At 38.0% G+C, this 259156-nt stretch overlaps 6 protein-coding genes across 7 annotated transcripts; 1 reads left to right on the top strand and 5 right to left on the bottom strand.

Annotated features, from left to right (window-relative positions):
- Window positions 1-2997: 2997 nt before the first annotated feature.
- Window positions 2998-121011, bottom strand: ror1 (receptor tyrosine kinase-like orphan receptor 1). Its single transcript, XM_057338706.1, has 9 exons — window positions 120740-121011; window positions 39507-39578; window positions 34195-34482; window positions 33690-33726; window positions 12450-12577; window positions 11502-11819; window positions 10758-11003; window positions 10334-10545; window positions 2998-7158 (listed from the first exon to the last, which is right to left on the bottom strand). The coding sequence occupies exons 1-9, from the start codon at window positions 120819-120821 to the stop codon at window positions 5725-5727; spliced, it is 2817 nt and encodes a 938-aa protein (XP_057194689.1). The 5' UTR covers window positions 120822-121011; the 3' UTR covers window positions 2998-5724.
- A 4514-nt stretch (window positions 121012-125525) lies between these two features.
- Window positions 125526-136370, bottom strand: pgm1 (phosphoglucomutase 1). Its single transcript, XM_057338999.1, has 11 exons — window positions 136050-136370; window positions 134967-135129; window positions 133583-133726; window positions 133372-133497; window positions 132786-132976; window positions 132106-132260; window positions 131632-131747; window positions 130492-130627; window positions 129115-129298; window positions 128458-128592; window positions 125526-128022 (listed from the first exon to the last, which is right to left on the bottom strand). Exons 1-11 carry the CDS (start codon window positions 136293-136295, stop codon window positions 127933-127935), a joined length of 1686 nt encoding a protein of 561 aa, XP_057194982.1. The 5' UTR covers window positions 136296-136370; the 3' UTR covers window positions 125526-127932.
- Window positions 136371-136860: 490 nt separating this feature from the next.
- On the bottom strand, window positions 136861-146319 carry efcab7 (EF-hand calcium binding domain 7). Its single transcript, XM_057338252.1, has 13 exons — window positions 146064-146319; window positions 145653-145864; window positions 145099-145185; window positions 144840-145026; window positions 143772-143893; window positions 141472-141610; window positions 141256-141365; window positions 139845-140005; window positions 139597-139730; window positions 138927-139075; window positions 138617-138826; window positions 137660-137767; window positions 136861-137525 (listed from the first exon to the last, which is right to left on the bottom strand). Exons 1-13 carry the CDS (start codon window positions 146170-146172, stop codon window positions 137445-137447), a joined length of 1809 nt encoding a protein of 602 aa, XP_057194235.1. The 5' UTR covers window positions 146173-146319; the 3' UTR covers window positions 136861-137444.
- A 253-nt stretch (window positions 146320-146572) lies between these two features.
- itgb3bp (integrin subunit beta 3 binding protein) lies at window positions 146573-155090 on the top strand. Of its 2 annotated transcripts, none has more exons than XM_057338679.1 (9): window positions 146573-146622; window positions 147263-147299; window positions 147454-147538; window positions 147792-147864; window positions 148688-148766; window positions 149167-149254; window positions 149349-149405; window positions 152863-152911; window positions 154440-155090. In XM_057338679.1, exons 1-9 carry the CDS (start codon window positions 146618-146620, stop codon window positions 154444-154446), a joined length of 480 nt encoding a protein of 159 aa, XP_057194662.1. In that variant the 5' UTR covers window positions 146573-146617; the 3' UTR covers window positions 154447-155090. The 2 variants fall into 2 exon arrangements, with proteins under 2 accessions (XP_057194662.1, XP_057194663.1); XM_057338680.1 differs by having other exon boundaries at window positions 147795-147864.
- Window positions 155091-155199: 109 nt separating this feature from the next.
- Window positions 155200-170746, bottom strand: alg6 (ALG6 alpha-1,3-glucosyltransferase). Its single transcript, XM_057338678.1, has 14 exons — window positions 170566-170746; window positions 170282-170366; window positions 170061-170150; window positions 169871-169959; window positions 169373-169455; window positions 169210-169274; window positions 168819-169004; window positions 167668-167803; window positions 164076-164161; window positions 160288-160372; window positions 160135-160205; window positions 158632-158700; window positions 156797-156992; window positions 155200-156164 (listed from the first exon to the last, which is right to left on the bottom strand). Exons 1-14 carry the CDS (start codon window positions 170645-170647, stop codon window positions 155967-155969), a joined length of 1521 nt encoding a protein of 506 aa, XP_057194661.1. The 5' UTR covers window positions 170648-170746; the 3' UTR covers window positions 155200-155966.
- A 2288-nt stretch (window positions 170747-173034) lies between these two features.
- foxd3 (forkhead box D3) lies at window positions 173035-176349 on the bottom strand. The gene has a single exon (XM_057338178.1). It carries the CDS (start codon window positions 175470-175472, stop codon window positions 174354-174356), a length of 1119 nt encoding a protein of 372 aa, XP_057194161.1. The 5' UTR covers window positions 175473-176349; the 3' UTR covers window positions 173035-174353.
- Between the last annotated feature and the right edge of the window lie 82807 nt (window positions 176350-259156).

The raw sequence follows: 259156 nt of genomic DNA on the forward strand, positions 1-259156 counted from the left end.
TTTCTGCAAAAATACGGAACAGGTAAAAAAGGCTACAAATGCACATTTGTAAACTTGATAATCACAAATTTGAGGGTGTACACATGCTACAGTTTACTGGATACAGAATAGTGAAATTTCTCTCATATAAAGTGTGTATTGTGATTATACTGTCTATAATGTTTACTGTAAGTAGTATTAAGCGCTGTAGATGATTCTAGGATGCACACTTACCTGTGCTCCTATTGATATTATCCTGAGATTCTGGTTGGTGTGTCATCAGTTTTGCAACTGAATGTTTACTGATGGACAAATGTGTGCTATTTGAGTTTACAACTTGACACTTCAGTTAATTATATTGTGTGTTTGTGTTTTCTGAATGAGAACATGGTTAAACCTTTGCAAATTGAGGCTGTTTGTGTGTGGGGTTTGTACAAGTTGGTGTATTGTTCTGAGAATGTGTTTATGGTTGTCAGAAAATGGTGAGTTGTTTCATGAATTGTGTGTTAGCAATCGAGAAAAACTGTAATATCCTAATGATTTTTGGCATAAAAGAAAATCTATAATTTTGACCCATACAATGTATTTTTGGCTTTTACTAAAAATGTCCCCTTGCGACTTATGACTGGTTTTGTGATCCAGGGTCACATTTATCCTTCTGTATACAAAGCGCTCGCTATTCACAAATTGTGTGTTATGAAAAAGTTCCGGTCATTGAATCTGATTGGAGAAGAGATGTTCGAAGGTTTCTTAACATCCTAGGGAGTTTGTAAGGCCCGAAACTATAATGATCACTGTATAAATATATACTTTTGTATAATAATAAAATATGTATAGTCTAACTATAAAATGCTACATGAATAAACTAGTCCAAATGATTTAAACCAATGCACATGTATTTTATCAGATATGTGAAGTTTGTTCACACAGGTGCCCTACCACAGGTGTAATTTGTCACATTTATCATGGACATGCTCCACAAAGTTTGACAATTTCTTCAAAATAAACGTCACTTGGATTTATATATTGTTATATGAATCAAAAACATTTCTACATTTAAAGTGTGGAGTAAGTGTGCAGATACATTATGGGGCCATATGGTAATGTTTATTCTTCTCATAAAAAAGCACTTGCATCGGTGTGGATTTGTTTCTTCACATTGCATTCCTGAGCCAGGGTCTGGATGGCCGTTCCTGGGGCTGTTCCAGATAAGAAACCGGAGAGCAGAACTGATCAAAAACATTCCCTACATCAAGAGTTCAAGGTTTCAGTCTTTATGGGTGTAATCATCTATCCATGTGTATGCCTTTCTTTTCTTTTTCTTTGGCAAACATGCAGGTCTTGTTAAGCCCTTCTTATAAGACAGGCTCTCGTTTAATGTTCATGTTTGTTTATCCAGTGCAAAAGAAAAATTGTTCCAGGTACCTTTGAAGTGTGCGTAGTTCTATAATGCAAACCATTCACAAGACTGCACGCACATATACACAGATGTGTTTCACTATATTGTAGGACACCTTGAATGTTTTCATATCGGGCAAATGATACTTTGTATCTACCCATATGTAACCTGTTGACATTACTAGATTAAAAATAAAACAATTACAATTATAGCCAAACAGCCAAACCAATACACACGTGTATTGGGTTTTCATGTTCTTTGAGGACTTTCCATAGACACAGTTTCTATATAAACTTTTATTAACACTTTAGGTTGTATTTGTTAATGCATCAGCTAACATTAACTAACACAAAGGAAGATATTTGGAAGAATGTCAGTAACCAAACAGATCTCATCCCCCATTGACTCCCATAGTATTTATTTTTCCCCACATGGCAGTAAATGGGGGATGAGATCTGTTTGGTTACTGACATTCTTCCGGTTTAGAACAACTTTAGGGTGAGTTTATGACAGAATTTTTGGGTGAACTATCCCTTTAACTAACATTTTAAAACTCAAAAGTTGTAACTGTTAACATTAGTTAATGCATATTTAACTAACATAATTGTGTTGACATTAACTTATTAATAAAGATGTCGAATAAATGCTAAAAAATTGTTAATGCATTTACTAATGTTAACAAATACAATAAATATAACCTTATTGTGAAGTCTTACCATAATTTTTAGATTGCTGATATATGTTATAATATGTATAACGTTCTTAATGTTTTATAATGTGTTTTTGTACAGCACTTTCGTCAACCTTGGGTTGCTTTAAATGTGACATATGACGAGATAAATGACAAAAAACATGAAAAACAAAATAACTCCTACACTGCCCTCTTCTGGTGGCACATGTATGTTCTAAATGTAATTAAGGTTTGGGGCAAAAATACCTCTGAAGGTGGCAGAGTAATATTTTACATAAATTGACAACAGACTTTTTGATTAAAAAAGGTAAAAATGCCATACAAAATCCATCTCAGGAGCCATATTTTTAAAAAGAGTAATAGACAAAGCTTAGGACAAAATGATCTAGCGCCTATGTAAATGCAATGTTTATTACAATTTTACTTTTTATTAAAAATACATTGTCATGATTTTTTAAAATATTCCTAAAACAGTCTTCTTCCAGTTTAATGCATTCACTAAGAGTAGATGTTTGCTGCAGTCTCTGGGGATGAGAGACCTTGAAAAACAGGCACAACATTATCCAATAACACTGATTCACAGTATGTCATAATTCACATGGGCTTTAGTAAAAGCTTTCATTGGATTTGTAAATAACAGGAGTGTTTTTAATGTTTAATGTTAACTTTCACATTACTTTTAATGTTTAACATGATGTGCACTTACAGAAGAGGCCGCTTTCTTCAGGCATTACTAATATTAGAGACCTAAATAACTATTTATTATGTATTTTATATAAAAACCGTCATAATGAAAATGGTTAAAAGTGAAAGCATGCTTAGAAAAGCAGTAAGAAAATGAACACACACGATGTGTTCTTGTAATCACCGAAATATAATATAACATTTAATCACAGCTAAAGAAATGACAACGATCCGTGTTGTTTCCTTAAGTGGCTTTTATAATAACCAACACACTGTATGGTCGGACGTACAATAATAAGACTGCAATATTGGTGTAAAATTGTGACAAAAATAATAGAAAAATAAACCATTGATATAAACATCAGTTTTCATGCATACGGTCTTTTCATAAAACATTACACTCGTAACACATTATGACATTGTCCCAAAAGCAGTTCATAGGTCACGAGCAATCATGTCCTCACAAAAACTATAAATTCTTGATTGTCATTGGAAAGGGTTTCTTGGAATTCAACAGTTGCATAGCAACATACCAATATGAAGATGACAGCTGCTTGCTTAAAATGATCAAATCTATTTCATTCTTGTTACTGTGAAGTTTCCATAGATTCTAAACAAGATACAAACTCGAAGAGAAAAACGTTAACAACAAAACACAAGCAGAATAATAGTTTGTACATACAGTATCAACATGGAAATCCACAAGAGCAAATATAAAGAACTTCATTCAAACAGAGTCAGAGCGACACTGAACTCTAGAGGAACGTCAAGACATTACATTCTACAGGTAGTGAGTATCTTGTTACATTAGAACAAGCTCTGCATTATTTAAAGTGTTGCTTTCACATATTCCAAACAGTGATGTCATAAGGGGATGACTCATTCAGACAGGAACGAAAACAAATGTAAAGTAAACAATTACTATTTCCAAAAAAACTGTTGGTTAAGGCACACACTTAAACTGTGAACGTGTTCCTGTCTTGTGAAGTTATGATGTGGCCTTCAATAACAATACAAAATATTAAAGTGAGGTGAAATTTATTTCTATAAAGCTGCAGTTAAAGAATAAGATTATCATAATGTTTTCTCCCGAATGCTCATAGATGTAAACTCAGAAACTAACGCAGGCACATGCTAATAGATCGTTTCATCGGACGAGCGCGCTGGGTCTTAACTTCAGGTCTGTGTTTGGCTAGTGTCTAATAATAAAACGATTTATATTTTATTTTATTTATGTTTATATTGATTTATATTATTATTTTATTCTATAATAATTGTATAAAATAATTGATTTGTTGAATTTTGTTGTATGCTCATTTTATGAAATAATTTGTTGAATGGGCCCTGTAGTTTGGTCGCATTTGAAGAAGCCGTATGGGACATCGACATCTAGCGGTTGAGCTTGGTATCGCAGTCTAAATTGAAAATATTGCAGAGACAGGTTTGGCCAAGAAGCGGTTCTTCTCGGTTTGTTTTGCTTGTTATCAGAAATAATCTACAGGCGCTGTATTCTTTGCGAATGTGTATCGGAAGTTAAGGGCAGTCCACGAACGCACGCATGCAAAGTAACGTTCGTTTATGTTGTCACTTTGAAACCGTCTATACTTTTGATGCGAAGGCACTTGTGATGTTAGGAAATGTGTATTCCCTTACTTCTGGAAATTTTCCTATAGACTAGAATTAATGCAAAATACTACTTATACATCCAGTAAAGATATGCAATGACCAGACAGACCCATACAGAAATCAGATCTATGGCCATAAAAACATATGCACACATATACTGTATAAAATACTATGTATATACTATTTAATATTTTGTGTAAATTACAAAGCATAATGTAAAAACGATAAGCGGAGAAAGTTTTTTTTGCTTAAATACAAACTAGGATCCTAATGCATCCAAATATGTGATGAAATGATTATGGGCAATTTTGTAATGTATATTGTATGTGACATTTTTCTATCTGTTAAATCTAAAGATAAACACACATGTTCAAAGGTTTAGGGTCACTCGAGTGAAATTGTCTATTGTCCTTTCAAATCTTTTGAAATGAACTCGTATGCTTAAATGTCTAAAACTGGTTCTGTACTGAAGATAAAAATGTAACTATGCAAATATAGGCCTATTAGTCTCTTTCATTACAAAAACATTAAACTTATTTAAATGTATTAATTAAAAATGTTATTTCATAACAATGTTTTTAAAACAGATGCTTTTGAATAATATAGAGTTCAACATAGATAGGAACAACTTCAATATTGTTAAAAAAGCATTTCAGGGTGAGACCTTAAGAAGCTGAATGATAAAATGCCAAGAGAAGATTTCAGCATATTCTAGCCAAAGAATGACTACAGTGAGGATGCTGAGGATCTGACAGTTTTTATTTTTTGAGAACATAGTTATCATAACCACATTTGTGTTATTCCATAGTTTTGATGAGGTTTACTATTATTCTAAAACAATGAATAAAAAATGAAAAAGTGAGCAAGTGACCCTTAACTTTTGAACACTAGTGTATATATATATATTATATATGTGTTTTACATTCATTTCCATAACTCAGATTCCTGTATGGGAAAAAAAAGATCTGATGCTCTGAAGACTTCTGGAAAGTTTTCAAGTCGTCAGTGAGTAAAAAAGCAAAAACAGTTTAGAAACTAAAGACATTGTCCATTGAAAATCCTAACAGGGCATCATTTTGAAGTTTTGGTTGAAAGGCTCCTTTCAAAGGCACAGTCTGTTCTGCCGCAAAGTCACTGCAGAAGTGGCACGAAGCTTCACAGAGAATACATTTCAGGTTTTTTCAATGTCTCAATATCACCTACCCAAGAGATGATGAGTGTCCTTTCCTATCAAACACATTTACACAACATCACAATATAAACTTTCGCATTTCATTCAGGCTGTTTTATATTTACACTAAAAAAAACATTAAAATGTCAATAATTATCAATATAAAACACTTATTTAAAAATCGGCAGTAATAACAGATTCACTGTACAGCATTCGGTTAGTGTCAGCGAGCAGAGCCGCTTGCGACGGGTCTATCTGCAAGCCCTTTTGTGTCATATGTCCGAAAACTTGCATTGTGCCACCCGGCACCGCTGTCATGGGCGTCAGCGTGACGCAGTGAGAGAGCAAAGGTGTGTTGGCATCATGATTGGAGCCTGTGGAAGGCACGCTGGTCACGTGACCCGTGCTAGTGGAGCCGCTGGCGCTGCTGGGCGAGCGGCTCTTGGGCGGCGGGCAGTGCTGCACCACCTGGGGCGGGGCTTGAGGTGCGAAGTGAGCGGTGGGGAAGGCGGCGTAGCCCGGCGGGATGGGATATCCGTTCACAGGAATAAACCGCTGGTTCTGTGGCATGGGCGCTGCCATAAAGCCTGCGATCTGTCCGGGTGGCATACCCTGCGGTGCTCCGTAGATATACCCGGCGTAGCGCGGGGTGCTGAGGTTTCTGACAGGGCTGGCGCTCAGAGAGGTAGTTTGAGTAGTGGCGTTCCCTCCAGACGGAGTGCTGGAGCTGGCATGGGATGACAGGCCCTCCCAGGCACGCAGACGGGAGTAGATGTCTTTAAATCTCGGCCGGCGAGCGGGACCCTCCTGCCAGCACTCGGTCATCAGCGCGTACATGCGAGGCGGGCAGTCCTCCGGGCAGGGCAGCTGCTGTCGCTTTCTCACCATCTCCATCACCTCCTGGTTGCTGAAACCGTAATATGGCTGGAGACCGAAACTGAAGATCTCCCACAGCACCACACCGAACGCCCAAATGTCAGAATCTGTGCTGAACTTCCCATACACAATAGCCTCCGGTGGCATCCAGCGAATGGGAAGTGACGTTTTTGGCTGCACCCTGTAATAATCCGAAACGTAGATCTCCCTTGACAACCCCAGATCGGAAATCTTAACGTGAAGCTGTTCGCCAACCAAGATGTTTCTGGCTGCGAGGTCCTTGTGGACGTAAAATTGGCTCGCTAGATATTCCATTCCGGCTGCGACCTGAATGGCCATGTGCAGGAAGTCTCCGTGGTCCAGACTGGACTTCACGGTGCCGTCTTCGTCGCTACTGCAGCCCACGTCTGAATGGGGCGAGCGCATGATGAGGAACTCGTGGAGGTCTCCCTGGGCCAGGAACTCGAAGAGCAAGCAGACGGGCTGCTCCTGCGTCACCACGCCCAGCAGGCAAACCACATTAGGATGATGAAGTTCAGCCAGGACTGACGCCTCCTGCTGGAAGTCTCCCCACTGTGCGCTCGAGACATCTTTGAGGGTTTTAATGGCCACTAGCTGAGCATGCTCCATGCCCGGGAGGTACAGGTGACCTTTGTAGATCTTCCCAAAGGCACTCTCACCCAACTCCTCCATGAAGCGTACGGCGGAGAGAGGAAGCTCTTTAGCTTTGCTCTGGATAAGAGAAGAAAATACAGTGTAATTTTGGGGACCAACTTTGTTAGTTACAAGACAATAATGTAATTCTTACAGTAAATCATTTGTGGACAGGTACATTCACTTTTTAGTGTTTTCCCAATACTTTAAAATAAATTAAAATATAATAAAAGTTACATTTAAATCTAGATTACATATAATCTAATAGTTATGTAGAGTTAGAATATAAAAGTCACTGGATATTTTTGAAATACATATGACTGAGAAGTAGACAGTCATTCCTTTGATACTGAAAATAGCCAAACATCACGTTGGCAGCTTTCTGGAAGCTGTCGTTTCCCTTTTGACCTGTACTTTGATCTGACATTGTAAGGTCTGGTCTAGCTTAACCTTTCATCCTCTCTCTGAGCTCTGACCTTAGTTCCATCATTCATTACCACCTTACAGTTGACCAACATCTGAGCTCAGACCAACACACCTATGTGTTACTTTGGAATTTAGTAGGACTGTAGTTGTTGTACACATTATTTGATTTGAAATTAAATAATAAAACACACAATTACTTTTTTTGGGGGGGATGAGTACATTTAGTATTTAGTATAGTATATTCAGTATAGCATTAAATGTAATATTTTTTCATGTATTGTGGTATATAACTCAGTGGAACACAAAATAAGATATTTTTAGAAATGTCTCAGTGGTTTTGTGTTCATACAATGGAAGTCAATGAGGGTCAATGTAGTTTGGTTACCAATGTTCTTCAAAATATATTATTTTGTGTTCTGCAGAAGAAAGAAAGTCATACAGGTTTTGAATGACATGAGGGTGAGTAAATGATGAAAGAATTTTCATTTTGGGGTGAACTATGCCTTTAATGCCATATATACTGTACATACAATGTAATTTACACAACATTTAATGTCCTTCAAACACCACCATGGAAGGTAAATTCAGGTAAATTTTGACACTTTTTCTGTGAACATTTATGAAAAATGCTTTTTTTGACTTAAGAAGTGTTCCAATTTACCTTACTTTGTTTACTTATAACCTTGTGTCTTGTAATACATGTCTAAAAACCAAAGTAATACAAACTAAGGTTTACTCTACGATTTATAGTCTTGTCAGCTGATTTCCCCTTTTTTGAGCTTTGCAGTCCTTCTGACAAACAAGACTTTATACATGCTATAACCTCAAACCAGTCACCACAGAAGTGCATAAACCCTCTGTCTGCCCTAAAAATACTGTTACTGTCATTTTTTATCTATGCACTTAACATAGACCTTCTTACCACTTACATGACAGTCACTGTGACTTTAAAGTCTATTTTGTTCTACACACAGAGCTGATCCTTCCTATATGCAGACTCCCGCAAGTTGCGTGGGGCCCCTGCACCACCAGGGGGCCCCCTTGAGTACAGAATAAAAAACTCCATGTAAACAAGATAAGTTTTATAACTTGCGAATTCAACTTTAGAGGAATCATTTGGAAAAAATCTATTACTTAATTTATTGAATTACTGTTACATACTCTGATATCATGCAGTGGGTTTCAGGTAATAACATGCGCATGATGTGCTGATATTCGTCTTTACATATGACCATGGCTTCAAAACGGAGCTATCCGTCTGGAGCAGAACTATTTGTACTATTTTCAAGTCTTATCTTGTTTTGCCAAATGATGCAATACCTTAACAATTCTCCAGTACAGATTTACAAATTCATTATTTGTCCACTGTATTTCATTTGCCCATGATAATATGTCATTTTTTATTTGTGCCATCACATTTAGAGAATTATTAATGTGTTTTCGTATTATTAATGTATTTATCATGCTTTATTTTGTAAGTAAATTAGTCATTTGGTTAGTAAAAACAGCATTTGCGTGTTATATGTATATCTTTTTTTTGATAGCTGTATGTTCCAGAGCCACGTGTTTGAATTAAACTTTATACAGAATTGTTCTTACTGTCAGTGTAATGTTTTTTGTCTTTCAGTCTTAATTCGTTTAAGTGTGTTAATTTACTTATTATTTTCCATAGTTTACAGCTATGTTTATATCTCATTTCAATTATTTGTGCAAGGGCCCCTCACAAGTTTGCTTAGGGCCCCCAGACGTCTAGGATCGGCACTGTCTACAAACGATACAGATTTAAGTACAGGCTTCCACACTCTCCGACCAATGAATTCCCATGGTATACTGCATGCGGTCATTCGTATTTCCAAGAAAACTAAAATCTGTTTATAGAGATCACAATTACAAAGAGTAATGTATATTCACTGTATAGAGATTCTCCTAAAGATGACCTTTTCCACAACTCCAGATTCATGTTTACTTTCCACTTCTGGAATTCACATTTTCCTTGATATTTCCGGGTTGTCCGTGATCGTGAAAACCCTGTAGGTAACGTTCATAATGCTATGTGATGCGTATGGGATAGAGAAAATAGGCAAAAGATGACAAGAGAGCACAGTTTAACATCTTACGCAGAACATGTGAGCTAGAATAAGAGTGTCTTTCTTTGAAAGAGACAGATGTTTCGTGTTAGTGTCAAGTCTGCCTGAGGGTAAACATGTCTCATCCCTGTTTGACCTTTATATGACCTTTGGCCTGCAGCTGTGCCTGCATGCGTGTCTCAGATACAAACAGCACTAAAGGGAATCACAAAGTGTGAGTTATACTGGAAATAAATAGACCACCAAACATCTGATCAAATACATGCAGTATTTGTTTATAAAGATGTTTCTTTAAGTAATATCAGTGTCAAAAACAGAGTAAAACACAGTGGCACATAAATGTGCTGTATCTTCAATAAGTGAAAACCTCATTTGAAGGAGATTTGAACGTGAATGTGAATCGCAATAATATTAATAAAAACAATAATAATATGATAATATTCAGATTCCCGTCAAGGCCTTGGATAGATTGCCTCCATATGCTCATCTCTCTTGTTTGTGTAGCCCCGGTAACCCATCCCGTCATGCAGGAATGCTCACTAATCCAAACGTTATGAGAAGGCACAATGGTATTTGATCAATGAAGAAATAATACAAAAGTAGAAATAAGAGACATGGGAGACATTTTTTAAGGGATTCTCGTAGAACAAATTGTAGTCACCAAAAGCATTGTTTATTGCTACATGTAAGCATTTTTTCTGCAAGTTTATCTAAGTAATAAGAAAATGTCAAAATCTCACCTTTGGTTTGTAGGCGGTGAGCATGGACATCTCCACGTTCTGCCCGCGTACCGGTTTGGGCTGTCGTGGAGCTGGCGGACGTGAAGCTTTCTGGTTGTTCCGGCACACGCAGATGAAAAAGAACAACAGGGCGATGGCCAGCGGTATAGCCACACTCGGCACCAGGATGTACAGGATCCCCATACTGCTGCTGCTGCCATGCTTTGGCAAGTCTGAACACAATGGACAAGCAAACAAATCAACTTAAGTAATCTATGTCGTTTTCAAATGATGTGGGTCTGATACCCAAGGAAAACGTATACTGGTACAGATGTATAGCTTAAACTAAAAAATTGCATATTGTAAAGCATGTTAAGTTACTTTGGATCAAATAAAAAAATGCATAAAAATAACTTCGAACTGTGTGCTCTATTGAGCATCTTACCGCATGGAGGAATGTCACAGACTTCCATCCGAACACCTTCATCCAGGGTAAAGCACCAGGGAGCATCGTGCTTGTTGCCGGGGTTACGACAGTAGGAATGTCCCCCGTTGAGCTCAAGGTAACGCATGGCCAGGAAGGTGTGACTGTGGGGATACTGGGAATTCCACGGCTGACACTGTCGACCGGATTTCGTCACGCTAGCTGTGCCGCGGTAGTCTGAACCGCTGTTGTTATAACATTTGTGGCCTACAGAAGAATACAATTGTGTGAAAATTTAATAAAAAGAACATTCTGCTCAGTGGTAAATTTGTGGTTTCTCTAAAGAGTCAGTGTATGAACTTTTGCGCCATCTAGCGGTGAGGTTGCGAATTGCAGCCAACGGCTCACTCCACCCCTCCCTTTTAAAGCACTACGGTGGCTGACACAGGACAAAGATGTCGTCACGTTTTTGCTTCTTTGCCATTGGACAATACGTATTTACGAAGCACGCTCTGTAGAGCAGTTTGTCCGTTTAGGGCTACTGTAGAAACAGCATGGTGAATTCCATGTAAGGGGACCCTCGGTGTATGTAGATAGAAATAGCTCATTCTAAGGTAATAAAAACATAACGCAACATTATGTGGGTCTTTATACACCTCTGAAGACATCGTTATGTATGTTATATTGCATTTCTGTCAATAGATCCTCCAAAATATTACACACAGCACCTTTAAGTTTAAGTGTAAAAAGAACCACCAAACTCACTTTTGTTTATGGTCTCAGCCATCGGGATGCCTATTCTCATGCAGTTTGCGGCCGCAGGGCTGTCTGAAGCGGCCAGGTCTTCACAGTTAGGCAGTTTGAGACGTTTGAGAATAAGGGGGTTGGATCGTGCGATGATGTACTCTGTCTTGCACAGGTCGTTCTCCAGAATCTCGCATTCGTCCTTGCACAAGTCCCGCGGTTTGTCTATGCCGGAGCTGCGGTCACACGTCGGGAAGGCGAAGTGGCAGAGGGACGGGATGGCGAACTGTGAGCAGCGATCCGACAGGTGATTGGAGGTGCCGATCATAGTAAATGCCGCTGGAAAGAAAGACAGCACTTTACATGTAGTCTTTTATATTTATAAAGGAAAAGTGGTCCATGGGAAAATATAACTTACAAGTAACAAAGAGTTCACCATTGGTGAATTGTTGTGGTTTCTTGAGAAGTCAAGTTTTGCGTTACAAAACCACATGGACTCAAAGGCTTTGTAATACTAACTCGGATAGGTAACCACAGTGAATGTCTGTTTGAAGCGATCTGTTATGTCTCATAAAAAACAAAGACCAATACTGAATACTAAAGAATGGTTGAGGCATGGAAAATATCCCCATCCAAGATTTTCAAGTTGTATATAACACAATCATTTGCCTGACCTTATTTGATCAGTTGTCTATACAAATAAAGGTGTTTATACAAAAATGTTCCAATTTTATATTCATATTTTGTATATATGTGTATTTATTTTGCTGATGTCAAAGGGAGTGTAGTGTCGCCTGTGGCATGTTCTTAATTGTATTTATTTATTATTATTTTACCTGTAATTTTAATATAGTTAAACGTTTTATTTATTATATTATTATAGGATTTTTAAGGTTTTCTTTTCTTTTTTGTCATAAACCATTTAGAATCTTGTACAGTACAGTAGACTTGTTCAGGATGAATGGGTACCTGTGATTTGGGTCTCGATCTCGCCCTGCATCTGCAGAGAGTCCACGAAGATACTCCTGTTTCCAATGAAGCGGGCACAAGCGATGCCTCTGTAAGGCTGACAGAAACCATCCTCATCCACTTCATATCTGTCATCAACATGAATAGAAAAGAGAAAATTGCATGTTAATGATGGTCATTATGTAAGCCAGCAGACCTTTTCGGTTCGACCCTTTAAATAATTTAAGTCACCAGAAATGAATATCTGGCAGTCAGGCAAACAAAATGCTTACTTGCAGAATGAAATTCAAACATCCACTCTTTTCGTTAGTGTGTTTCACAAGTTGTATATTTTTCCCAGGCCAAAAGAGCTGACATAACTCGATCGTTTTTTACAAGACTATTAATGCACAAATACATAAAATAAAAAACAAACTAAGCCCACCAGATACTCAGTGGGGTTCAATCGAAAACAGCAGATGAAAATAGATGTATTTTTTTGAGGGTGTCATTCAAATACTAAACACAAGAGGGCAGTAAATGTCACTAAATCACACAAATTCACACACTCCAATACAACAAATGACTGCGGAACCAAACTTTACAGAATTTAATCAGCCAATACAATATAAACCCTCCATGTGAAAAATGCATTCAAACAGAACACAATAGAGATCTGGAGATCTAATTTTAATCATACAGAATATCATAAATAATACAGAAAATAAAGACTTATGGTTGTGCGTCCACATGTCCTACCCTGTAATTTAAACCATATGAACGTGTGGTTCTCTCACAAAGTGTATGTCATCCATACACACTCTTGTTTGAGAAATAGGCAAAGACTGAGTCATTGCTGGACTGTGTACGAGTAATACTTGGATTTGCAGTGTGGTAAACCAAAACGATTTAATTTCGAATAAAATATGAAACTAAAGAGAACCCCATCAGGAAAATCATCAGGTTACGAACAGACTAAATAAACAGACAAGAATTGGAAAAAATCAGATTCAATTAAAAATATTTGTGGTGTTAATGAAAAGCAGGCGTGTGTAAGGTCAGAGGTCAAAAGTCACAGCAGTGTCTGAGCAGCGTACGTCAACCCAGACCCCAACACTCAATCTATCTTCTCCACACGTGTATAATAGATGTCTTAAGATATAATGACAGACTTACACATCCAAGAGTTTCCTTCATAAAGAGATACTCCACCCATAAAAAGACAATTCTGTCGTGAATTACTCAACCCCAAGTTGTTCCAAACCTGTATCAATTTCTTTGTTCTGCTGAACACAAAGACAGATATTTGGAAGAATGTTAGCAACTGATATTTCTGGGGCACCATTGACTACCATAGTTGAAATATTTCACAGAAAATGTCAAATGATACCATCACTGTAACACACTACCAACAGTGTACATGTTTCCAAATCTGGAAAGTTTATGTTTGGAAAATTTATCCTGTCAAGCGTCGTGTAAAACCAGAGAAAGAATCCAGCGCAATGACAGACGCTGGAAAACACAGCTTCACAGCTTTCCAATATGTGCGTCACAGGAGAATGCATTGGTAACTGTGGCCACCCACAGAAAGCTAAATGACAAGGAAGAATAAAAGAAACCGAGTTAAATCAGGTTGTTGTGGAGAACTACAACCTATTTTTGCATTAGCTTAAGTCTCTCTAACGCTCAATTTCTTACATTCTCTTTGTCTCCCGTTCTGTCTTACACACATTTAGCACAATGCCGGCAGTTCGTCGGCTGTATGAACGTGCATGAGCATTTATTTGTATCAACAGGAGAAGTGCACAGATTTTAACATGCAGGACGCTGATGTGATGTGCTTTTCAGCTTTGACACATTGTGGAATTCCTCAAAGTGTCCTGTTAAACCTATTGAGCTCAGACAGGAAGGAGTGAACAGATAAAAACTGTTCCCTTGTGTGCTGAGTAGAGCAAAATCAACCTGGGGAAGATGCGTACGGAACACACAAAGATGAATGTCTTAATCTTCAGGGTGTCTTATTCGTGAGGGTGTGTAGGTAAAACCATTCGCACTCAATTATACAGCGGGGTCCTTAAGTCCAAGAGCACTTGTGAAAACGCTTTTCTTTTCCGTTCTTTTCCTATTTATGTAAGCAAGAGGTACCTTATTGCTTTCATAAATAAGGTATGATTGTGAATTATACACCGCTATTGACCAATTAGAATCAAGAATTGTAACTGTTTTATAATATGAAACATTTCACTAGAATAAAATAAATAAATTGCCACATTTTCCTTTAAAAATATGAATTTCTTAGTATTTGTATGTTTAGGTATATTGTGTGCTTTAAAGGCCCAGTGTATGAAATTTAGCGGCATCTAGTGGTGAGGTTGCGAATTGCATCCAATGGATCACTCCACCCCTCCCCCACTCCTTCGAAGAACTACGGTGGCTGACACAGGACTAACATATCATCCTGTTTCGCTTATTTTGCCAAAAGAGATGACGTATTTACAAAACGCGCTACTGTAGAAACAACAGGGTGAATTCCATGCAAGGGACCCGCGGTCAGAGATACTCTTATTATAGAGATGGGAGGGTCTGTAATCCTTCCAATTGGTGAACCCGTAACGGCTAACAAAACCCATTGACATCCATTCAAAAACTAGCATCCGGTCTTCTTTCCTGCGTTCCGCTAAAGCCAGGGCGTTAGCATTAGCCGTTACGCTTTTTTGCTTAATGGTTGCAGGCTTTCCTTTTAAAAGGGCTTTGCGGCGGTGTATGTAGATAGAAATAGCTCATTCTAAGGTAATAAAAACATAACGCTTCATTATGTAAGGTCTTTACACACCTTTGAAGACATAGATATGTACAGTATATTATATTGCATTTCTGTCAATAGATCCTCCAAAAAATTACACATTGGACCTTTAAAAAAACTTTCACTCAAGAATCTCACGTGCTTTAATTGGAAGCATGGAAATCTGAAACTTCTGGAACACAGATTTGGGTACACAGTGACCTGAAACTAGTGTGCAATTGTATTTATTTAATTGAAAATCCAAAGTTTTTCATATTTATGGTGTGCTCAGACTTTAAGATATACATTTAGACACATACACACAGGGGTTACGAACAGAATATTTCTGCCTCTTCTCCAGCTATCAGAGCCCTCTGCTTTCTCCAAATCAAACCCACATTAAGATGTCAGTTCCTCAAAAATGAATAACCTCGTCTAAACAGAGAAGCGATTGAAAGATTTCCTTGTTAAAACAATACGCTCATGAAGATGTCAGTACTACACGCTAACACAGTAAGGAGAATGGATTTGTGTCATCAGTGTTACTGCACACACCCTGGAGCCCAATAAATGTATCAAGATATTCCCACTCGGAAACAATCTCCAATCTCTTTGGCCTGATGCCTCTTCCATCTTTTCAGCCTTCCTCCCTCCCACATCATCCATTATATAGCTACAAACACCTCCCTAAGATGTTCCTCGAGACCTTTTCCTCCTGTTCCACATGTTGCTCCACTTGAAATTGAGTTAGCAGCAAGGAGGTTGATGAGTAGGGACAGTGAGATACTGAGATGAATGCCTGTAAAGCGTTTCAAAGCAATGCCGTGCAGAAATGTGATTTTGAAGCAGATGTGACTGCCGAATGGATATTTCCACTTAGTTCAGATCTGAAGATTCACTGGCTTTCATTCAGAGAACCAATTGTTGCAAAGAATCAAAGTTTTACTTCTTACAGTCACGGAAAACCAGGAATTATATTGGCAAACTACATAAGCAGGCCTGAAAACACGATGGATAAATGCGATTTTAAGAAGTCATGGAAATCGTTCTAGTTTTGCTCAGCACGGTTTGCTCAGATATTGTTTTTTGTGGGAGCTTGTGCAGAGGAAACCTTGGCCACAATTCATGAGTCTGTTAACATGAGTCTGTTTCAAAGACTGGTACCTGGCATACAAATTTGCCAATATCTATAAAATGGTATTTTTGGAGTTAAGGAAAACTTAAATGTGCAATAGAAATGCAATATAATATACAGTACATAACTATGTCTTTAGATGCATATAAAGCCATTACACAACGAAGCATTGTTTTAATTACCTTAGAATGAGCTATTTCTATCTACATACACCACTAAACGGACAAACTGTACAGAGTGCGTTTCATAAATACGTTATCTTCATCAAAGCGAAAACTTGACGACAACTTTGTCCTGTATCAGCCACCGTAGTGCATCAAAAGGTAGGGGTGGAGTGAGCCGTTGGTTGCAATTTGCAACCTCACCACTAGATGTCGCTAAATTTCACAAACTGGACCTTTAAACTTCATTTTCTAAGTGCTAGTTTTATTTAAATATTTAGTTGAAATTACATGTTGCAAATCAATTGCAAGATATTTAGGAGTAATTATTTTATATCCCTAAACATGCTCAGACTGTTTTTCCTGACAAAAGAATCCCTACTAAACATTCAATAAAACAAATGCCAGATCACCCCCCTTTATTATTTTATAACCTCCAAATGTATTTGAGGTTCTGGAAGTATCCAAATTCATGTCACACTTTATGTGATCATAAAAAAAGTTATTATATGCAACTTTGGAGTTTCTCATACTTAACATATTGATCTCCAAAATGTGGTCACCAAAAACAATAATGTGTTTAAATTACTTAATGACTGTCAGCTTGCCATGCATTATAAACATTAAAGTCTATGTATATTATCTATTCTGTATTGATGTAACATTCTCCAGAGTTAAATATTTTCTGTTTTTTTAATACATTTTAGAGAAAAGTTTCAGTTTCCAAAGATAGGCAGACTGCTTGGGTCTTTAAAATGGAGCTGCACACACACACAATCATTGAGGTTTCTGAGACCATTTTGTATGTAAAAAGTGGGCCACGTAAAACCTTGCATAACAGGGGTTTAAAATCGGAGTCTGCATTAAATAAAGCCTTGTGCTGTATTTTGAGTGTTTAAGAAAAGATTCAATTCATCCTTAGGTATACTTTTTGCTTGACCTGGGTCGCTGGCAGTATATTTAACAATGGGGGTAATATGGGTAACAGTGGACTGGTTTGTCCCTGATGCGGGGGGCCTGTGGTCCGTGACTTCATCTAAAGAGGAAGAGAGAGACAGCCACCGAGGGACTCTCATTAGGAGCCATGAAGAAAACGGGGAATGAGTCCTCATGTTACACAACCACAATAGCAGCCTCTATTACAGAAGGAAAGGACGCAACCCTGCGACCCCTCAGCTTTCCCTGAAAGACAGAGAACAGAGCCTGCAAACTAGAGACCAGGCTCATAACTTGAGTCTAGAAAATCTGTTACAATCAGAAATGTGGAAAAAAAACTTAACCAGAATTGTGATTATTTAATTGATTAATTTAATTAAAAAATAATCGTCATCAATAAATCATCATCAATAATAATAATAATAATAATAGTTGTTGTTATTATTATAAACCACTGTTATTCATTATTATTGGTAATAAATAGTATTAATGACAAATCTAATAATTCTAACAACAACAACAACTATCATAATTATTATTTGTTATTAGTGATGCTTTTGAAAAAAGCTCACTATTACTCTTCGGCATACTTATTATTATTCTTTTTCTGGACACTTTTCGGCGCGTAACTCGTCCCTCAGCTTTTGTCGTAGACCCATGAATGAGGGCACAAATCGACCGGCTTATTGAGGAGACCTGTGCTGTGACTTTTATAAGCGATCGGGTGGGGGGTGTTCGATAGGGGGGCGAAAAACCACCCGAAAAATCCCATTGACTTAACATTGCTCCCAACTTTGACAGGTCGCAGCTCGGAGCGAGGATATCGTAGAAACATGCGGCTTACCACCCTTTAAGAGGCTATCAGGCTCTGTAACAACATACATTACAATGGGGTGTAAGTTGCACCCCTGGGGCGTAAGAGCCACCCAAAAATCCCTGTATACTTATAATGGTCCCATAGACTCCCACAAAAAAAGGAACAGATTTTTTCTTAGCATTAGACCCATGAATGAGGGCTCAAATCGAGTGCCCCATTGAGGAATGGTGTGCTATGACTTTTAGAAGCGATCGGGTGGGGGGTGTTCGATAGGGGGGCAAAGAAACACCCGAAAAATCCCATTGACTTAACATTGCGCCGAACTTTGATGGGTCGTAGCTCTGAGCGTGGATTTCGTAGAAACATGCGGGTTGCCACATTTGAACAGGCTATCAGGCTCTGTAAGAACATCACTCACAATGGGGTGTAAGTTGCACCCCTGGGGTGTAAGAGCCACCCAAAATTTCCCATTGACAGGAAACATGCCCATATAAGGCGTAAAACTGTCCCGTGTTGAATATCTTCGCACTACAACCACTTAGAGACAAGGGGGTGGGCTCATTTTACTCAGGCAACCAATCAGTGTCACATGATCGTCATGAAGCTATTAAGCCACGCCCATAGCAACCATTTACAGCAACCTAGCAATCGATCCTATAGACTCCCATTATAAAAAGTCCAGGTGGATATCTTTGCAACACAGTGTCATAGAGACAAGGGGGTGGGCTCTTTTGACTCAGGCAACCAATCAGTGTCACATGATCATTATGAAGCTATTAAGGCACGCCCATAGCAACCATTTGCAGCAACCTAGCAACCGATTCCATAGACTCCCATTATAAAAAGTCCAGGTGGATATCTTTGCAACACAGTGTCGTAGAGACAAGGGGGTGGGCTCGTTTTACTCAGGCAACCAATCAGTGTCCCAGGAAGTTCATTTAGCTACGAAGCCACGCCCATAGCAACAAAACATGTTAACTTAGCAACCGTTTAAAAAGACTTATATCTCTTCATCAGAACAACATAGAGACATGGGGGTTGGTTCGTTTCACTTTTGGCTTTAAGCATCATCAATTGGCATCTGCCAAGCCACGCCAATAGCAACCAAACAGGTTAGCCTAGCAACCATTTAGCAACACCTATATCTCTGCATTAGAACATCATAGAGACACGGGGATTGGTTTGTATCACTCATAGCTTAGAGTATCATCACTTGGCAAATGCCCATAGCAACCAAACACATTAGCCTAGCAACCTTTTAGCCAGATGTATATCTCTGCATCAGAACATCGTAGAGACATGAGGGATGGTTCGTTTCACTCGTGTCTTAGAGTATTATCAATTGGCAGATGCCAAGCCACGCCCATAGCAAACAAACACATTAGCCTAGCAACCGTTTAGCAATATGTATATCTCTGCATCAGAACATTGTAGAGACATGGGGGTTGGTTAGATTCATTCGTAGATTCATCACCCTAGCGCCCAGTTCCGTGGTTTGCCACAAAGCATCACTCACATTTTCTTCAGAAAATGTACCTATCTAGTTATTATTATTATTAGTAGTAGTATTGTTTTTATTTTAAAAGACAAAATTGATTAAACTATAACAAATGTTATGCTGTTATTATAGTCTTACTGTACTGCTACAAACCCACATTAATTTCCAACATGGGTAAAGTACCTATTTATCTATTTTTACTTTATTACACTGTAAACACATTCCCATATCATTTTTTTTCACATAACCGTATAGTCTGTGAGTGGAAATCCAGTCTGTGAGAAGTCAAATGTACTGTATCATTAGGACGCAAACTCAATTATTTCGCAATTACAATTTGTAACAAGGTAAGAATATAATTTAATAAAACAAAGTCTAATTCAGATGATAAAGAGAGGCAAGAAAAAGATAGCAACAGATGACCTTTTAGATAAAGCATCACAAAATTATTGAATTTTGACAAAAAAATTCACATAAAATCGCATGGACAGGCCTCTGCTGACTCACACCCCTACAATACAACCAATGTTGTACTTTTCAGGTGATGTTAACAACCGTCCATCGACACCTGACGGAAGCTAGAACCTTCCCCTAATCTCATCACTCTGCACTATACTGACCACGTCACATCCTCTGTAATGAAGCGTTGGCTCTAATTTCATCTGTGTCCACTGAAACAAACTTAAGAGAATCAGTTGTTCGCCTCTACTATAATTCCCACAGCTGACTAGCTTACACACTGTGTGCTTGAGTGATTTGCAAAACAAAAAGAGTAGAGGGGTCAAGCTGTTGAGGGCCCTTTAAGATGGGAGGTGGAAACGTACACTGGAGCAAAATAGCTCATGTTTGTTTTCTGTTCACTGAGCCACAGTGTGTACCAACCATTCACTAACAAGCCTACTAGCCGAGGTGTGACACAACATTCAAAGGGGGATGTTCACTAAGATAAGTTGTTTATTTGCACATTCCATCTGCATTGTCTTAGCTTCTGCAATTATGCAAATCAGGTAATAGTGCGTGGCACAAAACAGCCCACAACGACAAAATAAATAAAAAATAAAAATAACATACATTCATACATAGTATAATAATAATTTTATATAAATGATCATAATAAACATCATAATCATAATAATCAGACATGTTTTTGCAAGTGAATGCAAACTGTACAGTGAATTCACTCCTTAGTGTGTGTTTGTGTGTGTGTTTGTTTAAACAGATATTAGTACATGTGTTCGTGTAAAAGTTATAAAATTGAATCCTGACACCACAGTATTTGAGTTCCTATGTTATTGCGCTCTCCATGGATCTACAGTCGTCTGCCAAAAAAGCGCCCGAAGTTCATGCTGTAATCAGCGTTGGCTCCAAAAGCTGGCAAAGCACGACTAAACTGACAACATGACTTATATAATCACAAATTGGAGTAAAGAACAGCCTCTTTCCAAAAGATTTCCTCCATCGTGTTTGTGATTCGTCTCACCTTGTAATTTTGCAAAGCCAAAGCGTCGATCATAATGCACGTGTCTATTTAAACGACAAGAACATGCATGTTTAACACAACCAGTGTGTTTTTTTATAGTGACTGGGGAACAAAAAACAAAAATGGAAATATTAATAAATAGGTTCCCTCGACACAGCTGTCTACGCCTTCTATAGGCGTGATCTGTTCTGTCCATATCAACAGAAGAAATGATTATACATTATACATAAAGTATCATTAAACTATCTTCACTAAAACATTATTTCAAAACTTTAGGATATTCAAAGTTGCAAAAAACATTCAAACTGAAAGGATCTTGCTCTGCAGGTACGGGTTATCCATTTAAGAGGGGCCCTGGGAATAAAGTTCATGCTCTACCAATAAAAGTACATTTACTGGCCCCGCGTCCCTCTAAAAGTAATGGGAAAGAGACATAACTTATTCCCCTCAGTGAAAAGAAGATAAAGAAAGCGTCCCTGAAATTTCATTCATATTTACAGTTGTGTGTCCGAATGCGTGCCCGCTGTAGATCAGAGAGAAAAAAATCTGAAGGCTTTGGCTGCCAGACTTTGTTCATGGAAAAGCCTGAAGCGAGTGGGTGTGAAAGAGAGTGAACTGAGGGCGGGGTAACACACCAGGACTGATGGTGTGGTTAAACCAAAGAAATTGGGGATACCAGAGCCTAAACAAGTAAAAGGGCATGCGTGAGTATTTACATCACACTGCACCATCAGGGATGTAACCACACAGTCTTTCCTTCTAGGACTTTTCTCTTTAAATAACAGCGCAGTATAGAGAGAATTATGTTGGAACATGGTCATGTTTTAATAATTGTATCGATATTATGCATTTTCTGTGTGCCGTGGAAATATTTAAGTGTTTTTATAGGTGGGATTTCATTTCACCGTGTACATGCTGCTTAAATGCAGTTTTTATGTCTTTTGGGAACCGCTGTAGGCAAATATAATCATAATATAATTGCCTCATCTCACCGTGAAGGGGCCCATGCACAGGGACGGTCCCCTGCAGTGCCTCCAAACCACTTGAATGGTATTTAGATTAGACTGGACAATGGACTTGATTATAAAAATATTTTTGTCCATTTTAAAATTTTAGTTGAGACAGTGAAAGAACAGGCAGAAATGATGGGGTAGGGGAGGGGGGTTCAGGAAACCAAGAAATGACTCAAGCAAGAATCAGGCTCTGTCTAAATATAATCTGCCAAATAAGCTTACATTTTTTTATATATTGCATAATTAATTCGTATTAGTTATAAGTTTTTAAAGCACCCAAATGATTTTGTCTGTTGTCTTTTGACTTTCATACCTATTACAATTCCACATAAAGTATTCTGTATACTATTGTGTATAACATACACATGTATATAAATATCATTTTTAATCAGTGAGTAAACTTTATGTGCACCATTACATCATAAAGAGAGACAACAGAGAAAGAAGAGATACAGTTACAGGGATACAGTGCTGTCACAAACAACACAAATATATTTTTAAGATCTCTTGATGATATATATAAACAAACAAATCCAAAATAAATGAACAAAATCAATATCATGCAAGCTCAAACTATTTCCATAATTTTCAACAAGAACTTACCAGAAACGTTTTGCTTGGCTCTATGATTTCCCACTGGTGATAAAATCTGGAAATCCTTGGAAAAGCTTATTACATTTATTTCTGTCTGTTTGTTCAAATCTGTCAAACAACCCAATAACTACATATAACCTAAAACAGTATCCATGAAAGAATAATCAAATTCATTCAATTCAATTCTTGAAAACTATTCATAAAAACAAAAGCTACTTGCCATATATGAGGCCAACAGAAGGTGCTGTACGTGCCAAGATACCAATGAGGAGAAGATATGGTCATTCAATTATTCAAACAGTACAATACTTAACTAAAGGCAAAACAAACCATATTCATTCTATAACCTCAGTCTATAATGCTTATTTCTATTTATACAGCTTTTTAATACATTTACACAAACATACTCCACAGGATTGTACAGTGCGACATACATGTCGGACATGCTACGAAAAAATCTGTCTGTCCTAAGAGTAAATTAGCCAGTGTAGCATGCGTGCGATACACGATACCGTTTGGCATGTGCATTAAACAGAGCTGCATGTTTTTGTGAAGTGCGTTTGTCGTCGTGCTTGTTAGTGTGTGACATTAATCAATGGCCCACCTCAGTATTTCTTAGTTTTAGTCTATGTTGAGCGTTTACTGGCGGCATTGAGTCCATATACCTAGATGCATACTAGAGAATGCGGAATCCTGTTATTTAAATCTGGCTGTTCTGCTTGTCTGTGTGAATGAGCTGCAAAATTTTACCACGCGTGACACTCACCTCATTTGTAAGTCGCTTTGGATAAAAGCGTCTGCTAAATGACTAAATGTAAATGTACATGAACTTCATCTCCAGAGTTGCTCTGAGAGTTTATTTCATGAGCATTTTACTGTTTGAATAAAAAACTATCGTCAAACCCACACTAAACCTCAAGCGTCTTCTCGACGACCTGTCAAAATAAAAGTCCGGTTAACTTGAACACTCAGACGAAAAAATACTGAAGTGTCCTATAGTATTTGCTATAGAAAATAGTAGTGCCCTTGTAGTAAACTGTATAAAACGTGTAGTTACTAGTAAGGTTTAAAAATTCCTATAGTATCTAGGAATTTTACTACAGTTTACTATAGTAAATAGCTACTATAGTATACTACAGTATTTTATGTGGACAAATATACCACTATTGTATTGTAAAAACAAAAAACACAGAACTTAGAAAAACTTTAGGCAAAAAAAATTATATTGCCCTTATTTATCCTGTATGTAACATTAATATAATTTGTAATTTACCTGCCTATTCATATTTTTTAATGATTACAATAGATGTCTTATACTTGTGCTACAACAGTTTGGCCTGACCTCCAAATCTTCAAACCTCTGTAGCACCAGTGCTATGTGCAAAAAAAAAGTTCACGTACAGCCCTGCTCCAGCAGGATCAGTCATTTCATATATACAAAGTACTATATACTACAATTTTTCATATACCCTGGTATTTACATTACACCAATAACCTAAAATAATACCATGGTAGTATCATGGTATCACCATGGTATCTTTGAAAATATTTTATTACTGTCTTGTCTTCACACAGTTATCATCTAATACAGGTAATACTTTTATAGTTTTATAAAATCTTAAGTCAATTTTGCTCTGATTAACTAGAATGACAATATTTTAATTTTGTTTATAATGACCTTGTGTTCGCTGATATCAGCTGGCATGTATTAGCGGGCCGCTAAAATAAAGATAAACAGAGTGTCCTCTGACTGGATGGTGTGGTCTGCTGATGTAACTGAGTAATAGAGGTTAATATGCAGTCATATAGGGGTACAAGGGAGATACGGTGACCCGGGCTATTTGCCCTACGACTGAAAAGAATTTTTGAAGCAAGGTCAATCTCAAGTTTCAGTCTGTACCTCTGCCACAGACCGTATCAGGTCAAGAGTCATATACCAAGAGACTCATATTAAAGCTCCAATCTTCAGTCAATCAACACTTAGTTTAAAGAGTCCCATAACAAGGTAGAGATTGTGATCTGGACCAACCCTGCAATATGTGTGTGCAGGGTGGGCTGTTATCTCTGGTTATTAGCAACCAGTTTTGGAGCTACAAAACCTATTGCTATCTCAGGTCTGAGGTCAGCAGATAAATTGCACTGAAAGAAATAAATATGGAGTAAAAATGCAGCGGAAAGCGGCAGTATCTGATGTAAAGCGGTAATAACTAAAGAGCTCAGTCGCATTCAGCAGACAGTATGTGATATACTGTGACCAGTTCTAAGGTTAATGTGTCCCACTGGATTAAACATGTCTGTGAGGAAGAAGAAAAAAAATGTGGAGGACTATGAACCAGCAGTAAATCTGAACAGCTTTTATAAGTTCTGTAAGTCACTGTGCCAACTCAGCAAGCTGGCTCAACTGCTAACTTTTGTTAAAGGGATAGTTTGGCCAAAAATAAAAATTCTGTCATCCTTTATTCACCCTCATGTGGTTCAAAATCTGTATATGACGCTCTCTTCAGTCGAACACAAAAGAAGATATTTTAAAATATGTCTCAGTGGATTTGTGTCTATACAATGGAAGTCAATAGGGGCCAATGTTGTTTGGTTACCAACATCCTTTAAACAATCTTTTTTTTGAAGAAGAAAGAAAGTCATACAGGTTTAGAATGACATGAGGGTGTGTAAATGGTGAAAGAATTTAAAATTTTAGTGAACTATCCCTTTTAAGACTTTCAACGACATTAAGAACAAAATCTAATAATAGTTCTGAAGGAATGACCAAAAATGCCTCATACGTTTTAAAGACCCCATAAAATGGGGGTCAAGCTTAATATTTTTCTACGCGTTTGTGTATGCCCTCGAAAGAAACATAAACAATGATTACTTGTATTGTAGAGAGCATCTGATTGGACACAAATCTGTGTGGTACAAGATGAGTCATCAAGAGCTTTGGTCTATTTTTCCTCAGCATTAAGAAAAAAATCCCAGCCCTAATGACTGCCTTAAACACACATATACAAAAAGACACAAAACTCTAATTTAGATTTAATGGGGTCTGTAAAAAGACAGATACCATCATGACTAAAAAAACACTAACATCAGTCAAAGAAAACAGAGCCGATGTTATGAGTACCCTTCGTTAAATCCTTGTTTAAATGACGACCTTTCAAAAACTGAAGAACTTTTTGAAGTATTATAGTAGTTGTTCAAAAAAAGAGCAGTGGGACCCATTTAGATGTGCTCATTCAGACAGCGCTGGGACTTCTGGGATGTCTCTAGCACCCGTTCCCAGATAGCCCAGTCTTAAGTGCACAGAGGTCTGGACTTTGTTAAGATCTCTTCGATTTCACTGGAATTGTAAAAAGTTTCTCTTTTATTGAACTTTTTTGGAGAAAAAGGATTCCCTTTCACACCAGCCGCAGGAAAGTTAAACACTCCTGACTAGGCAGTGATGGTAATATTAATCTTTTCAAACAGGCTGAAAAGGGAATGTTAAGCAACCTTACAGAAACATGGGGCCATATACAGTTCAAAAGCCTACTTTTAAAGTGCGTTAGTATGTTTCAAAGGGACATCTGAGGCACAACTGCAACGTGTGTATTACAATGTCTTATAATCACAGTATAGAAATCATGTCTATTTACAGTAAATACATTCTATTATGAAAAAACGTAAGCAAATCCCCGGTCAAAAAACTAGTTTGCCAGTGTTGCCAGAAGGACATTCAGTAAAGCACAATATTGGAATTAAAATGACAGACACTGAAAAAAGGTCATCTTTATGTGATGCAAAGGAGAAACATGTTTACAAAAGTGAGTGAGAAGTAACAGTTTGAGAATTAGGTAAAAACATTATAGAAAAAAATGGAGACAGGGTGTAAAGAAAATAATTTCAGTGACATAAGTGTTGCACTGTAAACCACATTCCTGAAGAAGTCCATACTTTAGAAGTTTATTACATATTGGAAATTCATATACATTTTAACGTTAAATTCATATTTCACCTTGTTCTTTTAGTACAGCAGAACATTTTAACAGCCTCTGCCTTGGAGGAAACTCCTCCCCTATTTTACATTCTCCCTTGAGTTTTCTTTTAAGAATAGAACCCAACAGATTAGAGAGTGGTAGGGTATCCTATGTGAAACACAAATTACAGAGAACTCGTCAATATCATCAAAGGGATGGTTCACCTTTGACTAAAACTATTTTTTTTCTACTATGGTAGTCAATGATGCCCCAGAAATATCAGTTGCTAACATTCTTCCAAATATCTTTCTATGTGTTCATCGGAATAAAGACGTTTATGCAGATTTGGAACAGCTAGAGAACGAGTCATTTAAGACAGAATTTCCATTTTTGAACTATCCCTTTAATTGTGTTTACTAGACAGCGATTAGATTAAATGAGAACAAATGGAGACTTGCTTTCACACCTTTGGCGTCTGCTGAGGCCCCAGTAACCTCATGTCAATTCTTCGGTTTCAGAAAAGCCCTGATGAACAATGTCCCAAACTCTGCTCATATTTGCCAAGGCACCAAAGTCAGAAATTCCAATATATCATTTACATACTGTGTGTCAACAATTGTCTAATTTGCTATTTTTATTTCCCTAATAAAATGTTAGGAGAATCATCTGAAGCAAAGGTCACTACTAAGATCTCCAAAAAACTTTCTAAGCTGAAAGAGCAACCAGCATATCTGCCCGTTATTACATGGCTCATTTGAATGCATGATTCTGATTGGCCAGTCGCGACATTCCAAGGGTTGTTATTTTCAAATAACAACCGCTCAAAACTAACACCCTGTAACCCGGATGCTGCAAATCATTTTGAGAGGGGTAGTTTAATATTACACAAAAATGAATTATAAATATGTCTTTTAATAACATATATGACATTATATTTACAAATGTTTAAACCAATTTGCCTGTTCGTGACGTTTGAACGTCGTTTCTTACTTTAAAACCCGAAACTAAACGGCTTTTCCTCGCGGAAGGTCTGCATTCAGTAAAAATGAGCTAATAAAATATTGCAAATTCACATTTTATGTCCAGTTTTTTTCTCATGTGGCAAGTAGCCATGTAATAAGAAGGATAATGTACAACCCGAATTCCGGAAAAGTTGGGACGTTTTTTAAATTTGAATAAAATGAAAACTAAAGGAATTTCAAATCACATGAGCCAATATTTTATTCACAACAGAACATAGATAACATAGCAAATGTTTAAACTGAGAAATTTTACACTTTTATCCACTAAACTAGCACATTTAAAATGTAATGCCTGCTACAGGTCTCAAAAAAGTTGGGACGAGGGCATGTTTACCATGGTGTAGCATCTCCTTTTCTTTTCAAAACAGTTTTAAGACGTCTGGGCATTGAGGCTATGAGTTGCTGGAGTTTTGGTGTTGGAATTTGGACCCATTCTTGCCTTATATAGGTTTCCAGCTGCTGAAGAGTTCGTGGTCGTCTTTGACGTATTTTTCGTTTAATGATGCGCCAAATGTTCTCTATATGTGAAAGATCTGGACTGCAGGCAGGCCAATTCAGTACCCGGACTCTTCTACGACGAAGCCATGCTGTTGTAATAGCTACAGTATGTGTTTTGCATTGTCCTGCTGAAGTATACAAGGCCTTCCCTAAAACAGACGTCGTTTGGAGGGAAGCATATGTTGCTCTAAAACCTTTATATACCTTTCAGCATTCACAGAGCCTTCCAAAACATGCAAGCTGCCCATACCGTATGCACTTATGCACCCCATACCATCAGAGATGTTGGCTTTTGAACTGAACGCTGATAACACGCTGGAAGGTCTCCCTCCTCTTTAGCCCGGAGGACACGGCGTCCGTGATTTCCAACAAGAATGTCAAATTTGGACTCGTGTGACCATAGAACACTATTCCACTTTGAAATAGTCCATTTTAAATGAGCCTTGGCCCACAGGACACGACGGCGCTTCTGGACCATGTTCACATATGGCTTCCTTTTTGCATGATAGAGCTTTAGTTGGCATCTGCTGATGGCACGGCGGATTGTGTTTACCGACAGTGGTTTTTGGAAGTATTCCTGGGCCCATTTAGTAATGTCGTTGACATAATCATGCCGATGAGTGATGCAGTGTCGTCTGAGGGCCCGAAGACCACGGGCATCCAATTAAGGTCTCCGGCCTTGTCCCTTACGCACAGAGATTTCTCCAGTTTCTCTGAATCTTTTGATGATGTTATGCACTGTAGATGATGAGATTTGCAAAGCCTTTGCAATTTGACGTTGAGGAACACTGTTTTTAAAGTATTCCACAATCTTTTTACGTAGTCTATCACAGATTGGAGAGCTTCTGTCCATCTTTACTTCTGAGAGACTCTGCTTCTCTAAGACATCCCTTTTATAGCTAATCATGTTACAGAACTGATATCAATTAACTTAATTAGTCACTAGATGTTCTCCCAGCTGAATCTTTTCAAATCTGCTTGCTTTTTTAGCCATTTGTTGCCTCCGTCCCAACTTTTTTGAGACCTGTAGCAGGCATTAAATTTTAAATGAGCTAGTTTAGTGGATAAAAGTGTAAAATTTCTCAGTTTAAACATTTGCTATGTTATCTATGTTCTGTTGTGAATAAAATATTGGCTCATGTGATTTGAAATTCCTTTAGTTTTCATTTTATTCAAATTTAAAAAACGTCCCAACTTTTCCGGAATTCGGGTTGTACAAGCAGCCGGCTGTTATCGCGAAATAATCCCCTTCAGTCTGATCACACTGTCGGGGCTTATTTCTGCAATAATAACCTGCTGCCTGTACATTATCCCTTACATATCGTCCCCTGATCGGTTTGACGTAGGGTGTCACAGTGATTTGTTAACCTCAAGGGGGTTAAATATACACATATATACACACACACACAAACACACAGTATATACACAGTATATATATATATATATATATATAGCGAGAGCGAAGAGAGAGAGAGAGAGAGAGAAAAGAGAAGATGAGAGAGAGATGAATGAGAGAAAACCGGACAGAGAGAGAGAGATGGAGAGAGAGAGAGAGAGAGAGAGAGAGAGAGAGGTGATGCTTAAGGGATGGCTGACATTTGGGCCAGAACAACAGTGACCATTGTTTTGTGTCTCAAAGTTCAGCCCAATCCCCATCCATGGTATTCGATTACCTCCTTTCCAGGTGGTCCCCATAAGGGAGGGCAGCGTTAAAAGTGAGGGCCAACAAAAGAGGGAAGAAAACATATTGCTTTTATTAAAAGGTTTATGAACAAGGTCTTCAGTGTGAGTAATCATAATGTGCAGCTGTGTTGAGCATCTGAGAAGCTCTAGTCACAACAGGAGACTGTATAGAGTGTCCGCCCCTACCTGCTGTTTCAAGACCAGCTTACCCTATTCAAGTCTTCCCCTTTCCAAAAGATAAAGCCAAGTTAACCTCAGATCACTGAATCAAAGCCAAATCTGTAGTCATCAAAGAACCACCTTAACAATCTCATCTGTTCTCAAAAGCTCAGGGTGCCTCCATTAAGGTCACAATCTTAAAAATGTTCTGTGCATTAAAGGGCTCATATGGCGTAAGTACACATTGCATTACATCGAAAACAAACGATAATATTCATTTTAGCCATGTCATATGACCCCTTTTACATAACTTTTTATAAATAATGGAACATAAGAACATCCTCCATGGATATCAGTCAGGCTTATGTAACCAGATCTACACACACCGCTCAAAGCAGGCCTCGAACCGGGTTGGTCCAGCATGGGAGTCGGGCGCTCTAACGAGGAGGCTAAAGACCGCAGCCTCTATAGCGTCTGTCGCTAGAGCGCCTCTTGAGGTTGGGAAGTGAGGTTTACACACTGCACAGCTCTTCACTAGCTGGCCTCCGTTACACTTAGACATATGTACAAGTAAATATACATTTATATAAATGTGATGTTATATAAATTGGCAATCCCATGCAAATGTTAACTTTAAGATTAAGATTTTACCATACTGATAGACGTACTGACTATATTCCATAGTCTAGTACATAACGGAACTGTCACATCCGTAACGGTCCATATTCCTCATAAATGGGCGCATGAAAATTTAAGTTTGTGGTCTATGAAGCGCCATCCGTTCTCCCTTTGTTGGGTATTACTGCTAATGGTTTGTACATTTTAAAGTATGTTGTCTCTCAAAAACTTGCTTCCTCTTCTGTCACACCCATAACGAATCAACTTTTCTCTTTTTTTAAATAGAAAACTCGCGCATAGACTGATTTCTTCTCATGTCTGGACTCTATCATCAGGGGGTAGTAAAATATAAACAGATGATTTAATATATTGGTAATAAATACATTCTCTTGAGAATTTATATTTCAAGTTTTGATTCAAAATGTCACATCCATAACGCTGGAAGTGCCCAGATGTAATTAAGTGTATTTTAAAAAATATATATTTTTCTTTTTTAAAAATTGAAAACATTAAAAACAGAATTTAACAGACACAGGAAAAAAATTATTTCATTCAATTCACAAAATGTTTATTTAGTCTAAATGTCTACCTTATTCTTTTGTTAGAATAAGCAAACCTCAGCCTGTTAATCTATGCTTGATACAAACACCTCTAGACCAATCACAATACTTCATTTCCATCTCACTCTTCTTCAACAAGTTTCCTTTTTGTGCCTCATCACTTTCTCATCATTGACCTTCTACTCTTCAGAGTTCAAAAACCCCTTCAAACATTTCTCATATTTCCTCTCCTCCCCACTACGAGACCAGCTTGAGGCCAGCTGCGTCCGAACCCTCGGTCTGCTCATTGACACCAGGCCCCAAAATACATATCTGCTCTGTAATTCATTAAAGGAAGAGTTTCATTAGACTCCCAGTCACAACATGTCAAAAGGGTCGCTCTCTTCCCGTCCTGTTTGCAACGTACCTCACCAACAAGAGATTGACACTTTCATAATTCTCTGAAAAAAATGAAGGTGAGGAGAGAGGAGGGGGAGCAAAGAAAACAGACATCTTCCTGACCCCTTTTCGTTTTGATGGATTCTGACAGGAAGACTTCCTTTGATGATGACAGTAATGACTACCAACAGGCCATCGTGCGGCTCAAAGGGATCTCTTTGCATACCTCGATGCAGGCAAATAGCCCGAAACGTGCTGCGCTGCCATCTGTACGAGGCTCAGAGACAGACAGGCGGGTTTGGGCTTTAATCAATATTAATGTGATTTGGAGCGCAGCCAGTCACGCCAAATGGTCAAGGGTTCAGAGTTTGATTCTCATCTACACTGAAAATACCCACAGTGCCGAGAAATGAAATCAGGACCAGTTTGAGACATGCGTCAGCATGTTAAATAAAGACCACGCGTCTGTTTGCTTCTAATGCTGGACCACTTTGGTGCATTAGATGAGCAGACGTTACCGTTAATCTTGTCAATTACTGGAGAAAATGTCAGTTGATGAAGTGTCAACTGATAACTAAGATAGAACAAGACATATGACGCTAAACAATTTCAATGAAGGCATACTAACTGGTAAACATTTGAAGGAAAAATAATTCAAATGATCCAATCACATTATCTTGGGAGTAGATCCACCTGAATTGAAAGACCTGAACATGGTAAACATTTAGAGAGGACTAGTTCGCTCAAGAGCAGTTTTAACATATCACTGCTGTCCTTCTAAAACCTTGTATCTCCATATTTTGTGATAATTATTTTTTGCTACAAATCATCATTATTATTATTTCACCCTTTTTGTTTGTGATTCGGTTTTGCAAATATCCAACTAATAAAAAGTGTTTGTCAACTTTGACAACACCGTATTTAATCATTTAAAAAGTACAGTGTTATTCCATTTCCAGAAAAACAGCTAAATTGGACAACTGAGGTTTTGGAAAGACAGCGACGATATGCACTTACGTTGAAAAATCGTATTTATTAATTTAATGTAAGCTTATATTGTATGTTCCAGCTTGATCTCTTGTAAATGTGTAACTATTTTACAAGGTGGATGACTAATAAATAATACAAAAACACACAATTATTACGATTATTAGAAAAAAATAATAATGAAGCCCACCCCTAACCTCACCGCTACAGTTAACCATCACTGCAAATCATACCTAACCGCATAAATGGGATTTGTACACTTTATAAGAATTCGTCATAAAATAGCTTAATCGAATTGTCATAAGATTTAGAAAAAGATCAGGTAAAACATGACGTTGCATTTTGTAACATTGTCAAAACAATACAACGTCACAGTCAAATGCACTACATGACGTAACAAACCAGATTGATTCAACGTAAAGAACAAAATCCATGAATGAAAAAATGAACACCAGTAGGAGCAAATAACAACATACCAAAGTTACTAAAATAAAAGTATCATAGCGTTGTTATCATATGGTTTCATGCGAATAGGTGTTGAGGCCTGCAGCATGGAAATATGCAAACATTAACATCAAATTACACCGGATGTGATATAAATGCACCGACTGTCAGCTGAACAGAAACATGTGGCGAGTCTGGCCGTAAGTTTTAACACAAACAGGTGCTGGCTGATTTTAATGAAGTTAGACATACAAATACGATGGTTACTACAGTCTTCTTCAAGACACAGATAACTTGATTTCTGTGTAACCTCAGTTTGACCTGCTAAAGGTTTCTGGACTGCTTATTGTAAAATTATAAATAAAAAATGTACAGAGAGTCAGAGACATAACCCTAACAACAACAGAACCCAATTCTCTCAAAAGAGAGAATTTCCCTAAACACAGTTGTCCTTTTTCTATTATTTTCTTTTCTCTAGTGTATTTTATGGCAGATAACTGAGGATTTAAATGTAGGGCAGCGCAGAGGAAAGCAAACTGGACTTACATTGGGGGCCTTCCAGGCAGAGGGGTGGGAGCTGGATCTGTGAGAGAGAATAGGGATTTTAAACAAGATGTTAAGAACAAATCACCCACAAACTGTAAAGGAGAGAGTTTTACTGTAAGGAATCAGTAATACCATGAATCGGTATACTTTTGACGCCTTAATATTGAAATACATTAATGGCTGGCATCCATAAATGTAGTGCAACAATATTACACATAGCATCAGGACGCTTTGGTACGGCAGATAAAAGTGGTCCAATCGGAAAAATAAATAAGATCTTTTTCACAGTTTACACATCTATACACAGACTGTATGGCATCAGTTGTCTTAAATTGAAGACATGAGGGAATACCGGAGAAACATCTAATACAATTGGTAAATTCAACATAATGTCTAAGCAACTGTATGAAACAGCATGTTGTGAGCAATCAAAATGCAGATCTGTTTTTCATCTAAGAATAATTATGTAATCATCACAGTATCGTAAAATTCCAAAACCACTCACCAAATTTGACGAACAGAATTCCTGTGGTGGATACTATGCCATATGTGTTGGTAGCCACACATTGAAAGTAGCCTGTGTCTGTAGTGTCCAGGTTCCGAATTCTCAGTCGTGAGCCATACGGAGTTGGCCTGTAAGAGATGCGACGTGGTTCCTGGACCACAGGGGCATCGTTTTTTAGCCAGCGTATATTGGGCGGTGGGTTCCCTGAAACGTGGCAATGTAACTCAGCTGTCTGACCGAGGGAGGTAGTGATGTTATTCATGGGTGCACCCAGTCTTAAAAAGTGACCTGAAAGGACAAGACGAACAAGTTGAGAGAAACAACGTGGCAAACACACTCTAAATACCCAAAGTGAAGAGTGATGGAATTATTTAAAGGGACAGTACACCTAAAAATGAAAATTCTGTCATAATTTACTCATGTTGTTTTAAACACGTATGCCTCTTTTCCATAAAACACAAATATTAGTGACTGTCAGCCTTAGTCCACATTCACCTACTGTGTGAAAAAAGAATCCAAATCCTCGTGTTTAATGAAAGAAAGAAAGAATCATGTACAGTAGGTCAAACACATTTGCAAACGTGCATTTGCAACTACATATCGTGTGTAACAAACCTCCGAGCCGGTAGTTAGGAATTTATTATATGATATTTAGTGGTTGCCACTTGGTGGTAAATCATTAGTTTGTCTCAACGGAGGTGGATAGCGCCAGAGGGAACGGTAGAATCTTCCGGAAACTTCCGTCTCCAGAAAACCTGTCTTGCCAGGCCTACGGCTATCTTTGATAAGGCGCCAGCATAAACATGACAACCCCCAATATTTCACAAATACTGACAGAGAAATATAAGTGTTTGAAGTGAGCTCAGTAGATCTGACCAGTCAGGGTCTGGGTAAGGCCATGGGAGAATAAGTCTATGGAAAAGTTACACAAATGGTGTACTGTGTGTTTTTACACTTCGTGGTCACAGACTTAAATCATATAGTGGATATCAAATGTTGTGTGTGTGTGTATCAGTGAACACAAAAATTGTGTAAAACATATACAGTACTGTGATTCCACTGCAAGCTACTTTGAATAAAAGCATGTGCTACTGTACATGTAAAACGTAACGGAGAGATTCAGCAGTTCCACACATAATTTTGACCTCTAAAGGCTTCCCCTGGACGTCCTGTTGAGTCATGTGATTGGTTTGGCAGACAGGCTCTGACAGGCTCCTGATGGTATCATGACAAGCCCTACTGGAAGAGCAAAGAGTAAAAATGCACTTTTCCTTTCACTCAATGAGAATTTAAGGTGTGCATATCATACATACAATCCAAATACCTTTCAATACGTACAACTAGAAAGTGTTGAGTAGGGCATTGTGCACTGAAGCCGGTTACAAAAAAACCCCATAACAGTCGGGTTCTAGAGCTCTGGTTCTTCTGAATTCCCAATGAAACACTACACTGTACATAATACCAATAAGAGATCGAGTTCTCCTGCTCAGTTTGGTCTTTTTCTCTTCATATTTAGTGGCATCTTCTCAGAAGAGGTCAAACTGTGGTGCAATGTGAAGAATGTGACTTTGACGAGAGAATTAATAAAAGTATATTGAGTGCAAGTCATGAGTGCGGACCCCCAGGGTTACAGGCCGGGTACGGAGCCGCAGGGCTCACAGCTGTGCAGGTATATCCACAATATTACTCAAGTTGAGGTGGGGGTTGAATTCCTTTGACAACCATTCTGCTCTCAAAAACTCCAGCGCTGTTTCAACTATACCTGACAGCAGTGTTCAGCAAACTCTGTCTAGAACGGATCTGAGCTAGAAATGATGGTTTACCCAGGAACTGAACCTGCAATATCATAAAATGTATGATTTTGAATGTGAACATGGGTATGTATCCCATAATGTATTTGTAGGGGTATGTATATTATGGGTATACACCATTGAACTACACTTTATAATTCCACTTTTCCCCCTTACACTACACTGTAAAAACGGCAATTAATTAAATGTTGGAAGGGCAAAAATATACAAGTTGAACCAATATTCATGTTCGGGCTTAGTTAAGAAGACATTTTATTTGAAGTTAGCATAAATATATTTTAAAAACATTAAACTGAGGGTTATTTTCAAATCCAGTCAACTTTCAGAATGGCGAATGTTGGCTGAACTCATTAAGACAAATCTAGTCCAGCTATAGGCCACTGTATTCTTCATGCGTTGCGCAGTAAAATGCCCATAATACTGTTATTTGGTCATGAAATGTAGTTTTAAGAGTTGTTCAGGCGAGAATGTATCTGTTTTAAGTTCAAATATGCGGTCGGTTAATAAAGATAGCATCTATTTGAAAATTTGCTCGGACGCTTTAGGAGAGTGAGCTCCAGGTAATCACTGGGCGTTCAGTGCTCATGTACCCGCCCAACGTACCTCACCTCGGTCAAGTGCTTCTGAAATTTATCGCTGGCTCTGATGTCTCTGATGCGTTTAAACATGGGATTGAATTCATTTTGGCTATATCTAAAGGGCAATCTTTTGTCTTATAAATCTATCATTTGCCCCTGGGCAAATCGTTTTGACTGAGAGCAAAGTTAAGTTACATAACTTTAATCTGATCTTTAACTTTAGTCTGAAGGAGCGGATGGAGAAATAGTCCCCAATATACCACAATTGAAATAAACCTTCTGAATATATACTGTATATTTAGATGAATATTTAGGAGAACACATATATGTGTGTGTACGTTTGTGAGAGTGTATATGCTATTGAATTTAAGATGTCTTTAGTCGGAAGGTTCACTGCTCATTCGGGATCAATCCGCACATAACTGCCGGAGTCACTTTCTGCCTGTTTCACACAAGTCAGGCAGCCGTTTTCTCAAGTTCACGTCAGGTAAGTGGCAGTAAATAGATGTTAATTTCAGACTAAATGAATTGACAAAGACGCAAATATTCAATGTTTTTGTGAAGATATATACTTTATGAGGGTGTGTTATATGGTATGTGTCCGAGCGAAAGTAAAGCTTTTAGTTAAGATATAGGCCTAAGTGTTTACGTTGTATGTCACACCTCCGTCTCCTCATTTATATCTCCCCTCCTCTTCTCCTACCACCTCCTCTCATTCCAGATAGGTCTCGTCTGGGGGCGGCTGAGGGGGAAGATCTTCCTTCCCATGGTGGAGATCTTCTTTATCCATCAATCTTAATTTCCTCCATGCAAACATCAGCTCTCTTAAAATAATACACAAGAAATGGAACCGAAAGAAGCATATTACCACAGGGGGATCAGTTCCTACCCACAATGCATCTGACTGACGAGCCTAATCTTTTGGACACTTCCACTTCCTTCTAATGATGTAAGGATGTGGTGACTGGTTATGAACACCAGCCAGATGGAACCAACCGCACACAGACCCCCACACACATGTAATTCAGGTGTTTATTTATCAAATTTCTGCCCATCATTTGAAGCACTAATCTGACAATTTGAAGTTACATGTAGACAATAGTGTCGAATGTTGCCAGCAGAGTTGTGTTTGGACGGTAGGATCTCTGTTTACTGTGCTGATATCTTGGAAAATGATGTTCATGTCTATCATGCGGTTTCTGCACAGAGACTCTCAAAGTAGACTATCGATCACAACTGAAGCCAACAAGATGCTAAAAACTAACAATGTGATATTCCAATAAACATAAATATACAGTGTACACAAATATTGAGCAACAGTCTGTTTTTAATTGACTGATCTATTGTTTTCAATACGTTCAAACATCACAATGCATTCCGGGATTGCCCTTAAAGTGATAGTTCTCCCAAAAATAAAAAGTCTGTCATCATTTACTCACCCTCATGTCATTTCAAACCTGAATGACTTCCTTCCGCAGAACACAAAAGAAGGTATTTTGAAGAATGCTGTTAACTAGCCCCCATCACTTGCATTGGTTTTGTGTTCATACAATAGAAGTGAATGGGGCCAGTGCTGTTTGGTTACCAACTTTCTTCAAAATATCTTCTGTGTTCTGTGTTAGACAGAGGTTGAGTCATAAAGCTTTAAAATGACAAGAGGGTGAGTAAATTATTTTTGGGTGAACTATCACTTTAATGTGATGATGCCTTAGAATTAGCCCAAAAATGCCTTAAAATGCTTTCTATGTACACCATAAAAACTGTAATTTTATGGGATTTTACCGTTTTATTTTATAGAATTTTCATGTTTTTGAAGTGTGGTAAACATAAAACTGCAAATGTACAAGCTTGGCGTAAAAAAATGTGGAAAACACATAATTTTACTTAATAAAAAATTGCTTTACACTTTTCTGGTGCCGGAGCTGCCGGAATATTACCGTTTTTTTGCAGGATTTTTTTTACATTTACGCATTTGGCAGACGTTTTTGTCTTTTTTTTACATGTCTTTTGTTTATGTGCGTTCCCTGGGATCGAACTCATGACCTTTGCGTTGCTAGCACAATGCTTTACCAGTTGAGACAGTAATCTCACTAGGTTTTCCAACAAAGCCAATCTATTCATTTTTTTAAACGTGTCTTTGTTTTGTGACCTTAATCATCAAGCCAGCTGCTGGTCAAAAGCAAAGGCCTGTGAGGTTGATGAAAAAGCAGAGAGCAGGGAGAACGATGCTGTGTTGACAGCTGTATTAAAATGCCAAGCAACAAATCCGACTGAGATTAGAATAGGCATCCCAAAGCAATTAGGATCATTTGGAAAAATCACAAAGTGGACTTAATGACTCCAATTCTTTAAATAGATGAATTGCTACCGAGTTTGGTTCGAGACAAGAAAAACATATAAACGACACGGCGAATAAAAGAGGAAGGAGCGCGTTTGGAATGGAGCTGTGTGCTGATATGTGCTTGTTGATCTTTGTCTGTGTGTTTCAACGTGGAAGAAGAAAAACAGACAGATGGAAAAGTGAGGTATTTCGCTATGACAGAAGAACACATTTGAACATAAAAACAATTCAATAGCATTATGAGGTGTTTAGTGATCTTATGGAAAACATATTTTTAGCCCTCTTCACTTTTGTTCCAAATTGCATCTTGACACCACAGACAAGGGATCTAGATGTACCCTGACACCAGAAACCCCCAAATGACGTACCGTCCCAGACAGTGAAGGACTGAATGATGACATAAGATGACACAACACACATAACATAACGCTGCCATCCTGCACCTCACATGTTCCTGCTAGCAATGCTGTCTGCTTTGGCAATCAAAACCAACGTTCATCTCCAGACGAAACATTCAGCAATTGCACCCTTTCAGTCACATCACTGTAGATCTAATGGTGTCCCAGAGTGGCTTCAACTCACCTCTTTCAGCTCCGCTGGACATGTTCCAGTTGGACGAGGCCACCACGTTTGGGTCTGAGAGAATCTCTGCATCTGTAGATAAAAAAGGCAAGAAAGAAAATTAAGACATTTATGACATTTGTTGTAAAGCTGTACAACAAAGTATTGTGGTGGTACCACGTTGCAGTGAAGATATCAGATTAAGTTCTATCCTATCCTATCCTATCCTATCCTATCCTATCCTATCCTATCCTATCCTATCCTATCCTATCCTATCCTGAATAGTGAAACAGTAGATTCTGAGTTTATCTTGGCTATTATTACACTAAATTCAGGTTCAGTTCCCTTTCGTGAGAGATATGACACAACACGCTTCAAGAATGTGAAACTGAAGAGATATTCATGTTGTTATTAGCGCTCTGTGTGTCCGAGAGTGTGCAGGTAAACCTGCCTCTAATACACCTAGATTACAGACCTGTTACTGTACAAAGGGCATTTTATTACAGTGTAGCAACACAATATGGGCAAGTGTTGACAGGTCCGGAGTAAGTGATGCTCATCTCACAATGCCCCCCTTTGAGGGAGATTAGGGATATTTTCATCATTTTACTACAGAGGACAATAAACAATGGGACCGAGGCAGCACAGCAGTCAGAAAAGAGGTGCACGGTGCTCCAGGAATGTACGGCATTAGTTCATTCCTATCCCATCTGTGTGTGCATCTGACAGGAGACAGCATGAGGAGGAGAATACATTACTAAAAATGAATGGAAATCATGCCAAGCGACATAAATGAGTTTAATTAAGAGAGCCAATAAGCTTTTTGGTAAGGAAATCTGTCAAATTCACATACGTAGGATAAACCAGCCTATCGAATTTTAAAGAAAGAAGGCAAACTTATGACATGACATTCTGTTTTTTGGCATCCAAAGTTACCTACGATAAGCTACATGAGTATTGAAGTAAATCTTTCTGTTTGTAAAACTGAGAAACTCATTTACCCATCCACTTGTCATTTCAAACCTGTGTGATATTCTTTCTTCTGCAGAACACAAAAGAAGATATTTTGAAGAAAGTTGGTGACCGAACAACGGCGGTACCCATTCACTCTTATTGTATTCCCACAAAAGCAATGTGAATGGGTACCCCGTTGTTCTGTTGCCAACATTCTTTAAAATATCTTCTTTTGTGTTCTCTAAGATGTCAAAAATGTAAAAATAATAGCAACAGGATATAAGAAACATGTTCACATATGCAACTTGGTTTAGTATTTTGGTTTAATCAAATATATTGGCATTATTGATATAAGTATGGCTTCAACGTCCAATACATTTTGCAGCTACTGTACATCAATAAAACATACATTTGCATATTTCATTCTCTTTCTTTTCAAGTTTACAAGACTAAATAACAGTTGCAATGAGATTTACGACCTTCACTTTGAAAAGTTTGGTCAGCAACGTCTACCAAAGCAAATGCACATGCACATGCACATGTGTCTGTACATGTGTGCATTAAAGAATCCCTATGTAAAGAAGACGTCTGATAATGGATCACGCAGACTCCCTGTTGACTGGGCTTACAGTGAAGGATAAATTTCCAGTGTGCTGACAGGCTCAGAGCTCTGCTGGAACCATAGTGAGAAAGGGGGGGTCTCATTTTTTGTGGACATCTCATTCCACCTACTGTACAAGCCAAAAACAGAAGGGCTCACTTCCATTTGGGAATGATCGTTCCAAAATATTGCATATTCAAAAACATATAGTAGAACCCGTGCTCTTCCAAAACCTAGTGAGCCAATATTTTGAGGCACCAAGGGTGCACTCTTTCAGTAGAAACTGTTTAAATTACCCTACCAGCTAAGAACCTTGCTGTAGCAAAATTTTATGGCACAATCACATATCTTAACGGAAAACACAATACCAGAATGCAATGCAAACCTACCAGAATAATTATTCCAGGACGACAACTTCAAACGCAAGACCTACGTGTGAGAAATAAGCATAAGCTAATCATTTAATCACTACTACAATCTATTGATTAATTTACCTTTATGTCCTTTATGCAAAATGTCTACAAAATATTTTACAGCTATTCGAACCGACAGAACAGAGCTTTAGTGCTGTGAAGTAAATAGAGAAATCTCACAGCTAGACAGAGCAGGACAGAAGTGGTGCAGAAAGAGATAGACAAGCGTCACAGTGTGAACACAGAGGTGTGATTATGTTAACTGGGTGTTAATTTAATAGTAAATGTGCCTGGTGTTGGAAAACATGCCACTGTAATGAGCTGCTGATTTATACACACACACCTGTTAGCACCAATGATCTCTCTTGCACACACACATACACACACTTAACATTTTAACTGGGGTAGGAACCAGCAGCTGCATGGGGCATGTGTTTAAACGCCCTTCCAAAACTGACAATGACAACAACTTCAAATGACACTCATTAGTGATGTGTCTATAACAGGTCGCTTAATTTTGGTCATTACTTATAATGGTGTGACCTTGCACGTGTGTCATCTGTCTCTCTTTGTATGAGATTCTGAAACCGCAATACTAGGATAAAGCCATAAATTGTTATTGAGATGTGACAAAGACTACATGCATACATATATGTAATATAATATAATATAATGTTATACTTATTATAATATACAGTATAATAGAATATAATAGTAAATTGTTGTTCAGTCAATTCCTACAGAAACTTTGGGAATTTTAAGCTTTCTATTTGGTTTGAGCCGAAAAAGTGTTTAATAATCAGACAGAAGATTTTGAAGAATGTTGGTAATCGAACAATGGCAGTACCCATTCACTTCTATTGTGTAGACCAAAAACCAATGCATGTCAATGGGTACCGCAGTTGTTTGGTTACCAAACCTTTTTTACCCAAATTTTCTTTTGTGTTCTAAAGAAGAAAGTAAGTCATACAGGTTTGAAATGACATGAGGGTGAGTAAATGACGACATAATTTTAGGTAATGTAGCACTTCACAAACAAGTTAAAATCATACTGAAATGAATCCTGCAAATGCACACAGTATATAATTTCACAAAAATCTTTGGTAGGTCTTTCTCCAAACGTTTAGAAGTTGTCATTAAAAAATATTTCTGAATCAAGAAAATGAATGGGACTGTTGGGAAGGGAAAGAGTGAGAGAGCTTGCTCAAGTTGAATTTATTCAGGCCCCCTGAACATATCAAAACATATGAAATGCATTTTTAGTCCACATCTGCAGGCATGCCTGTCATTAGCTATTCATGAAATATTAGGCAAATTGCAGTGCAATTTTGAGATTACCATTCTAATGTGGCCAAACAACAAAGAGCAGTTTTAATTGGGAACATTTGTTAACGGTGACATTAAAAGAAAACAGTACGCCTGAAAATCAAGGAAGGCATCTGGTACAGTATTCACAGCTTCAACAATGTTCTGCAAATTACAGGGAAGGTCATGGGTCATGAACAAATGATTCTGACTGGACTGATTCTGAATCATTCTTAAGCCATTTAACACAGATCGTTCTCTAGACCTTCACATCATCTAAATTAATCAATTTTGATACAAATTATGGGAAAAAATCCATAATGATTGTTTATTCTTTAAATTTATGAAGGAAACTTTCAAACACACTTCAACTGGTTAAACTACATATTTTTATTCTCTCAGCCCATCTTCAAATCCAAAACTTGTATACACTCCACTTGGTTAGTATTAGAATGACATCATCAAAAATGTCTGCAAGAACGCTCGCAAAGACAGATTTATTGATAGTTCGGCTGTACTTCAAAAATCACACAGACTTTTGAATCACATCTCAGGTTTAATAGAGGAGGACTAAAACTTCTCAATCGGAAAGAGACCTGACCTCGGACGATCTGGTTTTGTGTGCATATGGGAAAGAAAACTACAACTGCATTTACAACAACCGTGCAATCAAATATGATTGTATGATTTGTTTCCCAAGTCTGAAATTATGGCTTTTTATGTGGTTCCTATTATGGATGTAAGTCATGTTATGCTATAATTAGTCGATGGTTTTCTGCTATGAAAATTTTTTAAGAATGCAATAAATTGTGCTTTATTCCAACTATCCCACAAAACACTATCACACAGTGGCAAAGCATATTCACATGAAAATCCCCTCACCATTAACATAAGAATATACAAATGCCAGATTCCTCTCACAAATGGGCTTCAAAAATTAAAACAACTCTTACTGTGGGGTCCGAAAATCTGAGACCACTAGCAAAAAAACTTCTGTTGCACAAAAAAAGCACAAATGTCAGGCCTTGTCAAAACTTCTGAAGGGTCTCAAAACACCCTCAGACCCCAGAGGGTTAATGTTGGCTGATAATGACGACAGATTTACTTTAAGTATAAGATACCCTGTAAGCAAACAGTTGGCTGTATCTTACTGGGTTTGAACGCTGGCTGGCTGCTTAAATGAATTATTAACATAATTGTAGTACGTTGGGCACTTGGATGTGAGTGGAAAATGTAAAGGTGGCTGGGCCAGAGATAATAAAGCAATTTAATGACTGGAGAAAGTGAATGAAAAAAAAGCCAAAAAAAAAGCCAAGGCTGATGATTCCGATCATAAACTGAGCTCAAACTCTACGGTTTGTCTTGGCTTGATGTTTCCTTCACTGTCACAACCCTGAAGAAACTACTGAAATAGTGCTGCCTCAGTAAGGAAATCTCAGGCAAGAAGATACATATAAGAGACAGATATGCAGAAAATCTAAGCTTCTTTCACTTTCTCAGGTGTCACTTTCTCTAAAAGCAGAGAGGAAGGGAATAACCCCACCTGAATGCACTACAGGGAACAGGAACCAAACCACTACCAAATCCATCCACCATCCACCCCACCGTCCTGTCTCAGGAAACTGAGCTGTAATGTGATAACCCTGTTCAGGCTCCAGGGACCCAGATGGCCTGGTACAAACAAGGCGTAGACAAGCTGGAGACTGGGCAATGAACCGGGGTGAGCGCTGGCCTTGGCCAGTGTAATACAAGGACCTTTCCCATTAGCACAACAAACCCCAGAGCACAACAAATGGTTTTGATGCAGCTGAAAGGTAGTCCTCTCCTCCGGTTAGCAAGACAACAGCCAGGCCCACCGCTGGGCACCCCTCCTGGGAGCTAAAGGGAATGAGCTAGCATTAGCCCCAGGGCGAGTACAAAGTACAAAGCTGTTAATAATGGACAACAGAACTGCTTTAAACTTAACATCTAAGAATCTTAAATGGATTTTCGTGAAACATAGTCCTAAGAGATTTGAGTTACATTGACATGCAAGTTTATTAAGATATGAAATGAAATATAAAATGTAGCTACAGTAATAAGGAATCAGCAGTCTCTATTCTGTTGGTATTGTACGCACAACACAATCCCATGGCAATTCGTAACTATTTTATGAGTTGGCTAATTCATATGAATTCATACACATTTGTACGTTTTTGTACGATCTGCTTTTCTGCTAGTTATGTAAAGTTTAGGGGAGGGACTTCAGTATTGCTTTTTATATGATTTGTATGATTCGTTAGCACAAGGGATTATTGGGGAAGCTACTTTGCAAAGATTATATACTATGATTATATTAAATGAGTATTTTGCTATAGAAAGACACAAAATATCTGTTTGGAGATTCGTATTTGTAACTTTTCGCTTTAAGAACTGATTACATTATTACATAAACCTGAACGATCTGATTTAAGAGACGTTTAATGAGAGCATGTTTAATTGTAGCATAACATTGTAGTTGTACATTGCTTTTCTTTGGATAAAGTTGCAGTGTAAATGCTATCATGCTAACTATGTCAAGCTAACAAGAAATTGTAATTCGGTTAATTAGAGTTGTTAAAGTTATGAATTCCAGTTATGTTATATAGTATATCGTCGCTGTCGGGCGATATATGTCCAAATTTGGTCAATTTCATATTTTTTCACAAATCGATGCTATTGGTCAGTCCCCATGTGGGTCTGTTATTTTTACAAATTATTAACCAATCTAAAGTGTTGAAAATAGCTTGAGAGCAAATCTCTTAACTCCATTGGACACTTCAACTGTCTGTGAAGTCTCGTAACTCCACCTCTTCTTCACTCCGCGGGAGCTTCTCGGCATTACATCTCCTGATTGAAAGTTTTTTAGACAATAACGAGTGAAAATAGTTAGGTTAGATACATTTGAGTAGGCCTGTTTTGTTAAAAATCGATAGCTGTAATGCTTCGGTGCAGAAGGAAGCCTGTGAGCCACGAAGGTAAGTTTGCGAGCAGATTCGGCTAATTTCCGCCTATTAGACAGCCTAGTCAGCTCATCGTTTTTTGTATTACACCACTTATAGTTCTTAAACCTTTAAAATAGAGTTTAGGAAGATGTATGTAACCACAGTCATTAGCTTTGGTTAACAATTGAAGCCTTTTCTCTTGTCAAGAGGCTCAACGCGACCGCCCACTGCTGGCAGCTGCGACGTCTGTGTCCGTACCATTCTTAGCAATGACAGCGTAATCTCGTATCTCCCTGTATCTCCGATTAAACATGGTTTTGGGGAAATGTTGTGTTAATGTTGGTACACAACAGTATATGTTAGCAATATAAGGTATAATACCAACTTTAACGATACAATGCTTAATAACTCAAAAAATATGCCGTTTTTTTAACTTCCTGAAAAATAATGGTTTTTGAGATACGAGGATTCCGCCCGACAGCGACGATATACTTTATAGTTATACTTCAGTATAGCTTTTTCTACGATTTGTACGTTTTTGCACGCTTCACATCGTACAAATTCAGATTAATTAGTTACGAATCCCTGTTAGATCAGTCTAGCACAAAGGATTATCTGGGAAAGCTACTTTGCTACGATTATAAGCTATGATTATATTAAACAAATTAACATTTTGCTACAGAAGGTGCAAAAACATCAGTTTGGAGATTTGTATTCGTAAATTATCTTTGCTTTTGGAACTGATTACTTTAAATAAACCTGTACGATCTGATTTAGGACACATCATATGCGTTTAATTATACAATGCAGCATAATATTGAAGTTTTCACACTACATTGCTTTTTCTGGATAAAGTAGTGGTGTAAATGCATTGCTATTATAATAAGAGCTGAACTAGCATAACGCTAACGAAAAATATAGTTCTGTTAGTTGTTAAACTAGGTTAGTTACTACCCAAACACTGGCACAAAGAGACTAAAAGGTAAATTTGGTGAGCTTGAATTTTATCTAATTGCTCAACTCTGTTCTATGTTTTCCACATTTTAGCACAAAATGAAACGTATGTGTCAATTTGCTTTCCCGACCACAATAATGTATTATATTTACAGTTAATTTGCTGCTGAAAAAGAACCGTCTGAGCACAGGCTGATGGGTGCTATATCAGGACATCCCTTACAATCAAGATCAAGAGGAGAGATTAGCATATTCCTAAAAGCCCTCAAACCACTTCAAAGCAGACTCTTCGTTTACATATCGCTCCAATTTCAGCGCTGTTTGGTCAGACGCACAAAACGTCACAAACGCCCTATTGCTTTACCATTTAATGACCCGTGTATTTGCGCAGTGCAATCTCTGGGCATATCGGGTCACGCTGAGATCTCCCAGGAACATTTTGGAATGCGCTCTGCTGGTTACCACCTACAGCAGAAGTCATTTGTTTTCCGCTGACAGGCTGGAGAAAGCGATCTCACTGTGCCAGACTGACAACATGCTGAAATCCACCACTGGCGTGGAACAGGCTCTGGACACAAACACAATCTCAGGTGAAGAGAGAAAGGCACGTACCATGAAGATCGGTAACAGTGCTGCGAGAGCCTGCCGGTTTTATGAAGGTACCTATATGTAAATTCACACACACACCAAAAACAACACACCAAGTTAAAGTCCAAAAAGGTTTTGGGAAGGACGAGAACCGGAGATGCTCCGGTTAATGCGAGACAATTTTGGAATGTCGTTACAGTTTAAACATCACGGGAGGCCTGGGGTTTGATCCAAATCCTTGTGATCAGAATTGCCAAATACTTTCCTCGGTTTTTCCTTAAGCCTGATAGAAATAATGAGGAGAGAGTAACGAACAAACCACGCCAGCTGGACATGAGTCGAGGTGCATCTTAAACCATTTAAAGGCATTGATTGTCTACTGCCTTAGGGATGATTGTGGAAAATGATACTAACCAAAGAAAGTGTTTGTGCGCTACCAGTGATACTTTCAAATTGTCTATCCAAGATCTTCAAGTGCAGGCGTAAAGCGTCTGCCGCTAATCTCTTTACTGTAAACTAACCTTTTTAACCCTCAAACTGCATATGAGAGTTTCTATTAAAGACACTTTAAAATGGCATGATGAGAGCAATTTTGTGAAAGTTTGTTGCTCTATTTCCTACTGCAAAAGAAAGCTGATTCTTCAACTACAGTAGATGCTAAAAGTGATGTGGAAAAATGACGGCTTCACTTTTTAAGCAAATATATTATTAAAGATAAAAAAAACGTTGTATTAATGTTGCATCGTTGTACTTGGTGTAAAGTTAAGCTTAAAGGGATAGTTTACCCAAAAATGAAAATTCTGTCATCATTTACTCGCCCTTAAATTGTTCCAAAACCTGTATACATTTCTTTGTTCTGATGAACACAAAGAAAGATATCTGAAAGGATGTTTGTAACCAGTTCCGGGTCACTATTTACTACTAGGAAGATAAACTACTATAACAGTCAATGGTGACTAGGGTTGGGAATCGAAAATCAATTCCAATTTGGAATCGGAAGGCTAGGAATCGGATCGGAATCGAAAGGAATAGGAATCGGATACTTGAGATTAAAATTTGAATTCCTCTTATCAATTCCTGTGTGCATATTTCAGAAAAGTACATGCGTTGCACGATCTGCTGATATCTCAATAAAAGCCCTTATTAAAAAATTATCGATATATTTTACTATAGTAAGCATAGTTTAGCTATAGAATTTGCATTAAAGCACAGGAATCACAAATTAACCATAGTTGCATTATAGTAACTGCAGTTTAACCATGATGTAGTTCAACTATGATAATACAAATTGTAATAAATCAGAAAAAGTGTGTTTCTATGTGTAAATATACACAAAACGGTGCTCATAAATATATTTTGCAAATAAGTCAATTAGCAGGCTAAATGACCATACAGGTTGATATCTAAATGTTTTACTTCAACTGTGGAATCGAAACTGGGAATCGATAAGAATCGAAATCGATAAGCAGAATCAGAATTGGATTCGATAAAATTGAAACGATTCCCAACCCTAATTGTGACCCAAAACTATATAGTTTCCCACATTCTTCAAAATATCTTCTTTTGTGTTTAACAGGGCAAGAAAAGGTTGAGTATTTTCATTTTGGGGTGACCTATTCCTTTAACTTTGGGAAGAATTTAAAAGGATAGTTCACCTAAAAATGGAAATTCAGTCATGAGTTACTCAACCTCAAGTTGTTCCAAACCTGTAGAAATTTCATTGTTCTGTTGAACACAAAGTTATTTGGAAGAATGTTAGCAACTGAGATTTCTGGGGCACCATTGACTACCATTCAAATGATTGTCATAGGTGCCCCAGTACAGATTGTTTCCCTAAATTCTTCAAAATATTTTCTTTTGTGTTCAACAGAACATTTTTTCTACTATGGTAATAAATGGTGCCCCAGAAATCTCAGTACATTTTAGATGCACATATCTGCTAAAACATTATTTTCAAGGGGGTTTTAGGTGCACCACCAAAACCACTAACCCAACCTCACAAGAGCTGTGATACCATAGATACTGTATGAGACTTACAGATGAGATAATCAGTTTGCTCAGCCAAGAAACACAAGCAAATAACAATCAATTGCGCCTAGTGCATGTCTTCAAACCCGCAGGTGTTTCCCTGTACTCCAAACTCATTTCCCAAAGTTTAACTTCCCTGCTTTCATGCAAACTTAATCTCCTTGAATTTTGTTAAACCTTGCAGCTGGGAATGAGAGACGAGTGAGACAGATAATTCATGGGTGATGTGTTATGGTATCAGCACCAGACACTGTTTAGCGTAGAAAGGGAAGAACGTGTGTGGGAGCGGCGGGTTCCCATTGATACCTATGCATAAAAACACTACTGAGAAACTAATCACATAAGGCACTCTTGACATTGATCAATAAGCCCTTTGTCTCTCAGTGTGATCCATTCGTGGCTGCACGGCGTATTCGCAAAATCCGTCCAGATGGAATGGAAACATCTGTGGGCTTGAGAGCCTCTCTCACATAGTATGTCTTTGTCACCTGACCCAATGGTGTGACAGTCACGGCAAGATGAACCAGATTACGAGCCAGACCCTTTTGTGTTTCCAGTAAAACTTTCAGACATTTATTATTCCTCGTCTCCTCCAGCCAGCTCGGAGAAAGTGCCAGTGGGGCGTCTGAAGCTTTGGCTGCCTCCGGCACTCTCGTCTGTCAATCACGCAGACTTCTGATACCACTCCTCCTCAGGGTAAGAGAAAAACGCTAGAGAATGCCAAAGAAACTTTACAAGACATAATGAAGAAGACAGTAGTCAGGGAGAGAGAGAGAGAGAGAGAGAGAGAGAGGGGAAAAGCAGGTGAAAGATGGAGAGGGGTATGTGAGAGCTTTATATGGATTGGACTTGTTCTCCCTGAGGAGGTTACGTCTGTTTTTTTTTTACAGCCAAGATAAGTTGTTCAGAGTCGTTTTTTCCTCAATAATTAACTAATTATGAATGAAAACTTTTAAATAAACTTACTTTAATTGTTCTTCATTGACAATTAGTAATTTTTAACCCCATCTTTCGTATATTTTCAGCCTAAGAGTTGAATCAAAAACTTCATAAACGCCTTGATGTCTCCAGCAAAGTTTAAGCTTACTGGATAGTTAGATGCCAGAGTAATCTTAAAAACAGTTTTTGGCTACCCCGTCTTTTAAGAAACCATAACCTATCATGTATACCCGTCCTATATAATCTTAAATTATTCCCTTAATTACACATAATAATAAAAATATACCACAAACTCTGTACCGCACATATTCAGATAGTACATACTGCCATTAAATTAAAAACTACAAATCCCATCTGAATAAGCATACAAAATGACATGATAATAATTTTAACTTAGAAAATGAATCCCATTTGAATAGTGCTAAGAACAGAGGTCAACTGGACAACGTTTGCCAAATATCTTGCAACAGATCTGGTGCAAGAAGATATACCCTGACATATCTACTAACCAAGGGAGTTTTAAGCAGACTTTGATTGATTCACTATATTAAAGAACAACATTGTTTCTGCTGTGATACGTAGCGTCCCGCTGAGTATTATTTCTCTGGGAAACCACAAAGACTTCCACAAGAAGACAACACAGTTAGAAGCATTCGGAAACTGTCAAGTAAGGAAATCGAAAAGACATAGACAAAATAAGCTGTACAACCGTAAAACTGGCAGATGAATCCCAGGGGGAAATTTTATTTCAATTACAAAAAAAGTCCTGATCTTCCTGTGCTTCATAAACGTTATACTTATTACATTTTACTAATAATACATAAAACAGCCTATAACCGAATATTTAAATAGCAGGTTGCATTGTGACAACATGCCCCACTGTTAATGCACATTGTCCCGAAAGTCCGGATTAAACTCACTTGTTTGGTTATTTCAAGGAAAGCGGACAGAAGTCTAGTCCTCTCTGCTGGTTATAATCATTAGAAACACCAAAAGAGAGACAAAAAAGTACATTCAAAGCTGCGATCTCCAACCTTATTGTCAGTGGGAGATACTTGGGTCAAAATACTTTCTTTAAAATACTCTTATGCATTACTCTTATGTGCTCATATGAATAATAATCATATCCTGGCTCAATGTTTTTAATAATCTGAAATATTTGTAATTATTTAATTGCAAAATGTTTTTTACAATGCTAAATTATTTCCATATTGTTACAATGTTTCACATTTTACTGTTTAAATAGCAAAATGTATTACCTCTCAAACTTTCTATCAGTCTTTCATTTAATGTGTTTCATACAATGACATGCCATTTCTATCGTTCCTTTTGAATGACATCATCATGTCATATAATCAGCGTGAACAATAACCAAAAATCAATACGCAGTGCTTGAAATGGCCTTTTCTGTCTGATAGGGTTCGAATTCTCATTTGAAACAGCCGTACATCGCTAGTCATCATACACATTGTACAAATGGATTTTGACTGAAATGCTCCTCGAGGTTGAACAGCACTTCATATGCATGTGTTTTCATTGGGTTAACATGGCTGCATCGAAAGAAGAACAATGAGTGATGATGTGTGGGAAGTCTGGTTCTGGTTAGAATCTGAGCTGTAAACAACAAAGCGATGAAGAATGAGGCATGTGTGTGTGTTTTCATGTCTTTATGTATGACTGTACAGTATTTGCTATTGCTCTTTTATCATCCAGCTGTCATAAATTCTGCCATAAGAAACATTCATGGAAGCGTCTTGTGCACTTCGTTGTGAATTAAGACATCTGGGAGATCATCTTTAACCGAACCACAGAACTTAGTGCTTAACAGATTTTTCCACTATATGGTCTATCAGTGGAGAATATAGACTGCAGGAGATCCTTTGAGGAACTCTGAGGTTTAAGAAGTGAAGAGTAGATGTTAATGAAGCATTAACTGAGCATACTCCCCACAGGTTTGACTTCAAGGGGCAAACTATGGGTAGACGTGTACATATCAACCGGGGCAATAACTTAGAGCGGCACATGATGATGATGCCATCAGGGTGGTCAAGACTAGTGTACGGCCCTTAAAGCCCCTCTTCCATTGCGTCAGAACATCATTGAACTTCTTAACACACACAGGCTTAAACCTGAGAAAAGTGTTGAGAAAAGCATCAATGAAGGACAATGAAAGCAAGCCATGACTTTGAGCATCTTGAGCAATGCTGTGCAAAGGGTAACAATGCAATTTGATGCTTCGCTCTGAAGATATCACGTTCAATTGGGGAACAATGGCGCACATTACATGGAAGAAACTTTGGAGACAGAAAACTCAATTTGAAGACAGAAATAAAACATGGCCACCAAATTCCCATCAGTCCTTCACTGCACCAAACTGTAAGAAACGAAATACAGAGAGAAAGAGACAATGGGTTTAGCGAGCCAAGGGAAATAAACCTATTTTGTATGACCTCATGTCCTGTAACTAGCTATGAGATGTTTCATCTTGCTGAGAGAAAATTCACAGGCAACACTGCTAAACACACTAGATTTCTTCTATTACTACATGAAAATGTTTTCAATTTGTTAATAATGTGTCGAGTTCGACATACGGGATTCATTCCCAATTTCACCCCCTTCCCGCACCTGCACCTCGCTTAAGACTTGGAAGCATCCATTAATCCATCCGTGTAACTGGGGACAAATGCACATTTACTAAATCCGCTCCATCCTGACAGCTGTCTTGACAAGTCCCTTGATGTTATCCAATCAAATGGTACCTCTCAGAGGAACCTTCAAAAGTGTAGATCCTCAATAAGCAACATCTCATAAGCAGAACAGGCCATAGATGAAGCCAGCATCTGATAGCATATGGAAGATGTTTACACTAATATTGCGCCGCTCTGATGTTATCACATGCCTTCATTTGGTGGATCATATGTTCCCAAGAGAGGTCTAGAACCATGGACAGCTTTTAATGGAAATAGATTAAAACTTATAGGCGGCTCTAGGAGAGACACATCTTGTGTACTGAGGAATGCTCCCTTTGAAGAAAAATAAGTCTTGTGGAATGGGTATGAGCATTTTGGAGATACAACAAAGCATTTTTGGGCTGCTTTTAAAGTATGATTTTAATTACAGTGAAGTAGACCTAGCGCATCAACAGGATTTTAAACAAAAGCATATCTATGGGCTCATAACCAGACAGAAACAGTGCGCAGATAATGAAAGTTCAATGTTCAAAGGATGAAAAAGAAGTTCAGAGATGCCGTTTCAATTCTGACCAACGGTGCAATTCACTCTAAATTACATGTATTAAAAAAAAAAATCAGCCACCATTTAAAGGACTGATGTTCCGATTACATTCAAGTTGCGTGTGATGTCAAGTTAGTGTGATGGTACGGCCCTTTAAATGCTGATAAGATACCAGGGATAGGATACCAAACAACTTCAAAATGATTACGCTTGAGATCATTTTTTAAGATAACTTAAAAGTCATGTCCATAACGTCTTATCTCTCAGTAATACAGTACAACTAAATACCTCACATTTAATTTCACACACTCTGAATGTCTCAGCCTGCTTGTTTTCAACTAGAGACCGATAAATCTCGGCACTCTCATGTGGAACATACACACAGCAGTTAGTATTTGAAGTAAAGTGAACCATAGTGGCCTTTTCGGCAATATGACGAGAAATAATTTAACCCATTCTGGGTCCCCAGCATTACAGTCAGGGGGATTTGGCCCGTGGTTCTGTAGACTGATGTGCAGCCATGCCTTTGATTCTGCACATCTGGAAAAGGCGCTCGGTGGTTTAAGCCTGTCCGCATTCGCTCTTTGAAATGAGCAGCCACTGCTGACAGTCTACAGAGGCCGGCGGCCCCCTGACAGCTCACCCCCTTGTTTCTTCTGGAAGACTGGTTTATCAAGTCTCATGCGGCGGCAATAAATGTTTTAGAGGGGGTTGTGTGTGTGGGTGAAGGAGAAAGAGAGAGCGAGACTACATTTTCAAAAGAAAATGTGAGTTTTGTTTGGCCCGTGTAATGCCAGGTTGCCTACAGTGCTAGGCTGTTGTGGATGGTTGCCAGGGGGTTGCTATGGAGTTCTTTATCATCTTCATGATCATACTTTTAAGCATATTGTAACTCTGGTTGCTTGGAAATGTAGTAGCACACCCTCGTAGCATCTACTAGCACCTCCTTAAAAACTTTCACCCCAAAATAACCATTTCTGTCATTATTTATTCACCCTCATGTCATTTAAAACTTCCACAGATGAAGATATTTTTGAGTCTCTGTGGTTTTGTGTCAATACAATGGAGGTCAACGGAGTATTTTCTTTTGTGTTCTGCACAAGAAAGAAAGTCATACAGGTCAGAAATAACAAGATGGTGAGTAAATGATGACGACAACATTTTTATTTTCGGATGAGCTATGCCTTTAACAAGCCACACTATAATGGGTATCATATATGTGCCAAAGTTAAATACTAGCCCCAAGTAAGAACAACAGTAAAAGCCTTAGTGATCACACTTAATTAGGAAATGAAAACAAATGGACTCACAGCAGATATTGGATTAAGGCGAGTGACATAAATTAAGAAATAGTGAGTAAAAGAACAACAAAGACTGAGCTGAATGGAGGACGGTGGTCTGTTACGCAACCGCCCTCCTCTACAGTGATGCATCAGGGTGGATTAGTCAGGAGCTCGTAAATTACGCCGGTGGAATGTCTGCGCCTGCCAACCTCTCGACTCAAGAACCTCGGCCCTGTTGAAGCCATCACTGGCCTGTGGTCTCCACTTTGATTCATCCACCACTTTTCCTTTCACATTTTTGGTCTTTGCCGTTTTTAGGGAGTCGAAGGGAGACCATCATGGAACAGAATGAGCTGCGGTTTCTACGGAGGTTTGCGCGAAACATTTCAATCTGGCATTGGTTGCACATCATATGGTTATTGATGCTAAGTAGTCGGCTTCACAAGGAGGATACATTCCAGTGTAATTGTAGTGTGTTAGAACTGTCAGCTAAAAAACTAACAATGTGGTGGAGTCGGGGTAATATTCTCCCAGCCATTACGAAGTATGCGATTAGGATTGTTTTGATAGAAGCTAATCTAATTTAGCATACCGTCACCTCGCAAAAAGAACCAAAGCCATTGTGCCAGAGGTCAAACGAAACACCGCTTCATGACAGAACAGTAACATTAGTCATTCATCACACCCTGAACCCTAAAATGGTCGCCTTGACCTCTCTTCTCCTGTGAGACAGGAGGTCAAAGTAGGCAAAGGATGTCTGGTGACCCCCCTCCCCCGGTGACTGGGGGGTCGGCGGGAGTCACGCTAATGAGTTTCACAGCATGTCTGCTTTGGTATTCGGAGCAGTTTTATTCGTTCGCGTGGAAGGAAGAACAAAGCAAAGCTCGCTCTGACATTTTGGGATGACAAGTGGAGGAAAAACTCAAAAGGCAAAAATAACTTAAAATTCATAACAGCAAGATGACCGTACAAACTGCGGTGTATCCAAATAACAGAACGCACTGAATTGCATTAACAATATGAAAACAATTTGTAAATATTTAGCAGAATATGATGGGGGAGTGGATATACATCATGTTTTAATAGATGACGACCCTGTGGTCTAGTAATAATGCGCTGAGAGGATACGGAGCGTTGCGGGGCCAACTAACTGTCATCGCCGAGTGAATCTCCTGCATTCACTCCACATGATCTCACTATAAACAAACTCCTGTGCCCAGCTTTTGATACGATGACAAGGCTATTCAAAAGGCAGGCATTACCATCCAAACTGCTGCAGTAAAATCCTATATAAGTTAAGAGACTTAAGAGGATGCTTTGACTATCAAAATGCCTTTGTTTAGTAACACTGTCTCTATGCACGATCTCCGATGTCAAAAACTGAAAGACGTATTCAAAGACGTGACCTTCTAGTTGTACGAGTATATTAAAAGCCTATCGAAGTATGAAGCATGTGTCATTTAAAAAAAAAAGTTATATTGCTTCCACATGTCCTTTGAGAAAAACCTCAAAGCACCTCATTGAAATCTGAAAAGGGTTTACTTGCTTTTTTCCAAAACAGCGATTTTAGCTGTAACTCTATTCATCTGTTGGAGGCACATAACCCTTTCGTCAAGGCTAACATATTTATGACTGGGTGAAAGCAATGTCAGCGAATTCAAAAACATCCGAAGCAAAATGTAAAAATAACATCTTTCTTTGATGTTTTTGGCTTTACGTTCTTGAAAAAAAGGTTGTACAGGCAGTGCCAAATATGGCATTCCCAGATATTTATATATAGAATCTACAACCTATCTTTGTATATCAGTGTTTCTTTGTAGCTTATTTGAAAAGTAACACCCATATAGACCACAAATTTTTATGTGTTGTCTTCTGGTCTAAACCGGTCAAAAATATATTTGAAAAATCCACCAGTCTGAATTTAAAACCAGTATAAATGATGATGTAGCACCAAAACACATTAAACGCAAGCAAAAATGTCTCGTTCACAAATATGGTGACCTAATGAACACCAAACACCATAAGCCAGAAAGAGATGCATTTTTGCTGAGTTACAGTATGTCATTTTTAGCACATAAACACACACACACTCGAAAACGCCATTCCCATCCAATCAGATTCGTTACCCAATCACATATATTGGATGAAGGCCTCTACAAAGAAGACAAGGGCACTGCCAAAATCAGCAATTGACCAGTCACTTCACAGCCGAATGGCCTCTTGCGTTTTCACCCCGGAGAGAGCAAGATTGACAGAAGAGAAATGGGGAGCAAGAGAGAGAAATGGTGAAAGAGAAGCGTTGAGGAGGTAGGAGAGAGAGTGGGTTTCCATCTGTCCATCTGCAGGGTCTCACTGATCAGAAGGATCAGAGGGATGAGAGCACCGTAAAGCCGATGGAATTCCAAGCAGGCCAACAGAGGGAAAACAAAGCCTGTCCCATCCTCTAATCAGTCACATATGACCAGAAAAAGAGAGAGAGAGAACACAATCTACCCTTTACAATCCAACCCAAAAATTCAGTAACCATATACTCATCAGGGGCCATACTACAGAACCAACCTAACTCCACAAATTCTGACTTATCTGTTTGGTAACCATGACAACTTAGTCAGAAAGATCGGTATAGAATATTTATGTATTATCTTTGTTAATAATGAGGTTTAAACTTTCTGGTGAAAAAGACAGGAAAACAACTTAAAGGAACAGTTCACCCAAAAATGAAAATCCTGTCATCATTTACTCAGCCTCGAGTTGTTCCAAATCTGTATACATTTCTTTGTTCTGATAAACACAGAGAAAGATACTTGTAATGCTTGTAACCAAAAAAGTCTTGGCCACCATAGACTACCATAGGAAAAATTACATTGGTAGACAAAAGTGCCCAGAACTGTTTGCTTTCCTACATTCATCAAAATATTTTCTTTTGTGTTCAACAGAACAAAGAAATTTGTATAGCAATTTTTCTACTATAGTAGTCAATTTTTGGGTGAACTGTTCCTTTAACAGGAATCCACTCTAAAATAGCTGAAATTATTGTAAAACGTAAAAGACTGAAACAGACAGAACAGACTTAAAAAATATTTAATTTAAATTAATTTGACTTTTTTACTAACCAAAAAGCACAACAAAGTACTGTTAAACTAACAGGAAATTTTGATGGCAATACGATAATTCTTTGGACATGTACAGTAGTACCACATTATTCTTTGAAGTTCCCTGGAAAACATCCAAAAACAGCTAAGATTTTCAACAGTTTTGAGTTATTCAAAGACATATTTGATCCACGGATTCCTAACAACAGAAGAAACACAAAGAGGGTCAAAGAAAGCCTAAAATTCACGCATACTGGCAAAGTGATTGGCTCTTAGGAACTGAGCAACAGTTTTAAACTAAATAAAATCTCTCTTAGTGCATTCAATCCATCGTTTCAAAACAAATCCTATGGGTGAAGTATGTGCTTCAAATATTTGACATTTTCTCTTTTTTTCGCTCGCTCCATTTTCTCAGCAGGGGCTTCATCTCCGAATGCTGTTGTTATTAAAACTACATTCTTGAGTTGAGCATGTTTGATTGACTTAAAGGGATAGTTCAACTAGAAAATACAAATTCTTTCATCATTTACTCCCACTCATTCTAAACCTGTATGACTTTCTTTCTTTTGCAGTACACATAAGAAGATATTTTGAAGAACTTGGTAACCAAACAACACTGGACCCCATTGACTTCCATTGCATTGACGTATACCCAGTGAGATATTTCTCAAAATATCTTCTTTTGTGTTCCACAGAAGAAGGAGTGATGTAAAGGTTTTTCAAGACAAAAGGTTGAACAAACGATAACTGAATTTGTTTGAACATTTTTTGGGGTGAACTATCCCTTTAAAAATCGGACAAACACAAATTAATTTACTGTAGCTAAAATTAAAGGCAAACACGGCTCTTCTATTGTACATCTGGATGCTTCTGTGACGCAAGAATTCCAGAATTGTCTAAACATTACAATCGGTCATACCCAATTACCATGGCTAGTTTGTTTCCTGTTTTTCACAACATAAGGTCTTATTTTTTTTATCAAAATATGTGTCTGGCCGGAGGTTTTCCTCCATGAGCATAATTAAGTTCATGTTTGTTTATTTGTTAATTCAGTCAAATCCAAACCTGCGATCCAGACAAGGTTAGTTTTATATTCACTCTAAATATAGTTCTCAATATTTGATGTATTTAGTAAAACTGTGTGCAAAAAGTACTTCTATTTTTTTTTTAGAGATAATTTGTAACCAGCAACACTTTGCTACATTTATCAACAGGTTTTACCAGCAAAACAACGCAACTTCACCAACAACAGACCAGCATAACCTACCCTGGACCAGCATGGAAGCTGATCTTTTCAAGCCCACTGCTATACATTAAAGGTAAATGCTTCGGGAAGTACCACCTCCACTCCCTGCGCTGTGTAAATACCATACAGATCAAAGTATGTTCATTCCTAAAACCCAAAGTCTTTGTGTAGGACACTGAACAGCACTTCAGAGCCACAGCAGGTCCATTAGAGCTCATCAAGAGATTGCCTTCACAGAGAGTGAACAATTACAAGCACAAGGAGGCATAACCCTTCCTGAAGTCCCGCCAACAACATCTGAGCACCATGTTTCCACAGGACGCTTAAAAAAGGATTCCAAATTAATTGCTTAAACCCTAATTCGATTTAGTATGGCTGAGCGAAAAAGTTGATTTTGTCTTCAGGACTATCAGAAACAAGTCTACGTGTTTAGCAAGCGCAGCAATATGACAGAAATAAATCGATGGGGCTGCAAAAATTCCTGCACAACCTATGGTACAATTACACCGAACAGATGGATTAATGAATGGAACATTTACAGTAAATTGGTGGAGTGTAGAAAGCTGTCCAACTACGAAAGAGACAAACAAAAGACAAATTCTTGTTTAGTTTAGCATTTCTGTGGAGCTATGTTAAGTGCACCAGATATTCCCACTTCACTGCTAGGTTGCCAAATCAGTTGAAATGTAAAGAGAGACAGAAAGGGACAATGAGTATACAGTAAGAGAGAAGGTGGGGTGTGTATCAAGAGCATGTACAGTATGTAGATGTTAAAGCTTTATACTCATTCATTTTCATTTGCTTTAGTAAGCTAAGTAGTTAACACTACATCTCCATTAAAACTGTAATCTGATGTTTTTATTAACCAAGGTAGACATTTTTTTGATGTATTATGGTGCCATGAAATTCTCTAAAGTGTGTTGTAGTACAATGTAAATACCATTGTAGATCTATTGATGTATCTCATAAAAATAAAATAAATAAAAAATTAAAGGTCCAGTTTGTGAAATTTAGGTGAGGTTGTGAATTGCAAGCAACGGCTCACCCCACCACTCCTCCCTCCTTTTTGAAGCACTGCGGTGGCTGACACAGGATAAAGAAGTCAGCACGTTTTTCCTTCTTTACCGAAAGCGATAACGTATTTATGAAGCACGCTCTGTACAACAGTTTGTCCGCTACTGTTAAAACAACATGGTGAATTCCATGAAAGAGGACCCGCGCTGTATGTAGATAGGCAAAGCTTATTCTAAGGAAATAAAAAAAGGATGCTTCATTATATAAGGTATTTATACACCTCTGAAGACATAGTTATGTATATTATATGGCATTTCTGTCAATAGATCCTCCTTAAAGGGATAGTTCACTCAAAAATGAAAATTCTGCCATCATTTACTCACCCTCAGGTTGTTTCAAACCTATGTACATGTCTTTGTTCTGTTAAACACAAAGAAAGATATTTGTAAGAATGTTAGCCATTTTCAATTCTGTGACATCATCCACTACCGTAGAGCATTTTGGACACAAAGTGAGATATTGTGAAGAATTTAGGAAAACAAACAGTTCTGGGGCACCTTTGACTACCGTTTAATTGGTAGTCAAATGATGGCAGTCAATAATGTCACAGAATTGAAAATTGTCAACATTCTTCAAAATATCTTTCTCTGTGTTCATCAGAACAAATTTATACAGGTATGAAATGACATGAGTGAATGATAACAGAATTTTCATTTTTGGGTGAACTATCACTTTAATATCACATATTGCACCATTAAGATATCTATCACAAATGTTAATTTCAGATTAAGAAAATAACATGTAAACACCAAGTCACATTTTGGTTATTTTTAGTGTATAAGGAAGAAAGGGTCTTGGCAGGCTAGTTGTGAACCAGCAGCTCACAATTTTAGCATTAAAGAAGCCAACATTTCAACACACACTTCAGGTCTTCCGTAATGAAAAAATACAAGCCTCTCAGGAAAGTCCCCACAGTGCGGCTCTGTCCCTGCATATAAAGACTGGCTGTGGCTAAAAGCACTTAAAAGTTTTACAGGCTAACATTAACCCCGGTGCTCTTAAGGGCACTGATGCGCAGGAGGGGACATGGCACCATAAACACTCTCTAACTCTGCTGTGGCACTTCCATTCACACTGGAGCAGGGGACACACTCCACTGTCATGCTATTACAGTCCAACATTATGTACTTTACACTCGGTTGCATTTGCAGAGATGCAACACGGGGTCTATTTACGTCTCTAAAAGATTTCATTCTGTTATAAATGTAAATATTTCTCTCTCAAGTGCTTAATAATTCTATACAAGAGTTTGCAGAGACTGTTGCATGACTAATGTAATGTGTTTTTTATCTATTATAGTAACGTAAAGCAGGTTTATAAACAACACGCAAAATCAGTGGTTTGTGTGTTTTATGTATATCACAAAGTTTCATAAAACAAGCAAAAATATCTGTCAATGGACTAAGAAAAACAATCCTGAATTAAGTTTACCGAATTAAGTTATTTTTCTTACCCCATTGGCAGATATTTTTGCTCGTTTTAAGCATAAACGTAATTTTGAGCAAGTATTTTTTAGAAAACAAGACTTAGACTCATTCACATTTTGCGTCTAAAACCGCGCGGAAAACGCAAGCTGCGCCTCTTTCTCTCTTCAAATGACCCGCGATGCGCGCGCGGCACTCCAAAAAGTTGGACTATTTCCATCTCGATGCTAGAAAAATTTGGGCGCCGCGCGACTACATTTAAAATAACGAATATGAGCGCGGAAAAGACGCAAAATGTGAATCAGGCCTTAATACGTTGATTCTCAAGTAAATGATTTAAAAGTCCAATGTGTTCAATGTGAGGATCTATTAAAATGCAATATAATATAAATACTGTAACTGTCTTCAGAGGTGTATAAAGACCTTACATAATGATGCGTTATGTTTTTATTCCCTTAGAATGAGCTATTTCTATCTACATACACCGCGGGTCCCCTCACATGGAATTCACCATGTTGTTTCTACAGTAGCCCTAAATGGACAAAATGCTCTACAGAGCACGATTTGTAAATATGTTATCTCCTACGTCAAAGAAGTGAAAAAGTGACGACATTTTAGTCCTGTGTCAGCCACCGTGAGCCATTGGTAGCAATTCGCAACCTCGCCACTAGATGCCACTAAATTTCATACACTGGACCTTTTAAGTCCCCATGAACCATAAATTGCAATCGTTTTTACTTCCGTATTCGCATTTCCAAGTGAAACGGAATTTCGAATGAGACATTGGTAAGCTATTGACAATAAACACTGTAATTTTTCATGAAAAATAAGAATTTCTTAGTTTCACTGGGACTTTAAGAGTTTTTAGATATTTGTAATGGAAAACGAGATAAATAATAAGAATTTCATTTCTTTGCAGTGAAGAATTACACTCCTGGTCCATCTTCTGAGAAATAAATCTGATAGTCTAGTCTATCTGCTGTGATTTATGTGAAGCCGATGCCAATAAAGTAATGCTTGAGGTGCGCGCGTGAATCAGGGAGGCTCGCACAGACTGATCCCAAATCATCCGCATTTCCCCTATAACTCACTGAAGTTAGAACTCTTTAATTCTAATCCACCAATCCTCTATTTCCATCATACATCATCCACTCCATACCCCTGTTGACAGGCGTTACATTCGGAATGACATCACAACACTGAAGCGAAATGCTCGGAGGCTTTCAAACCCGTGAGCTGCAAATGTAGCACAACTGATTGAGACTTTTTTGGCCGGCAGAAAATGGTGCGAACAGCCAAATGCCACATGAGCTAACGCTAAGAGGGGTGAAGTTCTCTTCTCACACTCTGCCGCTGCTAAAACACCGGTCCTCATAAAATCTCAAACCACCTCTTTAGTTTCACACTTGCCCTCACTTTATAAGCAAAGCTCATGGTGACGCAATGTGTTCGGAGGTACGGAACAGTGTAACGGGAGAGTTCACCTAAAAATGAAATTTCTGTCAGCATTTATTCACCCTCATATACAAACATGTATGATTCTTTCTTCTGTGGAGCACAAAAGATTTTTTGAGAAATGTGGATTTGTGTCATTGCTTTACTTCAAACCTACTTCTGCTGTCTACATTGCGCTACAACTAAAGACCTACATATATGCAATTAACACGTAACCTAAAAAATCTCTCAACAGACTGTGTGCAGATTAATTGTAATTCTCTCACAACAGCAGAAAACTTTATGGCTCTTTGTTGCCTCAGGTCCATTGACATCGTCTTAGGTAAACCCTTGGCGTATGAATGATGAAGGCAGGTGGAGGCTTCATAAATCATGGGGACGCAGAGAAAGGTGTTGGATAAAGGAAAGTGACATTAGCATCGGTGTGTAATGAAAGAGTTCTAAGGCCAGCGTGGAGCTCTGTGTGTGTTGATTCTAACCAGGCCTGGCTTGTCTCAGCGAACGGCTTGATGAAGCAGGAAGTCATCCAAACACAAGCTATGCGGGCAGAACGCAGCAAGGTGGTCTTAAACATGCGACACAGGCCCACACACAAAGCACAAAGAGCAGTCTACAGGACATGGATGAGTGTAGGTACATACTGTATACCCGAGGCATATCTGGGATCATGTTTTGTCTTTGGTGCAGAAGATATGTAGATGTTAAGGGCTACTAGGGGATGCCTAGCCCACTTAGACAGAAAGGGAACAATATCAACCATCAACAATTGATTTTGTTTTTAAATGAGGTGTACAGTAGTGATTGACGCTACGTAAACTACAGTAGTGGCCAAGGTCCAACTTTTGACAATTGACATCATTGATTTATATTCAAAGATATTATTAAAGATGCATTAAACACTTTGTATTTATGTTGCAAAGTTGTACTTGGGATATAAAACAAGCTCAGCTTGGAGAAGAATTTAAGGACGCTAAGCAAAACAATTTAACATAACACACATGCAAAGTTTATAAAGATATGAGAATGTCTACAAAATATTATTACATGAGAGGATCAACAATTAATAATAACAGATAATAGTGTATTTAATGTATGGATTAGTTACAGTAAGCTTTTCTTTTTCTATCCATTTTTCATTCCGTTGTGGTGTAGTTTAGTTTTCAAAAAAGTTTAGTGTTTTGTCCATTTTGTACCATACACCTCATATTTGAATGTTTTAATCGAACCTGAGGGAGCATTAAAAGCTAATATTGAACAAATGTAGCCCCCGACATGACTTTTGGCAACTACTGTATTTTTTTACAATAAAATGAGCAAGAAATAAAGTGGTAACAATTCACATAATGGTTTATTTTAAAATATATGTTCATCCAAAAGTAAAAACCTGATTATGATTTAATAGACTGTACATATTCTGTATCTCTATCTTTTGTGCAATATTCATCAGATGTGATTCATTTTCAAAGTAATTGTGCTAACATATTCATTTATTTTATTAGAAAATATCTATATATATATATTTGAATATTTTTGAAATTGATTGGACCAAATTCTGGATAAAAAGCAGCCCGTAAAAATCCAGCATAGATGGAAATTCCTTCAGAATGGTTTAAAAAGCTTTCCAGGTTGAGACCTCAAGAAGCTGGATAATAAAATGCAAAGTGTACGATTTTGCCAATTCTAAGCAAGAAGTACATTTTGCTTAGAATTGAGGTTTAGCATCTTCGAAGTAACTACTTTGAAGATGCTAAAAAATAACAGATTTCAAATATAACAATTCATTTATTTTGGATGCTTTTAGTCAAAAGTCAAGTTAAACGGAGTTAAATCATGGTTTTGATGAGTTTACTATTATTCTAAAATTTGGAAAATAAACTAAGAATGAGTGATCCTAAACTTTTTTTGAAGCCAACTAAACCGGTAACAGTTTACAATATGGTTGTATTAACATTAGTAAACGCATTTAAGGTGCTGTGTGTAATTTTTGGGGGAATTCAATGACAGAAATGCAACATAATATACATAGCTATGTCTTCAGATGTGACTAAAGACCTTACATAATGAAGCGTTATGTTTTTATTACCTTAGAATGAGCTATTTCTATCTACACACACCGCGGGTCCCCTTGCATGGAATTCACCATGTTGTTTCTACAGTAGCCCTCAATGGACAAACTGCTCTACAGAGCGTGTTTCGTTAATACATTATCTCCTTTGGTAAAAAAGAGAAAACGTGCCGACATCTTAGTCCTGTGTCCGCTGCCATAGTGCTTCCAAAGGGAGGGGTGGAGTGAGGCGTTGGTTGCAGTTTGCAACCTCACTGCTAGATGCCGCTAAATTTAATTTACTGGACCTTCAACTATTAATACTTTTTAATGTTAGTTAAGGTCAATACAATTATACATGAACTAAGATGAATAAATTCTTTAGAAGTATTGCTCATTGTTAGTTCATGCATTAACTAATGTTAACAAATACAACCTTTGTTTTGAGGTTTAACCACTAGCAACAGATTGTGACCTTAGTCTCAGATCTGACCACTAGCGGTTTTGTGAAGCAGATTCCACATGCACTGTCTCTTCACCTCTCTGGGATGCTTTTATGATGAGCTGGCATCCGTGATGGGAGAGAGTGGTCGTGCTTATAGCAGGCTGTGATGAAATGAGTGTGATTGTGCGTGAGTGAGTAATTCTAAGCAATGAAATATAGGTGTGTGGTTGATATGTGACCCTTACTACATTATTTAATAAACACTACATTCATCTGTCCACCCAGAGATAAACCAAGAACATGCATTGCTTAGATTTAACAAAGTACTCAGTTGCTTCCATTAAGTAACAACTTTATATCAAACCTTTCACCTCAGACACAGACACACAAGAGAAAGCTGTTAAGAGTAAAATGCTGAATAGTTAAACAATATGTGGATATTATAGGACAGGGAAGATTTGGTGAGAAATGCACAAATTAAAATCTAGAATTTTGGTATTCTAATTAGAGTTCAGTTTGTTATATGTTATTGCTGACTAAGAGATTTTAAAGATCTGTCATTTTCTTATCTCTTGCTTTTTATGAAGTATTTAGAGATGCTAAAGGGCTCAGTGATTTTCTTTACCCATGTGCACGTCTGGAAAGATGGTTTGATCTATGCAAGCGAGTGTGTGCGTGTGGCTTCATGCAGATTTCTAGGGAGATGGCGCTGACTCAGGCTTACCCGTTCCAGCTTGGCCTGTAATCACAGCCTCCTGCATGACGAACTCAGAATCAGAGCTAGACTGCGGCCCACAGGCCTCAAAAGTGCCATAAATCTCAGCCTCCTCATGAGGGTGTGGTGGCCGGGGGTGTGGGGTAGTGGCTGGATGTCAAATATGATATGTTAACAGCTGTAGATAGTGCTGCCCTCCGGGGCAGTTGTACTGATTGGCATCTGACTAATTTGTGTTCTGCACACATCTCCCTCCAGTGCATGTGCAGTCTGTTTTGACAGTTCTGCCTTACCATGGGTTAACAAAGGTGAGGCTGCCACCCAAAGCTTTTATAGGTGCATTTCCAGGATATAACATTGCTTGCAAGGCAGCAAAAACACTTTTTAGGCAGACTTTCCTGTGGCTCAGTGGTTAGAGCATGGCACTGGTTCATGGGTTCGATCCCAGGGGATTGCACATAGTCAGAAACAAATGTATAATACAATGCAATGTAAGTCGCTTTGGATAAAAGCGTCTGCCAAATGCATAAAAATGTAAACTTCAATCTTTTTTCCCCCAAAAAATTGTGTGCTGTAAACACACACTGCTATGTTCAAAGTATTAATGAGGGCAATACATTGTTAAATGGTAGAAAGCAACACTAGAACAGTCACAAATCATGCAAAAATTATGATGATGTCACCGCTGTCAGTTCACTGATTTATAATAAAGAACTCAATTGCTAATGACATCATAACAATAAAGCCACCGCACCTCTACATTGGTGCACACAAACGTACTACATCTTCATGCAAACTTTTGCTCCAGGGTTATCACGAAACCATAATTATATATATATTTAAGATACTATACCAGCAGGTTAAGTATAAAGAAACCAAGTAGTATTACATTACTTGGTAATGTTGTGTTAATTCATAATTCAAATCTACAACACAAACCCAAATTTCCAAAATTAAGTAGCTGGCAGGCAATCATTGAACCGTTTAATTCTAAATGGCTGATTTATTCTAGAACGAAGCAATCTTGGAGGCAGTGCAAGTCCTGTATTTATGTTTAAAAAGTATACCATTTTTTAGTTTTCTTGTAAAATGATGACTAATCGTTTCGCTAGACAACACCCTTATTCATCGGCTGGTGTCGTGTAGAGCCTTTTGAAGCTGCGATGAAACAGAAATTTGGACCTTAAACCAACAACCCCTCCATTATATGGAGTAGAACCCTGGAAAGCTTTCCTCATAAGCCTCCATTTGTTTTCGACAGAAGAAATAAAGACACGGATGGCTTGCATGACATGTGGGTGAGTGAACTATCATGAAATTTTAATTCTAAAGTGAACTACTCCCATTAAAGGTCCAGTATATACAATTTAGCGGCATCTAGCGGTGAGGTTGCGAATTGCAACCAAGGCTCACTCCTTTCGAAGCACTACGGCGACTGACACAGGACTAAGATGTCGTCACATTTTCACTTCATTGCTGAAGGAGATAATCTATTTACAAAACAAGCAGTTTGTCTGTTTAGGGCTACTGTAGAAACAACATGGCGAATTCCATGCAAGGGGACCCGCGGTGTATGTAGAAAAAAAGCTCATAGGTAATAAAAACATAACGCATCATTATGAAACGTCTTAATACACCTCTGAAGACATATTTATGTATATTATATTGCATTTCTGTCAATACGTTCTCCAAAAATTACACAAAGCACCTTTACGTGGTTCTACCTGAAATACTAAGCTTAGTACTTAGGGATGGAGTGGAGAATAAACCTGTAATTATAACACTTAAGGATTTGGGAACAACATGTGAAAGCAGGAAAATCATATTAAATGTTGGAACTTATTATAACTGTAAGCACTGTCTCAATACCAAACATGCATTATAGTATGGGTTGGCTGAACTAAAAATTCATGTTTATTTCACATTCCATGTCATTATTTAAAAACGCCCCTTTTGTTGAGACCACCCAGGACGTGTTCAATCAAGTCCCATTCAGCACAATTATTTCAATCAAACTGTATCGTGATTCCCGAAGAGACCCAACCGAGTGACAACTGACATAACTCTCCAATCAACTGGAATTTTCTGAAAGAGAACTAGGACAAGCCACCCGGAGAAAACCATGGCAACCTAAACCTCACATCGCGCTCTCAATCAAGAGAGGAATTTATTGGGGTCTCTGCGGAGACATATTAATCACTGACTCATCATCAGGGATTTCTGGAATTCCCACATTATCTTCCCAATCTATTTATTGGTTTTGGTTAGATTTCCCGGCTCCATTCGGTCCCTAGTGTATTAGAGTTTGACAATATAATCCATACTTTTATTCTTTAGTTCTCTTTTGCTGCTTTTCTAACGTGTACGCACACACAGACACAAACACTCGCACCTTTCTCATCCTTGTCCCCTGAGGGAAGATCTTTTCTCTCTCATTTACCCGATCCCTCACAAGTCGACTTCACAAGACTCAACACATTTTTACTTGTTTTACAACGGATTCCCTTAACGTGTAATCACATGGCTTTTCTCCAACAAAATAAACTTTCAACTTTAAATTTCATGCAAAATAAAGTACATTTTACAGCCCTGTTAAATGTTTCTTGAAAACGTTACCATTATTAGTCGCTTATACACATTGTTTGCAGCCTGTGTGCATTAAATATGTCAAAAGGCATAAATGATGGCCTCTGAAATCAACAGGCGACCAACGTTTTTGAAACATATGCAGAGAAAAAGGCGATTTATTATGGAGGAACACAATAGGTTTGATCCCCAAAGATAAAACTCTTCAATTGTTGGGACTGGACCAGACATTTGAGCCTAGCACAATAGCCTATACAAACTAACAATATTACCTCACAGCAATCTGTACACAACAATTCATTTAACCTGACAACACATCCCAAGGCATTCTGAAATAATTACATTTGAGAAAGCTATATTTTTGCATACTCTTAAAGGGGTGCTGCAACGGTGTTTCATGCATTCGGACTCGTCTCATGCTTAACATGGTCAACTTGTCAAAAAACGAGTTGGGCGTATTACGTAATATTTCTGTGCTCGATACACTCCCCCAGCGATCGTACAGGTTTTGGAAAGTTTTTTTTCGAACATATAAAACTGTTTCGTAACAATTTTTCTTAGTCCCTTATTGGGCAATTCTCCTGGAAAATCATGCGGCAGCAAGGAGAGCAGGAGAAGGAGCATGCGCAGACGTCACGTTCTCTTGTGTGCAGGAGAGAGAGAGAGAGAGAGAGAGAGAGAGAGAGAGAGAGAGAGAGAGAGAGAGAGAGAGAGAGAGAGAGAGAGAGAGCATACGTTCGTGAGGTTCAGGTGTTTGTTTGTTCACTGCATTTGGGTGATGAATGTTATATAAACGGTGGATATAATGCTGGATTTGGAGATCGTTTGAAACTGATATATGGAGCCGTCCCCACGCTAAAAGATGCCGGACATGAACCGCATGCGGTGAGTGAAACTGATGTCTGTTTTTTGTTGGCAATGGGTGCGCACGTGCTTTAGTTCAGCTTACCCCTCACCCCTGCACGCGCCGTATGCTTTCGGAAAAAATCGTACAGCTGTATCCATCTTTTATAAATGTGATCAAACTAAATACTCTTCGAAGATACGAAGTATGCAATACTACTCTATAGGTACTCAAGATTCATATGAGATTGGCAGAAACTGCGTGTGTTAGGGCCGCTTTAAGAAAATGTGAATGTTGACTGCGAAAAACTCACCACCAAACTGCAAAGATGTCCTGAGTGAATGTCAAGGCAAAGCTACAGTAAACAGTTACTAAGGTGTTCTTAGCTACGTGGTTGACACCGTAGTTTATACGATTGCATACGTTCTGCATCAAAAGTGCCCTAACCTAAAGCTTCTATAATATTCTGATTTCTAAATACAGCTTTTCTAAATATGTAAAATATGTATTTTGTCTGTTTTAGGTGACAACTGTATGACACACTCCAATAAAATAAAATAAAAAATATTTTATAAATCAGTATTGTAAAGTTATGTAAGTTGTAAGGCTATGTAATGGGGTCAGCACTCAGCAGTTATAACTCAGGGATTTTATAACAGCTTAAAACAAATCAAAATCAAGGAGCAGAACTGACCGTTTTATAAACAGTATTTTACAATAACACTTTACAAATGTTCATTCACAACCATTAGTTAATGCATAATTTAACACACACAAACAATGAGCAACGTATGGTTACATCATTTACTATCCTAGTTAATGTTACTTTGATGAAAACGCAACAGTTTATTGTTAATTCATATCAGTTCATTGTGCATTAAAAAATCTTAATTGATTTTTAAATATGTATAAGTAAATGTTGCAATGATTATGTACTAAGATTAATAAATGTAAAAGTATTGTTCATTGTGACTTCATGTTAACTGAGGTAAACTACTGTTAACAAATGGACCCATATTGTAAAGTGTTACAAAAAAATTATCCACACCGTATAATTTTAATATCTTACACACCTAAAGCTAATGATTCATGGGATAGTAAATTACCACACATAAACTGCGAAGGAGTTCAGGGGGGCAAGTAATAACAAGGCTAACTAGGTGACATGATAAAGATTCTTGTAACACAAGTAGCCGTGCGATTAGTCAAACATGAGCTGACATGACAGAGCATTGAGCTAAACGTACCTTTAACATGCTAGTTACCTGATATACAGAGAAAATGAGAGCGTGAAAGTGAGATGCTGTAACCACTCGCTCACTGCTCCCCCACATTTTGTGAATGGAGAGACGTGGGCTAGCCCCAAATTTTGTGCAACACTGCACAGCCCCAAACATTTACATAATTCAAACCAAAAGGTGTTTGCGCACTCATCACACACACACACATTACGGTTCGACTGCCTTTGCCTAATGAACACTAGGGAGGCTTTAAGAAAATCGCTCAAGATCCAAAACAGATGGAAAAACTCTGATTACATCTAAAGAACTGATTACAATGGAGGAGGAAGAGTCAAACATGAGGGATGAATAACCTTTAGAAAACTATCTGCTCTTAATGTGCAGATTTCCAACACAAAGCAAATGTAGACACTCTCTTCTCTCCGGTTTCAAAAGTGGCCTTAAATGGGAACAGCAGGGATCTAAGTAATGGAAGCTTTTGATTTTGCCCTCCGGGAATGTCTCGATGGAAAATGTGGCACACTGTATCTCAGATCGGAGGTGGTTCTGCACCGAGCCGTGAGCCAGCAGTAAAATCAGACTTCTGGATCTAAGCATCAGATCATGGGAGAAACCATAGCGGCTTCTCTTAACCAACGCTTGGAGTTCATGCAGAACTGTGCTTTTACAGTGTTATTTAGTGCGCTATTCTGTCCTCGCATGATTCGCCTGTGCCCCGAGTGAAAGTAAATTTCCGTCTTATGCTCTTAAGAAAATAACGTTTTCTCAATAGTCATTGTGAAAATAATATCTGGCCTTAACAAATGCTAGGCTTAAATTAAGAGAACCATCTAACCACATACTTTGGAAATCAGCCCAGCTTCCTGATTGGAACAATAGACTAATAAGAGTCGGTGGTTTTCTCTACGGGTGTGTAGCGTTATCTCTTAAGACTCATCCTGCATTAGTGGCTGACATTAAACCACCACTATTATTACATCCTGCACTCTTAATGGTCTAAAAAAAGCCTCTCTGTGTGCCTCAGGTGACATGCTGTTGCTGTTCATGTCTATCATAAAACAAGACGAAATAATACACAATCTGTGTGGCCGATTAAAAAAAGCATTAAGTTTGCATATACTGCCTGTTTTACAAACGGTCTGTAATAATCTGTACAGTCTTAAAGTCTGAGAACAAGAGTGAACATGCATTTATTTTGAATTTGTCTGAAGTTTTATAGTACTAATTGACTTATCAAAATATAATCAAGTAAAATGTTTTTTTATTGTGGCACAGATTTCATGTTCTTCGATGGAAGCTTGGAAATCGGACCTTTGTACAATAGGCCAATGTTGCAAATACACTTATTCTTTTAGTCACCTTTAGTCACCTAGAAACAGCAAAGAATCAAAAATACTTTCTACGTCAACATTTCTTGGTTTTAAATTATATTTCCAATGTTGTCCCAGACTTTTAGTGAGTTCAAAGGTTTAAAGAGGTGCACCCCATCCCAGGAGTTTCTCTGCTAGGGACCATCTTTATTACAGGCCGCTTATAATTAGGTGTTTATAAAAGAGGTAAAGACTTCTGCAATGACCAAAGGAAACATCTGCTATGTAATAACTGTGGAGGCAGTGCAGATATACACTCACCTACAGGGTTGACATGGTGATCATCCATCCAGAAACATGAGGGGAGAGAGGAGGGAGAGAGAGAGGGGGAGATAAAAAGAGAAAGAGACATTATTAACAATGTAATACATGTTGTATTTTATACAGCGACAAAAATAAACGTATTCTTTATCTTTACATACTGTATATTGTAAAATGTATTTTTTGTAAAGAACTTATACTTCTTGATCCCTTGATTTAGCACTTGTCCCTCTGAAACCTCATATCTTTTGTATTTTAAAATAATAAATCATTATTATTAGTCACCCTTTATGTTTGTCACTGGGTTTTGTAACACACACTTTGACATCACAATGTTTAATCATTTAAAAAGTACAGTGTTTTTTCTACTCCAAAACAGTGAATTTGGACATCCAAGGTTTCAGAAATACGTTTTTTTTATAATGTTGTGTAGCTTTACTATGTGTTACCAAACCAGTTAGTTACAAAAAAGTCATCATCCTCACACAGAATATCAGAATGCCACACAGCTATGTAGAAATCCTCTAATATGATCAGGTTTATTTCAAGCCATCAGGACGATTAATGTTTTAACACGGACACATTTTCTACAAGCATTTCTAATAGAAAAACAGATCCATAAGGAGGAAGTATCCATCTCATTTTTCACATGGTCCACTGCAGCGGTGAGATGGCATGACACAAAAAGGGCCTTTGAGTTTGCTATGGTCCCGCACCACCTGCCGTAAAATCGGTCACATTATATCAGCTATACGATCCCAATGTTTGGTCCGTGCAGGTCGATACTTACGACTGACAGATTTGGAGAGCATAAGGGTGACATAATCGTAACACTCACGCAAGCCATCTTTCATACACAATAACAGAACACATACACATCTTGTTCCCTTGAAGTTCCCTCTTATTTGGGTCGGGAATGAAAGACCATGCCGGAAATTATTACCGTAATATCGGACTCGATCTTCTGTGGACATTCGTTTTTGATTGCCTTTAAGCATTTTCTCAACACGTATTCATTTGGAGCACACCCATTCTGTACTTACTGACTGCCGCACACTATTACTATTTATAAGAAATCTCTCTCTCTCTCTCTCTTACACAGTTACACTCGCTCTCAAACTGCTTCCAAAGAGCTGCACTTAATTGCTTACAGATTGGCTCCGAGTTTCTATGCCAAGTTTGGATGGCGTAGATCTGGCTTCGTGTTCTCTATAGGAAGGCGGAGGCTTTGTTCTCCGGCCTCTGCACTCGCCAAAGCCTTGACGAAAGAAAAACAAGTAAAGCGCTTCATTTAATTTAATAAGAAGAGGGACCTATGAGTTCATCAGCCAGGGATGGAGGAGAAATCTACAGTATAGTCACACGCAGGGATGAGCTACAGATATCATCAGGCACTCGTTGAATTTTCCTTGCCACAAAAAGTACATTAATTCAAACTCTAAAATGTGTTCAAAGCAGACCAAAAGTAGAACTGTATTGCTCAGAGGTCGCTGTTTTTTTAACGTATAGCATCTACGTGTACAAAGCATCTGTAAATAATTGTATTCACAGAACGTATTACTGTTTCTTATATTTTTATATATTCATTTGTTTTTCTATATTTGCATATCTGACTCTCAACATTTTTATTTCGTCTTCATTTTAATTTGGATCTGTGTACCGGAAACTTCCTTTACTTGGCAATTCTGATTCTGAGGAGACTGAAGGAAGACTGCAGTTGTGTTTTTGTTTTCATTATGTAATAAGTATTAACTTCGATGATCCTCCAAAATTTCTTTTGGACCAAAAAACAGACACAATATGTCAATTGTTGTACTGTAAAAAATACCTGTAAAATTCTGTCACCTGGGGCATTATAAAAGAAACTTTTTTGTAAAGTCTGTCATGTTATTTTACACACAACTTCTGTAATTTGACATTTTTATGATCATATTTCAAAGATACATGAAACATTTGTAAAATTAAAGTTTATTTACATTGTAAAAAGCTATAAAAGCTGTGCATTCATTTGGTCATTTGGTGATGGATGAATTTGATAAGAAATGTTTAAGTGCATATGGAGATTTTAGACTTTGATTTCAATCTTCAGTATCTTGGCAAATCTGAACCCAATTTGCGACATTGTTCTCTATTGAAACTCTACAGGAGATGCATGTGAGATTACTGGAGTCCCTTTTCTAAAAAGTAAAAGATTTAAGCAAGAGGTCAATTCGGCTCTCCACTTAATCTAATTGTCTAGAATAAAAAACTAAAATATTAAAGAGGTCCATTTATTTATTTTTATAAATCATCATTTTTGTTTTTTGCAAGGGAACAAAATATTATTAGCAATGGAAAAAACTTGCTAATTGAATCTCCCAGTATCCCATTTAAGATCTCGAGCATATTACTCGAGAGGCTTTGAGGTATTGTAATAGCTGATGTTTGTTTATTCAGATAATACAGGCCCAGACATTCAAAACAATTCACAATGTCGTCTGTCAGTGTATGTGCTTATGTGTGTATTTGTGTGTTATCTGAACCGATCTCCCTGCACTGAGAGACAAGCTCAGACAAAGGACTGTTCTCTGCATAAACCATCAGCTATGCCCTCAGAAACACGTAGGCTAGTTGCTCCCCACTGGCTCTCCTGAAATACGTCCCAAACCGTAGCTTGATTAGTCCTCTTTCCTCCCACAAGTTTGATTCCAGCTTCTTTTGATGACTGCACATAAAACCAAATCTCCGCAGCATATTCGAAATAAAAGCAATGGTTTACTCAAACAAACCAAACAGCCACTGTTAAGCCCTCTAATTTCCGTAGGAAAGCCCTCCTTCCTCTCAGAGTCTAACCGGCGAGCACCAGCGGAGCTCGCAGCATGCTGCAATTACAACTCCTGTTGTTTTAAGGCAGCCGTAGCTGTAGGCCATCGCCTTTATTTACTGACATGCTTTGGTTGTTACTAGGAGACACTTTTGTGCTTCATTTACCCGAACAGTTACCGCTCACTTTTCTTTCACTGAGACTGCTTGGACAGTTCAACGATGCAGTGATGTAAATGACTATGGGCTCAATAACAATGGATGGATGCCTCACGGTTTGAACGCTGGCCTGTCAACGTACTGTTATTTAAACAAACATATGAGGAAATCTCATGTTCAAACATGGTAATTCGGTTCCAATGCGTTTTGCATAGCTAAAATGATTTAAACCAGATTGTTACTTAAGTAAAAACAAGTGCTACTTGATTTTATACCAAGTATGTTTTAATAAAGTATTACTTTCAGAACCTTTCAGAAGTTCTGTAGTCATCGTTTAAAGACCCCCTGTGGTGAAAATCAAGTTTTTAATGTTGGTTATATGTTTCTGTGGTGTTTTTAATATGTTTTAAGACAAACCATGTGCAAATTTATCATTTTAACCATTGCTGAGTACTTTCTCCATAAAACTGCAGTTTAAAAATGACAATTTAAAAAATGTGGTTTGAAACTGCTCCAGTTAATGACGTCATAAATCAATCACATCAACTCATTTGACCCCTGTGGATCAGCACTTTGAGGCATACATGTGCAAAGATGGCGCATAGATTTGGGCTAAAATGATCGCTGCACTGCTGTGTTAGCTCTCAGTTTCACTTTCAGTTTTAGCAGCGTCTGGATCTGAGATACGGCTGATTGCAGAACAGCAGAACCGTACATCACAGCAGTCACAAGGCAGCAGTATCATGCCGAAAGTGGGCGGAGCAAACGTTATCAAACTACTTCGCTTTGTGTAGCGTTTCAAAGTTGTAATGTTATTAATGTTAAGTCAGTATTTATTTAAAAGGTTTTAATTGAAAAGATGTAAAAGTATATACATATATACGTATTTATAAATATGTGTGTGTGTGTGTGTGTGTGTGTGTTCGCGCGTGTATTATACATACTGTATAATGCTTCAACAAATAAATGTATCCTATTGTTAACAGCTAAAAATTTAAGTTTAGTAATATTTTTGTTGTGTGTCTTAAAAGATAAACACAGTATAAATCAAGTGCAATGCTAAACAAAAAACACAAACGAATTTTGAGCAATTGAACATTTTAATTTATTTAGTTAAATTAGGCTTTTTTCTGGTCTTCCTCATTCAGCGTCAGATAATCCAACAACAATCGATTTACTACACAAAGACAACTGTTTACCGTGTACTCTTCCTCCGCCATGACGTTCGTTTACTTCTCACTACTTTCGCCCACTTCCGATTCGAGACTGTGACTCCGCCCACTCCCGGCATGAGACTGCTGCCATGGCGTTGCTGCCTTGTGACTGCTGTGACGTATGGTTCTGCTGTCCTGCAATCGGTCACTATTGCTGGAACTGCCGAGTGGGATTGAGTGGAGGCGGGGCTAATTTGCATATTCACGAGTCTGCGTATACTTAATGAAGCTGAGGTGTAGAGTTACATTCAAGCTATTTTAGGGCAGGAAAATTATATAAAAAAACATTTAAATGATATTGACAATGACAGAACTGATGTTTTTTAAGTGCACTGTCCCTTTAAGAACTGCAGAATTATAATTATAATTATTTCCTTACGGAATTCTGCCTAAAACAAGACATTCCCTCAATCCACTGTCCAAAATCATGATTTAAGGCCCATTCAAACAATAGACGATAAGGACAACCTTAACTATAAAGATAAGAGAAAACAATTTCACTGAAATCATTCAATCGCTGATAAATGATTAACATTGAATGACAATCAAAATCTATTGAAACTTAAAAGGCCTATGCTTTTAAAATAAAAAACTGCAATGCTTAGAATTTCTGTGGACGCTAATATTAGTTGTAGCTATCATTCTAGGTGTGAATGGGCCTTAAAGGGATAGTTCACCAAAAATGAGCATTTTTTTCATCATTTACTGCCCCTCGTGTTTTTCTAATAATAACTTTATGACTTTCTTTCTTCTGCAGAACACAAAAGAAGACATTTTGAAGAAAGCTGGTAACCAAACAACACTAGTCCCCATTGACCTCCATTGTATGGACACAAAACCACTGAGGAATTTCTCAAAATATCTTCTTTTGTGATCCACCCACATTCAGGTTTTGAACGACATGAGGGTGAAGAAATGTCAATAGACTGTTTCTTTTTGGGTGAACTGTCCCCTTAAGAGGGGACACAATTAGGAGTGCAAGTGGACAGGTACAATGGTTTTCTAAAGTAAAGTTATGAGCCAAGACAAAATCTAAGACAAACATAACCAGGCTAAACTTCACACATGACACATCATTGAAGATAGAGGCTTCCAAAGAGCAGAATCCGTCATCACAAAGCGCTCCGTCAAGTTCAGATAAAGGATAGACATACCTTCAGCACACGTCAAGCATTAAAACAAGCAAACAACGGCTAGCATCAGAAGGGATGTTAATCGCAAATTTCATGCCAACTAACTTTAACCGCCTGGGAATGTTCAACAGAGATTCACTTAAAAGAGAAATCGGTGACTGCCGTCATGGTGGTTTGAGGAACACTGTTACGAGTCAGCTGCAAATTCTATCAACAAAACTGAAATTCGGCCCCTTCAACAAGCGTTTTTCAAAGCCAGAGGAGCAGGTTTTATCTAATTTACTCCGAATGCTCTCTTTTCGTTTACTGCTGGTCGCTTTGACCTCCATTAGGAAATAAAAAGGTAAAATGGAGGCCGGATCACGCAGAGCTGAGATTTCTGGTAAGCTTCAGATAAAATACATTCTCCTTCAAGGATCTCACTACAGTTAACAGTATTGCGGCCCGTCGAGAAGAATTATGGCATGAATTATGACTGGCTTTTCAGAGGAAGACACTATTGTCTGACAAGCGGGTCAAAAGGTCTGACAATAAGTAGACAGGAATGCACGTGTGTGCAGCCTAGCCCCGGGATAATTGCTGTCATGTAGCTTGTCTGCGTCTGCGGAGACCACCTCACTCCCTTGTCTTCACGACAGAGGTTCTTTATATCCCCTCTGGCACTTATCACCTCATCAGGACTGAAGAAAGGATTGGGGGTGGTGGTTCAGATATAAAAGGATGCACTGAAAACATGCCAGGGATTCCAGCACATTGGCTCCATTATCAGGCTTGAGCGGGATGTCAGTGCGGGTAATGTAAACCTATCCCAAAATCAAAGAGAAATCATAAACAACTGGCAACAGGTGAACGCTGTTTATGTGTCCTAGGAGTTATACATCATAGAGGTGCACAAGAAAAATACCCACAACCACGCATATAAAAAACGAATTTGACATGTAAATTACGTTTGTTTAATGTTTTAGGTAGTAATTTGATATGGATTTTGGACCAATAAGATTTCGCTGTCAGTGTGGGTGGAGCTGCATGGCTTCATGCCGCAGACAAAACGGCAGGTTAGACCAAATCTATTGTTATATCAGTTTGGTTGGGACACGGTATTGTATTGTCTGTAGATCAACAACAGCATGTATTGATAACTAAAAACGATTCAAATATTCTATTATAAATGTTTTATTATTGACATTAATATATAATCATATTTTTGTTCTGCAATTTAAAGAAACATCATTTTCACATGATTTCATGCTTGTGAACTTCCTGAGATTTCAAAGGTGACGCACAAATGTGTTCAAGCAGCTATATCCTACCTATGAAATATTTGAAAACAAAGCATAACTATATAAATGTCCGTAAGATTTTCAACACTTATTAAACTGTGTTAATTAATATGACAAACATTAAAAATCTGGAACTTTTCGCTTTTTTTGGATTTTCCAGTTTTGCCATTACCGTGGGAACCCTGTCATGCGAGTCATGTGATGCTCACAGGCCACTTTGAAGTCAGTACCTCTCATTCTGTGTTAGTGTGGGCCCTTGTTTAAATATTTCATGTCAGTCAGTGTGTGTGTGTGTGTGTGTGTGTGTGTGTCCGTAAGTCACCGAGCATCAAATCACAACAAGGGTCAAATGGTGACGGCAAGGGAAAGGCTCAGGGCCAGTTGCTATGGCACCCTAGTGGGTTCTTAAGTTCTGTCCTTATGAAGTCAGACATTGTGGTCATTCAGGTCAAGATGTCCAAAGAGGTTAAGAGACAGGTCACCCACCAGCCTCATCAAACAACCTCTAACAATATACTTGTGTGGGTGTAAGTGTGTGCACATAGCTTTCACATATGTTTAAGTCTGACAATATGCCAGAATGTACATATTAATCCTCAAAACAACTCCAGCTTTTACATTTTTACTGTTTTATACTGACAAACAAGCTCATATTGAGATCTACAACTATACAGATTTTGGAAGAACTGGATTTTTTTTTTAAATACTTTTAATAATTCTTTGGCTCATTTGATTATGCTTTTAGTATAGCAATAGGTCTATAATGCTATCAATGTTATTAGGGGTTGAAGCAAAAAAAGCCTGAACTTTTTTTGCGGGGTTGCGAGAGTAGACACATAAGCAGGGTTATTTGTCAAATAAAAAAGAACATTATTTGAACATTATTTCCCTTGAAACTAACTAGTAACATGGCGTTTTTGAGCTTCTCAGACAGACGTTTCTTAAACTTTGATGCTATGCCATGTGTATGGATCACAGAATGACTCGAAAGAAGTGGGGGCATAATTATAACCCACAAAACCAGTTTCATCCAATTATGGTATATAAAAACATAGCTTAACATACCAAATTCAACCGAATTCATCATAATAAAAATCCTACTTTTTAAAAAGAAAACAAGACTCACATTTTTTGTCCTATTGGGGGGTGGCATTTTGAGAGCAAAATAAAGTGACTAGATCTATGATTAATTTTGTACTCTACTAAACTATTTGTGCTCTAGTAGTAATTTAATCATTAGTTTCATAGATATTAATGGTGATGATATGGCACATCCACAACACATAGTAATGAGATCACAGTTGGTCAAAGCAGGTTAGCATAAATGAGCCTTCAAAAAAGCAAAAGTGATCACCTTTTTGAGCTTGTTTATTTTTTTATAATAATTAGTAGAGGCAGATTTATTATCCATTTTTAAACTCCTACTGGCAAATTTTGCACTACAAACTGTGAAACGAAAACAATATAAATTCCTATTACAGTCAGTGCTTCTCTTTTCATTTGTTTGATTCATATCAATCACACAGAACAGCAGGAATATTAGGCTGCTGTCACTAATGTTTTGACATTTGATTTCTTTCTCAACTTTTTACGTTCACTTCAGACAAAAAGGACCATGTTTATGACTTAGCTCTGTGAGATAGGTGCAATAAGCTGTGAAAAAGTTTGAAAACGATTTAGACTCTTTAGAAATCGATGATCGCAGTTAGCGTGCATGCACATGAGCGCGTGTGTGATGCGCAGAAGTGGAAGCGGAGGTCTGATTAGATGATTTGCCGAAACAACACAACGTTATCGATCTTTGTCACAGTCTCCAATTTGTGTATTTTATTTGTAATGGACTTAAAAGCTGCCCCCCGCTTCAAGCTTTATTAACTTACTCTCCATCCTGCCGACTGCTTACTTGCTACTCTCCAACGAGACGTCTCCACTCCGGCAACCAAGACCCGCCCCATTTTAATTCTGATTGACTAGTAATGTTCGTTTGGTTGAGAGTGATAGCTGTGTTCCTATCATACCATTGGTAGGCGAACTTATGAACTTGAAATGATATCAAGAAGCTTTTTTAAATGTACTCTTTTTTTAAAGTAAATATTTTTTTCCACGGTGCCGCAAAACTTTAAGCCCTGTGTTATTGAACACAGAATTTTGCGAGAGTTACAATTACAGAAAGTGTGGAGCTTTAAAATTAAAAGTTAAAATCAATTTCAGCTTCACGTATTTAATTATAAGAAACTTAGAAATAAAAATGTAAAGGCATAATTCACCCAAAAATAAAAATTCTGTCATTATTTGTTCAGCCTCACATCATTCAAAACCTGAATATGGCTCTTCTGTAGGACGCAAAATAAGATATTTTGAGAAATGTCTTCGAGAAGTCTATGGGGTCCAATGTTGTTTGGTTAACAACATTCTTCAAAATATCTTCTTTTGTGCTCTGCAGAAGAAACTCATACACGTTTGTAACGACATGATTGTGAGTAAATGACAAAAAAAAAAAAAACATTTTTGGGTGAACCATCCCTTTAAGCACTATAGGCAACAGGGAACAATAACTAACTTCATAAAATGCCATATCAAAATTGTGATTTACTGTTCCAAAATGCAAAAAAACGTTTGCAACACACTGTTCAAAACAGGATCTGCTTTACAGCAAGACTTACAAGAAACCCTAAGCCAAACTCAGCAGGATAAACACTAATCTACTTGACCACCATTTTGATTTAACCAACACTTCTTGTCACTGGAATTTCTATGATTGGAAGGATTCTTACAAAACTACTGAGGTGAACCACAACTGTGATTGGAGCAACTGTCCCGCTCGACTGATCCAAAGACTGGATGGTTCGAGGACACGCGTGGATGAGAAGAACTGACCCGTCGTCATCATGTGCTTCAACATCAATACAGCCACCAATGACAGCCTAAGACCCCACATAGTGATTAAAAAGAAGACATCCGTCCATCGCTCGCAATTTTTTTCTCAATTTACTACTTTCTCTCCTCATTACAGCTTTCAAAAAACATCCACAACATTGTTTGGCTCCTTGACTCACTTGCATGTTTTCTTTCGGAGGGGGGATGAAACGTTGTGCCGGAGACATTAATCACAGGCGCACGGGGGTCAGAGGCAGTTCATGGATCAGTGCAAAGTGAGTGAGCAGAAGAACAAGAGACTGCAAGATGGAGTTTCAACAGAGGGAGGCTGTGCTGCTCCACTGCTGTCAAATGGGGCTTTACCCCAAACCCACCCCAGTCCACCCCAAACCATGACCCAGGTGGGACAAATAAGGAGGGAAAGGTTCTACAGGAAACCAATCTGTCTCCTGGGGCAGTCTGCAGGAAGTAAGCATGGGAGGGTGTAAAAGAAAGATCTGCTGACTTTGTTCTCTGTAGTAGAGTTTTGTCCATACTGAGGCCAGTCATGAGTTACTATTGGACTAACTGGTTTTGAGGAAGCTCTGTATACATAGTTTTTAGGTTTAAGTGACCATGACCAGACGTGTTTTAGGGGGATATTCACATGTATTGCATTATTGTTTTTAAAAACAGCAGAAGCACATTGAAATAGAAATGACTTGCATAAAAAAGTTGAAACACCAACGCAATCTCACAGCAATTTGTAATTATTTTACGAGGTGGCTAATTCGTATGAATGTTTCGGTACGATTTGCATTCACGCTCCTGATGTTAGGGGAGGGGCTTCAGTATTGCTTTATGTTTTTGTACGATTCACATCGTTCGAATTAGCAACCTCGTAGTTTTAAATTCCTGTGAGATCAGGCTAGAAACACATACAATGAATTTTCCTCCCTGTTGAATTCTTTACAATGTCGAATACGTCAGCGAGACACATAATAATAAACTTAATGGAAACAATATCAAAAGAAAAATGCAAGATGCTCAAAAAATGGCAGCATCATGATGCATTACTCAAAACTTTCATCTAATCTTATACTTTACTGCAAGTACTGTATAGTAATAATAATACGATTTAGTATTGTTCATGGTTCAAGAATTTTTAGGAGAACCTGGATGTTCTGTTAACAGTTTATGATAAATGTATAGTATATAACCAGCGCTGACTGACACTCAGGCCACTCACGCCTGACGCACAATCACGGTAAAGAATGAGAGAAATCTGGCTAATGTGATGAACTCTATAAAGCATGGAGACCTTTCACTTTTGACTACCTCCACACACACACACATATACACACAGAGCCAAGCGGCTTTAAATGGGGGCCACGGTGTAGAAACGGTCTGAGGGAATTCTCAACAGACTCTGATAAATGGTGCTGATAAATGAGCAGTTCTTTCCAAACACACACACACACAAATCCATATGGCCTAAACCCAGTCTGGACTGCATTATCTTAAAATGGTTGTGTCACAAAAATAATCGACTTTTTCAAAGAGCTGATGAGTATCTAAAAGCATGCACACTTTTCTGAGCAATTGACACTTTCATTGTCAAATTTCACCTTAGAGGTTTTTATTACAAGCTGGCAGAGCGTTTCCCTGTGTCAGTTACCCGAGAGCCACATGCGAGATGTTTTGCTTTGATTTTTGTACGACTTCTCATAAGCTGTATTAGACAGGGCCAAGTGAAAAGACCATAGTATGATACTCATATTAGTTTGGCTTGAGTTCTGTTGCATCATAGAATTGGATTTTCAGTGTTTCACTGTGAATATGATGTGTACTTTATAACTACGACAAAGGCAGGCGGTACTGAGTGACATGGCTGATGGGTAGACCATGGCATCGCTGTTATCAAGCCACAAGAAGACTCTGAAAGCACATGGGGAGCTGCTGGCAATAACTGTTGCCAGATATTCATCATCAACAATCAAACAAGATTTGTGATTGTCAGCAGAAGTACCACAGACTGCGTGAGGTGACAGGACAAAAAAAAAACGGTGAGCGAAAAGAGGAGGTCCATAAGGAGTCATCCAAAACTGTAAATTAATATTTAAAGGAACATAAAAGAAATGTTTCACAAAATTCATTAAAAGTTTCAAATAATATGTGTCCGAGTAAACCATCAAAGAATATCATGAGGAGCAACCAGAAGCAATTTGGACAGACAGCAGAATGAGGGATTCAGAGGCTGAAGTGACTGAACAGGGAGGAACTGTAAGAAGTGACAGGCCGAGAAAACAAAGAAAGAGGAGTGGGAGAAGAAGAAAACATATGAACACTTCATCCCACTCCCTTCCATTTTATCATACATGGTGGATTTGTGAACTTTGCCCTCAGTCTTGCTGTATTTATCCAACCGTCGTGCGGCATGCCCTCCCGAGCAAGACTGATAAATGTTGGTCTTCCATTACTGTCTGCTTCTCGAGCTCTCTCCCTCCCCTGTTCTTTTTCATTCTCCATTACTTGAGTTATTCCTACTATGGTATGCAATGTATATTTTATGTCCCCATCTTACATAATGTATAAAAAAAATCATATTTTAAAGATGTAATTTATATTAGGTAATTTTCTTTTATTACAATATTACAATTATGTGAGTGTGGGGTGAAATATTATAGTGTATGTGCTTATTTGCCTATTTTCAATTATTCAACAGTTACAGGAATGAAACATGTCAAGTGGCTAGAATCGATTTAAGCTTTATTATCTATATCTAGCCACGGAAAAAACTGAGACCATTCCTAATTTTCATTTAATCCGCATTTCTAGATGTATTGTGGCCATTCCAGTCCAGTGTCTGTTGAATTTCAACAAATTATTCAACAGATACAGGAATGAAACAAGAAAGAAAGAAAGAAAAAGAAAGAAAGAAAGAAAGAAAGAAAGAAAGAAAGAAAGAAAGAAAGAAAGAAAGAAAGAAAGAAAGAAAGAAAGAAAGAAAGAAAGAAAGAAAGAAAGAAAGAACAAATGTATTACAAATTATTCAACAGTTACAGGAATGAAACAAGAAAGAAAGAAAGAAATAAGAAAGAAAGAAAGAAAGAAAGAAAGAAAGAAAGAAAGAAAGAAAGAAAGAAAGAAAGAAAGAAAGAAAGAAAAAGAAAGAACAAATGTATTACAAATTATTCAACAGTTCCAGGAATGAAATAAGAAAGAAAGAAAGAAAGAACGTGTAAGAGAGGCAGAAATGTATTATTCAAAACTACATAAATAAAAAAATATCTTTGAAACATTTTTCTAAGCTTATCTGAAAGCAAGAGCTATTGCTCCTCCAAATACCATAAGCAAACAGGACGATATGAGTTGTTTGATCAAGACAAGCGAGATTTGTCTTCACCTAATTCACAAGAGACATTTTTATTTGCTCTTCATCTTGTATCTCGACTGTCTTGGCTGGTGTAAAGCAGGGTTTTGTGAGAGTATCCGCACAGAAATACATCAAATCCTATATTAACACTTATCTCTGGGCTGTAGTTGACTTTGCTGCTGTATGGCAAACATCCAAGTAGGCAGAAAATTACTCAAGATTGCAGTTTGCTGTAGAACTGTTCATTTAGTAAATGTCCCGGGAGTTAATGTGAACAGAAAAATGTTTGGTGAACAGCCAATGACAATGAAGTAAATGGGACTCAAGAAGGTCAATTATAGCTCATGTCACTGATGCCAGTGTGACCACAGCAAAACAAGCAGAGCTCAGAGTATTAACTTACTAGCCCATTTGCAGGTCTTAAATAGATCTGCAGTGTAAATGCATTTCTCTGCTCATCAAACACAACTAGGCGTGTTGGCATGTGTACAATTTAGGAGTGGTATGAGTGACTGACAGTGAAGACCCTTCCAGTTAACAATGTCAATCTGTCAAGCGACTGAGGTCAACAGACACCTGCTCTCCAGGGTCCCATGTACACCAGGTTTTACAGCATCTCAAGTGTACAATAATAAAAAATTCGCTTTTGTTTCTAATTTATGGGATCAGTTTACTCACACTGATTTTACTAACGCATTTAAAAGGTAAAAGGTGAAGTGTACTGACCTTACAGGGACAGTTCACCCAAAACTAAAAATTCTGTTATAATTTACTCACCCTCGAGTTGTTCCAAATCTGTATAAATTTCTTTGTTCTGATCACAGAGAAAGATATTTGGAAGAATAATTGTAACCAAACAGTTCTTGGCCACCATTGACTACCATAGTAGGAAAAATTACAATGGCAGTGCCCCTGAACTGTTTGCTTTCCTATATTTTAAAAAATATCTTCTTTTGTGTTCGTCAGAACAAAGAAATGTATACAGATTTGGAACAACTTGAGGGTGAGTAATTCATGACAGAATTTTCTTTTTTGGGTGAAGTGTCCCTTTAACACTGCTTTTAATGCTTTCTCAACATACTGATCAATAAAATGATGCATGCAGTCACCTAATAAGAGGGACTCATGCTCCACAAAAAAATCTGATCATATGACATCACATACAAGCTGCATGTTAACACAAGGAGGGACAGCACTTATTGGATCGTAGCACCCCACATGAATGTTAATACCAGGTGCAAATGGGGTCCAAATTAACATGCATGCCATATCAGAGATCAGTTACCAGCTCCTCATAATGGTGCAGATTAAAGCATGTCAGTGTTGAAGTATAGCAACTGTGAATAGGTTCATTAACCCCCATCTCAAGTGGCCATGGGGGAGGATGGGTCACCATGAGGTCACAGAAAACTTAAGATTGATCACAAAAGGCCACTGTACAACATCGCAGACAATGTCAATCACAAACATTCTCCATTTTGTTGCACGCTTAGGCGGCTGCTGGCTTGATGATGCAAACAAACTGCACGGTTCGGTCCCAAATAAAATAATATGAACGCAGTCCAGCAGGGGGAGGGGGGAGTAATCTAACTAAATGTGCAACCACCCTTAAAGCCACAATATGGAAGAATTTTGTTATGAAATATCCAAAAATCACTTGCACAGTGTGATATATTTCTTGCAGTTGTGTACTTACATTATCCCAAATGTTCCCAAGAATGTGCAAATCCAGAGAAATTCCTATTTAAAATAATGTCCCGTCCCTTGTATTTGTCGCATATCAGTGACTTAATATCCAGTGCTCCGCACTACCCTCAGTTTCCGGTTGTAGAAACTATGGCAACACGTAAATGCGGAAGTGGTTATACAGCATCTGGGACGCAGCATCTGTTGTTCTGTTATTATGGATCACCATTACTCTTGGGCGAGTAAAGGAAACCTAAAAAAGTGTAAACGTAGGCCAAACGAGGCAAGCAGGTTTATGGACAAATGAAGAAATAAAATAAGTATTAATATTGGCGTGGCGTTTTCTAAATGGAGAGAGCTTCGCGACCAACTTGGACTGGACAGAGACTCCGCTCTCGCATGTGTTTTAATAGACAGGTAAGCACATTTTTTTATTGTACACAAAATACTCATGCACAGATTATTTGAATAGTTATTAATGCAGTTACCCTATGAAATACAGTATATGTCGCACAAAAATATGTAGCCAATAACGTTACTTGTAAATGCTGTGGGTTCGTTCAAATGTACTTTTTAAACGACGACTGTATGACTGTTTTAAACAGGTAAAACTGTGTAGCATTACGCTACCAAATCAATGGACAAAGTCCAATATCAGTCGCGGGCCAACGTAGCATTACATTCCACGTTTCTTGCAAGCTAATTCATTACGATGACATAAAATTAAATTAATTAATTACCTCGTCCGTGAACATGATGGGCGATCTCCATACGCCTCTGGATGGTGAAAACGACATGTCCCATAATTCCACTCTCCTACATAACGTCATTTAGCTTCGCCTTTTGTTGTTGTTTCGAAAGTGCGCCATCTAGCGGTCCAAATATTCTATATTGTGGCTTTAATGACTTTAAGAAAGTTCACTTTAATCTCTGTGTCTCCATCTTACTTTAAATACAGCACAGAAATATCTTTTTACAAGTCAACGCCCTGAATTACTTCAGCGTTGCATTTTCTTACGCAATTAGCATTCTACTCTCAGATTCTCCTCCAGTTTCGCATGGACGAACAAAACCACAAGGAATCCGTTGCTCATCCCCACTCCCTGTGTGCCATTAACCCAAATCTTATATAGATCTGCATCATATAAGCAAGAATATAGAAAAACTCGAAGCGGTTGACTTAAACTGTTCATATTTTTGTGCAGAAACCACCCGTGATTTAGTCTAACCAAGAGCAAAACGCCCTAAAATGGTGCTGTGTCGTATTTCATTGCCATTAAAGTGATAGTTCACCCCAAAATGAAAATTCTGTCAACATTTATTCAACCTCTTGTCATTTCAAACCTGTATGACTTTCTTTCTTCCACAGAACACAAAAGAAGATATTTTGAAGAATGTTGGGCGGTACCCATTCACTTCTTTTGTATGGACAAAACCAATGCAAGTCAGTGGGTACCTCCGTTGTTCGGCAACATTTATTTTTAGGTGAACTATCCCTTTTAGCACTAACACCCCTTATTCCCTACATATTTTTTTATTATACATTGCACCGTATACACAAAACAATTTATCTTCCTAAATATTTTATAAATAATATCATAAAATGGTATCACCTGCTTTGCATAAATCCTTTTGCATTTCAGCCGCCAAACACAACGCAGACAGCATGTGCGATTCATCCAGTTGTTTAACTCTTGCTCCGTTTTTGACAGATTCTCTTTTCCTCCCTCGTTCTTTCATCATATACGACACTTCCTCACCTCACTCAACACACAGGCACAATGCTACATTATACTGTTCCTTCCCTCTGCCCAGTCTTGCTTAACTGCTGCAAAACAAAATACCATTTCAGCGCTTTTCAACACTGTCTGCTTGATGGATGGACCGATGACACAGTGTACGGAGAGGGATTTTTTCCACAAGAAATCAACTTGTTGGAAAAAGTGCACACTGTGTTTGATGAATGCCTCTTTAGTGGTCATGTAACGCACTGAGGCTTGAGCCAGTTGCAATGGAACTGTCAATACTTGTAATTCAGTAGAGACGTGCGGTTTACAAAACATATATACAGCATTGCTGTGCATTGAAGACATAGTTCATCCAAAAATGAACATGCGTCTTCATTCACTCACCCTAGTGTTGTTCAGTCTCTACGGTGCAATTTTTATGGATGTGACAAAAGGACGCACGTTCTTGAGAGACGACATGCTTTGCAGGATTTCTGTGAATTAAAGGGGTCATATGGCACGAATTCGTGTTTTTCTATGTCTTCGGGTGTGTTATAAGTTGCCCATGCATGTATTAGACATGTAAAATTGCAAAAATTAAAGTGTCGGAAGAAAAGATGGATTCCATCTAAAAGCGAATGCTCACCTAGACCTGCCTGAAACGCCTCGTGTAACCACACCCCCACAAATCCACATCAGTTCTTGGTATGATTTGACTAAGACCGCCCAAATGTATACGCAAGTAAGGTGGGCGTACCTGTCAGTACAATTGCGTTGGAACCTGATGTTCCAAATATGGTAAGAGGCGTTACATTTCCGTCACATCAATCATAGCACACCTCGCTTTTCAGAGCGATGAGCTTTGTAAAAAATCCACGCGTTTCAGAGAGGAGGGGCAAAGAGGAGATACAAACATGCACGGTATGTGGAAAATACAGTGTTTTTGAACCTTAAATCTTGAATACACATTGCATTCCATCTAAAACAAATGATAATATTCATTTCAGCCGTGTCATATGACCCCTTTAATGTGTACAAACCTGAAGCAAGAATACCCAACAAATGGAGAAGGAATGGCGCTTCAGAGACCACAAAACAGTTATTTTATTTAAATTTTCATCTGCCCAAATATGGACTGTTATGGATGTGACAATTCGATTATGGATGTGACAATTCCCTTCCCAGACTATGGAAAACTGATTTAAAAATAGGGCTGTCAACGTTAACGCGTTAAAGCATGCGACTATTTTTTTTCAGATTAACACGTTAAAATATTTAACACAATTAACGCAGCATTCGTTTATTTGGTCATCCTTTGGTCAACATTGCTTTGTCTCGTTCAGTGTAGATAGGCTTGCGGATGCTGCACAACGTGACTACGGTCCAGTCTGGTGTATACAGTCACGGGCTAAAGGCAGCGCACCAGTATAAAGTTCTCTTTCGTGCTTGAATGAACAAAAACACACATGATTATGCAAGAAAGCCCGTTTTGTCTAGCATTTTCGTAAGCACACACTTCAACAGGTTAAATAAAATCACAAATGAATGCAAGGAGTTATGCAAATGGGAAAGGGCGTCAGATCTGCGTAGAGCGGCAGCTCTTAATGGGGCTGCATTCTTAAACCTGCTGCTGCGACTCCTGTCACTAATGTTCAAAACAAAAGAACAAACAAAAAATAGGAACAAAAGAAAAAAGAAGAGAAAGAAAACAGGAATTCACTCTGTTTCGTAGCTTTAATGAGAATTCTTCGGTATTTAATTTAGAATTAAGCATTAAAGACTGTAAAATGTCTGAGAGCTTTATTCAATTGTTCGTATATTTCCTACCTGTTAGATGTGATAGCGCTCAATTATACTGTACTTCAATGTTGAACAGCTATAATTAATGTTAAAATAAAGAAAAAATCATAAATTTAATGGAGACATCAGTTGCAGTATTAAAACCAGAATGTTGGCTTTCATTCATAAAATGTTGTTTCTACATTAATTTGGAGATTAAAAGTGAAATTATTTGAATGTAAAAGTGTATTAAAAACATTAATAATATGTGCGATTAATCGTTGTGATTAATCAGATTTTTTTTAATTGATTGACAGCATTATTTAAAAACAAAAAAGTGCTTTAAAAACTTCACAAGGGTATTTAAACCACCAAATATTGACATCTGACCAGTACGGAGAAAACCTTTGCGAAAAAATAATAATTATTGTAAGCTTGACATTTGCACAGAATTGCCCTACTTTTATATTGCTTTTACTATGCGTTTATGTGCTTATTGAAGCTTGACAATACAAAATAGATCTATTAGAATATTCTTTAAAAAACTGTGTTCCAAAACATCAAAAAAGTTATGATTGTCTTCACGATGTCTACATGACAACATTCCCAGCTTCAGGCAAACTATTTCTTTAAATGTCCTTTCCTCCCACCCTCGGTCTTGCACTTGACTCACAAACCTCTGCCTTGTGGAGTAACTCATGGAGTGAAACTTCCTTTCAGCGAGGCACAGCACTTGCTAACAAGAGTCCCATCCTGCGGCTGACACCTGTCATTTCCAGAGGAAACTCTAACCAGCCCTGACAGCTGTCCTGCTATTTATGTACGGACAGATCCTTGTGATTATTTATGCTTTTCAATGTGTATTTGGATACACGCTAAGCTCGCACGCGTGTGTTCTTCACCCCTGTTCACCTCCATAGTGTCAAAAACAAGTGAGGGCTAAAGTATGAATGAACACTTTGTGGCATGACAGAAGCTGGTAATGACATGCAAATAGAGGTCTGAACCCACAAATGACCACACAAACATTCTGGTTTCTCATTTGTTTGCTCAGGCTGTCAGTTAAGAGAGTGAGGCTCCGCCCCCTCTTACGAAGGTCTGTTGAGAATTGGGGGTTCAGAGACTCCAGACAGAATGGCTTTCTTGTTACTTAATGTTATTCTTTCAAACCAAGGACAGGTTGAGTAAGAAATTGCTACTGGGCAGCATTTGTAATGTCTGAGAAGAATTGACGTGCGGAATTGAAAATGAGCAATTACTTGTCATGTCATGTGACATGTTAAATAAAAAATAAAATAAACGTTTAAACAATTGTGGTAGACTTAAGTAGACTTTGGGCTAATTTTGAAAAACTTGTGATACTGAAAGACCAGTTGACCCTGAATGGTTAAACCTGAATGGTCCAGCTTAAAGGAATAGTTCACCCATAAATAAAAACTTCTGTCATCATTTAATTCAAAAGCTGTATATGACTATGTCTTCTGTGGAACACAAAAGATATTTTGAGAAATGTCTGGTTTTGTGTCTATACAATGGAAGTCATACTGAAGGTCTGGAAACTTTCGCCACTATCATTGGCCAAGGCCCGCCCAAGAGGCCATATGACTGACAGGTAAAGCAACCAATCACGTTTCGTTTTGTGCCCCGTCATGTTTAGAGGCGTGGAAATGTCCCCGCAGTAACAGACCGGTGTACATTCACGAACGTGTCAAAAGTTAATATCAACAACAATGATTATAAGTTTATGTCTTGAACCTTGTATACTTTTAAGAATTAAGCGTTTAGTCGATCGTGATGAATTCTTATTGCAACCGTAGTAAACACGACAGCTTACAGTACTTCTTAGATCAGACGGCTTTGTGTTGTTTCCCGGCAGACCGTTAAAGAACACGTCACGCACGTCTCCCGGAAATCCTGTGAAATTCAACCAATCAGATGACGACTTCGAACGTGCTGAAGTGTTTCCAGAAAAGTGTGCCTTATGCATCAGACGTTTAGCCAACTGTCCGTGGGCTGAGACAATTCGGTTACCAACGTCCTGCAAAATATCTTCCAAGATAAGAAACGTTTAATGTTTGGAATGACATTAAAGGGGTCATATGGCGGGAATACGTGTCTTTGGTGTGTTATAAGTTGCCCATGCATGTATTAGACATGTAAATTGCATAAATTTAAGTGTGGGAACAAAAGATGCATTCTATCTAAAAGCGAATGCTCACGAAGAGCTGCCTGAAACGCCTCGTGTAACCACACCCCCACAAATCTACGTCAGTTCGTAGTATGATTTGACTAAGACCGCCCAAATGTATACGCAAGTAAGGTGGGCGTACCTGTCAGTACAATTGCTTTGAAACCTTATGTTCCAAATATGGTAAGAAGCGTTACATTTCCGTCACATGCTTGCAGTATTCGACCAATCACTATGCACCGGTTAACTGGCCAATCATAGCACACCTCACTTTTCAGAGCGATGAGCTTTGTAAAAAATCTGCGCGTTTCAGAGAGGCGGGGCAAAGAGGAGATACAAACATGCACGGTATGTGGAAAATACAGTGTTTTTTAACCTTAAATCGTGTATACACATTGTATTACATCTAAAACAAACGATTATATTCCTTTTAGCCGTGTCATACGACCCCTTTAAGGTGAGTAAAAGACAAAAATAATTTTCATTTTTAGATGAACTATCCCTTTAAGCCAAAGTTGAAGAGCGTGTGCTTGTTACAGTGAGGTGTTGGGCAGACAACTGCATGGCTAGACCCTGTTTTATGAACCGTGGCTCTGGAGAATTTTAGTCTGAGGAAGGGGACTAGTCCATATAATCAACCACACAACTATATACACACCTTTTCAGTCACAAATGAGCAAGGTCTCTATTCACTGACAATAATACGCCTTTTCTGTTTCTGCTTACGTTAAAGTCAGGCATCTGTTTTCTCTCAACACTCCTGAGGCAAGCTGTTTAGCACAGTTTAGCTCGCTCTGTATTTGGAGCAGACATAAGGAATTTCTAAAAAAAAAACTTAATGCATGAAAAATGCTTCAAATTATCAGATAATTGCTATTCCTTATTAAAAGCAGGATACACTAACATTTCAATGTGATCTGAAGTTACTATTTTTATTCAGTGGATAATGCAGCTCAGATATGAGGAGGGATAAACCAGAGCACTGTCCACACTGTAATGTCACCTATAATGCAAAGTAACATAATTAGTAGTATCCTCTCAGTTTGTCTAAATTAGAGTTAAGTCCGTAATGTTTACTAGAAAACCATTATTCTGTCCTCAATGATCAGTTGCATTTAAGTCACAAACACACTTTTAAGTTAACAACCTGTTAAACATGGCACAACATTGTGCTCCGACAGGCAAACCAGATAAGGAACACATTTGTTTGGTAATCGACTTTGCAATGATGAGCTCTGGTTTAAATTGTGGTGGGAAAATATTTGTGCTGCTTCAGCGTTTTCTGCTTGTTGATAGGACTTTTCAGCACACCTGCCAATGGCAAGACAAGTGAACAGGCTGTGTATATTTATTTATGGTAGCTTTTACTTGATTTTTTTATTTTATATTTGTATGTTTTATTTTTATTGTTCAATTTCACAACTGTGGATTGTTTTTGTACTGAATTTTACTTGTAAAGCGCTTTGAGATGCACTTTAAAGGTGCTATAGAAAAATAAAGTTTATTATTATTATTATACAGTATCTTTTCATAAGCATTAAATTATTGCTTTTTTGGAACAGTACATTTATTTATTTATTTTTTACTTATTTGTACAGCATGTGAGAGGACTTGTAACACGTTCTAGATAACGACACATCTCATTGTAATTTGTAACTATTTATAGAGATGGCGAATATGTATGAATATTGTATGGAAATTCGGGGACGAAATGACTTGACGTTTTCTGACAATGTTTTCAAAAGAAAAGATGTTTTCTTTGGCAGACAGCTTAAACGGACTTTTATTTGAAGCGTGCACATCACTTACATTGTTGAAGGTCAAACTATTATTCAATCAACTCAATTAAAACCATTATGTTGCAGCTCTCAAAGTTTCTGGCCAACAGACTACTAATTCTGTTTTATTTATTCTCCAAAACCAAATGTTGGCATTTGACGATCATATATTATACAGTCCGTGCTCTACTTTTACTGCTGCAGATACACACAACATACACACACATTAAGAAGTACTGTAGGTGCACTCCCACAGTCTCCGATCAGGCCTGCATTCGATTACGCTGCAATGGCAATTATTCTTGTTTTGAAAAACAATCTCAAGCAGCCTGAACGGTTAATATAGTGCCGTTAAAGTTTCACAGAAGTTCGAAGCCGCCTGGTCATTTAATACGACCTGATTTTACAGAGCCGTCGCATCATATCCTCATGTGTTGCCCACATGTATCCTGTGGCTCTTCGCATGTCCCGGCAATCAAGCCGTGAGCAATTTTTAAAACCGTCTTTTGAAACCATGCCATAATATTTTGAAAGAACAAAGGGAGAGCTGGAGATAACTGGAAGGCATGTGAATGAAAATCAGTGCTTACATTACGCACTGTCTTCAATAATCAAAAGCATACAGTACTCTTTCAAAACACATACAGAAGGTTTGAGCAATCCAAACTGTGTTTTTACTTGAAAGACAATGCTGGAAAATACTTTATAGATGAAGTATATACAAAACACAATCATCAAATCCCAAACGCTGTCATCCCCTCGCTGGTAAATAGCACAATATGCCAAGAGCTGAAATAAATACTGGTCCGTGAGGATGGCTCATGCACGCAAAGTCACAAAAAGCATAAATAATCTGGACGCTTAAGACAACACGCAGTTTAAACCTAAAGCAAAGGCACCATGCCGCTCTGAGGAAACGAAGGCTCTCAGGAGGATGGTGGGAAACGTGTTTGAGAATCAATGTTTGCCTTTGGCACTCCTCTTCTTAGCCATCCAAAACAACAGAGAGAAAGCAGGAGATGCCCCCCTCTGTTTCTAAAGGCCTGTTTTGCTCTGTTGTTGTTGTTGCATCACATTACTGTGTCTGAAAGACATTAGGGTGTGCAGGATCTTCTGCGGTTGCCTTGGCTGCATGTAGCTAGCTGGAAAATCTGTGGCAACATGGGCGGGAGAATAGAGGGAAACTAGATTCTTTTGAGGGAAAAGCTGAGGTTGGATTTATAACAACTTTGTGAATTGTGATGGATATGTACATTTGGGTTGTGTGGTGTGGAGGTCAAATGAAATTTTGCGAGCGGATATGCGCAAGCCATTCACTTTCATATTCCCACAGACACAGACACTGACACTCACACACACACACACATATATATATATATACAGTACATACATACATACATACGTATACAGAAATATGACACGACTAGTGATAATTTCGTATATATGATAGTATATAATATGTTAATGTCCTTAAAGATAAGGTCATAGGTTCAATGCCCATAATAAAACATATCTCATTTTGGGAAAAATGTCTGCCAAATGCATAAATGTAAATGTATATATACTTATGGTAAAATATGTGTAATTTCAAAGCTATATGACTTACTTTCTTCCTAAGAACACAAAAAAATATATTTTGAAGAATGTTGTTAACCAGCACCCATTCACTTGCATTGGTTTTGTGTCCATAGAAGGGAATGGGGGCCAGTGCTGTTCGGTTACCAACTTTCTTCAAAATATCTTCTTTTGTGTTCTGCAGAAGAAAGTAAAGGGCTCGGCATACTACATTCGAAATCGAAAAACGACCTTCTGTGACCTGATTTCGAACAAAATCTGGTCCAAACGACTATTCGTTTCACTAGTTCGCCGCAGCAAACCAAACAGAACTCTCCGGGAAAGTTTGTGTTGGCCGGTAAACACCTTCGAGCCACCATTGGTCCATGGCCTTTACGTAATAGGTGGGTGTGTTATGTAGCGCCGCCTGGTCTGTGGGAAATAACGCGTCATTTTATTTGCATACGTCATGTAAACCCCGCCTCCAGAAACAAAGGGGTGTTGGATTGTTCGAAAACACTCTACCGTCTCTCAACTTTTTCGAGCTTCGTTTTACCCCCAAACGCAGAACGAAAGCACAATCCGCCTGGACTATGCCGAGCCCTTAAGGCCGTGTTCTCACTTGACTTCTTTTTTGAAGCTGCTAGCGTCTGTTTTACATTATAATCCTATGGAGTAAACCGTGCTTTTTTAATCGCCAGCGCCAGGGTCTTTTTCTGCAGCTCAGAGCGTCTTGTGAGGTTGAAAAAAGTTCATCTTTTCTGAAAAAAAAAACGCCCTACGTCGAGCACCCTTTTCACAGCTAACCAATAACGACATGCGAGGAACGTGATTGGTCTAGAAGGCTCATGCTCGAAAAAATAAAATGGTAGCCGAAACACCCGTTGGAGCAGTTTTGTATAAATTTAAGTTTAATTTTCACTTTCAATAACTTCTGATTGCTTTTCTAGCGAGAAATTAGTGTTGTAGTTTTTAAATATGTGATTGGTTATTGCAAGGACGCTCTCTCTGTTTATAATTCAAATAGACTTCCGTTACACTGCGCATGAAGCCTGTCTTCGTGCACAAATGCTATCTTTGAACATTGCCAGCTGCTATTTACTGTATAACCACAACTCTGCAAGCATTTTTTTTATTTAAAAAAGCGCCATTGTTAAAGGGGTCATATGACACGGCTAAAGCGAATATTATCGTTTGTTTTAGATGTAATGCAATGTGTATACACGATTTAAGGTTTAAAAACGCTGTATTTTCTTTTTTTGTGCATGTTTGTATCTCCTCTTTGTCCCGCCTCTCTTAAACGTGCAGATTTTTTACAAAGCTCATCGCTCTGAAAAGCGAAATGTGTGATATGATTGGCCAGTTAACCAGTGTGTAGTGATTGGTCGAATACTGCAAGCGTGTGACGGAAATGTAACGCCTCTTACCATATTTGGAACATCAGGTTCCAAGGCAATTGTACTGACAGGTACGCCCACCTTACTTGCGTATACATTTGAGTCTTAGTCAAATCACACCATGAACTGACGTAGATTTGTGGGGGTGTGGTTACACGAGATGTTTCAAACAGATCTGTGTGAGCATTCGCTTTTAGATAGAATGCATCTTTTGTTCCGACACTTTAATTTTTGCAATTTCACGTGTCTAATACATGCCTGGGCAACTTATAACACCCCAAAAACACAGAAAAACACGTATTCGTGCCATATGACCCCTTTTTCTTGTAAAATAAGAAGTCAAGTGTGAACACAGCCTAAGTCATACAGGTTTGAAATGACATGAGGGTGAGTAAATGATGACAACATTTTCATTTTTGGGTGAACTATCACTTTAGGTGGATTAAATACGTCACAACATACTGAAAACATAGATTCAACATTTTGATAAACTACATTCAACATCGCTGACTAAACATCCTAACTCGCAGCTTCACGGGGAGTTAGTTTGGGCTTTTAGAGAGGGGCGAAAGCTCACAGTTGTGAAGGAAAAAGATGGACTGTTTTAACTAAAGAAGAAATTAAATTCTTGCGACACAGAATGCAACGCAAAGCCAAAATTGAAACTAAAAATCAATTAATTGCACAGCCCTAATGTCTAATGTGTAAAACAAAACATGTTTAAAGTAACTTCCACCCAAAATGTAATTAAAAACCTAATTTGGAAATGAACTGATTAAAATAGATTAAACTCAAACACATTAAAATAATTTTTTAATTTCTCTGTCATCGAGTCAAGTCTGAACAGGTCTGGCACACATGCCGTTTTCCGCTCCAGTGGCTAAAACGTCTGCCCAACAGAAACAGACTTTGCTGAAGTACAAACATTAGAAAACTCTAGTCCTTGAAGAAGCACTGTTGACATGGGTGAACTCTCTGTAGGTGTCAGAGTCATTCTCTTCAACTGCTCTGCTTATTGTCAGTGTACTGTTAAAGATCTCCTGAGGAACGGGAATGTTTCTTCTCTCCTCCTAACCGAGCATCACCGCAGATCCAGATGTGTGCAGCTGGGCCTGTTCAGCGCTTACATAAACATTTAAAATGTCTCTCATATGGCACACCATTTCTTCACTGCTTTTTGTTTGGTTGTTTGTTTCTGTGACGGAGTTAAAACACTGCTATGCTAGCTTGTCTTCATATTTATTCCAATATTCATAATGCTTTTGTTACATACTCAGTCAAAAATCAAAATAACATTCTTTAGGTTTCAGCTGGGGGATTTGGAATACAAAACCACATCAAACTGAGGTCATTTTATTAAGGATGCGTGATACGTTGTGATGTTTTTTTGGCTGGATGTTACTGTACAGTAACCAAGGACTCAAGTTCTCTGCCTAATCAAGATGAGATATTACTGAACTTTGTAAAATGTTATCTACGGCTATTAATATTATTTAGCACCTTGGCAAAGTTTTACCATTTGAAAGCAACTATTTAAGTTCCCATGAAATCAGAATTGAAGCTTTTTGGCTCTTAGTAAAAATATGTTAGCTTTAAAGGGATAGTTCACCCAAAAATGAAAATTCTGTCATCATTTAGTCACTCACTTGTCATTTCAAACCTGTATGACTTACACAAAAGAAGATATTTTGAAGAATGTTGGTAACCAAACAGCAGCGGTACCCATTGACTTCTATTGTACAGACAAAAAAACCATTGCAAGTCAATGGGTACTGCTGTTGTTTGGTTACCAACATTCTTCAAAATATCTTCTTTTGTGTTCTGCAGAAGAAAGAAAGCCGTACAGGTTTCAAATGACAAAAGGTGAGTAAATGATGACAGAATTTTCACTTTTGGGTGAACTTTCCCTTTTAAGGACATCTGTAAACATGTGTGCTCAAAAACATTCACACTTAGAAGATATAAGCATTCAAAACTTACACTCTCAATTACACCAATACGGATCAATGATTTTTATGACATCATTCTGCATTTCAGCTTTATATTAAATTCTAAGCTGTGAAGCTGTATTTAGTTCCCCATGTCCCTAGTATAAACTTCTTTGATTTTTACTTCTGTGTCTGCATCAAAAATCTCAAGACACTTATTTTCAATGGTGAAATGCAGCATTGCCCACGATGGCTTGTGTAGTAAAAGCTAAGCACCGGGTGTTACCCTAAAAGATCCAGGCGCATGTCTGTGTCCCAAAGGTGTGTCTCTGAAGTGGGCAGACGCATGGACACGAGCAGGGGGTTCCGTCTACGAGTAAAACTTCAACTTCACTCTCAATAACATAGCCCATCCATCTGCTCTCAACAGCTGCCAGCAGCCTCATGCTTTTGTGCATGATTTGAGGTATGAGATGAATAACACTGGTTGTAGAATTGAACCCGACGTGTGAAATTTTATTCAACTGCTATTTCCTTGCTGCCCTCTTTTTGAATGACAAGAAACGTATGAGATTCTGAGAAAACACCATTGACCATATTGCTTCTTTTCATCTGTACATCGGAGCAGAGGAAACGTTCTGAGAAAGCTTGGATCTGATGGACTATAGCGAATTTGAGCCCGTATTAACAATCCAAGCCCGTAGACCTGGCCCACTGGGGAAAACTGTTAGTGGTTCTGTTTATCCAGGCCAGAACTGGACCGAGTTTATAATTTGTACACACCGGGACGATAATTGTACACGCTTATCGCCAGCGTTTTTCTAGACTTTTTTGACGTTCATAGCCAAACGATTTTTACTGGCGATGAAGCGATTGAACGTGCAAATTCACTCCCTTACATAGATGGCGCTTAATGAAAAAAAGAAATACCCCGTTACACAAGGTGGCGCTGCGCAAGTTTATGCTTCTGACACTCGCTTGTCACACAGAAGAAGAATTCATCTCGCTTCCTCTTCGTCAATGTGTGCTTGGCAAGACCTTGTGCTTGAGCGCCACTAAGTCATGTTTTACTGTAACTTCAGCAGCTCCAGGCATGTGAACAAAAGCGCCAATCTCATTGGTCGGCCAGTTTTTAATGCGGCAGGTCAAACAAAAAAACGAGCCCGAGGCGTTTTTTTTTTTAAATGACACTTTTACGCCTGCCGTTTTGCACGTCGGTGTGCACATTCACATTGGCGCACTTTGTTTAGTCGCGATTATCGTCCCGGTGTGGACAAGCCTTGAGATGTTTTGAAGAGTTTAAAGGTTCTACAAAAAAAAGATGTTTCCATACAATGGAAGTCAATGGGGACCGGTGTTTTTTGCTTACCAATGTTCTTCAAAATATCTTTTGTGTTCTGCAGACGAAAGAAAGTCGTACAGGTTTGGAATGACATAAGGGTGAGTAAATGATAAACAAATTTTCATTTTTGGGTAAACTGTCCCTTTAAGCACATATAGGAGAAAGAAAGAGCAAACCCTCTGCTAATTTCTAAACATAACTACCCATGAGAAGATCACACATAAGGGCCAGTGATAAGAATCTCTATTCAAACTTCAGAGATCTATGAATCACCACCACCTGCATTCATCATGCTCGCTTTTGACAGACAGCTGGAACCTCCTCCATCCTGCCTACTAGGCAGCTAACCAAGGTTTTTTTTGTCTTGCTTTGAGCTTCAAGGCTGACATCCACAGGAAGGGGGGCAAGTAACAAGGCAGGCCCAGGGAGGGTGCCACACAGCCGGGCAGCTCGAAAACAATGCTGCCCAGGAGGAGAAGTGAGAGCATGTACAAATGATTTACTCTCACAAGCTGTATCACAATGTAAAAGAACTGTGGGTTCACACATCCATACAGTATATAAATAACATTCTGACACCCTCTAAACATTCTCCATCAACTCCCATGTTGTTTTTTCTCATTTCACACCCGTACCCACAACAAGAATATTCATTCATGTGCTCCATTTGTTTCAAATCAGTGGATTCCAAAGGCACCGGGAGACAATGGTCGGTTTGGTCTGTCCCTAGAGGAGCCTGGGTAAGTGCTATGCAGAAAACCCATGCAGCACAAACAGAAATGCTCCCTGAATTTGTTATACTCCAGACAATACTTACTGACTGTAACCTTTTCATCTGACTCCCCGAAGCCGATTATTTACAGGAAAGCAAAATATTTTTCAAGGAGGCCCAAGACTTTAGCTGGGACATGAAAAATAAGCGCCGATATGGATATATATATCCATCCCAACCCCACCATCTTTAATCTTTACATCTGTATAATATATATACACATCAAAAACACGGACAAGGCTTTGATGACAGATTTCATTCAATCTTCTCAAAGTTCACTATATATACAGTCTTTTCTTTTGAATATTGTTATAGAGTTCATTCCATATATTCAGAATTCCTCCCTATACTGTATATTCAGACTTTGGTTCTATTGTGAATTTCATTCTATACATTACAGGATTCATTCCATATTTACAAGTTTCATTCAATAAACAGTTTTATTTTAAAGAAATATTTTTTAAAGCTGGTAAAAATATTAAATTACAGAAATAAACGGCAAAATGTGTGTAAAATAACATGAAAACATGTAATTTTACTTTACAAAAACGATCTTTTATGTTTTTTTCTGGTGCTCCAGCTGCCGGAATATTACAGTTTTTTTATGGTGTATTCAGACTTACGGTGTATTCACACTTTTCTAAATATTTTTCATATATATCTGGAATTCCAGCCCATATATTAAAATGTCATTCATTTCAATATATTCAGACCTTCATTATATTATGAGTTTCATTTCATATATGTTTAGTTGACAAATACCGTATACCATACATGTGTCCTATGGTGTGACATAGCAAAAATGTACAAATTGTTAATAATATATTATTTTATATTATTTATATTTATATTAATATTTATACTATAAAATAGCATAAGATCGATTTATCTTTTTTACATTTTTGCCGTCACACCATAGCACAGATTTATGGTATATTTGTCACTCATATTCAGACTTTCATCCCGCACATTCAACCTTTTTTCATATATAAAACATTGTATTCCTTTCTAAACATGTTCACTTTCATTCCATTTAAACTTCATATTCTAAATACAATATTTTCCTGAACAGCAAGCTATGAATGGCTACCCCAACTTTACTTCTAAATTTTAGCCCTACACAAATAGGTTGACATTATTAGATCTGAACCATACATAGATTGGCCAATTTAAGAGGTTTAATATATTTAGGACCACTTATAACTTGTAATATATTTTTGATCGCTATATCTGGGAAGACATTTTAAAACGTTTGGCCAGCCAAGCCTATACACGCATAAACCATAAGCAGTGTCTGTTTTCTGTATTCCAGCCTATTATAGTAAAATGGCCCCTAAATAAAAACTGAATACGATACACAAAAGATATTAGTGTCAAACATATATTTATGTTACCCAGTCATGCATCGTGCACTTTTTCTCACCTCTGTCTCAAGCACCTTGGCCTTGTCTTCAGTTGCGTTTAGCCTCTCTGTTTCAACACAGGCCTTCCTCTGAAACGCTCAGCACGCCGGTTTTCCCGGCCAAGCTAAATGTCTCCAGGCCTCACAGAGCTTTGTTCCTGAAGGGGCGAGCTGAATTTACAACGCAAGCTAAAGGTCGACCCACAGAACGCGTGGGCACGGGCTTCGACCGGGTGAACCCGAACGACACATGTCAGGTGTGATTTACTGCGGACTGGGACTGAATGAAAAGACCATATTACACAGACAGAAGATACATTTTAACTGCAATTTAGTGCAGGTGGAGCAACAATATATCAATGTGCACGGTGGAGAAAAGGGTGGCTTTTTGACCATAAAGTCTATAAAAACCCAACCTGACAACGAAGGGTTTGGATAGCGGTGCATAGTCTGTAGTGTTTAACCACATACGCAGCTCGATACGATAAACACGGCGTGTACACGTGACTTAAGCAAAAGATTGTTCGGTCTTCTGGGTTCATGGTTTACATAAGAAAGTCGTTTTCATCAGGCAAATGCCAGCCACCTTAATCCTACAACTCAGCCTCCCAAGAAGCATAAACAAAGGATATTCTTGGCTTAGGTACCTGTGGCAATGGAAAAGTCATTTAAACAGAACAAGCCTCAAACCAACAATGAGTTGGGCTCTTTCTAATCCTCCTAATCCAGGTTCACGCACAATATCATTATAAGCCGTGCACGTGACTCTGTGTGGCACATCACCAGGATTCAACACTCGACGACAGGGCTGTCTGCTCGAGATATAAATGCACTTTTAAGTAGCACTGTAGTAGTCACACCATTAAAGTGAAGAGAAAAAAGTATGATGTAGATGTACAATGAATGTGATCAACATAATAATAAAGTTTAGCAATATAATTGAATGAATAAGTAGTACGATTATGTAAAAGACAGGTGAACCAATATGAGTTTTTCAAAGACTTGATGTGGATGTCTGATGGATGAAAAGTGGCCAGTGTTGGATATAATGCGGAAAAGTGTAATTTAAAGAAAGCAAAATAAAAAATGCTATAAATTATGAAATGAAAAGCTTTAAAATGAAAGCTTTTAAATAAACAAACCAGTCACCACACGTTCTATATCAATGTGGAAAATTGCAAGAGTGTCTAGACAATGCATTTTATTAGATGTTAGGGATGCACCGAATGTTCAGCAGTCAAAATTTTGGTGTTCGGCCGACTAGAGATATGACTGAATACATTTTACGAGCAATAATGTTTTTGATGATGCAAACAAGTATCAACCAGCATGCACACACGCACGCTTTATAAAAGCAGCAAGCATGTCGACATGGAAGCATTTAAAAAATATTGAAAAGCACATTTTGACTATTCAATTTACGCAACAGTAAAACAATTGCCAGAATGAATAGAAGAAAATCTATTCGGTATTCAGCATTCGGTCAAGGGTTTTATTATATTCGATTTCGGTTTTGGCCAAGAATTTTCATTTCGGTACATCCTTATGTAATTGGTTGTACAGTAAAAACATATGGAATTATTTTGATTTCCTGTTTATTTACTCAACAATGGAAAAAGGCTAGCAATGATGACCAGTGTACTGATGCATTTGTACACGCGCACGCACGCACGCACACACGCACGCACGCACGCACGCACAGTTAAAACGAAGAGGAAAAATAAAGAGGAGTAGTCATTTTGTGGCTTCTGTTTTTCCAGGTTGTGTTAGAGTGGTGATGACAGATACATGACAAGAAGACCCTGTTGTCTCTCATTGAAGCACACACAAACACACGTGCACGTGGCCACACACACAGGTACATAAGTGGGTGCACACATACAGACATACACAAACACACACAGACAGCGTTGCAGACGTCTGTGTCTGGGTTGTGTTTGCTGGGATCTGGTTAGTCTTCCCCTATTCTGTTTTCTTAGTCGAGTGTTACCTGCGTTCTGATGACTTAGTCAACATGTCAGGACTGTGATTAATGATGATGTGTCTTACACACTTTCACACTTTCACTCTCTCTCTCTCTCTCTCTCTCTCATTCTCTTACTGTGTTATTTCTCCCCAAGCTATATTACTTAAAAAAATCATAAACTAAACTGAAACTAAAACTGAAATAATTAATTCAACTGATATAGCAACAACAACAAAAATATATATAAAAATGATTAATAAAATAATAACGGGTGTAACGATCTGCTCTGCTCACTATTCAATACGATACACAATTACGATTTACGATTACGACTGCATTGCGATATTTGTAAAAAATATATAATTGACAGAATTTCCCCCAAAACATGAACCATTTTTAACAACATTTGTTATTTTGTTAAAGAATTGACAATATTCAAGGTGTAATTCAACCATTTTTATGTAAACGGAATATATCTCTCATTGAAAAATACAACTGAATTTTAACATGAAAAATAAACAATATATTTCATTTAGAAATATAGTGCAATAGCTCTACAATACATATCTTAGTAGCACTACTATACATATCTTAATGTTTTTGTATTGCGATACACGATACTTCGATATATTGTTAAGCCTCTAAATACAACTATAAACAAAGTTCATAAAAAAACATTTATAAATAAATTTAATAATAATATATAGAAATAATAAAAACAAAATGACAAAAACAATGTATCATGAAAACTGAAAATACAAAAATAAGATCTAATTCAAAATATTATTAAAACTACAATAAAACTGAAAGCAAACTTACTGCTACTCCTAAATAATGTACATTCTCTTGTATAACTTTAGTATATACAGTATAATTAGTCAAATCCATCCTTGTGCTTTTGCTAACAGAACTCAATATCTATTTTGGAACGGCTGTTTCTATCTTCTGCTGTCTGACAGATGAGCTTGAGATTACGTGGGCATGCATACGGCCTGATGGGGACTGTGTGTGTGTCAAGTGGACTAGCATGAGCGCAGAGCTCCCTATCTGTTGCACTTCTGCGCGGTCTTTCCACTAGTCAAGAGACGAAGGCTGACAAGTGGTCCTATCACAGTTCCAATTTCCCAGTGTATCATGTGTCCATTCCTCTATGACATCTCTTGTGATATTCCAACAGAACCACAAACAAAGATTTACAAATGTTCATGTTAAAAGGCAAGTTCACCCAAAAACGTTTCGGTTGATGTTTAAGCTTGACCAGATCAGTTTCAGACAAAAAATCGAATCCGTTTCTGCATGATTTATTAACTAAGACTCTAATGAGTGATTTCTCTTAATTTACCGGATGGCAAAAAGAGAAACCAAAGGAGGGAGAAGAATCTCGCCATCTGCTAAAAACAACACTTAGGAGTCTAAAGCAGAAACACAGATGGCGCTTCCACAATGCAGAAAGCAAGAATCCATCCCGCAGAGAACTTACAAGCTTGAAAAAAAACATGTAAATCAACCATTTATGATGGTTAGGCTATGTCAAAAAACAGACAGGTGTCAGTAAAGGCAACAGTTTTTCCTTTGAGGTCTCAGACACCCCACTGTCTCTGGGGGTCTTTGGCCCCATGTCCCACCAACACAGTGAATGCAGGGGACACAGCCCTTTGATGCATAGCCATAAAACCTGCTCTCATCTGTCTACAGACTTCCCAGAGCTTCGTGTCTCCTCTTTAGCCCAACCTGTCGTCATGCCCATCAAGCAAAGGCTGGGCCATCCATATTCACATGGCAGCAAAGAAAATGCAGAGTGCCACTGGTTGAGGGTGGGCAGTGCTGCCACATCGTTCTTTGCTTTCTTGTTTGCTTTTATAAATTGAACATTTGATTCCCCGTGCAACCCCTTTACATCTTGCTACTTTTATAACTTCCCGTCTGTACAGTAAACCCTAATTTCTAGCGGTGGCTACTGGTCGATTAGCACACTTTATTAGCAACATATGCTAACGGAAGAGTCTATTGCAATTTATACTTTCGATTTCCATTCTAATGCCAGGCCATTAACAAATACCTTCACCCCCTCCTCTCTCTCTCTCTGCTCTGGTTGTTCCTGGTCACCTCATTCTTTTCCTCTACTTTCCTCAGAACACCCCCTCCAGTCCTTTGTGCCCTTTTTTACCCATTCCGCAAGGTTTGCCTGAGAAACGCAGCTGCCTTCAATGTTGTGCGAATCTCCCTGTTGCTTTTCTTAAACACACTGCTGTAGTGGAAAAACTGAATCCCACGGTTAGAGAGGTGCTGTTAGCGTAGCGCTCGTTTTAATATGTCGATCTGGTACCAGGAGCATGTGGCTTCATTTCAAATACTTGTACTGTGAGGTGTGGAGCAAAATTCGGAGTGAGCGGAAACATGCAGTTGAACCTTCTCTAATGAAGCGTGGCCTCACTGCTGCTTTTTCTGGACTCCGGCGGCTCTAAAAATAGGAAGAAACGTAGCGCAATGGCTTACACATCTGTGAAGCGGTTGTTTAATGCAGATAGTTTACATCATCAGTTAATCAGCGATTGTGTACGTGTTTATGTTACAGCGTTTACGAAAAGGCAATTGAAACTTCTTTTAATGCTAACTTCATGTAGAGATGATTATATAGAATGTGACAGAATAATATAAAATAAAGCTCCTTTATCGCACAGTTATTCTCTTAAGGCTCTCTATGAACGCAAATTAAATTCAGTTTATATTTATTGTTAATAGTTGTTGTCATTTATCAATGTGATTCCCTAATTATTTCTTTACTGCATATTCAAAATGAGTCTTACGTACTTTCCCTTTAAAGCAGTGTGTTGTTTCAACTGGACCAGATGTGGGAAGTAGGGATAGTTCACCCAAAAATGAAAATTCTGTCATCATTTACTCACCCTAAATATTACCTACATATATTTATTTGTTCTGCTAAACACAAAGGAAGATATCTGGAAGAATGTCAGTAACCAAACAGATCTCAACCCCCATTTACTGCCATAGTGGGGAAAATAAATACTATGGGAGTCAGTGGGGGAAGAGATCTGTTTGGTTACTGACATTCTTCCATATATCTTTGCGTTTAGCAGAACAAAGACATTTGCAGGTTTCGAAGAATATGAGGGTGAGTAAATGATGACAAAATTATTTTTTTTGGGTGAACTATACCTTTAAGAATTTTAATACTTAAATACTACAATGTTTGAAGTAAAACAATTTCAGATACTTTAGTATTTCTTTACACAGGAACAGTACTATGCACCAGGAGTTGAAGTGACTGGTAGTGACATCTGGCTATGACATTATTTTGAGAAAATGGTGCTGCTGGTGTGAAATAAGAAAATCCTGCCAACCGTTGACTGCAGGAAAACATTTTAAAACATTTTCAGTAATCTCCACTTTGATAGAAGAAAAGCCTTAAAACACAAACTACAGGGGCTCATTTCCTATTCAGAAACTACGAAGCAGAAGTTTACATGCTTTATGACCCAGACAAAGAGAAAAAATAATAAGCAAGCGTTTAACAGATGCACTCTTACCAGCCAATAAGATCAGAGCATTTTCTAAGTGTCACTATAGCCACTCCTTTCCGGCCACTCGTGCAACATGTATAGATCCATCAAGATTATTGCTATCGCAGAACAAACAACACTTTCTTTGGTTTCCCCTGAAAGTTTGTAATTCATGTCTACATCTGTAGTTCATCATATATTGCTCTTTTGGAGATTAAAGGTAGAGACAATTTATCAGAATGCTGATAAAACAGCACATTTGTCATGTTCTAGTTGTGCTTGTGCTTTGCTTATAACATCAAAGCTTTAAGCTAAACAAATAGTTTGGTTATTAAAAATGTTTTTCTTTAATGTTTTTTTAAACATTTGCAACTGATAGCGGACGGTTCAAAGTTTTTCTTTGCTTTCTCCAAGGTGAATAATCAAGGCTGGAAAGAGCTGTGAAAAATGCTTCGTATACATTATTTTTGGCCTGGCTTCTTCAAGAAGAGGTGAAAATGGCTTTACCTTCCGAGAAATATCTCTTCTCAAGTTTGGCTCGCCACATTTCAGTCTTGTTATCTTAGTCTCTCTTTCTGTGTTCCTACCTCCTGTTAGTTTTGGAAAAGGCTTCAAAATAGGTGTAAATCTAAACTGAGAAACAACACTTTGCATGCTGAGAAATGCAGCGCGGCGCTGGCATCATAATGTATCAATGATTGAACAGTATTTTAGCCCGTATTTAAAAATGGGCGACACACCTCCAAATACAGATGTTAGAGTTGAGCTGACAACCTCTGGCTGAGGGCCACACACTCTTACAGCTTACAGAACCTCCTTGGCCACGTCTCTGGAAAATGGACTATCAACTAGAAGGGGGAATTGTGGGGCAGCAGTGGCCTGTCTAAAGCCCTTGTGACATTACAGCTGGGAATATTTTCCACAGGATGAATGAGGTGCTGGTAGACCAAAAAGTGTGTTGCCTCTCTTCAAGTGAAAAAGAAAGATGCATTTTTATGGAATGTAATTCAGCAAAACTGAGTGAGTGATGTGAAAATGTGTCATAATGGTCATTTTTTTAAATTGAGATTTATATTTATAAGCTGAATAAATAAGCTTTCTATTGTGGTATGGTTTGTTAGGATAGGACAATATTTGGTCGACATACAACCATTTAAACATTTGGAATCTGAGGGTTCAAAAAATCTAAATATTTTGAAAATTGCCTTTAAAGTTGTCCATCAGAGGTGTTGTAGCAGATTTGTTTTAACGCTCTCTATTGGCTTACTGCTGTAATGATGTTGTGGAGAGTAGATAGACCCTAAAGCTGAAATTCTATGCTTTACATAGATACCATACTTGAGTGAGTAATTCCCAAAGAGCGGGCACAAGCGATCGATGTTTGTAGTCGTGTTTCTGGCCATTTTTGTTCACGATTTTGTTGCATCCACTCACAAAAAACGTTTTGACATGTTTAGGAAATTTACAAAATATCAAAAGATCTTTACTTAATATCTTAAGGATTTTTGGCATAAAAGAAAAATAGATCATTTTGACCAATGTATTGTTGTTGGCTATTGTTACAAATATACCATTGCTTCTTATGACTGGTTTTGTGGTCCAATTTGTTTGTCCAATATATTGGTCTCACAAATAAAGTCAAAGTAAAATGATACAAACTATAAACTGTTTTTTTTGTGACAATATTTGCTAATATTTTATTTTAATTCGGCCATTCTGTAAATTTTCCTACATAAACTGAGATCCTGGCAAATAGTTTAGAAATAAATGCTTGTTTTCACTGCAACATTCAGCAGAATACACTTAGGCCCGGTTTCACAGACAAGGTTTAAGGCTAGTCCCAGACTAAAATGAATGTGTGACCTGTCTTAACTGAATATAACTTGCCCATAAATATCTTAAAATATAGCATTGCCATTGTTTTGTCTCGAGATGCACACCAGTAGTGTATTCTTCTAAGGCATTTTTATAAAAGCGACATAAATATCTTAATTCAACTAAGGCATAGTCCTGGCTTAAGCTAATCCTTGTCTGTGAAACCAGGCCTTAAAGAATGAAAAATAAAGACTTAAGAGTAATCTGTCATGTGGAGTACAAATAAGGTGTTTACTTAAACACCAATGACCGTAAAACTCATCTTCAAGCTGAGCACTATTGACTCGCAGTCATTTTGTTATTGCACATATCTCAGCACTCCATGAAACCGCTGCTAATTGCTTTCATATTACCAAGCACGCAGTCAATCTTGGGGTCTGTCCAAGACCACCTTCAAGCCGTACAACACTGTGAGCCATGCAACTTCCACCTTAAAAAGAGAAAGCAAAAAGAAAGAGAAACAACAAGCCTATTCTTGGTTCATGTGTTTTTAAGAGGAATACAATAATAGAGTCAGACGCAAAGTGTTGACAGCACTAAAAATTGATAGGGTACTTTATAGCCTTTTGAGAATGGATTAATGTTATAATCCTGGTGAAAGATTCAGTGACCTGCCTCAAGTGTAATATACACTACTGGATCAAAACCCAGCAAAGTATTTTCCTTCCTCTATGAACCTGAGAGGTGCGGTGTCCGCAGACAGCTATTTTCGGTCAATAAGAGGAAGAGAAATAATATTCGAACTAATCGTTTCATGATGTTATGTAATGCATACTCAAAATATAGTATTTACAAAAACTTTTACAGCTAAATGAATTCATTCATTGCAGGTCAACAATGATCTATTAACATAGAAAATGCAAACCTGAAATTAAAATATCAAACAATTAAAACATCACCCATAGATTTTTCCCACTGGCTAGCTGAAGTCAAGCAATAACAATGGACTTACCAGGCTCAGTGTTTAGAGGTTCACAGCAGTAATGAATCAAACTAAACGTTCCTCCCATTTGAAATCAGCAGTCTGGCAGTTCATGTCAGGAATAATAACTCAAAATGTCGGTAATAGGCCCGTTCACCCCGTACAGTGAAGCCCATGCCAGGCCACCGGTCTTACTGAAGTGTTACACATATAATTACACAACACAGCAGCATGCACAAACAAACCTTTGTTTCTCTGCCCAATTTCAATAAATGACTTCAGCACTATTGAATGTGAAATGATTGTGCAAAATAACCCAAGTTGGCATGCCCGTTTGTGAAATCGTTGGGTTTGGTGGAATGCTACATCTAACTTCAAAGTCAAAATATAAAACGAAAGAATTTCAGATACTAATGTGAAGCTTATAATGTTTAAAGCAAGCCCTAAATGTAATGCACAATAAACTGCACAAATAACAGCGACGTTCACATTTCTGGACATCAGTGTTATTTGCACTGCCATTGCAGGCCTTTCAGTTTTTCAGTCAGTCAATCCTCTTCACTTGACCTTTCCTCTGTTGTGTTGACTCGTCTGCCTTATCATTCACGTAAATCACTAAGTGTGGCTGTATATCTAAAGCTCAACTCAAACTCCTGCTGGCTCTCTCACTTTGTATTCTTTCCCGTTCAAAAGTTTCAGTAGTGACATGACATCTATATATCCAGACGAATTAGTCAGACAGTTTTGGCCACTTTGAGATTATAAGCAAATAGCCATGCCCACTTGAAAAAGGTGTTAGTTCTTCTTGCATCAATTCCAAAATCTCCAATGCATAATGCTCATTGTCTAGTTACATTTACGCAGTTAACACGTGCTTTATCCAAAAGTGACTTACAGTGGAATCAAGCTCCTGTTTATGTTTAATTTTGGTAGATTTGCATGCTGCTCACTTGCTATTAGGTCTTATTATTTGTTTATAGTAGGGCAAATTATTTTGGCCAATATTATAAAATCAAATATTATTAAGAATTTTAAAACAACTTAACTTGAAAACAAATGTAATAATAGCTTTCCTGTAGCTCAGTGGTAAGAGTATTGCTTTAACAACGCAAAGTTGTGGGTTCGATCCCAGGGGATTGCACATACCTATGTATAAATGTATAGGATAATGCAATGTAAGTCGCTTTGGATAAAAGCATCTGCCAAATGCATAAATGTAGTTTTACGATTTTCATGATTATCAAGTCAAAATTAACAATTAAGATGAATTATGAATGATTGCACAACTAGTTTACCATACAGTAAAACAATCTGTGGATTCTGATCTGCAGCCAGTTGAAATCAATGCAACAGAGTTTACTCGAGCTAAAATAGATCCCATGTTTAATTGAACATGAATGGTTGTAAGGGATACATGGCTAAGGGTTCACGGCGTATGAAAATATGCGTTTCTAAAATCCATCCATCCCTCGCAGGCTCGATTCATTTGCTTCAAATTAAATCTGTCTACCCTGCAAAGTCCCATTTCACAGAACAATGGGGCTCTAAAAAACCTGAGGGGAAATTAAATAACTGTTAACCTGGAAACTGAAAGAACCAGTTCAAACAGGTAAACTTAATTTCCCCCTCAACACTACTTACTTCAGATTTCGATTTACCCAGGAAAGATTCCACAGGGACTGTAGAAGGCATTCCTGCTGAATAACATTTCCAATCTTGATGAGATTCCCCGCCGCCACAGGCAAACACACAACACAACCCGTGCTGTATTTCATGAACATGAAGGTATGTGAGCTACACTGTACTGCAGTTGGTGAGGAACTATGGTCAGTGCTTCTTCTTGTTAAAGAAACAACAACACAATAGGTCATTTTTTCTGCAGATTCATCATGTTTGCTGATGATATTGGTAGACGGGTTCATATCAGCGCTGCTGGGTCCGTCTATAAGATCAGTTGAAGTTCAAGACTTGCTCTGTTTGCTCATACTGTAGCTGGGCAGAGGTCTCACAAGCCTCTGTGGCCTGTTTGGCCACCAATCACAAAAGCATTAGTGAAATGAAGCTTTTTATTTCAGGATTCCATGGTCGGTGTGGCTCGGGTAAGTCATTTCGACTGTGCCACCTGCAGAGTAACAGAGCTTGTCTGCATAAATGAGGGAGAGGGAATGAGAGGGCAACTGAAACCAGATATAGAAAAAAGACAGAACTGAGAAAACAAAACAAAGCCAATGGAACCAATGCTTTTAGAACAGGAAATGACAAAGTAAATAAGCACACTAGTAAATAGTGCACTGTTGTTCTTGTTGTTTTTTAGCCAATGTCGGCCCAGTTTCTACATAGTTGTTGTATGTAATGTTGCATTTTGTTCCTGAATGAAGTATCAAAGCAAACATTGGCTTTTGTTAAATTGTGAGCTACTGTCTGTCCAGAAAGGTCAGCCTAAACAAACAGATTAAAGGTTCTTTGCTCACCTGGGGCTTGTGCGTAATGGTCTGTTAAATGCAAGATGCCTCACTGTAGGTATTCTAATCTTCTAACAGTTTCAAACACACTTTACTTACAGAACCACTAAAGTGATGTCTTTCTCTCTCTCAAAAAACCAACAACCACACAAACTACTGAACTTTCCTTTTCACTTACAATTAAATGTGCATACTATTTCTTGACATTGCTTTCTAAATCCAGAAGCAATGTAACATTGAGCTTTATTCCGGCTGAAATCAGCTTGTTAAACCAAATCACTTCAACAAAGCTAAGGATTAAAGTCTTGAGCACTTGTTCCCCACAGAACACAACCGGATTTAGGCTTCTAAAGCTACTTAAAATAATTATCAAACAACAAAGACAAAACTTATTTCTCCAACCGAGCAGTTGAAGTTCAATGGGTCACAAAACTCACGGTTCAAATCATGTAAGGATTTTGAGTCACGGATCGGCTTTATTTTTCGTATCAGCAAATGTAAATGCTCATCATAGTATTATTGAATTATTAAAATGAGAAGTTTAGAGAATGTCATAAAAATACATCGACAGATTCATTTCTGACAGAGAATCTTGTTTCTAAAACTCTTATTTATTTTCTAGACTATATCATATGTATGCATTATTTTACAAATTGACATTTATAGAGGGCATTCCATTGACATTACTTTCCCACGTGAACACCGTGGGACACGCCCCCTTGTCTGCCAGGACACGTTCCCTTGAGTGGTAATACACTCGGCAAAATGGCTGCTTTTAATAGGAGAAACAAAGAAACCGGGACTAAAACACACAATTATTTGCTGAAATTAAAAGCAGTTGGACTCGACGGTGATCCTTACGACTTTGGACACTGATATGTTGCGCGGAATTGCGTTTCCTGATATTGTAAGCAGCCATTTTGCCGAGTGTTTTGCCACTCAAGGGAACGTGTTTTGGCGTGTTCACGTGGGAAAGTGACGTCACGTGCATACCCTCTATAATCGTGCCCTGTTATTTACATCATAGCAAGAACGCCTCCGGGCAGCTATCTAAAATTGCTGGGAAAAATAAAATAACATACTTCCTATCAATAATTAAACCTGACATGCACTGTACCATAACTTTGGTTTGCTACGCTTAAATTGCGCTAAAATCACTTTTTTCGAGTGGCCATATTGAGCGTTGCATTCCTCCCCATTCATTGTAATGGCAGTGGCTAGTGGTGGCACGAGATCCGATGTGTCGGATTTGCGACCATTTTAGTCACATATGCTGCCTAAATTGAACCTGTGCCACCTCAAAATATATTTTGGAGCATTTGTGGGAGTGCACATTTTGTTGTGGTGCAACCTGTTCCCATTACTGTACAGAACACGCAAATAACTGCACAGTGTATGTGCGTGCTGTGAGCTACAGTGACTGGTCCTACCATAGACAACATGATTTTCCATCCCATTTCTCTGAAGGCTGTGAGGGTTCAGTCAGTGGAGGAAGGAGGATTGACAGTGTGATATGATCGCCACCTCTGCTAACACCAGCACTATGCAAAGGCATATAGAGAAAACAACCACAGCTCTATACTAAAAGCTTCGCCTGTTAAGAAAACAAAGCATACATTTTGTGCAATTACTGCCTGTCATTTAAGTTTGTGACAAAACATTTGGCAGTGTTTACATATTGTTTATCACTGTTTATTATAATTCATTAAAATAGAAGTTTAATGTGTTTCATAAAGTACAAGTTGCTTTTATAAAGCCTACATTTTTTGCATGTTGTGTTAAGGTGAACAAAAGACGTAAATTTTCCCCTATATATTTCATTATTGAGGATTTCTTTAAAAAAAGTCTAAAAATCTCGTCTCGTGAACCCAGTCTCGTGTCTCGTTACACCGCAGCAGCACATCTTGTTCATATCTATTACCTTTGACCATACTCGCCGAGATACTAGAGAGATTTCACATGCATTACAACGATAGAGAGGGGTCCGTACAAATCATGAATCAACTAAAACTAAAAACATTTAGCCATGTGTGAATATTTGTTCACCATAAACAATGATGCTAAAGTACAAACTGCAACGAGAAAGCTACTGTAACATTGCTTGGTGTCTACAAGTTATCATTAAAAATGTAATTTCTGAAGATTTAGACTTAATTAGAAATATTTAGACAAATATTTTACTCTTCACTGGGGTATATAGAGACCCAGCTGGACCAGGAACTTCCACAACACTACAATGTCAACACTCATTTGCTAAAGAAAGAACAGTTTCGCCTGCAGTTGTGTCTCAAAACATCAACTTGACTGCAATTCTGAGAAATATTTAATATCCTGATGTCAAGGTGAGGTAAGAGTGAAAAACTTGGAAGGACTTAAGTGTCAAAATGTATTTCCTTCACGCTTTGCTCCTTTTATTAGAACAGCTTGAGTAAACATCAAAAATGCTGCCAGGGCTTAGCTGTCTATGACAATATGTCAAAAAACCCCTGTCAGGATTTCAGTTAAAGACCAGTCAGGTGCCAAGGAGCTCAAGACTGGCAGCCTGAAAAACACAAACGAATTGATCCAAAACTTGTTTACAGTAAAACTCCACAGAAAAAAATAGAATTCTGTTCAAAAGGTTTAATCCGCTATTCGCATGTGGGTGTCTGATCTAACAGCATTTTCAACACTTAGGTGGTGTTTACATCAGCCCGTTGTCGTACAAAAATGGCGTTTTAAAGCAAAAACGATCCTTGTTTATACTGCTGTTACCACACGCGTTTTTAGAAAAAATCTGCGTTTACACTACACTACCGAAAACGCATGTCACGTGACCATTCAGACACGCTGGGAATGCGCACATAAATGTAAACAGTTGTATGGGCATACATAACGTTACTGTAAGTTGGTTATTGATGACAGTTGGTTACTAGTCCCAGACCGACCGACCAGTACAAAATGAACATGATGGCGAGGAAAAGCAAGGACGTCTTCGTGTGGATAACGTTATGAGGTAATCCATGTTATTAGGCTTGTTTGATTTCATTCGGCGCCACGCAGATCGATCGACAGATGACATCGCAGTTCTGAGAGCACGATTTAAAAGCATACGGCTCTCGATTCTCTTGTGCGTTGCTGTAATTGTCACCATGTCGATCCGTGTACGCAGCGCAGCTTGAAGTTAAACAAGCCTGTTGTTTACACGGTCCTTGCGAGGTTGGTCATTGTCGCCTTCAGGTAGCGTAATAGCTCATATGACAGAGGTTTAACGAATCAGGGAAGCAAACGCGGGCTGCACGATAATTTATCGCGATACCACTAAATCCTATTGAAATCACGCAAGCTGCGATATGCAATGAGTCGGGGGTTTTTTTCATGCGTAGCTTGTCCGTGAAGCACGGCTCTGGGATCAGTAGGAAATGCTGCTCGATCTAAAAACAGTGCGAGTTTGAGTCGCTTATAATGTGCATTTGAAAAAGCAACACCCGTCAAACATGATCATTATAAATATATTTTATTATCATAAAAATACCTGATGAGGCTTGAGTAACAGTGATAAAAAGATGTCCATAGGCATTTCCTAGTAGATTCTAGAACGTGTTATGGTCTTCTTCTGCAGTGCTTTGCTTATTTGGTGTTTCCGCACGAGAGCGCCCTCTGGCTTTCGGATGCAGCAACATTTTCCCGTACTTCACTCAAAAGCTGTGTATAAATCACGTGATATTTATCGTCGGTTTATCGCGACAGCCCTACAGACGACCCAATCAGAATGCGAATGCGGGCAACCACACCTGTGTATTCTAAAGTCTCCATTTTCGTCCGTTTACACAGAAACGCAACCCCGGAGTTTTCAAACTAAAACGGGGTCCGCAGCATTTCCAAAAGTCTCCGTTTTCGGGGGTCGGAAACTCCGGAGTAGTGTAAACACCAGGCGTAACACGTAGCAAGAGTTATGCGTTTTTAAATGAAAACGCAGTAGCATAAATGCCGCCTTAATAGATGTTTTCCAAAACAAGACAAGCCTAGTAACACCCACTTCCATCACTCAATGTGTGACTGCAATTTCAGAGCTAGATATGGACGACTGGGGCACATTATTTTGGCAAAAGAAATGTTCCAAGACTGACAGCGAGACCGAATTATGAATGTACAAAGCTCTCCTCAGAGATAGAAACCTGAAGCTGTCAAGACCGGCGCTGTGCGAATGAAAAGGGAGAAACATCCCAGATGACTGATACTTTGCACATATATTTTCATTTTAAAGCAAATATCAATCTCGGAGTGAAAAAGGTAGTAAAGTCGAGGTATTTATGAGCTCACAGGGAGTGTGGCAGGTACAAAGGCCCGACTGTGGGCTGCGAGAAATTTGCCAGTCTTTATGCATTGAGGGTTACTCGACTTTTAATACAACGTAAACAGGATTTAGAGCTTTACTTTCTGACACATTTACAGCTAAAATTAAAAAGCTATGTTTCATCATGCTTTCTAAAATGTGAAACGTAGCATATCCTGGCACATTATGTCGGGCGGGCGAGGGGAAAGATATTATTTGATAAGAGCTGGCAGACGTCTGATAATCGTGGCAGCTCATTTCCTATTATATTCATTGCAGACCTTTTGGCCTGTGATGTATATTACCGTCAGCATTTTCCAGACTGGAGGCGGAAAGATGGGTAGGACTTATCTAAATGTATTCCATAGGCAATGTGCTGTCACCAATCATTAGAATTAAGATGCAAAATAGAGACAAAATAAATAGCAGATTTTGCCAAAAGGCATAACATGCACAGAATCTGAAAAAATAATAATTTTTGAAATATGTTTCATTTTTGGACTTTGGAAACTGAATCCAAATGAACTGAACATCACAATAATGTCTCTAAAGCTTGATAATGAAACTGAACGGCAATAACTCTGCCACTTTCTACAACACAAACTCAAATAGAGCGGCACGAGAAAGAGTTTATAGCACACCATCACTAAAGACAAGTGAAAATACACAGATCACTGACTGAGCTTACATCCAAGACCTAAACATCCAGCATGACAGAAAACCTACAAATAGAACTAACACAGCAATTCATCAAAGTGTTAAAAACTCCTAACAGACTATAGAGTCGCCCCCACGTTCTGTTTATTAAACAAGACAAGCCAGGATTTTCCATCCAGACAACATTCAGCATTCAGTAATAAAAGTTTTGACACCTCAGTCATATAGAAATATAGCGAAGAGAAATGTACAACTCATGATATAATATACAAAGGCATGCTACATTAAACACAGAAGTTGTATAAAGTCATACTAGGAAAATGTCTGGCTCACAAGCATTACGTCGCTTTCACAAAGTTAGAGCATGTGGTTGAACGGGCATTCCTTCGACATCTCTGAAGGTTTTTTAAAAGATGGGAACCTTGATGCTTTAGTAACTGTACTGCACTTAAAAACCAGTTTGAACCTATAAGAAGTTTTAGGACTCTGGGACAAATCCTTCCTGTTTTGAGGGTATAATGCCTTTTGTGTCAACATTCTGCTTGGCAGAATAGTGCACTGATAGAGTTCCCCAGTGATTTATAATTTACTGACTATTAACCAAAGGCTGGATCACAGAAGTCGTCTGTTTCCATTTTGCCCGCGCTGCTCTCGAAACTATGACATAAATAGATATATATGTTGCAAAGACTCCATAAAATGGCATCTGAAAATGTTTATTTTTTTATTGTGACAAAATCTCTAGGGATACTTTCTTCAACAGATGGAAAAATACTGTTGCATTTATACAGACAAGTTGCAGTAAACCACATATTGACAAAAAAAATCAATCGGCCAAGGTGACAAACTATATTTATGGCAACACTTAAATGGAGTCTTCTTTTAAGGAAACTAAAGAGAAATCTAGATAACAGGACTAGTGGTCCAATTGTGATCTCTGTAGGGATGGGACAGTTGCAAGGTATACCGTGGTATATTGTGTTTTGAAGGTGTTGATGTGTCACGGTTTCGAAACGGAGCCATTTAATATAATACTTTTTAGAATTTTAGTTAAAAAATGGTTAAGTTTTGAAACCGCGACACCTTAAAGCATCGAAGCCGTGATATACATTGAAACCGTCCCATGCCTAGATCTCTGTCTCTCAGTTTAAATATTAAATGAGAAGAAACACTTAAAAAGCTAAACTTTTATGATATTTATCTGTTTATTTACGAAATTCATACAATACATAGCTGTGATGATAGCTATCTGAAATAGTATATTTAATAAACAATACATTAAATAACATATAAACACAAGTGTATTTTGTTCCAATTAATAACAAATCTCCTCCATCATTATAACTTAAAATCTAACACAATTAGGTTACTTTGTTTTATTTTATCTTCGAGTCACTGTGCATGATTCATTTCGGAAAAAAACACTTTGGCCTAAATGTACTGTTTACGTAGTTTTTTTTTGGAACTCATTGCAATTGTCATTAATACAAAATGAATAACCTTCCCATACAATATGTCAACATGTTATCCAAACCTACATGCCTGCGTTCTTTCGTCTATGCTATTTCTTCTCAAATGTCTCATCCTCGTTCTTGTTGAGGTAAGGGAAATAATAAAATCTTCATGGAAGTTAATGTAGCCTTTCAACTAAGCCCTTGGCTCTTAATAATTGCATGCTATCTTATGTCAAAGTGCTATTCGAAGGCAAATGAAGCACTTCGGCCCATACAAAGAAACTCCAGCTGAGAGCTCAGAGATCGTCACTCGCTCGATCAGTCCACTTAAACGTCTCTATTGTCATTCCAATTGCACAAAACCTCTTGTGTTTAGATAGCCCTCTGGCAAGATGCTGAGCCAATAGGTAAACAACAAACACGGCTACTACTAAGAGCCTAAACAACACTAAACTACAGAGCAATTTGGAATGACCACAATTCTTGTAGTTTCCACGCGTATTATGCGTAACTTACTACGTACACGGCTGTAATGTAAATTGAGTCAGCATTCCAAAGACGTGACGCAATAAAGTGTTTGAAGCCGATGCGGGTTGTTGTTAGTAGACTATGGATAAACAAAACGCAAATGCACAAGTTGGATGGCTTACCGCTGTTGGCTATGAGCAGCCCGACAAGCAGAATAAAGTTGCGCTGACATCCGTGCGACTCTTTCACGGTTGCTCTACACATTGCTACTGTTACATCCACCGCAAGCTCTTCTCACAGGTACGAGTTACAGCTGGAGAATTCACAGGGTTGCAGAGCTTCTTTGCTGAACCACCGATGTCCGCAGAGGTGTAGTGCTGTAGGGTGGATGATCCTCTGCTTTGCTCTGCTCTTTCCTTCTCGCGCTCCTGTTTGGGAGTTTGACTTTCTTCGGTACTCTCTGCCCTCTAAATTCTGCAAGAGTATTTAGCCAGTCCCTAAATGTGCGGACATGTGCTGCTGAGAAGTGTATGTGTCGCCACCTGCCGGTGAATTAGAATGAAATTGAAATAAACGTTGAGGTATTAATTACTAATAAATAGGGAGTATCAATGAATATATGTTGGTAAAAAACTAAATTGATATTTGTTCAGTACATTTTATCCGTACATTTTTTTAGATAAGTTTTTGTTGTAATTATTAAAGGGATAGTTCACCCATATATTCAAATTCTGTCATCAGCTGCGTTACAACCGTTACATTTCAAGGAATGAATGAAACTACAATGATTACATTTTTAAAAAAATTAATGTTAATTGTATATACTGTTTTTCAAATGAGACAACATGGCATATGCGGTCGATATGCCACCTCCGGAGGACTATTATGTCATTCACTATCTGACTCGTTCATCTGCAGAACATAAATTTTGAGAACATTTTTGGGATATTTCGGGTCCACACAATAGAAGTCAATAAGCGCCAGCCTTGAACTTAAATTACACAGGTGTTGCCAGGGTTGCCAGATCTTCTTAACAAAACCAACGGCCAATGCAAAGCTGGTCCTCTTTCCCCAGTCCAAATATAAAAAATCAAAATATGCCACTCCTATACCTAAAAGTCTATTTTCATAAATAACTAAATCTTTCCTTAAGAATGACCACTGATGAACAAAAGACTAAACGGTAACCCAATTCTGTGGTAAAACGGCAGACTTGGCAACCCTGAGTGAATATGCAACAGCAACAAACATGTACATTGAAAGCTTAAATATATTTTTTATTTTTATTATTGCTGTTTTAGATTTATTGCATAAATTAGGCAACAACGGGTTGCATTATAACATAACAACTGTGTTGGGATACTCATAGCAATTTAAAGTAGGACTTTTTATTGTATCATTTCCTCATGATATATCAATTATGTATATATAGGGTACGTCAGTCGACTGCTGATGACTAACTATTAGGGGTGTAACGGTTCTCGGTAAAAAATTTGAACCGCACGGTTCTTCACCAACGGTTCGGCACGCGGCTCATCTTAAATCTGACGACGCATTTAAAATATGGTTTGTTAGAAATTATAATGCGTAAAACAGACTGACAAAGTTCAGCTAATGTATGTTTGTCGATGGATAAACATTTAATACCTACAAAAAATCAAATAACGTAGACAAATTTATAGGATTGACGTATGCTGTTAGTCATTTATGCTTTCATCACCCGGGTGTTGTGAGCGCGCGAGTGCAGGTGAGACCTGAACAGGTTGCTATTTAAACTACACTCATTCAAGTCTTGCCAATTTAAACATTTAAGTGCTAGATGATGCACAAGAAAACTCGCTTGCGCGCTGTGAGAAGATACGAGGCGTGCATAAGTAAAGTCTCAGACATGGCGCAAATCGAGTATCTTAACAAACATAGTAGGTTATGTCTTAAGTGAACGGACGAAAAACAACGCATGTGTACAGTATCAGTGTACTGGATCTGTTTCATTTCTCTTAAAGCGACAGCAGCATATTCCTGCTGTCTGTTAAAAGTCAAGGAAATCCCTCACTGCTTGTGACTCAATAGCTTCTGTAACTTCAATTATGATTCATCTTTATTTAATTTGTACATATGCAATGTTATGTTTTATTTGATTACTTTAATCCATTTCTACCTTAAAATGTATATATACAGTATCTTATTTAATTTTCTGCTTTGCTCTGTTGTTTTATTGGTGCTGTTACTTGTAGCTTGATTATTTGTTCTTTTATTTGTCAGTAGTCCCTTTTCCCTGAACATAGCACGAACCGAACCGAAACCGTGCCCATAAAATTGTGGTACAAACCGAACCGTGAATAATTTGAACCATTACACCCCTACTAAATATCTTCTTGTCTATTAAATCCAGAGCCGATGTTTCCACTGAAACAGCTCAGGGGTCTCATTTATAAAACTGTGCGTAGGATCCTTACTAAAAGTGTACGTGCGCCCGAAAACAAAACCACTAAACAGAGCTAGCGCTCTTTGAAAACGCATTGTTTGCGCAATGCATGTTTTGCTCAATTTGGTTTTTATTGTTAATTTAATCATTATTTACAGGAGATTTCTTTAGCATAAATTAAAATGTTCAGAAAAAAACGAATTTGCAGTTCTTTTTTGTTGAAATTGCAATTTTATTATGATTTGGTAAAGCGATGTAGTAATAGAAAAGCAATAAGATGTTAACATTTTTATTTTTATTAATAAGAAAAACTATTTTTGTTCTATTTCAGTTCGTTTGAATGTTTAAAAGAAATGTTTTCATATATTGTTCTGTTAAGAGTGTCTTTAACATTGTGCTTTCAAAAAAAGGTTTGCCAAATCATCCAGCAAAGTGAGATCAGCCATGACACGATAACTACATTTCAAATGATTTCCCAATCTGTCTTTTGTAGCTTCTCACACCAATTATACAAATGTCTAGCTTGAACTATGAATTTACTGAGACTGCAAATAAAGTACACAGGAAACACACGGTGGCACTTTCTTTTTGTAGTACCACCTTTCCACCACTACATTTTCTGCGTATGCATGCTCAGAGGTGTGCTTATATTTACACACAATTCTACGTATAAGTACAAGTTGGTAGATCCCACACTTTGCGTGAAACTGTTCTTACGCACTCACTACGCACACTTTTGTGCGTACACACTGTTGATAAATGAGGCCCATGGTCTGTAAAGACTGGACAGAGAATGGTAGCAATTTACAAGGCGGGGGTCTCTCATCCCGACCTGTTTTTTCAGTTCATTTATGTTATATTGATGGCGAACGAAAGGAGCAAGACGTTCCCCTTTTGAAGTGACAGGCTGGGTTGACTCCCCAGACCTAAGTTCATCTCTCATTTCCTCCGGTGATGTGAACTCTCTGACACACACACACACACACACACACACACACTGAAGACTGCGATCAAAGCCCAAGTTTAAAGACGCACTCCTGCAGATTCCATATGAGCTCACCTGCTGGGAGAAGATGGTGAGGGGTAAGAAAGGGGTTTCCCTGCTGCTTTCATACCTTTCGTGTTGTGGAATGAATCGTGATGGAATGCAATGCAAACTAATGGAAGAATATCAAAAACATTATTATGACCATCTGATTGCGTGGAGAAGTTGTCAAGGTTCATAAAACAACATTAGTGTTTTGTTTTATCTGAGATTTATAGTATTTTCTCTACTTTTGAGCGTCTTAGTTCGGAGCTCGGTTTTCAAAGAAAAGAAAATCTCTTCAGTGTGATTGCATCTAATATTAAACATTTGGAAGCCATTATCTCCTGAGCAGCAAAGCGGTTGAAATATTTGTGACGTGGGGCTATTTTTCTTTCCGATGTCTATCTGTTTTATTTTCCCAAAGTAAAATAAGATTATTAAAATTGCAACCATGCACAGCTAAACTCATCTATTGTAATGAGCAGAGGGATTGGGGGTTATGCAGGCCTCTTTGAAGGGCCGTTCAAAGTGAATCTCTGCAGAATAGACCTTCCGTTTTGATCCTTAAATGAAGTAATTGCTGAAGTTGCTATGGTTTGTAGCTAATGGGAATAAAATCTCAGATAAAATCAGTTTGAATTACAAATGAAAGCTACTACATAAAAACTCCAAAGAAGTATTCTTACCTTTTAACCTGTTCTGTTTTCTTAAAGTGATAGTTCACCTTAAAATGAAAAATCTGTCATTATTTACTCACCCTTTTGTCATTGCAAATCTGTATGACTTACTTTCTTCTGCAGAACACAAAAGAAGATATTTTTAAGAATGTTGGTAACCGAATGTTGTAGTACCCATTTACTACACAAAACCAATGCAAGTCAATGGGTACCACCATTGTTCGGTTATTAACGTCCTTTAAAATATCTGCAGGAAAAGTCATAGGTTTAAAATGACAAGAGGGGGAGTAAATGACGACAATTTTCATTTTTGGGTGAACTATCTCTTCAAGACATTTGGCTTTTAAAAGGTTTAAATAAGGATCTGAGCTTGTTTATGAAAGAAAAAAATGTTTTTAAGTTTCCAAGAGATGAGGCATTTGTACCACCCAAATAAGGGCATCGCTGGTGATTTCATGTCTGGTAACAGATGATGTTTGTCTGGTGTGACATTTTTCAATGAAATTCAAGATGCGCTGTTGCCATGACCTCATTCCTATGAAGCTCTGTGAATTGACGTCTTTTACGTCATTATATCAAAATAAACCCCGGCGATCCATTTAAAACTGAGTTATTGGGTGGTCTCTCATTTACGCAGGCCCTGATAACAGATGTATTTTTCAAATGTACACAGGTCATGTTTGGTCATATGGAAGTGTGGTGGTCAGTCAGAATCAGACATCAGGTGTCACAGATGTTATTTAAACATGTATGTTCTTGGAAAAGATGGCATGGGGTTTGAGAAGGAAAAAGAACGAAGTAAAGACAGGACCAGCGTGATTATATTTATTTTACTTGGCTTTGGGAACAATTGCGGTTTAATCCTAGCGATTTTACCCCTTGTGATCTAATGGCAGTGGTTGCATCTCAGTGCATTCCACAGAGCTGTATTTTGGGTTCAGTAAAATAAGCAACATGCGTTTTGCAGTTGATAGTAAAGCAAAGCACCCTGCGGATAACAAAGTGTAAAATAATAAAGAAAGGTCACGCATCATGCAGTAAATAAACTGTAAACCTGATTTAGGTTTATTTTCATACTTTGCAATGGGAACTGGGTGGTGTTTGCTAAACAAACAGGTTCTGTCTCTGAAGATTTCCCAGTGCGAGCGGCTGTTTATTTGGGCTTTCTCTGACCCCGTGATGGAACGCAAGCTACAGAAATGTGCTACTCCAGATTTAACCGATGCAGGATTGTCGCAAGAAGCAGAAGCACATTAAACTCAGCTAAATATAGTTTAAAGGGATAGTTCACCAAAAAAGGAAAATTCGTTTACCATTTACTTAACCTCATGTCATTCCAAACCTGTATGTCATTGATCCTTATAAACGTCCATGGACACAAAACCGCAGACATTTCTCAAAATATCCTCTTTTGTGTTCCAAAAAAGAAAGAGTTATATGCAGTTTTGGAACGACATGAGGGTGAATAAATGATGACAGAATTTTTATTTTTGGGTGATCTATCCCTTACATATAGTTACAAAGTCTCTTACATATAGTTAAAAAGTCATACCAATTAATATTTTAAAGATAAAATCAACAGATAATAAGAAAGGTAAAATTACTCTAGCTTTCTTTTACACTCACATAAATGAACATATATGCAGTAGAAAACTTGTAGATGCTGGTTGCAATTTACTTAGACAAGTTCCACTTTCTTTAAATCTATTGAAAGGCGTGTGGTTAAAAAATCACATCTGTTGGTGAGCTTTCTAAAGGCTTTTTAAATCTCTGTATTAAATATAGATCTTCTGGTAAAAAACGAGATTAAAAGAAAGCTTCAGCGTATAATAACCTGACAGCTAAATACGCACTGTACTGCTATTACCTCATGTAATGACATCTAATGAAAATACAACCTGCAAACCATTACTTTCCAAGCAGGGCATTTTTTTTGTCTCCTGCTATGTCAACATAGGGGCTTTTATAATGTGGAAACCTGTTCTAAAGAAATTATCCCACCCATTTATCCATCCAGAACACATGCAGGAAACTACTCAAAAGAGGGTGTGTGATGGGTGTCCTGACAGGTACTAATAAATGAGTCGTATTAAAGTTGAGGTCATTACTGACACGGCCCAAGGATATGTTTTGATCATAGGGACGTGTGTGTGTATGCAGGTTTTAAAAAGTGCTAGTTTTTAGATATGTGTTTTGCAAAATAAAGACATTTCTGTTCAGGTGCGTGCACCTGATTTTCCGTGTCGCTCAACTGAGGGCAAATTTAGAGCAAATAAACTGTGGCTGGAAGTTTGTGATGACAACACAGCCAATGAGTGCAGCGGTGATGCAAAAATAACACATTTAAATATTTTTGCTTACTGAAACAGAAAGTTGAGGTAAACCAATGTTAACAAGTTAAACATAAAAGCTACACAATATATTGCAATGTTTATATCGCAATGGTTTACAAAAACATATTCGTTTTTATGACTGCAACAGTAAAACACGTTTGAACAATTTCAGAAGTTGTAATGATGCTTTTTCCCAGAAGGAATATGAAACATAGGTTAGAATTTTAAATGATTCAAAATATTGTCTTCAACATCGTGCACCAAACACTCTGATAAAAGGATATTATGCAACTGTTTAAATTCTTTTTCTTAACACATCATGGATTTAATTAAAATAAGGCATAGTTCACCCAAAAATCAAAATTCTGTCATCATTTACTCTCCCTCATGTCATTTTAAACCTGTATGACTTTCTTCATGAACACAAAAGAATATATTTGGAAGAATATTGGTAACCAAACAGTGGCGACGGTACCAATTCACTTCTATTGTACAGACACGAAACCAAGTAAATGGGTACCACCGTTGTTCGGTTCCTAACTTTCTTCAAAATATCTTCTTTTGTGTTCTGCAGAAGAAAGAAAGTCATACACAAATGACAAGATGCTGAGTAAATGATGACAGAATTTTCATTTTGGGGTGAACTGTCCCTTTAAGAAGAGATCACAACAAGCAAAAGAATTTTGTAGTTGTTTAGTTAGATTTTAATACTCTCTATTTATATTTTTTATAAGCTGTGTTTTACATAACTTTGTGGAACACATGAAACATGAGACTTGAAACGATACTTTCTAGAGGATGCATTGAACACGTAATGACTGGGGTACGAGGTTGATGGTGATAATCATAAAGTAAGGCATTGCTCAATACAGTATGTCTGGGCTGGAAGAGGTGAATATGGGCTCTTGGGTAATTATGTGATCACAGTCGGAGCAGAGCGGCCAGTCTTCTCCTGCAGCTGCGAAATCTTTAAGGCAATGTCCACCAGAGGAGCCAGCATGACCTGTAAACAACAGTTGAGAGGCATTCAGTTAATAATGCCGTTTCCAAAAAAGAGAAATACAATAGGGTTACATACAGGTTTGGGTTAAATGGAAACGGATGACGCTAATGTCGTTTTTATTGTTTGTGACTTTTTCTACAGCAACTTGAGGCTTTAAATTTAGATCAAAGAGTTTGCTAGAACTAAAAGGTGAGCTTAGCTTAATTCTGAGCATCACTGAGCTTGATTCTTTTAGACAGATCGATACGCTCATGATCAGATAGAATTGAGAAATTGGAACCATCAACCATATGTGCTGGGTTGAGCATGCCATAAACTATTACTGCTCCAGCTCCATCTGCTTTTTCATGTAACATAAAAAAAAAGTGTTCTTGTGACAGTAACGTGGTAGGCAAAAAAATGGAAGGGTGTGGTTGTCATCAACAAAGGTTTCACCTGTGGGTCCTGATAGATTTTCTGTGGGTCCTTCTCATAACTGTCAATGTAAAGCCTGATGGTTGCCCCGGCGCTGCCTGTCCCGCTGAGCCGGAAGATGATCCGTGAGCCGTCCGAGAAGATGATCCTCAAACCCTGAACATCGAGAAGACAGGAAACAGGCATGATGAGCAAAACCGTGTTTTGGAAAGTATGCAAAAATACTATGAAATTGTGTAAGGTGTTTTAGACTGAAATGTTCAGGCTAAAACAGTTGTTGTCCATTATCCCATTCTGACATGTTTCAAACACAATAAAGATGATGAGGTTATTCTTCGAACAACAGTAATGAAGATCATCCATAAATTCAATATGATGTCATCAAATATTGCATGCTTTTTGGCAAATGGAGTTGCAGATATTCAGTTTGTTTGTATGTTATGAATAATCTTTTGTTAATGTTCAGGGTGGAGATTTATAAGACAATTTAGATTTTTTTGTTTGATGGGTCCCTGTTCCCCATTCACTTTTATTATAAAGCAGAAAGCAAAGTGAACACTCTTTAAAATTTGTCATACAGTCATACAAAAGAAAGTCATACAGTATGGTTTTGGAATTACTTGAAAGTACTTGAGAATTTTATTTTTGGGGTCAACTCCAAGTTTTCTAGCACCTTACCTGTCCTTTTGAGACACTGCCATCGACAGGATCTGTGTATTCAAAGTTATCAGCCTTCTCCACTTTATACGTTTTATCCCCAGAGGAGAACTTCTGCCCTACAAAGCCTTTATCAAACATAGTTGTCTGTAATCCCTCTATCATCTTATTTGCAGCGTCAGAATCCACCTCTTCATAGTCATACCTGAAAGAGAGATTTGGAACAAGTTTACCAACATAATTAAGAATGAACTCACTTACATTATGGTATGGTAGACCATCGTCAGGTTTGATCCACAGGCTAAGCAGCAGAGGGCAGTCCAGTTACAGAAAGCAACCTTTTCCACCAAAAATAAAGTTGAACCAAAATACAAGCTTTACATTTTTGCCTTTAAACCCTCTCTTAGGGCGTAAACTAAACTCAACCCTCAATCCTCCTTTAAACAGAGGGTTTAGTCTAAAACATTTTATTTCTTAAGTAACATTATGCACAAAATGATGTAGACCGAGCTTAAAGCAATAGTTGACCCAAAAATGGTCCCCATTGACATTTAATTTTTCTTCCTACTCTGGAAAGTCAATGGTGACCAGAGCATGTGAGTGGGGAGCGGAGCTTCTGAAAGTGGGTTTTTATCCAAAGGCCGGAGCGCTCCGATACCGCTCACACAATGAGTCTAGGGCATGCACAAATCCACCCAGAATTCACCTGTGCCTTCACCAATTAACAATACTGTCAGCTTACACTTCAAAAAATGTTCGTTGTGAAGGAGAGATGGAGTTTGTGAAATATTTCCAAAAGCAAACCGACAGGTCATACAGGTGCACAATTCCTGTCAAAAAAAACTAGATGATAACGGTGTTGAACATGAACAGGAATGTGGTGATACGATTTCAGCAAGTAAGGATTCGTATTTTAATCTAAAAAGACACATCATGAGGAAACATGACAGTGTGCTGCGCGAACATGGGGAGGCCAGAGCAAAACGTGAGCATTTTGAATATGGTTGAAATAGGAAATATTGGCTATTTGCTGTGCGGTTTGGACGCGGCGTCCGTCAGAAATAGACTAGGCGCCTATCTTTAGCGAAGCGGCGCGGAGAGCCGCAGATGCGTGTGGAGTAAACGAGGGGTAAGGCTTCGGTTGAAAACGGCAGGTGTTAGGCATGCAGAGGAATTTTAAATTTGAGCGAGCGTGGAGCGGGATGAAATTGTAGGTGAGCGGGGAGCGGAGCAGTCTGGTGAAACTTTGAGCAGGGGAGCGGAGCAGTCTGGTGCGACTGAGCAGGGGAGCGAAAATTCTCACCGCTCAGCTCCGCCCACATGCTCTGATGGTGACCATCTTTTGGGTGAACTATTCCTTTAACTTGGCCAAACATTCCTGTGAAACGTTTCAGGTACCTTGTGAAAAAGTTCCTCCCAAACTTCTGCCAATGGTCTTTCATGATGTCCTCCACACTCTGTTTGCGAGTGGCCAGAATTGAGAGCCAAGCGAGCACCGCCCAAAGGCCGTCTTTCTCACGGATATGATCGGAACCTACGTGAAAAAATATGCTTTAAAAAATACTATGATTTGCAACTCTGTGTTTATAACCGAGATGCAGCGATACTCAATTTCTCCACCGATACCGATAGCCGATTATGGTGGTTATATATTAACTAGCATTAACTTAATTCTGAAGATCAAATTAATATATCCTGTTATTCATTCATATAATGACTATTAATATTGAACATCAAACTGGTGATGTTTCCGAACTTTTTTACTATACACAGAGCCCAAATTCATTATATTTTCCTGTCCTCTTTTGATTCACAGGATACATTGGCCCTGATCATTGGCTGTTTTTAATCTATCGGCCGATACTATAGCTTTTATTGGCCAATAATCGGTAAAATATCGGTGCATCTCTAGTTTATAATACTATAAAAGTTATATACTGTATACAAAAAGTTTATATATAAAAGTTGAGCTGTCAGATATGATTTTGTCAGTCTGATATCATTTGACTTAAACCCATGTAAAGGTAAGTAAGTAAAATGTAATGTTTTAAACAAAGACGGCAAAATAAAGGCAAAAGTTACAGATTGCAGCATAAAGGTGTGAACAGTATGTCACAAATGACTTCAGTATTGTGACATTTCCAAGTGAAATGAAAATCAAATGAGGGTGTGGCTTGTTTTCTCCACTGCAAATTGATGGGAGTTATCGAAGTAGCCGTTTTATTCAGATATGGAACTCGCAGACTGACTATTGGAGGGGAGGAGTTAATGATGTCCTGTCCAAGCCATCAAAATGACATCATCAGAGAAGCTTCGTCACTCCAGAGAGGAAGTACATTACAGATTTTGATTAAAAACGTTTTTGTGGATTATCGGATGAATTGTACATCACAAAACTAGTAATGTGCGCTAACAAAGTAAATATGTTCAATTTTGACCTCACGAGGACTTAAATATAATAACTACTAAATATAATTAAATAACTACTAAAAATCTTCTTTTAGTTTTAATTCCACTAGAAGCTTCAAAGCTACTCACCTGTACCAAAGCTTTCTTCACCACAGAGGGATAACTTGCCGGCATCCATCAAGTTTCCAAAGAACTTCCAGCCTGTGGGTGTCTCATAAAGGGGCATCTTTAAAGCTTTGGCCACACTGTACAAATACAAATAATATATCTGATATATCAATAATATATCTACATCGGTGTAAAGTGTGGGATCTCATATACAGTATGGCCTTCAGCTCTTTTAGGGGATTGTGAAATGTGGGTTAAGATTAGTTTGAGGCAATTACTTTTTATGTTTTTAGCAGATGTATATATATTTTTTTATACAAAGAAGCAACAGTGCATTCAAGGTACATTTTACTGTATCAGTATGTGTATGGGATTCAACCCATGCACTGCTAATGCAAACACTCTATCAATTTAGCTTTTATTTAATGCAAAATACAAGAAAACCTCAGAATATGATATGATTTAGAAGTGACTTTAAAGCAAAGTATATATTACTTGTCCAGAGCCCCACTAGTGGGCATACTGCGGGCCAGACCCTTTACGCCAGTCTTCTTGAAATAAGGGATGGATGTAATGTTGGCACCGATGACTGCCACAGAGTCTGATGGGTTTACAAAGAATCCGTGCTTACCCAAAACCATGTTTCGATCCTGCAAGCAGAACAGCAAAGAAAAAGATACTGTGTAATGAGGATGCTTCTGTTTGAAACTTTTGATAGAATTGACTTGTTGTGGAAGTTGAACAATAATGTACATATTTAAATATATACTTTAACAATCATCTTGCTCATTCAAGCAGTACATTTAAGCATGGAAAATGTTCCCATATGTTCTCCATGTGCGGAGACTGCATACCCACGCACTCACTCACAACTCTTTCAATCAGATGACACCACCAGCCTCACGCATCAATTGAAATGAATCCATCTTTTACACCATGGACAATAAATAACTTTGTAAACTGTATAGACTGAACTATGTAACGCATATCATTCAGAGCTTCACTTTTTTTTTTTAATATGAAAAAATGACTGAGGTCCGGACCTCTGTGACCTCATTTATGGCTACGGCCATGCATTTAAGCCAAACATTTTGTATGCAAGTTCTCAGGATACAAACGCACGATCTTGGCATTGCTATTTTCACACTTTTTACGAGGTAATCATTAGAACTTACACCATCACCATCAAATGCTGCTCCAAAGTCATATTCTCCTCCCTTCATAGTGTTGACCAGGTCAGCAGCATATGTTAAGTTGGGATCGGGATGGTGGCCCCCAAAGTCTTCCGAGGGGACGCAGTTGACAGCAGAGTTAGCAGGGGATCCCAGCTCTTCACATACAATCTTCTTTACATATGGACCAACCACTAGTTAATCAAGAGAACAAATAAGTCTTTAGTTTTACACAACAGCTCATAAACATGATATGACATAAGTTCCAACAAGTATAATCACATGTATCATTATAAAGGATGTAAAAAACAGTTCCTTTTACTAGTCCTATGCTCTGCTAGTTGAGTTACAGGAAAGCAGCTCAACAATTTGGAATTTCCACAAGATTGTTTACATTGGAGCATCAACAAACTGGGAATTATATATGGACATTATGGAAATTATGAATATTTATAAAGAAAATCTTCAGTTGTGTTCAACAGAGCACAAGACATAGAAGCTGAAATGGCATAAAGGTGAGTGAATAATGACATTTTTGGGTGAACTATTCCTTTAAGCCTACGCTTATTCATGGGAATGAAATCCTCACCTCCGTGCATTGCGTCCAGTCGTACGTTGATGTGATTGGGCCCTGAAAGCAACTCCTTCAGAGCAGGAAAATCAAAGATATCTCTTAGCATCTCAGCATAGGATTCCACCGAGTCCAAGATTTCAACTGTGAAAAGACACAAGACAGGATTTTAAACATAAAAACACAAAAACTGCATAGAAAAATCACTGTGTATAGTAACATATGATACCGGTAAAGGGCTTGAACGTGTCAACCTCAAAGGTTTGTTTCCCAATGGTTGAGAGGTCCACTTTTAGCTCAGGGCAAATGTGGTACTCCTGGAGGCTTTTGCTGATCTGAAAGATTTTGTCTGTGATGCCCTCTGGTGCTGGACCTGGGAGAGACATACATTATGCATTGCACTGATGCATTTATAATATGGTTCGTTAGAAATTATAATGCGTAAAACAGACTGACAAAGTTCAGCTAATGTATGTTTGTCGATGGATACACATTTAATACCTACAAAAAAATCATCAAACAACGTAGACAAATTTCAATGGGATTGACGTATGCTGTAATATGACCAGTCATTTATGCTTTCATCACCCGGGTGTTGTGAGCGCGCGAGTGCAGGTGAGACCTGAACAGGTTGCTGTTTAAACTACACTCATTCAAGCCTTGCCAATTTAAACATTTAAGTGCTAGATGATGCACAAGAAAACTCGCTGTCTTTGAAGCGCTTAAACGGACAGATTCACACATGAAGTAGGTCAACATGTCCCTCTTGTCGAGTATCTTAACAAACATAGTAGGTTATGTCTTAAGTGAACGGACGAAAAACAACACATGTGTACAGTATCAGTGTACTGGATCCGTTTCATTCCTCTTAAAGCGACAGCAGCATATTCCTGCTGTCTGTTAAAAGTCAAGGAAACCACTCACTGCTTGTGACTCAATAGCTTCTGTAACTTCAATTATGATTCATCTTTATTTAATTTGTACATATGCAATGTTATGTTTTATTTGATTACTTTAATCCATTTCTACCTTAAAAGGTATATATACAGTATCTTATTTAATTTTCTGCTTTGCTCTGTTGTTTTATTGGTGCTGTTACTTGTAGCTTGATTATTTGTTCTTATTTTTATTTGTCAGAAGTCCCTTTTCCCTGAACATAGCACAAACCGAACCGAACCGAAACCGTGGCCCTAAAACCGTGACACAAACCGAACCGTGAGTAATTTGAACCTTTACACCCCTAGCGGTCTTAGTCAAATCATACCACGAACTGACGTTGATTTGTGGGGGTGTGGTTACACGAGGCGTTTCAGGCAGGTCTGGGTGAGCATTCGCTTTTAGATAGAATGCATCTTTTGTTCTGACACTTTAATTTTTGCAATTGTACGTGTCTAATACATGCATGGGCAACTTATAACACACCAAAGATACAGAAAAACACGGATTCGCACCATATGACCCCTTTAATATTACTTTACATGTTGCAGATGCTTTTATCCCAAGCGATTTACAAGAGAGTGAGAAAAACAACATAATCGCTTTAAATGAAGTATAAAATAAATACTTTATCATTCAAACATGTTCTTTAATAATTCAATGTATAAATCTCTTACCTCCACTAGAAATGTTAAACTTGATGCCAAAGTCTCCATTGGGGCCACCGGGGTTGTGACTGGCTGTCAGGATGATCCCCCCAATGGCTTTGATTTTACTGATCACACAGGACACAGCAGGCGTTGACATAATTCCATTTTGACCAATGACCAGCCTGCCAATCTGTGAGATTATAGATGAGAGAAACCACAATTTACTGGTTTAAGCAAGAACTTGATCAGAAAACCATACTTTGAACCATTTGAGTTAAGTGCTCTGTATTTGCTATTTGAGTTAAATGTTGACATAACCTTAACCCTATTGACGTGTCCTCTTGTATGATGCATACAAGGACTGTTACACAACACTAATGCATTGCAACTAATAGGACAAAACATTAAAATGAATTCAAAGAGGTTCAAAAGTTTAATATGCCATTAAAATATACACACATTGAGTTCTGTAGTGAATAAAAATGTTTACTAATATAGTCCTAATGCAGTAAGCGTGCAGAGGAACGTGACCACAGGCACGCCTCCAACTCATAATTGTCGCTTGACTCGCTGCGCAGAGCGACCTTCGTATGACATCAAAATACCGCGAGAGCAATGCTTCTTAAACGCTATCACGGTACTTTGATGTCATACGCAACGCTATATAAAATCTAACACACCTCCAATGTCAAACCAATTCTCGCACTTTCATAAAACAATAAAGTTCTATCAGCGTATGTTAAAAGATCAGTCTGCAACTTGATAAGAGGGGACGTAATGACGTCACCACGCAGCAGCGCTTGCTTTTGGCAGCGCGTGAAATGTCAAAGGTGCCTCTAAACAATCTCGGCTCGAAATATCAACGAGTTGTTTTTTTTATTATAAACGTATGCAAAAAAAACATGTTAATTGCATGTTCAATGCATTACTACAAACTAAAACGTTTACAAACAAAATGAGAGCAACAGTTTAATTCGACCTATGTTGCAATAAACCTCAATGTGTCATGATAATACAGATCCACCCCCTTCCATTCAAAGTCATTTTGCAACACGCTTCACCGTGATGCAGTTAACGTAGACATCAACACTTGACAGTCAACAAACTAACCCCATTAGCTGCCGCAATTTGGATGATCAACTGAATAGCGTCTTTCATGAAGAATCGTCCATCACCTCCAACTACCAGTGTGCCCTCTTGCCTCTGAGCAGTGTCAACGGTGGAAATAATACTCTGGATGAAGTTTTCCGCATAATGTTGATTCTGCTGGAACACGGTCACCCTCTTTCTTAAACCGCTGGTTCCGGGCTTTTGATCGGTGTACGGTTTGGTCTTAATTACTGTAATTTTCACCATCCTGCAGCAGCGGTGGGTTTCTGTCCGTTCCGTTTGGATGTGTGCTCACCACGACCACGTAGCCCGTCTGCTAACACATTGGTCTTTCACTGCTCAAACACGCCCACATTTAAAGGGACAGCAGCACTGCACAATGTCAGTAAATGGATAAGCACTTGGGTGATAGTGTAGTTTGTCTTAAAAAGTCCTCCAAATACCTTCATTATACTTCAGATATAGTACAGTCATGTTGACTATTTTATGGTGCATTTAGTCTCTGTAATGAGTGTGGCACATGTGTAGTATGAAAAAAACGAAATTGGCCATGCTGATGCTCTTATCTAATGCAACTTACAGTGCATTAAGATATACCTTTTTCATTATAAGTGAAAAAACATATTAGAGGCCCTCTTGGTCAGAGCTGTTTGTCTATTGCATTAAGTCTCACCCAGGCTTCATTCAAATGAGAACAAAGTTTACCATGATGCAAGGTTTGCATGTTACCCTGATGTTGCAGTTTTCATAAAAAAATAGGTTAAAAGCCCAAATTAAGCAATTTACTGTCCCAGACGTAGAAAAATGATGTGGGTGACACATTTTAATATAAGGTTATTCAGAAGAATATCTCAATATTATAACATATACATTTTGAATACAAAGCTCAAATAAAAGTGAACCTACAGTATTTAGGCTGGTGAAGGAGAGGGAGAGAATGAGTGCAGTGTAAATACTCCTTACATGTCATGTGACCTTTAGTGTCTTGTTCTACAGTTACAGTAGTGAAAGTCAAAGGGCAAAATAATTGACCAAAAGTTATTAATAGAATCTCAAACCTACATGTGGTGTTAAAGGCCAAGGGCGAATAACAGAACTGGACTATGCCCACTGGCCCATACCCAGCATGAGCTATACACTGTGTATTTAAATAGTTCAATTTCTTAAAAACATGAATTGAAGTGACGTGAAACATAATTGGCAGTTTTTTATCATTTCTAAAACATTACATAATGTTTGCTACACAACACTATGAATATACTGACAATCAATTATCATTTAATGTAAATAGAAACACATTTGTCTCCCAAAGGCATAGACAGGCAAAATGTTACTTTTTACAGTACTTAACATATAATTTGAAAACCATTTTAAACCATCCTACATCCGCGGGATTCACAGACTTGGTATGATGCTCTCAACACAGTTGTACGTCCACTCCTGTTGACTGTTTACAGCCATGACGTGCTGACACACCTGAACAGACAGCAAAACGGACATTTTGATACGTTTACCGCTGACTCGGATTCTGAGACTTATTATTAGTTCCTGTTGGATTTAGAATGAAATGCATTCCACAATAAGGAATTAGCAGGAGGTAAATGTCTCACCATTTTAGTCCTAGCTGGAACCTCCACAGCAAACACACTCATTCCCCTGCTGCTCACACATTTCTTGCTGTGTTCATTGTTAATGTGCACTGTCACCTTCTGATTGGACTGTTGATGTGGAGCGTGATGGATACATTGAAACAAATAGAAAATTAGACATGTGTACAAACCACATTAAAACAACAGATCCAGGAAATATGAACATTAGGCTATAGAGTGTGAGAGGCTTTTGTTGATATACAGTATGTAGTAAACACTAATATAGTTAAATTACATTTGAAATCATTTTAAAACTTTGGTGATTGCTGTGTTCCTCTGGTCACATTGTGTCCTTTCAGTTGAGTTCATCTATGTAATGGTCGCACAGAACATTAGAATTCTACTCATGACCAGAGTTCCTTTATATAAAGCAATCCAAACAAATAGAGTTGTAGTTACTTTTGTGGCACACTCAGTGAATGTTATGTAAGATGTGAGAGGCATACAGACATTAAGGGTATAGTTTACCTAAAAATAAAAATTCTCTCGTCATTTAATCCCTCATGTCTTTCAAAATCTGTATATGACTTTTTCTTCTGTGGAACACAAAAGAAGATATTTTGAGAAATGTCAATATTTATGGAATTCAATAGGGGTCAATGTTGTTTGGTTACCAACGTTCTTCAAAATATCTTTTATGTTCTGAAGAAGAAATAAAGTCATACAGGTGTGGAATATGAAAGATGTAAACATTTTCTGGGTTAACCATCCTTTTAAGTGGGATGGTTAAAAGGTTAACCATCCTTTCCCCTTTAAGACCGAAAGAGCAGTCAATATATTTGAGTGCGTTTAAGGACTAGTGTACTGAAACACAAAGAAAGTAGGCTTAAACTGTTTTAAGGGAAAATAATAAAACACATTATGTAAAAACATTAGCTAAATGTATGCAAACTAATAACCACAAACCAACATATATACCTTATTGGCAATGACTGATGAAATTCTGCTCTCTCCTTTGTATGTATAAACCAAGACGCTCTCGTGACCCTTCAGAGATTTGGCCTCTGCTTTACAAGTGATAGACCTCTGTACAGCTGAATTTAACATCTTAATCCCAGAATCTAACTGAACTGGCTGTTGAGTAGCTTCGACGTCCTGACAGTAGACTTCAATAACAAATGGACATGCCTGATTGGAAAAAATAAGATGTGTGGTCTGAGCTTTGCGTGTTTGGATTGACTTCAAAAAAAGGTCATCACAGTGAGATGTTCACATATTCACAATGTACCTCCACCATTTCTAAACTGCGGTTATAACCCATGGCTTCCAGGGTGAGCCATAAATCTCTGGGGTCACCCTCACGATCATTGGCTTCCATCAGATTGAGCTCAATGAAGCCTTGTCTGGTCAACTCGTTTTTCTTTGTGTCAAAGTTCTCTATAGGACAACACAAAGACGAAAGGGTTTAATGTGTGATTTTTCTAATGTAAACATAATGTCTGGATAAAAAAGTCAAAACCTAAGGAAGTTGATCTGACAACCAATCCTGTAATTTGCCATATTAAAATAATGCTACAGGTCTGATAAAGGACATTAAACAAAATTAAACTACAGTTGATACATTATAGCACATCAATTCATTGTTATACTTTGCATTTTAATGTGGTTATAATTCTTTAAAACATCATTTAATGTATTACAACACACATTATGAACAAAACTATTGCATTATACCCTTTAATAACCCTTTATAATGCATTATACATAAAGGCTTTAAGGAAAGTGTTGTATTAGTTAAAGTAAGGATCTAAAAGCAGAAATTCCTCTTAAAAATATGTATTATCTGATTTGTCGAAAAGTATGCTATAATCATATTTTTTGATGGTGGTACTAGTGCTCTAGATGGATAGCCTTTCAATTGTAAAGTGTAAACAGTTTGTAAAATACACAGTAAAAACCTTTGCAGACAGCCCAGGCATCCTCATCGCATTTCTCTCCACTCGTCCTCTGCTCAAAGAAGTTGTACTCCTCAAGACTCAACAGACCATTTCCATCCAAATCTATTATATCAAAGATATCAGACAACGCCGCCCTGCGGAACGAAAAGGTATGACCTCCATGTATCAAATAATCTTAACGGCGACTAGCAAAGTTAACCTCTACCTCGATTCACTGTTTTATTATAAATTTATTGTAACTGACTCACTTGAAATCTTTGGTTAGTTCCAGTTCTCCAGACTGGTTACGGTTGACTATCTGAACTGTTTTAGTGGTGGTCTTCCTTGCCTTCTTCATCAGTCTGCAGCCAGTGGTGAACGGCAGGAGGAGGTATGAGCCGGCGTTGAGCTTTCCCCTCCACACAAACCTCTGTCCATCAAACACATGCATTATACTTATTCACTGTTGTTTGATTCACATTTGATTGCAATACCAGTGAGGCAATAATTAAAGCTAACACCAACTGCCAGATAACTTTAGCATCTCAGCCAAGTTTATGCCGTTTACAATTAAAGGGAAACTTTACCCAAAAATGAAAATTCTGTCATCATACTCACCCTCTGATTGTTCCAAAACTGTATTTCTTTGTTTTGCTGAACACACAGGAAGATGTCAAATCTAACCCCCCCATTGAGTCCCATAGTATTTCTTTTTCCTACTATGGCAGTAAATGGTGGGTGAGATCTGACATTCTTCCAAATTTCTTCCTGGGTGTTCAGCAAAACAAAGAAATGTATACAGGTTTGGAACAATCTAACGGTGAGCAAATGATGACAGAATTTTCATTTTTGGGTAAAGTTTCCCTTTAAGTGGATTTTATGAACATCCCTTTTTATATATAAAAAAAGCTTTATACACATGTTGCTGTTCTGCAAAATACGTGTCATGTCTCTCTCAAACATATATGTGAATCTTAATTTAACAATAAATACTTTTATTATGTGAATAATTTTTTCAGCCTGCCCCAGTGTTTATGTGTGTTTGTAAGCACAGAGAATGAATGCAAATATGTCTTGTATCTATATATTTCGATATAAGTTGACTTATTGTATTATTAAAAATCGTTGTTTTGTCAACCCTCTTGCCGTGATTTTGTATAGCACACAAATGTTAATTAAATAGTGTACGTTTGCAGAAATACAACTATTAATTTCTCTTTCTCAGAAGTATTGTGTATAACAACCCTGTCAGCCCCGTAAACTTTCTAAAGGCACAATATACTGCTACACTGCAGGGTTCTAAAAGTCTACATTGAACATTTTGTACAAAAGAACATTCTCGAATCATAGTTGGGTTGCATGAATCATCAGGTTTTGCAAAAACTTGTTATGGATTGGCATTCAATTATTACACTTATAATATAATTAGAAACAGCCAAATCTGTATTAAGCTAACTATATTAAAAGGTGTATTTGAACAAGTATACAATATTGGGACAGCAATTTATCAACAACAATCTTAAATAACCCAAATCAAACTTAAAAAGTTTTATAGAAAGACCTTACATTAATTAATCATTCCTTAAATGAAAGCAGACATTACAGGACTGTAATCTGTAGTAACTATCAGAAGGAAACATTTGAAGTTACTATTAGAAGGAATGTTATGGCCGTACTAACCTCCTTATCTCTTAATTCAGTGAAGCAAACTAAGTTTGAATCTTCTTTGGTCTCGTCACCCGTCACCACATAGAGAGCCGTGTCCACACACATCCACGGGGAAAGCTTTTCTGAGGTATACACAGTTAATAATATACAGTTACGAAAAGCACAAATCTGCTTATTTGGGCATTTAAATAACTCAAAAACAATACAGTATATGACTTTGGTGCTTACCAGGATTCTGACTGAGGTTGAGAGGCTGTATGGTCAGGTAGACACTGGTTGTCTGCGGGATATGCAAACGATACTGGAGGGAAACAATCATTCCATTTTCCTCCACATAAAAACAGCCTTTCATAGTGTGATGCCAGTCCTGGTGAAATATATTGAACAAGGCATTGCTGATATTGTACATCTCTTTTAAAATAAAAAAAATTATTTAAAAGATTTCCGTTATAAACAGTAACAACTGTGTTATAAATAAAAACCGCAGCAAAAGTGTTTTGAGGCAAAGCAAAGGTACCGCATACAAGCACATGGGGGCGCTATTGTAAATGTTTTGCTTAAACAAAGGTACTGAAAGATCTGGGTGGAACCCTCGATATTGAAAGATATCTAGTCTAAAAATATTAATATAGTGATTGTATCAGGGCTGAAATTTCAATAAACAACAACGGAAATCATATCAAACGCAATATCAATGTAAATAAAAAAGGTCTGAGGGAGCCTATAATTCTTGTATAAACCGAGTCTTTTTGTTCTTTTAACTGCTGTTGTTTGGGTCCATCTAAAATGTTACAGCAAATATACTCTCAATCATCAAGTAATCAAAAACTCGGAGTCAAACAGCCTCTTTTCGGACCCAACAGAGAGTAGTTTTTGAAAATAAACCTTGTCCTGAGGTGCCACAGAGGCCTTTTAATGTTTGGAATTGGTTTATGCTTCTTTTCCGAGTGCTAAAAACATGCTCCTGAAATGACACTTCTTCAACAAAAGCAATTTCCTCCTAGAATTTATGCCGGGTTGTGAAACGTGTTAAGGATCAAATCATAACACTTGGGTGGTTTGTCCACCCCGAATCAAAATGAAGAAAAGCGCCCAAGGCAAGTGTCTACTTTAAAAGGCCCTGATGTAGTGTCCCAAGGAGATGGGTCACTCGGCTGGACTAATACACTGCCCTGTCACCTCCCAGAAACCTCTGTAATTTAAAGGCCCGCGCACATACCGCCAGCCACCATAAAAACCCACAACCTGACCCTTTCCAATCCCTACACCCAATTATCAAGCTCATGGCCCAGGTAATACAACAAGCTGGAACTGAGACGATAGAACTTTCTTCACCCAGGAGCATGTCGTTTTTTTCCATTCTCTTTTGCTTTGACGAGTTTGGTCATTATTTTTCTGGGGTAAAGCAAACCAGCTGAGGTTAAAGTCAAAAAGAGTGCAAACAAAGGGAAAGGGATCAATAGCGGAGCTCCACTCGTATCGACCAGGTGATAATTTGCTACCAAACGGCTTGGATACAACAAAAACAAAGCAAATGTATGGCTGCCCGTAAAGCACTCGAGTTTGGACAAAGTTTACATTGTGGGCAGAATGGACCTTGCTAGATACAGTAAAAACATTGATTATACATTTATTCATAAATGACTCACTGTATTATTACTTTACTAAACCTAAAGCTACACGCCATGGAAGGCATTGCGTGACAAATATTTTACAACCGTTAAAGGGATAATTCACCCAAAAATGAAAAATCTGTAATCATTTACTCACCCTCTTGTCACTTCAAACCTTTATGACTTTCTTTCTTCCGCAGAACACAAAAGACGATATTTTGAAGAAATTTGGTAACCGAACAGCACTGGGCACCAATGCAAGTGAAAGGGGTTAACAACATTCTTCAAAATATCTTTTGTGCTCTGTGGAAGAAAGAAAGTCATACAGGTGTGAAATGACAAAAGGGTGAGTAAATGATGACAGAATTTTTATTTTGGGTGAACTAACCCTTTTTAAGGAGTGTTCTTAGACACAACACATTTATTAAACAGTGATATGAGAAATCATTCCAATGTTCAATAAACAGTCATATTGGTTATTGATAATTATTGTAAAAAAAAACGGGAAATAGTAGTTCCATCAAATAAAATAGTTCATTATTTTAACATGGGGGCTTTCTATGATTGCCAAGAATAGACGCCTCTTGGTTAAGGACTCCACATTATATCAAAATATTGGTTCTATTACAATATGTTATTCGTAATGGTTTGCAATAACTCAATGATTTTATTGCTTTAAAAAGTTATGTATAGTCAAATTTTATATTGTTTCAGTATAGTTCAAATTAATTTTTCACACTTGATGCATTCTCCGAATACATATTGTAATATTTACAGAATTGCACTTTTTTTAAGTATGTGCACTCACTTTTTCAACAGTATGTGCACTCACTGGTATGCATTTATTGGATATAATGGGCACAGTCTTAAAGAAACTGGCACTGTTTAAACATTCCCCATCATCATTGTTAGTACCTGTAGAGATTTGGGCTCTGCCAGTCTGCCAGACTTGCTGCCGCCAGTGCCCATAGTGATGGCAGTGGAAAGAGATGACCGGCGACTGCGAGCTGAGGATGGTCTGGAAGAAGAGCGACTTTCTGGCACAAAAAACCCATAAAAATTGACCTTAAAGCAGGTTTTTCATTAGAGCAGTGGCATCACAATGCACTCCAATAATAAAGAAAACAATGTACATTGTACAATGTATATGCAAATATTACTGGGTTTCAAAAAAGCAACTGGTTGAGTCCTACAGTACTTTGGGCACTGAAACAGATAAGAAACTTCGTACATCACCTTCAAGTGAAGTATTTTTGTGTTTTTTGGTCATATTTATAGGATAGCATAGAGCAGGGGGACAGAGAAGAAATGGGATCACATTCTGGACTGTACAAGATAAACTCTTTTACATCATAAACCTTGTGTTACACATTTGGCCACAGCTCTGATGAAGTTCAGTTATGTAATACAATGTTTAATGTTGAGTTCATCTTTCATTGAATTTGTACTGCATCTTCACTAGACCTGTACTTACCCGTAATAATGACAACTATGATTACCTTAATCAAAAGGCTTTCAAAGACCCGCCCCCCACACAAACCCTCTATTGAGCTCACATTATGATGTATGGCACAAATCCAAATGAGTCCATTTGTCATCACATACCGGGGGAGATCAATAGCTAAACCATTAGTTGCTATCTAACAGCCTCCAATGTGAAGAATAAAAACAGAATTGTGTGTGTTTGTTTTTGTGTGCACGTTAAATTTAAGACTTAACATTGCCCATACAAGAGACCTTCCGATCTGATGAGACCAGAACAAAACCAAACCAGAAATCTCTCACTCTATATACATTTTCATACACATTTTTCATAAATCTTACATGGATAAAGGAGACTGTTACATTAAAATTAAAACACTTACAATAATAATGTATTCTTTTATTAATGCTTTCATTAATAACCTAAAATCTTGGTGTTGATTCCAATAGGTATGTTAGAGTATGGATCAACCAACTCTATTTAAACTCTCTCTATCATACCTTTCTTGTGTGTAGTGTCTAGTTGTGTCCTGTGCTGTGTCTCTGGGGCTGGTTGGGACTCTAAACTCTGTGGGGAGCTGTCCGGCTGGTTTCCAAAGTTCTGTCTCTTCAGTTTGGCATCAGCCTCAATCTTCTCCAATGCTGCGGTCTGACACTGCTCTACTGTAGACCCAAAAAGCCTGCAGAACTGAACAGCAGCCTGGCTTACAATACAAACGTGTATTGGTATATTTTGGTGCATTGATTGCATTGAACTTACCTCTGCATAGTCTAACTTTCCATCTTTGTTAACGTCTGCTAAAGTAAAGATTTCATCCACTTCCTTGGGTGACATTTTTTCTCCAGTCTAAAATGACCAAACCATAACATAAAAAAGGAATAATGGCAGTGCAGGTCATGGGTTCGACTCCCAACATACTGATAAAATACCTCAAATGATATGAAAGTCTGTCAAATTCATTCATGAAAAATGACAGCAGTTACTAGGCATAGTTCACCCAAATATGATCATTCTGGCATTATTTACTCACCCTCTTGTGATTCCAAACCTGTATGACTTTCTTTCTTCCGCAGAACACAAAAAATATATATTTTGAATGATGTTGGTAAACAAACAACGCCGGTACCCATTCACTTCTATTGTATGGACAAAAAACCAAGGCAAGTTAATAGGTTCCGCCGTTGTTCGATTACCAACATTCTTCAAAATATCTTCTGTGTGTTCTTCAGGGGAAAGAAAGCAATACAGGTTTGAAATAAAGACAGAATTTGTATTTTTGGGTAAACTATCTCTTTAACAGAGTAAACACTTACTGAAGTAAGGACTTTGCTGAGCTCATCTTGTGAGATGTATCCATCACAGTTTATATCGAATTTCTTGAAAATCCTCATAAGGTCATCTGATTCTGCTGGTTTTTCTTTCTTCAGTATTTCACAAAAATCATCAAAATTCAGCTTCTTGGTTCCCGGGGGCCAATATTTGTCTAAAGCCTTCTGAGAGGGATTTCTACCTGCTTGCTGAAGAACTGAAAAAAATCAGCAGAGAAATGGGCAATAATTCTGAACACTGAAAATAACCTGGTGTGACATATGATCATTCAAAAAAGTATATACTGTCTATTTCAGTACGTGAAGAGATCGCTAGTCAGTGTGCATTGAAATATCTTTTTTGTATTTGTTCTAATGTTCATTATGCAGGTATTAATGTAATTGGATTATGCTCACCAGTGCACAGCTGGTCTTTTGAAGTTACATTCACCAAACTGGATCTAAATACAGACAGATACGCAGCCCTGCATGTCATATAAAAGCTTTCTTCCTCCGAGCGCTGCATTGTGAAAAGACTGGTTCGCTGACAGATTTATAACTGCATATTGTTAAACTAAAGCATTCGTTGTGATCTAGAAAGATCCGTGTGTATTTTGTTGTTGGTGATGTTGCTCACTATCACGTCTGATTGCCATGACTGCCATGTAAACAAATCCTGTTCAACGGTGCGCACTTGAAATAGAAAACGGGAAACAAAAGCTTTACATTGGTCTATTACAATATTTAATTATTTGTATTTTTGTATTTATGTATGATATAACGCGAGGATATTATATGTACAGTGTTTTAAAGCATGTAGCGTGAAATTGTTTTGGCACAATAAGGTTAAAACACTGCTAGAAGTGTGTTAAAGCAGAGTGACCGATAAGTGTTTCCAGGGGAGCTAAATTACTGCCGCACCGCTCCGAACTACAAATAAACGCGCCACAAGGAGAAGAGAAACATTCAAAATGCCGTAAGTGTATAACGTTAGTTACATGTCTCTCATATTTTAAACTACGTTAACATGATGTTGTAAACATTACTGCAACTAGTCAACGACAGTATGCTAATGTTACAAAAGTACGGTGCGTAATGCAGTGTGGTGATAATATGAGGTGGTTGTAGTAACGTTACCAGTTACCACGAACACTGACCGTTTTCATATAAGTTAGTTACCGTGGTATTTACTTGAAATTCTTATTTCAGAAAATACCATAGTAATAGCATGGTACTTTAGTTCCATTTCTGTAAACGGTTTTAGGACTCCGGCTTCTGAATTCGACGTATGCATTGTCTATGGTTATTGCACTTTCTTGTACCTACACTTTAGCTGCGTTGAAAACACATCGGATTTAGGTTATTTTCCACCTCAACCCGGAAATAATGTCAGACCTACTCGTTAATGTTAATAAATACTCGTAATGTACTAATGGTACTTAATCACTAGTATCATTAATGTTTTAATACTAATTACTTTTCATGTTACTAATTCCAGACATTACTTCCGGGGTTTGTGGTGGGAAATATCCGAAATCCGAGGCATGTTGAACGCAGCAAAAGTGTTGGTGCAGTGTTTATCAACCTCTCCATTTTCATCTCCGATTCACCCACAGTGTAAAGAGAGCCCTTCAGTTACATGACAAAGAAAACGTGAGTTCAATTTATTGCTGATTTTTAATCATAAAAGGGTTTTCAGTGTTTTATACTAGCTATTTGGTTTGAATATATTTGTTTATTAAATCAACAATATAAAGATTATTATACAATATAAAGGACCATAATTGTAAAATAATTTCTATTTTAGAGCCCAGCTAAGAGGCATGCACCAAACAAAAATTATTCCCCTATGACTGGAACCCGGTTGATGAGTCCTGCAACTAAACCTGCAGGTACTGGAAACCACAATCTATGTCCAGCCCTTGAGAAGTTTCCATTTTTCATTTTTATTGTGAAGTCGTGTGTGTATTCTCTCTTTCTCTTTTTATTTATATAAACGATCCTGTGCTCATCTTGTTACCTGTATATATTACTGTAGGAATAACCTATCGATTTTACATTTAGATCAGCTTTCTGTGTAGCAGCATTAATAATGTATTTACTCTTGCTTATTTGATAAATCACTGACATTTAGTGCTTCATCAGCAGGTACTTCGAAAGCAGATGGAAAGAAAACGAATACCCCTAAAACAAAAAAGCCAATGACAGATGCAGAGAGGTAAGGATGCGAACAATTACAAATCAAAAACATCCCAACACTACTTTAGAAAAATAACAATACACCTCAATAACTTAAGTGCAGGCAAATAAGGACCAGAGCGCCACCAAAGTATTTTTTATGAGGCTACTAACATTGGTATAACTGGAGCAGTGGAACAAGAAGAAATTTCTCCTCATTACTGGATATTTCCTTTGTCCCACTTGGCTGATAGCCATTATGACTGATCAGAATTTAATGACAGGACATGGAGGGAATTTCATCCCCAGCAAAAAACCTCTTTGATTTACACAGCACTAAAAATAGTTGGATAAGGAGAGTTTAAGAAAAGACCTATTTCCTTTCCAACGCATACTAACACAGAGCTCCGTGCGATCCATCAAGACAAGCATTAGTTTTGAATTTTATAGTGCAGTCATTTAAGAGGAAGCTAGTTAAATATATATAAAAACATCAATAAAGAGAGCGGGCTTATGATTCATTTAAGAAAGTATTCATTTGGGGAGTCAAAGTGAAGAGAACTGATCTCGTGCGGAAGAGACCTTGAGCGTGATGGGGCGAAGGGGCTTGTGGAAGATTTTGCCAACTTTTAAATTCGTCTCCCAATATTTTTAAATATGTATTAAAAATGTGTTAATATCTTTTTCTTAGTCAGCTAGTCCTGCCCTCACAGACCTCGTGCTTGAATATTGAATACGAAGCAGGAAGCCTGTGTCTTTACCGAGCAAATATTCCACACAACTGTCATCGTACTGTACGTGGCTGATTAGTAGTTTAATGATAAAATACAATTTAAAAAATGAAAATCTGCAATTTCTTTCAGAATTGTGTTCCTCAGATCTAAGGTGAGAAGATCTGTCAAAGACATAATGAAATACAGGCACCAGCTGGAGACATTAATGGTATGTATATAATATATGGTTGTATTACCACAGTTTTCACAGTTTATAGAGTGGCCAGACTCAATTTCAACATTAGAGCTATTAACTAGACTAGGACTAGACTAGACCCATAACCATCATAGGCATTGTTGTGATTTCAGCCACCTAGAGGATGTTGATTATTTATTATTAGTGATTTATTAGTTTTTCACAGATATGTATTTTTATTGTTGTATTTATTATCACACGCGATTCCTGAACTTGTACAGGTTTAGACTGGACTAGACTGGATTTGATGTGCGAAGCCAGCAGCAGTTAAAGCATTTTATTGGTTCTGTAGTGCTGAAGTGCCATATTTAATCATGTAAGAGAGCGAAATGGGCCCTGTGCTTTGCTATCCTGTTTTTGTCTGTGGTTGTAGCCAGTAGAGGGCAGTAGTGAGCTGAGGAGTCTGTTGCTGATGGGTCCTGCTGATCTACAAACTGAACTCAAGAGGCATGAAGATCTGTGTGAGTTCTTTCTCTAAGCTATGTCCCTTACATACATTGATAACATATTTGCACAAGATATTCCAGCTGAAACAAACATGCGATTGCTTTTCAGCTTCCAAAGTTGCATCTTCTGCACACAGACCAAACACAAACAAGGGTCATGTCAGAGGTGAGTGAATCAAATGATTGTTCAGACTTTAATTCACATGTTGATTTAACGTTAAAACCATGTACAGTTGACATCCAACCTTTCATATCAGATAGCAACCAGTGCAAAAACAGTTTTGTTAGGCCCTGACACAAGGATAAGTTATGTCCCGTATTGAATTGATTCAAATTACAGTATGATGATTGTGACCCTGTTGCTTTACATGAAAGATGCAAAGAAAGAAAACATTTTGTGTTACGCTTGTATGCAAGTCGTGATTGATTTCAAGCACCTTTCAAGTTCTGTGTCTTGGTCACATGGGACTTTTGAGTTGAGATTTGGCTTTTGAATGCAGTGTGTTCATAGACATTTGTTAAGATCTCGGCAAATATAAAAGGTTCTCTTTTTCTAAGAAAAATATTGCATTTTCCTAACACAAACAATCAAGAACTCGTCTTCATGGGACCGAATTAATTCGATTATTTCAAGCACACATTCTGCCCCCAGCAAAGCTGCACTTGTGATTCAATCGCACAATGGTGATTTGTTGCGACTCAATGGTCGGATTGTGATGAAGTTCAGCGTGTTTTTAAGATAAGGTCGCCTGAAATTGTCTTAATTGGTCACACTCAAAAATCTCTGTGTATATGTTGCTTGGAGTTTGACACCAAAGGAATGTCATGATTCTGATCACATGGCGAAGCGTGAAAATTATAAATGTGGAGAACAACAACAGTACAGCACAGTTTTTATGTTGACGGCTGTGGACAAGAATCAGCCCTTTGTTGTTTGATGACATACATTGAGTAAACAAATTGTTTATCAAGGCCACATAGGAATATGACATGTTTACCATAGTGGACATTGATGTATCATGGATAGACTTGTAGTGTGGGGTTCAGATGTCTACATTTAGAGTTTATTATAAACCTTAAAAGTCTTCATTATGAAATTTTTACAAACAAAATCAAATCTATGAAAGTAAATTCTATATTATTTATGTTACTTTAGCCAAGGAAAGGTCAGATTTTCTTGCTTTCATTGCGGCTCACATGATGCTTTTTGAAACCTCCTCGAATCATGCTGGACTAACGAGTATCATTAGGATTGTGTATGCTGTCATCAAAGCAGGACTAAAACATTTATATTTAAGTGGAACTTTTCAGGTCAGATAGTTACAGTATGCTGAATACTTTGTCAAGCTAATAATTGTGCTTAATTAAAAAAACAATGTAGCAATATTGTAAATATAAGGGCGATGGGCACACACATGGAAAAGATAGAACGCAAAGAGGGAGAAATGTGTTTAGGTTCTCAAAATTTGAATTTGTCAAATGTTTTTCATTTACTTGGTTATGAAAGACCTCTTTCTGTGGGGGAATTGAAAACTTGTGAATTAGATTGTAGCGACAAAATCGAATTACTTGTCGTCTCCGGGAAAGGATTGTGATTGTCCATGAAAAATAAACATTTTTCCCAGAAGCACAACTAAATATGGAATGTTTAAGTAAGATGCTTTAGATATCAAATTTAGGGAAGCATCAGAGTACATCTGAATCAAATGTTTTTCTCAATGTGTATTTCATGTAAGTCTGAAATTACATGATTAACGTTTCTTAAAGGAATAGTTCACCCAAAAATGAATGAGTTTGAATTTGTTATTTCTGGTGTGTTGTGACTAGTTGTCCCCCTCATATTTCATTTGATCTCTTCACCATACACAAGAACCATAAGATAACATGATTAAATAAACAATTATGCATTTGTGTTTAACTGAAGGAAGCCATATCCATCTGGGATGGCATAAGGTTGGGAAAATTATGAAAGAAACTTACATTTTTGGGTGAACTTTTCCTTTAATGTTGGTTCAACTTTTCATTTTCTAATAGTTGTGAATGGTTTTTGAAAGGCCAGAACCCTATGGTATGATGCTTTAAAATGACACCTGTCATTTGTTTACATGTGTAGTTTAAGATGTCTGTAAACAGTTTCCGAGTAAGAGAACGCTCGAGACACCATTCGATTCTGGCACGCATCACTAATACCCTGGATTTCAGAGAGACACATCATTGCCATTAGAGTTCTCAGCCGCTCGCGCAAATACACTCACAGCGTCACTTGATCTGCACAAGAGCCCGATGACACATGATGGTGAGGATATGACACTACTCTATGTAAAAGCCAAGCTGTGTGATACCGCCAAGACAGCTGAGAAAATCCACAAGGATATTTTAACTTTGACAGGCAAACCGCTGAATCCATGCCCCAAACAGAAGCCGCCCCCCCTCAGCATTTAAATGCTACGTAAAATATTCTTTCGAGTGGTATGGCAGCATTAAGGGGACTTTTAGCACGATGTTTACGCAAAACTCTTTCAGGAAAATGAGTTTTCCCGAGCATTCTAGAGAAGCCATCTCTCTTAAATCAGTCCCGCCATCAATTTTCTCGCTTATTCAGGCATTACCAAGTCCACAGCGTCGCGCGCGCGCATGTTGCTGATGAGCGCAAAATGGAAAAAGAGAGAGCGCAATAATTCTGAGGCAGGTTTGTCGCCTGGTCCGGGGGTATTGATTATTTCTGTGTGGCGAGAGATTTGGAAAATTCAATTAAAGGAGCTGAGCAAAGGATTCATAAATCGGGCCCTGCCTCCGCTTCTCCGACGCCCGTACAGAGACATTGTTATGTTCTAAATCAATGTTGCACTTCACAATATATTTTCTTTGGAGCATGAAAATAAATAACATTTAAACAGTTCTGCTTACCGCTGAAACAAATGCCCGCTCCGTCTTCGCGAGGTGGCCTCGCGTGCGCATCATCACACGTCCGAGCAGATTTTTATGGCAAGTTTTCCATAAGAAAATCCTATATAATATGAATTTTGCGATGACAAAATGAGAAGGAAGGGAGCGGATCAGCAGTATAAAAATTGATCAGACACCAGATGGGGTCGAGTCGTGGGAGATTTGTAAGACAGCCTTAATAGACTGTATTAAAAATTCCTTAAAATGTAATAAAACAAATAGGTTTTGGGTTCTTGGCTGGGACGGGGTCAGAGACCCTGCTAATATCACATCAATCCTCGACCGCTGAAGGATAAATGGGGTCTGTTTGGGCTACATTTGAGTCGTTTTAATGGAAAACACCAGCACAAGTAAAGGGCTGCTGTATATTAGAAGGTTTTGGGTGGGGAGGGTTGAAGCCAGCAGTTCTCTGCATCCTGTGTTTTGGTCACATGTCCTGCAGGAGAATGAAATGTGAGGTAAGGTTATTTTAGCTGCATTCAGATCATTTGCATTTAGATCATCTAACAATGGCAGCTGCAGCAGTCTACAAAATTCATGACTGATGGGATGATTTATATGGTAAGAGCCTCTGGAGTTAGACTGCACGTGTACATATTCATGCATACTCGAAATGTAGTGTCCAGCTTTAAAGATGTTCAACATAAAGTGTGTGTTCATGTGTGTTGTTTTTACAGGTTTAAAACAGACCAGCAGCTCTTATGAATTTCTGAAGGCGATCTTAAGGTATCCTTGACATTCTAAATGTTTGTCTTGTTACATTCTTGTCTTGTAACTGAATTCTACAATAATTTGTGTTTTTTGATCAAACCAAATTGTTTTAAAGGCTGGCCTCCTTTTACTTGGCCCAGTAAGATGCTATCTATAAACAACACGCACACTCTCTGGCATTGTGGCAGCGCGTTTTGTGTAGACAAGCATCACACTTAAGCAGATCTTCTAATGGTTTGTGATTTCATGAGACCGGACAGTTATTTCATGGATTAAAGACCCCACCTCGTTATTATCCCAAAACTTGACAGAACTAATAAATAAGATTTCCAGTACATCAGTATCCTTAAAATACTCTGTTTATTATTGACAAATATGGTGTCCTAATTAAGTCATATATTCCATTAAATATGGTTTAACACCTGTTTATGTCCTTTTTTCTGTGGAACACAAAAGAAGATATTTTGAGACATGTCTCGGTAGTTTTGTGTACGTACAGTGGAAGTCAGTGGGGTCCCATGTTGTTTGGTTACCGACATTCTTCAAAATATCTTCTTTTGTGTTCTGCTGAATAAAAAAGTCATACAGGTTTGGAATGACATTAGGGTGAATAAATAATAAATTATTTTTCATTTTTGGGCGAACTATCCCTTTAAGTAACTGACAGCATTCAAGGTCCAGACTAACCTTCTGTATGTAAATTAATAAACAGTGGATCTGTCACAGAGAAATAAAACTGTATTTTACACACCAAAAAATTATTAAAAAAGAATTAAGAAATGTATTCTCTTAAGAGTGAGCTTCGTAAAAGTAGAAAAAAACTACAGTATATGTTGACACAGGTCATGTGTTGGCAGCTCAACCAATATTATTAAGTGGTCGTTGTCATATGCTAAAAAAATTCACATAGCTCTACAATACATATCACATATTTTTCTATCACGATATATTTTTACACCCATCTTATTAAATGTCTATTTAAATGGACATGGCATATTGAAATATGACAGATTTACAAAGACACACACAACGTGCATTTCCCACAGTAGTTCGTGTCTGTTTATGCAATTCCGTGCGCAGTTGCAAATGGAACAGATCTCCGTTTGGCAAGGCTGAAGCTCTCTGTCAGCGTATTTGATGTACACTGAACATTCTGTCAGTCTGAAAGCGGTGAGATGTCTGAGGAGGCTGTCAGTCTTTCCAATGTAGGGAAAATGAGACAGCGCTGCAGACATCTTGCCGTCTCATCTCAGACACATTTACATTGAATCCACTCGCCGAACGCTTTTTTCCTTCCTTTCACCGGGAATCTGACAAAATGTTGATTCTGTAATACACGTCGCTGCCAAAATAGTGTTCTTATTGTTGGTATACTGTCCCATTAGGACTGACGCAGAGAGAAATCTATAGACACCCAGATCTGATACATATATACATTTTTGTGTGTGTGGGTATAAAAAAGCAAATACACACACATACATATCCACAAAGATGTACTGAAGTTAAAAGAACTAATTGTTGATCCGTTTCTTTACTTTGGCAGCCGCTGAAGAATCTTCTCTTGGTGTCCGACTTGGGTAGCAGCTGGTGGCCACTCAAACATTTTCCTATTTCTGCCCAAGGTAGATCACGTAACTGTCACTTTATCACTTCTAGAGGCCACGTGAAGGACAAAAGCTTAAGCTGACCTAACAAAACACACACTTGTCACATCCAAACCATAGGACAGCAGTTGGCAAGAACAAGAACTTGTTCCCAGCAACTCATGGTTCATCTATTTTGTCTGTTAACTGTAGGCTGTAAAGTCTGACCGTCAAGTTTAGAGAAAGAGTTTTAAGATCAGCAGCCAGGATCTAATAACAATTTGATCTTGATGGGTATAATTTTTCAATATTAGCTTCAGCCTTTTTTTTGTGTTGCTGTCTTTTTTTTCTAATGTGTAAAACGGTTTAACAAAATCAGTTCATTCTTTCATTTTGTGTGCGTGGCTGTGTAGCTGGAGCACATTGTAACACAGTAGCCCCTTTGTGACCCGATAACATTTATAGTTGTAATGGATTTTTTTAATGGCCGTCATTAACTCGCACAAAGAGGGGTGAAAAAGATCGCTTGTACTTTTTCGCTGGTGTTTCAGCTTTACAGCATTATGTTCATATATGTCTCCTTCCATCATTTTTGTTTTACAGCCCATAGATTTGAAGTGTTTTAATGCGTAGCTTTGTCATCAGTTTTTCACTTTTGTTGTGTTTAATTAATTTTTTCCTTCGATTACCACATGAAAAATCAAACTTTAATAGTCATACTCATTTTTCCCCATGTTCATTTATTTGGCATGATCTTTTGTTCAATGTCGGGTTATTAGAAAAGTCCTAATACCCATGTTAACAAATATGGTAAAAAACAAAACATTTAATGATGTATCAAAAATATTACAAAAAAGCACTAGTGGTCCCTTATTGCCTGGTCATTGACACAACACCAATATCCCACTGAATTTGTCTCTTAAAAGCATACTCCACCCAAAAATGAAAATTCTGTCATCATTTACTCATCTTCTAGTTGTTCCAAATCTGTATACATTTCTTTGTTCTGATGAACACAGAGAAAGATATTTGGAAGAATGCTTATAACCAAACAGATCTTGTCCCCCATTGACTCCCATAAAGGAAAATTTACTTACTACATTTTGAAGAATGTAGGACAGCAAACAGTTCTGGGGCACTTTTGACTACCATTGTATTTTTTTCCTACTATGGTAGTCAATGGGGGGCAAAATCTGTCTGGTTATAAGCATTCTTCCAAATATCTTTCTCTGTGTTCATCAGAACAAAGAAATTAAACAGATTTGGAACAACTCGAAGGTGAGTAAATGATGACAGATTTTTCATCTTTCTGTGAAGTATCCCTTTAAGGCAAACAAGTGAGAGAAAGTCTGGCAGAACTATCTTTTCACTGGATTCACTATTCTCAACAAGTTCAGCAAACCTCATTAAGTGGAAATTGAATTTTCCCAAACTATTCCCATCCTGTTCATGTCTTCTGTTTGACAGCACTAGTCATGGTTCTCTCTTCAGTTCGTTTTCTTTTGACTCTTTTGCTTCTGTGGCTCCCACAACTGAACGAAGTTAAAATATATGACAAAGCCCAGAAAGTGTAGAAAGGAGAGAACGGACACAAGCACTGGAAACAGGTCGGGCATCCTGGCCGGTGGCTCCAGCCAGACGCTTGTAAAGCTCAGACCAGCCATGGCCACCAGTGACAACCAGAACTGTAAACAACAACAGAGAAGAAACATGATTTGAGATACTTAACAATAAGACACCACATTGTAACTATCCGCACTGCAACTCCATACAATATGGTGTTACATGTTGTGTCCAAAGTGATTGACGGGTTTGGGGTTTATGAGCATTATTTTAAACAAGCAACTATGCAAACAATAAAAAATCTGATTTTTGCTACCTGTCTGAACAAAGCCTTGTGCCTTTTTTCCAGTCTGTTGTAGGAGGTATAAACATTAACATGTCTATTTAGGACAGATGGAGTGAAGGATCAGTGGAAATGCTGGTGTGAGCAACAAGACCCTCTATGAAACTCTAGCTCAATCCTAGGGCCCCCTTATTTATGTCTCTTGTGTAAATAAATATATCTAGGCAAACCTGTGTTAATGACTCACGCTACCTAAATAGCACATCTCCTCGTCTCGTAAGTTCACGCGAAGACCTGCTGAAACGTTCAGTCCTCAAAAGCGCTAAGAAGAGCAAGGGGTCAAACTAATCTTAAAGTTACAGGCAATTTTTCAGGTGGGGACTGTACGCTGAGCTGACTTCTTCAGGAGCATCCATTTCAATAATGTCAGTGGCGTGGAGTAATGGGCCGTGACTGTCAGAGTTAACTTACCGTCCCTTTAATGATCTGGCCGAGTTTGAGTTTAGGGAGACCGTGCTGTGAGAGTTTGTGAAAGATGCCCAGCCTTAGTTCTTCATCTATACTCCTCTCTAAAGCTGAGAGCAGATACAGGCTCAGAAAGAGGAACGCCAGTGAGGTCACTACGTATGGCAGCAGAAGGCCGTCCTTCAACAGCAGGGGGAGCATGCTAAGGAGAATAACAAAAAATACATAAGACATAAGAAATACAAGCAGTATCCTGATCCTATCTTTCACAGAACACTGCAGTTATTTTGTACTCGCATACTACAACTATTTTAACTTCACTAGAATGACAAGCAGAGACAGTTGTAGACCCAAACAATACATATATCTCATAACGTCTTTCTGTGTGTACCCAAAAACGTTACGCCTTACTTACGCCTATCTACACTACACTATCTCTGTATAATAAAAAAAACTTTGGACATGTGCAGTTCAGGTTTTTGCTCTTGGATTAATTAATAAGAATGGACAAGAATATTGATTAATTTATTCAATGAGTAATTTTTGATGGGGATACAGTATGTGCGCAGTAAAAAACGGTAATATTCTAGCGGGGCGCCAGAAAAACGAAAATAAATAAAATAAGACTAAATTTGCCATCTTTTTCTGTAATTTTTTTTACTGTATTCTTAAAACTAAAAGAGTAAAATTCCATAAAATTATCGTTTTTTACATTATATTTTTATCACAGCATAAAAACATTTTTATTTATTTGTTTTATAAATATTAGTATTATACATTAGAAACAATGATACAATGTTCAAACATTACCATTAAACCTATAAGTAAATGTCAAATCTGGATATGTGCACAGTAAAAAACATAAAAACTGTAATATTCTGGCAGCGGGGCACCATAAAAACAGTAAAAATCAATTTTTTGTAAAGTAACATCACTTATTTTACACAGCTTTATGACTAAATTTGCAGTCTATTTATGTAATTTGACATTTTTTACCGCATTTCAAAAAATACGTGAAAATTCTGTAAAATAAACCAGTAAAATTCCATAAAATTACTGTTTTTTTATACATTGTTTTTTTATCACAGCATAATTTTTTATTTATTTATTGTGCAGTATTATACATTAGAAATGATGATACGATGTTCAAACATTACAATTAAGCCTAGAAGTAAACATTCAAATCTAGCTGTTTCATAGGCACCTATCTGAAAAACAATAACTTGCGTACCAACCTTATCCTATTATAAAACATTCTGCCATTGAGCAAGTGCCTTGACAATAAATCTTTGTGTAAGCGGAACAGCTCATGGTGAAGCAAAACAATACGAGCTGTGAATTTTGATGGCACATCATTTCGCCATAATTAGTAAAAAAGCCTTGAAATTAATGGTGTGTGTTTGGGGCATAGAAAATTGTGGCAATGTTTTGTCTCTGTATGCTTATGTGTATATATTTCCTACTGGTGGAACAATTACTCTGTCATAGAATATAATCCAATTATCTTCCATAACAAAGAGCTTCATGTCTTCCGCAAGAAAACATAAATATGCAGCATTAAATCTGTATTTGTGGAAGCGATCGGTATGATTGCAGAGAATGGTGGGCTGTGTTTATACAAAGAGGTCTTTGGTTTAATGGTATGTGGGCTATGTCATGTAAGCCAGTGATCACCTTACACTAAACAATGCAAACAACAATTAGTTTCGACAGCTGGGACTCCCCTACCAGCTACTACACTTCCTCTCGCTATTTCTTTGCTGATCTTGTTTCTATCTTTGCCATGAACTTATTTATAGTACTATCATTTTAATGAAGTAAAAGATTGCTTGCCATCTTACCTGAAAGTCGACGTTAGAAGAAACCAAATGGCAATCAGAGGTATTTCATTGATGACAAGGCAAACTGGTCTATAAAACACAATGACGACTTTTGAGACGATGCAGATATGTAGAGTCAATACTATTATTAGACATTTTTGTGTGCATGTACATGTTAGATTATTTTGTAGCAGTTACACAGTACATACAGGAATACACAAAGTATACTAAATACGAAACTACAGCATAGTGAATAATGAATAATTATAGGGGTGGAGTGTCTAATTTCAACAGCACCAAACAAAATAGCAAGTTTTGGAATAATTATTTCCAAGCATTATTTTTTTAAGCATTTCCAAACACTCCTCCAGGCCTTTCCTTAAATTTGCTTTCCTTGCAAATTAGGTAGTACCGCCTCTAAATTCACATCATTGGTTGAGCCAGTAATTCACGTGTCAGACTACCCTAACAAACAGAGCAAGGTTTTGAAACGACACTCTTCATATAAACAATAAACTAAACGATTGTATGTTTGCGTTACAAAATAGTTACATTTGTGACTGTCTCTGCATCCAAAATCACATACGTTAATACCTATATAGTGGGTGAAAATCAGTATGCGTGATGAATATTATGTTTAAAACCTCAATATGCATAAAACTATGTGTGAGAAATAGCCATATGATTTACTGCTTCAGGAGATTTCTCAGTATGCATCGGATGGACACTTGTCTATTTAATTAGGCTACGGATGAAGAGCTAATAAATGTAAGAAATAAAAAAAGGTTAAGAAATTAAAAATACTGGAAAACATTGAGCCGGGCAACTCTTTTTAAGTATAATTGATTTAGGTATCAATAAATATATTTCTTGTGGTTAAATTGCAATTGTTTAACTACATTATTATAAATTATCAACAGGGTTATAGTAGTTTTGCGTTCAGTTTATTGTTGTTTTATTAAAATATAGGTTTTCATGTTCATTTTATTAATATTTTGAATACATTTTTATACGTTTAGTTTTAATGTTAATTTTAGTTTATTTTTAGCAGTTTTGTTATATTATGCTTGTATATATTTTTTACAAAACAATTAAAATCGCAAATAAATGTTTGGAAATAACAATAGTTATGTAAAATTCTACTAATAAAACCTCAAAAAAGTTCAACATGCTAATGTGCTATTAAATTATTGAAAAATTTACTTCAAGGGGAGTACCTGTCAGGGGGTACTTCAAGTAAATGATTGAGGTCATAGGGGTTCGGCTGACAAAAAAGTTTGAAAATTCCTGTCATAGGTGAACGAACATACAGGTCACATGACAATGAAAACATTGCAGATGTACAATAGTATGTCCAAAATGTATGCATACTGCACTCACACTTACTATATAGAGTGTACTGTTTTAACTGTCAATAAGTAGGTACTTCATCTAATTCAGGACATACTGCCGCAGAATGTGATTTCGGATGCAGGGTGTGCGTGTTCTTGGATCAAGTAGTATTAATTATTTTCATGTGCTTACAAGGCTGCTAGAAGTATGGACTTCTCATGGACTTGGAAGGAGAACAGGAAGAAAGCCAGGGAGGAGTTTACCTACAGTAAAAACAGACTGAGAGCGTCAGTGGTCAAAAATACAAACCCTGTCAGAGGCAAGCACAATCATGACACCACTTACCAAGGCGAGCTTAAACTGCCACAGAGTTGGTCTGAACAACAGTTTTATTGATGAAGGTAAGATGAACAAAACAGTGAGCGCAAAACTGCAAGAATAACAAACACGCAAACAATTTAATTGGATACATCTATGTATTAATCAAAGATTTACTATACACACAAACAGAGTGAAGAAATACGATCAAGAGCCCCTGTTGCCAAACCCGTAATCTATTCCATGGAACCAGAGGACGCGGCTGCCTGATCTTTTTATACATCCTCACGGTAAACAAGAAAGATCCCAGCATGCGGTACATGCATGAAATACTGGCACAGCACTCACAGAATGACTTTAACCCCTCAATCATCACTGTCTTAAAGGAAAGGTGGTTGGAATGGCCAAACACTGGGTGGGTCTGAGGACCCTCCATTACAACTGAAAAGATTTCAGGTCTCAATTCAAGACTTTGTACTGACTAGTGTAGTGACTAATCTACATTTTCCAATAGGCGCAATTGCAAATTATCACTTGTGGCAACAGACTGTTAATTAAAATTGCTAAACTTTAACTAAGTGAAAAATGTATAAAAAGTCGGTACACCAAAGCTCCAAAAATCTCAAAAGTTTGAATCGACTTTGACATGTGAAACCTTTTGAGATTTTTGGAACTTTGGTGTGCTAGCATTGTATACATTTTGAAACGTCACACGTTTTCTGAAAGTCGATTAAAACTTGAGATCTTTGGAGCTTTGGTGTGCCGACTTTTTTGGTTTAGCACCCTTTTCAAGTTGATGTGTGTGTTTTGCTGAGTTTTTGCTATTAAACTTTAAGCCAATTACAAAATGAAAAAACAAAGCGAAATAAAAAAAATCTTTATACAATTCTGAGTTGAGGCCTGAAATTTTTCAAGAAATTCAAGTATAGTCCATCATGCGAGCCAAATAGACTGGATACCCAACCCGATTTTTAATATAAAAGTACATTTTAACATCAGATGCTTTTTGTTTGGTCAGTGCTTTCTGAAAGTGCCCTGCTCATATTTTTACTTTTCCAACCAAAAAAGGCAAAAAATGCTTAAAGCTGCAATCCGTAAAACTTTTTTGGTTAAAAATATACGAATTAGTTATTGAGCAAGTACTTAAAATAATGTCGGGTCAGACTTGGCAGGAAATGTCAGTTGTTTTTATAACATACTTAAAGGGGTCATATGGCGGAAGTACGTGTTTTTCTGTGTTTTGTATTAGACACGTTAAATTGCACAAATGAAAGTGTGGGAACAAAAGATGCATTCTATCCAAAAGCGAATGCTCAATCAGACTTGCCTGAAACGCCTCGTGTAACCACACCCCGGCGATTCTACGTAACTTCGTAACATGATTTGACTAAGACCGCCCAAATCTACACGTAGTTAAGGTGGGCGTAATTGTAAATCTCATTGTATCGCCTGTCAGTACAATTGCTTTGGAACCTGATGTTCCGAATATGGTAAGAGGCGTTACATTTCTGTGAAATGCTTGCAGTATTCGACCAATCACTACGCACTGGTGAACTGGCCAATCATAGCACACCTCGCTTTTCAGAGCGATGAGCTTTGTACAAACCCGATTCCAAAAAAGTTGGGACACTGTACAAATTGTGAATAAAAAAGGAATGCAATAATTTACGAATCTCATAAACTTATATTTTATTCACAATAGAATATAGATAACATATCAAATGTTGAAAGTGAGACATTTTGAAATGTCATGCCAAATATTGGCTCATTTTGGATTTCGTGAGAGCTACACATTCCAAAAAAGTTGGGACAGGTAGCAATAAGAGGCCGGAAAAGTTAAATGTACATATAAGGAACAGCTGGAGGACCAATTTGCAACTTATTAGGTCAATTGGCAACATGATTGGGTATAAAAAGAGCCTCTCAGAGTGGCAGTGTCTCTCAGAAGTCAAGATGGGCAGAGGATCACCAATTCCCCCAATGCTGCGGCGAAAAATAGTGGAGCAATATCAGAAAGGAGTTTCTCAGAGAAAAATTGCAAAGAGTTTGAAGTTTTTTTGAGTTTTCATCTACAGTGCATAATATCATCCAAAGATTCAGAGAATCTGGAACAATCTCTGTGCGTAAGGGTCAAGGCCGGAAAACCATACTGGATGCCCGTGATCTTCGGGCCCTTAGACGGCACTGCATCACATACAGGAATGCTACTGTAATGGAAATCACAACATGGGCTCAGGAATACTTCCAGAAAACATTGTCGGTGAACACAATCCACCGTGCCATTCGCCGTTGCCGGCTAAAACTCTATAGGTCAAAAAAGAAGCCATATCTAAACATGATCCAGAAGCGCAGGCGTTTTCTCTGGGCCAAGGCTCATTTAAAATGGACTGTGGCAAAGTGGAAAACTGTTCTGTGGTCAGACTAATCAAAATTTGAAGTTCTTTTTGGAAAACTGGGATGCCATGTCATCCGGACTAAAGAGGACAAGGACAACCCAAGTTGTTATCAGCGCTCAGTTCAGAAGCCTGCATCTCTGATGGTATGGGGTTGCATGAGTGCGTGTGGCATGGGCAGCTTACATATCTGGAAAGGCACCATCAATGCTGAAAGGTATATCCAAGTTCTAGAACAACATATGCTCCCATCCAGACGTCGTCTCTTTCAGGGAAGACCTTGCATTTTCCAACATGACAATGCCAGACCACATACTGCATCAATTACAACATCATGGCTGCGTAGAAGAAGGATCCGGGTACTGAAATGGCCAGCCTGCAGTCCAGATCTTTCACCCATAGAAAACTTTTTTTTTTTTATTAAGAGGAAGATGCTACAAAGAAGACCTAAGACAGTCGAGCAACTAGAAGCCTGTATTAGACAAGAATGGGACAACATTCCTATTCCTAAACTTGAGCAACTTGTCTCCTCAGTCCCCAGACGTTTGCAGACTGTTATAAAAAGAAGAGGGGATGCCACACAGTGGTAAACATGGCCTTGTCCCAACTTTTTTGAGATGTGTTGATGCCATGAAATTTAAAATCAACTTATTTTTCCCTTAAAATGATACATTCTCTCAGTTTAAACATTTGATATGTCATCTATGTTGTATTCTGAATAAAATATTGAAATTTGAAACTTCCACATCATTGCATTCTGTTTTTATTCACAATTTGTACAGTGTCCCAACTTTTTTGGAATCTGGTTTGTAAAAAATCAGCGCGTTTCAGAGAGGCGGGGCAAAGAGGAGATACAACATGCACGGTATGTGGAAAATACAACGTTTTTTAAACTTTAAATGGTGTATACACATTGCGTTACATCTAAAACAAACAATAATATTCGTTTTAGCCGTGTCATATGACTCCTTTAAAGATAAATACGTAAAGTAACCCGCAATTTTATATTTCACACAGAGATGGCAATAGATATGCAAAAATTATAGATTGCAGCTTTATTGTATGATCAACATATTTTATGCCAAGTTTGAAATATTTAATCATTTTTATTTTAAATATGAAAAAAATTATGACCACCCCTGCGGATTGAAAACAGACACAAACAGATTGTCGTAAATCACGACGGAAATATTCAAAGAAATAATCTTAACCAATCCCTTGCACCTGCAGATTAGCGTCCGCATATCATTAGTCACGAAATCTCTGATATCATTAACTACCCATAATCCCTCTGTGGTCTCCATTATAATGAGATGTGTTTTGCAAACTTGGTAGATTGAAAGAGGCTGCATGATAGGAGGAGATACAGTACATACAGAGACAAAAGTGAGGGTGGTGGGTAAATGGCTGGTGAAGGATTACCTGAGGAACAGCTGAGTCTCTCTGGACAGCAGGGTCTTGATCTTTATCAGCACATTCAAGCTGCACCATGTGTTAGCCACTTTATCCTGTCAACAAACACATGCTGTCAAAGTCACCACACTAATGCGCTCCGGACAGAATGACACAATGAGAACGAATGATACACGCGCTATCAGTTTTCCGCTCTTTATAAACAGTTGTTTGAATTGGTGTAAATCAAGGGTGTCAATCTCATTTTAGGTCGAGACTTGGATTCGGTTTCTGTTCATGTATGTAGGAGTTCACGGAAGTGCAGAATGTAATAAATAAATGGTTTGACCTCATAATTATTGATTTTATCTCTGGTTGTAGCTAAATATTCAATATTACAAATGTATCATATTGATAATAAATAAATTCCTCTTGGAATATATATTTTTCTAAAATCAACCACTGGGTCGTGTTTCGAACACATGCCGTGTCGTTCACATCCCAGGCACACTGTAATATTTGTTAGCGATATCTCAAATACAATGTAGCCTACACAGTTGTGCGCAACAACACCAATGGTACAAGTGATTTTTTAAATACGTTATATTAAAATGTTGTAGCCAAATATTACGGTTTTCCGAAATAACCCTGAAAGATTCATGATCATGCTTACAAAATTAGTACTGACAAATAAGGTAAGCGTCTTTAAATGGCATGTGACTTTTGAAGAGAAAGCACATAAGTAACATTACTCGGAGTAATCATTTCCCAACTGAAAGTGCAATAAAAATTCCTGTGGGCATTCTTGGTGGGCATTTGTACAAAGGGCAAGGGTGAAGTATTGCACGCTCATAAATTACCCCGTCAAGGAACCGGGATGTCAAAAAAGCTATGCACGTATTTGTAAACTTACAGACACGGGGTTAAACGTATGATGCTAATCTTATGACTTTCTAAGTGCATGCCAAAGTGCATTTATACCGACAGCCAGCTAGCAAAGATTGTGGTTTTGCCACCGACCGAGTTGCACCTTAGGAAACCGATCCGCTAGGAGTGCCCCTTGACCTTTCCGCCGGGGTACCGCCATGTGATTCCTCAAAGACCGGTGGCCTTCAGCAGTTGTGCAACAGTGGAATTAGGAAATGATCTAAAGATTTCAGGTCTGCCTCTGAGAAACTCCTCTCTGCTATTCACAGCTGTGTTTATGTACGAGTGGACACTACAGCTGAAGATGAGCTAGCTCTGAGGATTCAGTCGTTCTAACTGCAAGCACATAAAACCAATTCTATTGGTGCACTTGAAAAAACTTCCAGAGTTCTCTGGATGTCTCAAGATGGTGCCATTCTAAACCCTGGGTAAATAATCCAGGGATATCTTGTTTCATGTTTCACACTGTTCATACTTTACACTGGGTTAGTAATTCATCCTGGGTGTTGAGGTTTTTGATTTGATACTGTATATTTGTAAACGCTCTTGGTAGCAGATTTTTAAGGACAATAAAGATATATAATGGTAAAAAGGTATCAAATGCAAATAAATAATACAATCCTTTTCAAGCAGTTGTTTTAGCAGTAAACAAGTTCACTATTTTCGGCATTTCTTTTTATACTAAACTAAGCATATGAAAGTATATCGCAGCTGTCCTTCTGAAACCTTGTATCTCCATATTGAGTATTTTATTTTTTGCCATAAATCATTATCATTACCCTTTATGTGAAGGTCTATTATTATCTTTCATTTTTATTTATCATATTTTATTATTAACATTCTTACTAGCAGTATTAGTATAGCAACATTTCTTTGTATCAAAAATTAAAATGTATTTTGTATTTAATGTCTGTGAATACACAGCGGCGGAAAAAAATTAAAAGACCATTTAAAAGAACATTTCAGTTTAACTGAACTTGCTATTTATAGGTATGTGTTTAGGTAAAACAATTACTTTTGTTTTATTCTGTAAATTAACACAAAATATTTCTCCCAAATTTCAAACAAAAATATTGTTTCTATTTGCATTAATTTGTAGAAAATGAAAACTGGAGAAACAGAAATAACAGAAAAGATGTATTTTTTCAGTAATATGTACATGTATTTAGGGAAAAAAAAATGTGATAACCTCGATTTTTATTACGGTTTTCATGCGTCTTGTCATGCTGTCTTTCACATTGCTGTTACATGACTTTGTCACTCGGTTTGATTTGATTAAAATTCCACAGACACTGGACTGAAATGGCCACCGCCTAGAAATGCTGATTACATGAAAATTTGGAATGGTCTCTTATTTTTTCCGCAGCTGTATGTTCCACTCATATGTAAGAATAAGTTGAAACATAAAAAAAAAAAAACATTTGTCAGGGGTTTGTCCTGAACTTCCTCTCAGTACATGTGCCATCCCAGAATCCTGCTCAAGTGCTAACCCGCGTATTTAAACACATGCTCTCGGCTAAATGTTACCTAGCGTTAGCGTTCCTTCCAAACGCAAGCTAGCAGACCTCACGCAGCCAAGACTTGCTTAGCACTCGCTTCGTCACAAATGCTCAAGGCTCTAGGTTAGAATTACTCTCACCTTGTGTATTATGTTAGCCTCATGTCAAGCAAACGCATGATATATTCTGGGCCCTGAGCCGTACGCAGAATTTTCAATTACTTCTCACAACACGGCACGGCTCACGTCCCTCTGACAAGAGAGTTTCGGATACGTTTCAAAAGCGAACCTCTGTACACGTACAATGCGTTTTGGTATCGACTTACACGAGAGATGAGACCCGGCTTTGGACAATGCATAGGACAGAGCTCTTGTTTTCCAATAAACTCAACTTGATTCCTCTGTTTACTAATCAGATCTAGAGGATAAATCCTGCTCTAGAGACAAAGGGTCTTTTATTGAGACTATATGAATATAGATAGATGTGATTGCAACAGCACCAAGTTGGTCTTCCTTGCTTTAGTATCAACGAAAAGAGCCTGAATTTAACACACTGTTTTACAGTTTATGGGATCGTGTCAATGCATGCATCTGCATTGAAATAATATTCTGGCAACAGTGTATTTATGCATTCATGCATGCATTCATAGATAAATCTAATGCATGTGGATAAGGATTTCAAGGGCATTTCCAAGAAGACCCTGCATTGGAAATTTTATAACAGACAAAGCACAGAGCTGAATAAGCATCACAAGTATCATGCCGTTATGTGTTAAAAACCCAATCCTTAAGCAGCAAATAATGCTGATTTACATGCATTTTACCACCGTTCTCAACTTAACCTCAAAACATGATACCCATTTGTGTAAATATGATATAGTACAGTACTATACTTATATAGTGTAGTAATCGATTAAATAATAAATATATTGATTAGATATTGAATAAATCTAATTACATATTAAGTACCAAAAACGTAATTAAGCACAATTAACTGAATATTTCAATATTTGGTTTAGAAACACTTTTTGTGTTTTTTTATTTATTTAGTTGTTATTCACACTAAATTAATATGAAACAAACAATTCACCATAAACATGGCAAATTCTCGGTTACATTATCCAATCAGTATAAAGGAAGCTATTTAGGTGGATCTGAAGGTATATGGCAATATATGGTTTATGATGATGCATATACCTCAAACAGTCCACGACCAATGGGAAAAAGGCGATGAAGAATCTGCAGAGGTTGTTGTGGGTTGCACAAAAAGGGCAGCCAGCAGAGGGCAAAGGTCACCAGTACAGTCAATGAGATCTTGGCCAACAGTAAAAATCTGGATATACACAAAAAGTTAAACATTCAGCACAATATATTATAGTTGTGGAATGTTTTGTTTGGAATAGTTGAAAAGAAAATTTTAACAAAGCCAAAAAGTGTTAATATTTGTTATAACTTGTATTATTGCCTCCCTATGATAAATTGTTTCATTGTTTCCTTATTCTTGTAAGTCTTGTAAGTAACATCATTCTTCAAAATATCTTCTTTTGTGTTCTGCAGAAGAAACAAAGTCATACAGGTTTGAAAGTACAAGAGGGTGACTATATAATGACAGAATTTATATTTTTGGGTGAACTATCACTATAAGTGTTAAAATTACAGTTACATTACTATAATTACTATTAACATTACTACTGCAATTTGTTACACGGATTGCATTTCATTATCAAAAGTAGACTATTTTTTCTTCATGATTAATGTGTTTTAAATTGCAACAAGACTCTTGACTACTTGAGTAGAGACTACATATCTTCAGAGTTTTTCAGTTGTTATATTGGAGCTGCTAACACCTCTTAGCTGTAGATATACAGTTGCACGCACAAGCATTGCAGGGAGGGTCAGGCATGGCCACAGAGTCATCTGGACATGTCTCTTCCCAGGCCAACTAATCCACCAATACATTTGCCTCCAAATGACCTTGGTACATTGTTACTAAATAAACAAATGCAAGGCAGCAATGAGAAGAGTGCTTGCACCGAGAGTGCCTGTAGTACCATATAAACATGCTGATATTTGAAATTACTTATGGACTATTCATAGCGTGTTGCATACAATTGTAATGCCCTCAATTCCTCTTTTAAGAATATAAAACAATATGTAACAAAGATTGTTGCCACTTTCCTGCATTGGTCCACCACTGGCCCTTTTTAGTTGTTAAACAAAATTCACAGTGTTAAATATATTTAAATATTCTCAAGATTACTGTAACGTGCTTTCTGGAATCTCTGGAGATTGTTTTAAGTACATAACCACTAAGATTACGTTTTAATACAACAACACAAAAGACTCACCCTCGACCAGTCAAGCCCTGTTTGATACATTTTCCCAGGAGGAAGCAGAAGAAAGGCAGTGCGTGGTACAATTCCATTTGCTTGTAATTGAGAGCTAAGGTAAAAGCCAAGGAACCTAACAGGTCCCAGCTCAAACCGAGTCCCAAAATGCCCCATAGGGCCAGGCCCAAGCTCACACTGTTATATCTGAAAATGCAGTCAAAGATGTAAATTTAAATGAATGTTAACTGTACTGTGCAAGGTAAACACCAGCGTATTGTTTATTGTGCAAATAAAAGTGCACTATTTTAGCACTACATTTGACTGTAGGCATGACAAATAAATTGTGCAAAGGCTAATAATAAATAAAGGCTAATAATAAATACCGGAGCAGAATTAAAGAAAAGGATACTGAAAATGGCCATAGTCAATCAGTATAAGTCCTGGATAGAGAAGGACGCATAGAGCTGTGGCAACCTATAAGAATGCAAAGAAACAATGTGACCAAATAAATGCATCTTAATGATTAAAAAACATGGCAACAACTTAAAATTCGAGGTTAACTATTTAGTTACCTTTTGTTTTGGGGACCCATCACAAACGTAAAAGCAGTAAAGCAAAACAGCTGGAATGTAGATCAAAACATCTGCAAAAAGAACTGGGATGGGGAGGGTAATGAAGGCAAATGTGTAAATATTTATTTTGTGTCCAGAGAAAATAAAAGCATGTAAGTGAAACAAGATATGACTGTATTGATTTTAATGGCCAGAGGCATAAATATACAATTTACTGTAAGATTACAGTGAGCTTGGCCTTCATGCAATATAATAATAATTTACATCTCATCTTGCAAACAGGCTGATAACTTGTGTAGGCTATAAATGATATACTGTATGGTCCAAGATAACACGGACCATTCAGTTTACATACTTTTAAAATGACCTATGAATAGTACTTGGGGTTTAAATGCCTAAAATCTGTTTCAGCACAGAATTGAAAGTGTCATCTATGTAATTAATTTAAATAAACAGTTAATTATCAATAAGCTATTAATATTTTAAGTCAATTCCTACCTGTTGCCCTCATGAATAACTTATGAGAGTGACTTTCATAACCTCTAGATGCATGCAATTCCACCCATTCAGGATTGAACAGTTTTGCTCTATAAAAACACACATGCAATATAACACCATCATATCACCAATCATATTTTTTTCCAAAAGCAACTTTTGTGAATAATGTAGAATATAAAATCAAACTTACACATATGCACACATTAGACTATGATAGGCTGTCAGTGGAGGATAGTCAAGCCCCCAGTAGTTCAAGTCATTATTTGTAGTATTAAAGTACCTTGGTTGGAGAAAATAAATATTAGGCTTCACATCTAGGCAAATATGGTAATGATACTGGTTTTGGACAAGGAAATATACACTTTCACCAGTGTTTGAGAGCATGGCCATAGAAGAAAATTTGGGACAAACCATTCGTGGACAGGTAGATTGTAGGTCACTTCTTGCCAGTGTCTCTGTGCTTCATAGTCTCCAAACATCGGCGGTTTATATGCACCTACATTCAATTACATTGAATGAATGACTATGACATCACATGTTATAATATCACATTCTTTTACAACGTAACGTTATCTTATGCATTTTCCCATTGACTCTCATTTTAGCCATGTTGACCTTTATTATTTACATATACACAAGTCGATCCTTAATTTTATTATAACAGATACCAGTAACTTAGTTAATTGAAAACCAACCTGAATAGGAGTTTATAGACACAGCCCACCTCGTCGTTAAACCCAACAACACGCATAGTGAAATAAGGCTCCAGTTCTCCATGTCTGGTACCCTTCAAGACCTTTGGTTTGAGAATTCTTTTAAACTTACGTCTGTCATGCTTCCCCACAGAGCCGAATCGACTAAGCTCCACTTCCTGAAACAACGCGTCAGCAGCGCGACGTGGGTGGCGCGTCGTGATGACATCATTCACTACGTAACACGTGAGTTGAATAAATTGAACAGGTTTGACGCGTGGTAGGTGTATTCGAAAACTCGGTCGGCAGTTATGATTTAATCGTGGACCTTCAATTGTGTTGTCATATAACATTCTGATTCAAGTCGAGTTTTAAAGTATAGTCTTATACCGTAAGTAGCCTTCAAATGTTTCCCATATGGCCTCAATTTAAACGTAATGTACGTTGAAAAAGTAATGTTCAACTTCAAACGCATTTTGTTGTTCTTCATTATCATGAGATGCCTACATTTCTTTCTATCTAATGTGTACTTATCGTTAATCTAAATCTCCAGAATATTTTACATCATTTGGCCGAGAAAAATGTCTATTCATTGACAATACATCCAGCACAATTACTGTAGTATGGCACCCCCCTCAGTAAAATAACCTGTTTATTTTAAATGCTGGCAAATTTGTGAAGTGTACATATCGGTGCTCAATGACCTCAGTGTCTTGTTTACAAGGCTATATCTTTTTTTCTGGAGTTTTCCTCTTTGTATAGTCATGTTCTCGGGGTACATTATTACTATGAACTGAGCAGTGCATCTGCATCATCCACCTGCGGTTGCTGGATAGGAAAGCCTTTGTGGTAAGTCCATCAAATATTTATAAATGATAACCATGGACAACTTATGATTTGCAGTGCCTCTTTCATTACAATGATGATCATATTAGTCACATTCTGTTTCGTGACATATTAATGTCCCTGTTTGCCATCTTCGTCATTTACTGCTTCGTCTGCACCCTTTAAATATTCAGTAACCACTGTATTTACCGTTGACGATCAGCTCCTATGTTAGTCAGTGGTCTACTCTACTGCCCATGCCTACAGTGTTGTATTTGTAAAACAGCGTTGGGTTTCCAAAGACACTCAACAGTAGTGTAGTTTCTTTTTTTTCTAAAAGGTAAAAGGGAATAGAGGGATTTTTTTATTCTAATGACATCTGCTTCTGTTTACTCACTGTAGGCTTTAATTCCATTCAACATTCAATGTTAATAATTATTAATAAAACAACGTGCAAGATGCTATTTGAATAGCCTATTTAAATAAAACATGCTTGAATGGTTCCTAATTTATTTCTGAACTCTCAAATACAGTATATTCTTAAATGACTGTTACATTTTATAAGAAAGCAATAAACATGAATATAATGCAATGGGAGGTCCGTGCTGACCCTTCTGGAAAGTTGCTAGGTGGTGGGAACACAAGGGCGCTACACCTGTGTAGTGCGCAAAAGCAGGTGCATCCACAAAGGTCAAAGCGTTGTTTGTTTTACTCAAAAGTGAGTCCGCACACTTGTCATTTTTGAAACGCTCAGAGTTTTCTTTTGCTTTTCACACGCTAAGAAATACTTCACGTCACACAGTTGCTTTTTAACGTCAGTATAAGGCCTATAGTCAGGCAAATTTTTCATGATACTGCTGACAAACTAATTGCTTGACTGTTCATATAACATTTTAGACTGGTATAATATCACATGCCATTTGATTTTTTGCTTTATGTCGTGACTGAGTTAGGTTATAAACAATAATTGGATTTATGTTACTTATTTATTTTAGTTAACGTATTTATATGTGCGTCGGTGTGTTAACCTTGCACTCGTTAAGGAGTCAACTCCTTCCCACCAGCAGACCTTAAAATAGATCTCCAATTAAACCCGTTGAATCTGAACAATTTCACGGTGTCTCTTGTCCAAAACAAATAACATCTAACTGCTCCAGGAGCGCGATCATTATCCCCCCAACAGATGCAAAGAAACTTAGTATGTTTGTTTTAGTACACGGTTGCCGTAGCAGCATCAAAACTGTACCCCTTATTAGTAAAAACAAACTTTTCATTATTACGGAATTTATTTCTGTAAAGGCCATCTAGTGATTCATAGAAGACGTCGTTATTTGATATGCAGTAATTATAAGGAATTTCTAATTGACATTTGGTGAAAGCAACCACTATTTAGTTTTTGCATTTATTTGTCGTTTTAATATTTATTTATTTTTGCTTTACTTTTTAAATTATCTGTTTTGCTATGAAGCTTTAGAAATATATTTGAACCAGAAAGTACCTGCGAGTGCGAAGGTAACAAAAACATCAGCAAACATTTACTCATTTTGATTCTGATTCATTTTAACAACGAAATAATCCAGCAATTTATTACTGTATAGGAATGTGTTGTCAAATTCCTTGGTGACAGGACAATGTATAGCCTATGGAGACAGTTGTGGAATAGGCCCCCTTTAATGTACGTTAAGGTCAATCTCAGCAACTTCTTTAGCCTGAAAGTGAATTTAAGAAGAGAGCTCTTTTTCTTTTCCCATGGGTATCACTTAAATATAGCCCCATCTCTTGCGCACGCCACACATCATCTACCATTTGCTGTTTGAGTAGAAGTGATTAGCTAGACACAACTGCGAATGAGAGTGTTACTTTAATGGGAACAACTTGCAAAACATTTTTAGGTCGCATCCGTTTTCACTTGTAAATGGAAACCGGCGATTGACCTTTTTAATTTTAAAGAATGTTGTTATTTTTGTAACATACATAGTCCAAAACGTAAGCTTAAATGCTTAGCTTTTGAAGGTGGTTGTAGTAATTATATTTATAAATTCTTGTAGAAGATGGTGCGCATATGAAAGCTTATATGGTAGATGTTTGAGTTTTGCATGATTATTAAATGAAATTAAAACAAATTCTGTCAAAATTGTTTTAAGACGAATTCACAATCATTTATTCGCAGTGTTTATTTTTATAAGAAAAAGGTGTGTGTGAGTTAATGCACTCTTTATTAAATCGAGATATAAGAAAATTATGAGTTATGAAATGATCCGATAACGAACAATAAACTGCACAAAATTGTTGACTGTTAAACTGTTTCAAAATTGTAGGCAGGATAGATATATTTCAAGAAATCTTTCTTGTACCATAAAATGGTGTAATTGTTCCAATTCCTATATGCAGTGCGTTATTTGCAATCGGCTACTTTTACATGTTTTAATTTCTAAATTGTTGTATTTACATTTCTTATATTATCGCGTACGGTTATATCTTTTATGTCAGTAATAATTTTTTGCAGTTAAATTTCATGAAATCGATTTTGTCTGAAATGGTTTTTCATATTTATTAACAAATGGAGTTGATTTACAACACAATAGCTACATACATATATTTAAATTTTATAAACATACTTCCTTTTCCAGTCTTTGAATAAGAACAATTTAATATTTTATTAACAAAGCAAAACATTGTTCGTGAAATCTCAGGATACCCATGAAAAAAATAAGGCTCACTCAACTACTGTCATACAGTTTAAACAACGAAATGAAATACAAAAGTAAAACATGTAAATTAATTTCTTTGTACAAATATTTACAAACATTACCTGTACTGAAAGCATTCCTTTTGATAATGAATTTTCTTATTTTTTTCACAAAAGTCTTTACATGGCTACATTGGGGCGGACGATTTGTCCAGTGCTGCCTATAGTTCGTGCTGTAACGTCTTAAAATATATATGTGTAAAAAATATTAAGATTATCATTGAGAAGGCCATTTGGATAACGCCGCTGTAGACACTGTGGGCAAAAACTGTCCGGAGATGATATTTGATGGGACGCTGAGAATAGGCGCGATGGCAGCTGATGTCCGGGTTAGGGACAGGGATTGTGCGCTCAGTAAGGCGGACTGCACCGTGACGGGCGGCCGCAGGAAAGTCTGCGCGTTCGTGGAGCTGCTGGACACGCCGATAATATTCTCTATGCTGAACGATGGTCGACTGGAAGGTTCGGATTTGATCATTGACGCGGTGCTCAAGCTGTTGAGATGTAATTGAAGACTCGGACTTAGTTGCGAGTTAAACGCTTTTCTGCTCAGTTCTGCCGAGGGTAAGAGAGGCACCGCCGGAGGGAGCATTGGACCCACCGGCGGAATGTATGGATACTGCAGAGCGGCTGCATGGTGAGAGTAGGCGGCCGGGTGAATTCCGTAGTGACGACCGTAGGGATTCCCGAGGCTGTACGCCCCAAAACTCTGCATCATGAGAGCAGCCTGTTCCCTGAGAATGTCCGGCTGATGTCTCTTAAAGCGTTTTCTCCTCCTCAGAAAGCTGCCGTTGTCAAACATGTCTTCCGACTGGGGGTCGAGGGTCCAGTAGTTGCCTTTGCCCGGGTTGCCCGGTTCCCGTGGGATCTTGACGAAGCAGTCGTTGAGAGACAAGTTGTGGCGAATGGAGTTTTGCCAAGCAGGAAACTTCTCCCGGTAGTAAGGAAAGCGGTTGCTTATGAACTCGCAGATTCCACTCAGCGTTAGCTTTTTCTGCGGGCTCTGGAGGATGGACATGGTGATGAGTGCGATGTAAGAGTAGGGCGGCTTCACCAGGCTGTTCTTGGGTTTGCTCTGCATGGGACCGGTGGAGCTTTCCAGGACATCCCCCCTGGACTCACCCTCGCCGGCGCTCTCGCAAGGGCTGTCGCTGCGCTCCTTCACCTCGATCTCCTCCACCTCATCTCCTCGGTCCTGCATGCACTGGCTCTCGCAGTCACTGTCCCGCTCCATGCACTCGTCGCCTTCCCCGACCACGTCGATATCCACATCGTCAGCTGTGAGCACGGTCTGACCGGACATGTTGCTGGCACTGGTGCCTCCAGACAGGGTCATCACCGCTCACTTTACCGCTGGAGCAACCGAAGGTAAGAGCAGTGGTCAGATCAGATGACGCCGGTGGCTATAAATGCAGGTCACTCCTGGCCTGCCAGTAAAACTTCAACTTTGGAAAGTATTTCTCCAGTCCAGTGGCTTCTGATTTAAGCTGGCTTGTCGATACACCTCGTCCCCGTTCGCCTGTATTTCCTCGAAAGTTAAGAGTGATTTTGGACCGAGGAGTCAAGATGACACATGCTTTTAAAAGCAGGCTTTAAGGACTGTCTGATAGATTACTTTTCACTTAAAGATATACTATCAGCAGCGTCACGTGACCAGCTGACGTCAGAGGTCGCACTGTTATACCGCCGAGCCGAAGTTGTTGCATGGATTTGTCAACAAAGGGAACAACAGTAACGTCGTCTCCGTTCGCCCGTCATAGACCATTTAGCGGTGGCGGAAGGGGGAGAGAGAGAAAAGAAAGTCGGCCTGCATGATTGAAATCATCTCCAGAGCTGATGTGCGTACTCGCCCGCGCTAAAACCAAATGTAACTTTTCTTAGGCCAATTATATTGAAAGCTGCTGAACGAAAACGTCTACAGCTAAGTTAACTGAATCTCTTGTCATTACGTTGTGTTTATACTATTGCATGATTAAACATAATTCATGGAATCATACTTGAAAGCTAAGAAATGTTATTGTTAATTGCACATCTGTTTCCGTAACGTCTTTCTTTCTGTACTTGCTTTTAAGTAGTTCTGTGGACGTCGCAGAGCCGATTTTGTTACGTGTGAAATAAGTGCAAAAACAATGGAAATCTCTAAATAAAGATGCTTCTGCAGAGGTGTTAACGACCCTCATCATTGCTCGAGTTAACATATGAATAAAGTAGGAAATGAGCGCACTGGTAATGCATACGAGCCATTCACACGCGCACAGGTGAGCGACGCATGTGGGATATTCCCAAGAATAAGAAGTGGAGAGGGAATATGCAAACTTCTAACGTTTCCTGCGTCGTGTGAGAAAATGTTTCTCAGCGTCATTGTTCTTCGTGGTGCAAAGGCATAATAGTTCTGTTTTGTGGTTTGTATACGTGGGTGCGCTCGTTATAATCTTCGAAATTAAACATTGATGTGATTCATCCAACCATGCCAAGAACGTGTTTCGCAGATTCATTACTTATTTAGCCACAAGTAATATAAAGTCTTATTGATCTGAAGCGTGGACCGTCTTCCTCAGCCGTGATTAAAATAAAGGCCATTTAATTGACACTATAACCTAGTCAATTATTCTTACCACTATTTTATTAGAGATAACAAAATAGGCTATACACATTTCTTGTCTGTTTGAACTTCTAAACACCAAGAAAGCACATTTTCAATTTTAATAATTCTACAGCTCGTTGTTCCTTCAGTGAATCTCTGTATTTTGTTGCAGGTTCTGCAGCGCGCGCTGCAAAAACACTGCTTAATGTTTTGTAGTAGAAACAAAGACAAATTAATTTTGGTAATAGAAAGGCGTTATTAACGTCATTTATAGTAATAAATAAAACGTTTATTTATTTATTTACTTACCGATTGATATACAGTGATTGTTTTATTTTTATAGGATAAGTTTTAATATAAAAAGAGGTCACCACCTTTCACCTAGACCGTTACCTTTATTTAACCGTCTCGCCATTCTTAAAATTCACAAAGAAACACGTGCTAGTACTTTGAAGCAATTTGCGTGGCAAATGAACGGCATTAATTAAATGTTGTTATTAATGGTATTGAAGTGCGCAAGCAAGCAGACAGTGACCCGTGTGATGTTCCGTTTATCAATACGGGCTACTTAGAGGATGAAGTCAACACGCCTTTTTACGCTGTCAAAAGCCAATATTTGTTTTGGAAAATTGTGCTTTTCTGCTCATTACCGTGATAAATAATAGCCTACAAAATGGTTTAATAGAATAGGATGGGTTATATTTAAGAACGTCTGTTTTTAACATCGATTTAATAAAAAATATAACGGGTTTCCTCCCTAGGTTGGACATCAGGAATATGTTAATTGTCATTATAATTTTATTATAAATAAACATGATAGGCGATCGCATGCTGTATTCGTAGAATGATGGTTCTTTCAGCGGTTTAAAATGTAAAAGACCATATATCTCGAGTCAGTGCGCACTGATAGACACCCTGGATGATATCACCCAAAAGAAGATCAAATTCGTCCTCTCTGTGATCTTTTGAAGCTCCATAAATCCGGCTTTATACCTTCGCAGTTTGTTAATGAAATGTACATTTAAGCACACATGCACGGCTTAACCCGACAAAACCTTTTAGAATAATAAGCTAACTCTTTCCAGCATGAACCTATTAGGGGACGCAGGCATAGCAGGTGACGGTGCGGATACAGTGGCTGAATGTGATTACCCAGCAAGGTCAGAAACAAATAGCTCACAAATAGCAAAGCAGGATCGAATTTATGCCTAATTAAATCTCTGAAATAAAAGAGATAGAAGGGGAAATTGAAGGGCGTAATAGGGAATATGTCCATTCAGGGAAAAAGGATTCTGTAGAATATAGGTGGAAAGGAGCATAGATGAAAACTGAACTTGAACTATATGAGAATGCCTCACGTATTGCTGCTATATTTGAAGGTATTATATTGCAGCACAATAAACTACTTAACAAACACGAATGTATGGCATTTTAAAATTAATATAAAATATGAAATGACGTATACTATATGGGTTTCTGACAGGAAATACCAGACCAGTATTTCGTTAAAAATGTTTAAGTTAAATAATTTAATCAGTACTCGTGCATAATTTATCAAAATTGTTGGTCTATGCATTTGATTTGACAAATGCCTGTATGATCTTTAATGCACACCCTAACTGATCTAATCTAGCTATACAAGTATATTGCAAGTAAAAAATAAAAAATAAAAATTCTGTAGGTCACTGATCTAATGTTGTAATGGTCCTGTCTTTGCAAAGCAATCCCTCTAAAAATAATAATTGGGTTATGTAAGCACAGTTGGGGGCAAGCTTGTACAACTGTAATAAATTAATGGCTTTGTTAGCGCGCTTTTAATTACGGTTATTGTGCCAATTATTTTACATCAACTCCGCATTATCAGCACGTCATATTTAATAAAAGGAAGCCATTTGCGGGAAAACTGTTCCTCTAATCTAGAAAGGGAAGTGTCCACGTCATACTCGGGTTAAAAAATGACTTTTCATTTAAATGCAATCCTTAATTGGATTTTCTACGGTCGACACCGTGATTCCCCAAGGCTATACCCACCAGAAGGGAGGATCTCCGTTTTTTTCCCTCACTGAATTCAGCATTTTCACCCTCTTGAAGAATCCACTCTATCAACCTGCAACTTTCTGTCAAACAATATGATCCAGCTCATTTTTAACAGTCCCTTTTGTAGTATCATCCTGCAGGCTCCCACCATTGCAGCCAAGGTGTAATCAGTGTTTTGTTCCTCAAAATGCAGTTGAACATAACATAATTTCTTAGGCATACAAAACAGTCTACGGTATGTCTACAGTATATCAAGACGAAATTGAACAGTATTCAGTTTGGGAAAAACCCATGAACGAATCCACTTGAACTTAGATTTGGATATGCGACAAAATTCCATTCTTGTCACAATAAAAGAATGCGATAATTTAATATGAAATTATTTGTATTTTACACAGAAACGAGAGCTTTTGTGTTGTTTGTATTAAAATGACTTAACAATTGACATTGGGTCTATACGTTTTCTGAAAATACCATTAAATGTTTAAATTAATTCATGTATTTACCATATATCTTTGCATTTTAATTATATTTCAATGCAAAGATATAGCATCAAAAACCCCAGGAAAGGGATTTTCGACGCTTTCCTGATTCATTTCTAAAAACCTAAATAATGAAGTCTGTGGTATATTGTTAATTGTAATGTATGTGGTTTAACAGTGGCTGTAATAATAGGAATGCTTTATTCATGTGTATGGTTTATTCTATGTTTTACTGTACGTCTTCTAATTTTACAAGATAATTAATTAATGTTGATTTCATGCAGGCGAGGTTGTTGATCCATGATATCGAGGATGGGTGCAAAAATGACGCTTTCAGCCAGATTAACATGCCAATGCGCACGTTAAGAATGTGTGCTGTTACTCGGTTTGTACGACTTATTGTTATTTAGATGATGACTGAAGTACATTAGCACGACGAGGGGTGTTATTTGGTTTTTTTCCTAATACCAGTGCAAACTTCCTGCTCTCAAGTCCATCTCTGTTATGATCCATTCGTTTTCTTGTCCTTTTTCTTATCTCTATCTTTGTATGCTGCGTTGTATTCACCATGAAGAATAAACAAATGTTTTATTTTTTATTTTTCAACGTTGTTTCCAACTCTTCTTTCTTTACCGTATACGCACATAAATAACCGTGTATTTTTATACTGGTGAGAAAAGAAAAAATGGAATATTGGTTTATGGTTTCTGTATACTTAAAACATGGCTTGTTTTTATTAAAATCCGTTTATTAAAATGAGTAAAGTCTTCAACGAAAGCAACCCTGTAATTATACATAAAATAAAAGGTTTTATTCGTTCCTAAATATATTTAATGTTTTCTCAGTTCCTAACCTCAAGCATTTTTTTTCCAGTAGTGATGCTTCACTCATTTTACCTATCTTAGTTTTAGGGCTAATTACCTTACTGCTTATTATTTAGTCACTCACAACCTCCGGTTAACAGAATCACTGCAGCCACATGAACGACGAGAATTGATGTGTCACAGGATGCTACCAAAACACTACGAAGATCCATATGCTACCATAATCTTGCATGGGTAATTGGATATTTTAACCTTAGTCGTATTGTAATTATCTTATATTTACGAAAACAAAAAGTACCTTTACGTCACAATTAACTGACTGCAATTAAGAGACCTGGGGAAAATGTATGCTATACTGTTTTTATTTGGGAATTTTATAGACTTGCTTATTTATATACAGTATCTACATTCAGACTATTTGATTTTAGGTAGCCTATTATAAGTGTATCTATATATTGCCGTTAAATACATTAAGCCTACTTACGCAATAGCTATAAAATATTACTGAAAAGTCTACAAGCGGACCGGTATTTTTATTAAAATACAGATGGTGGTGCCAAAACAGCACGACATTTGCTCAACTGTGGTTTTATGCAGTCTAATATAACTGTTAAAACAGTGACTAACATCGTTCTTGCGTATTATTATGTTGTTCGCTTCGCTCACTGAACGTTTTATTTCCAACAAGAATTGTGCAGAGTGGATGCAATCAATAGCTTCAATTCATCAGGTCCACTCAAGTGCATGTCTTAGGTGGGCTATGGCCCTTGTCATTAGCCAATCATTCTTTTTGACCCTTTCGAGTCTCACAACTTCTCTCTGTAATTCAACAAATGCCTCTGGCTATAAATGCTAATGAAATATCTTTGACTAATTTGATTTTGCTGGTACACTTGGAGTTATGGTTGAACTTTCCCAGGAAAGGGGCCGATTGAAGGGTCTCAGATCCTATAACGGAAGGGGGAAAACATTCAGAGCATTTCCATAATTACCCAATTGGCAGCCTAATGACCTTCCAGAACAATAAAAAGATCTCTTGTTAATTCCATCTTTCATGCTGACATTCACTGGATTCCTATCTTATATGTTGAGAGTTCACAAGATAACAAGTGTACTTTCTTTTTGTCTTGCCGGAGAACGGCTCTTTCAATTATCCTCTGCACATCTCTTGCCAGCAAATCAAAGAGATCTGTCGCCCTCATCTCAGAGTTGTATAATTTATAGCCATCTGGGGTTATAAAGATGGGGTTTTCACGTTGCGTCAATGAACGAAAAGATGAAGACAATCATTTAAAAAAGCTAAAGTTATGCAAATGTAATTACGAATGTGTCCATCTATATGTGTAAAATGTATACATACATACATATGCATGCATTATACATTCTTAAATAAATGCTGGGCCTTATATAAATACTAATATGATAAGTGATTTTCATAATGCTAATAATATATGTTTTTCCGATACTCATGTGATTGATTTGTATTCAAATAGACAGAAACGGTGGGCTATAACTTTTCTCCATCCAGAGAGATGCGTTTTATAGATTTGGGTAGAGAATATTATTTGCTAAGAGCTTTTGGTTGACTATCTATATACAAGCACATATTCACTAATATAAAAATTATACTGATCAAAGGGTTATGTTGTGCATGTTTGAAGCCATACAATCGTTACTGAAATTAAGATAAAATATCGTATTTTTGTGTACAGTGAGTACAAAACTATTTGGTTGCAGCTCTAAAGTTCTGTTATTATTCCAAATAACAATATTTATATCTGTTATTTGTAATATTATTTAAAAAAATAACAGTACATTAATTATCTAGGCTATATACCAAAACATGTTTTTGAGGCATTCATGGCTGTATCATAATAGTCAGATAAAATGTGTTTAAAAAATGTATTTTATTCCACCTTTTATTCATTCCAGATCTAATACAGTGACTGCCTATTTAATTTATTGTTAGGTGGGTGGGGAAATAATTTTGTTGACCATAAATTGTGTGAACCAACCTGCTAATGTTATATGCAAATACCTGTGTGACAGTTCAAAGTAGTTGAACAACACTAGACTGATTCACCATTATGTGCCATCTGTTGGTCAAAATGGGAAATGAGTCAAAAATTATACAAAACAAAGCTGAAACAGAAAGAAGGGTGTAGATAAGCAACTCTTTCTAGGCTTTCCATTATGGAGATAAGAAGGTGAGGTGAAAACATGTTTTGAAATGTGCAGCCCAGTTCTGCGTGCATGGTGATGTGTGTGTGTGTGTGTGTGTGTGTGTGATTTATTCTCATCATGCATTTCTTTGCAGATTCCATGGAAATCATGTAATTCTCGGTTTCCTTCCTCTCTACACCTCACTCATGCACTCTAGAGCCTCAGTCTGAAAAAAAACAACTTTGTAGTGTAACTTTGTGAATGGCTGCTAATGGCCATGTGTTGGGTGTTGCTTATGTTGTTCCCATTCGAGTGGTCTTCTATTAAGTGCAGGAACTTGTAGAGAATCAGGCTGTTTGTATTATTTAAACACATAATAAAATCATCAAAGTGCCTTGGCAAATTGTCGTTTGGCAGTCAGGATCCCTGACCTGAAATCCCGCGGCTCTCAACGGTCCAGCAAAGGACTTGCTAAATGACTAATGGGACCATGTGACTTCACTCGACATGAGGCTCAGAACAGCAGATTTAATTATCATGTTAGAATTCTGCACGAAAACAATCTATACTAGAAATTACAACTATTCCAGTCAGATGACTTGCATCTGTGAGTAATTCTATTTAGGACAACCCGTCTCCTTCTTTCAATGTTATCAAATGTTTACAAAGTGTGTAATCTGATAAATGCAATCAGTGAGGCCTGCAGTGATTTTTGGGCCCGTGTCAGCACCCGGCATTCGCCTCGAGACGCCTTGATCTTTATTTAAGGACAAGAAAATATACATGGCTCAATAAACCATGTCTTTGGAAAAATGAAATGCTACTTTTTTGGTTAGCTTGGTTTTCTACGTTGTTTATTTTCTCTTTTTGTGATTGACTTTTTATAGTGTCATCACTTACTATATCAGTCAAAGGTAAGTGTTTTTTGTAGGTTGAAAAAAAGTACGTTAATAAGTTTCCTTTGACTTTCCTACTGAACAGTACAATGTTTAACATTTTCACTTTTCAGGTTGTGACCCATTATGAAATATTGTGCCTGTCACATATGTCATGAAGGTATACTGCATTAACCAATGTACCAGTCCAGTTTTGCTCATCTTTAATTTTTGGCTTTACAAAGATCTCATTCTTCCTCCGGTGTTGCTTCTCTTTATCACCCTGCCTAAGGGCAACAATGTGGCGCCCCCCCATCACTTCAGTCTGTGGAAACCACATATTAAATTTGCCTGGCATAAGTCATTTCATTTAGCGCTCGGCGAAATTCCTCAGTCGGTCAATTATGCATGTGCATGCTAAGGACACACATCTCACACAAAGAAAGCTAGTGAAGCATAATATTGAGGAAGTTACATACATTCGGGGCTTTGTTGACTGTGTCATTCTGTTTCGTTCCACTTCCTTTAGGAACGTATAGAAAAGGGGATGATGTAGCCACTTGATGGTAAATCATGACCTCATAATCCCTGCTAGCGTTAGATTGATCGCTTCCGATTCAACACGCAAAATCATTTGTATTTCATATGTTATTGTTTTCAATTTGCATCGAGACACTAAAATAATGTTTTGACACATGCATTATAAACTTTGAGGTCGTGAAATGTGCTTTATCTTAGCTGTAATGACAAATTGAATGACTCATACTGATATTATGAGGTTATTTCACAGTGTTTATGTTGGATGTAATATTACACACTTGTTTACTGTACGCATCAGAGAGTCAGAAGATTATTAGCAGAGTGTGAACAGAGCGAAAAACAATAACAGAGGTGTCATTGTCTCACTGAATCATATCACCAGTTGGGTTTGACACCGAAAGAGTTCACAATTTACTCATAGTTATATTTAACGTTATGCCTTGATCATACTGCATTTGTATTTCATTTAGATAAGCAGGCCTGTGATTTATATACGTTGAGTACACAGTTTTAAAAGATGTAAATGTGGAAGAGAGTAAAAAACGTAGAAATGCTTAGAAACTTAGAGTTGCGTCCCTCACTTGCTAATGTTGTACCAGCATAGTCAATTTCTTGACCCGAGGTCGCATTTGGAATACGCTGTGTTGCACTTTGAATGTATTCATTAGCGAACCCTCAGGTCTGTCAGCGCCGTTCGTGTTCCTTCGCTTTGGCCACCGACTGAAGGCGACCACACCCTTTTGCTTGATATTTTCATGCCCCTTATGCCGTGGTCACACTAGACTTTGAGCATGCGAAATTCGTTCGGACGGTGCTGCAAAAATGGGCAGGAGAGTTTCCTCCATCTTTTACATTTCTGTACCGAGAGGTCTCGTTATGACGTTTTGATCTCCAATTGAATTTGCAGGTCAGAGTTCACCAAACTTAAACTTTGCTACACAGCAAAATGCGAAATATCTTTGGACTGGCTTGCGTTTCCGGTCTGTTGATATTCGCATGCGTATGAATGGAAGTCAATGGAGTTAAAATTCAAGTGTGACCGGGGCCTTACTCATCCTCACGTGAGGATCTGTGCACAGTAAAGTTAGGATAAGTCACAGTTCAGGGTCATCACTGTAAATGACGAGCCAAGGTCTTAAACACACAATACGGGCAGCTTTGGGAGTCAATGTGTCCGATATTTAAATCATGTTGTGAGTAATATTAAGTGTATTGAAAATCAGAGTCATATATAATGATACAATTATGAATCTGGGTGGGTGGATGGATATGTATTAGAGGTTCCTTATTCTGTTGCGTTGTGGGAAATGAGTCATTATAGTGGATTAAATCATGCATCATGTGAACAGATTGCTTGTTGCTTTCAAAGGGCATTATGGAGATGCGGTATAGTTATGCTAGATAATTATGCTGTTTGGCATGAAAGTTAAAATGTTGTGGCATTTTCTCTGAATAATGTGTAACTATAAACAGGATTATTTAGCACACCAAGGCCTTTCATGTGTACCTGCTCGCAAAAAATGAATGCATTTGCTGTTTACTATCACTTTCTTATTTTACCAGAAATGATTAAATAGGATTTTACCATATGTGCATTTTAGCTGTTGGTTTGCACACATTGTTACATATGTTTCTATTTCGGATTTTGTTTTGTTTTGTGTTTTTACGTGGATGTACATGGCTTAATCACCCAGTAATGGTAAAGCACTGACTTGTGTTGAGAATGGAACTGTTGACTGTGAGTTGTTTCCCATTTCTAGTAGGATCATTTGTTTTATCTGGTGAAGGTCTTTGTTTCCCCAGTGCTAGCAGGGCCAGATTAAGAGGTGCACACTGGATGGACGACTGCTTGCTGAATGAACGATTGGTGTATATGTCTGCTTATTTACTCTTTCAGACCTTAGCCTGTCAGAGCAATAAGCCCAGCAGAGATATTACGTGTTTATCGTTCTTCCTTTGTTTTTGTATTTCAGCACTTCTTACCAACTTTCAAGTTGTGGCTGTAAAATTAATGAATGTTGTTTAAAATTTCAGTCAAGTGACCCTTAACTTCTGAAAAGTAGTGTATGTCTAAATGCACAAAGTACAACCGAGAGTAAACTTCAGATGTTTTGAATAAGTGAACTTATTAATAATGTAACGCTGAAAATAAATTTATAGAAGATGTGGTGCTCGTGTAGCTGGCACAAATTTGAGTCTAAAATATTTGACTTGATTCCATTTTGACAAAGTTTAATAACATCAGTCTTATTTGTTTTCATTTGTTTTACCCCATTTTTTTACCTTCAGTTTAAGGAATACAGTATATGGCACATCATACTTCACTCTGTACATGCAGGCTACTCTAACACCGTGTCTACACCGGACGCGACCGACATGACGTGACAAACTTTTTAAAACAAGCTGTGTGTCGTGCCGCATCAAGTGTGGACAAAATATAAAATTATAATGGGTTCTAAGAAATTTTCTGTTGTATTTTTACACGGTGTAAGACAGTAGAAAGAGTGAGAGAAAGAGTGCGGTGGAAAAAAAGACAGATAATTCAGACGGGGTTGTTTGCCACCAACATTGTGACAAGTGTGCAACAACTTCCCAGCCTTGTTTATTGCTGGAGAGAGCAGGGTGCCTTTAGGACGGAGAGGTTGGTGTTTTGGACAGGTCAGGGGGCAGGACTGCGCCAGATGAAATACTTCAAACCGCTTTAGATCGCCTGCTTTGACGTACACATACACAGGGGTTAGGTCACTAAATAGATATTGATCCGTGTTGCTGCGTCCCAAGAAGCTGTTGTGTGTGACATCTGAGAAAGATAAAAATAAATGATGGGAAGGGTGATCTTTTCTTTCACCCTGTTTTGACTTGACCCTTGTAGCTCACCTAGGGCCTGAAAATAAAAGAGAGAACTATAAATTTAAGAGAGGATATACAATCAAGAGCTGTATTTGTTGTGAAATTTGATATTTAGTTCATCCATCACAATCATATAAATCCAAATGTTTTAGCTTTTGAATTTACATAAGAAAAGTTCCAATTAGTATTGTGATAATTGATCTTTCTAGATATGTGTGGGTGACGTATACTTACCAGAAGATTAATCAGTTCATGTTCTCTCAGTATTCTCATTGTGGTCGCCATTCATTGCCCTGAATAGTCATCGCTTATTCACATAAACAGGCAGTTCTTGTGACTGTGAGCTGTCGTTTATCAAGTCTAAAAACAGAGACCAGTTATGTCTATGATTATGGGGTTGGCTATTTGTTTCCTTTTAAAGATGTTTTGATCAAAATTGAGCATTTGTTAATACATACATTATGCATTGACACTTTGAATAATGAACAATTATAGACAATTAGTCAGAATAATGCTGTTTGGGCATTTGACTTGTACATGTGACTTAAAATACGACATTAATAAGTTGTATATAATGGTAAGATCTTTAAGAGCTCATATCCACAAATCCTGCCCAACTCTCTTTATAAGATTTGTCGCATGACGAGAAATTAAATTCTGGACATTTTAACCAAGGCAGCATAAGAAAGAAATTACTGCATGTTATGGGTCTCCATTAAGGTTATTTATTCTTTAGTTGGTACTTCTTTAACATTTGATGGCATTTGGAATCTTAATCACGTGTTAAGTTGAGGTCATTTGTATGTTAATGGTTCAATGACATGCAGTTCATGGAGATGTGTGGATGAGCGTCTTGGTTCGAATCGTCATGCTGGATCATTGACCGCAGGAGAGTACGTGCAACTTGGGTGTGTGATCTCACAAAGTCCTATTGAGTAATCCGTCACCTCTCTAGAGCTGCAGTTAACTTCTGTTAGTTACAGTTTTTAGGAAATAAAATTTTTTAATGGCCCACAGAGGTGTTAATGGTGTTAAAAACCCACAGCCCACGCATATCAGGGAGGGGTGGAGGAACCGGTCTACTCATCCCTAACGACTGGAAATTTAAACAGCTGGCACCCTCATGTGACAACATCTCATTCGAGTCACATGCTGCTACTGTAATCCACCCTGTTAAAACTCATGTTGTGGTTATCTATCGTCCCCCAGGTCAGCTTGGACATTTCTTGGAGGAGTTGGATACGCTTCTGTCATCCTTCCCCGAGGATGGTACTCCTCTGGTGGTACTTGGAGACTTCAATATCCACCTTGAAAAACTGCAGGCTGCCGACTTCAACAACCTGACTGCATCGTTTGACCTCAAGCGAGTTCCCACTTCAGCAACTCATAAGTCTGGTAATCAACTAGATCTTATCTACACACGCTACTGCTCCACTCATCACTCCCAGGTCACCCCGCTGCAAACATCGGATCATTTCCTCATCACTCTTGATCTCGACCTAACTTCCCCAGACACTACACTTGCCTCCCCACTGGTCACATTCCGAAGCAACCTACGTACACTCTCTCCCTCCCGCTTATCCTCTGCGGTCTCTGCCACGCTCCCTCCCTCCGAACAGCTCTCTCTCTTGGATACTAACACCGCCACCGGCACTCTTTGCTCCACACTTACCTCCTGCTTAAACAGCTTATGCCCCATTACATCTAGGCCATCTCGTGCATCCCCTTCTGCCTCCTGGTTATCTGATGTTCTCCGCGAGCATCGCGCCACGCTCAGGTCTGCTGAGAGAGAGTGGCGCAAATCTAAAGAACCCGCTGACCTCAGTCTCTATCAGTCTCTCCTCTCTTCTTTCTCTGCTGATGTCTCCTTTGCGAAAACTCCGTACTACCATGCTAAAATCAACAACTCGCCTGACTCTCGTACTCTCTCAACTTCTCTGCTCTTCTTTGCCCACCTTCCCCCTCACCTGCATCGGACTTAACAGCTGATGATTTTGCATCTTTCTTCGTATAGAAAACTACCACCATCAGCAGTCAGTTCTCTGTGCCGCCGCCTCTTGATCACGGCCAAACCCCCGACACATGCTTGCTCCCCTCTTTCTCCCTCCTATCTGAAGGTGATGTTTCCAAGGTCATGTCTTCGAACCACCCAACGACCTGCCCGCTAGATCCCATCCCCACTCATCTCCTCCAGGCCATCTCCCCATCGGTTGTTTCCACTCTGACCCACATTATAAACTCGTCTCTCACCACTGGTACATTTCCCGCAGTCTTCAAAGAAGCCTGTATTACCCCCCTACTGAAGAAACCCACTCTTAATCCTGCACTGTTAGATAACTACAGACCGGTATCTCTCCTCCCTTTCATTGCTACAACTCTTGAGTGTGTTGTATGTAACCTGCGCTCCTCCTTTCTCATGCAGAACAACCTCCTGGACGGCAACCAGTCAGGTTTCAAGAGCGGTCATTCCACTGAGACTGCACTGCTCTCTGTCATTGAAGCCCTGAGACTGGCAAGAGCCTCCTCGACCTCATCTGTACTCATCCTACTGGATCTATCTGCCGCCTTTGACACCGTTAACCACCACATCCTCCTGTCGACCCTCAAGGCTATGGGCGTCTCTGGAATGGTGCTACAATGGTTCAGGTCTTACCTCTCAGGTAGGTCATTTAGAGTATCCTGGAGAGGTGAGGTCTCTGAGTCCCCATCTCGATACAGGGGTGCCTCAGGGCTCAGTGCTTGGGCCGTTGCTCTTTTCTGTATACATGACATCCCTTGGCTTCGTCATTCGGAAACATGGCTTTTCCTATCACTGCTATGCGGATGATACACAACTCCACCTGTCATTTCGCTCTGGATGAAGGACCATCACCTTCAGCTGAACCTTGCTAAAACAGAACTGCTTGTAATCCCGTCCGACCCTAAAATCCATCACAACTTCTCCATTCAACTGGGCTCATCAACCATCACATCTTCCAGAACGGCCAGAAACCTGGGAGTGGTGATCGATGATCAGCTAAACTTCACAGATCAGGTTGCCAGCACCACTCGGTCCTGTAGATTCATCCTCTACAATATCAGGAAAATTAGACCTTTCCTATCCGAGCATTCTACACAGGTCCTAGTCCAGGCTCTTGTTCTGTCCAGACTGGACTATTGCAATGCGCTACTAGCTGGACTTCCTGCTTGCATAACAAAACCTCTACAGATGATCCAGAATGCAGAGGCAAGAGTGTTCTTCAGTGAACCGAAGAGAGCACAGGTCACTCCTCTCTTCATTAAGCTACATTGGCTCCCTATAGTCGCTCGCATCAAATTCAAGACTCTGCTCCTGGCCTACAAGACCACCACTGGTTTGGCACCCCCTTATCTTCATTCACTAATGCAGACTTATGTACACGCCAGATCCTTATGCTCTGCAAACGAACGATGTCTTGTGGTGCCATCCCAAAAAGGTAAAAAATCGCTCTCACAAACCTTCTCTGGATCGGTTCCACATCTGTGGAATGATCTGCCTGCTGCTACAAGATCAGCAGATTCTGTGGCCATCTTTAAGAATCGGCTGAAAACACATCTCTTCCGTCAGCACCTGACCGATCATTTCTGACTTCTCTATATCTATCTATCTATCTATCTATCTATCTATCTATCTATCTATCTATCTATCTATCTATCTATCTATCTATCTATCTATCTATCTATCTATCTATCTATCTATCTATCTATCTATCTATCTATCTATCTATCTATCTATCTATCTATCTATCTATCTATATAAACTTAGCTCTGTACACTGTAGTAGGTTTTGTGAGACATGTTTTATTGCACTTATGCTTTTTGTTTTCCTAATGTTGACCCAATTGCTTCCATTGTTTACCCAACTTGTAAGTCGCTTTGGATAAAAGTGTCTGCTAAATGACTAAATGTAAATACAATGGACTTGCTAACACAATTCATTTACTCACCCATTTGTTTTTTTCAGACCAGCATGCTTTTTTATTTTGTGGAATACACGAAAATCCTGTCCATTTTTCTTATTATTTACATAAGTGATGAGGACTGGGGTTATCAAGCGTCAAAATGTCATAAAAGCCCTATTAAATATCCTTAAAGTGCTGCAAACAAAAAGTATGCTGTTTGATTACCTTTGTAAAAGGAACAGGCTGAAAAAAGCAGTTAATCTGACATTAAATACAGGTTAGGATTGAAATTTAAACAAATCATAACATACATTCATTTTTAAATATCAATTTTAGGAAAAAATATATTTTTTATTAAAGCTGCAGTTTGTGATTTTTGTCTTTGTACACATAAAAATAATATTGCAGGATACTACTATACTTGCTTGTCTTGAGTCATGAAACCAACTTGACATTACCTACAAAATGGCACTTAACAGATAAAATTATAAATCATAAAAATGTAATAAAAACGTTACGGATTACAGCTTTAATACATTTGGCTGCTTTTATCCAACATGACTTACAGTGCACTCAAACATGACATTTTATTAGCCTATACTATTCCAAAAAGCTGTCCCAGGTAAAAAAAAAAAGAACACTACAATAAATTTTAATTTGTATAAATGATGCTACAAAAAATGAGTTTTTAGTACTTTTTAAGATAAACTTAAGAAGATCTAAGTGTACTGAACTGTGCTATTTTGAGACACCATGAATATAAGTTCTATATATATAATATATAGTCTTTTAATATAGACTATATTAAATGCGAACTTATGGAAGTGCACTAAGTGTAAATATATAAAGTATTTTAGTGCACTTTTTTGGGGGGGTGATGCACCAAAACAACACCAAGGCTGAAAAAACAGAGGATGGAAAATTATACCTCTGAAACTAAACAATGCAAACTCACGAGGAAAACATTGCATCTTGCAAAAAAGTAGAAGCTGAGCATTTTTTTGTGCAAATGTTTGGCGTCTCAGCATCCACAACCCTAATTACACCATAATTAGAGAGAAAAATTGTGCTCTGGCGCAATAAACCCCACCGTTCTTATCTATTTATCACCGGCTTCTTGTTTGCCTGGAGAATACGTCCAATGAAATAAACATTACCGAGTTGTGTATTGTTATCATTTTCTTAGAAAGCAATTAGGTATCATGCAATTACGGCGGGTGGGGAAGAGGGAGCTGTGATAAATGATTGTGAGAAATGAGAGTGGAAATTAGAGGGGGATTAGTGTTGATGCTAATGAAGCAATTAAAGAGTAAAGCACTTCACACAGGTGCCCGGTCCCACCGTCTTCTCACCACCTTCTATCAGATCTTACTTCACAGATATGGCTTTAATGGAGAAATTAGGGGAAACAAATGTGTTTGCATAGGTATGTGCATGCCTGTTAGCAGTCACTTTCTGCCTTCTCGTTCCAGGAGTGACAAAAACAGAGCTGAAGAATCCAGGTTGTCGTAAAAAAATAAGAAAGGCGAAGAGGTGAAGTCGGTCCTTTGGTGCTGATCCGTCGTCTGTGGGGTAATGAAGACTCTCTCAAAGTCAACAGTTCAGAAACTCCTTTGTCCTCCTAAAAGAGTCTTTAATTTTTAACACAAACTTGCACTTAGGTATGCATGAACTTTGCTAAAATCCACAGACATGTGTATAATAAGAGCGTAATGGATGGCGGCCACACGCTCCGTCTAATGATGTCAGGTTTTTCCGCCGGGCCCCTGATTGAGGACGGCCTAATGTAAATTTAATTTGGAGTGATGTATGGGGGGAGGGGGGGGGGCGCGAGATGGCCTTGTCGTGGCGGTATGGATGGGCGTAAGTGTGTATGTGCGAAGAAAGGGTTCAGTGAAGCCCAATGGACTCTATTGGGAGCAGCTGGATCCCCGTTTCCCTGGCCTGTCAACAGAACCTCCTTAACCAGGATTGATAGCGCTGGTCGGCTTGCTAATCCGCACGAACCCCACCACGCAACGTTTACCCCACACAATGTGGAGGGGTGGGACTGTTGCATTTGCTTACCAATGGGAGGCAAGGTTTTACTGCTAAGAAGCAAATGACGGCCTTTCATTCTGTTCCCAGGTCTCTCGCTCTGCTCTGTCTGTGTTCTCCTCCTTTTCTTCGCAAATGAACTCAATGAATGCTAAGTCAATGTTTTAGTACGGCTTATTGGCATCATTATTATGCTTGTTACCGGCTTCTGTTATGTTCTTTGAACTGGCCTGATACGGGCATTTATTTAAGAGTCTGTTTTCCCCTGAATGCAGATTCCTTCATAGCAACTGTTTTCAGAATATAAAATATTAACTTTTACGTTTTTATAAAAGATTGAAGAAAAAAAGATGTAATGACTTAAACGTAAAACAGACATATATTCTGATTTGCCTTAAAGTTATACATGCACAATCCTTCCGTTTTCAATTTCCAATGACATCACTGTCACACTGACGTACCGTTTGATTGAACCTGCGAGATGGCACTCGTCCCAGAGCTTCACCCTCAGATTCCATTTTTTTATTACCCTTTGTGTTTAACTAAGCATTGAATGAACACTGAAGCTAATTCCAAATTCCCTTTGTCATCATCATTTTTAGCGAGAAGTCGAGTAATAGATGCTCGGTGGAGGCTCGAAGCGGGCCAAAATGAATAGTGAACATTATTCATCAGTTGGAAAGGCAAGCGTCCCTAGATCCAATTATATATATTCATTAAGTGATAATGATATCATGGTCTTTTAACTGGGAAGAAAAGAGTGTAATTGAATAATAACAGTTGTACAGTCCCGAGGGAGAGACCTCTGCGGTGCCCGAGGGACTGCCCCCGCGGGGCGGAGGGGTGGAAGGGGGGATTGATGGAATTCTATTACCCTGCTGATAGATTTATTATGAAGAGCTGAGTGGACTTGGTGCTCCAGTTTGTCACTCACACTAATCAGCCGCTGAGGGTTTGGAGTGAGGGATGTGTGTGTATTTGTGTGTGTGTCCATGTGTGCACATGTTCTGACTCTACCGCTTCTGACAAAGACAAGGTTAGGAGAGTATGCTGTCGTCCCCCAGCTAGGCCCCCCCCCTCTTCACGGTTCATCCTCGAGTCCCCTGCTCCTGTCACAAATGGGCCAGCTGAGCATCTCGACCTCCCGGGCGAGCCCTCATTTGTTTATTAATGGCTGACATGTGAACCAGCATAAGGACGTGTGTCATGTAAAGGAACAGTCAGCTGGCGAGACGTGGGTCGGACGAGAACTATTTTTAAATGTTTGGGGAACATCACATTTACACAACAGAGATACGGTATAAAATAATATTTTTTTATTTAGATAATACAAATACTTTTGCCTTCAGTTCGTTATATTTTGTCAGTTTCGCTAGAAATATCTAGTCACCATTTTCTTTTTGTGAGCACATTTATCTTCATGCGTATGCTAATATGCTGCTAGCTAGCTTTCGATTAATGGCAACATCTCAAGCACTTCATTATCATGACAACGGCTTCTAAGAGGCCTTCAGAGTCCACTTTCTTTGCCCAACTCGTACTTATGAACAGATGACGATAACACAACAGCCCTTGAGGACTACAAAGGCATGGAAGATAATGAAAATGATTAATACTTTAAGTAATGCTGTGCTTTGTTCCTAAGTCCACATTGGCGACGCGCACAGCACTTTTGAGAGTGACACCCGCATTTATTTTCGAGAGTGAAAACACCGCATTACCATATTGTGTGTGTACGGAAGACAAGAGTCACTTCTGAAATTACAATGATTGAAAGAGTCATAACTGTAGCAGTTTGGTACACAGCATCAATAGAGGCATCTTGCTTGTTCATGCGCATTAAGCGATTGCTTGTAAATAGCGTGCTCTCTCTGGACTGTAATATAAAGGTTACCCCGCTGGTCGGAGTAACTATGAAGAGAGTGGTGCCAAAATATGCATGTAACTCAAAACACAGCCCCTTTTTGTGATTTGCTTGCATCATTTAGATCTCAGAAGCACTTTCAGTTAGTGGTTGTTCAGTGTTTATGTAAACAAGGTTGTTACCTACATTTTTTTAGAAGTGCATTTGGTAACCAAACTTTGCGTGAACAGAACTGGAAAACTTAAAACAGGAAGGTAGCAAAGATACAAGCTTGTATAAACTTCCTCATGCTATTTAACTGTTCTATAGATTTTATAATTTTTCAGTAATTTCTTTTCCCCCTTATTTCTCATCTATCTTTTCTTATCCCTGCTGAGAAAAAACTATAAAACCCTGCCCAAAACATAATAAAAATAAAGATTTATTTAATGGTTATAATAAGAATTGTACTGGTTTTAATGGAATTAAATATATAGGTGTCGTATGTGATGGATTCTATTGGTGGGTGTTACCTGGCAGATGAATCCTATTGGAATAACACACAAAAAGGAATTTTGTAATGGTTTTAATAGAAAAAGCTAATGGTTCATAATGGTATTTTAATAGAAATTAATAGAAATTTCTTTTTTTTCAGCAGGGATGTCTCTACTGTTCTTATCAAATGCATTTTTTTATAAGAAGCACACTAAAAACACATTTTAAAAATATTAAAGTTTGAATATTGATGATTGACCGTATAATAAAAATCAGAACTCATAAATATGTAGTCATTTGTTACATCTGAATTTTTGAATTGTAGCACTTGTAGCCACAGTCTTTTCAATGGACGTTCCTTAAATTAACAGAACATTAACTGAAAAATGTAGATGTACTAGAATATTTTAAGTTGGAGAGGACTGCATTTTTTAAACATTCAAATATTTATTTATTGAATAATTTTCAAATCATGTTATATAGTCAATTTCTAAACATTTCTCCTGTCATATTGCTATTCTAAAAATGTTGGTAGCTAATCCAATAAAAAATATAGCAAAACAACACACATATGCATTTGTTCCAAATGTAGTTTCTGTCTTCTTCATGTTTTTTTTAGCTGTATCTGTAAGACATTAGTGTAGGTCACTGTTGATGTTTCACACAGTAATTCGTGACAACTCCTTCCCAAAATCTTTCTACCAACACCACCATCTTTCAAATCTTCTGTTTAAGCATTGTGTCCTTTGATAAAACACCATTCATTTTCCACTAGCTTTCTCCTATTTAAACATAAACATTTTGAAGCTCTGTAAGCATAAATAATGGATTTGTGTTAAACAACAAAAGCTATTCAGTCAGTTCACATGGACAACCTGGGGGTTTTGTTATGAGACTCCATAGTGTACAGAGGAGAATAATGTTTATGTTGGTGGGATTGCAATTATCACAGAAAACACGCAATATACACGCATTCGCTCTTCGTGAGGCTGGTTCTGGTTAAACATCTAGCGGCGCTTCAGTTTGTTTATGCACAATGGGCTAGAACTGTAAACGTGCTTGATCACTGGTATACAGACAGTGTTGAAATGACAATACAAGTCAATCAGACTGTTTTCCAGATTTTCATGGTGTCAGACAGTTGCTCTTGAATAATATTGGTGAATGGGTTCTCGGTGCTAAAGGAAATCATTAACAAACAGCCAAATTGATTCAAGACTTATATTTCATTATATTGTATTGATTCTGATGCTAAAATACATTTTATAGCATCTTTCTTTCATTACAGCATCAACATCTATCCTCATAAATGTATTTGTCCTTATGCATGTACTGGCTGTTTTAACATTTTATATTATTTGTCAAGATTCTTGACCTACTTTTTTAATATGCATATCAATTTTAATGCCTTCCTCACCGAATTAACCTTTTTGATTCAACATTCAACAAAACTACACACCCAGTGTGTATTGCGGCTTAGCCTATATGTAGAAATGAACACATATTGGCTCTCTGTCTCAGTGGCTTGCACCTGGCTCAGTTTTTACACCCTCTGTCTTCCCAGCTGAAGTGGATCGATACTAAAGAATGGCTATGGCTCAATGGCATGTAATCATCTTGTTGGCTGCATTGACACTGATCCTCCATTATAAGCCAATGAAGCATGCTGGACAGACATTACATGGGACTGTTCTGACTGCGGTCTGGTGTAAAAATGAGTGATGCTATTCAGAGAGAAAATCTAATTAATAGCATGTGAATATGAATTAACTATATAGTTTATGACAGTTTTGAAGAGGGTTAAAGCACATTAGAAACCAACCAGAGTAGATATTGTCGCTGTCATGTGGAAATCTTTAATCTTCAAATTTTTTAATTTGAAATATTTTTATTTATTAATCATTATTTTTAGTCAGCCTTTACATCTGTCTGTCGGTTTTGCAAATATTTAAAAGATTTATAAATATTTTAAAATCAGCAAAAGTGATGTCCAACTTTGAGCAATTGACATTTTTGTTTTTTATTCAAAAATATTATTGAATGTATTAAAAAGGTTTTATTCATGTTGCTGTACTAAGGGCATCAACTGAAGCTTTGAGAAAATACAGATCATAGAGCATATAGATATAGAGCATAAATTGTATTAAAATTTTTGTATAAGTATAAATACATTCAAATAAATAAATAAATAAATAAATTTATTTCTTTTTTCAATAAATACCTTACATACCTAAATAGCTTAGTGTTTCTTTTGTTTTGTACCCTATACACCTCATATTTTGATGGTTTTATCATACTTGATGGTCATCGCAAGCAAATACTGCACAAATATACCCCCCAGACATCACTTCTGCCTCTATCCCATGTCCGACATTCGCTGGTCACCACTGACAGACCTTCTTTTGAGCTTGATTTTGGTCATTTTTTTTAACAATGTTTAATTGTTTAAAAATACAGTGTTTAATTGTTTAAAAATACACTGTAAAAAATGACATGGATATTTACTTAAAACAAATATGCAATATTGTGTTATAACAATATTACACAAAATATTTTAAAGTACTTTAAAGCATATTTTTTACGTAATATTCCATGAATAAATCAAGTAAAATTACCTAAATTATTTAAGCACATAGCTCAAGTCACATGATAAACTTAAAAAAATCAAGAAGAAATACTAATTTGAGCATTGGAGTTAACTTCTTGATCTTTTTTATCTTCAGTTTAACATTTATTATTGTTTACAACATATATGATGTGCAAGTAAGCTGAGAGTTCTCTCAGTACTGGCATGAGCACCATTACTGTTCACTGAGTGAAAAAACACACATCGTGATCTCTCCCATAACCTAAGCACAAGCACTATACTTCTGAACGATGGTAACCCCAAAACTCAAAAATACAAACAGAATCTCTTCTAAATCTTAAAGACAACTGAACAATAAACACTATCAAGTCTTTCATTTTCTTGTAAAGCACATAAAATGGCACTTTTTCACAAAAATGACTCTCCTAACGCTGTTGCATGCAAAGCATGCTGGGAACTCTAAATTCACCCTTCTCAGTTAGGGAAATTAACTTAAAGAATTAATGTAGTCCCACCACAAAATAATTAAGTAAAGATCCTTTATACAAGTTTAAGTTGGTTGAACATGATAAAATTAAGTTGAATTCACTCAATAATTTGTGCATTAGAATTACGAGATTTTTTCTATTATTTTAACTCAAATTTTGGTTAAGAAAACAAGAACACAATTGTATTAAGTAAAGTTTACTCAATTAATTTCATGAAATCTACTACGACCCAGACTCATTTTTTACAGTGTACTGTACATTTCTACCTGACAGCGACTATATGATAGAAGGACAGACTAAACATTTTAATTATTGAAACTACATGTAAATCCACAAATTTACCTGAACTGTAAATAAGCTCTAATGTGAATTCTTACAGGTTAATCCATCTCACGGGCTAACTGTGGGTGATTCATTAAGTCTCATCAGTTCTGACAAGATTAGGGAACATCTATCACCGTGGGTGCCTATCACTCTTCTGAACTCTCCAGGTTCATTTCTTCACTCATTCTCCATGGAGCCTTAAACCCCGTGCTGGTGTAGCAAAATATAAAGCCCCTAACCTCACCTGAGGGAACGAGTCCAAAAACACAGTAGCTTTAGTGTTTAGACCGCTGAGATGATCACCTTCCCTGACCCTTCTCACACCATGTCTGCCTGACCCCAGGAGTGCCCCCGACGTCTTCCATACTGCATTTAACTATACATAACCACCCCGGTCCCATCCATTCAGTCTGACTTTCCTCCTACAGAGCTTCATGCTGAAAATGCCACAGGAGCAGGGCTAGAGCATTGTGGGACATCGTCTGGAGCTGTCTGAGCACTGTCACGGCTGTTTTCTAGCTCCCTGCAGGCATGTTGGTGCTTGGATGAATGAGGTAATGTGATTTTAGCTCTCTAATGGGAGCTCATTGGCGTGGGAGGGCTTGCAAAGCAATGTCTGGCTTACACTAAGCAGAAGTTAATGATGACGGCTACTAACCATTTTAACCAGTTAATCATCCATCTTATTTAAAGGTATGGGGTCAGAACAGTGTTGTTATGCGTCATTGTTTGAGCATGCATAAAGCAAACGATTACATCTATCATGTTATACAACTTGTTTTGCATCAACTAAAACACTATGATGCAATTGAAGCCTTCATTCAGTGTATGTATTGTAAACAGTTATTTGAGATTTAATTGAGACAATTGGTAAAATTAAAATTGAAGATTGTTGGTAACTGATCAATGGCTGTACCCCCTGACTTGCATTGGTTTTGTGTCTATACAATAGAATTGAATGGGTATTTCCATTGTTTGGTTACCAACATTCTTCAAAATATCTTCTTTTGTGTTCTGCAGAGGAAAGAAACTCATACAAGTTTGAAATGACAAGATGGTGAGTAAATGATGACAGAGTTTACATTTTTAGGTGAACTATCCCTTTAAGCAAAAGTTTCCATTTGTTCTCCATTTAATGTCATCGATGTCAGGAGAAATAACTGGGACAAGAAAGTGATCTAATCTGCAATTTATGTTCTTGTGGGTTGCTTGCTTCTTTTAAAAACTATTGTCATTGGTGTATAGCAAAAATAAATAAATATCTGGTCTTATTGTGTTGAAAATAATTTCTTGTTTAATCATTTATTAATTTCTTGTTTATAGAGATGTTGTATTGAGTGTCAGGGACTGCATGTAATAATCCTGCTGATAATCTTTACAAAAGCACTTTTGATAAATTGTGTTTCATCGCTTCTAATGGCACATCTCAGTTAACAACAGTATATATGGGGCAAACAATAGCCATCAGAAAAATCTTTAATTCAGACACCATTTGTCTTCCGCAACAGCTCAACCTCCTTTTGACTCCTGCAAAGACACGAGCTACATTTCAATCGCAAGATGAGTGACACAAAAATATCCAGCTATCAGGATAAAGTAATGTATTCTCCAGATAAGTACCAGCCCCGAGGTGGGACCCCACTCTCGCCTCTCGAGACTGGTGGCTTTGCTCCCTTCAGGTATAAGCGGTAACAGGCTTTAATGTCATTTAGCTGCAGGGTGGCCATCTCCTTATTGCCTCATGAATCCTTTTCCAAATGCCATAACATTTCCCGAAAAGCCCCCACTTTTTAAATCCAATAATTAGAAATGTCTATTTAAAGTTCACTGCTTCCGCACTGATATCAATTAAAAGCCGTTTGAAGGTGATCAGTATCAATTGTCAACAAATTAAATCCTCGCAGTTAAAGCGGGCAAATGTAAGGAAGCCCATTTATCTTTTGAGGAAGCACCTGTGTGTCATCAGGATCTGTTGGTACAAAACATACATTTCGTTAGTGCTTCAATGCTGGTTTTCTACACCAAAAATCATGTGAATTCAGTAATTTAATTTGCATTATAAGTATTGACATTTGCAACAAATTTGTTTTTGTAGGACAGTGAGATGAACAGGAATACAACAAATAAGAAAAAGGTCTATATTATAGAATCGATTCACATTCTCACATACTGTTTAGAGACAGAGCCTTGGGGGAATACTATATACAAAGCATTGCTTAAAGGGATAGTTCACCCAAAAATTGAATTTATTTACCCTCATGTTGTTAAAAACCTGTATACGACATACAAAATGTATATTTTGAGAGAGCGATTTTGTCCATAGAATGGAAGTCAATGGGGTCCAATGTTATTTGGTTACCATCGTTCTTCACAATATCTTCTTTTGTGTTCTACAGAAGAAACAAAGTCATACACGTTTGATACTTAATGAGGGTTAGAAACTAAAAACTAACTAAAAGTTACTAAAAGTAACTAACTGTACTAACTAAAAGTGAACTAAAAGTAAGTTTATGTAATGCCTTAAGAAATGTGCCTTAAATGTAATATAAGATGCTTTGGTTGAAAGAGCCCCAAATGTAGGTATTAAAAATATTTTGCTTCATCACTGCAAAGAAAGAAATTGTCTGGTTATATTAAAAATGTACATCTTATTTCATTAGAGAACATTTAGCATTCGATAATGATCTGTCAGTGTTGCACAGGAAGATGATTATTTTCAGAAGGAAGCAAAAACCTTATTGTTAGGGATCCACCATCTGTTTTTCAAAGGCTTCTTTGAACATCCATCTTCTTGGGGCAACACAGTGGCCTCATTGAAGGGTGATTAGAGGACTGATTGGCAATCAATTATGTATACCCATTGTAAATCATTATATTTGCTCTGCCGACAGAGAGCTTGAATATTACATACCGCATGAATCAGGTTATCATTTCACAAAAGCTAGTGTGGCATGATGACATTTGGATTGGATGCTCCGATAAAATTTCTGACATTGCTTGGGAGTCAATCTGTTGTGGGGTCTGATTTAATTATGCGCACAAATGCCACCGCAGATATTAGTGTTCATTGCATCCATGAACGGCTTCATGTCTCTAATTTCTATCTTTCAGTTTTGCATGATCGTTCTCCCTTCAGTTCACAGACGCGTCGCTGTCTGAGCGTTAACACTGAAACGCTGAGGACAAGCCCGAGGTGTCACCTCTAATAAAACATTTATATCCACTGGGAAAAGCATGTCCAGTGTTGGCGACTAGAGCAAACTCAGGATTGGCAGAGGGAGGTCCTTTTGAAGTAAGTGTTTTGAAGGCGGGAAGCAATGGTGTTCATTGTCTGAGAACATCTCTCCCCCCACCACCCACCTCCTATCCCACCGCATGGGGGTGAGCGTTAAAGTCTCACAGTGGTAGCAGTAACTTCAAAAGCCGTCCCATGAATGGGACTGCGTGACCCCTGCCCACTACCAGCAGCTAAATTGGTAGATAAAGAATCAGGGTAATTTGTATCGACTCAATAAGTTACTATGTGGCCAAACAGGAAGGTCATGACTTCATGCCGCGACTGTGGCCCCATGGCAACCGGACATCAATGTAACATCAGTTCTCAAAACACTTGCCCCTCACTCCCATTTCTGTCCCGATACACTGTCAACAAGGAACGATTGTGCGGCGGTGACCGGGAAAATAATATCAGCCCTGACAGTGGCATAGCGAGAGGGGCGACGGGCGAAAAGGAGGAAGTGGTGCTATTTTCTGGCTTGGCAATCTGCATATGTTTGTTCAAGAGAACAGCTTTCAGCATGAGCTCATGGCCGGATGGATGGTGCTGGATGGAGTGGGTGAAAGAGGGAGGTGGTGGAGACAGAGATGACCCTCTTTCCCCTTATGGGAATTACAGAGAGCGCGGTATTCCCCCTCCATCCCGCTCAGTTTGCTCAGCTCAACCAAAATTCTCCTAGCATTAAAATCAATGTTGCCATTGTTTGGCCAAACAGTGCATTCTGACCACAGCCAGTGCAAAGAATTCCTGAGGCCTTGTCCTGATGGGCCATTTGGGATAAACGGATTCGGTTATGAGAATGGCCAAGGTTGTCTTGCACCCCCTCCGAAGAAAGAGCTTCCTTGTTTCAGACTCGGACAATGTGTTTCTAAGTACCATGTGAAACTTGCTGAACTTTGTGCAATAATTCAAGCCTTTGAAACGACAAATGTTTTCGTGCCGTCCTCCACATCTGCAAATATCTCCGCGTTTTGCCGCTCACAGATTTTCTCTCCCCGCGGGGAGCTAGTTACCAACAATGGTGGATAGAGAGAAAGATCGCGGAAGAAAAAGTTGGGCACGTACATAAGTTTTGCTATTTGGCTTTTGTTGTTTGAATTAAAATAAAGGTTTCCTTCTTGGCTGTCACAATCCATTAGAGGCAGAGAAGAGCTGCTATCACTGTGCGGGCCGGCTCGCCTGGAACTGGGAGTGAAGCTGACGGTGTGTGGAAACTAACACGGGCACTGCGCTGTGACCGTGTCACCTGCAATCAGCGGCAGCGCCCGGCCAGATTAATCATGACAGTAGGCAATATTTCCAACATTATTAGAAGAGAAACCTAATATTTTGGGACATCAGGGATCCGGGTTCTGGTGTCCATCAAAGTGAGAGCCTTCATTTTATACTCCGTGGATGGGTAACCCCGGCACTTAACCCCTCTTAGATATTCCATCTCTCTCCTCTCCTGTCTTTCAAAGCCTTGCTCAGCCCACCTTGGAGAATAAGAGATGTCTGGCTACAGTTTTGCATCCAAGCCACCAGTATTCACACCTATTATGCCACGTTTTCCGGCAGCAAAGCGATAGTATGCGTATATCAGAAAGTAATGTCTCTGAACAAATTTAAGGTGACTATTTATTTGTATGTGTTTGCACGTTTGTACCTTAAAAGCATAGTTCACTCAAAAATGAGAATTCTGTCATCATTTACTCAGCATCGTGTATGACTTTCTTTCTTCTGCACAACACAAAAAGATATTTTGAAGAATTTTACTAACCGAACCACAGTGGTACCCATTGACTTGCATTGGTTTTGTATCCATACAATAGAAGTGAATGGTTGCGGCTGGTTACTAACATTCCTCAAAATATCTTCTTTTGTGTTCTGCAGAAGTATTTAGATTTTTTCCCTTTAAGGAATTTCAAAGCGATACGTGAAAATATCATTGCGTGTTTTCTTCTTGTGCTCATTGGTTATGGGTTAGATTCTTTCAAACAGCAGGTATTATATATATATATATATATATATTATTTAAAATAGACTGGAAGAAGTGTCTGTTTAGAGTGCAGCAGTAGCTTGATGTTGAGCTATAGATGCCGTTTATTTAATTGTCACTTTTTTCTATTTGTGCTTAATCTATATGGGTAATCTATTCATTGATTTTCCTCACACGCCACGTGCAGGTCCGTGGCAGTTTTCTAGCCGGCGCATGTTTGATTTGTCTGGCACAAGACGCTTTGTGCACCAATGTGTGACTGTTCATTAAGGAGACTTAGTCTGTGTAATACACCATAGCGTTTCCCCATTTATTTAATTTGTAAGGCTCTGACATCAATTGTTGAGCTTCGTTTGACCAGTCGTGGCATCAGATGTCAGTGTTAATAAGGCAGCGGAGCCGTGCGTGTGTGTTTGTGTGTGTCTGTAAAGATGCTACCGCAAGTGCAATCGTATCACTGCAGGGTAAAGCTCTAAATATTAAATAATTCTCAAATGTGCATTGCTGTAAAGAGCTTATTTTCTTTTATTAGCAGAAGTGTAATGCATTTTAAGCTCTTTTAGACATATTAAAAGATGAAATTATAAAACATTCATTATATATCATTTGCCATTTAGCCTTTAGAAAAAATGTATTGAATGTAACATAATCTCAGTTTCCTCAGACATGTGCACTGTATCTGCATGTCTGGCAGGCTTTTGCCTTTTGGGTCATTTCCACATTCCTTTGCCTGGGACAAGACATTTATTATAGTCTTTATACTGGCCCCATATTCTGTCCTTTAGATTTCTATTGGCCTTTTATACCAGATGGACTTGCGCTTTAAAACCAAAACCCATTTGAATAATGGCGCACAAAAGGATGGTGTGTGTTGGTCTAAATGGGACACCAGACCTCTATGCGCTGGAAAACATGACTTCAGGACTTCAAGTCCTCATCTCAAACCGGCTCTCTTTTATCATTCACATTGGCTCTAGCCATAAGCTCGTCTAGAATTTGATTAAAATGGACAAACACAATGCCCAAAGGTCTGCGGTGCGCGGAGTAGAGCTAATGACATGACTCAGTTCTGAAACATACTCGGTCGCGATTAAGAAGCTCTTTGTCGTTAGCAGAAAAACACCATCGTGTTGTTGTCCTCTATGAGTTCAACCCACCCACTCACAGGTCCGAGCATAATTCATGTCACAATGATACCCATTATGCTCTTGTTATGGCAATTCCACAAAGATGTCCTAACAAATAAAATGGCACAAACCTATCCGATTGTACCTTTTAAAAGGAGGGAACACGGAGGGGGCTAATTCTGTAGTTGGGGGCTAATATACTTTGAATCATCTTACAAAAGATCTAGTGTTTTCTATTCTCAGCAGCTGCCCTTGAACGGAGAAACTTGGAATGCTTTGTAGGCCATGCATGGAGGAGAATTTATTCTTTGTAGTGTCTCATGAAGCACCATACGCCTTTACAGACAGTCAGACATTTGAAGTTGCAATTGGCTAAAGAAAGCTTGAATAAATAATCAAAATTCATTTGTTCATTTTTTTCTTTCGATTCATTCTTAGTAAAACATCTTTTACAGTATGTTATATATAAGTGGGTTATGTAGTTGACATTGGTTCCAAAGGTTGAAGACATTCTTGGCAAAAACAGTCCACTTTGACTGATGGTTTAGTTAAAATGCAATGTAGTAATAGTAGACAGTGCTGGACAAACAACCCTCGGAACACAGGGGTGTGTTTTAACACAGGGGTGTGAAGCCTCTCCATCAAACAGAAAAATATTAATTTATATTAAATATTATAGCTTAGACTATGTAATATTCTTTTTTGTGTGTCATTTTCACAAAGCCAAAATATGTGGTCATTTCTGAAAATAGTTACATTCCAGAAAAATAAACTTAGAGGTATGACATACAACATGTTTGTGCTGAAATTGTGAACATGAGTCATGAGGATTTACATAGGATGATTTATAAAAAAGTACTGCGATTTAATTAACCGATCATATGATCGTATATGTACAGCCTGTTCTGTAGAGAGATATGACTGATAAATAGTTTAATTCCTATTATGAAACAAGAAGTCATATAGGGCCGTAACACATCTGTGTTCTCCTGATTCTGAAAAAAAGATTATGTCAATAAGAATGTTTAATAAGATGCTTCAAAAACTTCAAGTATACAGCATGTAATTATTTATTGTACAGTAGGTAATGTTGGAGGTTAAATGTAGAAATGTTTTACTTGTGATACAATTCTACAGGACAGTCAAATTTGAAAAGGTATTCTCTGATCTCCACAATGTAATAAAAATCCAGGATCTTCTAAAAAAATGTTTTCCTGCACCAATATTTTTTTTGTTTACTGTCTTGTAAATGTCCCTCAAATCAACATCAAACTCTTCTATCGGTGGCCAAGAAAATAATACTTTGCACATGGCAACTAATCACAATAACAATTTGTGTTGTGAAAGGCACAGTTCATCCAAAAGTGAAAATTCTGTCTTCATGTACTCGCCCTCAAGTTCCAAATTCCAAATCTGTATAAAATTGCTTTATAAATTTCTTTGTTCTGTTGAACACAAAAGATATTTTGAAGAATGTAGTAAAGCAAACAGGGGCACTTTTGACTACCATTGTCATTTTCCTACTATGGTAGTCAATGGTGGCCGAAAACTGTTTGAGCATTCATCCAAATATCTTTCTCTGTGTTCATTACAACAACAACAAAAAATTATACAGATTTAGAACAACTTGAGGGTGAGTAGATGATGATAGAACTTTTATTTTTAGGTGAACTATCCCTTCAAGTGTGCCTGACTTATTATTTTTTTGCAGTATTATTTGTGTGTGCGTGTGTGCGTGTATGTGCGTTCATGTTTTTATATCCCGGTGGGGACCTAAACCTGAATGCACACCAACACATGGGGACTCGTGTCACTGTGGGGACCAAAATTGAGGTCCCCATGGGCAAAAAAGCTTAAATTGTACAGAATGTATTTTTTTTAAATCTAAAAATGCAAAAAGTTTTCTATGATCTTTAGGTTTAGGGGATAAAATATGCAGTTTGTACAGTATAAAAACATTTCGCCTATGGACTGTCCCCACGGCGATAATAAACCAGACATGTGCGTGTGTGTGTGGAATGTGTACACTTTCCCTCCAATTATTAAATGGCATCCACATCTTTCCTTCCTCTAATTGGCTGTCAGCATCTGCTTGAGTATTTTAAAGCAGAATATGAAACTCATTTTAGAACTCAGACCTCTTCTACTAAATGAATGTAGACTTTGTTTTCATGTGGTCAGAGCTCAAGATAAATATCTGAAGTAAATAAGAAGGTGTAAAATTAGATCAATACCTCATAATCAGCTAAACAGGCTGAATGATGATACAGGCAGGTGCAAGTGACAGGGATGTTTCATTTGTTTATAGGCCTACTGTAAATGCTGTGTGGGAGTGCTTAAAAAAAACAGAAATAGGGAAGTGATCACAACTTAATAACAACTTCATGTTTGCTGTGTAATGAGAAGTTAACTGTGCGAACAGTAAATACGTTCTCTGTGGAAATGCTTATGTCTTTCTATGCAGTAATAGGGCCATTGCTTGTCGGTTAATGGGGTTAACAAATTAAGTCCAGCAGGGCCCACAAACAATTCTATTTACATTTTTAAGGTAAGGACACACTGCCAAATAGTCACTAACCTGACAACAAAGTTGAAAAATGAAATGAGGTGACAACTAAAACATTAGCTTGCTTGTTGCTCTTATGACCGGTCACACTCTATGTGTGACTTCAATTTATCAATCAAATCCAATTACTTTAGCGTGTGTCACTAAGAGAAGCAACGTTCTCTTCAAAGAGAGAATAAACCGCTCAGTTATGCAGCTGGATCGGTACACAGAAGATCAGTAGTGAACCGTGACGTTTGAGCCTTGGCCCCTGTGCGCAAGCGCAATCCCGCCCCCCACCAACCCACACACTTATCCTTATTTTACCTTACTGTGCTTTCCTATAGCAGTTCGCTTACATCATTATACCTTCACACTTACCACATGAAACATTTACAATGCTACTCCAGACTTGAAACGCAACAAGCCGAAGAGCACACCAAGACAGTTATCACCAAAATAGCATGCTATACAAATACAAATCCTTATTACACATATAAACAGACAGTAAACAGAGATTCACCAGCGAATAAACTAAGATTATAATAAATCTTAATATTAAACTGGTAACGTTACAGTGAACTTAACGTATGTAACTGCCCGTAGTAAATTTACCATTTATCTGATAAAATGTCACTGTTATGTAGAATGACAGCAAATATGCACAATATCTTAAATTTAAGACTGACCAGTCAAAATCACTCGTCTCAAATTATCAGCAACCAGAAGGAATTGAGGCACGGCGGCCTAATCAATCATAAATAACTTACAATTTGATGATCAAATTACTTGATAACAAAGTCTTCCTCCTGTTGTTTTGAACAACGTTTATCAGCTTTTCTCTTTTTTTTCCGAGACTTGATAACGAAGTTCATCCATTTTGTATGACGTTTTCTGCATTTCTTCTTCTTTTCTCTTTTCTAAGTTTGGTGGTTGGCGAACCTGCTTCGGGCAATTCTTCCGCTTTACGAGATTGCTGGTGAACAACCCCCCAGATATCGGAAAGTCAAAAAACAGATATGATTGGTCAGTTTTATTGTCACTCAAAATTAATCTCTCCCATTGATTTACTGGACTGTCAGCCAGCGGTATGCTAACAGAAGGATCCCGACGTAAGCACACGTTCGACTTCTTGCAGTATGCGCAGGCTGTGCAGACAGCGTATGACGTCACAGAACTGCGACTGCTCCGTGATGTTGAATTACTCTCGTGAGACTTGGAAATCTCACGTGGATGGAGTCTGCATCGATCCAGGAAGTCAAATATACATATATAATAGGGAAAATCGTCCGACTTTTATTGAAAATAATATTTTAAAGTTTTTAAATATTATTTTTTACGATATAGTTTAGGTCATCGCAGAGGGCCTAGAGGGCCCTGAGGGTTCGCTACTGAGAAGAAATGCTTCACAGAGTCACCTCTGTTGAATTTGCCCGAACATTACTGTGTGGCAATGATTATGTTTTGGTAGCGAGTCTATTTTCCGGATTCAATAATTTATTGGACTACTAGGAGCATCCCTAAATCTATCATTGTTGAACATACATCCCTAGCAATCTCTTTTCCTGGTAGTCAATGATGTCCCAGAAATGTCAGTTGCTAACATTTTTCCACATATCTTTCTTTGTGTTCAACAGAACAAAGAAATGAATACAGGTTTGGAACAACTTTGGGGGAGTAATTCGTGACAGAATTTTCATTTTTTTGGGTGGAGTATCCCTTTAAATGCTTTGGATTAAAGTGTCTGCTTAAACGAATACTTGTAAATGTTATCTGCATAAAGTATAACAGTATTTTAGGATATATTATAGGATAATACAAACATAGTAAAATACAAAAAAATACGGCTTGTATTAACAATCACTTCATACAATCGAAGCATTTTTTATGTTAATGTGATCTAAATCAAAATATTTACCATTGCATTGAGTTTTAAAGAATTTTAAGTGGAAAAATTATACAACTATTCAAGAAATTGTGCACAGGAATTCACAGAATATCTTCATTATTGTTGAAATATGGAAATAAACCTGCTCAACTTGAAAACGTGAATTCCATTCGAAATCCGAAATGTATATGGAAGTATATATTGGAGTTAACGATGTGCTGACCTTTTTTTGTGCTTTATTAATGCGGTGACGAAGTGAATAATGTACGTATAGTCACATAATCTGTGTCACGTGGTCACTGAACCCACATTTAAGTTGCATGTACTGCCAGGTGTGTATCTGACCGCTTGTGATCAAATCACAAGACAAACCCAAGAAAATATACTGTTGTACTTTAAATCTCTGCTTGTCTTTAACCTTGTCCTGTTTCCTGCATCGCTGCCGGCGGCTTGTTTGTATCAGTGCGCTTACCATTTCGCTGTAATATTAGTGTATTTTATTATCGTTAATTATTATCGTCGTTGCTAACTTATCCTGATATCTCAATAACCCTGTTCTTGTTATTTACTTGAAGATTCTAAACCAAAAGTGATAGTTAACTTAACGCCGTTAGCATAGCGTGTTAGCTTGCTTTCTGCTTTCTGTTTACACTGTGGAATATCATCTTGCCTCTGGTTTGTCTTGTGTGCTAACTGTTTCTCTTTTTAAGTGAATATACTACGATTCATCGAGCAACCTTGGTAAATTGGAATTGCACTTCAAATCCGGTGAGTTACGGCTTCTATTCCTATTATTGTTACTTGCACCTCATGTCATATGTTTAGCTTAGCCTTCTCTGTTCTCTTTTCTTCTCTGCTGCGAGGGTTTTATATGTGATAAATGCAGGGAAATAGTTAGGCTGACAGAGAAGATCTTAGAATTAGAGTCTCGCATCCAATCTTTATCTGAGGATAGTAAGAGTTTAACGTCGATAGAAAACACTTTGGATGCGAGCAACATCAGCGCACACAGCTCGGTTCCGGTTGAAAATCCCCCGCAGCTGGGAAACTTCGTGACTGTGAGACGGCGTAGTCGCAGGACAAAACATCACTCAACCGTTCCGATTACAGTCTCGAACAGGTTTGCCCCGCTCAGTGACGCACCGACTGAGAAACCTGCTGAAAGTGCCCTAGTTGTCAGTGATTCTATTGTTCGGAACGTTAACATTCCACCAGCAATGCCACCATAGTCCAATGTTTACCGGGAGCCAGAGCGCCTGACATCAAGTCAAATTTAAATGTGCTGGCTAAGGCTAATCGTAAATTCAGTAATATTGTTATTCACGTCGGCACAAATGATGTTCGACTCCGTCAATCGGAGATCACAAAAGATAATATTAAAGAGGTGTGTGAGCTCGCAAGCACGATGTCAGACACAGTAATATTCTCTGGCCCCCTCACTGCTTATCGTGGTGATGAGATTTATAGCAGATTATCATCACTAAATGGCTGGTTGTCTGAGTGGTGCCTGCAGAATGATATAGTTTTTATAAATAACTGGAAGAGTTTTGAGGGCAGACCTGACCTGTTGAAATGAGATGGTCTCCATCCCTCCTGGGCTGGGGCTTCCATCCTGTCTAGAAATATGGCAAAAAGTCTTAATGCTAATGCTAAAACTTGACTCGCTGGGGCCCAGGTCAGGGAGCAGACAGTATGGCTTAACCAACTGTCTGCTTGCCGTCTCACGTCGCAGAATACACAAAATGTACAACATGTAGTAATCCGTTCTCCCAAACATCACAAAATAGAGACTGTGTCTGTCCCCCGGATTAGCAAACATAAAATAATGCGTAAACCTCTTGAAAGTAATTTAATAAACGTTAAACAAACTAAACATGAACAAAATACAGATAATCAACTGTTACGACTCGGATTGCTAAATATTAGATCTCTCTCTAATAAAGCACTTTTTGTTAACGATATGATAACAGATCATAAAATAGACATGCTCTGTTTGACAGAAACATGGCTAAAACCAGATGATTATATTGCTTTAAATGAATCTGTCCCCCAAGATTATTATTATAAACACGAGCCTCGTCTAAAAGGCAGAGGGGGAGGTGTCGCAGCACTTTACAATAACTCTCTTAGCATTTCCCAGAAGTCGAACTCTAAATATAATTCTTTTGAAGTCATGGTTCTTCATGTTTCAACACCTAATACTAAAGATAAAACACTTTTTAAATTGATTCTAGCTATTGTATATAGGCCTCCAGGGCACCACACAGATTTTATTAAAGAATTTGGTGGGTTCTTATCAGAACTAGTACTGGCCGCAGATAGACTCCTTGTCGTTGGTGACTTTAACATCCACGTAGATAACGTTACAGATGCCTTAGGAATGGCTTTCAAAGACACTCTTAACTCCATGGGCATTAGTCAACATGTGTCAGGACCCACTCACCTTCGTAATCATACTTTAGATTTAATACTGTCTTACGGTATAAATGTGGACGACGTTAAAATCCTTCAGCAGAGTGAAGACATTTCGGATCATTATCTGGTATTATGTTTGCTTCACTGGCCTACGGCTGCAAATAAAACTCATTGTTACAAATATGGTAGAACAATAACTTCAACTACCAAAGATGCGTTTCTCGATAATCTGCCCGAATTGTCTCAAATCATGAGAAATAACGTTGAAGATCTTGACATTACCACTGAAAATTTTAATTCCACCTTCTCGGTAACGCTAGACAAAGTTGCTCCACTACGTTTAAAGAAGATTAAAAATGGCAGCCCCACACCGTGGTATAATGAACACACTCAGGCTCTAAAGAAAGCGGCCCGAAAAATGGAGCGCAACTTTAAGAAAACTAAATTAGAGGTATTTCGTACAGCATGGAAGGATAGTATTCGAAAATACAGGAAAGCCCTAATAACTTCTAGATCCGCCTACTTTTCATCACTAATAGAAGAAAACCAGCACAATCCTAGGTTTTTATTTAACACGGTGGCTAAATTAACAAAAAATAAATCGTCAGTGACTTCTGATCCTGTATATCAGCATAGCAGTGATGAATTTATGAACTACTTCACATATAAAATCCAAGATATTAGAGAAAAAATTATAACAATGCAATCAGAAGTGAAACCCGCTGAACAAACTAACTACAGCGCCCTTAAGGAGAAAATGCAATTATTTTATACCGTAGATCAAGATGAGCTGTCTAAAATTATTAGATCATCTAAATCAACAACATGCATACTAGACCCTATACCTACAAATCTACTGAAAGAGATGCTCCCAGAAATTATAGATCCTCTTCTTGGTATTATTAACTCATCTCTGACATTAGGACATGTGCCTAAAGCATATAAGGTGGCTGTTATAAGGCCCCTTGTCAAAAAACCCCAACTCGACCCTAGAGAACTAAGGAACTACAGGCCTATATCGAATCTACCTTTCATATCTAAAGTTCTGGAAAAAGTAGTTTCAACTCAATTATGCTCCTTCCTCCAAAGGAATGACATCAATGAAGAATTCCAGTCTGGATTTAGAGCATGTCACAGTACAGAGACTGCTTTGATCAGAGTTACAAATGATCTGCTATTGGCGTCTGACCGAGGTTGTATCTCGTTATTGGTGCTGCTAGACCTTAGTGCTGCATTCGATACCATTGACCACAGCACACTCCTACATAGACTCGAAAATTATGTCGGCATTAAGGGAATAGCTTTGAAATGGTTTAAATCTTATTTATCCGACCGTTTTCAATTTGTAGCAATAAACAATGAGGTGTCACGCAAATCGCAAGTCCAGTACGGTGTACCACAGGGCTCAGTCTTAGGGCCTCTGCTCTTCGCATTATACATGCTACCTCTAGGAGATATAATAAAGCGACACGGAGTTAGCTTTCACTGTTATGCTGATGATACTCAACTTTATATTTCCTCGAAGCCTCATGAAACACAGCAGTTCCATCGAATAATGGAATGCATAGTCGATATAAAAAACTGGATGAGTAACAACTTTTTATTACTGAACTCGGACAAAACAGAAGTGTTACTTATTGGACCGAAAACTGCTATAAGTAACAACCAAGAATACTGTTTAACTATTGACGGATGTTCCATAAAACCCTCGTCGTCAGCAAAGAATCTTGGCGTTCTATTCGATAGTAATCTGTCATTTGAGAGCCACGTCGCCAACACCTGTAAAATTGCGTTTTTCCATTTTAAGAATATATCTAAACTACGTCATATGCTGTCAATCTCAGATGCAGAGAAGTTAATTCATGCATTCATGACATCAAGACTAGATTACTGTAATGCACTGTTAGGTGGTTGCCCTGCAGGCTTATTACAAAAACTCCAATTGGTCCAAAACGCGGCAGCTCGAGTTCTTACACGTACAAAAAAGTATGAACATATTAGCCCGGTTCTGTCAACCTTGCACTGGTTACCTATAAAGCATCGCGTTAACTTTAAAATCTTGCTTATTACCTATAAAGCCTTACATGGTTTAGCTCCTCAGTACTTGAATGAACTCCTTTTGTATTACAGTCCTTCACGTGCATTACGCTCTCAGGCGTCCTGTCAGTTGGTAATACCTAGAATTTCAAAATCAAGTGCAGGTGGTAGATCCTTTTCCTATCTAGCGCCTAAACTTTGGAATAGTCTTCCCTGCACTGTCCGGGAGGCAGACACACTCTGTCAGTTTAAATCTAGACTAAAGACGCATCTTTTTAATCTTGCATACACTACTCTTCCATAATATAAATCTTCTGAGGGTTTAGGCTGCATTAGTTAGATCAACCGGAACCAAAAACACAACTGATGTACTTGTTGCATCAAAGAGTACAGAACAGTACTCTACTCTCAGCCAGTCTTGTCTCATTGTTCCAAGGTTACCACAGCGAGCAGGATGCAGTTCATGGCCTGACCTGATGGTAGAGCGGAGAATGGGAAGCGGCGACCTGACAAGAGCTGAAATGATAGAGCTGGATAAAGAAGGACGCGGTCAGCTGACATGTCTTCACCACAAAATTTCAAATGCTATTAGATTATTAATGATAATCTGTAACTATAATTTACCTTATTAGTAATTTTATTTATTTTATTTATCCTTGTTGTGCAAGCTCTCTGGAGCTTGTGCAGAGGCAACAGCTTTTGCCAGAGGAGAACTGGAATCCCCTGGTTGGGCCTGGGTTCTCCTGAGGTTTTTTTTCTCGATTAGAGTTTTGGGTTCCTCGCCACCGTTTGCATACTGTTTTTGCACTATTTGCCTGGCCGGGGGGGGCTGCTTTAGAATTTTAAAGTTTTACTTAATTCATATTGCATATAGGAATTTATAGTCTGTTATATTTGACCTGTGCTTCTCTCTCCTTTATCTTAAATGTGTGCTCTCACTGAGCGTGTGTGTTTGTGCGTACTTGTCTGTGTACGTGTGTGTGTGTCTATTTCTATGTGTGTTAGTACATGTGCATATTGTGTGTGTGGAGTGTTTTGTATGTGGGTATGTCTGTCTTCTGTGTTTTTTCTTGTTTTTGCAGGCACAACTTTAATTGTTTTGCTTATATTCAATATGTCTTATGTTCAGCTGCTTTGTAACAATGAAAATTGTAAAAAGCGCTATATAAATAAAGTTGAGTTGAGTTTAACAAGCATCCCCAAAAAGCCCTTGAGGATCTCATTTTCTAGTTAAAAATTCACCAAACAACAGCAGCTGTGCAGTCTTGATTTATAATTTCCTTCAATCAAAGAGCAGAAAAATAGCTCTCTTTCTCTCTTTCTCTAGCCCTCTCCTCACACAAACAGTTGATGTAATGTGATGGGATCTCTTTAAAATGCAGTCTTTGTTTGCATCCTGTGAGCTTTAGAATCCTTTAATTATTGGAAGTTGTAGTGCCGTCAGAGGATAGCAGCCCTGTAGACACATCGTGTATATTTGTTTTCACAGCGCTAGAGAGAAGTGATTGTCTTTTAATGGTAAGGGCCTGTGATGTGCTTACCAATGCTCCAGCGCAAACTTTATGTTTATTACCTTGCAGAAAATATTTACTCATTGCTTTCCTGGTTTACTTATTCTCAGCTTTGATCTGTTAGACGCATGTGTTGCATCTTGATGGGTTCCGAGTTATTTCTGTGCTGACCAGTGCCTTTAAATAGTAAACTGGTATGAAGAAAGTCATTTTATTATTTAAAGAGCCAGCATCGTTGGGAAACAAAGGCAAAAAAGCTGACTAATACAATCACAATTTAATCACTTGGAATGATGCTAGACTGACACCCTTAGATGTAGGGTTAAAGTTGATGCCACATCATGGTGAGAAAAGAGAGTTATAGATGTCCTCTGATGCTCCAGGCCACAGTCTTCTGGTCCCACGCCAACATACAAGAGCTTCTCTGTGTAAAACGCTCTCAGAGACACATCTTGGGGTGAAGGGGCAGGTTTGACTCTGTGCGTTTAATTGCTTTGTCTGGTTACATATGGAATGTTTATTAAGTATGACTGAAGACTTGCTTACGAAGTTTACAAAGGAATGCTGTCTGAACTAAGATGGGTTACAGAAGCACATAGAAGCTACATGTTAGCGTTTAAGTTGTATTTGAACTTTTGGCACTTTTTTCTAAAGTATCACTAAGTAAAACGGTTTGTCAGTTGAATTTTGGACCACTGGACCTCTGTTTGTTAATTTGTGACGTAAGGAATACCCTTCATGGGTCCAAGCCTCCATTTGCCATTTAGGGGCACTGAAGGCCCTGTGTACACCTGGTATTAAGATGCGTTTTTCTGGAAAAAGTGGACAAAGGAGACGCATACCCATTTACACCTGGTGTTTTAATCCGTCTCTTTGTCTACTTTCGACCACTTCTGACCAGATTACCCCTGTGGTCCCGATGACATCAAGAGGAGGGTAAATGGGGTATCCCTTAGTCTCCGTCAAAACACGAGCGGGAGGGTTATCGCGCATAATATTACGTCTGTTTGTACTGCTGCTAATGTTGTATTCATATCACACATTTAAAGGGATAGTACACCCAAACAAGGAAAATTCCGTTCTAACTTCTTCTAAACTTGTATAAACTTTGTTGTTCTGCTGAGCACAAAGAAAGATATTTGGAAGTATGTTTATATTGGGGCACTATTGACTATCATAGTAGGGAAAAAAACTACTATGGTAGTCAATAGTGCCCCAGAACTGTTTGGTTAAACATTCTTCCAAATACATATTCTTTTGTGTTCAACAGAATAAAAACAAAATACTGGTTTGGAACAACTTGAGTGGGTGAGTAAATGAAGACAGAATTTTAATTTTTGAGTGAAGTGTCCCTTTAAGATGCACCTTTATAAACTAATGGTGTACACTAAAATGTACAGGCTCACGACGTCCCAGACACCAATGTTTTAACGATTCATAAAAAATTGCTCTCTGGCAATCTAGAATTTTGGTCCAGAAATAAAGGTTTGGATAATAACAAGTGGATTATGTGCAACTAGGTGTTTTTTGCAATGGAATGGTTTGCATTAAATACCTGTTTGCATTCACATCTTGAGCAAGACTTTAAAAAAAACTAATTCCAAGTTTAGTTTAGTAATGATGTGATTTTTGTTACATTAGATCTCTGATCACATCTATGCATTTGTCTGTGTGTGTTTTGGGGGCGGAGTTTTGGATAGAGGAGGCGTGTCATTCAGCAGTGACTCTGATGGAAACTCTGCCACTGTATACCTTTAAATTAGCTTGATTTAACAGTTTATTAAACAAAAATGTATTATATTTGACAAGCCATTAGACACTATATCTGGGTGGGAAAGGCCTTCAAATAATACACAGTTTGCTCATGCCAAGTGATAAGCCTAAAATGTGTTGTGATCTAGAAACTGCCTAAACTCATTTTTATTACAAAATTAATGTGAAGAATTCTATTTGGAGGATTGGTTTGGATCGGTTTAGTTTAGTCGGCCATAATATCCTCATCAGTACCATTGCACTACCAAGCAGACCTTTCTGAAGCCATTGCAGTTTTAATACCACCCCCAGTGTTCTCACTGTAGCCACTGTGGCTCTTTCGGCCACCTCTGCTGTATAAAGTCATCCAGTCTCCAGTCGTTAGAGAAAGCGAAATTACATTACTTCTTTACTAATGTTTAATTACATTAATGTGCAATATCAGTCGTTAACGGCCATTAATTATAAATGAAGATGTAATGACGGCCATTAATATTTAATTCAAGAGCAATCAAGTGTTATTTGGCCGTGTTACAAAACCAGGCACTAATAAAAGACAGAATGTTCTCAGCCTCTAATGAAAGACAAGACAATGGCCAGTGTCCCATCATATATTGTAGATACTGAATGGGGAGGGCATGGATATATTTACTCAACCTTTTGGAGGTGCAGCTTTGTGCTGATGTGTTCATTTAAAAGGTGCAGACACACTAGATTTGATTATGTAAAATTACTTTCCATTAAGAATGTTGGCATTATAATGTCACACTCTGATGTCTCACAAATAAAAAGACATGAAACAAAAGTTAAAATAGTGTACACTTTGCAGCTTTAAGTATTGTATGTTCAACATATGACATTTAAACCCTTTTCTGGTGAAGCTTCTTTGGTTTTATGTGAATTTGTTAGGGGGTCAGAGGTCGCCCAACTTGGGATCCAGCACAAGATGAAACTTCGATGCACATGTTCACAAATATATTAATAATAGTGAATGCAGCATAAAGTCTAACGTGACCACAGCTCGAATTGAAAAATAAAAATAAGGAGATCAGAATGTCCATGCTGGTGCAAGTCACAATGCAAGTAAATAGAGACCGGGAGAGTCACCATTCACTTTCATTATATCGTCAACAATAATTGAAAATTTCGGATTTATATACCACAAAAAACTGGGTTGGAATGACATAAGAATGGTTAATTGCCATAATTTATTTTTTGATGAACTATCCCCTTTTAACATGCATGTCCTGTGCATGTGAATAAAAGCAATTTAATTCCATTCAACAACACGGCAAGCCTTCAGCCACATAATAACTCACAGAAAAAATAACAAAGCAGAGATCAAAAAGTGAAACAAAACCCTCAAACAGTCCCGCTTGTCCAAGACAATTCCTTTTCATTGCTGTGCGTAAACAATGGGCAGAAATCAAAATGCAGTGGGCTACTTTAGAGACACAATTGAGGCCTGTTTGCTGTTGAGTTCAGGGCATGATTTTCTCATAGTTTGCCTTGTGGCCCAGACTGTTGTGCTGAAGAACACCCATGCAGCTCCATTGAGATGGTAAGCGTTGCTTGTTTACTCAAGTTTTCCTTATTTTCCACATCCACAGTTACCAGTTAGCAAAACAAAAGGGCCTGTGAGGCAATCATTTGTCGAGTGGGATCGCAAGCATACTGGTCGAGCGGAGGAGGCCGGTTTGTGGTACGGCACATGTTTGTTAAGGTGGGTGTCACCATTGTTTTAACCCAGGACACCCTCCCTTCGCTCCTTGTGATGTCTTTGTTTATTTCCTCATTGCTTCCAGAAAGCCTCTCTTTATGCTTGATGAAAGTTTGAGAAGAGACATTGAGTAAATGTTTATTGCGGTTTATTGTTGCCATTTGATTCAGACCCTCACAAAGACTTTACAGTAAGATTATCCGTACAGTCGTTCTGTTAAATTGACCTTGTTGCTTGGTAGCTAGACATCCCGTCACTGCCGTCTTTTACCACTATAGGCCAAACCTGACTGTGACTTTTGATATCCAAAGGAAGAAAAATTACAATATAGGGTCTCTTGAATATCTCTTGAATTGTTTATGTGAGATGGGATTTAAGTGGGAAGTGAAAAGGGGAATTTCGCTTAAGTGGGATGAGAACCATCTCAGATTTTTGTCCCGAGAAAACGATCCCAGTGATTTCATTTTTTTTCAACTATTTCTCAAAATGTGTTAAGATTTACCAATATAGCAGCTTAGTGTCAAATATATAGACTACAGTATATTAATATTTGAAATCGTTTTTAAGACTAAATGATTTTACACATGCCATCCACATTCATTTTAAAGCTCTGAACTCTCATTTCTGCCTATCTGTATTTCCTTTAAAGAATTTTAGGTTTTAGGTTTAATGAAACTTAACTAAGAGCATTGCATCTATCATAGAGCAACATTTAAGCTATGGTGTTTCTCCAACCTGATCTCCTGGAAATTCGTAAGTATTTTACAAGGTGGCTAAGTCGTATGTTTTTGCACAATATGAATCATACAAAAACACATAGTTATTACAAAAAAGCAATACTGAAGCCCCTCCCCTAACCCCACCCATAAACCTAATGTCACTGGTGCGAAAGCAAAATGTACGAATGAGATTGTACGAATTCATACTAATTAGCCACCATAAAATAGTTACAAATGTCCATTAGATTGTATTTGTTTACTTTATCTTACTTTCGTAAGCAACAAAAATCTCAAGAATGTTTTAACAGAACTCAAGGACTAACATTTGAACACTCCCAGAGTAGTTGTGACCTACTGTACATGTGTCTTTGAGGGGAAAAAAATCATCACCTCATTGCCTTTCTTCCAAATGCCCAAAATTACTATTCAAAGAACCATGTTTTTACTTGTGGTTTCACACGAATTTTAATAAATGGCTGGAAAATGTCCGCTGTTAACGGATTGTCAGAAAGCTTGGCTGCTTCTCCACAAAGTCAGACAATTCAGTCTCAGAATATATTTGCATAAGATTATTACTCATCAGCAATGACCCCGAAGGATGAGATTCATTGCTAATAGGCTCCCTTAATACTAATATATATATCTCTCATATATATTTCCCCAGACAGTAATGACTAAATGTTACTTTTCATCCATGCCATTATTATGATCAAAATTACTTCGTGGGGATTTTTCCTCTGTTTAAAATTCATTTCTGTCTGCTTTCCTCCAACGGATATTGTTGATAAAGACAGCTCAAGATCTGGATGAAAAGATTGAAAAAGGAAAAATATTTCTCGGTTTCACTGTTCATTTGCAATTCAACACATTGAACTTTGTGATAGTTTTTAGAGTAATGTAAGAAGTCAAAACTTTCCATCGCTCCCCGAATAAAACGTGTACATTTTTCACTCAAATGAATTGCAGTTCAGTTCTCTGGCTATGGAAGCACTTTTAGATTAATAATCTGCATTAGTGTGTGTTATGTGTGTGGAAAAGTATTAGTGGAGGCCAGTGTGTGTGCTCACACAGGTCTTCTGTATGCAGAGAACACTGCACTGTAATTAAACACAATTCCATATGCTGCATCCACCTTGCAATATTTCATCCAATTTTGTCCATCTGATGGGTCCTCCCCTTATGGAGTCACTTTAGACATGCAATTGGTCCTTAGACATGTAGCAAATAGGACTGAAAAGCTTACAATAAATAAGAAAACATATTTAAATGATAAAGTTTTTATATCATAAGAAAATTTTTGGTTTAGGAGGACAACCATTTTTATTACATATAATAATTTTGCCACGATCCCTATACATATTTGGGAAGTTAACATGTCTGAGGTGTGACGTTTAAATCTGTCTATTTTTTTTTAAAGAATGTGCTAATTCTGGAAATGCTAGTTTTTTCACACTTATTTTGCATGCAGCTTTTATGACATCATCAAGAGGTAAAGAGTTATCTTATATTAATTTGTATAGTTTTATCATAATTTATAATTAAAATGTAAAGTTTGACTCAGATTTGTCACAGATCTTAAGATATAGGCGACCTTTAATTAACCCAACATTATATTAATAAAAATAAGTTATTTGCATGAATTTTTATTTTCTGTATATACATGTTATATATTTAGAATGATACAACCATCTCATTCCAGCCAAACCTTGTCAGCAAAAGTATTATAAACCTTCCTGAACAGTCCTGAAGCTGTCCACAGAAGAGCACTGCCGATAGGCAAAGACAGACCAAAAAAAAAGAGCTGACGCAACACTTTTACAAAATGACTATTAACAGACAGGCAAGTTTAGCGGCCACCTCATCATTCATATTCCTCAAATGGGTCCTAATAGGCCAGCGGAGACTATAGAGTCATTAGTCATATCAGATTTTTCAGGACATTTTAGTTATGGCAACCTATATTCATTAACCACGAGGAGCAGTTAGCCACTGTCTTTTAATGTTGGAGAGAAAACTCGGTGGACAATGATGAATTGTATCTGTATCAATAGATTTTTCTCAAGCACACTGTTTTGTTTTAATTATTAACAGATTTCAGATTCATGTAGTAGGCTACATGTGATAATTTAGATAATATCTTATATTAAGCAGGGTTTCCAGTCGTGCTTGTCACAGGGCCCGGTACAACGTTCCTTACTGTCTTCCCCTGATGACAACCCTGTCTGGTGACAAATTTCCAAGAGCTGATACAAGCTCCCAGGAAAAACTATCACATACCTTCTGCTCTCTACTGAAGTGGGCTGCAGGAAGCATAGGCTACTAGTTGCCACAGTGTTTGTCTTGTTGGCATGCTAACAAAGTGCAACCTGACTCTGTTTCTCAACATATTACCCAAACAGAATAGGCACACCGTATACCTCATCCGTTTGACTCCTCACCCTGCATGCACCTGAAACTGCATCCAGTAAATGTCCCCGTAGGCTATTTATAATAAGATATGAGTGGTTTTATTGTTAGAAATTCTCTGTCTCAACATCCTGTTCAGTTTTATTTTAAAGCCTTTTTACATGACACATTTTTCATCTGAAAGGTGATATGACCTTCTTGATTGTTATGACGAGAGGTGCGATAAGTTATTTGTTGGGTATGAGGACTGTGTGTACCTTGAGAAGAGGTCATCTGACATCCGAAACACTTTCAGGTGTCTGCGCTTGAATATGATCCCGTTTATATTAGCATCCAGTTTGGGCAATCTGTGACGAGGGGACAGTGCTACACACAGGTGAGATCCACTCATTTAGAGGGAGGGAGAAAGACATGTGTCTACGTTGCATTTGTAGAGTAAATGCTAATCTGTCCCAATGCCTTCCAAACAACAGGAAAGGACCGGCACGTGACTCGAAGATCTGGAATAGCCACACATATACAGACTTCACAGAACAACGTCCGTATGCTTCATGCAATGTCAGAAATAGCATGTAAATAACAAGTGTAAACAGTATGTGTCTCAAATCACCACTTGTGAACCATGCTAGGTGTAAACAGGGCGTATGTCAACAACTATAAGAAAAGTAAGAACATGTTAGGATCCTTAATGAAGTGACTTTTAATAATGATCCTGCTAGGTTAACAGCAAACACACGGAAACGTAAAAATGGAATTGCATTAAAGTTGAAATTCGTATATTTTGCCTCTATATCGCCACCTCTGTTTGAAACAAAAAATTGCAGATTGTTTTATGCACATATCTTCAAGTGTGCGTGTGTGTATCTATGTATATACTATGTATCTTTAAGTGTGTTGAAGTCATATGATGTCAAACTGACTTATCCAGAGAAAACGCGCCCAAAGGCTCAAATTCTTAATTATTATTATAGTTATTTATTATTTACTGCTGTGAAGAGGTAATAAGACAAATCTGAACACATTTTTGTACTTTCTCAATAACTGGTTTTGGTTTATTGTTTACCAAAATAAGTTATGGATTTCAGCTTTAATATGTTATTAAAGTAGTAAAATATTATAAGGAGTATACACTGAATAGTAAGACTGAGTACAATCACAACAAGACCTTAAATCACCTTTCAGAGCATTCACATTTTCATAGTTACTTGGAGATGGAATTATCTTCCAAATCCCTCCTTGAACAATGTACAAACAACTGAAGACACATCTCTTCGACAACAATTGCCACAACTCTCTTCAAAACCATTTTTACCACAAACATTCTTGTTTTCATTTCACTGCTGCTGTGTCGCACCACTGTCACTATATTAGCTCAAATCTTTATAGTTCATTTTGGAAAAACATCAACACTTCTTAGCAGCCACTGGCTTCTGAGATTATGTTCATGTCATAGCATTCCCAGTCTGTTTGAAATATAAAACAAAACATAGACAACAGAAGGAAGCTGTCCTCCCACTCCGCAGGCAATACGGCCCACCCTTGCCACCTTCACCGATGCACACACGTTCTACATCAGCGCGCTTGGGGTGGAGAACCATACATGCTGCTCATAGGCATAACAAGAGCAGAGGTGATATCTCTATAAGTGAGAACTGTCCTTTTTTGCTGATGTTCTGGAGGCATCCTCACCTTCTTAGCTTGGTGAGACTTGAGGGGGGGGGGTTGGTGCCCTGAATTGAAGAAGATTAGGGAACCTGGTGAAAATCGCAGCTCCATGTGGAGAGACCATCTCTAAGGAACAGGCGGGGGCAGATGGGAGGTGATCACAGGAAATCACAGGACCCCTGACACTGTTTGCGGTCCTGGAGTGTTAGTTCTCACCCATGATTGCCTTTGGTGCCACAGCCCACACTGGGGGAAGTTGTTTTAGCACATTCATAAAAAGCGTCATTTAGCATTGTCACAACAACATTTAAAAGCGAGCTACTGAAAAGGCACACACGCACTACAAAGCCAGATGAGGGGCTTTGCGCAAGCGTACGCATTACTCTCAGGTAACTGCGAATGATCTCTCTGGATACAAGTTATAGTGTTGATTACTTACATGACAGGAACAATGATTAAAACTGGGAGATGATAATGGCGTGGCATTCATGCATTGACAACTTTGACTCTATGTTCCTTTTCAAAGGCTGATGTATGGCATCATTAGGATAACCTCAGGCCCTTAAAGACACCCATCTTCTTCATCTTGTCCTTCACACTTTCTTGTTTTGACATTTAGAAATATGTGTGTGTGCTTGTGGTGTGTGGATTGGCAATAACAGTACACATGGCAGCATGCGATGTAGCAGGTTGTAAATATAAAATTGTAATGCGCAAATACACTGTAAATAAAATATTAAAATAGTATTTTACTTTAACATTGTAAACTGAGAAAATTGAGACAGTATTAGTGGTTACACCTGCATATTTAATGTGTATGTTCAACGTCTAACGTATGAACTGCATTCTACTTGGTATGGAGTTTGCATGCACCCAAGACTTTCACTCACCACACGTGGTGATGTGACAATAAAAGTGAGTTGAGTTGTTACTTTATAATATTTGGCAAACATAGCCTACAGAAGCATGCCACGTAGCTCACACTTTACTTTAACATTTTGAATAATAAAATTCAAACTGAGTAATATTATACATATGTTTTAAATGCGATATATGTATTTAGTATTAACAATAGGCTTTTTTTGCTATGGCGTTGTTAGACCATCCACGAACGATTCACGAACAATTACTTTTGTTAAATGATTCCTTTATATCAGCTTATTGTTCAGCTGTAACCAAAAAAAGCCGAATCGATTCGGGAATCAGTCTGAATGATTCATTTCATTCATTTATGTCGTTTGGCTTCTCTTCTAAACAAATTGGAAACGTTTGAGCACTAACACATGGATGAAAGTTGATGAAGTGGACATTTACCTTCAATAAACAGAAACCAAACCTCCAAATGCAACCTAACCTATTGCTGGCAGCGAAGATCTTTCAAAACCTAACGCAGGTAAGCGTTTAACAAATAAAACAAACACACGGAAACGATTAAAGCAGCAAAAAGTATGCATTTCCATCGTTAAAGTGCTGTCTTACAGTAAAATATTAATGTATCGTCGAACTGCACAGGTTAATACACCAGTCAGAAATACACTTTTGTTTGTCACATAGGTTGTTTTTTTAACACAGTGCAGCAAGATTTGCACTCTCGTGCACGTGGAGAAACATCTCTAGTGTAATACATTATTTATGTTATTTTGTTTATTCAAATTAATTATTCACCTTATTACTTCTCGTAAGTACTTTTACTCCCCTCATTACACTACATAATATTTACATTTTTAAAGGAAAACTTATTGGACAAACCTGTGCTGGGGTGGTTGCTAGGGCGTTGCTATGCAGTTGCTATGGTGTCCTGAGGTAAGTGTGTTGCCATGTGATTAATTAAAGATTAATGGTCCTTGCATGATTTCTGGTCCAAACCAAAAGCTTTATAATATGTTTGGTGCATATGGCTGGGCTTATCTTTAAGCAATCACAAATCTAAAATGTAAGCCTAGGCGTGTGGGTATCTTTAGTTTAACTTCTCAGGCCCAGACCTGTCTACATCAATCTAATCGCTCTCTTGATTTTTACATTTTATTTGTCAGGACATCGGCATGTTGGTGGCTGTAAACAAACTGTACTACCACCCGGTCAGTCGGGTTGCACTGGGAAAATGTTTGTCAGATCCTCTCTGTAAACACGCACACCCTGACAGGGTCATTCGGAGGGTGTCCAACACTTTAGCCAGCGCGCTGATACCACAGTCATGTCAACGGAAGTGTAAGCATATACCCAGTTTTCCTAACAAGTCAAGCTGGCTGTAAAGTCCCCAGGCATCTGCCGACTCCAAAAACATGCCCACCCCTCCCACGCCTCAAAATACTCACTTTATTTTTAAGCATATGTCTTCCTGATTATTCTAGCCACTGAATTCTAGAAGATTAGATTGCACTTGCTTAAGAGCAAAGAGGCAGCGGCGAACATGAGTGGCAGCAATGAGAAATGTGAAAGGCTGTGCTTTATGGGTAACGGGGCGATGGCAGTGGAGAGAGAGGGCTCTGGTTTCACTGCTGCTTTGGTTCGAAACAGGAGCTCATGTCTGTTGCCTCCATCTGTCTGTCTGACTGTCAGTTTGTCTGTTTTGCTCCTGCTGGTTGGATCTCAAGCACAGTCAGTGTAGATGAGAATAGCAGACGTGGGCTGTAACGTGTAAACTGCCTACTTTATATGATGAATAATATTTATATTTCAGTTGACTACTTAAGGGTGCCGTTTCCCATAATATCAATGGGCGGCTGTCTGAACACCTGTAGCCTAGGCACTCTACAGGTGACTTTGTGGTACTGTAGGCTGAATTTAAAGACAAGTATTCATTTTTAAACCCCACACTGTAAAAAAACCCTGTAATTTTTAAATATTTTAAAATGCAGAAATAAAATGAGAATTACAGAAATAGACTGCAAATTTACTTTGGATGTAAAAAAATTTACTGCAGAGAATACAAAATGTATGTGCAAGTAGACTAAGTTATGACTTTTGAGTCCTAATGTAATACTTGGAAAACAAAACCAAAATTTAAATCACAATAATAAAGATAAAAGTAAATATTATTTTTTAATATCAGAAGTACTGCGGCTAATAATTGACTTTATTTTGCATATTTTTAACAGTCATTTAGTTTACAAGTAGCCTACATTCTTCTAACAGAGCGTTATTTACTAAAGAAGTTAAAGGAACCCTGTATAATTCAACCTTAAAAAACCAACAACAAATTACTTCTCCAAGTTCAGTCGAGTTCTCTGATAGACACTTGACATTTTCCCGGCAACTGGTGGGTGTGTTGGCAGTTAAATATAAACAGCAAGTTTGTGGCATTGATTATTAGAGACAATCTTTGGAAAGGAGAAATAAGAGCCCGCTGGAAAGATAAATGATCTCTCTGTTGGTTTCATTTCGGCAAAGGCCACAGCTTCTTTCTCCCGCCATTTGTGCTTCTAGTATTATTAAAGTTTCAAAGTAAGTTGTACAAATGACCCCCCGGAGTTAAGTTCCCAAATGTCAATTCCAAAATGAATAACTCTTATATATCACAGCTCGAGGTTGGGCTGAAATCCGAGTCGCCACTAGATTTATTAGTTGCTGTATTTTTCTAACGTCACTCGATGTTCTACCTCTGAGGTCTGGCACGAACGCTCTACCTATGGTGAGCTATTCCTGTCGGAGTGTTAAACACAACAGATTAAGATACTTTGCAAAGCTCCCAATGTAGTATTAGACCACTTATCCTATTAGAACAGCCGCACTGAAGCATCTGACATTCCAGCATGTATTCAGCTGACCTGTAACCCCAGAGTGCTTAAACATTGAAGATTGCTGTGTCCTGGATTCTTGCACTAAACTTGTTTTTGGCCTGCACCTTTTGCCAGGATAAAAGAGATGTAAATCTTCTCAACAGTGAGTTAAACTTTATTTAGTTGTAATGTGTATTTCAGATATGACCCTAAAGGGGGAATTGTATAAATTTATTACATATAATTTAGTCATTTTACATTGCAAGTTTATTTATTGCACTGTGCTGTCATAGCGCAGCATCAATGGGGCCGTACAGAAATGAAACATGACTGGGGTCATCTTAATGATTGGTTAAGTGTTATGTGAGTACGCTCTGGGACGTTACTAAAGATACCAAAGTATCAATATCCACACATGTTTAGTCAGATATTCCATATCCGCATAATGCACATAGTTGCAGTATGACACTGCTCGCATGAGCTTTGTACGCTGAGGCTTATTGCCAGAAGATATTGTCAAGTTGAACATTTATTGATTTTGTTGTGATAAGCAGAGATTCCTAAAACTGCTCAATTACCGAAGAATACTTGAATACGGGCTCATGATTTGTAAGTTAGATGTTCCTTTATTAAATGTGGATCAGCTACTTATGAACCATAAGCTGTGTTTGACAACAGAGAATTAGTTCATTCTTCTATAACGCGTCGGGAAACATTTGTTTCAGAGTCAACTGTACATTGTTAAAAAAAGGGTAATATTCCGGTTGCTTGGGCACCAGAAAAAGTTTAAAATAACATTCACGTATAATAAAGTTCACATAATTTTCATGTCATTTTACACCCAATGTGTAAAATCACATTTCTTTTATTCGACATTCTTCACATTTCAAAAATGTGTGAACATTCTGTAAAATAAAACCGTAAAATGATGCAAAATTTAGGATTGTGAAATCGATTATCATGATTAATCGATTCCAAAAGAAATGTTTGTGTTAAAATATTAGGCGTTTGGCCTGGATATTTACTGTAAAATGTATGTGTGTGCATTTATGTATACATATAAATACACCACACACATATATTATATAAACACAAATATTTATTTTGGAATCGATTAATCACGATTAATTTGACAGCACTAGAAAAATGACAAAAAATTTTTTTTGCAGTGTAGACATACAGTATACAGTAGGCTATATGGTAGTTTTTCTTGTGTGTATGAAGGTGTGCATGCAATTGCACGTATCTATCCGATTACAGTATAAGGGCAGAACTTATTTCCCGCTTAGCTCGCCGATGCAAGCTGTTTGCATAGTACATGCTTAAAAGCTAGAGAACACGGGATGCTCGGACTAATGTGTGTTTTTGCAAGTGGTGTAGATTATACCACACCTCACACCTCAGCTAAAGACTCGGGAAAGCAGGTGAGTCGGCTTACCGCCTTTCCTGTTGTGCTGAATCCAGGGTCAGGGTTAGAGAGACCTCTCTTGTCTTCTCATAACCCCCTCACACACACATACACAGGCACAGCTGAAGATTTGACCTGTCAGCTACTTTCTCCCTTTCTCTAACACACACATACCCGCGCTCGCTGCTGGTCATAAAAGAGGCCGTGCTGGCAGATGCCTGTCTCCATCGCCCATATATGAGTTGAGAGGAGCTTCCTCAGCTGTTCCACTCACATCAGCTGTAATTAACCCATCTCCATTCTGCTTCTCCTGCCCTTTCTCCAGCACTGCTGAGCGGCAACATTATCTGTGTGTGGCGGCGAATTTTGTATGTGTGCGTGCTCCGAACGTGCACGTGTGTGCATATCATTTTAGATGGTACAATAATTTTTATATTAATACTTGCTCAAAGTCACACGGTAGCTTTTGTTACGCATTTTGTATCTATTACAGAGAAGGAAATAAAAATAGAGGGGAAGGAAGGGATGAAGGTAAAGAAAAAACCAAGAGCAAGATTATTTCTTCATGAAATTCACAGATCTACATTTCTCAATACATTGCAATGGAACATCTCGTTCTTTTGCCACTTTAAAAAACATTCACATCTGGTGGTAAAAACAAGAGCCAGATGGAGGCTCTTGTACTGAAATGAAAAAAGTTTGTAGTGAAAATTGAACTCCATGAGACAAGGTGTACTATCAGATCAATCTAAGGAACATCTTCCCATGATATTAAAGAAAGCTTTGGTCTTCCTGTAATGCTCGCTATCTCACTGTGCTTTACACCGCTCTCTGGTCCCGTGAGTGAATTTAGGGATTTCTTTGAGATTGAGCAGAGCAATGCACCGCTGCTTATGAAACATTTATGGAACATCTCAGACTCTGCTTTGGGCTTAATGTAACCTGCAGGTATTAACCGTGAGGCGGTGTTAAAGGCGGGGTAACCGATTTCCGAATTACGCTTTAGACAACTGAGTCGGGCCGAGTACCAAAACAACCTTGTAGCCAATCAGCAGTAAGGTGCACAGGACGGACATTAGCCGAGCGCTGACGAAAGCGAAAGATGGGGGTAGGGGTGTGTTTGTTTTGGTGATTTGAACATCAACAACGGCTAAGAGAAATCGGACACCCCGCCTTTAAAGGGATAGTTCACCTAAAAATAAAAATCCTTTGATTTACTCATCCTCATGTCATTCCAAACCTGCATGACTTATTTTCTCCTACTGAACACAAAAGAGGATATTTTGAAGAACGTTGGTTCCCCAATAACATTGGGGCCCCATTGACTTCCATTGTATAGACACAAAACCACTGAAACATTTCTTATCTTTTGTGTTTGACATAACAAAAAGTCATATTCAGGTTTTGAATGACACGAGGGTGAAAAACTGATGACAAAATTGTCTTTTTTGTGTGTGTAAGCTATCCCTTAATAGAATGCAAAAGCATTTGAACCTTATTTTGTTTTTATCTTCTTTAAATGTAAGAGAAGGGAAATGTTACAAATCACCCGTCACTGCCGCTGTTTTTTTAATGATCTTAGTAATTAGCACAGCATCAAGCCTAAACATTTATAAATCCAACACATCTGTCATTGTTAGTTTACATGCTGTGTGGTGTAAACAGTAAAGTTTTTTTTTCTAAGTTAAACAACAATGTATCAAATAAATTATTTTAGTTTTTTTTTATTTCTGTCAGAATTTATTAGTTATAGCATTTGAACATTTGCATTATCACACTTTCCACTAATCGCATAGCTACTCTAACCAGAAATTGTTAAAGGAGCGGCAAACACACTTTATCACTCTTTCCAAAGCACTCAGATAGAAACATTACCTAAATGGCTGGCAAGCTGTGGCTGTTAGCCGAATGCTAATACATGTCAGAAAATGGGGCGAAAATTTATGACACGCCATCTGTTCTCCAGCATGCAGCTCAATGTGTACTTCCAATGTTAGCTCTGGTAAAGACCTCCCCATTCAAACTCACTAATCACTTTCCCTAACAAGAATTAGCGCTTGCTTCAGTCCGCCCAATAACGTTTTCAACTTCTTTCCTCATTGGGATTAAAGAACCATTAATTCTCTGTTAGATGTGTATGAATAATCCTCCCGGATACAGCATTGTTTAGTAATTAAAAACAACCAGCATTATCATATTTTGGTCATAAAAGTATTAATTATTACTTTGGGTTCGCTCACTGCTATGCATCAATGTCGCTGAAGACAAAGTAATTTTTTAAAGACAAACTTGTTTATAATTTGTGCTAATATTTGGTGCAGAGGGAGGAGCTGAATAATTTCAATATAAATATTGATGCATCTGAATTATGTTATTAAATTAACTCTGTGTGATGTAATGTGACCTCTGTCTGTCTACGGTCTGTGTGTCTGTATATCTGTCTATCTATGTCATCTATCGCAACTCTCTCATAGTCTTAAGATTGTTTCTTTATTTTTTTTACTGCTAACTTCTTAACACATTCAAGGTAGTATTTAATATGGCCCAGTGTTTGCTTTTACAGAGGGAAAAAAATGGTAAAGGTTATTGAGAATTCCATCCAATCCATCTGTCCAAACAAGTTTATTTTTACATTCGTCTTTTTCAGTTTCCCTCAGGTCTAATGACGTCTAATCCTGTCTGATGAAGCGCTAAAGATTTCCCATATCCTAAAACAGTAAAAAGCTAATTGTCTAGCCTTGGTTTAATTTAGTGTTCACTGCTTTGTATGGCCAGCATCTTTAGCCCTTTACCGTGGTCTCTAAAGGGGTGTACGTTATGATCCTGCTGTCAGTAAAATCAATCCTTATCAATTTTAAAGTTCAGATTTTGATTTCATGACTTTCTGGGGACCAGACTGGGCTGAAAATGGGTTTTCAATCTTTTTTCTGTGCTCCATCTGCCTATGTATTGATAGTCTCTTTTTCTTTTAGTGTAGTGTGGAGAGGAAGAGAGAAATATTGTAAAAATGTAGTTGAGCTGAATAATAATTGGTATAGTCTGTAATAAATAATAACTTTTTTTTGTTTTTTACAAATAGGTTTCTCCTAAACGTAATCAGTTGGCTTCCATTGTTTGGTCAAACAGATAGTGCCATTCAAATTCAGGAAGCTGCTGTGCAGGGTTGTTTGACATAAGCAAATGCACCGTTTGGGCAAATCAACCTAGAAAAGGCTCATTTATTGACCTCTCATGTGTATTAAATTGAGATTTGAGAATGTGTTTAAGTACACACTTTAAGAACAAGCATTTAATACATGAAGATACATAAAATGAATAAGGCTCCATTAATCCCCAATAAGAATCATACTTCCTTATTTCGGTCTCTATACAATACTTGTGCTTGTAAGTTTACAAGCAAAGTTACTACATTTGTCTTGGTGAGCTAAAGTGGTACAAACATTGCAGTGTTGGATATAGGGCCTGGGGATATATAGGGCCAACGGTAAACTAATGCTTCTGTGATAACTGCCCACTAAGTGGGTGGGACAAGGATGCCATGACCCTGCTGGCCTTACTACCAGTCCCTGCTAACAGCTTTGGCCCAGAGGTCAGCCCAATTTCCCCACTGCTGAGTACTCATTACACACACGCCCTGTGATAAATGCCCATAGCTGCACGTGGCTGCATTGTGACGGCGCTGGTCGCTAGGGAGGCCGGTGGAGACTGATAGTCTCCAAGTCTCAAGAGGAGCGGTTACTAAGCAACCTATATACCTGTGTCTTCCTCTAACAGCATCCGTTCTTAACTCTTTGTAGTTTTTCTCAGTTTATGTATGTATTTTTATACATTTTTTTATTACCTGACTACTATGGATTGTCTTACACACAATTTGAAGAAGTTAAAGAGAGAAAGATGAGATAAGATGATTGTGATAAAACACTATCTTCTTTTTTCTCGCATTCTTATTCTTGTGTCTGACCCCACATATTTACTTGATTACTTGACAATGTTACTGTAGTTGTGAGAACTTCTCAACATGCACAAAGCTTGGATGTAAAAGCACGAGAACATGAGTATTAAGGGTTCTGTTTTGACTTTTAGGTCAATATTACGTTTGATTATTAACCTAGAAATGGTGAATAATTGTAATATTTAACTTTCTATTTGGCATGATATTATATTTGGCATAAACAATTCTTTGTTTTGGAATAAAAAAACATCGATTTTTTGTGTGGTCTTAGTAATTAAGAACTAAATTCATGTATCTACTTTTATTTAAGTGGCATAAGTGGAGTACTATTCTTTATAAAGTATTATCGAAGTATAAAGTGTTAAGTCTTATTTTTATATATTAAGCCTTTTATCCCATCATTAACATGTACTAAAAGTATTCAATTATGGCATGGATAAATATTTTTTCAGTCCTTTCCACACAAATATACAGTGCACACATCTGCATACAAATGCCATCCTTAGCATCTATGTGTGGATGTATTTTGTGAACAGTTATTCCAGGACCTCAGATCCATTTGTCATCATAGAATAGAGAAACCAGAGACAGACCAAATGAGTTTCCAGGCTGTCTGTGGCTAAATGTTTACCTTGGGGATAAACAGAAGGCAGTTTGACGGGCATTGCCCATTGCTTTGAGTGGCAGCAGAGGGCGTTCTCCTGCTTAATGCCAAGCATTCTATGCCCTGCACCACTGTGCTATGCAAACATGTTCTTATCAATGAAACCACACATATAATACATAATACACACATATCAATCATTTACATATTACATGCTGTAGGCCTAGCTAGTTGTCACAATATATTAAAAAAACCTCAGGCTGTCTGTGAAATGTGGATTTTACTACTAAAATGTATGTCTGTTTTAATTGTGTTTGGCTATTTTTTTGTGTGCATGTTAAAACAGCAAATACAAAAATATTTAATTATGCTACTTTTGAACTGATGTTTACACAATTCTCAATATAATATTGAACCATTCGGTATGACCTCCATGGTTCAATGCACGTATGTGAATAGCGTTTAAATATTTTCCATGCGTTTAATTACTCCCCGTCACGGTTTACACTCGGAGAGAACCCAGATACAGGCAGCGGGGATGAAGGAGTTAAACAGATACTTTATTAAACAAGACAAAACTAAGGAAATACCCACGAGGGGGTGTCAGACACTAGGACGAACTTAAATACAAAACCAGAACAAAACACTACCCACGATGGGGCAAAAATAACTAAATACAGCCTCGACACAATGTCTAACACAGAAGGGAAATCACAGGCAGGGCAAGGAACTTACACACGGATTATCCAAAGACAAGGCTTCGAAGTCTGAACATGGGTAGCGACGAGAGCAAACAAACACAATAAAGCACATGAGTACACAAGCGCGATACACACATAATCCACGAGCAACAAGACAATGAAACATGAGGACTATTTAAAGGGAATACAAACGAGGGATAATTACACAGGGCAGGTGAGGGTAATGGAACACGGACGGGAAGCAATACGTGAAACGAGAGGGGCGTGGCCAAGACAAGACACGAGAAAACACATGAGAAGTAAAAACAAACAACTCATGGCTTTCTCACATAAAACATAAGGCTTTGTCATGGCTCTTCTACAGGACCAAGAAAATCATGACTAAATGAAGCAGAGCCATGACAGAAGCCCCCCCCTTTAATGAACACCCCCAGGTGTTCACCAAGGGGTAGACTAACGAGACAGGGTAGACTGAGACAGTGACAAGAATAGACTAAACATGGAGAACAAAATCAGGGGCAGACAAGACAAAAGACCCATAGGACTTGGGTGTGATAATAAAAATAACAAACATGGGAGGGGGGAGGGGCCAAACAAGGGTTCAAGGGGGGCAGTCCACAAGGGTAGGGAGAAGGGGGAACCGTCTTAGTCCGGGGTGGTGCTCGAAAGCGTGAAGCCCCGGGGGGCTTGACGGGGGAAGCCCTGGGAGGAACAGTCTTAGTCCCTGGAGTTCTCACAGGGGCAGGCTTGGCTGCCAGCTGGAATGCCGGCAGGACCAGACATGGTGAGGTCGGCTGAGTCACTGGCCGGACAGGGCTTGACGCCGGCTGGAAGACCGACTGACACACCGGACAGGATACAGGACTTGGGACCACAGGACTCGACACAGGACTGGACACAGTACAGGATGCCGGCTGTACCGGCTGGGACTCCGGACTGGATTCCGGCTGCACCGGCTGGGATGCCGGCTGGACCACCGGACTGGATGCCGGCTGGACCGGACTGGATGCCTGACTGGACGCGGCTGCACCGGACTGGACGCCAGCTGCACCGGACTGGACATTGGCTGGATCACCGGCTGGGACGCCGGCTGCTGCACCGGCTGGGAGGGAGTCCGCTCTGCCCGCCGCTGCCTCTTTTTCTTCAGCCGAGCCACCCGCCTGGAGGTCGGCTGAAGATAAGAGGCAAACAGCACGGCTGGTTCTGGCTGGGACTCCTCGGAGGAGGTCCCCCAAGACTCTCGTCTCCCCCCCTTGCTACCCAGGCTGACTGGTGGAGACGAGACTGCAGGGGGTGAGGCGGAAAGTGTGGCGGTGCCCAGAACCCCGATCTGCAGGGCCCGACCCTCTGGGATCGCGGCCAGCGGTGACGAGTAGCTGGATTGGGCTGAGACCCTGGACCCCGAACGGTACGTGGCGTACTGCCACACAGCGTTAAAGTCCAGCGGCGTTAAAGAGCACCGCTAGTTCCGCCTCCCTGAAGACACCCTCCTCTGCGGCACCTAGGAATCTGTCCAAGTAGTCCTCAAGGTCCATCTTGGTGGGACCGCCCAGCGTCCATGGTAGCCTGCTGGGTCCGTTCTTTGGCTCGTGGATTCTGTCACAGTTTACACTCGGAGAGAACCCAGATGCAGGCAGTGGGGATGAAGGAGTTAAACAGATACTTTATTAAACAAGACAAAACAAAGTAAATACCCACGAGGGGGTGTCAGACACTAGGACGAACTTAAATACAAAACCAGAACAAAACACTACCCACGATGGGGCAAAAATAACTAAATACAGCCTCGACACAACGTCTAACACAGAAGGGAAATCACAGGCAGGGCAAGGAACTTACACACGGATTATCCAAAGACAAGGCTACGAAGTCTGAACACGGGTAGCGACGAGAGCAAACAAACACAATAAAGCACATGAGTACACAAGCGCGATACACACACAATCCACGAGCAACAAGACAATGAAACATGAGGACTATTTAAAGGGAATACAAACGAGGGATAATTACACAGGGCAGGTGAGGGTAATGGAACACGGACGGGAAGTAATACGTGAAACGAGAGGGGTGGGGCCAAGACAAGACACGAGAAAACACATGAGAAGTAAAAACAAACAACGCATGGCTTTCTCACATAAAACATAAGGCTTTGTCATGGCTCTGCTACAGGACCATGAAAATCATGACTAAATGAAGCAGAGCCATGACACTCCCTGAACTTGCTCTTTCCGTATTTGTCTGTATGTCTGCATGCGGAGATGGATAAACGCATCCTCATGAGTATTTAATAACAAGGCTGAAGTTAGGGACACTTGCGAGTCAAGCGGTGAAGCGAGGCTGCCTGCAACAAGAGAAGCAATTTGCTGTTGAGTAGATAATGCTGACGAACAGACGCAGGCTGGCCATCAGAAACACCGGAACCTAGAGGCTTTATTTTATGCCTTTTGTACCAAAGTAATAATATCCGAATTTGGCACGAGACTGAGTTCACGAGAACGAGAGGAGACAAGATGAGATTTTTAGACTTTATAAAAGAAATCCTCAATGATGAAATATATAGGGGGCAAAAGTCTCTTATTCACCTTAAAAACACAAAATGCAAAAAATGTAGGCATTATAAAATCAACTTGTACGTTATGAAACAAAATAAACTTCTCTTTTAATTAATTATATTATGCTGTAATAAACAATATGTAAACACTGCAAAATGTTTTGTCACAAACTCAACTGACAGGCAGCAATTGCACAAAAATTATGCTTTGTTTTCTTAACAGGTGTCGCTTTTAGTAAAGAGCTGTGGTTGTTTTCTCTATACAGTATGCTCTTTTCATACAGTGCTGGTGTTAGCAGAGGTGGCTATCATATCACACTGTCAATCCTCCTTTCTCCACTGACAGAAACCTCACAGCCTTCAGAGAAACAGTTAAAATTACATAAACACAATGTTTTATGCTAACATTGCACATTTGTAAGAGACAGGTGATCCGTTTTTGAAGAGGTTTGCCTGTGAATGTATTTAAAATAATGTAAGTTGAATTTGCAACTGATATACTGTACTTGTGGTACAGTCCGCTGTGCGCTCCCAAAGCGCTGCTGGCAGTGTGAACCGCTGTAAACACTAGTGCTAAGCGCAAGGCGCTGCAGATGCGGAAGATGCGCGCGAATGTTGAAACTGTCCATCTAGCGAGTGTTTACATAGAGAAACTGTGGGAAAGTAGCGCTGCGGGATGGAAAATCATCGTCTTTATGAATGGCCAGGCCGGTCACTGTAGCTCACAGCCCTCACATACTTTGTGCAGTTATTAGTGTGTTCTGTACAGTAATGAAAACAGGTGGCACCACAACAAAATGTGCACTCACACAAATGCTCCCAAATATATTTTGAGGTCGCACAGTTTAAATATAGGGAGCAAATGCGACTAAAATGGTCGCCATTTCGAGCCCAGCACTCCATCATGCCAATTGCGTGAGGATATTTATTCTCGCGAGACCTCCTGCCACGAGATCTCATCACAGCCCTAGTTTGCAGTGATAAATGCGCATTGTGCATTTACAGCAATCACAAGTTTGCATTATGTTATTGTAAATACATTGATGTGCAAAACCTCTTCAAGAAGCTATTTATTGGCATGTTGATGAACAATAAACAAAGAACTGCTGTGAGCTGGCAGTGCAAATCTTATATATATATATCTTTATTTTATATTATTCAATACACCAAAAATTGTACAAGTTGATTTTTGCTTAAAAAGAATAAAATAAGTAAAATAAAGAGAATTGCAATAAAATAGTTTTTTTTGCCTCTTAACTTCCTTCTGTCCCTGTCACATACAGTAAGCATAGAATAATTACGAAACACTTTAATGTGCCAAGCCATCAGAACCGAACCGAACCAAACTGAAAACCGTGGATAAAAAAACAGAGAGTACGTATTGAACCGTGGGTTAACTGTATTGTTGCATCCCTAGTTTCCACACAAAACCACAACTAGAGAAAAAAATGTGTAATCTGACATTTGTCTCAAAACCCTGTAGTTGAAATTCAAACCTCTGTGAGATATAAATCTCCCGCACATACAACTTGTCCTAAATACTTTGAACCCAAGCCCATATTTCTTCACAAATGTTTACAGGAAGGACATCTTATGGCAGCTGGAGCACAGCGCTTGAGTTTCTACCGGGCTCGATGACTAACCATCCTCACACTTCAGTGGTTTAAACCCTTGCTAATACATTGCTTTGATTGAGCTGCTAAGCAGGGCACCATGCCAGGCCTTACTCTCCACTGCAGCAGGCACAGCCCCAGACAGCTGGCATACAGCACCAGAGCGGGCAATAACTGCAGCAAACATGATGATAATGTAGTTTTAGTGCGTTGCAGTTATGTACTTCGTGTCAGAGTACAGAATATAATTTGCAGAATATAATCACAGACGCAGCGCACCAGATGTTTTGCGGTTATGAACAACAGAGAGAGTTGGCGGGTTATGCGTACGAGTGCGATACTCTCAGAAGAGAGATCACAGGCGGTTTGGAGAGAGGAGAGAATAGGTGCTAAAACTCTGTCTAACAGACTTTCCTTTCATTCCTGAAGAAACAAACACATCTTGCATGTGTACTGAGGATGCCACAGTGTGCCCTCAGAGCCTTTGAACATGTACATCTGGGTTTTTAAACAGGTCTCAGAGCTCATATGTCATTATTTGTTTCTGTAAGAGATTTTGTGTTTGTATATAGCCGCATTCCAATCGAAGGGTAAATCGGTGAAGGAAAAATCCGAGAAGCTGTTCGTAACAATAACATCCCCTTATCATCTGGGAGACATAATCTCTTTACAGATTATAAAGGTGCGTACTACAGGCTGTTTACAAAACAAAACAACTGTTACATTTAGCTCCGCCACTGCCATCCCGAGACGCACGTATAAGGCGTATAACTCCTTTATACGGCAAGCACGCGAATGCCCCGGCGAACCGATGTAAAGAGAAAACAAACTGCTTGTGAGGTATCGTGGAGTCTGCCAACCTGTTCATGATGTATTGAGATTCACTCTGACACTAATTACCTTAAATTAACAGTAGAGTTTGGTGTGACAGTTCAGGTAACTATTTTTCTATCAGTTTCAGATGAATGGGTTGTGGGAGTTGCTTGAAAGATGCTGTTGACAATTGGATTCTCAACGTATCTGCCGCAATCAATTTTTCCCCCTCCTCCCTGCCTTGTTTCTCTCCTCTCTCCATCTGTGATGTGAGGAGGGCATGGACACAACCAAGGCAATTAAGATGTTAGGTGTTATGAGTGTGTTTGAACGACATTACGGTTGTTGATGTTGTCCTAAATGCACATGGAATACTCATCACGGTGAATGATAATTGGGATCCATGTAGAAGTTCGTGGGATCGCATGTTCCTGAGTGCTGAGTGTTTGTTTTCTCGTTCATACCATAACTTTTTGTTGAAATACTTTTTTACGCCATTCATATTTCTTTGATAATTATCAGGTGTAATTATTTCTGTGCTATAGCCACCCTCTAAATCTTACATGATATGCATATCAAATTTATAAAATGTATATTAAATGCAATATTTATTTTATATATTAAAATAAATATAGCATATCATATCATATATGATATCATATTTTATATATTTTTATATGCACATTTTGAAATGTACATATATTTTTACACTTAGTTTTGCATTTTTGCTTTGTGTCAGGTGTAAACAGGGCCTGAACATGTCCTAGCCATTTTACAGAAATTGTATATGCAAAAACGTTTGTTTACATTACCTTTATGTATATATTAGGACTGTCACAATATTGCATGCTCACTTCATGATTATTGCGGCCAAAAGAATTTACGATAACGATAATACCGCGATGTCCATTGAAATTTAATAAATAAATAATATCTGACTAATTTGACATCACTTATTTCATGTTTTCTCTTTTTTGGCCAATGAATCACATTCAAAATATGAATTATTGAATTATGAATTATTGAATTATGACAGAATTATTTCAGTACATTTCATCTGAATAATTACGTTATTAATATCACAACTAAAATATACTAGTATATTTTGACAACCTTAATGTATATATTAATTTCATAATTAAATTAATAATTATATACTAAACCTTTTTGGACCAGTTTCTCTTTATTCCATAGCTCGATCCTTTATACAATGTCTTTAAGTTCTCCCCAGTCTATTTAGCTGGTCTACTAGAGTAGATTATGTTCTCCATGCCCTCTAAAGAGAGTTTAGGGAGGATTTGTGGCTTTGTGGAGAGGACCAAGAGAAATGTTTTCTGATCAATTATTCACCATCTCACAATACCTTTCAGGCAGAGTGTTGCATCTGTGGCAGCAGGGCACATTACACCTTCATCTCTCTCTCTCTCTCTCTCTCTCTCTCTCTCTCTCTCTCTCTCTCTCTCTCTCTTACATTCACCTACTCCAGACCTCCCTCTCCCACCCCCAGAGAGCAGCCCAGCTCACAGCCAAGATGCTGCAGATAATGGTGGCAATTAATAACGTGTCATAATCCAGCACTAGGCTAGCGGGGGGCGGGCGATTGAATGTTTACTCGTGTTCGTGCGCTGCCGCGTGTATGTGTAAAATCCAAAGGCCGTAGTTGTGATGTCTGGAGGGATGCGGGTGCTGTACAATTTTAGATTCATGTGATGCATTTCAGGGCCCTTTGGATTTCGTTCCAAGCCGCAGTTCAGCTCGCACCACACTGGTACATAGCTGAGCGCCGGCGAATGAACGCATCTCGCGGCACAAGCTTCCCGACACAGCCAGTCTATTGTGCCTGGCTGAGTTTAGAGTGTAAACTGCGTCACGCAGGTGCGAAGCCATGCTAACCCGCGCTAACCCTTGGAGAGAGTACCTGCAAGGTGGTGTTAACCTTTACTGGTGGATGTCCTGGAGAGAACACATATAACTTGTTTGTGTCCTTTATCAAACTCATGCCACTGAAGAGAATACTAACAGTTATTTCACAATCCGAGGTGTGTCTTCAAAGCTCTGTTATGGTGTGGTATGAAAACTGGTAAGCAGACCATCCCTTTTTCTGGAGGATGCCGTTTTCAGCCACACAACCTCATGGCAATTTGTAACTTTTCATTTGGTGGCTAATTCGTATATGTATGATCCAGTTTGTAAGTTTTAGTATAATTTGCTTTCGTCCCAATGATGTTTAGGGTGGTGGCTTCATTCTTGCTTTTTTCTAACAATCATACATTTTGTAAGATTCGCATCATACATATTCAGGTTGTTTCAGCTTTTAAGGTTTATTTTAGGTAGATGTTTATAAAAATTCTGCCAACACTTTACAATACGGTTGTATTTGTTAACATCGGTAAATGCAATAATTTAACATCAATTTACATACAACATAGTTTTTCAGCATTTAGTAATCTTAAAGACTAAAATTGTTCTTGTTATTTCAATGTGCATTGATACAACAGATGCAAATGAACACGAACTAAGATTAGCAAAGGTTGTAAATGTTATAAGAAGTATTGTTCATTGATAGTTTATCTAATTTAATCCATTAATAGATGTGAACAAATTCAACCTTATTGTAAAGCATTACCAATACTCCTGAGAATGTATACATTCTCTCAAATATTCCTTAAAAGGAACAGGACGGATTAACTGAGAATTTACTGCATTGTTGTAGCACAAGATGAACAAAAAACACTTCGTTGTACAAATCGTATTCATGCAAACTTTGTGAAACTTGCCAAAAAATGTTGTGAAAGCAATTCCTTTGGGTTGGTTCTGGATTATAATATACTGTGGCACAGGGGTTGCCATATTTTTTCATTCCAGGACCCCTCTAAACAGGTCAAAACCCACCAAAGGAATTTCAAACGGAAATGGGGTTAACACATTTGTTCAATTTTAGTAGTGATTCATTTTATTTTGTCATTTTACAAAAGAAATAAGTTGAATTACACTGTGAAAATACTTTATAGTAAACCATTATCATCAGTAGTAAGTAGACTAAACAGTTTTGTGTCAATCACTGCAACAGCCATGTGACTTTAAATGACCCACCTTATCACTTCCTTAAAATACTGCACATATAACGAAATAGATTCAAGCTGCAAAATGTGTCTGTTTTCTAAATTCGACTCACATTATCTTCATTTCAGTTTTGAAGCTGACCTGTGTGTGATGTGTTTATGAGTTTAGCGTGAATGCAACGCTTGTTAAAACACACCCCTGTGTTTGTGCTTGTAAAGAAACCCCTGCTCACAGTTAATGTGGGAAGCTGTTTACTTTCTCTCTGTCTCTCTCTCTACTCTCTCTCTTTTTTGCTCAAGCACACCCACTTTAACCCAATCCACCGCCATCTATTTCCCAACCGAAGCGTTCAGGAGCTGTGGCTGCGGATCCCCAGACTTCTGTCTGTATGCATTGGAACGCGCTGATTTAGTCAACGCTTGTAGCCAGTCAGACATCTTGGGTTTGGAAAGCAGGCAAAGTTTACAAACCTCTCGCCATTTGTACACTCCTATTATCGACGACGGTCAGCGCATTAGTAACTGTCAGTGGGCCCGGCCCTATACGCACTGCTCTCATTTGACCCAATTCATTTCAGTGGGTGTGTCCGGTTGGCAGTGATATATGCCCCGCGGTATTTTCTTGATGTATAATCCCTCAGCTCTTTGCTTACCGGTGTCCGGTTGCTTGCAGGCGGGGCTGAGGTTCGACAATGGGGGTGATGAGATTCAAGTTTGGTTTAGGTTAAGTGTTTGGAAGGGGGGAGAGGGCAGGGGATTTACTGGTGTTATGCTAATGTTATGTATACGTGGGATTAAGTGCAAACGTGCTCGCTGAGGTGAATAATTAGTGAGAAAGGGGTGAATCTTATACTTTCCACTGAATGTTTTTCATTTTGAATGACCATACCTATCATTCTTAGATTATCATGGCAAAATCAGATTCTTTTCAAATCAATTTCAATAGGATATAATGTTGTGTGCACATGTCAGCCAAATATCCACATAAAACGTGACTTTTAAAACTTCAGGAACACTGTATTTAAAAAGCACATACTGTTGCTGTCTTTCCGAAACCTCGGATGTCCAAATTTGTAGTAGGAAGCAGGAAACCATAGTAGGAAAACAATAAAATACTTTATATTTTTTTGCTCTGTTGAACACAAAAGAAGACATTTTGACGAATGTAGGACATTAAAAAGTTCTGGGGCACTTTTGACTACCATTGTATTTTTCCTGCTATAGTCAATGGGGGGCAAAATCTGTCTGGTTATAAGCATTCTTCCAAATTTCTTTCTCGGAACAAAGAAATTCATGCAGATTTGGAACAACTCGAATGTGAGTAAATGATGATAGAATTTTCATTTTTGGGTGAAGTATCCCTTTAAAAATGAGTTGACGAAAATGTAAATGTAAGTTTTCATGAATTTAAAAGTATTAAAGTAATGAATTTGATACAATTTGAATTTGTTGATGTGGCATTGTAAAAATGACAAGTATATAATAATTGAAAAGCTACATTATACATAACTTGGTATTTTTATCAACACCCTTTTAAAATAAATAAAGTACCAGCCTTTTTAGTAAAATCGAATGTAACTCAGAATTTACATGCACTTTTGAAGATGATTTAATGAAGATGTGTAAAGCTTGATGTTTAAAGCTTTGCTGAATTCTGTAGGTTATTAAAAGGTACTAAAATGCAGTTTTCGACGAAAAATTATAGAAACTGATTATGTTTATAAACTTTAAAATGTTGAGAAGGTGTAAAGGAGAGATAGGAGGGATGATCGTACAGGCATCACGTTTATTCTTTACATTCCATGGGTGGTGGAAGGGTTGTTAAAAGCACTACACAAAGGTAAGGCTGGGAGCAGGTGGAGGGAATCTAAAGGATAAATTGAAAGAGGGATGTAGAGATGGTGAGGTGCTGGTCTCTCCGGATGAGGGTTCTGCTCTCTAGGTGATTGCCTTCCCCTGATATTGCTCCTCACCTTCGATGCTCTGGAGCCCAGGAGAAATTTCACCCCGCATCCCAGATCTTCTTTGTGACACCCTTTATCCCTTTCTCTGAAACATGTTCATAGCATCCCCCCCTGCGTTTTTTATTCTTCTGGCATGGCGGTGAAGAAAACAAGAAAGAAATGCATGAGTTTTCTTCCCTTTTCATCGTCCGCCACCGCTCGAATTCGACTCGCCTACCTTAAAATGCTTTCGGACCGCCTGCCCTCCGGTCTCCATATTGCTCTGCATAGCTTGGCATAAATCACTTTGGCCCCAACCGCAAAGCACTCTTTTTCTCCATCGGACTCGCAGATTTAGTGGCATTTCAAATAGATAAACACAAGCAACATCTATCAACACAACAAAAAAGGGGCCTTAATCAAAGGGCCCTGGTCCTTGGTCTGCAGTGTCTCCATTTACCTTGAGATAAATCCATTGGGGTGACCAGCGCTGCGGCGGGGGTCTGACAAATCACCCGCGTCAGCCTGCACTGTGCTTGAGCTTATTGGCCTTTCTATAAGTGGTCTTACCCTTCACCGAAAAGGATGGTGCTTGTCAGACAAGGCCAGATTAAAGCTAGACAAAAAAAAATGATTTGTTATTAGAGAACACCCATTGTGAATCTCTAAAAAGGAAACAAATATGTATGAGAGCTAGATATTCTTATTTGTGTGTGTGTGTGGGAAGACGGCACGCTGGAGTGAAAAGAGCTATGGAGATGAGGCCGAGGTGTTAGGTCAGAGATATCTGAACACAGGGACTGGAGCTTGTGTGTATATTGAAATGCCACACGCTTTAGACAAATGGATTATTTAGAAGCATGCTGTTTGCTTGTATCTGTTGCTTTCTGCGTGTGAAAAGAAAGGGAGGGTAGTCTTCAGCAGGAATCTGAACTATTCTGAGGGCTTCATAATGCGTTACATGCTGGAAAAAGTAAATGCTACTGTACAAGGAAGTGTTTTATATGCTTTGGCAATTTATGGGAAGTGTTGGGGAATAATACTGTTTTTAAATTAAAGGTCCAGTGTGTAATTTTTTAGGATCTATTGACAGAAATGCAATATAATATTCATAACTATGTCTTCAGAGGTGTATAAATACCTTACATAATAAAGCGTTATGTTTTTATTATCTAAGAATTAGCTGTTTCTATCTACACATTCATGGAATTCATCTTGTTGTTTTTGCAGTAGCCCTTAATGGACAAACTGCTCTACAGAGCGCGTTTCGTAAATACGTTAACTCCTTCGGCAAAGAAGCGAGAATGTGAAGACATCTTTGTCCTGTGAAAGCTGCCTTGCATCAAAGGGGGGAGTGAGCTGTTGGTTGCAATTCACAACTTCACCACTAGATGCCGCTAACAGCTCCACATTGCTCCTTTAACACATATTAGGCACTTCTGAAGAGGCATAAAGACCGTTTCTTCGGATGTGCGCTCGCCTGACCCCCAGTTAACTTCCGGTTTGTGTTTGGCTAGTGTCTAATAATACTATACTGACACTGTATTTTATCTAATTTATGTTAATATTAATTTGTATTATTATTTTACTGTATAATAATTGTATTAAATAAACGATTTGTTGACATCTAGCGGTTGAGCTTGGCCCTGCCCCCTCCATGTAAACAAATGGGACAGGAGCCACACTATAAAATCCTTTTACACTTCAAATAATTTTTTTCCAAAGATGTTTTCTGGAAGTTTAGTCCATTTTTATCACGTTGATTTATGTCCAAATGTTCGTTTTTTGAATAAGTTTGGTTTTAGCTAGTTATAAGATGGTAACATGATTTCTTTGTTTATGATTGAGTCACCAGGGAATATGGGCAGGACGATACCGTGCTGCACTTCGTGATCGCTACTGTGCAGACTCTGGCTCCACTGACGATTCCTTCTGCACATGCCCAGGCTCCAAACTGACGTTTTTGCGTAACATGTCAGCGCCCATTGTGGACAATGGAAGGAAGTGTCGTCACGCTTTCCATCTTTTATACAGTCTATGGTATAGACAGAAAACTAGATACTGTATATACAATAATTTACACAAAGAAACAAAGTCAGTACTGAGTCAATATTTCTTTAAATAATTTTGTAGAGCATTATAGCTTTTATGCACCATTACTGTGCCTTAGCAGTGCAACAACAGATACTGTATATAGAGCAATTACAAAAAAGCCTTGCCCTACATGATACTACGTTATAGGGAGTAACATTTTTTTTATTTAATTTGTTAGTAAATACATTGAATAAATAGTGCAGCATACGCAAAATCAGGTATTCAAATAACGTATTAGTAATTTGAACATAATCTAATAACATATTTTGCATATTTGGATTACTCCTTTTATAATAGACAATACTGTTTTATTTGACCTCACAGCTTGGAATGTGATGACAAGCTGAAATGCAGAATGATGTCAGAAATCATTGATTTGTATTGTTGGAAGTAAATTAAATCCTATAGCCCCGGTTTCACAGACAAGGCTTGAGACTAGTCCCAGACTAAAATGAATTTTGAGCTGTCTCAACTGAAAATAACTTGCCCTGACATATCTTAAAATATGTCAGTGCCATAGTTTTGTCTCAAGATGCACATCAGTAATCTTTTTTCTAATGCATTTTAATAAAAGCGACTTAAATAGCCTAAATTAACTAAGGCATAGTCCTGGCTTAGGCTAAGCCTTGTCTATGAAACTGAGCCTTAATGTTTTAATGCACATTTTGTCAATGTTTTGGAGCACACAAGATGTCCTTAAAAGGACAGTTCACTCAAAAAAAATATGTCATCATTTACTCACCCTCGAGTTGTTCCAAATTTGTATAAATTTCTTTGTTCTGATGAACACAGAGAAAGATATTTGGAAGAATGCTTGTAACCAAATGCTTGTAACAGTTGACTACCACAGTAGAAAACTGATCAACTCTATGCGAAGAAGATGTGTTGCACTGCGTGAGGCAAATGGTGGTCACACCAGATACTGACTGGTTTTCGGACCCCCCAATACAGTAAAACTGCACATTTTAGAGTGGCCTTTTATTGTGGCCAGCCTAAGGCACACCTGTGCAATAATCATGCTGTCTAATTAGCATCTTGATATGCCACACCTGTGAGGAGGATGGATTATCTTGGCAAAGGAGAAGTTTTCACTAACACAGATTTAGACAGATTTGTGAACAATATTTGAGAGAAATAGGCTTTTTGTGTACATAGAAAAAGTCTTAGATCTTTGAGTTCAGCTCATGAAAAATGGGGGCAAAAACAAAAGTGTTGCGTTTATAATCTGGTCAGTGTATAAGTATAGCTTTTTATGATTTGTATTGATATTGTAGAAAGACATCCCAGTAAAAGGTTTCCCTTAAAAGTTGCTCTGTATTGCCCTTGTCATTACAAACAGTGTTTTTTCAATTATACTGATCGCACCCTCAAACACATTTAGATAAATTAATTCCATGCATTCCCTGTATTTATCACTAACGCTTTTCTGTTTTTAAACTGCTTGTTTCATTGCTGTATATAGTGGCCCTTTCCCAATGCCACCCACAAAACTCCCAACAATCTGACCCCCCCACCCCTTGAACACCCCAATTCCTCATGTCCTCAAGTCATGCCATGCAGAATGTACCTGAAGACATGATGCCTTTCAGCAGCTAGCAGCTCATGATGAAGAATGTCACATACAGCTGACCCACAGCTCATACCCGCACTCAGCCTGGAGTAACATTAGTACAGTAACACTCTCAGGTTCTGGAGAGATGTTCATGAGAGGCCTATGACAGGAAAAACAAGAATGAGCGAAATATGGTGAGAAAGAGAGAAAGGGGTTATATTGAAATGACAGGCGAGAGAGAAGAGAACAGAATAGGGGAGGAGGTCTAGGGGTGAGAGATCCCAGAGAGAGAGAGAGAGAGAGAGAGAGAGAGAGAGAGAACCTGTCAGGCTAATGGCCTCTCGAGATTGGCTGTCTCTCTCTTTTTTCCAAAAGTAATCTCCACTAGCTCTAAGCAGGTGTACCACGGCCTGCCACACTATAAATAAAATGGATTGGCAACTGAATGGGGAATCGCATATAAAGCAATAAAGCAATTTTCAATCACGGTCCGCTTGCCAGACTTGACTCTCGGCCATTGTAGACTTTAGTCAGTCCCAAGGTTATGGAAACAGTTAGTGAGACACGGGCTGCTCAGACCCCTTTCCTATAAACACATGGACAAACACACACGATGACATACTTCACAATAGGGAAGTATCATTGCCACGACACATAAAACTGACCTTGCCAGAGGTGTTGCCGCTGGCCCTGCCACCAGAATGTATTGTCAGTTTCTGCAGCTGGGAATGATGGGAAAAGATGGCGGGGATCCCAATATGTGATCGAATTTGTGGCCTGTCTGGAGGCATATAAACATATCTCTTTATATTAAGGTAATGGAACCATTAAAGCTTTTAGGTCAAGTCTTATTAATACAAACATAAACAGCCTTAACAAAAATATTTATATTGGAGCTGCATGAATTTCATTTTTCATGGAAGATTGTTGTTTTTTGACAAACTACAGTTCACAGTACACAGTCATATATTATGTAAACACAAACTATTATTCTGGATGTGATTTATCGCGATTAATCGTTTGACAGGCCTGAACAGTAGTAAAGTTTGAGACAACCACATGTATAGGGCGTACTCACATATAAGAATACTTCATCTTTTGATCAAGATACTTAAAAGTACTGTACAAGCAGGCCACTGTAGACTTTTATGTCAGTATAAGACAATTATACTTAAGTTTTATTTAAAATATATTTCTAAGAAGTACAGAAAAAGTAGGCTGAAAATATACTTTCTTATTTTTTGTTTTAAAAGTATACTAATAACATGACTATGACTATATACAGTTAGTGACTTTGTTAGATATTTTGACAACCATATTAATTTTGTATTTATAAAAACGTAGCCATACATGCATATATTTAGGAAAAATATAAAGTGTAAAACTTAATAAACAATTAAATTGATAAATAATTACAATTATTGGTAAATACTGTATAAATAAATGTAAATATTTCCTAAGCATGTTTAAAGTCCTAGTGAAATTAAAAATGACAATTCTTATTTTCAGAGTTTATAGTAAATAGCTTATCAATGTGGGTCATTTTCTTTTTAAAATTCATGTACCCTCATAATCTTCAGTTAAAATCTGAAAATGCACTTCCGCCCTGAAATGACTATCCATCTCAAATGACGTAAATTTAGAGCATCCGTTAACTCCTCCCCTTCAACTGTCAGTCTGCTGCCAGTTTCATTTCAAAATCAATGCAACAGCTGTTTAAATCCGCAGTGAAAAACGTAAGTCACGTCCACTAATTTTCTCCTTTGAAATTCCTTTTCACTCGGAAATGTGTCAGAATACGGAAGTAAAAACAATTGCAACTTCCTATTCACGGGGACTTTAAGTACACTGCCTGTTTTAAAAAAGTCACCAGCTGGATTTAAATAAGCAAATAGGTAAGAGCCTCCCATTGGATTGGAGGTCTAGGTTCAGCAATGTTATGTGCCCAAAGACCATGTTATTCCATCAATGGGTTTTTTCTTCCCTGGTATGGCACGGGCATATTACAAGATGACTGTCAAAGTTGTGTTTTGTTTTGTTCTGTTTTGGTTTTGTCTTCTATGTTCCCTTTACCTGAGTTCATTATTAGTTAATTAGCTCCTCACATGTTTCTGTTTCCATTGATCACGTTTCCCCATGTATTTAAGCCCTGTCTGTTCCTCAGTTCATTGTCCGGTTTTAACTTATGTTAGGTGTGGTTAAGTTCCTGTGTGTACGCTCGTGTGCTTTGTGGATTCATTAAATACTTCTTTGTGGAATATACTCCTTGTTGTGAGCTTCTATACACCATTACGTGACAATAACAATGCCAGGATTCATCGGGCTCAAATTGTGAAAGAGTGGTTCAGGGAGCATGAGACATCACTTTCACACATGGATTGGCCACCACAGCGTCCAGACCTTAACCCCATTGAGAATTTTTGGGATGTGCTGGAGAAGACTCTGCGCAGCGGTCCGACTCTCCCATCATCAATACAAGATCTTGGCGAAAAATTAATGCAACTCTGGATGGGAATAAATGTTATGACATTGCAGAAGCTTATGGAAACGATGCCACGGTGAATGCGTGCTGTAATCAAAGCTAAAGGCGGTCCTACGAAATATTAGATTTTTTTTGGGATGGGCAGTGTATATGTATTTATGAATACAAAATTAAGATGCACAGTACACAGACATATATAATGTAAATACAAACTTTTATTGTGGATGCGATTAATCTCAATTAATCGTTTGACAGCCCTGCTACTGTTACACTTAAAGTGTACTCAAAAGTACACTTTAAGTGACCAATTTAAGTCCCAGGTAGTATTGGAAAAAGTACACCTACATGTATGTTACTATATTAGTACTTACAACATAAAGTATACTTATAAATATACATAAAATTAATTATACTTATTTTGAAACTGCACTATGGCTGCTCTGACAGTAAACATAAAATTTGGGTGGAACTGAGTTTACACATTGATTCAAATGAGGGAGTTGGTGAAAAGCAATTGCAAAAAATGGCTGTGAACATTTTATAATCATTATTTTATCTATTTAATTCAGTGTATTAAATGTTGCTTAATTTCCAAATACAAAAATTGAGTAAAGAGCTGTAAAAACATTCAAGAACGGTGTAAAAAGCATCCAAAAAATAGTATTTGGCAGTAAAAAATTCATATAAATGTTGTTGTTGATGTGACTGGTTTCTGGTTTGTGAGTGAGGTGAGACTGTGCAGTGTGTAGGTGCAGTTAACAGGTCTAGCCCACTGTGAGTCCAGCTGTGTTTTCTCTGAGTGTGCAGGTATGCGTGTTGTGCTCAGAGGCCAGACAGTGATAAAAGGCCCTGCTCCCTGGACCCCTGACTAACCCAGCTGTGACAAATAGTTCCCCTTGTACCGCTCTCATCATTGCTCTCAACCCTGGGCGTGAATTTCTTTGGCAAACAGCTCGATTGGATGGGCAAATGTTTAGTCAGCTTCGAAAGAGTGTTTGGGCAGAATATTTTTAAGCAAATGTTTACACAGTTGTTTCGACTGTCTGTTTTAACTTTCCTTTGCAAGATTTTTTTAACTTCATTTTGCAGGACCTTTCCCACTTGACATGCCTTTTCAAAGAGATCCCAGTGGAAGATTTTATTGCCATTTCGTACTTGAGGGGATCCTAGTGAGTACTTCCATCTTTTATTTAGGGTTTCAACTATTTCTTAGATGTTGCTCATATAATTCCTTAGGAAAAAAATTTGTGTAAAAAAATTGGTAATCTAAAAGTGAAAATTCTGTTTTTAATTAACTCACCCTCATGCCATGTTTACTTTGTATACACATATAGGTCCCAAAATGTTGATGCTCATGCATCAGTCATAAAGGTAACCCAAATACCTTTAGTGGGTCATTAATAATTAATATTTTGAGTTTATTTGGCAAAACTGAAACCAAAGCAACCACATCTGAGCACTAAATTCAAATATGATGTCACACTGATATTTGTGAATCTTAGTGGTCCTTTCAAAGAATAGTCACTAGACACGCAAGAACCAATAAGATGATTGATGTTACATCATATTTAAATAATAAAGCACTCAGATGTGCTTGCTTTGGTTTAAATGGATTATGGTTTCAATACATTATGGATGTATGTGCATTCTGGAGCCTTATTATTTTGGGACCTGTATAGTATGTAAAGTGGTGGATATTAAAGAACTAATTCTGTGTGAATTTGTTTCAATTTTCAGTTTTGGGTCGACTTTTCATTTAAATGAGTAAACTGTTGACAACTAGGTTAAATGGGTAGTCGACAAATAAACCTGTCATAAACATGTGTATGGTGTGAATTGAGAAAAGAATAACAATGAAGATACATTCCCTTATGCTATTTTATATTATAAATGTAAATATGAATACTATAAAATATGTTATTAACTGTTTGTTTTCTAAATGCTTGCTGTCACACCATAGGACACTTGGCACGGTTAATTTGTCAGCTACCCAAATATAATGTTTGTATAATTTATATCATGTTGTCTTGAAAGAGTTTGATGAGAAATGTTGAAATCTACCGTGCTAGTAAAACTTAGCACAGTTTTAGACATTGTTGACATCTTTTCTAAACAGCTAGTGTACGTAAAAGTTTACAGAGTTGTTTTTCTCAGGAGAAACAGCTGAGAAGTGGGAGAGCTGTGTTTAGTCACTGTGCGTTCTATTAGAATCTAATTGATTTTAATGAGATTTCCTAGTGATTTTTCAGGGTTTCAAATGTTCATATATTTTCATAATGCAGTTGTTTGCTCCTGTGTGTTGTTATTAAAAATATATTTTTGTAGACAGATCATTTTTATAAATATGATTTTATGGGATCATACATTTTCTCTTTCATATCTCACTAAACTATTATGATTATAAATAGTGTATACACTTTTCATATGGTTCAGGAGGATTTTAGGAGTAGTTTAAAAGTCTAAAGAGCAAAAGTTTCAGAATTCTACTGTAACGCACACATACACAGGCACAAACAATCGCATTTCACATATCTTCTGCTGGCAAGGTTGTTGGTGCTACAACCTTCCAATAATTTACAGCTGGTGAAACGCGCACTGTTAGCCACAGAAGTGTCTTTAAATCTTTGCTTTCAAAGTCAAACGTCAGATAAAGCACAGAGAAACAATGTTTATTTTCCACTCAGTGTCCACTCTTTGCCATACACCATGTCAGCGGCGTAATAGAAGTTCCATAGTTTGGCCTAGACTGCAATGTTTTTAGGTGCCATAAAATATGCTCTGAACGTTCAAAAATATTACCAGAATCCCATTTCAGCTTAAGTGCAACTACAGCATTTGGTAAAGGTCTTATAGTTCATTACTAAAGATTGAGAAGAGTTGCATAGCGCTGTTTGGCATTTTGTTAAGTTTCATTGCACACATTTCATGAGGTTTGGGTCACTTTAAGGTAAGAGGAGGACACTGTAATATCTGCAGGGGTTCTTGGAGATCACTTGATTCTGTGTCTCTTTGTAATGATCTGTGAAGAGCAGGATTCGGAAGTCTGGACGTCCCACAAATTATCCCATAAAATCATCTTTGGTCCCTCTTTGTTTATTTGATAGCATTTTTCAATGGCGTCACTGAAAATATGCAAGATGTTATGTTACACCCTATTGATTACCCGCGTTAATTAAAATTTTAATTAAAGTTTTTTATGGCACGCGTTGGCGCTTGTGATAATAGTATGAGAAAAGAGTGCGGGTCTATAAATTGAGGCTTTATTTGCGAGCAGCAGCCATCAACAAATACAACAGTGTACATAAAATTTTACTAACATTGATTCTGAAAATATTAATGTTACTTTAACATCCGAGATGTATTATTCAATTTAAAACTACAAAGCATAAAATCCAGGAGCTATAAGTCAGTTAATGAAGAGGAAAAGTCCATTACGAACCTATCAAAATCGGGATCATCTGATTCACATAAGTGCCTCGGATTATAACCAGAATCATTTACCTCTGCTGCTAGAGGCTTTTTACAGTAATACACACTCGCCGATGAACCTTGCAGGTTATGGAATGGATGGCTAGTTAGACAGATGAATGGAGGCGCGCGGTCTTTGATTAAATGTATTGTCATTTCACATCCATTTCCTTCACGTGGCGAGACATTATGTCATATTCTGCCTTATGTAAAGAAAAGCTGCCTGGGTATTAAATAAAGGCTTTCAGCGCACGGTCCCTTTATGACTCGTTTTGTTTTCCCGTTGCTAATTTATTGAAGCTTAATCGCTTGAGATGTTAAAAACAACCGCATCTAATTTTCTAGGATAAACAGTTTCCTCAGGACCAGTGACGTAAAGAGAAACTAGGAAGAAAAAAGCTAATATAAAATGGAGAGAGTATAAAGGAACAGGAATGCCAGTTAGTAAACCATGAGGGTTCAAACAGCTTTAATGAAAGTAGATTGATGTGAGGCTGGAAGGTATGCTAGAGGCTCTGGCCCGGAACCCCGGGACTCTCCGAACCTTCTCCTCCTCCGCGGCTGCCTCTCTCAGCGCTCGGCACAAAAAAGAACAGTTGGGACTAATGTGTCTTCTTTGGGATGACACCACGGGGACATCATTCTCCTGCAATGGCCAGCCAGCCCACTGGGGACTCAGTAATGTGTACGCCATTGTTAGGCCGGCTATGATGCCGCTGCATGTTGTTTTAAGGGCTTAAACCTTCCCAAAGAGCCTATTGTGTGAGGATCCTACCCTCAGCTGTCTTGTGCCCTGGGGCTGCGCTGGACAAGATGAATTGTTTAAAAGCCCAGGGTGTTATGGTGATGATAGACTTATAAATCTATTAATGGGATGATTTTCAAGAATGGAAGTAATAGCTACTTCTGGACATGTAGATTTGTTTTTTTAATGCTCTGGATTAAGAAATGAACTTTGTGGACACGATCTATTTTTGTTTTCTGTCCCTCATAAACATCTTCTAAGACGTGACACTGTAATGATGGGCCATAAGGACTTCAATCAGTGATTCAGCTCTTGGTTTGTGGTTTTTATGACCAGTCCCATATTCACAATGCTCTGTGGTTCAAAAGGGCATGCCCCTTTCACCTCCAACACGCCGTCTCATACGTTCTTTAATCGAATAACCATGTAAGACTTCAGTCTCGCTTCGGGCATAATAAGTCACTATATTGATTTCATATTTATCATCATATGCTGCGTTCTTATGCCGACCAGTGGCGTTGCTAGGCCCTTTTTAGGGGAGCTAAAGCCCCCCTAAAGTTCTAGCGTAGCCTCCCTGAAATATTGTGAGTAATAATGTAATCTGTACAAGAACTCGAGATCGCTTTATAGTCCCGTTTAAAACTCTTATTATGAAAACAGCCTTAGGCTGCGTTATTTAGCGCATTCTTCAGTTCACAGCAGCACATTGGAGTGAACGTCATAAGCAGAGTAACGTTACAAGGTGTGTGCATTAACATGACATCTGCATTTTTGACATTCTTTGTTATAAATCCATCTTAATTTGATGCGGGAGCGATACAAGACCCTTTCCCATCCACTTTAAAAAAAGTTTTGTCTGCGTTCACCCCTCGTTAACTAATGTTAGTTGTTTACATTACCTCCAGTAAAATGAAAGCATCACTTCACACAAGTGACGGCATACTTTAGAAAACGATCATGGTGATATTGTAGCGCACAGAAATGTGTCATTCATTATGTGCTGTTTGATTTTTCTGCACCTAAGTTATAGAGAGTTGACGGTAGTTTTGAGAGCCCCGGAAAGACGTCGACGGGCAGATAGTTACTGTGGTTCAGCCTGATGCGGCTGTGTTATTCATTGTTCTGAGTTCCGAGGAAACAAAAGTGTACCTAGAAGCTCTTTGTCGTTTTTCAGACGCTTCAGTATTTTTATTATTAATTTAAAACATATTGTGGATGTAATAGATGAACACAGAGTCATGCACAGGAGTGACAGCGCTCGTGCTAATCAGAATGATTGGCAGGGAAACATATCAAGTTATTCCTACTAAATAATGATTCAGCAGTTGATTGTGACATTTATTATATGGATTTGTGGCTCTTTCTTAATTATTTATTTTAGTAATGTATACAGTACGTGGTGCTTAGAGTGTGGCTATATATATATACGTATATATATATATATATATATACTGTATATCCTCATTGGAGGCTGAGCCCCCTTATATTGAAAACCTAGAATCGCCCCTGATGCCGACAAATCTTCTATGATGTCTCTGAGGAACTTTTAGCCTTGTTTTCAGCCTTGTAATCTTAGATTTATGTCTCATTTCTCCTGTAGGACAAACCTGTTCAATATTTAACAATAGTACGAGGGTGTTCCTCGGATCTAAATAAGCATGGATTTGTTGTCCAGGCTTTGTCAAAGGTCAACAGCGGAAGAGTCCTTAGATAGCCATTAAAAAACGAAACGGGCGAACTTGCCGCTTCTCTTCTGGTGTGGAGTGATTAGGGAATATGTTATGAAGCGAGTAAAAAATGGTCACCGGCACCATTTTAAAGCAAGGTGATTCATAAAGGGCTGAAAGGTCATGTCAAGTGGCATGTTAGTATTTCACTTTAACTTTGATTAAAGATTTTTGGAAAAGATGGGAAAAACGACTCAATAGCAGGAGCTACCCTCCCTCTTTTCTGGAGCTCTGCTTCTATATTTTCTGCAGAAATCGATAAGGTGGGAACTGAAGAAGCTATTGCTACTCAGTCAGGGCATATGGTTCTTTCATTCATCCTTCTCATCTCAAAGTGGCAGCAAAGCCTCCCTAAGCATACAAATACAGCTCAGCCCCGTTTGAAGACATTTGTACCCATTGATTTACTTTGTTAAATCGTATTTCCTTTAAGGGATAGTTCACCCAAAATGAAAATTCTGTCATCATTTACTCATCCTCTTGTCATTTCAAATCTGCATGTTTTTTTTCTGCATATAAAAGAATCTATTTTGAAGAATGCTGGTAACCGAACAACTGCAGTACCCATTGAGTACCCATTGAGTATTGTGACCCATTGTTTTTGTGTCTGTACAATAGAAGTGAATGGGTACCGCCCTTGTCCGATTACCTACATTCTTAAAAATATCTTCTTTTGTGTTCTGAAGAAAAAGAAAGTTTCATTTTTGGGTGAACTATCACTTAAAAGGGATAGTTCACTCGAAAATTTTAATTCTGTCCTTTACAAATACAAAGCTAAATTTTGATGATTGTTGACACTAGTTCCTTATAGTGAAAGTGTACTGAGGATATCAGAAAATAACACTCCGCTTAACATATTGTTTTGTGTTTGACTAATAATATGAGAGTAAATTATCACAGTATTTGACATTATTTCATTTTTGGGTGAACTGTCCCTTTAATCTGTAATATTGCGTAACAGGTTAATATACTGTACTTTTCAGCAAAAATAACCACACAATATTGTCTCTTATTATCAGGTCTTAAAGATGTGTGAGAGATAAGAGATATGAAATAACCAAAAAATACATGACTATAAAATAATGCAACAAAATTAACATTCAATGAGATTCGATGTTCATTATGTGTCATTTAATCTATACAGGTTTTCTATTATTTGACCTTCTGCCTGTCTAGCAAGCGAGTTTCTTGTCAGCATAAAAGCATTTCAAGCCAGTCACGTTACTGTATGTCTATAAAAAAAAATAATTTCAGTTGTATATTTTTCACAGGATCTCTTCACATGCTTCACACACACATAGAGTTCATAAACTGGCATTGTTATGATGTCCTATGAGACCACTACAGTGTAAGTCGACTCGAGTCAAATGAATATGGGTCGCCATCCTGTTTGCCATCTGATAGGCAGTAATATGAATGTAACTGTATGGGGTCTCAGGGGACTCCGGTCGCAAGCTGCAATTACTGCCGGCCCGGTGTAATGGGAAACAAATTTGCAGGAATATTGCCGGCCATTCATCTTTATTTACACAGCCGATAATGAGGGCCTGTGTTAATATGGCTCTGCATATCCTCCGTACTGCAGGCTTAAGAATTCTGTAGCCTGAGGGAAAAATCTGTGGTCTTTCTCATATTGATCAGCTCCGGAGCTGGATGGATCTTTTTTACAACTCTGCCACCTAATACTTGGAAAACTCAATTCTGCACAGGGGGACAAAGGGCTTTTGTGTGTCGTGCCCAGTGAGAGTTATGGCTAAAGATGTAGAAATAATTTTTAACAGGGCATTTGAATGTGTAATATTTTTAGCTCATGGCTTCCTTCTGTGTACAAAGACAGCTGCAGATTAGACTGTTCTGTGTTTTGAAATATGTGCTCGTAAATTGTCTATTCACACATGTTGGCTGTCAGAATATTGCCTTTCCTCTCTGTCTGCGGTGTTGAAGTGCGATCAGTCACCTAGCATGTTGATGAGGATATGAATATTATTATGTGTTCTATAATATAAGCATTATTTTATGTGGACGGAAGCCATTCCTCACATATGTAAAACATCCATCAATGGGAATCTAGAATTTGGTGCTTTTTTCAGTTCCTTTTGTGCAGATGTATTCAGATTAAAAGCACCATTTTAGCATCACATTTAAATATTAGCTTATAAAGCCTTGTGATCACCAAAAATGTTTCAATATAAAACCACCTTGAAGTCACTACTTGGATTACTCAAGGCATTGGTTTATATGAGTTAATTATGATGTCAATTTTTAATTATTACATAAGGGGCTACAGTAAATAAACAATAAACTTTCAACCTTTTTCATCACTTTAGCTTTGCTTTTATATCCAACCCACCTTTACATTCCATTAAACAGATCATAAAATCTGTTCTACGGCAGAATGATCTTTTGAGGTGGCGTCTGAAGCATGCAGCTTCGATGCATTTCCTGCATGCTTCCCTAAATGAGATGTTCATAGGACAATGCGGTCCCCCACTGTCACACCGCATGTTTCCTCTCATGCCAATTAGATTCTGTGATATAGTCACAGCATATCCATGACTGCCTCTGGAGTTACGGCCAGACTCTGCTTCCTCTACCAGCATGCCTTCTATCTTCATACCGACAGGACAGTGTTTAACTGTGGACTGTGCTTTAGATGTAAAATGTAGAATAAATGTGGTTTACTGAGTATATAGAGTTATGTTAATTGTGACCCAGTCTGTGAAAACTAGCTAGTCTTTTTTTACTTGCCTTTGTTTTCTACAAAAAATCATCCTACATAATGTACAGAATATTCTATGAAAATATAACCTTGCTATCTTTAATATCGATTGAGGAAGGTCATGTTAAAGATTTAAATCATATTAAAATTAATGGCTGAAATCAAACTTTGATGCTCATTATCTCCTAATGATTGTAAGACTGGGTCACAGTTTTTGCTAAGTTTTTGTTTAGTTTAGCTATTATTCATTATCATTTGAAGGAATTCTGACTACACTTGATATGAACATTTTATCATGTTGTACATCACGGTCAGATACAATAGGGTTCAAAGTGAGGTAAAATGTGTAAATGCTCTGTTAGACATTTTTCTAGTTTGAATTAATTTTTAAATAAATAAATCGTATATTGTCAGGATAACAATTTGAGTTGAAAAATGTACATGTTATGTGTAATTATGACTGTTTTGTGTTAATGACAATGTGCACTCAAGCAGGCATGATATGAGAACCTTTCACAGTTAATATTAAAGTTAGTCAATGTTACAAAATTGAGTAAGAACCAAAGCAAAAATTTCAATTCATTTTACGCCATTAAGGTTTGAATTCCTAAGATTTTAAGTTCTACATTTTGTGATTCTGCTACCAATTTTTAAGCTTAAACATGAATATTTAAACTATAGTTCCCCCCCAAAATAAAAGGTTTGTCATTATTTATTAACCCTCATGTCATTCCAAACTTGTACGACTTTCTTTCTTCTGCAGAACACAAAAGTATAT

Source organism: Triplophysa rosa, linkage group LG7, assembly GCF_024868665.1.
Source record: "Triplophysa rosa linkage group LG7, Trosa_1v2, whole genome shotgun sequence".
Taxonomy (NCBI): domain Eukaryota; kingdom Metazoa; phylum Chordata; class Actinopteri; order Cypriniformes; family Nemacheilidae; genus Triplophysa; species Triplophysa rosa.

Coding starts and splice junctions, on each gene's coding strand:
- itgb3bp (XM_057338679.1), top strand. Junction 147,539..147,791: donor TCCTGCAACTAAACCTGCAG/GTACTGGAAACC, acceptor GTGCTTCATCAG/CAGGTACTTCGAAAGCAGAT. Junction 149,255..149,348: donor CAAGAGGCATGAAGATCTGT/GTGAGTTCTTTC, acceptor ATTGCTTTTCAG/CTTCCAAAGTTGCATCTTCT.
- foxd3 (XM_057338178.1), bottom strand. CDS start 175,472: ATGACCCTGTCTGGAGGCACCAGTGCCAGCAACATGTCCGGTCAGACC.
- alg6 (XM_057338678.1), bottom strand. CDS start 170,647: ATGGAGAACTGGAGCCTTATTTCACTATGCGTGTTGTTGGGTTTAACG. Junction 158,701..160,134: donor TCCATACTTCTAGCAGCCTT/GTAAGCACATGA, acceptor TGTGTTTTATAG/ACCAGTTTGCCTTGTCATCA. Junction 156,165..156,796: donor GCCAGATCATTAAAGGGACG/GTAAGTTAACTC, acceptor TGTTGTTTACAG/TTCTGGTTGTCACTGGTGGC.
- efcab7 (XM_057338252.1), bottom strand. CDS start 146,172: ATGCAGCGCTCGGAGGAAGAAAGCTTTTATATGACATGCAGGGCTGCG. Junction 143,894..144,839: donor AGACACTACACACAAGAAAG/GTATGATAGAGA, acceptor TTTTTGTGCCAG/AAAGTCGCTCTTCTTCCAGA. Junction 137,526..137,659: donor TTCCAGCTAGGACTAAAATG/GTGAGACATTTA, acceptor CTGTCTGTTCAG/GTGTGTCAGCACGTCATGGC.
- ror1 (XM_057338706.1), bottom strand. CDS start 120,821: ATGTGTAGAGCAACCGTGAAAGAGTCGCACGGATGTCAGCGCAACTTT. Junction 34,483..39,506: donor GTCCAGCGGAGCTGAAAGAG/GTGAGTTGAAGC, acceptor TTGTCCTTTCAG/GTCACTTTTTAAGACTGGGT. Junction 11,004..11,501: donor GGCTGAGACCATAAACAAAA/GTGAGTTTGGTG, acceptor ATTCTTCTGTAG/GCCACAAATGTTATAACAAC.
- pgm1 (XM_057338999.1), bottom strand. CDS start 136,295: ATGGTGAAAATTACAGTAATTAAGACCAAACCGTACACCGATCAAAAG. Junction 132,977..133,371: donor ACTGGACGCAATGCACGGAG/GTGAGGATTTCA, acceptor TTGATTAACTAG/TGGTTGGTCCATATGTAAAG. Junction 132,261..132,785: donor CAGCATTTGATGGTGATGGT/GTAAGTTCTAAT, acceptor TTCTGCTTGCAG/GATCGAAACATGGTTTTGGG.